Source organism: Aythya fuligula, chromosome 3 (assembly GCF_009819795.1).
Source record: "Aythya fuligula isolate bAytFul2 chromosome 3, bAytFul2.pri, whole genome shotgun sequence".
Lineage (NCBI taxonomy): Eukaryota > Metazoa > Chordata > Aves > Anseriformes > Anatidae > Aythya > Aythya fuligula.
The window spans coordinates 87,302,955-87,591,312 of NC_045561.1; the positions used below are offsets into that span (position 1 = coordinate 87,302,955).

At 36.7% G+C, this 288,358-nt stretch overlaps 1 protein-coding gene across 22 annotated transcripts; it reads right to left on the minus strand.

The window, feature by feature from the left end:
- Positions 1-433: 433 nt before the first annotated feature.
- RIMS1 (regulating synaptic membrane exocytosis 1) lies at positions 434-198,653 on the minus strand. Of its 22 annotated transcripts, none has more exons than XM_032184166.1 (32): positions 198,440-198,653; positions 196,858-196,869; positions 173,287-173,340; positions 169,493-169,836; positions 166,272-167,143; positions 142,966-143,033; positions 142,138-142,248; positions 139,917-140,016; positions 136,911-137,034; positions 129,604-129,650; positions 128,337-128,449; positions 127,223-127,353; positions 126,721-126,892; positions 126,434-126,590; positions 124,758-124,829; positions 119,530-119,686; positions 117,190-117,315; positions 112,848-112,910; positions 108,266-108,355; positions 102,351-102,434; positions 97,076-97,153; positions 94,966-95,037; positions 89,579-89,691; positions 84,215-84,244; positions 74,090-74,202; positions 66,471-66,637; positions 43,613-43,845; positions 10,965-11,106; positions 7,059-7,171; positions 4,262-4,363; positions 3,026-3,165; positions 434-2,672 (listed from the first exon to the last, which is right to left on the minus strand). In XM_032184166.1, the coding sequence occupies exons 4-32, from the start codon at positions 169,831-169,833 to the stop codon at positions 2,454-2,456; spliced, it is 4,350 nt and encodes a 1,449-aa protein (XP_032040057.1). In that variant the 5' UTR covers positions 169,834-169,836; positions 173,287-173,340; positions 196,858-196,869; positions 198,440-198,653; the 3' UTR covers positions 434-2,453. The 22 variants fall into 22 exon arrangements, 21 of the variants coding, with proteins under 21 accessions (XP_032040057.1, XP_032040060.1, XP_032040050.1 ...); XM_032184169.1 differs by having other exon boundaries at positions 166,650-167,143; positions 198,440-198,480; XM_032184159.1 differs by having other exon boundaries at positions 119,530-119,683; positions 198,440-198,480.
- Between the last annotated feature and the right edge of the window lie 89,705 nt (positions 198,654-288,358).

The following is a 288,358-nucleotide window of genomic DNA, read 5'->3' on the forward strand; positions in this document are numbered from 1 at the left end:
TCTGTGTTTAAAGAGTGCAAAAGTTCAGAAGTTGTTCACATGTCTTAAAGGCTTGGCACACACCAAATACAGAGCTGGTGTCTGGCTCTGACACGTACTGCCCCACTGGCCTAGTGCAAGCAGACACAGCATTGTTCAACCCAAGTAAACTGGTTGGATTTCACCAGGTTGTAATTTGGCTAACTGACTTCAATTTGCCTGCTTCGATGAATGAGAGCACAATTTGGCTCCTTCCGTGGTGAAAAGGCAGCCAACCAAACACGACTTTCACCAGACCTCAGTTTCTGGCCCCAGATTTCAACATACACTATTACATCAATCAAAAGAACCATAGAAATCACTTATCATTTTACTGTTCCTTAACACATTTCACACAGTCCTGCAGCGAGCAGAATCACAGATGAACCTCAGAACATACAGAGAGCACAACTACTACACTGGACATGAAAAGGAAATTTTATTAAACATGTTTACATAACATGAGTTGGAAGTTCATTTAAAAGCACAGGGGAGTGTTAAGACAAGTGGTCAAAATAGAAAGATACTATCGAATTATAACTAGTTGGTTTTTGGCCACTAAGACAGAACAGGATCTAGTAGTAGTGCACCAATACTTGAGTTCTTCCTGCTCAGCAGGTCGAGCAGTAATCAATCTGCGCCCTACGGAAAGATGGGCAGAGTAATTCCGACGTGTTGAGTAATAATAAATAGTTCACTTGGTGCAGGCAGTATGTCTATGAATTAAAACCTAGTGTGTACACAGTTTCTACATGTGTTACAGCCCCACAGTAGGAATCTACACCAAAATATTTATTAGAAGGAATTTGGTCCGTACTACATCACGTTTTCCATAGGGTAAAAAATAAAGTCCATCTATAGACATTTAGCACCAGACTCACAGACCTAGCCTGGCTAAAACCTGCAAAATGTCTATAAGAAAAATGGATGGCTTAGATTTCTTGGTTACTTCAGTATAGTAATTACGAGCAAACTGTACAAGTACATGCAACATACAAGCTGGCCTATGTGGAACTAACATACATTATTAAATAACCTTTTTCATCTCTTTTTACAAAACGTGCATGCAGCTTTGAACAGTTCCAAGTCATGCTGCTCTATTTGTGTGATCACAAAATTGAATGGCCTGTAAAAGGAGGGGTAACATATCAATGCACCTGCAGAATCTGCAGTTTTTAGCACATTTACAGAATATCACAAGGGATTTCAAGGCCAAGAAGAACTCAAATGAATAAAAAGCAAATTGAATTTTGACTTTTTTTTTTTCTCCAAAAAGTAAGATATCTTGCGTTAAAAAATCAAGCTTTGTGCTTGCATCAATCTCAAAGAAATGTAAACTAAAATTTGATAAAAACATTAGTAAGTGCAGAATATTTCAACTGGAATTTCCAGTGAAACACTGAACGAATCATACCATGCTCTATCCAGGGCAGACAAGTGCGTCTGAAGCGACACACATCAGAGAAGCCTGGGTACAGCTGAAAGTGTCATATGCTCAATCCATTCCTGGTCAACATTTTGGGAAGTCAAATATACATTTATACACAGAAACGTAAATATTTCCTCTCCATTTCTAGGAGGAAAACTGCATTACCAGTAACATATTCAATGTCAAAATTAAGACTAAAGCTGCTTTATACCAGTCCCCAGCATTAGTTGCAGAATTCTTCAAAATTCTTCCATGCAAAACATCATAAACATAAAAGTTATTATATATAATGCAAACATATCTGCTTTTATTTTACAAAGAAAAAGTGGCACTGTGATGATTAGTTATTTTTAAGAATATAACCTCTATCGGTCATTTGTTCTGGGTTCCCACATGAGAGACTTTGAAGCACCAGAACCGAGAAACGATTTGAACTTGCTGGAATTGTAACTGTGGCTGTTGAACACTTTAACGATGCTTACAGAGATATGCTTCAGCCCTTTTGGTTTGGTTTGTTTGGTTTAGAAAAAGAAAGGAAGGGTCTCTGTTAGCGTTGTGAGGACTTCTACAAAACTAGCAGAATCACATGGCAAAAAACTAGTGGAAGTAACAAGTACAGAAAAACTGCTGAAACACCAGGAAGTTAACACTGCTTGAGGGCTCTGTCAAAATGTGAAAAAATACAACATTGTTAACAGAGTGAGAGCTTCCAGTTTGGCTCATATTTGACTTAATTTGAATCTAAAGGTCCCTCTTTCTCTTTGTTTGTTTGTTTTTGGATCAATATAAGCATCAGTGATAGTTGCTAATAGATTGGCCATATGTGATATATTTTTGTTCTGTCAATGTAAGCTGTCTCTCGACAAACAACTCAGACATATTTTTGGATAACTACTACAAGCAAAAACAGAAGTGATTGTCTCTCTCCAACAGCGTTTTTTGATCGTGTGAGTATCTGGTTCCAATCGTTATCCTGGGTGGTGTTTTTATTAGACAGCACCTGCTACTATGACCTAATGCAGGGAGGCCCAGTTGAACTTTCCAGAGATGACTGGGAGGCCCTGCGTGTCAGGGGAGTCAAGGTTGGATCCACTAGTGATGAAGGTGGAAATAATTTATACCAGCCTATTACCACACTGGACAGATCCAGTTCCTCCAGAAGGATCTGGGCAACTCCCATGAAGCATTTGTGATCCATTCGGCCATAGTCTCCCCAAACTATTACCTGAAAGAACATAAAATACAGATTCAGCCTTGTCCTAAAAGCCACGATCACTCCTGCTGTATTTCATGATGTGTATTGTAAGGAAAATGTTATTCTTACGGGTGAATGATTTCTCCCTCTTGCGGGAAAACGTAATGGCAGGACAGGAGCAAGAGTCAACAAAAGAGAAATGTTTAATACAGCCAGACATTTCACAGGTCTGAAACCACAAGCCACAAGGATGTGTTTGCTGGTATTTATAAAATTAAATGCTTAGCGAGTTGGAATGGGTTTACATATATTGCTTAAACTTAAGTAAACATACAAGTGCTTTACCAAATGATAGCCTAAAATGGGATTAAGAAGCAACTGACCTGAAGGACTTTACCCTGTGGACTTTCATCAAAAACCAGTGTCTGTTGGTACAAAGGATCAAGGGTCTTCCGCGCAATTCTTGTCTTCTTCTTAGCTATACACGCTCCGTTTTCCAATAAATACACTTTGACATATGGAGCTGCAAACAGAACATCACAAATTTTATATTTGAACTTAAAAATTTCTACACTGCGCATCTGAGTTGCAGGACAAATGCCACAGAAGGAAACTGAGTAGAAAGAACATGACATACACTATCCTCACTGTACGCAGCACTGTATCCTCATCTGAATGCAATTAAGTTCACTAAATAAATGACACAGACCATAAGAAATCAAATCAGTTTTTATAAATTTTGAATTTTATGATCCAAGATGTTATTAATAACAGTTGTTTTTCACACCTGTCATTCTAGAAACACTTCCCTTTGCCAGGAATTAATTGTCTCTGCTAGCTAATCTGGAGTCTCTATGTATGATCAGGGGTCAGAGATACACTGAAACAGAAGACTGATATTTCATTGAAAGGAATATTTAAAACTAAGTAATTCAGATTACACTGACTCTTTCATCTTCAGCTCCTGAGTAGGTTGTGAAGTACCATTTTGCCAAAACATTATCTAAAACAACTGTTCTACTTGTTCCAGTAAAGCAGTGGTTGTAGTGGTGATTATAAACTTCTTCTAAGACAGATTTCTGTAAATAAACAGGACTCAAAAAAGTCCTTGTGAAATGATACAATTAAATTTCTTTCATTACACAGGTTGTTGACGCTGGCACTAGCATCACCTACAAGCTTCTTCAAGCACTGCTGCACACAGAAGACCATGGCATGTGGGTCTACTAAATTGGTTGTTCAAAGCACATTCATCTGTTCTCCATTTCTTGTTTTGATGTGGAACAAACACAAAGGTCTTCATCTACATCAACAAAGCCTCTCTGAGAGATATGACTTGCCTAAAATACATGGAAATATTTCTGCAAAATTTCCTTCCAGAATGGATTTTGAGTTGCTGAAAATCATTCCTTGAAAGGTGACAAGCAGTTAGTAGCTGCAAGGTGGTAAGAAGTGGACATTGGTAGCAAGGACATATCCATTCACACATTCTTTGTTAAAAGCAAACCAACCAAATGTAGTTATATTAAATGAGGAGCTTAAAAAGTCTTCAATCTCCACTTAATCTGTGTATTTCATATTCTTGCTTTCTGTTCATATATTGTCTATTTTTCCCTTACCTGGGGTAGATTTGGAGCCAGGTTTTTGCGTGAGGCCACGAGCTCTTATGACTTCTACTTCTAACTGACCCTTTTTATCCACCATGCCAATCTGGATATCACCTGAAAGGGAGAAGAAAGAAGCTTACATTTTAAAGAAGCAGAACAGCCTGGGAGATACAGTATAAGAGTGGGAAATAGACTGGTGTGGTACTAGTCTGCTGCATTATTGTGCTTGTCCTGTTCCCTTAGATTTCTCTATCCTTAACCCAGTACTAAAAGATACATACTTAGCAATATGCCCTCTCTTCATGTACATTTCATACCTGAGCTTAGTATTTCTGATCCATGGGGACAAGCAAATTTATAGCGACACTTCAGTATCACCACCATACTTTTGATTTTGCACTGTGAATTATTCAGAGACTTCTACCCAGGACTGCTGACCCAGTGTGCCAGTCACTGACACACACTGTGGCAGTGGTCCCATGCCCAGACAGTCTAAAACCCAAACTCATGTTCAGATATCCCCTCAGCAGAAGTTTCTGCCTCCAAGCTGAGATGCAAGAGATGGCAGTGCAAAGGTTCCTTGTCTGATATAACAGGAACGAGAATTGCTGATAGAGTTTAACTTTGAAACCCTCAGCAACTACAATTACCTGACTGGATCCTAAGTGTAAGGCAGGTACACCAACTGGATGAGGTGCAGTCAGAGGATGATGCCCTAGCCTCATAGGGACTTAAAAGAGGTCTTCTTCTGCAAAGGCCTCAAACAAGTACAAAGGTGACAATTCTGTTTTTATCAATATTCCATGCCCATTTTCAGTGTGAATAAAATGATGCAACACACTAAAATAAAAGCTTGCTTTTGCCACCAATCAAACTTCTGTTTCCCTGCCTGAATTTTGATAAGTGATATTTCCTACATAAAAAGGAAAGGGCTTTGGTCTGAGACCAATAAAATACAAGAAAAGTTACCTTAACCACAATTCAAAGTATTACATCTCTGTGATTTTTTTATATTAGGGAATTAGCTGTGCAGATATCTAATACACCACTTAGAATCAAAAATAAACAATTTGACACGTGAGCTGTGTGAAACCTGTGCAAATAAATGAACTATCCATATATCCATGCCACAGCTAAGTAGGGCTGTATTTAAGATGTAAACGCCAAATTACTTGAAACAAAACAAAACCCCAAGATATCCAGTCCTGAACTACATAATTTGGGATTTCAGATTTAGAAATACAGCATTTTGAAATTAACCTGGCATGAGATTTTTACATGCTTGTCTAATGGTAGATTGAAGCAGTGTTTTATACCTTGGCATTTAAGGCATGACAGAGCAGCAGGGAAGATTTCTAGCTATCAGACTTAGCTTGAATAAACAGAGCTCTGTGTTGTGCTAAAAGCAGTCTAAAGGAAAATTCCAAGATGTTTTAATACCGCATCCCAGGATCGCACATTCAAATAAAAACATGTTACAGGCAACCAGAAGGGGGAGCAACAATACAAACGTTTCCCAGTCATCACTGGCAGCTGCATGTAGAAAAGCTTCTGAAATTTGTTAAAAAGCATGGCAAAGTGCTTTTTGAGGGGCTGAAACCTGAGCATCTAGTAAATAAAACGGTTCTAAGAAGTGAAAATAAATGTATTACCCAAGTCATCTGCAGAAAAATATTTAGATTAAAATCAAGAGATAAAGGAAATCTAGATCCTTATACCAACAGAGCCATTTAGATTTTTATTGGGCAGATAGTCTATCAATTATCTTCTCTTTCAAATTACAGGAAAAGTGTATTTAATGACTTTGGTGTTTATTAATGCATTAAGCAAGTAGCAGTTATCTGGACTTATACAGCAAACCTTGCTTTACAGGATACTCAAAGCATCAAGAAAGTCTGTCTCCTTCTGCTCTGCTCATGAGTTGGCAGAGGAACAAACGCTTTACAGTTTTTCTGTCTCTCCTCTTTTTTAGCAGCATCTCAGTAACCATTCCTGAAGCTGACTCTTCTGAGAGCACTGTACTAAAGCACTGGCCACTTATGACTTCCAGTATTGTTGCAGGCATGGATCAAGTACTCCTCACTTATCATCCTAAACGTGTAATATGTGAAGCATGCCTAAAAATTGCTCAAGTATGAGCAAAAAATTATCAAACCTTTCCAAAGATATATACACAACACTGTGCCGTTGCACAGCACATACATTCATAGCCCATTCATAACCAAGATAAAACTAATGCTACTATAGAGAAATCCAGACTGGTTTGGAGTACAGAGAAGATCACTGATAGTTCCAGGCAGCTGCTTTAGAAAAGGATTTTGTCTCCTCCATTAGAAACATTGCCTTTATCAGCAGCTGATTACTGGGCATTGCAAATGTGGGCTGAAGTTTCAAATTCTGGGGTTACTTCAGGATGAAGTAAGCTTGAACAAGCATGGAGTTTGGCAAGAAACTGTCCATCACATTCAATATAATCTGTGGCAAATAAATATAAACCTTGAACAGCTGAGATTTTGCAGTGAGCTACAATTGGAAAACCCACAATAACTTTTGAGTGGGAAGGAAACTGAAGTCGCTATCTTCAAATTGCAGATGAGATTAGCAGACACCTTCATGTGGAGCAAACACTGTTTTTCCTTCCATTCTGGATGCTAGCATGCTAGGTATACCAGTGACTGGTTATAAGACTTTCATGTTTATAGTGAAGGAAGCCACTTTTTAAAAGTCTTTTTGGTGCTGTAGTTTGGCAGTGTGTGTGATAATTATTAGCTACTTATACATCTAACATAGGAGAACATATTATTCTTACCCATGGCAGGGGTTGCTAGTGTCTGCCGGCCTACTAACTGTGCAGGTCCAAGTCCGTCAAGGAAATCACTGAACTGACTGTCAGCACCCAGCCGTACTCCAGGAAATATTAAGCTGAAGGAAAATAAAAGCTTGTTAAGCATAAGAACAGGATTATTTTTTATTGTCCTACAGTGTCTACCCAAAAAGTAGTTCTTACACAGGGTAAGCAGCTCAGGACGTGCAACCACAAACTGCTCTGCAGCAACACAAATGAGCTATCTCCCAAGGACCCCAAAGAAGTAAAGCAAAATTCTGCATGTGGAACAAAAATAGTTCATACAAGTAGTTCTTGCTAAGGAGTGTTCCAGGAGCAGCAAAGAACTGCCAGGTGAATAAACTATGAGTGACCTTGTATGGCAGGACATAAAAAGCCTCATGAAATTTAGTAGCCTATTACTCATTCCTGAATGCTTGATTTATTTTGTAATACATACATTCAAGGGCCATCCACATCAGTTAGGTTAAACAGGGAAAACCAATACATATGCTAAATTAATCTCATTGTTGCAGCTGTTTAATGAAATCATAAACTGGCAAATAGTGCTAGTGTGGATGAGACTTAAACCTAATGCTGCTCCCTAGTCAAATATTCTGGTAGCCACATCTGCATCTACAGTGAATGCCCATCCCTTTTTCAGGACTGAAACGCAATGCAATTAACACAGAGTGCACATGATTTTCCAAGCTGTTTTCTTGTATTCAAGAATCTCTACTTTCTTCTTTTTTTTTTTTTTTTTTTTCTCTCTCTGCAATACATATACACTCTCCAAAGAGTAACAGAACAAAGAAACAAACAATAAGAGAGAGAATGATCCATGGTGGGGAAACTCAACTTCGACTTCCTCATCACAATTAGGAGGAACAGAAGAACAGATGTTGAACTAAGTCTTACCCAACATGCCAGCCAGCATTCTGCATCACTTTCTCACTCAAAGGAAATTCCCTATTAGACTCAAGAACACAGTAACAAAACTACCTAATTAAAGTACCTAGTGTGAAAAGCTTTGATTTCCATACACCAGATTTATGTGATCCATTCAATTCATACTAAAAATTCTCTGCAAACCCTGGTTAGTTGAGTACAGGATGTTCGTGCTTCTCTTCAAGACTAACTGCTCTTAACAATGTTTCCATGAGCAAATAGACTACCTGTAACTAACGTTGGCAAGAAAATATCAGCACTGTACTTTTCATTAGAAAACTCTGATTTTCCTAAAGGTAAGCTTTTCACAGAAGTTTAAAGAAATCTTATTTAAGGTTTCTTTAGATGGAAAAGTAGAACCTGGAGGCCTTCAGTTCAACCATCAGCCCCCCAGTAATGGCAGTCACCTAACACCAAGGTGCAGGTTCAAGCCTTGTGCCCTGCTTGACAGGACACCCAGCTCTGCCCAGTGGCACATCCCATTCACTCTTGCTGCTGCTAGGATTGGTTTCTTGTTTGTTTCTTTGGCCTTTTTCCTCTAAATGCCTGTTACATTTTGGTGGGGAATTACTTGCATTGAAAATCTTCACTTCAGTGTTCTCATTTTTCAGACACTTCTAACTACACAAATAATAATGAAGGGTGTGAGTACTCCATTCACCTTAATGTGCATTAATTGCAACTCATTAAACTCCAATTATGGCTCAGGCAGAAGAACATAATGTGATACCTGGGGTATCTACTGTAGGACTGTGTGATCTCAGCAAAGTTATTTATCTCACTGGTATTGCAAAATGCAGGATGAGGCATAACACTAACATAACACTAATAAACTAACTAGGTGAGCCTGCAATTAAGGACAGTATCATAAAGTATACTCATCAGGAAGGAAAAATTGTCCATGCAAATTCAACACCAACACCTCTTAATTGTTATCATTACCTGCCTACAGTAAGAGTGAACTGCACACAAAATGCTACTCAAGCAACCAAGGTCAAGCTCCTGCTGATTTTGATAGGAATCTCATGGAAGGAAGGATAAACCTAGTAAACAGCTTTGCCATACAAATGCAGGGGAAGTCTGAGTACAAGGTACTATCAAAAAACAATTCACACTCACACTAGCAGTAAGATCTGAAGTCAAATGTGACACTTCTAATGTTTGAAAAATGCCCAGGAGAAGAAAGGAGGAAGAGGATTTTAGGATCAGGTGGCACAGTGCATACACCCCTGATTGTGTGATGCAGTGGTGCAGCTTCCCCTCCACCTTGTACTTAAGTCCAACTCATGTTCTAAAAATAAGATAAGTGATGCATGTGGGGGAAGTGACTGTACAATAAAAGATTGGCTTATTGGTCATCTTTCTTACAAGAATATCCACTTTTAACATCTTTCCTTCACTGTGAACTAAACCTAAAGCTGCTGTAAACTAACACTGTTCTAAGATATTCAAGTAAGCTCACAGAGTATCCGAGGTTATGATCTACAGCTAAATCACAGAAACACAGAAAAATGTAAGACCTCAGAGAAGTTTTCTAAGACATGAAGTGATCTTCTAAGTGATTTTCTAAGACATGAAGACATCTCCATGATGAGCAGAGCCGTCTGGCATCCCTTTTATCCATGGCATTGCATCCTGTTAAAGGAATGCTTCTCTTCCTTCATTGCAGCAAGACATATGTAACTATTTAACCTGGGTCTTGTTATCTGCCTCCTTTAGCTCATTCTCCCTGGCTTCCCTTTAGAGGAAGTCACTGTCAGATACAGCTGTTCTTCTCACTTCACTGGCCTCACTGTTTCTATACCCTTGCAGGGAATGAAACAGGGATGTTGACATCAATGTCAGTGGTTAAGGCTAAGTGTAAACTAAGTCAGGAAATGAAGCTGAAGCATCTTGAGGATCAGGAATCAACCAAAAGCTGCTAACTCTAACAAGCCAAAAGGTCCTCACCTTCAGCGTTAGGTTCCTAACTCTCCCATGTTGCTAACCTGCCAGTCCCCAGCTTCCGTATTAGTGTGGTCCCATTTACCTGGCCCTTCATCAGCATGGTGAGTGACTGGTGCCCTACAGACTGACAGTCCAGCATAGTGAGAATAAGGAAGAAGGAGTGATGAAGGGTAAAGGTAATGCCCTATTGTCTCATGATGGAGAAAATGCACATTTACACATCTCCTTGCCAGCATCATGGTTGCCTCTGGCTCTTCATCCTTTCACACACACATGGTCTATAAGGTGGAATTCTGGAATTCCCTACCCCCAGTTTCCACTTTTGTAGGAAGGCAACTTCCAAGAATTCTCTGGTGACCACTGTGCCTCTGCACACAAGGCAGAACCCCATTGAGACCTCTGAGAAGGATGCACACATTTGTGTCAAATCAGCCTCTACTCTCCTTTCCTTGAGACTCAGTCATCCATCAGTGAATGAAAACAGCTGCCCCACTACCCACAGTTGTGTGGCTGATTTTCGCTGATGCAGTTGGACTCTGGTTTTACAATTCTCAATAAAAGACTTGGACGAATTCCAAACTAAACTTTCTTTGTGTACAGTATTACTGAGCAGAGTTTCATATCACCGGGATTTACACACAACGTTTGAAGTTTAACTCTGAGTTAATCCAAACACAACTCAAAGAAAAACTACCCCTATGTTTTGTTTTGAATAGTGCACTCTGAATTCAGTTCTCTTCTGATGAACAAAATGCCTCACAGGATGGCAGGGAGAATGTGAAACCCTCAGAAGTCCCCTCTCAATTTCAATTTTCAATGACTTTGTATGGCATGCCTAAATACATGTAGTTCAGTTTTGCTAACATTTTCTCAAGAGGAAGAATCTATGCACAGAGCTACCCCCTTCAGCCAAAGCTGGGACCTGTGCTCACATTCTGTTTTCTTTACAAGAAAAGAAACTTTTCATACATTACTGATATTTTTAATGCCACTTACTTGCCCTCAGAGCTGTAACTATTTATGCTGCCATCAGTGGATTCTCGACTTGGTTGTCGAACCATACGACTTCTCATCTCTGCTGCCATTCCTGTCTCTGTGCTTCTCTGTATCGTGCTCTTTAATTTCTTGTTGCCAGCCTCTGAAAGCAGATAGGAAAAAAAAAAAAAAAAAAGTGATAGTTAGAATGACAATCTAGCACAAAGCCTTTCCTTGCAGTTTTCCTCAAAAAAATGGTTTGACTTGACCATTACTATTTCAGAAGACAAAAAGGCTATTCTCACAAAGGAAGGAAAGTCTCTTCTTCAGCTGCAAACTGGTGATTGTTTCTCTTTAAAATGGCTACAGCCCTATATTAATGAGTTATTAATAACCTTTATACAGTTGGAATGTGGACAGAATGGTTGTGATAGCGTATGCTAAACATATGCTCAGTAAGGTGTCTCTAGCCACCTTTGCTTGGGTGACTACAGAAGAATTTTAAATTCTTACAGAATAAAGAAGAAATAAAACCCTTTATGAATTTAACAGAAAAATGCTACTACTTGGTATCAAAAATATAATAACATATTTTGACCCAGCAAAATCTTACTTTTCACCACAAAGTAAACAGTGCACTTTACATAACTTCTAAGCAGAATAAAATCTTTGAGACTCCCCTTGAAAGACGACGGACTTCACAGAGCTTAGGCTTGCAAATGAACATTACAAAGTAATGCAAATCTTGTGAAAATTTTTAACAGCCTGGTCCATTTGGAAAAGCTTCCATCATGCATTCTTTGAATTGCCCTTTGAGCTCCACTTGTAAGGTTTTGGGTTACCCTTGAGCAAGAAAAACTTGCAGTCCCTTCCACAGGCAGTCCTGAGCTCCAGGTGCAGTTGGCTCCAGCCAAGTTACAATGAATTTTGCTGTTGCATTGAAAATATTATGCTCCTAAATTACAGTCATTGTTCTGAAAAATTTTAACTGAAATATTTCTACCAAGGTCTCCATATAATGTAATAATCCGTGTTGACTTCAAACTCAGCATCCTGCTCATTTTCATTTAATTCAGCCTATCATTCAAAGGGCAACATTAATCTCTCTCACAAAAGCAGTAGATTTCACAAAGTTGCACAGAAACACATGCAGAAACGCTCTCCTGCATTTTCCTCTTCACTTAAGTACTTCACCCACTTTCCATGAACTTTTTATTTCCCTTTCACAGTCTGTTCATGGGAGCATCTGAAAAAAAATGAAGGCTTCTTCCACCTCTACCTACAGAGGCTGAAAACTTTTTTGCTTTCCTGTTTCACACAGACATCATTGATGTTTGAGGCTATGACAGACCTTGGCCGTTCTTACAATAAAAGTAATTGATTTCGAAGCCCCACCATAGCTTCCACTTGCTGTGGACAACTGGCCTTTGCCCTTTGGGTCTGTGGAGCTGCTGGGGGACAGGGATAAATTACACAGGAGAGAACAGTTCTTCCCCTGTCTGGGTTATCACCTCTTTGGAGCTATTGGAGAGATGGAAAACAGGAACAAAACAATAAAGAATTCATATATTGGGCTGAGAAGAGGCACTGCCCCAGCAATGGTTTTCCTTGCAAGCCTTCTGGAAGGGGGAGCGTTTATCTACGGCCATCCAGGAGCAGAGAAACAAATGCCTCCCAGAAAGAAACTGGCTACTTCCAGACAGCCACAGACCCTTTAGTCCCTTCTGAGACCAACAGCTCAGAGGTTTTGCTGTGGGACACTGCAATTCAAATTCCCAGTGCTTGGTCAGCTGAAAATGCATTATTCAATGCCTCTAAACATGCAGCAGACTAGACTAGAAGAGGTACACCAGCCAGAGCAGGCTCCAGTTCCAGAGGATGTAGGTGGCTGTACGAGGTACTTCATGAAACTTGAGTGACCCCATATGCAGAAAATCAGAACGTAACTTTTTGAACCTATGCTTTACCTTGAAAAACAGATGATGTGTCTAGCAAGTCAACACTGAAATGTAAGCTGAGAATCAAAAATGAATCAAAAGGCAGTCTAAGATATATAACCTACATGCAGAGTCCTATGACAAAGCAGGATTTTCACATTTTCAATAGCTGTGCATTTGCTACCCATGCTGTTTTCTGCTTCTTTCTCTTCTTGGGACCTGTCTGAAAGTACCTCTGTTTCCATCTGCTTCCACATAGTGGATGAGATGATGTAGTTTACATCTTGCAATCCTTTCTGGAGCCAGCCAGATCAGACAGCACGACCAGAAGGATAAAGTATGGTAGAGGCTAAAATGCAGGCATCTGAATGAGGCTGCCTGTGAATATTCCAGTCTCAGGAAACTGGTGTGATGAGACACTGAAGGAACAAGATCATCACGACCTTGTCACAAAGCTAGGAAAGAGATGCTGCGCTGGGCCACCTGGACAACACAGTGGGTGCAGAAACCCAGGGATGAGAGCCAGGTTGCTAGGAAAGCATAATAAAAAACGTATTCGTAGAAATAATCACTGTAAAAATATCCATTGACTAAAATACAGAAATTAGTATTTTAGCTTTGAGCCATGCAGAGACTGAAAATTGCAAGTGTATTTGTCACAGAATTTAATATTACCATGGATAACATTCATGTTGCTGCCTGAAAATACCTCTCTGCATCAGAGATTTTAAATGCAAAGAATTGTGAAGGAGGAATCCTTGTGGATGGCCATGAGCAAGCCAACAACCTTATCTCACTGTGCTGTATAGAGCAGATTGTCCGTTTCCAAATACTTTTCAAGCCACTGCTCTCTGTCTTACCATGCTGGATTACACTCCTTTGTTTATCATCAACAATTTTTTTTTAGGTTGAAAATCAAAAAAATAAAAATAAAAAAATTCTTCTGTCTCCTCTTGTAACTGCTATAAATATCTGCAACATTTTGTGGGAAAGCTTGAGCCCTCTGCATTTTTTATTTTATAACTTCAATATTAATACTCTGCAGTAAAATCAAATACAACATAAAAGTAACTCAAGACAGAATGGTAAAATACATAAAGAATTTTATGGCATAAAGGGAATTGCTTTTGCCCAGGACTAAGAACTGGAACACAGGTTTCACAGGTTTTTAAAGTTTTACACAGGTCAGTTATGCACGTTGTATTTTATTTTATTTTTTGGTCTACCTACATCACAAAAAGAAATGAGGACAATTTATCTTTCTGGTGCACTCTCGTAAACATCTCAGCAAAACCTAGCTCTGCAAGGCATCAAGGTATTTACAGAGCAGAGCTGAGCTGGGAACCTCTGCTATTTCTGAAGGGTCCCAGGTAATGTGGAGTCACTCTGGGGTGCAGCTTCCAGTCCTGCCTTGACGGCACAATGAAATGCAGGTCTGATAAACAGAGTTTCTACAGTTCTTTACATATTTTTTTATAAAACTTTCATTTTCATCTTGCATTATTTTCAGTCTAGCAGTTCTGCATATACCTTTGGAACCTTGTCTTTATATGAACAGTAAAATTTCATAAAATATTTAGGCTTAATATCTACACTATGATATACTGAGAAAATTTTAAGCTATTGTCTGAATATCTATTGGAGAGTGCTTGGTCCTGCTGGTGATTTTTATTAGTTTGATATATACAATTAAAATTTATATGTTACAGTTCTTTGCCTGCACTGTGTAAATTGCATTATACTCATTGTGCAGACTGAAGATAAACTGTCTCTATACTGAATACCATTTAGGGGCAAAATTTATTCCCAAATGTTCTGTATACTTCTATCTGCTGTGTCTATTGTGTAAGGATTTCTGCATGCAGAAATGCAGATTAATGTGCATAAATTCCATCCAAACACATATTTCAACAGGTACAAAGCTAGAAAAAAAATGTGATAAACATTTTTGCAGGATTAATAACAGACGCAAAAGGATCATAAAACAGCCATCTGCAGCTGTAAGATATACTTAGCTTGCACACTTTAAAACTCAGCAACAGCCTTGTAGCATCCCTGCTACAATACAGGGAGGACTATGCGCCATTCTCTAGTTCAGTGTAGATTTTATAAACACAGCCTACAGTGATTCATTTTCAGTCTGACAAGCAACTGCATAAAATGTTAATGCAATTGATGTGTCCCAACTTCCGTGCTTCTTAATCACCTCCAAACACAGCAGCCAGGAGAAAAACACTACTGACAACAGAATTATATGAGCAAGAGAGTCAGTGACAGTACCTATAGAATTAGGATGGCCTACCAGAGATACCTCAAAGCAAGATTTAGGTTTCCAAAGGCATCCGATTCAGAGAGAACAATGCCAGGACAAACAGCCCCAAATGACTAATGTCCCAGCAAAGGTACAACTGCCCTCTTCCATCATTGCCTTGGCTTTATGGTTCCTGAGACATTTTGCCCTTGTTTCAGTACAGTGAGTTTGAAAAGATGGGAAGAGCTGTGCCACAGCCTGCTTGAGTAAAGCTTTTATCATGTGATGCCAAGGTGTGCATTTCATGCCACGGGACATTTGGGACATGAGTTTGGAGACTTTGTGAATTTGTCAAAAAGGATATTTTGAGAGATCTCTGTAGGGCAGAAGATGACAAAACTGAAATGGTCTTACAGGGAGAGAGGTGCGTCAAGCAAACATTGCCCAAAATCATACCTGAGGACAGGCAAAGTGGTTAGCACCAAAAAAGGAAGCAAATTTGCATAGATGGGTACATGGCATGGAAAATTCATGACCTTTTCAAAAGAACACTAAAGAAAGCAAAGTATACACCATTGCTAGATCCCCTAATGGAAGCAGTAAGGAAGGTGCTAATACACAATGTCATTGCATGACTCAGGGGCAAATTATTCACGGTATCAAGCATACTCATGCATGTAAAGAAGAAAGCCTAGAAGGACTACAGCTCCAAGGCAGCTCTGACTGAAAGCTGGCAGGACTGTAACCATATTGTTCTTGGCCTGCATGCTGCCTGTGCGAGACACCAAGAGTACGCCAACTGGAGTATTATGGGTCATCCTCAATTCAAAGAAGTATTAAAAAAAAAAAAAGCCAAGGGCACATTTCCTTCTGGTCCTTTCTGATGTGTTACTGATTTTGCAGCCTCAAATTTGGCTGCTTGGAGACCTGCTGAGTTACAAGTTGTGCTGCATCCCACTCACTCTGCATGTAACACATTTAAACAAAAACAAATTCTATTTACACATGAATTGACAAAGCATCCCTTGGCTGATAGTCCTAAAACAGTCAGAGACAGAAAAGAAGAAATAATTCAAAATGTACTTTGTTCTTTTTACACGTGTGTATCTCTCAGATGAACTCAATGGTAGATTGGTCTCGAAGATTAAAAGAGCAGCTACATACAGAAAATAAATAGTAAAATATCACATTTAAACACAAATGTTTCCTAGGTTTTTATCCTACAACACTTCACAGTATTTTCATGTGTTCAGCCACACTTTTTATAAGAAGACATCTGAAATATTCTAGTAATGATCTTTTAAATGTTCCCTCCAACTATCGCACAACATATTCAAAGAAGGTAGAATGCAGTTTATACTCTGTGGTGTTTGACCCCAAGGTTTAAAATCCACATATGAAACATCCCATACTTTTTCCCATTTCTATTTATTATGAGAAATCCCAAAACAAAATTTATACTATTATAAACAATAATACCTTCTAGAAAGAATATTAACCTTTTCAGCTGGGATAAATCATCAAGATATAACATTTTGGCAGCAGTTTGGAAAAAACTGTATCTCATAACTGTATTTATAAATTCACACATTCAGTTGGAAAACCAATCTCATTTCTGGTATTTTCAGATAATACAAAAAAGATAACACTACTAATCCCTTCATATACACAATATTTTTTTCTTATATATTTAGAGAAAAAAAAGAATAAAAAGCACCAAACCTAACAAAAGATTTGACTGAAACACTGTTAGGAGTTATATTAATGCTTTAGTTTCAAACACTGGGCCATTTGCAAAACATATGGTGTTTTAGCCAGTGCACTGCAGAACCTCAGCTTTTTACCGCATTACTCACTCAAGAGCAAACTTACAAACTCAAACTCTTAAAAGTTTGCTTTTAGATTTCAGAGGAAAGTAACTTATCCAACAGCTCCCTTTGACATCTACAAAGCTGAAGTAGAACTTTCAGAATGAATGACAAGAACTGCTTAAGATCCATATTCAAAATAGGAGTAAACAAGAACCTGAAAAATCAGGCCATTATTTTTTACCTGACAATGGCCTCAAAAGATTATGCAACTGATTTTGCAAATCTTGTCTCCTTAAGGTGTTGTTAGGCAAATTTACTTAAAAGAATGTAAAAACAAGCATGTGTTTTTGTATGATTATCCTCATAAATAGGATTTGCCCATGCCATGGAAAAAATAAACAAAACAAACACAAAACCCCCTGTCTAATGTCTAATACACATGGCTTAGGATGCACAATATCTTAAGGAACAGGAAGGATATCTTCAGAAGAGGTTCAGTTATGACTTCTTAAATTACTAGTATTTTTTGTCCAAAGATTTCCAAATTAATAGTTTTGTCCACACACTTGCAAATGATGTGAAATGAGCCGCTGTCTGTCAGCCAAAATGAGGCAATCAGTGATGATATATGGTAATGAGGTTTTACTGCTGGGATTGCACTAAACACTTTATAAACACACAGAAGTAACAGCATCTTAATTACCTTGTTCACATATATGCAAAGAGCTTTATAAAATCAGAACATGTAAATGAAACTGTTAAAGGTACACATGCCCAGTTCAACTCTTAAAGCCCGTTCCAGTGAAATGAAATTAGTAACATAACAAAGTCACGTTTTCAACAAATAATTTACTATATAAACAGTTTATGAAATTTCAAGCACTTGTTTTTCATACACCCTTAGATTTGTCAGACTGGAAGAGAAAGACATGGAATAAAGAAAAAAGCTCAGAAGAGCTGTTTGCACTTGAACATTTTTACAGCAAAACACAGTGTTACATTACTCCATTGTTTATGACTGGCCAGCCCCTAGAATAGAACTGGCATATAGTAGAGAGGTAACAGTTGTTGACTGAAAGGGTGCTGGGACACAGCTGCCAGCTAATACAGGAGGGGAAAACAAAATTGTAATACAGAAGAAAGCAGAACAGATTCTTCGGATACACTAAAACAAAATTTTATTTCTTTAAGGATTTAAATGTGTTTAAATGACTGTATGAAATCCTGAAGTCATTTTTGGTTATGTGCAGCCATTACAATTTTAGTAAATTTGAGACTTTTTAAAATAAGAGCCTTCAATTACAAATACTTCACCGTTATTATTATAAACATAAAGTGATGCTATGATTGTTAAAAGATAATGTCTTACAAGATATCACCAACAAGACAATTTATAAGACATCAGTAAGAAGAAAACTTACTATTGCCATGCATCTTCAAAAAATTTCCTGAGGACTATGTAATGTACATAATGGAAACCCAAAGCCTAATTCTTTAATAATATTCATAAGATCTTTAAGTTGAAACAACGGCAAAAACACTGGTTTCCTAGAAAGTATCTTCTAGGAAAAAGATGTTACATGCCCTTTTGTACAGCTGAAAAGTTTCTTAATAATAACTCAGCCCTAATTTAACAGCACTAAATACTAACCAGAACACATTACAGCTTCAGAAAGAGTCCTCTCATTTTACTCCCAGCAATTACCACCTAGTTAATTGATGTGAATATTCTGTATCTCTTTTGCAGTTTAATTTGTTTGGACTGCAACTTTCAAGTCCTTCAAGTTTTATTTCACCACTACCAGCATCTCCAGGTCAGTATGACATTTCATTTAAAAACATTACTGTCTAGAAATCATTTCCAGTGTCCCAGATCAACAGAGTATCAAACTGACCTAGGTTTTTTCTTCAATGACTGCAGCATTGCAAAGTTACAACCCCAGCTTAACACATGCAGCTAAATCAAACTAATACATAGGCTTGTGACAGCAACACGCAGAAAATACAGGCTTACCTCTGGTTTAAGCAAAATTAAACATTGGCTGTGATATAATCCTTAGCAAGCAGCCGGCACCTAAAGCAGCTTCACCTTTGCTTAAATATCTCGCGCTGTTTCTGGGTAGAAGAATCCCTGGAGTTGCCTCTCTCTCTTCCAGCCACTTGGCACCGTAGCGCTGTGAGGAATGATCAAGTTGCTTCACTCACAAGTTCCTTTTACAACTGTGATTACATTACAGGGCCTTGCAGCAAGAAAGTACTGAACTACCTGCCAGCCAGCGTTTCATAAAATATTGCCAAAAGGTTCAAAAATTCACTCAGCAACGTATTTTCTAGTGATTTGCATGTAGAGAAGAGCACAAAATATTCTTGGCAACCTTGTTTGATACATTTTTTTCTCGTTGTTGTACAGAACTGGATAAGGAGAGTCAGATAAACCCAGAAACTCATTTCTCTGTCATGGTGTTTTTGACTCATTCTGCATGAATTTTGGTATAAAGCCACCTGAAAGACTGCAAAACTGAGAAAGCACCATTAATACTTATTCACAGTTATATTGCAGAAAAGCCTTAGTGATGTTGCTATCCAAGGGGGGCACTCCACAGTTAAAGTTTAATTGCCTCCTAAGTGCCCGCATGTATTTTGAGAACAGAACTTCATTACTGAATTATTCCTTTCAACTTTACACTTCATTTTGAGGATGCAGACTGCCATATAGTTTTCTTCATTTTTTTTGGATACTCAATTCCAAAAACATAATATGCTTTCCTCTTGCAAATTAAGAATCAATTAATGTAACACACTTTTAAAATCCCCATACTCAAGCATTACAGACAGTGATGTGCTTTCTCCCTCTCTCTTTCACAAAGAAAGGAGATATCCAACATACGGTACATACAGACTTACAATGTTAGACTGATTAAAGATAAAAGGGAAAAAGGAAATGATACAGCATTTGTAAAATCAAAAACCAAAAACCAAAAAACCCACACCCACAAGAAAAAAATATTTCAAAATGAATTATCATGGGAAAAGCAAATGAAAAATACATGCATGAAGTAAATCTATCTCTAGTGGATGTTCACATGATGTTATCACAGCATCAATCATTTGGGTCGGAAAAGACCTACAAGATCATCAAGTCCAACCATCCACCTAACACTACAAGTCCACCGCTAAACCACGTCCCTGAGCACCACATCCACACGTCTCTTAAATACTCCAGGGATGGGGACACCACCACCTCCTGGCACAGCATAACCACCCTTTCCCTGAAGAAACTTTTCCCAATACCCAGTCCAAATCTCCCTGGTGCAACTTGAGGTCCTTTTTATGATAAAGTTGTGATGATTTACAGCATTGTAAAATGATTAATGAGAAAAGTGTAATAAATTTTATGGTGCATTTCAGATAATAAAAATATAACAGGACTTATGATTGGCAAGGACTGTATGGATGCCTAACAGATGTAAAATCCTCTGCAGCAGGGATACTGTACATCTCATGCCACATCTACGTAGAAACTTTCAAGTAGTTTCATTGGATAAGTACAAATTTTCTACACAGTGCTGTTGTTAAGGTAAGCTCTACCTTCTTGCTCTGTAAGAAGGACATTGAGAACCTGACAGAGAGGGTGACTTACCCCTTTTTTAAAAGCACATAGTTATATGGTATGGAATTTTCTCATGATGTATGTTAAGAAAAAAAAAAATGGCAGAGACCCCAACACCAAGCTGTCACCTGTGGCGTTCATGTCCAGCAGTTTTACACAAAACGCTTCGCTCATGTAAAGTGTGCAGGATGTTCTCTCTCACTCAGGCTCTTGCTCAAAGCCAGCAATCCTGGGAGAAACTGAGGTTTAAATAAAATCCCTGGGAGGGAAATCTTTCATGCCATATGCTCCCAGAAAACCTCCACTTTGGTCACAGCCTTTCCTCCTTTGCACTCCTTCTAAGTCCAAGGAAAAATCATTCTGTATATTTATTATCAGCATGATCAACAGCCCCTTCCAGGATTATAGCTGTTTGACTTGCTCCTTTGCATCAACACTGCCAAACACTGGTGATGATACTTCTATCATCATGATCATGGTAAATCAGTGAGCACACTGAAGGTTCAGCAATGAAACAGAGCAATGCTCTTCTTCAGCCAAAGTACTCATGGTAAGGTTTACACTGCTTTTGATTTTCTTTTCCATTACTTCTGAATGCTATTTGAAATGTGCCTACGGAAAGTCCCAAGCAAGCTCTGTTGCGATAACGTAAGTACCTACCCCCTCACATTTGGGGCTGACCCAGGTAATAGCCACCGAAGTGTTTTACGTTAGTTGCAACAGCCAGTATGTAAAAACACCTATGGGCTTGGGCAATGGATCTGTGCTAGATAAACACTGCATAACTGGAAGATATAATTGTTCCCCTCGTGTTTATATTATTGGAAGTGGACAATTGTACACAAAGACTCAGTTTAGAGACAGACCGTTCAGCCAAAGTTTCCAAATGAATGCCCTAGAATAACTCTGCTAAGAAATAGTAAAGTTTGCATCCAGTATTGCTGTTTTATGTCCATCATCAAACACACACTGAAGAAAACTGTACTGACTAGATGCAAAGATTTAACTGTGCCTTTTAGATAGACATCAGCACAAAAAAAAAGTTGCCACTATTTCAGTATTACTTTGACTACCACGCAAGGTAGGGAGAAATGTGAGGTATCAGGACTTTCAATAATGCCTTTCATTTTGCTATTAAAAATTAATTCAGGTTATTTTTACAGCTCCATGTGGGTGCCCATTTCTCAATTCACTCAGCTCTCATTGGGTCGCAAACCTTGCACAGTGAGGAAACAGTTTCCTTTCTCAAAGGCAAGGGAGACGAGGCAAGAGTCAACAGAAGGTTACTAATGGAAGTCAAGAGGGGTACTAATATAAGCAGAACAGTTTTGCTGTTTTCTCTGATAAATTATGCTAAATTTTCATTACAAAGCAAAATTTCTTTATTACAAATGTTGACTTCTGTGATTTCTCTGTGTAATTCATCTGTTACTAACATGATATAAAGCTAAGAAAAATATAGGCACAAGGAATAAAAGCCATATATTATACACGAATATTGAGACTATCAGAGTTAGAGCCAAGAAACATAAGCAGACATCAAGTATTTACCGAATTATAAAGCCCTTTAAACACAAGGCAGGGTGAATTAGAAAAAGTAAATGAAACGGTGCTAATACTGCCTATTTTTATAGAAAAAACTACTCCCTCCCAAAATTTCTGGTTATTTCTGAGGCAAAAATACTTACAGAACTATATGCCAACTAAAACACAGAACTACTTGAACTACATTATTTTTAATGCTATGGTGCAGGCATATTAGCAAGTTCAATGATCAAATACACATTTATTGAACTAACACAATGTCTGCAAAGGTTGCTCCACATATTGCGTAATATATTATAATATATATATTATAATATATATACATAATATAATATATTATATTATATATAATATTGCATAATATAATATAATATTATATTGCATAATATAATATAATATAATATAGCACAGATAAGAACACATCCAGCTATTAAGAACTGACATTGCGGTACAATATGAAATCAATTCCCATACTTCCAAATTGTTTAACAGGCATTTATTCATCTCTCTATATTATGCAAAAGCAAAGGTTAAGATTTAGAACTAATTTTTCTTGCTGCTCTGACAGAGAGGACATTCACAAGCTTATCCCAGATGAAGTGATAATAACTGTCTTAAAAAAACTTAAAAACTGGAAAACAAAAATTGCATGTGAACATCAGTACCAAAGAAAATGACAAGGGATAGCAGAAAATCAAACAGCTCAGTAACAAAGGGAAATTTTCAAATCCACATCATAAAAACAAACAAGAAAATCTACAATAATCGGTCAATTTGAACCCCAGATTTCAAGGTCTGAATTTACTTGCAGATAGCATATATGCAGAAAGATGGTTCCCCAGAGTATGTGCCACAAAATGAAAATAAATAAACAAGCCTTATCTTCATGGTCCTAGGCTTACCATTGGTTAAACAGAGGCTTACTACTGGTTATAGAGAAAATTGACTTTTAGAGTAAGTTTTGCTTCTCTCTTAGCACAGAATAACTCAACTCAAGTAGATCTACATCTTTCCGTTGATTTCAATATACATATTAGCTCATAGATGAAGATCATAAAATGAAAAAGAAAACCAAACTTGCCTTTCATAGCAGGATTATACCATGATGCTTGAATCTTGCGGAGCTATTGGTTTGAAGGTCAGGCTCTTTAGAACAGCTGCGCTAATCTCATATTATCTGTATATTACACAAATTATTTCAGATAGTATTTTTTCTTGGAACTGAAACATAAAGCTCCATTTGCTGCTCAGGATTACTCTCATCATTAATGAGAGTGCTTCTTTTTGGGTATGTTCACAGTATGAGAGGTTAGCTGTAATTGAGTATAAGGTTGCTATAAAAATAGAAACATTCACTTAAACTGGAGGCAAAAAACAAGACAGGTAAATTCTGCACAGGTAACACATCCCCAAAATCAGGTTTAAACAGAAGAGATACACAGACAAAAAGATTTTTATATGCAATATTAATCAAAATCACACAAGGCAAAACCTGAGATCAAAACAGGATCTGGCTCTGTCATTAAGATATACTATGAAGGAAACATTGAATTTATCATAGCTTCTATTTTAAAACTCCATGCATACAATAGATTAGTGTGACATAATTTTGGAGAGAGAAAAAACAAACAAACAATAAAATGTGTACATGCCCTTGCTCATCTATATAAAAACAATATTAATACACTCCTGAATAAGTAAAGATTGCATAAGCATTATAAAACTAGCAAGTAACTTCTAGTGAACCAATAATAAAAGATGATATCAAGACCATGCAAATATGACCAGATAAAGTAGTTTGGGAAGCTCTTTGACAAGTAAAATAATATAGTTACTGCCAGAATAAGACATAATATAGGAGCAACTTTCAATAAGGTTAAATATACATACATAAGTTTAACATACATAAGTTAGTATAACAACTATTTCAGAGACTCTAAATAATAAAGATTTTATGCAATTAAATACACCTTCTTAGGAAAAATATCAAAACTAGTTTGTCAGGTATCAGAGGGAGGATATATTTTACAGTCTCCTGACTATAACCACAGAATTCACCCTGTCCATGAGGGATGCAACAGTGAACATATGTAATTAAAACAATTTCCACTTTCTTTGGAAGTGAGTTTTGATGTACGTTTCAGTGGGGATAGGAGTCAACGTCACTGAAAGATGACTCTAATCTAAAAATTATTTTACTTTATAATTCTTTCATACAACGTCTGATTGCATACAGTTTCCAACAGAAGATGTATTAACAATATTTCATTCCCCCCCCCCTTCCCCTATTTAAAAACATATTTAGTATTGTAATAAAAAGAGCATAATTCTAGAAGAAAGATGAAGCTATTCTTCTCAAGTCAAGATATTCCAATATATGGGCAGAAAAGTTCTCAAAATAACTTGTATTCTTCCATGGAATTTTTAAGCAAAAGTAATCTTTCTAACCCTTGATTGGACACCATTATCCAACAATTTTCTTTCTCTCCAGACTGCATTATGCTCATGCCAAGCTGGGAAAAAGGAAGATGTACAATGAAGAGCAATGTTTATTCAAAGGCTTTAACTTTTAACTAATACTTTTTTTTTTCTGACATCTTTAGAGGAACTTTGGGCGACATAGATTCACTGACTATATCAAAATATACATGAAAGCACGTGCAAATCAAAACAAATCCAAAAACAAATCCAAAGTACATGGTCATATTGACTCTTCTATAACTGGATAACTGGAAGAAAGCTTTATTATTTTTTTTTTCCACCAAGATCTGGGTTCATCTTGTGTAGGTCTCCATGGGATTCCTTGTGAAACATCCATAGGACTGGACCTCACCATCATTTGGATACTTAATGCATTATTTCTAAATAAAACTACAATCATGTTTCTAATGTGACAATATGCTGTATTAATCGTGATGAAAATAACGCATTTAGAGACCAAAGTCAAATTTCCCATAAAATCCCATTCCAGCCTGAAATTTAAAAGTAATAATGATCTACTTACTAGGACATAATTTATATTAAACGTTTCTAATAGTACTCACAATCAGTTGTTCTACTAATATGAATTCATGAGTTTATACTATACTTTCTTCTATTAATTCCAACACCACAATAATGAATAAAGCACCACCCCAAAATCAAGGTGAAATCTTCCTGTCAAGCCATCTTCCTATTAAGCAAGGCAGGCAACCACAGCATATTCACCTATTTTGTAAAGATATCTTATGACCATGACAAGCTATTATTATGATAGAAATACTACCAATCTGAACAGTAAAAAAAAAAAAAAAAAAAAAAAGAAAAAAAAGAGAGCACTCAGCACTGCATCATCAAATAAGACAGCAAATGTCATCATGCTGTGTTCTGAAGTGAAAAGCATGAGTTTAAAGAATGGTAAACAGGATGTGAGCGTAAACGTAAATTTTTAAGGCTACTGAGTGATGGATGACTCTATCTGTAATTAATTTAATTAATGAGCTGTTCATATAACTTATGCTTTTCTTCATAGTTCAACCAGCTTTCCCAGATTGAAGTATTTTAGGGATTATTCTACATGATGTTCTAACTCTGATTGTGGTCAACATACACTTGTATAGTAGTATCACTAAAATATGTCAAGTAATCAGGTAGCACTACTTGCTCATTTAGATCATTTTACAATGCACAGAATAATCTGTTGTATTAACCTTTAAAGCATGTCCTTCCTGGTAGAATATTTATTTAAAATTTCCAAATATAAGCATTCTCACTATGAAGACAGAAGTCATGAAAACTCTAAATAAAGCCAAAAATGAATGTATGCACAACCCACACTATGTTCCAGCAGTACAAAGGTGAGTCTTACTATAATCATATATACTGGAAAGGTTAAACATTTATTGCTTTTAGCCACAGATTCCCATTTGAAGAAGGCTAATGCCATCCCAGTTTGAACCGCGAACATTAGTAAGCATATTTAATACATGAGATACTTAGATAAACTCTAATGTATGGATGTTTAAGGTCCCATGAAATCTTTGCTTTGTACAATACTTCGTACTTAAGTTTACACACATGTACATGTGCTCACACACATACGTGCACAATCTGTGGGCACTCTGGCTTGTTTGTTTTCCAGGTATGTGGCAGCATTCCAATATTACTACGTTTCTTACAATGTACTTGTATGTACTTTAAACAATTATAAATATTTTTAAATCTGGTAATCACAGCCATAAGTTTTTAGGAAGTCTTGGCTCTTCTGCAGACCTTCAGTGGGTCACCTCCAGTCCTTGACTTTGCTCTTCAGTAAAATGGCACAATGGCAGTTACTGTTCCTTCATAAAATCTTTTGAGGTCTATGGCTGCCAACACCACAAAGAACAAAGAACCATTGCTACTATTAAAGAGGTCTGAGGAACTATAAAAGTCAACATAAATTAAGAGCACATAAAATAAATTGCACTACAAAGCTAAGTTCAACAGTACATGTTTACAGAATATCCGTGGCAGTTCTTATTCCAGTTGGGATTGCAGAAGGATTCATATACTGCTACTGAAAGTCTGAACAGGATAGAAAACTTTGGACAACAAGCGGAAATCTGAAAAGGTCACCCATTTATTCTACAGAGCAATTTTATTAGGTTCCCAATTTTTTAAGCTTTGAAATCAATAGGATTTTTCAATACCAACTTCTCAAGAGCAATAGATTTCTTGAAAATCAGAATATATCACCACACGAGAGAACTTTTCTGCATAAAGAAAAACTACCTGTTATGTAACACACTGACTAGTGTGCTTATGGGAGCAAGGAAGGTCCGTAAGTGAAAAAGACATGCTGTAATGCAGAGCATCAAGGTTCACTTCTCAGTTTTGCTACTTCATTACATTCTCAGTTGTTCTAAAGCACACTGATGATCCTACTTCTCTACAGCATGCAGCATTTGTGATAAATACTAAGTACCATATTGTAATGATGGGGTTGAAGGGTTGAAAGTGAAAAGAAAGCCAGTATCTTATCTGTCACCCTAACCTCATCAGCCCTTCTTTTGGTACATTGATCCAGCTGGACATTTGATTTGCTTCACTGTTCCTTTTCCTCACTTTGAACTAGAATTAGTGTTATCCAAATATTTTTGCTCTTTCAGTGACAGACTATTTGTAATGATATGTGAAAAGTAATATTAAAATGACAGTAAAAAAGCATGGCATGAAAAAAAGCAATAACATGTATAAAGGCTTCCCCCCCAGCAAAACTAAGACAGCCATTTTACTTCTCCTTACACACAGCACCAAACACACAGCAGAACTAGATGAATAATGCATGGTGTGGCTTGCAGTGCTCTCCCATTCACCTTGAAGACTAAACAGAAAAGTATTATCATATTCCAGCCTATTAAACTGTTCAGTGTCACATAATTAAAAAACAACAACAACAAACTTGATATGTTACCTTTTTTTGATGGTATGCTACAAAAGAAGAATGTTATTAGTGAAAGTTTAAAGTTTCATAATAAACAAGGTATCAAAAGACAATGCTATTATTATATATTCTCCTTGATTGCTAACAATACATGAAAGGTTCAGATTGTGGCAGTTGTGCTGACACCATTTCTTAATCAGAGTTATAATAAACTTACAATTAACCGTATCGCTTCCATCTGCAGAGTTATTCAACCTTCGGTTTGACTGGAATGATTTATATGTATTACAGTGTTAGTTTTGATGACACCAATTGCTTAGCAGAAAAGATATTGAAGAGGATCATCAGACAGAAAAACTGCCTCTCCTTACTTATGATGTGATTACATGTAAAAAATTAACCAATGGTCTTCTTAAAGGCTTCTCATGGCAGTTTCTTCTGAGGCTGATACTATTCTTTATACAAATATGCAGTCATTGCAGAGATATAAAATAGACACACACAGACAGATAACCCCTGATTAGCATTCTCACAGACTTAGAACACTCTCACAAAAGTAGTGAGAAAACTTAAGGCAGCATACCAATGAAAAAACACACCCTATTTAAAAAGTGGTAATTTCATTAGGAGCATGCCAAATGTACTATTGAATGTGTAACTTGAACTCTGCCATCATGCAGCAAGGCAAAGACTAGAATGGACACTGCCACACAGTTTGTTTATGGCATGCCAAGCCAGAAGAAGAAGGAAGATAAAGCTCAGCAGTTGGATCCTTTCTTAAGAACTCTTCTAGCCAGGCAACTCTGCTCTGTGCCCCTCCTGCAAGCAGGGCAACGGGAAACCTTGCAGGATTCAGCTACAACAAAACCAAGGACTAGGGCAGCAGATGCCACTGCTACCGTCAGCCTTTGATCTGAGACACGGACACATGGGATCCCTTGAAGAAGTAAGTCACAGAGTGAATTAATGTCTGGAAGATTTGTACTCAAGTCTTTCTAGATACAGCCTCAGATTTTACCCTCAGAGAACAATAAAACTCATAAAACCACAATCCCTGTCTTGGTTACATACTAGCTGAACTATTGTTTTGAAATATAGCACAATGCTAAAACACACTGTTTTAGAAAGAAAGTTTACTGATTTCTAAAAGTCAATAAGTAAGATAGAACTTTGGAAACTGTCTCTAACATTGCTGAATGAAATCCTGGTAATTTCCAGTGCCATCAATAAAGCAGCTTAACAAAGATGACCAATGGTGAGATTTATTTACTTAAATTAATTAGATCTGAGTTCAGGTTGTGCTTCATTGAGCCTTGAGCAGGTCACTTGCATTTGGTAAAATTTCCTAAATAACTTTTCATGACATGAAGTACAGAAAACGAGCAGCAGCCACAGCTGCTAGCAACTCCACCCTACTCTTCCTTTGATGCATTCGGCATCATGTTCTTATAAAAACCCTGCCAGCCAGCACTCAGCACAGAGGCTGTTTGGGCCCAACGAAAAGGGATGAAGGTAAGGCCATCTCAGATCGGTGTGAGTGACTTGCAGGTGCTACTGAAAGGATATTTAATACTTACTTATTAACATGCACTTATCCTGACTTTTATTGTTTGTTTTGTTTTGAACTAGGGCAAGTAAAGCAAAAAAAAAAAAAAAAGTAGCTGCCACCCACAGTAGAATGATACCATATCAATAAAACAACCCATTATATCAAATATTCAGTCACCAGCATTTGCACAGAAAGACTTGTTTCTAGGCTATAACAACAAGGAATGCAGAGGGGCTTTTTGCCCTCTTTAAAGTACCACCCTCACCCTGCTCCCCTCTGTCCAAGTAAGCTTTGAGTGGTATTGTGGAAGCTTATTGCAATCCGGAGGTGGTTACTGGAAAAAATCACTCTTCTGAATATTTGGGGAATGTAGACAGATGTTTAAAAACACATGCTCCAAAATAAAGGTAAGACAATTTAATGGACCTGTGATTTTGGCCATGGGTCAACTTCAGAACAGAAATTACTGTGAGGCACGCTGGGAGAGCCTGAACCTTGGCTGAAAGGGGAACTTTGAGATCCAAACTTAAATCTTGCCATTTTTCCCAACTTGGCCATAAACGTGTCTGTCCTTTTGAAGCAGACCATAAGGTACAGGCCTGTACTCAGGCATGGAGCGTATGAATACTGCCTGAAGGAAAATAAATACCACTTCATTTACAACTATTTAGTGCAGTTAAAATAAAACTGTGGAGTGCCACTCAAACCCACCTTGGTTTCCTTGTCACCTTCTCTATCATTTGTTCTCCTGGATTCTCTAATCAATGACAATGATTTATCTTTAAGAGCTAAGTACAGACCCAGCTGTATAATAACTGTACAAATATATCAAGGTTGCCTATTCCAACTTACACGAGAGATGACAGCTCTCTTCTTGCTGTGATACAAGGCTGTTGCCAGAGTTGTAAATATTTTCACATCAAAGGAGAAATAAATGCAAATAAATGCAACATTCAATTCAGAGGATGGTTGTTGCTCACAAGGGCCATTACTGAGACTCTAGGGAAAGTGTTTGGTTCATAGATCAATGAGGACTTGAGTGTCACCTTTGTTAAACCCACTTCACAGCACTGTCAAGTGCCTCTACGCAGACAGAATGACCTGCTGCTTGGTTTGCCCCTGAGCTAAAGACAACTGAATCTCTCAAAATCTTTTCCTGATAAATAAATAGTTTGCTATCAATAAATACTAAATTTCAACAGAGCACCCGTTGACATTAAAAAAAAATAAAAAATAAAATAAAACCATACAGGTGAACTGTACTGCATACTTATCCATGAGTTTGCTTTCAATGCCCCTTGAACATCTCTCTCATTAACATCTTAGTCACTTTGGAGTCCAGACTGAAGCAAGCAGATGGGTCCTGTCAAAGAAATCCCCCCACCCTGCCCTGACCATGAACTCTAGAAGAGTTGCTCAGGCAGGAGAAAAGACAGATAGTGGGACAATTTTCAAAGGGAGAGTGATGGGTAAAACTGATTTACTTTTAAACATAAATCCTAGGACACATCTATACTAAATTCAGTGTTTCAGTCTGGCCACGCTCTGAGAGAGAACACTTTGCACCATCAACTCTAATCAAATGGGAGAGCTATAAATAAAGCTATCAAGAGCAATATGAAAGCAAAACTAATCAAAACAGCAGCCCTGAGATTTCTCCATGGAAGAGATGTGCAGGTATTTTAACCTGCTTTGTAAACAGGAAATCTATTTGCATGTTAAGATAACTTGCCAATCTATCGAGTTCTGCTCTGAGAAAACATTATGAATAAACAGATTCCCAAGACACTGCTTTTTTACCCAGACACAAAAGCCTGTGTATAAAACTCTTTCAATAATGTTTCACACTGATAGTGTACAAGCACCACTTTAATTCAAAATGTTTTAACTCAAAACCTGAACTTAGGGAGCTGTTTTCGGTGGCCACCCCATCCTCTAACCACAAAACTTCTGTGCTTCACAAATCATGAAAGCAAAGTAAAGAACAAAGACAACTGCTTCCTCTAGGCTTAATATTAGCTTCCCCATGATGCTTACTGTCTGATGACATTTGGGAACTGTAAGCCATAAGGAAACTGGAGAGGAGGCAGGAATGCTCCAAGGAGAGTAAAGCAGGTTTCTCTTCTATACTAACAGGGTGAAGAGGCAGTATTTCACACTGCCTTCTCATACAGACATTTCTGCCTTGATTTCCTTTGTCAGTAACACAATATCCTGCATTTTTCTTAACTTAGAAACCAGCAGAAATGGATGGGTAATTCTGAGTTGTCAAATTTCCTCAAAGGGAATTTCCACTAGGGTTGCCACACATTTAGAGCTCCCCAAAAGAACAAGTCGCCTCATTTCTCAGGAAATACTTTTCAAGCTGTCAGGAACCAGAAATTGAATTTTTTTTTTCAATATGAAAAATATCAACATGGGTAAATAAAATAAACTACATATAAGTGAGTTTCAAGGACTTTTGTAAGCATTGAGTGATTTCAAAGCAATTCTCAGGTAACTTATGAGGGTAAACACCAAACAGACTGTTGAAAAAAAATACCACAGTTTACTCTTTCAGTTCTTTGAAAGTCTTAAGTCTATGACACTGCATTTAAATATTTATAGAATTCAGTCTGAAAATTTCAACAGATTGTCAAAGTTTAGTAAATTGAACGGCAAGTTCAAGGATGAACCTTCCCACAGAGGATACAGAGTATATGAGGTAACGTGTTATTCACCAAGGTATAAGCAAGTGACTATACTGAGGCATATAAAACAAGAAATGGTAATTCAGTATGAATATTGCATAGCATTTTCTTGCCTTACTTAAGAGTAACTTATGCCAAATAACTCATATACATAGCATCTAACACTGCAAAAGTAATAAATACAGATGTAAACAATGTCATTGTTTTACACTGTTGATTCCATTTATATGACCATTATTTACTAAAAATTGCATGCTATCAAACTAAAGAAAAGTTAGCACAACATCCAAAACATTGAAATTGTCAACATAAGCCATATCTGCTAAAAAATATTTGCACTTTGACAATATACCAATGATTTAGAGATACCAACATCGCTAACTTCCTCATCTTTCTTTTGAATTTGTCTTCCCTATTTGGGAAGTACTTGCCAAGTCGTAAAAAACTACTACTTGGCAAGTTCAAGAAAATTTAGCAGGTGTGACATAATGGCTAGTCAAATGGAGTGGCTAAAAATTACTGGAAGTTTAAATTAAACACATGAAATCCCAGTACATGTACAAAGGAAAAGAGTAAGCTGTTAGTGTAAAAATAACAAGGCATATTCAAATATAATCCACTGTTAAATTCTCACCAATTTTCCTTAAAAAGAAATCACACTCGGTATTTTATAACACCGGTCATTCATATGCACAGAGTGGTCATTTCCATAGCATAAACCCCACTGCTCATGAGCAACATCTCCACATGAAGAACAAGTGTGCTCCAGTGAGCAAAGCAGCCAACGCCACTGAAGACCTGAGCTTTCTGCCAAGGAAGCACAGGTTCATTGCATGCCTCCATCCTTCTTTTTTCTCTTCCCTTTTGTTGGGTTGGCAGGAAGCAAGTCTGCACATAAACGAGATCAGGACTAGCAAGTAATACGATGTGCTCGTTTTCATCTCTTCTTTGTTCTATTTTAAGACATGCCAAAGAGATTATTATTTACATTAATTTAATTTATATGCCATCTAAAGCATGGAGAGGACTCTGGGCAATAAATGCTATATAGAGATCAAATGCCTTTATCACACAGTTTATATTAGACTGCTGCTCCCTCTCTTCTTGGAAACTAAGTCAACGCTGGACTGCCCAATAGCCCTGGCTAGCAGATACACTGACAGACCAATGCGCATGGGAACACAGCCAGAGACTGTCCTTATTCATCATCTGTCCCTTCCTATCACCTGGGGCTCAGCCAGCTGAACTCAACCTCCCTTCATGCTCTGCAAAAAGGAACAGAGGGAGATGCTTTTAGGACTGTACCTTAGGTGTGCTCAGGGAGCAGATATGCTCTGCAGTGCGGCCATTGCCCAGACTATTTTCTATTCATATGCAGAGCTCCAACATAGGGAGACAATGCACCAGCATGACTCTTCAGCTGGGTGAACTTTCTCAGCTGAATTTTTGTTTCAGTGAAAAAAATGAAAATAAAAAGGAGATCTAGCAACACTAAAATGTTCTGCAAATCAATACCTGTGCTACCTGCTGTTGTTTGCATTATCTTAAAATTTCATTCATAGGTATTCATATTTAATGAAATACTCAAACTGCATTGTTTCTTTTCAAGCTGAACATCCTAAGCTGTTACACTTAAAGCCATTTTTCATCCAATTTTAAGACTTACCAAAAAAAATGAATATTAATGTTTACAAAATCCTATGAATTCATAATTGTAGTGTGTTCTGCATGTTTCATTAATTATGATTTGAAATTCAGAGTATATAAGGTTATTATCTGATTCCTCTGTATTGCAAAACCTTATTAATTGCATTATAGATATCTGTACAGATTTTGTATAAATACATTACCATTAGTTGCAGTAAAAGCAGCAAATGATATTATCCTTGAAAATCCATTAAAACACCTGCTGATGCTTTGTTTTCTCTTCGGTTACATTTACTGCTTTTCAATTGTATTCTATTGCTAACAGTTCTACTCCTAGCCAAATATATATAGAGAGAGAAAAATCCCTCAAAGCTCATCTTCACATATACGTTCATGTATAAGTGTTAAATAAGCTAATAAGCTTAAAGTCTCTGAATCTAATGCTTCTTTGCATTCACCAAAATGCACTTTTTTCTTTTTTTAAACTCAACTCACTAATATCTTATTATCAAATGTATGTTGATAGTTGCATTTCCTAAAAGATACAGAATAAAATAATTTCTTGCCCCTAATGGCTTTAAGAGATATGCTGCTCATATTGGAAATCCTGCGCTGGAATCAAAGAAAGAAGCTTTGCCCATATTTAGATGCAAAGTCCCACTTTGTCCTTGACTAAAGCTGCACTAAAGCTACAAGCAAGAAAGAAAAATATTAGGGGTGATCTGTAAAAGAAGAATGCAAAGAAAATATCTGTTGTGTTTTTGCAGGGAGGAATTCAGAGTAGTTGTAAAACATTTTTTTTAAATTACTGCAAATTAAACATTCTTCATTTACATGAGAAAAATAATACCATAAATGGTTTGTAAGAAATACTATAATATACTGGCCAGATTTCAAAATTTCTCTTTCTACTAAATATTTTGATCTGCTTTCTGGAACTCTGCATTACATTTAATAAAAATATTGGGGAAAAGGCCATAGTGTGAGAATATGCAAAATTCAACAAAAGATGGTGATGTTAACAGAGTCTTGAGCACCATTTGAGCAGAGGATTGTATGTGACCTGTCAGTTCTGCCCCAGACTTCACTTACACCCTTGGAAAAACCCTGTGAAGGAAACGCTGCAGATTCACATTCTTCCCAGTTTTAAACTAGATAGCCTAAGCTCCCAAATCAATGCTTAAAAACTGAGTTGTTTCATGGTTGAACAAGCCATTTTGTTCAAATAAAAATCAAAGTTTATTCTAGTTCAGAAAAGGACTGTTTGGGAAATAAACAAGGATAATTCCTGGTCTATCACAATTATGCCAGATAATATGACTCTAAGCAAAGGGGGCTTTATGTTTTTGTGAGATGGGAATTCATTCCTGTACCTCAGTGTGAGCATATTTTTCCTATGGATGACTACACATACTCTAAACCTTTCTAAAAAATACCACAAATCTCAGAAAGCTACTGTGCACCTGATCAGGCAAGAAGCATGTGAAGAGCAATAAAATTCATGTTTAAGGATGATATTCTCCTAATAAAATTCATGTTTAAGGATGATATTCTCCTAGAGATAGACATTTATGTAGAAATGTTTAATCTGAAGACAGATTTTTTTTTTCCTTGCTGAAAATACTTTGGTATTGCTCTATTTCCTTTTTCTGTCATAATTTTGATACAATTTCAACTCAGTGTTTATGCTTGCAGAAAGCAAAATTTGTGAACACAGTGTAAATTGGATGAAAAAGCAAACAATAATCCTCTTTAAACAAAGCTCAGATACATACAGTACAAACTATGAGTAGGTCTTTCTAAAAAAAAAAGTCATAAATAATGAAAATAGAATAGAAGCATAGCAGTGAAACTATACTTTTATTAAACATATTGGACATATTCTGAAATTATAGTTCTACAAGACATGTATGCCATAGCTTAGCTAAAATCAAGATTGTATTTTTGGAAAGAAATAAATTATCTTAAAACCCATGCTACTTATATACTGGAAATACCCCAAAGTACAGTTAATGAAGTTCAATTACTGCAGTAATCTCTCTGTTAAAATGTACAGAGAAAGTGCAAATAAACAGAAAAGCAAATGAATACTTTTGATTCTGAGTCAACCAACAACGTAACAGGAGCCAAAGTCAAAATTTATATTTCAGGAAAAAGGAAAAGAACCACATGTAACACTAACTCAACAGAGCGGCTTGACTTTGTTTGAAAATACTAGCCCTTATTAGGAAATCTTTTGGAAGATGAGTAACTAGGACTGAATTATGTTTCTATTAAGGGTAGTGAATTCCTCAGCTGGACGGCAACAGTAAATAAAAGAGAGTATGCTTACATTCACTCAATAGTTTCAAAGAATTAAGTATCATTACCAGAACAAAGAGTTCCTCTTACAAAAATAATCAGGCCTTTTTCTTTGTTTTTATTTATTATTCTTCATCCATATTTTCATTTCCCGTCTCCTGCTGCAGAAATACTTGGGTGCATGAGGGATCAGGAGGAAGCCCTTACTGCTTTCAGTGGGGTGTCCTTTGCTGTGGGGTGCCAGGTTTAGAGCCCAGATCCTGTCACCATCTCTAAAGCACTATTCCCATTCTGGCTGCTGCACTACAGACTTTTTTTTTTGTGGTTGGCTGAAAGGAAAAATCCATCTTAATGTCAGTCTCCCTCCATTCTTCTTTTTGTGTAACAGGGTTGTTCTCCTCATAGATCACCACAATTATGCCAAACAAATTGTAATGGCCTGCTTGGTGCAGAATACCAAGGCAGATAGAGAGGGCTTGCTGAGATAACACTGAGCAGCAAGGCAAGGCTAATGGGTGAGGTGCAGAAAAGAACAGCACACTTCCCATAGGTTGCAGAAAGTTACTTCTCAAGGACACAATCTGATGCTAAAGAGGAGACCTGCAAAGTGTCTGCAAAAAGCTCTGAAAAGAAAGAAAAGAAAAGAAAAAAAAAAAAAAAAAAAAGAGAGAGAGAGAGATCTGCAAAAAGGACTTAGATAACAAAATGGAGGTATCTGTAGATAAAGAAGCTTCTGTAAAATCTAAGTGTTCTTGTGTTCTTGCAGAGACAAACACCCAATGCAAACAAATACTCTGGAAATGCTCCTCTACAACACTGTGAAGAAACAAATGAATCACAGAAGGCTAAACTAAACCTGGGGGGTAACTGTAGCTGTAAGACTTATTCTGATATCCATGGTCATTTTCTGAATCTACCAACAGAAAACTGAAGATCTTGATCTTGTAGCAGAAATAAAAAATAAAAAAGAACAGCATCAGAAAGGAAATCCTATGAAAACAATGACAGAATATTATGCTAGACAACAGAAAAAAAAAAAAAAAAAGAAAAAAAAAAGGCTGTTTCATCCCTACCATGTTATAAGCCTTGAGAAGATTAAGATACCTTTCCTTCTGTTTTGACAGGTAGAAACTTCATTATAATTTCTAGACAGAGACAATGTTTACTCATGACTAATTTATACCCATTTGTTCTCATTCCACAGTTCCTGACAATGTTGCCCTTCAGCTTCAAAAACTCTTCTGCCTTTTTGATGTATTTTTCTCATTGCATTTTTACAGAACAATCATATGCCTGTCCAATCTTCATTTTTATAAGCTGATCAAATCAGGCAATACATCATCCTTCAGGGTCTCTATTCCCTCAAACATCCAGCATTAATTTTCCTGAAGGTTGAGTCACAAGTATGCCAGATAAGCTGTCAGTGGTGCCTCTTTCAATGATATTAGCTGTCCAAGGAAACACCTTCTCTGATACATCTAGGACAGCATTTGCCTTTTCCTTGACCAGACCTTATAAATAGCTGATATTCATCCAGTGATTTTTATTACACCCATGTCTTTCTCTTCTACTCCTTCTAGATGACAGGGCTCCCAGATTGCATCTGGAAATCTTCATCAGTCATTCTGAAAGGAATGATCTTGCAATCTCCATTACCACATTTTATCCAAGTTCTGCTATTCTGGTCTCCAAGTATATCAGTCCTTCCCCTGTATCAACTGGAAGTGATACACTTTCCAAACCAGTATCATCAGCATATTTTGGCAACAAACACTCTGCCTCTTGTTAAAACATTAACAAGATCTGCCTGTTGTTCTTGTCTTAGAAACTCAACAAAGATGCCCTCTCTGGATCTTCTTTTAATAAAACCAGTTGATGCCCCTCTCTTTAGCAATGTCTTCCTAGACTTCCAGATTCCTTACTGATCTCTATGTTCTCTATCCAACCTAATAAAAATAGATGACTTAGTGAAGTCTAGATAAAATTAGTCTACTGAACTTGTTTAACAATCAGCCTTCTTATCAAATAAATATAATTTTATAAGTACAATTTATTTCATGACAAAAAAAAAATACTTTGAGGCTGAGAGTTAAAAGAAACATGCTCAGAAATGCATTCTTGTCATTTCTTACAACTGAGTCTCAAACAATCAAAAATAAATGTGCAAAAAAAAACCCAACCCTGACTGCTAGAATAAAAGGCTGTTACGACCCTTGGAAAAAACAAACAAACAAACAAACAAAAAACATTTATTTTCCTGAGTTCCCTTCCCTATGGAGGGAAACTATGTATCTCTTGGGATAGAAAACAAACACCCTTCTTCTCCCAAAAGCCTTCACCCTTCAACATATTTTATTTCTGATTTCTTATGTGCTTTATCTGTCCTTATCACTACATAGGCCTGTATGAAATCTCTTGTATCATAAAACTACTACAAGGAAGGACAGAATATTATCCCTACTTGTGTAGTGGGTTTACGTGGCAAGGTTTTAGTAGCAGGGGGCCATAGGGGTGGTTTCTGTGAGAAGGATCTAGAAGCTGCCCCATGTTTGGGAAGGGCCCCATTGTTTTCCAGAGCTGAGCCAATAAGCAATGTTGTTTTGCGCCTCTGTGAGAGCATATTTAAGACAGGGAAAAAAACGCTGCGCCACACAGCAGCTGGGAGTGTGAGAGGGAGTGAGGAACGGCCTTGCAAGCGCCAAGGTCAGTGAAGAAGGAGGGGGAGAGGTGCTCCAGGCACCGGAGCAGAAGTCCCCTGCGGCCTGTGGTGAGGACCATGGTGAAGCAGGCTGTCCCCCTGCAGCCCATGGAGTACCATGGTGGAGCAGGATTCCACGCTGCAGCCTGTGGAGGAGACCACGGTGGAACAGGTGGCCCTGCACCGATGGAGGCTGCCGCCTGTGGAAGACCCCTGCTGGAGCAGATTCTGGGCTGGACCTATAGCCCGTGGAGAGGAGACCACGCAGGAGCAGGTGACCTGGCAGGAGCTGCTGCCCGTGGGGAATCCAGGTTGAAGCAGTTTTCTCCTGAGGGATGGACCCCGTGGTACGGACCCATATCTGGAGCAGCTCTGGAAGAGCTGCTGCCTGTGGGAAGCCCACGCCAGATCAGTTCATCAAGGACTGCATCCCGTGGGTGGGACCCCACAGCACAGGGGACGAGAGTGACCGAGAAGGAGCGGCAGAGAAGAAGTGCTGTAGACTGACCATAACCCCCATTCCCCCGTTCCCCTGCGCCGCTCGGGGGGAGGAGGTGGAAGAGGGTGGATGGGGGGAAGGTGCTTTTGGTTTCTTTCCTTTGTTTCTCGCTTCTCTAGCTTGTTAGTAATAAGCAATAAATCTTACTATCTCCTTATGCTGAGTCTGTTTTGCCCGTTAAAATAATTACTGCGTGATTTTCTCGTCCTTATCTCAACCTTTGAGCCCTTTTCATCATACTTTCTCTCCATTCCTCTTTGAGGAGGGGGAGTGAGAGAGCGGCTGTGGTGGAGCTCGGCTGCCCACTCGAGCGGAACCACAACAACTTGCACCACCAAAATCAAAAACAGATTTCTTCTGGAAGTATCTACTCTGAAATGATGTACTTCTGAAGGAAGATTCCTTCACTTTGCTTAGTTTTCATTTCCCAGGCAGTGTTTTTTTGTTGTTGTTGTTTGGTTGTTTTTGTTTGTTTTTTTAATCACAACATAGTAGTGCTTGCTAAGTACTACGTACTCATTAAGAAAGTTCATAATTGTTCTCCAGTGAACTGTCATATTCTGCATCACTAGAGGACAGTTTGTGAAACGGACGGTGTTGTCTTTTCTAAACATTTACCTAAACTTCAATCATCCAACAAAACACTGAGAAAAACAGTTCTTAAGATTATTTTTAAAAAGTGAAATGTTGGACAGTCAACCAGATGAAGTTTTCTTCAAGCTATACCGAGCACACAAAAAGATTACTCTTACAGCCAGCCATACTGTGGAGTATAAGATTATTAGGACTTCACTTCATTTCCTCACTTAGATGATGATAGCTTTCCTGAAATTAAGAATTTGGATTTTAACTCAAGAGAACATGCAGAAAGTCACTTCTCTAATAGGAGAATTTGGGGAAATTACAAAAAATATACTGTAGTGGAGAAGTCCATGTGAGGGCACGTGCAATTTTTGCATAGGGAACTAGGTTATAAGATTCTCATGTGGTTTTGCTCAGATTGCTAGTTACTTCCTGAGTAAAGCAGACAGACACCCAAGGATACCTTCCAAATAACTAGTCCACACACACACAGAAATTTTTCCAGCCTGCTTTCACCTTTGGACAATACTTAATTTCAGCTCTACTTCACAGCACGTAACCTGTCTGTGAAAGATTAATACCTACAGCTTGACTTCTGTTTGCTGAAGTTAACCTTCTCAAACAGAAGATGGACTGCAAACAGAAATACTTCATTGTGGTTCACACCAAATCAAAATGCAGTATTAACAATACTGCCCTAAGTCACTCATGCTCAGGAACCTGTAATATAGGAATATCCCTAGGGAGAGACTCGTATCACAAATCACAACAAAAAATATTATTTCCTATCTTTAATTTCTCAACTAATTTGCTTTATAGATAGATGTATTAATAAATAAATAAATAAATAAATAAATAAATAAAAAAGCCTGGCACAGATGAGAAAGCCAGACAAGCTGAGTTAGAAGACAATTGTACAAAATATATCTGGAGTTGCTTTCATTCTTCTATGTTCTTTTGGGGGGTTTTGCTTCCTTATTTTCTTCATTTCATTGTGAGAGTATACAACATGCTGTATCTTCATCAAAATACTGCCAGTAACTACAAGGCTTTTTCAACAAACTATAAAATCTACCCAATTTGTAGATTTACAAACAAACCAATAAGGATTTCATTATTTCAGTGAACACTTACTAAAACCATTATGAAGTCTTAAAAATAACTGAGAGGATGGAGCATCCTCTGCATGAAAGGGTACTTTTCCTTGCAGATTAACATAAAAATGAAAAGTGATCCTTTCGTTCACAATAGGCACAAATTCAGAGAAAAATATTTTCCAACAGTAGTGAACAATAAGTATGTACAAAATAATGTAATTACTGATCCTTCTAAATCTAACATACAAATGAATCTGCCACTTATATACAAAAAGGATCACACATGCATGCACAGGCTCACACACACACTTCTTTTTCCATTGAAAAGAATATTAACTCTTAGAAATAAATGCTACCTAGTAGTAGTTTCATACACACTATATATTTGGATGAGATTAAACCCATGCAATGTGCTGGAAGCAAGAATTATCTACAAAAAGTGGATTTCAATCATTGTTGACCATTTCTTCAAATGAAAAGTCAAGACGGAAGCTAATTTAACTAGCTTTGATGACAATAGCAAACTGGAAGTTTTTATATACATGTTTCCCAAAAATATGGAAACTCAAATTGACAAGAAATATCCAATCTTTTGTTTTAATTTCGGTTTTCTGTTTTGAGTTCTCAGAAATGAATAAATACAAATATCATGAATATATGACCTGCAGTCATGCAAGTCTTAAAAATAAAAAGTAAAAAACAAACCAAAACTCACCAATTCAGAAAAAAGCTATGGAGGCATGGAGGCTACACACACACACACACACACATATATATTTTAAAGGGAATAATATATATATATATAAAATACATGCACTGTCACAACAGCACACTTTCAGTTATTGATGACTTACAGCAGAAGCTCATGGCTGGCACCACTTCTGTGGAGGCCCACAGACCTCCATTAAAAGCTTCAAAATGCATCTGTCTATTAGAACTGATCTTTACATAACCATTTTTAAAGATCTCGTTTATATTGCTGATTCTTTACTGTGAGTAGCAGAGACATTATGAATTTACTTAGGCTCAACATATTAAAATGAATTAGACCTTCTTAGAGTCCTCGTCCCCTCTCACAGATATACCATAAGAAGGAAGGAAAGAGTGTCCCTGATTTAGGGCATGAGTATCTAGTCTCCAACAATGGATTTTCTTTGGAAAACATCAAATCTCACGTTCTAGTACACATATATTGTTCTTGTTCTAAGTATACATATATTAATACAACTTACTCTTTTCTGACATAATTTAACTAAACAAATATTGACTATTAAAACATGCCATGTTTTATTTGCTCTGCTTTTACCAGAGATAGTGCTGTTTGTGTGTACCACAGTGAGGCAAAGTAAATATCATTCTCAATTCTGTTTTACAATCATGAATAATACTTTTCACAATTTGCTGTTTGCATTTCATTATAACTTCAGGTGCTCCGTTCCTTGCAAAATTTCTATTGCTTTGAAATTTGTATCAACCAACACTTGGAGAGCTATAGCATCTTTATGTGAAGAACAGGAACATCTAAGCTTTAAAGAGGTATTACTAGAAAGTGTTTGGAAGTCGCAAGTTAGATTTTAAGTTAATTGCCAACTACACTATGAAGTTCAAGTAAGATAAATCATCACTACATTTGGTAGTCCCCTGAGCCTTCCTCTTAATCATACAGTCCTGGTTCCTGGCTGGAGCTGGACTACTGGATAAGACGGAGCAAAGATTTTCTGTGGCACAGCAAATCCTGTTTCAATGAGATTAAGGAGCTAGACAGGAATGCCAGATCAAATTACAAAAACATTCTCACAGTCAGGCAGAGTGCTAATAATCCTACTGCATTTTTGAGCAATACAATATTACTTGGAATTGTGGGCTTCAAATACACCTACTACACAGCTATGATTTGGTTCGACTGCATGATTATTTGCTTCCTGGCTCAAAACTTTCCTAACTGAGTAGTATAGAAAAGTACTGAAGTCATTTTATTAAAGCTGACTGAGTTTTACATTCTTCAACACTTCTACTGCTCATCTATCAATAACAGAAAAAACAAAACAAAAAAAAAAAAAAAAAAACAAAAAACACAACTAATATTTGATAATATAAATAAACAATATTATAACTTACCTTAGTTTAAATTATCCTGACTATATGAGAGGAGAGCTGCAGTACAATTAAATTCTATACTAGGCTGAAGCTTTTCCTTTTCTTTTTTTTTTTTTTTCCCTCTGCTTTATTTTAGTAAGAAAGAACCCTTAGGGTCAGATCCTGCTCACGCTGAAGACAAGAGCAAAAGTCTTCACTGGAGTTCAATACGAGAAGGACAGTGACTTTAAATCTTTTTTTTTTTTTTTTTTTTTTTTTCCTTTTGTATCTTTCTGTTTGAGCTTTTTTTTCCCTTCAGGCTACACAGATACTAAGCTTTTAAGATTTCTGAAGTAGCACTAAAGAGTTGGAAGTCTTATGTTCTTAATGAAGCATCATGCTTTAGTCTAATTTATCTGAATTCACTGACCTCATTTTGCCAGTGTTGTTTTAAGGAAAAAATATTAGATTTTCTCTTGACTAACAAATCAAAAGTAGCTTTTAAAACCATATTTTTTGGCACTGCAGGTATACAACCCATTATAAAACTTATATAACTGACATTCATTTGCTCAGATTTCAATTCCTCCATTCATATTCACCTCTTCAACTAAAATAAATTTTCTGTACACAAAAGTCTGCTCTTACCCAAACCATTATACACTGTTGATACCCACATATGTCTCTTTGTATTTCCTTGCCTACCTGTAAACAAGGCTTCTAAGAAATTAAATGCTTTTCATTGATCAGGACAGAAAGTTGTTATAGTACATAGTCTAAAAAACATTTGTATATGGTTTCTTGTAGATGCCTAATGATCAAAGAACATTAACACCTCAGAAATTCTTTCACAGCTGAAAATTCTTCTCTCCTAAGTGGACTATATACACATAAGACAGATGCCACAGATGAAAGAATGGTAAACTACGTCAGGTGAGAGTCCTGCATCCAAAGAGTGTGCGTCTCACTCACCTGTTTGGCTAAGTTGAGATGTGCTTCTGCTCCTTCGAGACACTATGGCAACCACTTTGGCACTAAGGCTGGAACGCCTTTTCTTCCCACCTGTTCCAACCGTGCCGACAGCCGTGTCCGACTGACTCCCATCATTGTGCTCCAGCTTATACATCTCTCCGCTCACACTTGTGCTCTTAGTGATTCTCCCTGAAGTCCCCATCCGTCTGCCTTGCATTTTAGGAGTAAATGTACTACAGTTACAAAGTAAAAACAAACATGTTAATTTGTTTGTGTAGCAGTGCTTCCAAAAACCTTTTTTTCATTTAGTAAATTAATTTTAAGTCTTGATATATTTTCATGATTATTTTTTGGTTCTCATATATAAGCTTAATTTGGGTATTCCTCAGACTATATATTTTAAGTATTGTAATTTGCTCTTCACTTCAGTGAGGGAAAAGAGAAATGAATGCTTTCCCAATTGCTTTTCAGACTGACAGAGACACAGGCAACACTGAATTTCATGTAAAGCCTTTCTGCATATATCCCCAGAATACAGAAAGCAATAAAATAGCAATATTACCGCCAAAGAGAAAGGATACAGGACAAGAGAATATATGTACGTTAATACATTTATCTTGTAGGCGGTGTTCACAAAAACCTGAAGACCTACTAGATATAAAGATACCATTTTCTATATTTTCATACTTTACAGAAAGAAGAGATAACATGCAGTACTCTGTATGTTTTTGCTCTCTCACTTTTTAAAGGTAACTACAATAATTGCAGTATGAAGGCAAAGCAATTTTGAGAAAAAAAAAAAAAAGTAATAACCCCAAAGAACTTTTATTGATTAATAGAAAGACAAATCTCTGTGTCAGTTCTGTTTGTTTTTCCTTAGCTATCATATTACATTTGAATGTTTCTATATGAATCCTTTTTCCGGTCCTACTCACGGAGGCTGGATGAAGTATTCAAAAACACACTCTGGAGTACAATCTCAAATATGCACAGGATGTACTAATACACTCACAACACTGCAATGACCAAGCAATGCCCTAGCTCTCATGGTAATGTTGAGTTCGTTATCACTCTGCAGAAATTTAAGCTGCAGTCTGACTCACTTCAGATGTAGTGGTTAAATTGGCCTAACAAGGAATATTCATTGTATCATAATCTTGTATTGCTGATTAGTAGGCGTACGAGTAACATACTAGTGATGGCCAGCCCCAACCCCCCATCACCTTTAAAAGAGAAAGAGAAGGGTTCGTTATTCTATTGCAAGTTTCAGACAGACAGGAAATCTTGCCAGGGAGACATGAAGGGGTCAGTGTGAGCAGAGATGACATCCCATGACTTTGATGGATCTGGAACCTGCTAAAGCATAAATCAGTCCCTTCCTAAGACACATCTAGGGAAGTTTAGGGTGATGATCATCTAAGTTGTGTTTTACTGGCAGTTACCAAGACTTACTAATGAGTGACCGTATGTAAGAGCTGATAAAAATAGACAACTATTTTTGGAACAAGCTGGGAAAAGTCATGTCCTTGAATAGGCAACACTTAACATCAAGGGACTAATCAATCTCTGCATAGGCACGTACCTATGTTCAGCACTTCAGATCTGCACCGTTGATTTCAGATTAAGCAAAACTACAGCTTTTGCATAAACAATGCGCTGTGTTGCACTACAGTGCTCATGAACACATTTCAGTGGACCACCTGAGGCATGCTCAGCTTAAAATAGGTCCTCCCTTCTTCCCTTCTATCCCATTGCAACTTTAGTGACTGGTTTTTAGTTTTGCATGGCAAAACGGAGGGACACATATTTTGACATTTCTATGTAATATTCCCTTGTATTTTATTGGAGACTCCCCTCCTGTATATGTACACATACACACACATATATATATTCAGTTTCCTTAGGAAGTATTTTAACTGCACTTTTCACTTTTCTGGAAAACAACAACAAAGACCTGTTTCTTTTCATTTAAAATTAGTATCAAGTTGACTAAAAAATGCATTAATTTCATTTTTCAAAATGAGAGATTTTTCCCTGAAAGCTACCAGTAGGGAGTTACAGAACTTGTGATGATATGTAAATGGCATTAACATCATCACAGTCTTTTAATGTCTTGACTGCAAAATCTTCTCACAAGTAGTTCTTTTGCTTAAGCAGTAGCTTAAATCTTCACACCATTAAGTTTGTGAAGTACCCACGTTCTTGCTTCAATGACAGACAGATTTTCTAAAATATTTTAGAATCTGTAACCACAATTTTATACAGATAAATTAATTAATTATACAGTAGAATTAAATATGAGACTTCAATCCTATTGGCTAGACTGACTGCTTAAAAACATGCACAGTATAAATACACTAGGTTTGGACTGAGAAGAGTTCTGAGAAGTGCTTCAATCAGAAGCATGTCTGATACTGGTGGAATACGTCATCCTGGGAGCACTGTACTTTGTATTGCAAAACCCAACCCTTAAATACTGTTATCTTCTATTACTAGGTGGTAATAGAAAGGTAAGAATTGCTCAGACATGGATCTAATTTAACTTAACTAACATCCTTTGAACTACTGATGATGTAATATACTCCCTAAATCAGTACACCTCTCATGAAACTGTTTCTTGTCTGTTTTATATGAATATAAAATTACTTATTGTCATCAGTCCTTAGTGAAATTTACTGTATACATAAATTTGCCTATGCCTTTTGAAAAACATCAGCACTGTTGCTTTTTTTTTTTCCAGCTCTAGAATAGACAGCTTTCAATTCAGGTAGCTACGCTTTAGTAAATAAACACTTGAGTGGTTGGAAAGCTGCCTGGCAGAGAAGGACCTGGGAGAAATGGTTGATAGTCGGCTGAATATGAGACAGCAGTGTGCTCAGGTGGCCAAGAAGGCCAACAGCATCCTGGCTTGTGTAAGAAGCAGTGTGGCCAGCAGGGCTAGGGTAGTACTCGGCTTTGGTGAGGCTGCACTTCAAGTACTGTGTTCAGTTTTGGCCCCTCACTACAAGAAGGACATGGAGGTGCTCGAGAGAGTCCAGAGAAGGGCAACGAAGCTGGTGAGGGGTCTGGAGAACTGATTCTTACGAGGAGCAGCTGAGGGAGCTGGGATTGTTCAGCCTGGAGAAAAGGCTGAACAGAGGCTCAGGGGCGACCTTATTGCTTTCTACAGGTACATTAAAGGAGGCTGTAGTGAGGTGGGGATTGGTCTATTCTCCCACGTGCGTGGTGACAGGATGAGGAGGAATGGGCTAAAGTTGTGCCAGGGGAGGTTTAGGTTGGATATTAGGAAAAACTTCTTTACCAAAAGGGTTGTTAGGCATTGGAATGGGCTGCCCAGGGAAGCAGTTGAGTCACCATCCCTGGAGGTCTTCAATAGACATTTAGATGTAGAACTCAGTGATATGGTTTAGTGGAGGACTGGTTAGTGCTAGGTCAGAGGTTGGACTAGGTCTTGGAGGTCTCTTCCAACCTAGACGATTCTGTGGTTCTGTGACTGTCAAATGCATGCTCTCCAAACAAGCAATGAATTACGTGACCTTTCTGGAACCCCTACAAGAGGAACTTTGTTACAGTTCCAAAGTTACAGACAAAACTTCTTAATCTGAAGCAGTGTAAACACATAACAATGAATATCTGCTAATCACACTTCTTTCTACAGAAGCAATTAATTGCACACATGCCCATGGTACACATCCTATCAGTCATGATAGTAAGTAATTAACAACTTGTTCCTTCAGGCTCAGAAATAATAATAATCAGACCTGCCCTAAATTTCTGGCATATCAGCACAGTAATCTATTTTTCTTTAAATCCCCTTCTCTTCCAAAACAGTTTCCAGGTCCCTATCAGACCATGGCTTTTAACATTCTTCCACTTTCCTTCAACACCACCTAGTTATGTGAAGGATGTATTGCTAAGTATCTATGGAGTTCCTGTCTCTGTCTTTCATTCACTGAGTACTAATTGTGTTTGTTTCCCTTCCTCAGTTGTTGTTTGGGAAAAAAATCTTAAGAACTGAGATCCTGGTGATATCTAGCTTTCTTCGAACAGTATAGATGTATAGTATAGATGCTTATTTCATAGGCTACATACACTATTGTCTTTTAAAGCTGTAATGGACACTAAACCATGTTATTTTTATTGTTTTTCATAGAATTCAATAACCTGTTCTTTACAAAATATCTAATCTAGAAGCTACTTTTTTTCAAGTAACACGGATTTCTGTCTTTACCTCTCCACAAACACTGCAACATAAAAAAATAGTAATCAGGATTGGCCATGCTTTAAGAACATAAAAGTCATTATACTTCAAATAGCAAATAAATTTTAAAAAGCAGTGACGAACTCTACAAAGTTTATGCTGAAACTTCTGATAAAAATATTTTTTTACAATTTGAGAAGATTTAGGGAAGTTTACTGTTCTTAATGTTGGGGCTGGATATAGTTCCATAGCTCTTACACAGAATTTCAGCTATGGCAAAAAATCTTAGGAAATGTTTTCTTTCTAAAAAGAAGTGATATCACCTACTTGCACAGTTATGAAGAAAATCTTAAAAATAGAGATCTAATGTACAATGTGATAACACTGTCTAAATATGCAAACAACCTGCAGCAATAGCTCGGAGTGGTGTCACACAATCCCTGTATCTAAACAGAACCATTGATCCCTAATTCTGTATAATAACAGATGTTGGCTTGCCAACATCATTCGCACATCAGCCAGTTTCTGAATCTTGAGTCCTTTTTCTTCATCAGCTGAGGAAAGAAGTCCTCTTACAACGTTGCAAGAAGGCTGGTTTGCTTTTCCGGAGGAGGAAACACTTTGCCATTTCAAAGTCAGACGAAAAGTACAGTCTGATATCTGGCAGGGCAGAAACCCACAGGTCTCATTTTCAAGGATCCCACTGTCTAGTTTGATTAGGCATGGGTAACTCCTTTTCCCCAGTACTTGGAATTGGATTTCAATGACTATTTCTGTGATGATGATGTTTCCTTCTATCCAAATCTTTCTTACCTACCTAGGATTTTGTTCCCATTTGGAGCCACAGAACCTTATCAATTCTGTAACTGTGTTTATGAATACTTTAAGAGAGAGAGAAGAAATTGAAAATACTTTTTTTTTTTCTTCTGTTGAGATCACCTGTTGACATTTAATTGATCTATATAGACATGTACTTTATTGAAATATTCTTTCATAGAATGTATTGTTTACAGCAATAAAAATGAATGAACTATAGAATCTGCCATGCAATTAAAGAAACAGTTGTTTATCCTACTACTGACTTTGCTCTAATAATTTCAAGAATGTATGGATATAATAAATACTAATCCTGTGATATTTTTATGTCAAATTTTATGTTTTTGTACAAACTCAAATGCTCAAACCTCACATTATTTACTGATAAGAATTTAGGGGGCAGTGATGTCTGCCAACTGAGAAATATGAGTTGATAGTATTGTAGCTTAAAGAAAATCCATTTTCTTTGTATATTAATTTCCAAATTCAAGGGCTATGAATTTGTTTTTATTAACGGATAGATCACTTTTTTGAAGATACACATAAATTTAAGTTTTCATTGCCTGCAAGAGATAGAAGGACTTAAAGATTCACCTTAAAAAGATTGAGGTATTTGGAATTCAGATCGATCTTCTGCTTGTTTTTACCATACAAATACCAAGTTCAACTTTCCTAGGAAATATTTTCTAGTGTATTTCTAGTATAAAGAAGCCATTAGTTTGCTAGAAACAGATTTAATGGGATAGGACGTGTATTCTTAGGGTCAAATTGTACAGCTGTCCAGTACTTCCACTTGTCATAACTGAGCAAACAGGGATAAAGATTAAATTTTCTTTACATTCACCTAATCCCTGGGCTAATTTATTATTTGATGTTAACTGGAACAGTATCAAAAGAACAGATAGTTAAAATTCACTCTTGTCTAATTAAATACCTTTCGAACACAATATTTTTCCATTCCATTACTGGCTATCACTTGGAGACATAGCTCCTAGTTCACACCGTTACTTTCATCAGTATGCTTAGGGTTTAATTTATAAAGCACAAAGAAGCAAAAGACCTGCATGAATTTACAGATTTACTTTTGCACTTAGTTGTTCTGATAATAATATACCTAATTTTTTATTTTTCTTTAGTAGACTTTCTGGGATTATTAATATATTCATTTTAATGTGGACATAAGTCTTTTGCAGGCTAAAATTGAATTGGTAATTTTTAAAGTTATATTGTCAATTTAAATCTAGTTGTCATAACAACAAATAAATAAATGAATACAATTTTCAATAGCAGGATAAATAAGAGTAGCATATTAATCAGTATACTCCATTTATTTCTAAATGAAGTATTTCACCTGCATTTTTATTCAATTTTATTTTACCAGCTTTATCAATTCCTTCAATGAGTTCAGCAAAAATCTTATGCTATTCCTAATTATTGGCATATCTCTGCATCTATTTTACAGATGGAACTCATCTTTCAAAAGTTCTGGAATAACATGTATAATTTAACTAATTTAGCAATAGTTCCAATACTAACTTTAGCATAGCCCAAATACATTTTGTTCTCTTACATCTTCTTTTTAACATGGCATCCCATTCAGTTTTCTGACTGTTGCTTTTGATTACTATTTCAGTGCCATGCATGATACATTAAGATACATAAATTGAGTGAACGGTAGCTGTATCTTAGTGTAAATGTCCTAAGTTTGTTCATATGTTTTTACTGGTATTCCTACAAGTCTTTGATTATGTGCAGAATTTAAAAGGCTTCTACAGATGTGAAAATTATTTTTATCCAGGGGACATGATATAATGATTATATTTTTTCCTGATATGGCAGATATTTTACTACTAGATATTACTAAATCAGTAAAATATGGTTCAAAATGAATAAACTTTACAGATATTCATCCTGCAAAAAGAGTCACCCAACCATTATATTTGTGACACAATAAAGTGATGGTCCCCTTGACCCTAGCTGGAGAGCGGGGTGGCCCGGAGCTGTCCTTCAGCACCAGCCCACTCCCCGTGAAGGACAAAGTGCTCTCACTTTTCTGTCAGAACTTTCACACTCGAGACAGATCCTATCTGTACTACACAAGGTGAAATGCAGACTGTGGTTGCATGCCAGCAATCAGAGTTGTGGAGAGAGGCAGTGCTTTCAGTTTTGCTAGCTGCCACTACCTGCGAATTGTACTTCACTTCTGTGGGAATGAAGACTGAACTATTTAGATAAAGAAAATTATTTGAGCAGCATGAGTTGCAAGCTGACAGAAAAAATAATATAGTAAATTCTATAAAATGAACACAGGGTAAGGACAGTGTGAATTACATTTGCTTGTATTAAACTATAGCATGCATAACTATATAAAACTGAAACTAATCCAATTGCATGTATTAAATCACTGTATATTTTTCCTCATACAGATATCTAATACATATATTCAAAATGAATAAAAACATACACCAAAAAAAAAAACAACCCACAGATTGAGAAAATTAGTATACAGGTAAACACTTTAGTTCTCAGTAACTATATGAACTATCTACCAATAGCACATATTGCCTGAAAAAGAAAGATAGTAAGACAAGAAGCCAGAACAAACTTTGCCCATAAACTCACCTATATAAAATCTGGATGTATATCCTTTCAGGGAAAAAAAAAAACACTTTAATGATCAGCCATTGCTAAAATCACAGTATTCATTATCTTCATTATTTTAAACTCACTAATGACTTAGAAAAATACTTTTTAGGTGTTTATTTTCTTGATCATTATTACTTCATCCATATTTCCAATAATGCAAGTCACAAGTAAACAAGTAATCCCCTGTATTTCTTGCAGTACAGATGATATTTTAATGCAAGTTCTTTCTAAAGAATTGCTGTAACTTAAATCTTTAGACAGAATCCCTGGCCTTCACTAGCATGAGCTAGTAAGCTTTCTTTCTCTTCTGCTGAATGCAGAATCACGTAGTAATTCATAGCCTCTATGGCACCCTTTTGCAATGAGGTAACTCATGAATACTAATAACCTCCTAAACATATAATAGTTATGGACCAAAGAGAAGATGAGCACTCCTTTAATAATGAGAAACATTACATTTCTAAAAATAATCGACATCTTGCTATTAGTATTATATGATATATAATTAATAAATCCAAACTCAAAGCACCTATCCACAAATTGCTCTGTCAGTCTTAGAATAGATAGCCTTATTTACCTATGATAAATAACATTGCTGTAAGATTAATTACTATGCAATTTATGGTATTTCATAAATTAATTCAGACATGGAGCTTTACAAACCAAAGGACAAACACATATCCCATATTAAAATTTAGTAAGTCAAGAGACTTTTTTAGACCACAAAGAAGTTGATTCAATGAAATAATCATTGTGTACAGTCTGTACCTACTGCAACTACATATTGATCTAACATGCACATTGATCATATATTATATCCATAAAATAGCTATTAGAATCAGAAAGAATTTTCTTCTGTAAAATCACTACATTAGAGTTGTTATAGTGTATAGTGTATAGTTACAGTTGTATAGTGTATATACGGTGTATATATACGTATTTAGTGTACATACGCATATATACACCGTATATAGTGTATATCTGTTCAGGACAATATTCTTATTTTTTCAAAAAGACTTCCCAGTGACTCAGATACTTCCACTGGAATTACAAAGTCTCAGCCCATTGTGTACAATGTGTAAACTCTCACTGAGGTAAGGGCTGGGAAAAAAAATTCTTTACAGACTTCTTTGGGAGTTTAACTGATTCACATCTTTCTTTTGAAGATTAGGAAATTTCCATGTTGGAATGTAGTATCAGAATTTGCTTTCTGAAAATGCCTGAGTAACACACTGACCAGTGAACTGTGCAAGTTTCACAGCTCTCAAAGATCTCATAAAGTCACAAGATCTCACAAGATTTACAAGTTTTAAACTTGTAAAACTAACATTTCTCCATGAAATGAATGAATAATAATTCCATGAGTAATCCTTAACATTACGAACACTTCAATAAGTTAATTTATACTCTCTGAAGCAAGCACAGAGATTGTCTCTGCATGCAGGAACCTGTGTGTTTGTGTGCATAGCCATGGCACTATCAGCGTGAAGCCAGCTAATCACATGAGTCATAAAATGAAACCAACACAAAAGCAGTTAGCAGGGACAATACTCCAAGTTAAGTATTGCTATTACTGCTGATGTGGACAGGCTAATGGAATCAAAGGACTTCGTTAGCTGGGGTTAGCTTTGTTAACCCAAACTTGACAGCAGATAGATGGGTATATTTTAGGGTCAAAAATATGAAATATAGCAAGCATGTAGATGTTAAATCTTTATCAAGAAATTAGGTATTGGCGTGTGCAGGTATGACAAAAATGTGGAGTTTTTTACACTCACCACTAAATTGAGAAAACTTCCTTCAGTAGGAAGAAAAACTGGTGCATTCATCCTTTTTTCTTTGTACAGCATTCAGCATATTATTCTCCCTGTCACATCATGTTGTATTGCTTTTTCCCCACAAATGCATGAGGTACTACTGTACCTGTGATCTTACTGCTTGTCATGTAAAAAGGCTAAATCATTGATATGAATCATTCACTGGTCATTTACAGAAGTACATGGTAGCAACAGGTAACAGGCACAAAGAAGGGAATGAATGGAGGAGGAAAATCTAAAAGGCTAAATGATACAGTGGAAGGACAGGAATAACAAAGAAAATATAGAAAATACGTTAAAAAGAAAATGAGACAGAGATAGACCAGGTGAGAGCTACTCTGAAGTATAGGAAAAACTATTTTACTAAATTTCTTCATTCTAAAAATAACATGTACTGCCTGTTAAAAACGCTACAGCACAATGTTCTCATAATAAAAGTTTGTGCACTATATTTTATCTGAATCAACTGCAATAACTAAATGAAAAACTAATTAAAACTATTTTTCTGCCTTTTTCAAATCATGAAGAAAGGCTGTTGGTAACAACAGTTTCTTTGAAAGAGTAAGCATAATTTGATAATTAAAAATGCACAAGCAGTGCTTCATAGTAGATTTTTCATGTGCAGATGTTCTGAAGGGATTAAAGACTCCATCTTCCTCCCTCTCGGACAGAGGTATAAAGCAGTTCATAATGATGGATTTTAAAAAAAAAATCTTTAGATAATGAATAATTAGAACATTAATTACTCTGGCTTCACCTTGGTCGTGTACACAAACAACCTCAGAATCAGACAATTTCATCTGTAATACACTTTTGGGGGGTAAAAACAATGCATAATTATATTTTTAAACAGCTTAGCTTAACTGTTTTCACATATCTTGCCTCTGCATTAACTGTTTGGAGGATATTGCCCTCTATTTTCCTCCATAAAAGTAAGAGTTGTGACAAGTTAAACCAGTGTGCTTGCACCAAGAGAGATCACCTAAGAAGCAATATTAATTAATTGCTGTTCATTTTTTTTCTCTAATGAAACTGAAAAGTGCATTAGTTAATAAAACAGTTTAGGTGCTGGTTTTTGAGCTGCAATTATTCATGGAAACAAAACAAGATTCCTAATTTATGTCTGTTATTGTGGTAGATCCTTGCACTATGGAGATTTTTGATTAAAAACGCTGGTCAGTTACACTGTTAGAGGTTTGGATGTTAGTGACATCTGTAAAGAAAGTTTGTCAAACAACAGAAAATTTCCACTTCTGTTTAATGCTCAAGGTTGATTTTTATCTTCTTTTCTATGTTCCAGACCATGACAGACCATCTAGACCTTTTGAAGGAGCTAAGAAAAACACACAAGTATTGTTCTGTAACATAATAAGCAAGTAAATAAATTCACTCCACTTTGAAAAGTACTTATGGCTGGTGCTTGACTGAAAGATGTTAATCCTTTTATCAGGCACAAACTGTCTTCTGTTCCTTTGAGTATCTGTATAAATTTGGTGAAACAACATTTTAAAGTCATAAGTGTCATGTTAAGAGACTTGGAAGAGATCACCAGTGAAAATACCAAAAGACTTTCTATCACATCATGGTGTTGCACTCATCCACAACTGCTATTGCTAGTTAGATTGCACATTTCCTAAATATTACCACTTCACTTGCAGGCTAGAAGCAGAAAGTCAGTATTTTACAGGAAGTTTCCTTCTCTTAACTACTCTGGATCTGGGAAATTGAGGAAGGCTGTATCTTCTGTGCTGGTGATCAGGCAAAACTCAAGATAAAGTCATATGACTGGAGTGCAACACAAGTGAAATGGACAACCATCTCTGTAAAGAAAGAGACTAACTCACAATGAGGATGAAGAAGGAGAATAAGAACACTTGGGGAATCTATTCTTCCGACAGGAATCCATTCTTCCAACAGCTCTTTCTGAAGGCAAAAACGTTTCCTAAAAATCCCTGAGACTGAGCGTGAGCCTTTCCAACATACCATCACCGATATTTATCATATTACAATCATCTCATGAGATGGTCAGAATATCTTTTATATCAACAAAACACTCACTGTTCCCTCACTTTTGCAGAGGAAGCAGACTACTTTTTTCACGTATCATTCACCATGTTCTGCAACTGTGACTTAGCAATCTTATAGAACTTCAATCTTTCACTGTGTAACTGGGTTAAGCAAAGAATTTTAAAGAAGCACCTGTGGTTTTTGGTCCAAATTTTCCACATGATGTGGGGATTGAATCCACAGCACCAAACAAAAATAAACTCAGATGCAAGAGGCAGCATATGATCACTAACGAAGACGTTAGAAGAGATTCGTCCATCATCACACCAAAGCTCTAAGCCAGCAACCTGAAGAAATTCATTTGCCAGAGCAGTAATTATCTATCTGAGCCAGAAGACCATCCTTTCTCTTCCTGCCACCACCCCACACCCCAATCCTCTAAAAGTGTTCTAGCTTCTGTAGTAAAGAGTTTTAAATAAGACCGACTTCTTTGTGCACAGTCTTCATTTATCCCTGGGACAGGCCCATACCATGTGCTGACTGAGGCGATTTCAGCAGAGAAAAATGTGAGACTAATTCAGTGAGTATACCTAAAGGTTTACAGAGACAGGTTCAGTCCCAGCATTCCTACTTTTCAGCACTTAGCTTTGCACTCATCATATTCTTTTTGTATATTTTGTGAAAGTTTTCTTTAGTAATCATGCATTATATTACATAGATCTGATTTTACTGACTTATGGCATTAAAAAAGTCATATATAAGCAGTAAAACTGACAGAATATTTTATTCATATATGCAAGCAACAATCCCTCTATTTTCAGTCACCTTCTCCTGTTTTATTAAAATATGCCCATCAGTTTAAAAGCCATATATATTTTTTTCCACTTTCCATTTTAAGCTACATTTTTACATCAGGTGAATTTTTATAAGACTTATTTTATTCTAAGATATCACAAATTGAAGAGCTGTATAAGTTTTCGGTTTTTGTTTTCAGTTTAAGTTTTGTAAGTGGAGCAGTTTGGGTGATTTTAAATTTATTATGACAGCTCTTCAAGCCAATTTGATGGTCATTCTTCTACTTCTGGTCAATACCAGTTTCAGTCAGTGCATTGACTGCTTAGACAGCCAAACTTTGTTAGAATTGTAATTTTTTTTACTTTTGACATCTGAGTAATTTTTACTGATGAACTTAAACTTACCTTCACCATTTGGGCTGAACTTTGATACTTTATTATGTTTGAGTTTCATAAGTTATGTTACAAGTTATGCACCAAGTGCAAGGTCCTGCATCGTCCTGCATCTGGGCCAGGGCAATCCCAAGCACAAAAGACATGCTGGACAGAGAATGGACTGAGAACAGCCCTGAGGAGATGGACCTGGGGATGGTGGTTGATGAGAAGTTTCAACATGAGCTGGCAATGTGCTCCTGCAGCCCAGAAAGCCAGCTGTACCCTAGGTTCAATCAAAAGAAGGATGGACAGCAGGTTGAAGGAAGTTAATTATCTCCCTCTGCTCTGCTCTCATGAGAACCCACCTGGAGTGCTATGTTCAGCGCTGGAGCTCCCAGCACAAGAAAGGCATGGGAGTATGCGAACGAGTCCAGAGGAGGGCAACAGAGATTATCAAGGTGCTGGAGCACCTCTCCTATGAAGACAGGCTGAGGGAGTTAGGGTTCTTCAGCCTGGATAAGAGGAGGCTCTGGGGAGACATTATAGTGGCCTTCCAGTACCTAAAGAAGGCCTACAGGAAAGATGGGGATGGACTCTTTCTCACGGAGTGTAGTGATAGAACAAGGAGTAATGGCTTAAAACTAAAAAAAAAAAGGTAGATTTTGATTAGATATTAGGAAGAAATTCTTTATTCTGGGGATGGTACAGGCACTGGCACAGGTTGCCCAGAGAAGCTGTGGGTGCCCCATCCCTGGAAGCGTTCAAGGCTAGCTGGGATGGGGCTTTGAGCAACCTGGTCTGGTGGAAGGTGTCCTTGCCCATGGCAGGGGGATTGCAATTAGATGATTTTAAGAACCCTTCCAATCCAAACAATTCTATGATTCTATGGTTTAGAGGCACAGAGACTAACCAAAAAATCATAGACTAATGTAAAAGATCAGCCTACAAACAAATTACTATATATTCTGTTCCTATACTTGTTCAACAGGAAACAGCCCATATAATCACTTTCCTGAGGAAACACTCTAGATAAAGAGACATGAAGTAACACAAGGACCAGAAGTGCTGTGTAAACAAACTAGCTTTGGAGTGAGAAGCCTCAGAGCTGCACTTAGTGGCATTCTGCCCAACCTCACAAGTCCTGCAAGGCAGAGCTCCTGGGCTCTGTATACGAAGTTCCTGAGACGAAATAGCATGCTGGGATAAATCTGTTGTATATGAATAGCTGGGAATGCATGATGTGATTATACCAGGCACTCTAAAACGGCAGTGAGCCTGCAAAATATAGAGAAATACTTTCAGATACTATGGCAGTGAGTATCCAGAAGCAAGGGTATGTCCAGAATAGGCAGTGTTACAGCACTCTGGTGCCAGGGTTGGTGGAAAGATCCCTTCCTTCTCTTCCTACTGGCTGGTTCTACATGAGTTTCATATGCTCTGTTATGGTTTAGGAAACCTGTCCCTCAGCTATATTCTCTAATGAATCTAATATGGGCTTTTATCGTTAATTTTTAACAGTTAAACCCATGGAAAGTCTTCAGTCTGTCAGCAGTGCTGGCTACATTATGGATGCTTTGGTGGACTATCCAGCTACAGGAAAGAGGATTTTCTCCATACTAAAATCAACTAATTAAACTCCCTCAGTTATTAAATATAAAACTAGAAACCACTGAAGTAACTGCACAACAAATGTTGCTTATGACATTTTATAAAAATGAGTCTTTACTTGGCCCTAAACATCTTGTTTACAGGAGAAACCTTGACTACAAAGAAACACTCATACACAGGCAAATTGTCAGGAATGTAATTAGTGTCATAAATATAGCAGTTTTCTTTTGGTCTTTATAACAGTCCTGTTTTATACCAAACTAGAATTCCATTATTGTTTTAGTCATGCTGTACAAAAGCTGAAACAGTCCAATATCTTGGTTCTAATACTGACTTTAACATTGAATACAGTTTGTTTTTATAAATTACAAATAAGTAATTGTTGAAAAATAATTGGGAAATCAAAGTAGGTGAGTATTGCCATGTGCTCAGTTAGCTTGCTAATACTACAAGAGTCTAATTCCTGAAGTTAATGGGAAAGTGCTTGACAGATCAATGCAAGTGCTTAATGCAAAGACCAGCCAGCCAGAATAAAACTTGCAAACAAGTGTTTAACATCCTGATTCAGTAAAACACCAGACTTGTGCTTGAATGGCTCTCTTTCCAGCAAATCATGTCACAGGACAGGCTATATAGTTCACTGAAAGTAGAATTCACTAACCACAGCTCTTCATTAGTGGTGGGAGTGCTCATTCCTACTCCACTGAATCTTCTTGCACATGCAGTCTTTATCTAACTATCCTTCCCTTTCCTGTGTCACTCACTGCTGCTTGATAATATTGTGCCACAGAAAAAGCTTTTAATCATGTCCCCATTTATTCTCCTCTCCCCACACATAGCTGAGCTTGCAGACATAACACTTTTCAAAGGCTCAATTCTCAGAAAATTCCAACCCTCAAATACCCTACTTAGTCCAAACGTCAACACCATATCTCTGGGTCACACACAGTATAACACTGGATTTCTTTTTCAAGTTAGCTAAGTAGAAGAGATGAATTAAACTACAGTAAAGTCCCTCTTAAATTACATGCATTTTATTTTGGGGGAACAGCAAAAAAATGACTGAGAGAAGTTTCCAGGCAAAGTTTCCAAAGAAGAATTAAGATCAGCCATAGTTTTTTTTTTTTTTTTTCTTGAAGGTAAAGTGGTTTAAGGTAATTCTGTCTTACACTTAGACAAAATCCTCCCATCAGACTAAGGTGAAAAAAAATGGGCCACAGGAGGTTCTAGGAAAATAAAGTAATTCAGTATTCTCATTAATAGGCAATAGGGAGCACTGTACATTGTCCTCACTAGCAGGAGGGACATTTCAGGAGAGGCCAACAAAAGAAACAAGTAATTTTTTTTTCTGGCTTTAAAGAATTTGGTTCCACTCAACATATTATTAAGTGAGAAATTACACAGGATAAACTTTGGCCTCTGGAAGCCATCTATCTAATACTAGAGGACTATAACGTAATAGACAATAGTATAATAAAAGGTAGTTGCTACGTGTCGAAGTTAGAAAATAGATCTTTACTAGAAGTTGAGGCACTTTATACATTCACAAATATTATGTAGCTTTTTGGTTACAGTTTACTGAACTCAAATCCTGAGAGTTAATCTTGTACGATAAAGTGTGAAGCTTGAAAGTTGACTCTGAACTTCAATAGCTATGAAAATCAGTCTTATTTACTTACTCAAATTAGAAGAAAGAATCACTTAATTCTGATCATTGTTTCATTACTTGTACATTAAACCACAAAACAAATACTGCACTATAAATATACAAATTAATAGTAGTCAGTGCAATCCAGCTGTAATATCTCGTAATATCTCCTACAAAGAAGAGACAGTGTTTTGCACTATTAATACCAGAATATCCACTTTTATACAGAACATTAGTAGTGAGAACTAGAAACATCACAAATATCCCGTTTGGCCTGCTATGCCCTTAGTCTGATCTCTCACATGCTAAACTACACTATTGGATATTTCACTGCAAATTTATTCAGCTCAATCCTTCCTTATTTATATAAAGTGAACTTGCCCTGACACAGGTTTGTATAAGGAACAAGGGATCAAACATATGCAAGGTGCAAAAATATCTGTGACATTCAACACATTTTCAGAGTTCTCAGATTGTGAAAATTTCAGAAAATTTAGATCGAGTGTGGAAAAGCAAATAACCCATACAAAGCCAATTTAAAACTGCCTGTTGTTCCTATTTTCCAGGTGATTTCCTTTTACTAATGAATGTACAGCAGTGTTCTGTTGTTGCCTCTACTAGCTCTGTCTGTAATATCTGTAATAATAATTAAAAGATTTTACATTTCCCTTTTTTTTTTTTTTTCCTATATGAGTGAAGAATCTTAAGTACATTCTGTACACTGTAGCATAAACTCAATATACAGATTTGAATTACTTCTGTAATTAACATGAAATGAATCAGTCTCCATTTCGACACAGGCCTCATCTCATCAACTGAAATGCATTAAATGCCTTTGGTGTATTATGCTTTCCTTGACTGTCATGACACGAAGTTAAACATAGCTGAGCTGGCTGTGTGGTGCAGTACTTCTGCATATCAAGTGAGTTATTGAGCTAACAAGAGGATGGGGAAAGGACTGAACTGCTTGTTGCACAGGTTCACATCACATACATTTATGATGGCAACAGGTAGCACTACTGGGAAAGCTAAGAGGAGGTCAAATGGCTCTTCAAACTCTCTCTACTCCATTTTCCCTCATCACCATAAATTGTGCTAAATTAGTTCCACATACTGTGTGGGTGGATGGAAAACCAACAGGAGAAAATCTATTTCCCGTCTAGGGAGTGCTACATCTAGCTACATCTCTTTGAGATATCTTCTGCAAATCAACACTGCTGATGGTCCTCAATGAGACAGCAAATCTCCAGTTACTTTATCTGGCTCTACACTACACTAACGACTGAGCATTTTGTGTAAGAGAACTGCATAATAAGCAGTCTGAAATGAAACTGAACAAAAAGAAACATCTACATGTACAAATGTTACTACATAAGAGGGCAATACAAGCACGAAGAAGATGACTGTCAGCACTCCCTGCTTCCCAATGAACTCCAAGCATAACATCCCCAGATAGGTCTAGCTAGAAGTGGGGAAGGCAGATTTGAATCACTGGGGAAAATAGTCCTTGTCTGGTTTAGAGTTTGCAAGCTTATCACCTGATGAGCTTGAAGTAACTGGCTCCATAGTAACTAAAGGACAAAAAGGTACAACATCATACAAGGGATCCTATCTTGTGCAAGGTGTTCTCCTGTGTTTACATAAGACTTCCACTCCAGAAATTCAAGTTTCCATGATGGTCACAGTAACTAAGATGTTAAACAGTATTACTGTAGTACTGACCCATGGGGTACACCACCAGTGACTTGCCTCCAGCTGGACTTTGCGTCACAGATCACAACCTTCTGAGCATGGCATTCAGTTAGTTTTTAATCTGCCTCATTGTCCACTTACCCAGGCCGTACTTCTGTCCATAAGGATGTTTTGGAAGAATGTGCTGAAAGCCTTACTAAAGAGAAGACAAGGAACAACCCATTCTTTTATCCACCAAGACAGTCAGTTAATGAAAGAAGGCTGTCCATTTGATCAGACATGACTTTCCCTTCATAAATTAATTCTGACTATTCAAAATTAAGCTCTTGGTCTGTACATGTACATGTAGAAATGATTTCCAGGATTACTTGCTCCATCAAAAAAAAAAAAAAAAAAAAAAAAAAAAAAAAAAAAAAAAACCTGTGACATCATTGGGCATAATTTTTAACCAAGTGAGCAAAGGTCCTTCTTCGTCTGATCAAGTCTACATGGTGCTGATTAGTTGTCATGTATTTAACATGGATCCTTAATTATCAACCTTTTGCATTAAACTATAGCATACACAGGCATAAAGTATTGCTTGACTTTATTTTAAATTCATAGAGAACATTAGAGAACATGACTAATGAGAGCAAACCTGCATAAAGGAGGACTAGTAACCTGACTTCAGTCGTGAAATAAATAGAAAATCCAAATGCTACAGCAAGCCAAATTCACAGGTCTGATTCTGATTCAAGTCAAAACCCACAACACCTGATATTTGCCTGGACTTCCACTAGGGAACATGATGGTCAACCAGACTTCATAGGACAGTAACAAGAAAGAGGCTTGAAAAAATTTCATATCCAGATTCATTTATCCATGCATACCTGTTTGTTATACCATCCACCTGAAAATGCTAAACAAATTAGAAATGAAGAAGCTATTTTATATGCCTATATTTAGAACTTTCATCAATCATAATTCCCTCTTGCAATGCATTATAATAGCTAATCAACAAGATCTCCACACTGAAGATTATCTAATGGTATTTCCATGTATGCTATGTAACAGCTTTCTGACAGGTAATTCAATTACAATTATACTGTAGGAATGAAATTATCCATCTACCTTAACAGGTTTAGACGCAGTCTTGTCATTGATCAACAGAGAGGAAAGATTTGCTTCCACTCTACCTATGTTACTGACTTCTTCAGCATTCCCAAGTTTTCTAATATCATTAAATTTGCATTTCCAAGTTTTGATCCAACGATCAGCTGGACCGTTATCTAACTACCCAAATAAAACACAATATTTCTGTGTTGTTTGATTCAATTTGTTTTCTCCTTACTATCCAGACAGTATTTTATTCTACAGTTGATGCGCATGAAAAATAATTTAATTAGAATATAATGTAACTGAAGTTACTCATTAAAATTAAAAATTGCTGATCAAACATCAACTTTAAGCTTTAGAGCTTACATGCGTACACTTTTGAGTCACAAGATAAAGATGTATTGTAATGTTTTAGAATCCTTACTGTTTGAATAAAAATAAATAAATAAATATTTATAAATATAGGATAATATAGTACACTGTCCAAAATGACAGAATTCCCAACCTGCAAAATTGAGAGAGTGAGGGATTCATCAGTTCTTCTAGACTGATGGGGAAAAGGTGTTAGTTAGCTGTTTGAAGGATCTTTTCCTTCCTTAGGACTTGGGAGGAAAGGTCAGGAAACTGCTCATGCTGACAGAGCTGGTGGTAGAGTTGGTGGATATAAACTGCACTGTGACCTGAAACTTCAGTCATTCTGACCTTTAAGAGTAATCATATTGTACAAAACAACAGCAAAATTATTGGTTTCTTAGTGACAGCCCTAAAGACAGTACCTTGTATTTTCACATGCCTAACACCTATTTATAGCCCTTTTCAGAAATGCCATATGAAGGATGATGGGGTTATATTGACTAACAACATTAACTAAAACTACTGCTGTCTTAAAACAAGCTGGTGCATTTCATTCAGAAATTTGACACCACAGCTCTAAATAAAAATAATTAACCAACGCTTTTCAGCTCATGTACCAATGTTAGAGAACAGTTTAACTTCAGGTTACTAATCTGAAAGCTGGAGTAATCTCCAGTCACATTTCTCCATTTAAGATAGTTACCTCAGCTTGCTGGTGAACAGTTCTAGGATTCATTCTCCTCAACTCAACAGAGAGAGAGATGGAGACACCCTTTCCAAAGGTGCATCTGAGCTTGTTCCGAAGGTGCATCTGATCTTGCTTGTGTATTCTGAATTTAGGTATTTTTCTCCTGAGTACAAAAGGCACCTAAGGCTACTAGTTGAATGACTTAGTTTAGTGAGATGGCTAAAACTGGGACACCTTGCTAGAGCTTCTATATACTGACTAGGTTCTTCACAGCTCTCATCTCCAGAAGGTATCTGGAGAAAATAACTAGGTTCATGAAATTGGCAGTTCAAAGAACTTCTTGACCTTAAACATAACATTACATACACACTTGTCATGGACACTGGGCTGACACACTTCCAGATGAAGATGATGGTGGAAATGTGTTTCGGTAAGATGGAAAATAGAGGGTTAAAAAATGTTCTTTTCCTTGCCCCTCCTGCTCAACTACCCCATATCCTCATGCTTGATATAAGTTAACATCGGGTTCCTTGGAGGCAAAAAGAAAATTTGAACTTCAAATTACTAACAAAACTTGAACTTCAAATTTCTAATTCGTTGAATTCAAAGAAACATTAATTAAGGGCAAGAATCCATTTCACTTAATTTTAGATGCCTACAAGTAAACAACCTACCTTAATTAGTTATCTAGGGTTCCTATAATAATTAAAGCTAGAAAAGGACAATTTCCCCATCTTTGACATTTATCTGAAGATGAAGAAAGCCATCCAAGATGACAGCTGTTTCCTTCCTTTTAATGATAATTCAGAGAACTTAGATGAATAATTTAATGAATACCTAATCTTAGATGAATTCTACTGTACACATGCAGCTTTTAAGGCTGAAGTTGAACAGGATGAATCTCACTATGAAAAACTGTTTACAATATAACCAATCCTTTCCCCAAATTAACCCTCCACTTCCATGTAATTAGTAAGTTGTGCCAAGAACTGATTAAGGACTATATGACAGAAACTACCAGCATAGACACAGGAGGGGAGGAATTTAAGTTTGCCTCAGATCATCAGAAAAAAGCCTTTTCTTTTCTTCAGCACCCAACTTCCCTTTATTCCGACCTCACTTAATATAAAATTCCTACCATACATCATTTTTGCACATCTCCAAAGACTTTGACCTTTCCATTGCCACAATATCCAATCATCAAAAGAAACTGTAAACAACTCACATCAAAAATTTTGAACAACAGATGTTAACCTATTGGATAAAATACCTCCCAACATAATATCAAAATTATTTTAAAATTTATGTCTTTGCATTTATTGGTTGAAATAAGCTAACTGCATTAGCCATCTCTCATTTACTTTATGGGTACTTTGGGGGAGCAAAACTACAGCAAGCTTAGATGAAAAAAATTTATTAGTATCTTATGAATCTATTAATTTCTTCTTCCTATTTCTACTGAACGAGCTGCAATGTATATTACTACCATATATTTTATTCACTATGTAAGTACTACCAGAAGTTAAGAGAAAATTAAAGCAAGTAAGTATCAAGTGTCTCATGTCTTATGCATGGATTCTCTGGACAGTATCAGAAAGTGAAAGCATCTGAATTCCAACTACATCTGACTTTAGGAGTTTAGAGAGAAGCCGAACTCTCCCAGCTGAAGCTCCCATTGCAAACACATGGTTTAGTACACCACCTTGGCCTATTCTGTATCCAATGTGCTCTGCTGCTCATTAAAATTAAAGAGACAGAACGAGAACAAAGGTCTGATCGCAGGTTTCCCCCTTCCTGCCATAGGCAAGGTTACAGGTTCTTGTGGGTTAAGACCCTTTTGATATTTATGATCAGATGCTAGGAACCCAGGGAACCTTCCTGATAAAATCATCTCAACACAGAGATAGTTATGGGTAAAAATCCTATTTTGGTCAAACTGCCAAAAATACTCTAAAAAGACCTAGTTGAGGAAATTCAGTATCTAGAAAATATACGTGTTTTGGAAAAATTAAAGCCTTTGTAAGAGACTAGTAGTAAAAAGTTAGGGTACAATGAAATGTAGCATTTAAATACATTATCAGAACTTCAAACATGAGCAACTTCAAATACTTCCACTAACAGTGTTCTGCTGGATTATGGATTTCATTATTAATACAGATGTATTTCACCCAACTAAAACACATGTTAATACACTTGTGAACTTTCTTTAAAAATAAAACAAGATCGAGCTAGTTCATACACAGAGCCCAATTTCTGATTTTCCCTAACATCCCTTTCCATTTTGTGAACAGATTAAAAACCCTGAAGGTGAATTTCTTGAATGGTATGTCTGTCTATAAGTGTTCCAATGTACTTAATGATGCCATCCAGACTTTCATCAGACTGATTTTCTCCATTGGGATAATTTTATTTTTTTATTTTTTACAATTCCTACTTCATATCCTGACTTCTAGCACCTACAGTCATATTTTTCTGAGTACAGACATTGGTAGATGTTATCATAGACAGAAGGCCAATCCTACAGCCATTATTGCTGGTGAGAGTTTTGTCAAGTTATACGAAGACAAGATCCTGTTTGTACATTTTTTAAAAATCCCTAAACTGAGAAGTAGCTTATTATCAAGGATGAAAGGGATTTGATTATTGATAATGTATCTATTTTACAGCAGAGATATAAGGTTACTATAGAAAAACTTGTTTCAAAGCCAATAATTCATCATGCATGAAAACAGCAAAACAAAAGTAGGCAGGTATGGAGATAGACACACAGATGGAAAGAAAAACAAAGCTTTTATGCAATCAAATTCTTTATATGACAAAACTAGAAACATTTCTGCTGTAATATCATATTGGTGTATATATTACACTGATTCATAACCAGCAATGAGATAGGGTGTGTTCAAGTCCCACTTCCACAAATACATCACCTCATGGGAACTTCTGTTTTAGACACTTAAGTGCAAAAAAGTATTGTCATCTTAGGCTAGCAATGGAAGGCAGCTTACACAGACAACATTTCCCAAGTTCTTCTGTGGTCACTTACTTTCAATTATTTCTAGTTGTATTTTGGCACAAAAGAGGGGGTGTGATACAATTGAAGCTGCACTGAGAACTCACCTGATTCTGCCCCGAGGGCGTTCAGATTGCTCTGACATAAAACTTGTGCTGCTGAGGCGTGAGGCACTGCTGGTTCGGGAAATGGCTGACACATCACTGACATCACTATCTGATGATTTGGCAGAGACGTTATCACAACTTCTGTACTGATCTGTTTGTATGTTATACTAGAGATCAAGAAAAGAAAGGGTGAGGAGTCTCATCAAAATGCAGTGCATATACCGAGACAACAAATGACCCAAGTATGACAATTCTCTACAGCTGCTTTTGGATCTAACAAAATTTAATGAACTTCAGAGGAATACTTATATTAAATAATGTTTACATGTCTACTAAAGAAATCAAAAGCGGTATTTATGTAATAAGTGAGATACTTGAAATAAATTACAGCATTGGACTTTAAATAGGCTGCTGGACCTTTAGTACTCTCAAACTATAATAGTTAAATATGTATGCAGTGGATACAAGAAGCTGGCACTAGAGGTTGCTTTCAATACCTATCATAAAAGCAAAAAAGTGTATTCACTACCTCAAAATATCTATTTGTATTATGATACTTGAGCACTAGTCGTGAAGAAAGCAAACAACAAAAATAATATTCGTTCTCAAGCAGATCAGTTCCCTGATCTGGTTGCACATGTGCACAAGTGTGAGAACCAGCAGAGGACCTGGCAGGAAGAGCATGTGGAGAAGGGTAGAAATTAGTACACTGTCGTCAACACCAGAAGCTTAGGTTAGTTAAAATTGACTGCAATACCACATCTATTGCATAACACTCAAATTACCCATACCACCAGTTGGACATATATGAAAAAAAAGCTTTAGTCCTAGTAATGTCACACTTACCTAAATTGCCAGGTTACCAAAACTAAAATTCACTATCATTAGAGAGAAAGGGACCCTCAGCTGGGAAGGGACTGAAACAGTGCCATACTTTCTGGGGCATGCTATGTGAAAACTATGAACATGTGGCAACGTTAGGCAGTTTTTGACATGAGGCCCTAGGGAGTTCATTTTCTGGATCTGCGCTCTGTAAACTTTTACATAAAACTTACTGCAGTTTTATGTGCAACTTATAGACAAAGCTGTGACCACTTGTGAATATCCTCAGCTGAACTAGACACTAGCTTTCAGGCAGAGCCAGTTGGCAAAATGTATGACTTAAAAAGACTGGCAAACACGAGCTCAGGTGAATATACACCTAATGCAGATGCATGTATCACCTTCAAGCCATGAAACACAGTTTCCTGATTTCCCTATCCTCTACAAGAGGCATACATTTTTTTTTTTTTTTTGACTTATTACTCCCTACATTTGTACTCCAGTACATTTTGACAATCAGCTAACTCAGTAATGTCAGATAACCTCCCCTGAGGTTAGCACTATCCTGAGTGCTAACTTTAAGAGCATGAAAGAAGGGCTGGGAGGATGACAGGAAAAACAAAACAAAACAAAACAAAAAAAAAACAAACATGACCTTGTATAGCTTTATCCCTTTCTTTCTTACAGATTCCCTGATGGAAGAGCACAGGCTACTTGTTAATTGCAACATCAGCTGAAATGGTTTGTTCTGTTCCTAGTTAACTTTTTTTTTTTTTTTTTTTTTTTGACATATAACTAACTTGCACTGCTGCTACTCAAAATTTTAATTCCTGTGAAAGATTATTTTCTTTTCTTTCAAATAATATGAACAGTCAGGGGAGGAGGAGGGAGAGAAACATATTAACAAAATGAAAGCAATTTTGAAGTTAGCTTTTTTTCCCTTTCAGAGAGAGAAGTGCTCTTAAGTCAGTGAACATTAAAAGAATAATACTTTATTGTTGAAATACATCTGAACTTGTCATTTAGAATAAAAAAGTCACAAGCCAAGATCCACTTATTTGATATTTTCATTACAGAAAAGCCTGCATGCTTCCAGTTGGGATCAAAAATAACAATGTCCCACTCAGCTAGAGTCCTACTGCTCTTCAGCATAACTCTGTGTATTTTAATGCATTTCTCTGTCATGATACACTTAAATATTACAGAAAAATTATTCTGAAGCTTCAAAATTAAGTGAATTTTCAGTGCAATCACTTCTCTTTCATCTCTATGTCTTAGGCAGTTAAAGTTCATGTAACATTTCCATTCCAAAGTACATTATTTAATCTCATTTGGAACATAGCTGAAGTGTGCAGCTGGCTTCAAATTCCCATACTATCTGCACTGTTTGTCTGCTTCTGTATTACAAAGACAGACATTTTTTCAATGTAACTGTCTGAAATATAAACATTTGAAATGCAGTTCTCCCATTCACTTTACCACCTATGGAGTCACTGCTTCTGGATCAGCAATAGGTGAAAAAAAGGGGTATGATGAACTGCAGACGTGTTGACACCAGTGAAAAAAGCATAGACACAAATATAAAGCGTACTTTGTGGATACTCATAAAAAAGACAGAGAGCGACTTCTTGCTCAATCATACGGGGCAATGGTTTTAAACTAAAAGAAGGGAGATTTAGATTAGATGTTAGGAGGAAATTTTTCACTCAGAGGGTGATGAGGCACTGGAACAGGTTATCCAGAGAGGTTGCGGTGCCCCATCCCTGGAGGTGTTCAAGACCAGACTGCCCAGGGCCTCATCCAACCTGATCTATTGGGAGGTGTCCCTGCCCGCAGCAGGGGGGTTGGAAGCATGTGATCTTTAAGGTCCTCTCCAACCTGAGCCATTCTATGATTCCATTCTATGATGATACTTTCACAGTTCCTTAATGACTAACAGCATTAGCAATTTTACTGATTATAAGGCATTATAGAAGTAATTTAATAATCCGTTATTTATATTCCATATTATTAAGGTTTTATATTTCTAGATTTCTCAGCTCAACCTGTGGTGCATAGAATAGTTCAGAGATTTGAAACTGAAGGAGTGCCTCCTCCTTTACAGAAAAAGCCTCAGGTGACTAACCTCTGAAAATACATGCCTCATCATGTGCTTTGAATAACAGAATTAAATAAGAAAATTAAATGGGGATTGAAATGAGGAAATTAAAATGCAGAAAGAGATACAGACGAGAACCATTAAGGGCTAGGTTCACTGAGGGACCTACTCAAGTCTTGAGATCATAGCTGCCTTTGAGTCACCTTACTCTAACAAGGAATTTTGTCAGGAAACACTGAACCATGGCACAAAGCACCTTGAGTTTTATGACTATTGGGTTCCTCCAAATGCTGCTGGTGCCTGGCACCGTGGCCCTGTTTGTGACTCCTACCAGCACCTGTACAGCAAAAATGAGCAAGTCATCCAATGGAAAAGTTGTGGTGAAGCCCAGGAGTCAAACAAATGGATCTTACTGAATTTTGTGAAACCATATCCAATCACCTTGGAGTGACTGCAGTGTCAATATGGTACACAGTAAATATTTTTCTCTTGAATGTTGATGAAGGGAGATCAAAAGAAGATACCAATAACATTAACCTCCAAGAGGATTCCTTTCTATGCATATCCTTAGGTGCCTTGCCCAGCATCACATAAACTTTGGTAGTCCGTATTCTATCATCCTGTCTCCTACACAGCCTACTGTTGTAGACTTTAACTGTCAAATTAAATCCAGAGTGCCAGTAAACTGATGCCATGACTACACTTGCTTTTTATGCTAAATGCTTTCCAGTCGATCACATACAGAGTTAACTGAGTTGGTAGTGCATCTAAATATAGAATGATGTCCTTTTAAGTAGGCACTACAGTACTCTGATCAGTGACTGTCTTGAATAAACAGACCTTCTTAAAAAAAAAATAAAAAATGTGTTGCACATTTTCTGGAAAGCTGGAACAGCTGTAGCATGGTATTTGTGTTCTGCGTGTGGCATTTGTAATGAATATGTATTGACTTTTTAATTAAGAGCATAATTAAGATATTCTGTCATTTACATCTGTGCAAATGCAGAATTATGCCACCAAAGTGTTCTGAGTCTCCAAAACACTTAAACAGCAAATATATATAACAGTGATAGTAGCCACTTCCAGCCTTACCAATGTACAAGGAAGGAAGGAAAACAGATATTTAAAGTCCTTCTTTAAACCCTTTTGCCAAATCCAGAGTATTTTGTTTTTGTTTGTTTGTTTGTTTTTCCACTTGGCTTTTTAGGTTGTAAGAGTTTTAGATGAATTATGGAGTTCTTTCACTGAAACTGAAGGAAATAAAGATGTGAGGTCTTTGAGGACAAGAGCCTTTGAGGTCTTAGAGCACAAGAGACATCAAGACCTATACACATGCTGTACAGCAGTTAACTTTTTCAAAATCCATTAACAGATGTTTAAAACCCAAATGTTTAAAAACGTTTACTCACTCACTCCACCATGTATGTTTGAAAAATAATCCGTGACTACTGAAACTGAGTGGGAAAAATTACAAAAATGTAAGAAATGAACAAGATAGATTTGAAATTGTGAAGGCCATGTTCTAGTACTTCTGGAAAAAAAAAAGGGGGGGGGAGGGGTCAATACAAAATAAAATATTTAAATTTGAGAAATTAATTTTGTAGACATGTAACTCACTATTGCAAGGAAGATCCAGTCCTTACAGATGAAAAAATTTTGAAAGGTTTGAAGAAGTTTGGGTGTAATATACCATGCATATATGCAAATGCTAAAATAGAGGAAGGACTGAATCCATGTGAGCCAATTGCTCTGAAAAGCTGAAGAGAACATATTCTCAGTGTACAGCACAGTGTAATTTCTCTAAGAAATATAAATATATATTTTCTGAAGAAATAGACAAAGGGAGGGAAAAAATGGAGGAAAGAAAGAAGTATTTCTTTTAAAGAGGAACAAATTCTGCTTGCAATGGCTATTTATAGCCATATATATAACAGCTACTTAATATTTCTTTCTCACTATTCTAAAATGTCTATTAGACCACTGAACAATTTTTCTTCTTAAATTAAAGTAAGTCGTGCTCCTGCAAAGACTTTTCACTGATTTTGGCACCAGAAATTAGATATTGTCTTAAGCGCTTTCACTCATTAGCTTTACTGCATCACCTGCCATGATATTTTCATTAGAACTGCCTCATCTTCATCTGTCTGGTTTATTTTTCACGATTCCTTCAACATCTTCTGAGGATAAAGAAAGATAGCAGCAATAGGCTTGCTTTAACAAGACATTCATCAAAGTGACTACTATCACCATAGCAATATGAAGCAAACAGCTACATCACTGAATATAGTACAGAGTGTTAGAATGTGCTAATATAATTTGTTCTCAGCACTTAACAATTTATTATAGATTGGCTCATCATACTACAAAAGATGATGTAGAAAATACATAAGTTAAAGATTTTTGTATTTAAAGTCCAAAAAAAAGTAACTCATCCTCTTTAATACTTTTTTTTAGCACGGAAAGGAGCACATATCTGTTGGAACATGATGTACCACCAAAATACTTTTCTTTTAACAATGGACAGAAAATTTTCTTACTCAAAGTTTTAATCATAGATTAAGAAAGAAAAAAAAAAAAAAAGGAAATAAAGTACCATCTAGTACCGATCACGCTGAAATTTCAATTTTGATTTCATTTCCACATACATTTAAAAACCAAAGTTAATAACAGAAACAGAAAGACAAGGTAAATTGGTAAAATTGCAGTTTGATGTTTTCCAACCATTTAACCAAACATCAGATTTACATTAGTCTTAGTCAGAGAAATACACTGAGGAACAACAACAATATTTACGAGGAACATAAATAATATTTACGATAAATATTTAAGAGTCAGGATTTTTTTTTAAAAAAAGTATCTCATGATGGAAAAATATGAAATTTGAACCAATCTGTAAGCACAAAAAATCCAGATCAGAAATCTGGCCTTTTATTTATGAAATACCCTAATTAATATGCAAACTCTGGCTTCTGACCAGTATCACAAAATGGCCAAAGTTGAAGGGACTTCTGGAAATCACCTGGTCCAAGCCCCCTAGCTCAAGCAGGGCCACCTGGAGAAGGCTGCCCATCATTTTTTTTATTTTTTTATTTTTTTTTATTTTATTTTTTTTGCATGTGTGTGTGGCATTAATACCTGGCAATTTGGTAACTGAGGACTTACAGCCTATTTCTCTTTCATTTGAGAACTGTTTTATTTATTTAAGTCCTATGCTCCCAGTGAGGTGGTCTCAAATAAAGAAACATCCTTATTAAAATTGTCTTAATATTTAACTGTAACAAGACCTTCAACAATTTTTTCAAATCCGTTAGATGGTACAAGGTAGATGCGTATTTGCCTACTACACATTCCTAAGTGAATTTCTGATTTTTCTGTACTGCTGAGTACCTTGTGTTATTCATTATTTCAACTTGGGCCTCCAGAAGCATCAAGTTTGTGAAACAAAGAGAAGTGGTACTGAAGTGGAAGGGACAAAAAGTCTGGTTCTGCACTGCTAATAAATGCCAAGAGCATCCTGATGTCCTCAGCTGTTGAGAGACAGACAATGATGTTTTCTGTGTGGCACTGGTTTCCAAAGGAAAGACCGTCTCTTTTAAAATGTAATACAAGTTTTTAGCTCTTACTGATATGAAGAACTTCATGGAAATGTGTCTCTTAAGGCATGAAAGTCTAAATTTACAAAAGCTGTAATTTTCTTCCAACTACCTTTTTCGTGCGTTTCTTTTTTTTTTTTTTTTTTCCCAGAGAACTTTTACATTCACAGTGCCATCCCGTGGTCGCTCGTTGTAAACACCCCACGATCGTGTGGGCCTCCATGGCAGTGGAAGAACAGCACTGCAGGAACACATCCCTCACAGCCACCTACGGTTGTTTTTGTCTTTGCTCTTTACTTAGACTACATAAAAGCAGTGCTGCATCTCTAAAAATGAAACAAAGTCTAAATAAACATTGCCCATCCCGACTCCTGCAGATGTTCCCACTTTTTTAGGTTTCACAGGGCAAAATGAGATTAGCCCCTCACAGCTTCACTTGTGAGAGGCACAGATCTCTGAGATTTTTAGAAGATTGCTGAGAGGTTTACATGGTTTAAAACCTACGTGGCTGGGGGATATCATTTCAGCATTATCAAGAAAAATCTATATGTTCTCTCTTCATTCATGTAATTTCATATACACAATTATCAAAGGAAGTCCTTACATTATTATTAGGAAAAGAGATCAATGTAACCAGGACATATTTCCAGGAAGGAAATACTTTATCTATGACATTATTAAGATGCAAAAATATTACATAAATATGAAAACAGCTGCATGAGATTGGATCAAATTGTGTCTAGCTCTCTATACATCAGACGACAGCAAGGGCCCTGTGAAGAGTAGAAGACCAGGGCCTTTTTCAGCCTCCAGGGATTTGCAGGCCTGAGGTTTCCAAAGCTCAAGGTGACATAGCTTTGTTTAACACGATCTTTCATCCTTGAACTGTTTTTCATGTGTTCTGCTTTTCACAGATGTGAAAAGGTGACATCAAAGACTAAGTCTAAATTACATCAAATGGGGTAAAACTGTGTTACAAAGATGTGAAGACACCTCTGTCAGGCTTTATAACACAATGTTCTTGAGAGTGATATAAAATTTTAAATAAACATGTTTATGCCTTCAATTTTCAAGTCAAAGTATTATTTGAATACTGCTAACTTTACCTTGGTATATTGCTCACGCTCATGTTCTTGACTAGAACCAGACCCTGATGTCTGATTATAACGGTGCACTTTCATTTTCATCTGTCTTGTTCGCTCCTCCACTACTAAGCTTGCTGCAAAAACACACAATGAAAATCAATTAAAAAGAGAGAAAAAACTTTGGGAAAAAAAATGGTTTAGCAACAATTTTAACTTATTTCCATCTCAACAAAACAAAGAAATGTACAAACATGTAGAACAAGCAGGGCATAAACACATCACAAAGGAACACTAATGTCAAGAAATCAACCACTTTCATTGCCAGGAGTCTTTACCTGAAAATGGGAAGACATCCCAGTTTTCTATACATTATCAAGGTGGTGCAACAGATACGGAAAGATTGAAAGAATTTAGGTGGTAGGCTGAATTATAAACCTGTTAATCATTCTAGATGCAGAGGGCATAAATCTATGACCACCTAACCATGTATATGCTTAACTGTAGAAAATACTACAGTAGCATTCTAAGAGTTAATGCATTAAACAGGTATTAAAATTTACTTTCAAAGTAACTAAGTCCTATTACTATATTAAAACATAACTGCTCACCATACCTAAACATTGTTTTTGAGAGATAATCTCTCCATTCAACCTGTCACTGTAAAAATACATATTGTTTTTAAACAAAAAGTCCTTTAAAATGCTACTTAATTCTCTAATGCTTATTTCTGTTTCAAAGGAGTTGTATTGTATCTTCTTGTATTTTAAATTCCCCTGTGATAATGTTTGTTTAAAAAATTAATCTTAAACCTTCAAGAAGTTTTGATTGTATAAACAGCATCTTCTTCAATTTGAACAAGTTATAGCAATTAATATTGGCTGTGCTTGCCACTGGAAGATGCCCTCACACTAAAGGAAAGATTGGTGTGAAAGCACCTGGGCTAAAGCTTCCTTAAAGTAAGTTAACCTTTGTGGTAGTGCATAACTTTCAGAGGGAACAGCATATTCTGCCATCCTTAAACCTGGTGGCACTACAAATGCAAAGGAATACCAATAAAACCAAAACCTTGAAAACTGGCATTTCATAACAGTTCTAGAACTAGACACAAATATTCACCAGTCACTATTCTAATTTACTGGAGCACTCAGTATGTTCATAGGTTTTCACAGGTTATAACATCCGAGAAGAACAACTTCTTTTAGCTGAAATTTTTTGTGTGGTCATAAGTTCAAGATGGATGTTTTATTTGGGAAAAACCCTGCAAAATCTTTTTTTTCTGCTTTTAGGTCAATCATGGACCTACATGATTCTCTCCAAAGATTAGTTTTAAAAGTCAAGATTTTTGTAAACAGCCCCTCCCAGACCAGTGACAGGAGACAGACACCAATTTAAAAGCTGCATGGAACTGATTTTCAATCACAAAACACAGAATCTTAACTTAGGGGAAAACAGGCACACTATCATGACGTTTACAGATCTGTATTATGAATTAAGAGGTACCAAAGTTACCATATGTGGGTTTCGTGCTGCTAGTTAACTGTGTGATTCTTTACACATCTACTTTGTAGTTTGTTCTTTGCAAGCACAAATATACACAAAAAGAAAGCAGTATCCTCAGGGTTGGATATTTTAAACTGTGTGCTCTTGCACAAACCACAATTGTGGATGCACATACCATCCATAAAGTGCTTGTGGAATTCATAGATTGTCTATGCACTGGTTGGATATGAAAAAAAAATATACAAAGATATCACACTGTGAAAAATATGTTGTTTTCATGTCCTCCTTCCATGTTTCGTATTTAAAAATAGGAAAATTAAATACAGCAAATTTCATTAAAGTTCTGCTACAGCTACAAATTTAAGGCAAGAGATAAAAGTATCACCATAATCTTCAACCTCCCACACTGCAGAGGGTCCAACCTAGGAAATTCTGCACATGCAGAATGTCACACTGGGCCCAGTGATTATTCCAGATGACTAATTATGTTGGTAAATGTGTACCTTAATTGCAATGAGTCCAGTTCCACCATCAGATATGCAGGCACAGCTCCAATTACTTCAATGGAAGTTGCATGGAGGTATCTGAAGGCAAAATTGAGCACTTTAGGTGAAATTTTTAAAGATGGCCTCTTATTTTATGGACAGATATGAAAGGATTAAGATATGTCAATTAGTGACTGAAGTCAAAAACTCAGATATCTTAATCCTATCATACATGCACAAAAGAGACTGAAGATATAAAAATCAGAGGGAATATTGAGACCCCTTTAAAAATTTGGCCCTATAGGTGTATTGTGCACAGGTTACACTAAAAATAACCCTTTCACTGTGTGACTGTTAGGTGCTTCACCCTTTTAACTGTATACACTATACTAAAAAATTTATACAGAAAAATGTTAATCTGTATTATTTACAATACCTGAAAAAGAATATTGTATTATCTAAAGAGACCCTAGTCCAGTGAGTATGCACAAAAAACTACTACAGTCAAGAGTGAGTAAATTATCAACCTTGACTTAGTAATTCTTAATTTTACTTGTGTTTAAATTCTTAAGCACACACTTCTGTTTTCCATTATTGGATATCATTATATAAAGTAACATGAGAAAATTGATGAGGACTGTAAAACTAATCTAAATATTCTAAGAGATAAATTTAATTTTGTGCATGGAGCAAAACATGCCATTAGCAAAAAACATTCAGACTTACTTCTAAGGAAGGAATTGGGTGAAATGCAAGTCTGCTCTAGAAAATATAACTATGTTCTTTTCAGCTTTGCTCACCATGCACATCTGAGCATATGCTAAACCTAGTTCTGATGGAAAATTTTGTCTGCCTGAAAAGTAGACTGGTCTACTCTTTACATGCTAATTACAGGAAGCAGGAAAAAAAATCTTACACAGTAGCAAAACCACATGAGCAGAAGCTGTAACAACCATAAGTGACGTCACCATACAATCACAGTACTTTCTTGGAACACAGCTGGTTACCACAAGTAATGAAAATTTGACATAAACAATACTACAAGAGCTTCATCTGTCTCTGAAAAAATATGGATCTATTTTCTTTTAGAACATCAGTATTTACAGAATGTTTTTCCTTGAACTCTTGAGAGGTAGGACTACACCGTAAGTACACATTGAAGCACTGTAATCCCCAAATCTCTAAATTTTGCAGTGGCCATATAATTCTAAATATGGAGATTTACCACAGGCATCTCCAATTAGTGGTACAGCTACCATCAATGTCAGTTGTGTCAACACATCACTGTTTTTGGTGTCAGAAGTCACCCTTTGAAGAGGTATCACCCTCGTTGCTTTAACAGCTGTTGATGCAAATCTGAGATCAATCAGTAAAAGTATTGAAAACAGAAAGATCATGAAGTGGACTGCTTAAATAAGAGGTGCAAGTTTAGAGCAAAGGAATTTAGGGGGCTTTCTTATGTACACCTTGTGAAGCTTGTACAACAATTATGTACATAAACAATCAAGCCATGCAGGAGAGAAAAGACAGACATACAAATGGAATCAAAATAGTATTCTTCAATCCCATTAATATATTTAGAAACCATTCTGATTCCTGTAATGCCAAGAGTACTTGGTCTGGCTGGGATGGGGGTAAATTTCTTAACAGCAGCCCCATAGAGTGCTGTGTTTCACATTTGTGTCACTCCAGTATTTTAACTATTATTGTGCAGTGCTTTCACAGCTTCAAAAGCTTCTCTGTTTCTCATCCTGTCCCTCAGTGACTAGGCTGGGGGTGGAAGCAACCAGGAGGGGACAGCTGACCCCAACTGACCAAAGGCAGTTAAATGACCATGCCATTTGACATCATGGTCAGCAACAATACTGTCTTTCCAAGGTAGCCATTCCTTGGAGATGGGCTGGGCATTAGTCTGCTCTTGGGAGGTGGTGAGCAACAGCTTTTGCATCACTTGGCAGTTTGCTTTTTTCCTTTTTATTTTTTTTTTCTTTCATTTATTAAACTGTCTATAACTCAGCCCACAAGTTTTTACACACTTTTGTTGTTCCAGCAATTCCATTCAGCTGTAGAGGAGGCTGGGAGCAAATAGACTGCGGGTGCTTAATTGCTGGCTGGGGTCAACCCAGCAAGCTACCAAGAATTAACTGCCCAGTATAGTTCTGAATAGTTTTCCATCAAACAAAAAGAAGTTCCCTTAGTTATCACTTAATTTATTATTCAACTCACTGCTAAGTCCCATCTGCCTTCCTCTGTGAATGGGATTCAAAGCAAGATCCTGTCTACTGTGCACCCTGTAGTGTAATTCATGACATGTCTTGATGGATTCTATGTCACATGCTGGAAGTACAGCTAACGTCTAGATTTCAAATCTTTGTTGAGGTGATAATGGTATGAGGAAAAAAAAACAATTTAATGAAGAGGGCTTTTTTGTTTGTTTGTTTGTCTTTACTTACAATCTCACAAAAATTCTGCATGTATTTCTTGTGATAATACAAGTTTTCATTAACATTAAAAACAGTTCCTGGTACATATTTCCATCATAGGGAAAGGGATTTCCTCTTTTTACTAAAAGCTTATAAATTACACATTCTCTTTTGTTTGTCTAAAATATGCAAATCCATACAATGTTACTAACAGAAGGTAAGAAATAAACAACTACAATTCTTGTTTTCAGCCTGCAAACTACCCTCAGAGAAAATCTATGTATTAATTTTAAAGGAGATAGCCATCTCTTATTTTTTCCAAGATATTATCTGTTTACTAAGAATTTATGTCATAGAATGGCTTGGGTTGGAAGCGACCTTAAAGATCACCTACTTCCAACCTCCCTGCTGTGGGCAGGGACACCACCTGCTTGCTCAAAGCCCCGTCCAACCTGGCCTTGAACACTTTCAGGGAAGGGGCATCCACAGCTTCTCTGGGCAACCTGTGCCATTGCCTCATGAACCTCGGAGTAAAACTTTCTTCCTTATATCTAATGTAAATCTACCCTCTTTCTAAATCTATATCTACCTTTTATTTTAAAAACATTTAGTTTAAAACCACTTTACTTTAAAACCATTACTCTTTGTCCTATCAATGAAGTTCCTGATAAAGAGTCCCTCTCCAATATACTACAGTCATACTCCTTTTAATATGTCGGGACTACAGTAAGGTTTATAGAGTTACATCTGATAGCATCAACTAGTTGACATCCCTCATCTCTATCTGTGTCCTCAGAGAACTAGTATATATTTAAACCCCTATCGGGTGTTCAACCAATGATAGGTTAGACCTAGCTAGAATACTAACCATTCAGAATATATGCTACCTTATGTAATATATGTACAAAATAGCAGAACCATAAGCAATATACTATACTAAAAATGTGTTATGGCAGATTAAAAAAAAAAAAAAAAAGTTTATTATTTTTTCTCTTTTTGTTTTTTTTTTTTTTTTTAAATATTTTACCAAACTAGTAGATAGATAGAATGCCACATATGGCATATTTCTGCCATCCAAAGAATGTGAATTTAACAATGCACAAAATTTGACTTTAAAATAACTTCAACCTACACTGGTACCAAAACCAGACTAAGAGCAGTTTTATGAAAGTCAGTGAGCACTACCAAAGCTGCATTAGCTGTAGTGAGCAGTGCAAAAGAAACTGAAGTAAGAAGGGGAGTTTTTAAATCCCCTCTATAAGGTTTGAAAGAAGGACTAAGCTATATATTATGTGCATAATTTCTTAAATGACATAATGCTGTAAGTGTCCATCTACTAAACTGATCACTTAATGTATGAAACATGGGTTCCTTTAAATAAGGACTGTACCACAGGCAGCAATACTGAACTAGCATGGAGCTTGTCTTTTATAGCTCTCTAGTCTTTAATTTGCAAGTTTACATGTTTAGATATCCATCTCTTTCACATTACAATGATTATCAAACACTACCTAATTCTGCAGAACTTGAAAAACTTTGAATCTTGACAATAAATAATATTTCAAAAGAACTTGCTCATATATTTGAAAAAAGGGATTATGATTATTTTAGCACTGGAACTACCTCCTGTGTAGCCGTGTAACCATCTTGGATTCTTGACCGTCACCAGATCCTAAGGAAAATCATCTTCCACCCAACAATGAACTGCAGCCTGTGCTACACATGCACCTTCAGCAAAATGTCACTATTTTGGAAGTGGAGACCTGCTGCTTTCCAGCAAGTAAGAATGCAAGAGAGGAGGGAAATATTGGCAAGGTAACATGAAGAAAAACTTTCTCACCTCTTTGGGGCTACAAAAAGAAGACCAAATTCTTAAATACCTTAAAGAGAAAGGGAATTTTAGGACATTGAAAAGAAAACATGGAAACTGGGAGATATGCAACTTAGATCAATAGATTCAGATATTTTAGGAAGACTGTAATTCCAAGCATACCATTGTTGAAGAAGATTAAGGGAGAAGTCATGAGAATTATATAAAGTCCAGAATACAGTCTTGCAGAAAGAGATTTAGGAAATTACTAAAAAGAAAGCAGATATGCGACTCGGTGGGGGCTGTAATTATTTACGCTTGGGAAGATTTCTAAGAGTAGAAGGCTCTTCAGTTGAACAGACACGGGTTCAATAATGTCCAGTAGTTAGGAAGAAGTTAAAGTCAAATAAGTAATATGACATGTCTTAAAAAAAAAAAAAAAAAAAAAAAAAAAAAAAATTGGCTAAGCACAGGAACAAATTTTCATTGCTTGCAGTGATTATGTGAAAATACCTTTCTAAAAGGTCATTCTTGCTTAAACCCAAATATAGGCTTAATGCCAAAACCACAGGTGACATAACCTGGTCTGTGATTAAAGCTGATAACCACATTGGTCTTTTTAGGACTACAGAAAACCCACGGGTGTCTTAGCACTGGCTATACCAGTTCTTGTAATGGTAACAGCTGCAACAAACACAGAATCCTCCAAGTCATAGAATCACAGAATTGTTTGGCTTGGAAGGGACTTTAAAGACCACCTAGTTCCAACCCCTCTGCCATGGGCAGGGATACCTTCCACTAGACCAGGCTGCTCAAAGCCCCATCCAGCCTGGCCTTGAACACTTCAAGGGATGGGGCATCCACCTGCACTATTAATTGTTGGAGTAAGCTAAAAAAAATAAGAAAAAATTGGCATCAGTAGTTAAGATGGCTGTAACCCTTGCCAGCTTTCTTTATGAATCAAACTTTAAGTGAAACAGTCTAAAAATCTGACAGATTTGCTTATACAAAAGCAGTCACTGAAAAGTAAGTTGAAATGAAAACTTATCTTGTAAAAACTATTTTGTGATAGCTTTCTAAGAGCACTGTTAACTCCCATCATATCTCTAAATGCCCAGGATTATTTTTTTTAATGTATTTCACTAGCTCTTTCAAGAAGCTGAGGTTCAGGACATCCAAGAGCACTACAACAAATACTGGATTGCTGGCAGCAGCCAGCGGAATATATTGCTTATTGCCAGGACTATTAAGGTACAGATCTGCCAATAAGCAACAGAGATTGCTACTCTGCCCCCATGTGGTTTTCTCTCCATTTGTGCACAGCACATTTTGGCAGGGCAACAGAGAACTGCACTTATCCCAGAAGCCAACAGAGATCCAACCTGTTCTTCTCTCTCAGTCTACATATTCTTCACACTAAGATGAAAAGTTGAACCGTGACAAACAGCTACAATGCAGTGCAGAGGCCTATATGCCTTTCCACACTGAAAAGTCAGGAGTGCTGCCCTCATTGTGCTGCTTAGATGTTCTATGTTTGGAAACCTGGGGAAAAAATGCAGTATCTGGACTGAGACAGTGAAAGGTAAAAGCTGGAGAAGAAATGGCAGAGGCAATATCCAGAGCAAAGGAAAGGGAATAAAGCAGCCGTAGGACTTGGATGGGAGAATTCCCCAGCACAGCAGGTAAGGGAAGGGAAGAGGGGAAGGGAGCGCTCATAGAAGAGAGGGAACAGACACTGGTGGTGGACTAGGATGAAGCATTTCAGAAATAACAGAGAATCTCTGAGTTATTTCTTCTCAGCCTTCAGGCTGAATTTTGCAATATTATGCACATAAGAAGTAACCCTGTGATAATTTTCAGGACTTTAAAAATCCACAGAAAGATAAGCTGGAAAATTAAGAACAAATGAAAAGAAAACAAACAAACAAACAAACAAACAAACCAATTTTGAAATCATGAGCAGATGGATGTTTTGAAATGTAAGGTTAGTAACACTGAAAAATCAATTTGTTTTTAAGATATAGAACTTGTTACCACTTCTCTACATATATGAGTTTAAAAAGCATGTATCGGCTACACATTGTAGATAGGGAGGGAGATGTCCTGCAGCAGCTCTTGTCCCTCTACCTGACTAGAAAGTATTGTGGCTTCTGTAAGCTGGTGTGCAGGGGTGTGTTCATATTTGTAGTAAACTCATTCCTTCAATAACTATGTCTTTTGCCATATAACATCCTGTAATCCCCCATCTCCATCTCCCACTCACCAACTTTCCCTTCTTTGTATCTCTTATACTGTGCTGGGGAGAGTCAGAGGTGACGGGGGCTACTAATGTAACTTCAGGTTGTGCATGGTCCCCCAGAACTGACACCACTCCACTTCCCCAGCAACTCATCTGCCCAACTTTTTTCTGCCTTTGGGCTGCGTCTGCATTCAGCCCTATGCTCCTGTGAGCCAGAGGAACCCAGGTGCCCAGAGATCCCACTACCTTCTACACACTGCCAAAACTTGGGCCAAATCCATCCAAATCCTTTGGAAACCTGAGCTTTCACAAACCTCTTATGGGCATGTTCTAGTTTCTCTGTATAAAATCAATTGTTTTAAACAACAAAACATCCACTGCGGTCCAAATCACAGAGCAAGGTTTGTGAACTTGAAAGAATCACAAATAATAAACTGACATAATCAATTTGTATTGTTCTGTTTGAAAGAAATACAGATACTTAAGAAATGAAAAATAACAGAAATAAATTACAAAATTAACCATTCTTAGGACTTTAAGACATTTCATAGTAAATACTTAACACTGCAACATAATCTGCAATTGATTTTACTTAATTTAAACACTATTTCTTTTTCACTTTATTTTTTATGTTATTGTGAAAACATATTCCCCAGTACTGTCTTGGATGTTAGAATTCATAACTAGTAAAACAGCTGCTGTATTGTACCCAAGGAAGTATGAACACATGAATGGGATCCATCCTTTCACAATGTAAAAAAGTTGTAGTAGATATTCTGTTTCAAGTTGAACACATAATTTGTCTTTGGCCCACCAAAGACTGTATTGAGATCAGAATTTCCCCAAATCTGAAGGACTCAGCTAGAATTTAGCAAAGGTTAATCTGATGTATCAGTGTTATTGCAGTATTGTGCTGTTAACATGAAAATTGATTAAATTGTTCTTTTTTCTCTCCGAGGTTCATTCTGACTTTGAGATGACTCCTACTTTTGGAAAAAAAAATAAAAATGGAACCTCTCTGCAACATGCCTTGGTGGGGATGTGACAGGCTGTATTTCTCACTTCATGGCATAGCCTTGTTAGCGCTCACTGACTCACTGATACCAGCACATGCTAGGGGAAATTCATAAGAGGTCAAAGCTATGCCCATGCAGGCTGTCTGCCTGCCCACAGAAACCTGCCCTACAACACCCCCAGCTTTCTGAGTGTCAAGGGCTTGTCATGCAAATACAATACAGCTCATGTTGAACTAACTTGTCTTCAGAATGTCTCTGCCTAGGAAGGACAGTTTCTGGCCATCAATACCTTCAACTGTTCCTAAGCCCCGACCTATGAAACATCCTTCACAGATGCAAAGAGCTATGGCTGCATCATTACAATTGTATTAGAACCAGCTGTTGTGCTGATGAACTTTAAATCAATCATGCAGCTTCTGAGCCATGTGAAGTGCTATGACTACGTCTGGTAAGCCTAGCATATCACATTTCTATGGGAAAATCAGAAATCACAAAAGAAATGACTTTCAGATTCTAAAGAGGGATAACAGATAGCATATAGAAACTTAAGAAACATCCTTTTCACCTGTTAAATACTGTTAACTAAATACTATATACTGACATGGAATATATTAAGAGAAAAGCCAGTATAAACAGTTGCCAAACATTTGTAAAAAATCACATAAATATTTACCTTTTGTGGAAGAGTTAAAATTCTCTTGTTCTTCAATGAATTAAATGCACGGAATGATGGGAACAGAAAAAGAAATCAGCAAATTTAAAGTTAGATAAAGAAATGTGTTACATGTGACAATGGCATGTACAGTAGGCAGTACTCCAACATATGTAAAAGTAATGTAGAAAATTAAAATGATAAACTATGACAAATAAAGCCTATGACTTTTTCTTTAAAATTAACAGGAACAATGAAGTTACTGAGATTCAGATTGTGGACTCTTTAAATATTCCACTAAAGCAGTATTACAAATGTTACAAATGACATAAAATCTTAACATTGCTTTAAGTATCATTCTAACTCCTGAACCACTTCTAGATTCTGAAGACTTTTCTGTAATACTGAGTGTGACAAATTTATTTTCTGTTAACTGATAGCATAAAAGATTATGAGGCTTGAATTAATTTTCAAGAGTTAGCAATGCTAAGAGAAAAGTCCTCTATGAGGGTAAAGATTCCACAAGCTGCCTCAAAATATGCAGTGCCACCTAAGAATTTCAAAATAAAACAAGAAATATGAAGACAAAACAAACAATACTAAAAGACTAAAAACTAAATCTTTTTCTTTTGTCATTCAATGATGGATCTAAAAAATGGTTTTAACTGCAAGGGTTTGATCTTATACCATTATTCAAGCCAGACTCTCACTGCAACGACATTTCAATGATCAAGTACATATACATTGAATAGTTTTCTCTAGTTATATTTAAAGATCTTAATTAAATATAAAAAGATATTTGCAACTCTAATCCATTATTTCACAACACACTGATTTTCCATATGAAATTCTGATTCTTTTTTTGTTAAAAGGAACACTGGACATGAAAACATTTAACTCCTGTACGTTGTAACTACCACTGAAGATTTGTACATATATTTATATACATATTATGCATATGCACTTTATAAAAGTAATCCCCCTTCATTACCAATAATCCCCATTCATTACCAATAGAGACTTCAGTGCAGCTTTCCTTCATGAAACAGCAGCACACACACATGCATGCACTTCAACCTGCATACAGGCTATGTACAAGGGTTACGCAGCTTTTTCTGACATGGGCCAACATACAGCAACACTTAGTGCTGGTCACAGCTTCATTTTTCTAAAGGTCACTGCGTAAGGCCTGTTGCTGTAAACAGGTGTCACTGAAAACATACAAACACACTGGTTCAGTTATGTTTACAGATACTCTTTTTATGTAAATAGGCTGCTTTTTATCATAATCCTTACTGTCATTAAATGATTTCTGAAACATGAAACCACACTGTTGAGGCTAAAAAAATGAAACCATGCTGTGAAGAGTCAAATAGAAGAATACACAGGGAGAAAGACCTGCTTTGCTTGAGTTAGCTCATTTTTATACTACAAACCATCATCACACATTTAGCTTGTTGGTTCATAGACTTCAATAGCACATAGCATGTCTGTTCTTCTTCACATGTAATATTTCTGAATATTATCCCTAGTAACATCTACTGTAGTGCAGAAAAATGCTATAGAGCTTCAGGCATTATTCATGATTAACCGTTACACAGAAGTGTAGAGGCCCACCCTATCCAAGTGAAAATTACTGTGAGCTTTGATTGGTGCTATGACAGAGAATCAACTAGTACATATATCACAGAAATATGCTTTGTATAAAGGTATCATTTAAAAACCATGCAACAATGTTGTTGTATAAACAGCCAAAAAATAAAGTCAACGCAGAATTCCCGCCCCACAACTTTCTTAAGTGACTTGCACAGTTCCACTCAAATATGATGCAAATAAGAAATACTGATGCAAATCTCTTACAGTTTGGCACAAGATGACATGGAGAGCACAGCATTGCCCTTATAACTTAGATTTTCACTGCTTTAGTCACTGAACCAAAATATCTTCATTATTAGGTCATTTTATGAAATTGCAAGATAAAGCATAGAAATAAATAATGCTTGTTAAGTAGCACAAGTTAAGGTAATGACTACTGAATTGTGACTTTTAGAAAACACACAGAGACACACCTACACCAAACTAACCTTCATATTCAAGAATCACAAGACCTTTAGTTGCAATAACATCCCACTGTGTTTTATACTCTGGGAATTACTGCTGACAGGGTTGCAAAGGAAACACATATAGTCATACATTCCTTGAACATCATTGGGATTAAAATAAAAATCATGTAGTCCAAAAACCACAGGAGCATAGGCTCCTGTAACTGCTTTAAAGAGTCTGTATATACTGAAGCTGCTAAAAATATTAGTTAGCTAGAACCATTCCAACTGAAAGTACCTAGCATGTTTTTAATATTTTCCAAACTAGTCAGCAGCCTTTAGAACCACTAAGAAGCTTGAGTTTGTTGTTGTTATTGGTTTATTTGTTTTTGTGAGTGTGTGTAATTATGCTATTTTGAGGTTTTAATGAAAAGATAATCCTTAGACTGGACTTTTTTCTCTACTTAAGATTTTTCTCTGCTCCTGATCAGTCGTACTTATCTCTAACAGAATTGATACCATTATTTCTGTTTCTTCTGTAAGATTTTCTTCTATGTGGTCTTTTATACAGTGGAACTACTGACAGGGACCTACTGAAACAAGTCACAAGTTGACTTTTTATGATACTCAAACCAAGGGATAATTAAGAGAACGTTATTTGATAGAAACAATGAAACCGTTTCATTCTAAACTTTATAATGAAAAAAAAAAAAAAAAAAAGAATGCTTAAGATTCAGTGTCAGTCCTAGAAGAAGCCTCATTGGCATGGATATTATCACTTAAGATAGAAAACAAAAAATCACACTTCCTTTTGACAAAAAACCACAACCACTCTCTTGCTTCTTCATTAACTCTCATTTTTTTCCAAAATGATAGTTTCAAAGAGTAATAAGATTACTGGATTCCTCTATGCCTCTTGACTATGTAAATAGAAAAAAGAAGGAAAAGGAAAAAAGGAGGAAAAGGAAGAAGGAAAAAGGAAAAAGGAAGAAGGAAAAGGAAAAGGAAACTACACAATTTACTACACAAATTATACCTTATATCATACCAGATTTCCTTGAAACACAGGATGTCAATACTGACCAGCAGTAAATAGTTTAAATTAAGAAAATGCAAAAATTTTGAAATGCTTCTTCCTATAACATTTGTGGGTTGCAATAAATTTTGGCATCATGTATACCTGTAGTGACTGTGAATTTGAGTCATTAAGTCACAATTCAGTTCCAAGTATAGTTAGTGAGACTCTTTCACAGACAGATATATTTGGATTCAATCCTACATTAGCATAAAATAACTTCTAGCCACTCCATTTAACTCATTTGATAGGGATTGAAAAGGTGAAAGTGCCATCAAAATTTGATACTGTAAACCAGAGCAAATATTATGTTTTTAAAGCGGAATTTACTTTCCTGCAGCAGCTTAAAGTTTATACACACTGCTATTCTTATTTCAGAAGATGCTTTCAGAAGCATTTTAAAATTATTTTATAAAATCTTTTAACTTTGTTCAAGCTGAGAAGGGAAGTACTAAAGTGTTAAACATGGGTAAAATTAGAAAACCTTCCTTTCAAATGGACAAGCCAGTCAGACAAAACCAAAATACTAATTAGAGAGGAAAATCTCTTTAGCCTTCAATTCCATGTGCAGTAATATGGCCATATTGACATAGGCAGTATGATAAATAACAACAAAGTAAATGATATGTCATATCCTACTTGTTCATTTTCTACATAAGACGCAAGCATGTGAACCACAAATGTAAATAAGAGTTCAGTGAAACAGCATTACTTTACAAATATTCACAGCATTGACAAGTTTCTAAACCAACCTTCTGTTTAAAGTTCACTTTTTCTTTGCTCTTCTGCATACAACACATCTCTGCTAATTTTTATGTCAAGTTCTACTTTCATTTCCAACATCTTTAACAAAACATAAACTAGCATTTTATTCTCAATGCACTAGTTACCAAGAACAGCTGAAAAATAACAGGAGTACCCACAGTAAAGCCAACATAAATTAAAAGCTGATTCATCATGATATATTGTACCAAGTTCTGGAACTGCAGAAGAAACATGAAAGAAGTTTAAAATTCAGCTCTCATTACATTTCCCTAAAGAGCTCCCAAACTACTCATATGTAGAAATAAAAAATGGAAATGCAGTTTGTAACTAGTTTATAATCCAGAAAGTCCTTAGTTAACTATGAAATGTAATGAGAAGACTTAAATGTAAAGTTTAAATAATAATAAAATAAAGAATGAAACCTATTGTACTAAATTATTGATCATTCAGAATAACCACATGTATAAAAAAAGAACACATTATTTGAAAGTGTAGTATGCCATCACAACTCAAGCCAATAAAATTAATGCAAGCTGATTGTATGTTAATGCAAGCTGTTGTACCTCATACAAAAATGTATGGTAATCTAACATGATAAAAAGGTCATGGTCAGTAGCATTATCTGTTTACGAAAGATGTCTGTCAACAGTTCTATAAGGCACTACAACACATCGTCAGCAGAAGCATTACTTTCATTTCTACATAGAATTAAAATGTGCAGTATATGGCAACCTCAGTTGTTGCTTGTATTCAATGAGAAAACAGGGTTTTTAAAGACAGAAGTAAACCTGAATGTACACATATTACCCACTGTGGAATTAAAACTAATTTAATTTTACCATAATAGCTCATACTCTGTGTGCAGCATGTTGCTAGAAAAGGAAACAGCAATATTTATACCTATTTGATATTTGAAAAGAACATCATCTACAGCCACTAGGTCTACACGGTCTTTTTCAAAAAAGAGCAGCACTCATTGCCTGAGCAGTTTATTCTTATGAATGAAAAAGCTGATGACCTGTGCCTTCACATTTCTTGTGGTGATTGCTTTTATTCTTTCAGACTCACTGAATCTGTCTCACTCCAGAAGGTATGTTTGTTAATATGATATTTGTTTATCATTAATCTATGTTAACAATGCACATCAATTAATATAAACCACAAAATAATACATTAATAACACTGTCAAAATGTTGTCAAAATCTTTGCCTCTGATTTCATTGTCTGAATACAAACTAGATGTGCCCATGGAAACCACCACAGCTCTAACAGAAATTTTAAAGTAGACAAATATAAAAAGCTACTAGAAAATTAAGGCAATTAAACCATGTGTCCACCAGTTAAAAATCTTCTGGACTTTGCAGACTACAAATATGCTTTCATTCTCTTCTCTTTGGCAGAATTACAGCTTTTAACATGTAGTTATGAAAGCAGACTTCAAGTAAAGTAAAGAAAGGTAAAAAATCAAAGAGTTAGAGCTATCATACGCTCATTATTTGATACCTTGCTCTATACTGCCACTTCTTACTGGAACTTGCGGTAGCTGTCTTCCCCTGCGACTGCTGAAGGACGTGTCTGCAGGAGGAGACTGTGTGGGACTTCCTTGTTGATGTATTCTGCAGATGAAATGAACATAAAAGTGAAATAACCCAAAGAAAGAGAATTCATATAGTCTAAATTTTTAAACACATATTGAATTGCATATAGAGAAGATGGGGTTGAGGAAGTTTGCATTTGGTGTATGCCATATGCATGTATTCAGGTCTGGATAACTAGCAAACTCACATGGCTTCACCTGTATCTTCTCTAACTGCCTTCAACTAAGGACAAAAATTTTCCATCTTTTTTTGCTGTCGTTGTTTTAAAAAGTTCTACTCAAAAACCACTGAACTAAAAGCAGTTTTCTAAGATCCATTTATGACTACGACTCACAATTTGGGAGTATAACTGTTCTCCTGCACTGACACAAAGACAATCCAAAATGCCACAAAATGCCATTTTACTAACTTCCGTGTTCCCTTTGAGCTGATGCACTAATTTGCACAAGGCCACAGAGAACTGGACAACAAGCATCTAATGTCTTGGGATAATGTGTTATTTTCCCCTGAACATAAACAAACAAACAAACAAACAAAAACACAGCCTTGGTATTTGTGTGTGTGAGACAGAAATTGTGCGTATGTGCATGCATGTGCTCACAGCCCAAGATTTTTAATACTCTTACCTAAGCAAATATTCTAACCACCTTAACTTTGGCTAAATTCTATCTACCACTATTTCAGAGCACCTTGGCTACATGGCTTCTTACACACACATACAGCACCTTTAACACATCAAGCACCTTTGGAACACTGGTAAATTTGCATTTAAAAGCAATAGGGCCCCTCCTAATAATTAGGGAACAAGTTTAAGAAAGCAAAGCAAAGGTGATAAGGAGGAGATTGCTGAGAGGGACAACTTTCTAATTCAACATCCTTGCCAGTTATCACACTCACTGGAGTGCATAATCACAGTTTATCTGCTATGCTAAGTGTACAGGTAGGTAACTTGCAATTTTAAGTGACACATTCATAGAAAATCAAAATACTGGTAGCTTTCACACTACGTAGATCAACCGACTTTCCCTTTGAGAGTTAGAAGTGAGAGAAGGATGTGATTTCCTGCACAGTGTTCAAGCAAAATACTTTGATAATTTTCAGATGGATATGAAACAAAACACAACAATGGAGGGATGAAACAGCCAACTTTTTTTGCATAGCTATTTAAGATCAACGGGAAGAAGTACCATCTGGATGGTGAAGATAGGCAGCATAAAGGATATGGGAGAAGTGTAAATACCATGAAGAGAGGATAATCTACAGTGCCAGAATGAGTGAACGCGCCATGTATGCTCAGGAAAGTACAACACCACACTGACACCTGGGAGGCAGAACATGAAAGCTGTGCTGGACATGTAATAGCAACCTTGTCAGAAGTGGAGAAGGTGGCGCCGACCCTCTGGGCACTAGGTGATGTACAGAGCATAAGGGTCTGATACTAGAGTGCTCACTCGACCTTGAGCGAGTGTGATGTTTTCCCCTAATGACTGGCTGTTCAGTCGTTCGTGGGGCTGGAAGTCCCCTTCTAGAAAGACATGGTAGCAGACCCCTAAAACATCAGGGCCAAAAAGAAACCGTTCAGTTGTTAGCTCCAGGCACACCGTCCCATGCCCCCCTCCACCAAAGAACATTGCAAACCCTGGCTGCAGGGCCATTGCGCACATTTCAGACTGAAGTTATCAATTCAGATTATAAATCCATTTCCAAAAGGATAAACTGCAGAACACTCACTGCTGCAGATACACAACCCCTTGCTTGTGGAACTGCTGAACTGCACTGAATACAGCAGAAATCTGGCCAAGAACTCTAGCTGCATCTCAAGCAGTGAACACAAGCTAACAACACTTAGATAAAAAGTACTAGCACAGAGTAAGCTAGTACTCCATGTATCTTTCTGCAGTGAGACCCAACATAGAAATAGAGTTCTGAAGAAACACTGATGAAAGCATCATTAAAATATTCAGTAAAATTATTAATCACATTAGTATAATTAGCAGCATAATTATTGGCAGTTTAATAATTGCATATGTTGCAAGTATAAGATAATCTGAAACATTTCAGGCTTGGAGAGTGACAAAGTCAATTTCTTACTGTGCCCTTCTTATTATTGCTGGGCTTCCCAACAATGCAGCATTTTGTAAATGATAATACTGTATCCATTATTTCAGAAATTACCATAAAGCCATCTCGTGATAGCATTTCACTGTTTGGTTTGTTTTTTAATTTCTCCAGACATATGAAATGCCCCTGCACACACCCAGCACATCTTTCACACAAAACGCAGAGTAACCAAGGGACTGTCTAGTTCATAAAACTATCATACATTTATAAATTATCCTTAAAAAAATAAAATAAAATAAAATAAAATAAAATAAAATAAAATAAATAAAATAAAATAAAATAAAATAAAATAATAAAAATAAAAATAAAAATGTATATGAGACAACATTTATGCAGATGTCTACACCAAGGATAAAAAGCAGATCTGGTTTCAAAGCCAGTGGCAGCTTATATGGAAGTCCAGTCACAGTGCTACAAAAATAGGATTCTGTTCCCTTTATTATATGCTCTCTTAAACCCTAACACTTCCTAAACTTCACTCCTGGCTTGCCCTGGCAGTAACAGAAACACTCTTACAGAGATTCCCTGCTTCTAAGAGATGCTTAAGATGACGGCGATGAGCTGAGTCCTGAAAAGGCCTGCTTGGTCCAAATGTCAATGTAATCCCTGATGGTCTAGCAGAAAGATCAGCTGCTGAAGAGAAGAAGTCTACACTGATTAGGAGAATGAGAGAAAGAGGAACCAGCATGGGAGACAAAACCTGGTGTGTGGCTTAAGGAATGAGACAGAAATTAAAAAGTATGGAGAGAAGGGGAATTAGGGATAGAAAAATTGAGAGAGAAATGACACCTGGTGAGCAGTAAGATTGCAGCAAACACATCTGCATGTATCTCATTGACTGCTCCTCCCAGAGGAAGGTAACACAGCAAACAGCCAACCTATAACTCAGTTGGTGATGGACCACAGAGAAATCCTACAGGTTCCAGCTCTGCCTTCCCACAAGGAAACTCAAGTTTTCTTCTCTTTAGACTGATGTCTCAATGGCATGAATTTAAAAAACAAAACAATCCGACAAGAAAGCAAACACACATCCTTCCACATAAAAAACTATGAAGAAAAACTAAAACTAAGAGAGCATTGCCAATCCAGCAAGCTTTTGACACAAGGTCCTATGTAATATCTTGCATGTACAGATAAATACTGTACCTGAGGTAATGAATAACATCAGGTAAATTACCACTACCTGATAACTTGGAATTCTCTTGTAACTAATCAATACAAAATGGGAAAAGAATTTATCTCAGCACAGGAATGACTAAAGTTCCAATCCATTAAATCCTCAAATGCATGTGACATTTAGCATTACAATTATAAGAGGCTTTGAAATACCCTGTGAAACAACTCTTGAAAATTCACAGCTAGGCTGGTCATTTAAATCAAATAAACACACTGCTCATGTCTAAAAAACCTATTTCATAAACATAACTACACGCTTAGAGGTAGAGCCCATTTGCTGTTAAAGCAAACACCTCACAGTTCCTACCATCAGCAGTAGCTGAAATTTAATTTTCAATATTATAATTCACACCAGCCATACAATGAGATTAGTGAAAAGAACATTTGTTTTAGTGAGGTGTATGTTTTTTAATCTATGCAAGGATCTTGACATCTGAAGAAAATGCCCTCAGTTTACACACTGAAATAAATATCAGGTTTGAAATGTAAACACTTACTGATACACTGATTCCTCCAATCTCATATGTCACAGGATTTCCTTTCCTACTCTTCCACTGTCTCTCAGACTCTCTGCTCTTTCCTTTGCCACCATTTTCTTCTTTATAATCTTACATTTTCTTTTCCTTCCTTATTCCATATGTTCCTATATTTTCCATTTAATGTTTACATTCCCATTTTCCCTCTCACTTACTTCATATCCCTCTCCTACCTCATTCTCCTTTCAAGCCTCTTGCCAACACATTTAACTGTACAATTTGTATGGTTATCAACAACTGTGAGGCCATTGCAACCTCAGCCCCAAGGGCTTCCCTTACTCTTCAGAGGACAGAAGGAAAAATAAAATAGAAAAAAAATGCTGGTTGAAACACAGCAAGGATTTCAGCCGTTAAGTCAGGGGATGTCTCTGGTGTAAACTGAAATAGAAACTGGGCTGTTGAAACAAGGGTAACCATTGCTTTTAGATTAGGAACAATAACCTGATCCTTGAAACAACAATATAAAATAAAAGTTGTGAATTTATTTTCTAGATAATGTGCATTTTCTTCAAAACCAGAAGTGTCTCTGTGTTCATAGAAGCTTTTCAACCCTCACAATGTAAACAGATGTGTTCCTCTGCTCATCAAGATAACGTAGGTCTGCTTCTAGCAAAGGCAGAATCTCAGTCCTCCTCACTGCTCTTAGTTCAGCCAACACATGGGCTTAACTAGATAAACTCATAATTAAGTATGTATTCTTATTTTTCCCACTTTTTTTTTTTCTTAAAAAAATAACAACCTTTTACTACTAATGCATGCACAGGCAAATGCAATGGTAGAGAAGGTAAACCCTCAGTGTTCTTATTAACTTTATGTAATGACAGCTTGCATTTTTTTTCAATGGGTATTTAAATGTGGAATTTAGCAATTTTATATTATAGAGTAAAACTACTATATTGGAATATAGATGTCTTTCCCCGGGTAAAATGCACATATGAAACTGTTATTTGTATGCATATGTGGTTTCAGTTGCACTGTAGTTGTTAATTAACATTAGTACACTGTGCCTTGCGGTTACTTATTCTTCATTTGCCATTTGATAAGAGACCTCTTGAATTACTAATCTGCTTATATATTTTCTCAACTTTAAAGTTATTTTAAAATAGACAAGACTTCTGAAAAAAAATCTGTGGTAAAACAAAAAGGGATTAGTACCACAATAATAAAACATTCTGTGTATGTCCAAGTTTCATCTTACAGAAATCAAGACAGTGGCAATGGGTCTCATATTTTTCATTACTAAATGTATGCACAGACAGTCTTTACCAGAAAAATGTCATATGTAGAGCAACACAGGAAGTAGTGATAATAATATAGATAATATAAATAATATTTTAAATTAAGGCAACATAGCTTTTGGTACACAGCTTTTGCTTTAACAGTAGTATTAGTTGTATATTATGTACACCAGAATCAATTCAGTCATAACAGGTGTTTATTAATCATTCATCAATCCTACCTTTCTGTTTCAGTTGTGGAGCCTTTCCTAGTTTGTTTTTGGCTGCTATATCTTTCCACTTTTCTGGACTGCCTGTAAAATGACATGTCAGAAAAGAAATAAACAAAGAAGAAAAAGAATACAAAAAATATGAAGATTACATATTTACTAATGTATTGCAAAGGTAATAACAGTAACATTTGACAGATGGAAAAGTGACAACAAATTTTTTCATGAACAGGCTGGTGAGCTTGGGGTTTAATGCACAAGGCTCTGATTAGCTTTGACTGAGCTGATGGTATGAAGGTTATGAGGTACCAAAATAGGGAGACATCATTAATCTTGACTGCATATGCAGCTAGCTCCCATTTTACAGCCCCTATCTGATTAGGCACAATGGGTCTTTCTTGACAGTAAGAAAAACAAACGCAGTGTAGACAACAGGAAAAAAAAAAGTTGCAGAAAGGACAAGTAATATTAAAATACAAACTTTAAAAATTGGTTTTAAATCTAAATTTCAAAATCAAAACAAATACTGCATCATATCAGATTTAACTAATACTGTCAAGTTATTAATAAAAACTTGGCTTATCAAAAATTTCATTCTATTAAAAATTGTTAAAGATTTTGAGAAATGGTTTAAAACTTTTATTTATTTATTTATTTAATCGATGCAAATAAGTTAAAAGTTTATTTCATTTCCTTAATTAGGTCATGGAAATCTCAGCAAGTCCTCTGTGTTCCAAAATTTCCATTACTATCTATGTTAATACAAGCATTTACACATTAAAATTTACAATTTGAATCTCTGATAATCATCAGTGTTTGTTAGTCTTTCAGAATAAAAGTGCATATGAAGTTTCAGGAGTGGCCAAAAAAGTGGAGTGATGATTACTCATTGTTAGATCAGAAACAATGACAAACCCCAACTTGAACATTACACAGGAAAGATGACAAAGAAACATGTAAGAAACTCACAATCATATAATCAACCTCTATACCTAGACATAAAAAAATTACTGTGGGCAAAAAAAAGTAGGTAAAAATAATATTAAAGAATAAAGATTTAATTTTAAACCTCAGTGGTTATGAAGACTAACCCAGTGTATGAACTGGAAGATACCTCAACAGTTGTAGTATCAAGTTATACCCAAAGAATATAATCACAGTGTATTTTCACTGTAATATTTGATTACTATTATATTGTGACACAGTATGAATCGTTGTATGAAGCAAAAACTGCACAAAAATAAAAAGACTTTCCTCAAACAGCTTTCTCTAGATTTTTTTTTTTTTTCTGGAGTATACTCCCTGTACTTTCTTCTTTTTTCTTTACCACATCGAGTACAAGGTGGATACAAAGGGAAACACACATTAAATGCTGCAGATTTGACTAAGACATAAGGTGAGCGAAGTATTTGAATTTATGTTTAGATCCACCGAAGGCAGCATGATCTCCCAAACGATGGCTTGTCACTTTTTCTTTGGTTTGTTAGGGGACTTATTTTCCCCTTACTCCTTTACGTCACTTGCTTAGACTGTGGCATTAAGTGAAATGGAGAAAAAGTGACTACTCTTTGTAGTATGGAAAAGCCAAGGGTAGAAATTGCTGTGCTGTGAAAAGTGGCAAAGTAATAAACAGTAGGGAGCCCAACATCATTATTTCTCTGTTCACTGTGCTGTCACTGCAAGCAGCACACATTAGAAATATGTTTAAAATAATATCTTCCTTTCTGTTTCCTTCCCCTTGCTAAGATGATGCTGTTTGCATTCTGTATAGCTCAACAGCATGCTACAGCACGTGCAGTAGTGACTCAGCTTGAGCTCTATCTGGACACCAGTGGGTACATATTTACAGACAGTTGTACTTCCATGCCTATATAAAATGCTCAGAGTGCACTGAGGATAAAAAGGACATGTATGTCATATTCAAATTTACCTCTTAAATGTAGTTTAAATGGAATGAAATATTATCTATGAACAATACATGCATACCATGTACTTAAATATATAAAGAGAAAAAAACCTATGTGAAAGTATTAAACAGAGCATATGAAGAAGATACTCGCAGTGTGTAACTATAACCAATACCTCATTTACTTGGAACTATGATTTGAGTAAATAAGGATACCTCTGTGCTGCTCCAGGTTTAGCACTTAGGTGGTCTACACTGTCCTGTTTTGGAATGCAAGACTCCAGCGTCCTTGTTCTTCACAAAATTTGGAAACATGGATGTGAATTTGGACAGAATGAGCAGAAACAGAGAGATGGTCACATGCAGTGAAGGTGGAGACATGCAGTCAAATACATAAACCAAAAGCATTAAGGCACTATCTTCTTGGTAAGGCTGTATTTCTCACTTCCCTTTCTGCTGACTTAATCCATGCACTTTAAAAGACTTTTAAAATAATTTTGAGACATGATATTAGAATAATTAGATATTAGAAACTAAGATGCAATTAAGTAAAGAATGAGAGTCACAACACATTTTTAAAAAGCATGTATGCATTACACAGTGAACAGGAACGCTGCTGCTTAACAGCTGACATTATCCTTCCTGAGAATAAATTTACAGTATGATACATTAAACTAATATATAAACCTATATACATCTTCCCCTTAGGAGTTTGTAATAAAAAAAAAAAAAAAAAAAAAAAAAAAAGATATTTTGCTATTACATTATAAAATTCTCCTGAAAACACAAGCAAATTTCATATATGTTGATATTCTATTACCAACTGTTCTACTACAGTCACAAGTAACAATAATAATTCAATAGTAAATGCAGAATAACTTAGCAATTTAAAAAAATCAAATTGTGTCCAGGATATTTTTTAATTCCTATGTTATTTTCATTTCTGTTGAAGCCGTTAAAGAACATCTGAATGTGTTCACAGCTTTTAATTTGGCATAGAAATTATTAGCATGTTGGTTTATTACTAGCTTGCTATGGAATATATCACACAAAACATTTTCTTTTTCTTGATCAATATAAGAGTAAACTCAGCAAAATTTGCAGTGTACTAATAATCTAGGGTACATATTAAATTTGCATGTATACTTCCAAAATGTTGAGCAAATGCTAAAACTCCTCTTAAAGTCCTAAATGTACCAAATGTCATAACAAATCACTGATCAATAAATCATTACTCTATACACAGACAAGAACAATAGATATATTATATATACAGAAAAGCTATTCACAGTTCATGTGCAAAAGACACATGAGCCTCAAAACATTTATTGTTGTTGAGTATAAACAAAATCTACAGACAGAAATGCAATAATATTCCTATCAAAATGAAAAATTACTATTCCTAGAGTGTCAAAATGACATTTTTATTATAAAAAAAAAAAGCCTGAAGTCATCAAAAATGTCACATTCAATAGTTCCTGATTTTCCTAAAGATTTCTGAAAGGCTGGATCTACGTGGTATGTGAACTGGGAGGTCACAACTGCTCTCAAATCTTGGCAGCTCATAACACTTGTTCCTAGCACTTCAGTTCATGTCTTGCAAGACTGATTCCATGATTTAAGTGGTACAGTGTTGCTGAAAGGATAGGAAATAATCATCCAGGACAAATTAGCCTGCCATTGGCAGTGCACAGCACACACAAGTTCTCTTTATGAATGTACCAGAAGTACCAGCCTGCTGCTTCAAGATGTACTCTTGTACATGCGTGCAACAGCTAAACCTACTTCTAATGAATTATTATTATATCATGATTATTTCTTGTATATATATGAGAAATAATTTCTAAAAGGCTTATTTTATCTTGTTTTTATGCTGAATTAATACAAAGACTTCTCAAAAAGAACAATCTGAATAAAATTCCCACCTACCATTAAATGCTCAACTCTCATTCTCCTTGTTTTTAACTCTACTTATGATTTCACAGTCTCACAGTTCTCCAGTTACCAGAGTCTTTCACTTTAGAGAGACTTTCAAATTCTATTTTCTAGTATAAAAACAAACAAACAAACAAAAAATCCTAACAATAAAGCTGGCAAATTCAAACCAAAAGCTATTCTATAAAAGGTCAAGAAAAACACAATACTAACCAAACACTTGCTAACTCTTAACACTAAAATACAAGTATAACATCTTTTCAAGGTATATCGTGTCACTTTTTCAGATACAGAAAGTGAATGATTTCCAGAATAACAATAATCTTGCCAAGATCTTTACTAAAATTTATATCATGAATAATTTTCAATAGATACCATGCTGTGAATACTGAATTTAAATGACCAAAATTAGAAATAATGCATGTCATATGTTTAAGAAATGTACTCAGGAATAGATCTTGATAGCACCCTATATGCAAATTGGACCAGTTTGTAAGATAATTCTGGAATGTACTCAAATGAAGTGTAAGATGACATCTGTCAAAGTCAATTAATCTGCGAAAATATGATCTGAAAGTGGTGATAAGCAGTTAGTTAGTTATCCCTGTTGATCCATCAGATACTCATTCCCTGACACCCACTACATCAGCTGTCAATTTGATAAAAGCACATAAAACACAAAAATGTCAGAACTGAGTGGTACTGGCCAACTGTCAAATGAAAGTGTGGGAGATAATCAGAATGAAACTAAACTTAAAAGATAAGAATTTTCTACATAGGTGAAGCACCTTTGATTCCCTCACTGCTACTCTGCACGCTAGGTGGACTTTAAACATGGATTACTATAATTCATTTGCTGACAATCCTTACAGCAAAACTATGGTTTCTCTGGAACTGTGTAGAATGGCGTGCCTTGGGAAAGCCCTTTGCCACGTGGTCTGTGGCTGATGGCAGGAGAAAACACTTCACCTCAGAGGGTGACCAAATGGCAAAGAAGGTTCAAATTCAAAAACATTACTTGAGCTCCACAAGGTTCACCTTTCTTTAGTTGACCTTTTTGCCTCTGGAATAGAGAAGTTAAAGTATTCCAGAGCAGTGAGCAAAACTATCTGTGCCAGTGTCAGCAACAGAGCTTGGAGCAGGGTTGTGCACCTGAACAGCAGCACAAAGGAAAGCCAGCCACTCCAGCCAGTAATCAGGGGCATTGGTGATAAAAGGAAGACTAGGGAAATTGTGGGCCCTCTCTGGAAGGAAATGGGAAACCTGGAAACCTGGGGTATGGAGAAGGCTGAGGTACTTAATGACTATTTTGCCTCAGTCTTCACTGACAAGAGCTTCAGACACATAGCCCAGGCCTCAGAAGGCAAAGACAGGGACTGAAAGAATGATGAACTGCCCAGTGTAGGAGATCAAATCTGAGACCATTTTAAGAGCCTGAAGGTCAAGTCCACGGGACCTGATGAGACGCATCCATGGGTCCCGAAGGAACTGGTGGATGTAGTTGCTAAGCCATCATCCACCATATTTGAGAAGTCGTAGCGTTCCGGTTTTCTGCTTGATTAGAAGAGGGAAGTTTCTGCTGATTAGAAGAGGGAGACATTTTTAGAAAGGGAAAAAAAGAAGACCCAGGGAACTACAGGCCAGTCGCTCTCACCTCTGTGCCTGGCAAGATCATGGATCAGGTCCTCCTGGAACCTATGATGATCTTTAAGGTCCCTTCCATCCCAAACCATTCTATGATTCTGTGATTCTAAACTCTGCATTTTGGGTATGCAATGAGAAAAGTCCAATGTTCTTGTAACTTCTGCTAATCAGGGAGAAGTTCATTTGTGAGGCTGCAAAATCATCAGGATTGGGGTTAATCTAAACTGTTTCTACGTTCATCATTGGCTGCATCACTGGGTGACTAGATTATCCACAAGACTTCCGACCACATAAAAGGACTGATTTCACAAAGAAAATTAGACTGCTTTTTCTCTGACTCAGAAACTTGCCAATAACATAGTCTACATTTTCCAGATGCTTTACTGCAATATGTTTACTAAGAGGTATTAGACAATTTCAGCCTTTAATACATTTGCAGAACTTTGGCTGACATCAAAAAGGCTCACAATTCTGCATTAAGAATGGCAGCATTCAGATGAAAACCTAATTTCATTGATATATGATTATGATTTAATTCTAATCAAATCAATGACAATTAGGTTTTATCATCATCTGATCCATTGAGTCAAAAACAGTCTTTCCATCAACTTGAAAAATGTGAAGAAAAATTAGTTTTTAAATGCTCCAAACATACAAAGTACATTTGTAAGCTGTTAATAGCTATCCCATAAGAGGGCTTAATATTAATGTTGGTAAAATACCTAGAAATGCCTTATCTGTAAAAAGGCCAATTTTGAAATAGTCTTTCACAAGTTTAATTCTATATTTTTTAATTTCTCTAGTACAAAGAGAAATGTTATGCAAACATAGTTACAAGTTTCACACTCTCTACAGCTTGTATTGGCAGAATATACCCCATATCAAGCAAACAAGATAAATTATAGTAGAAATGTAACTACTACTACTAAACGTATTCTTAAGCAGAACAAAACCACTGGCGCTTAAAGTAACTGAAAAAGTTTTACCCATGTATCTGCCTCACAGTTTTAAGAGCAACTTCATAAGAGTTTACTGATATAGAGGTTATTTACACAAAACATCTGCATCCTTTCATTTACTGTAACACAAAAATCGTTACAGTAGTTAATGGGCAAATGTCAAATTTACATTTCAGTAGAAATACGATGTGTGGTTAAAAATAATATAGATTTATCAGGAAAAAATATACAAAAAATTACTACTGTCAAAACAATGGAACATCAAAACTAATTAGAGTAGAAAGCTCATAACAAGAAAAAAAAATAAAGAAAGGTACTTCTATTAATCATAGTTCGTATTCAACATTAACGTGTATTTAAAGATCTGGTGGTTTTAACAAAACCTACCTTGTTAGGAAAACCTGTTCCATGACGACCATCCTAATTTAGGACAGAATTTAAGAACACTACCAATTTTACATACATTAACTAGTAAGTATTACCAAAACTTCCAACAATTCCAACATATCATGGTTCTTTTTTTTTTTTTTTTTGTTAAACAACAACAACAACAAAAAGCACAATAAAAATTAAAATAGACACCTAAAAAAACCAACAGGCTCTACAACAGATATATTATCATATTATAAAGCACCACAGAGAAAATGCCATCACCATTTACAGAAGCAGGTAAAAATAGACTGAAGAACATTAAGAAATGATGTTCAGTGGTATTAGCCATCTTATTAAATAGCTTGTAACTACTAAGGCAAACAGAAAATTTTTACTTCCTAGGTGCTTTATAACAGTTCAACAAAATGCAGAGATGATATCTAAAGCTGCTATTTTATTTTGGGCTTCTGGAGTTTAAAGGTCTCTCTCTATACACATGCATACTTTTAAATTTTAGTGTACTACTCTGAGAGTGCAAGATGCAGTAAGCCACTTTTTGACTGGGAGGAGTTGCCTAGTACCTGTCATCCTCCGGAGATGCATGCTCGATATGAATCCTGGGACTAGTAGGTCGTCTCCTCTCTAGGGAGGGGGACCATCTACCCCTGTTTGCCCGTTCAATAAAACAGGAAAAAAACAGGATATTTAGTTCGTGATATAATTAAATATAAGCAATTTGGGACTGGAAAAATACCCCAAAAAGTAATGAAAGTGTGTCATTTAATTATTTTTTCTGTTTTCTAATTTCCTGGTATACTATTCTTACAGCTGCTTACTGCACAACTATTTCAGCTGAAACAAAGAGAATATGCTCCCAAAGAAGCAGAATTTCAACTAATTTAAAACTTTCATGTAGTGTACCATAAGGTTTCAAATGTTCTCCAAAGCTAGACTATCTAAAAGCCTATCATCTCCATATAAAATTGTAATTCTAGAAGCTTTGCAAAGACTGCATTTTCTATTGACTGCTAGCTGGCATATTGTTAAACTAATCTCTCCTAACTCTTTGTACTGAAAATGCATCCTTGGTAAAAATGTGGGACTGTGAATTATATGAAAAATTCTGAGGCATAAAGTGACCATTTTCTGGAACACATAGAGAGAGTCATTCTCTGTTCCATTCATCTGCTTATAGAGATGTCTTGCTCTGACTGTAATGGATGTACTGTATGCCTACTAATAAGAAATTCTGCATATTTTAAGAGCTACACTTTTGAGTAAAAATATATATATCACAGAAGTGATTTAACCACAACCACCTAAGGCAATTGTTTCTTCATATTCTGTTCCCTTTGAAGTTTTCCTAGCAGCAGCACATATGTCATTTCAGCACCAAAGTAGTGCTGAACAAACCAGAGTTCAAGTTTTAGAGCAGTATGGCAGCACTGATACAATAAAGTTCCAGTAAAGTCCCAATAAAGTTCTCTTGCAGAATCAGAAAGATTAAAAGGTTAAGGTTGCACATATTTGTGTACAAGTATGTTTTTTAATGTAAAAATATATATTAAAAGCATATGCATCCAACTTAATTTTCTGATAATTTCCCAGTATCCCTGCAGCACAACAGCAGATTGTTATATAGGTAAATTAAAAAATAAAAAATAAAAAGTAGTCAAGATTGTGAATGAATAGTAGTGTCTTATGTGATTTTATTTTCTTTAAAAATCTCATTTTGTCTGGAGACAGGAGTTGGACTCAATGATCCTTGTGGGTCCCTTCCAACTCAGGATACTCTGTGATTCTGTGATTTAATTAACAATTTTATATATATAGTATACTAAAGACTGACATTTTTGTGTATTTTGATGTAATGTTATGTGGTTGTAAGAGTGTATGTGTAACAATTTAGAAAAATCAAAAAATACTGATTAATTTACAAAAACAGCAAACATTTATGTAAACACTGCATAAATATGTAATATTCACTTTCTGAGGCATCCTTCCAGTCCATGTTATAAGGAAAAGGGTTTGATTTATGGAACATGCAAATAACAAAGCTTTCAAGGAGATTAGCATCACTTGAACATTGAGGTAGATCAGAAGTTTCAAGAAAAAATAGGTTGTAAGCAGTTAGTTTATTTTTCTCTCCAAAGCAAGAGTTAAAGAAAATGTTAATGCATCAGTGCACTCAAAGCCCTTAATATGCTGATATCCACTATAAGTATCAAATAGCATTTGATAGAATTAACTACATCATGCAGTATGAACTTTGAGAACATGCTCTTTCACCAAATTTTTAATGACTGTGAGCAGACAATGCAGACAAACATGCAATAACCTATTCCTTTACATGTTTGAAAATAACTGAAAACACGATGCATTATATACCTAATGCAAGCAGTTATTTTACTGTACATAATTTTAAATGTAAATAGTGATGATCAACATTGCTGTTACAGACATGCAATATAAATGCCTTAATGCTTCAGACTTACTAAAAAAATACAAAAATTAACATTACATCAGAACCGGTCTTAATTGGATCAAATGACAGTTCTAACCGTTCTGTTATCTACTTATAAGTAGCTAATAGACAATTGTTCAGCTTTGTATCCTGTTTGGGTGGTAATGAACGGCAAATATTAAAAATCCTAGAGATCTCTGAAACATTTTAAGTCTTACTTCAGTGAATCACCTCAGAGTGAGTCTAACAGAGTTTGGCCACATTTTGCAGACATGCAGACAGTCTTACATGAACTCATCACCAGGCTGTGCTCTTCAGTTTTACTTGCTCACAAGTCCTCTACCTAAACTTCTCAGGATCAAAGCATACAACCATTCCCAATCCGTACCACTGATTTTGTGCTAACTACTATTCTACTATTACAATAATTTCTTTCAATATAAGAAACTCATGTCAATAAGCCACACTTCGTATTATTAAGTAACGATTACTACAATCTTAAATATCACCAGATAATCTAGGGAAGATGCTACAATGATGAGAAAGCACAGCTGAATCGGTTTTGGACAGTGCATATAATTCCTATGCCTATGGGTTTTCCTCACTTGAGGCTAGTGTTTGCACACAGATGATGCTGTTTTAGGACATGATACATAATTACACAGAAAAAAAAAACAGAGATTTTGAGCTACAGTGAAGAAGACAATGAAAAATCACACTACAGAAAGCAGTGGCAGCAAAAACTTTTCATGGCTTTAGAGAGTAACTATGTCTATGTTATAAACTAATATGTCTTGTAAATCATCACAAACCTCAACAAGATGATTATTTTGACCAAAAAACTAGGGATAGGTCAAAAAAAAAAAAAAAAAAAAATCATGGTGCAACTGAATTGGTAAGGCCTGGACCTTTTTGAATGTCCTAGTATACACCACATCAAAGAGAAAGATATGAAGGGTTAGGTTCAGTATCAAACTATTTCATTTAATGAAAATAGTTTGCCTGTATCAGGGCATGGTCAGTTTGCCAGTCAAATCATGAAGACTTTCCTTGCTCAAGTGACATAGCTTACAGAAGGAGAAGAGGAATTTTTTGTTTGTTTTTAGTGCAACAAGACTTGTATTTTCCTGAATTATATATATTGCTAAAAGTACTTTTCTGCAGGTGTTTGTGGATCAACACAACTTTTATTGACACAACAACATCTTAAAAAAATAATTATTCCAATCATTCCAAATGACAAAAATTATATTTTTTGGAGTTTAAGTGTTTTCACTGAATAATTAACACAGAGAAATAGAACTCTATGGTCAGTCAGCATCATTTTGTTTAAAAAAAAAAAAAAAAAAAAAAAAAAAAGTCAAGTGGACCACTTTATCTCTTGATCTCAAATACAATCTAATTTATACCCTCTCAGACAAAAGGTTGAGCAAAATGGGTAGAAAGAATTTTCCACTGGTAAGTATACTTAACATTTTGTTCAAGAAAAGATATAGTTACACATTTAGAATTCTATTTGTATATTTTGAGGGTTTAAAGCCTACATTTAAAATAAAATCTACAACTCCATTCTGTGAATAAAAAAAGAAGCCACAAAAACAATTAACAGTACCTTCAACATAGGTCCTCTTACACATACACCGATTAAAATATAGTGCTTTATAAATTAGACTTCACAAAACCCTAGTGTTTCTCTTTGCTACAAACAGGACCTACTACACTTGGTTGCATAATCTCTTCTTGAGGAGTCTCCAGCAATAAAGGCTAGACAACCTTTTCTAGATCATCTATCAGAGTGTTTCATTACACTTGCTTTCCAAAAGCTTTTCCTAAAAGCTTTGTGAACCTGTAACATCAATGAACGTGTCTTACTGTAATTTAAGTACCTTATCTAATCTTGCTCAGCACAGACACAAATGCTTTCTACATTCCTTGAACTTAATTCCTTTTCTTCAAACTAGACTCCTCTATCATTACATGCAACTGACAACTAATCTTACACTCTTACACTAAAGTGTTAGCACACACATTCAACAGTGGAGTAGGAAATCTTCTAAAATTAGTATACCCCCAAACTAAAATATTAAATTGGTGATTTAGTTGTTGTTGGTTTTTTTTTTGTTGTTGTTGTTTTTTTTTTAAAAAAAATGTAGTATGTTCCTCCACAAATCAGACTACATTAGGGAGGAAAACAAAACAAAACAAAAATTATGTCTAAATTAAAAATAAAAATAAAAAAATCCTGTCATTAATCCTCTGACAAAGCCATATATCTTATTTGCCACAAAACCATCATGGAAGTACAAAACCTGAATTTCATAAAAAAGAGTTTTCTGCACACCATGAAGGACCCCAACTCAAAAGCAATTTTTTAGTCACCCTCTAACTGACTAAAGGACTTATAAAGCAAAAATGTAAAAGTTTCAGACATAGACATATATTCTGGATCAGGATCAGAGACAATTTGGCAAAATCTAGTGCTTAGTAGAAGTAGAGGCCACTAACATAGACTAAACACTTCTCTTTATGAGCAGCACATGAAAAATGCTGCTGATTCTATTTGGTGCCTAGTGGGCAGAAGTTGCTGAGATGAATCATAAAGACAGAATAGACATAGTTAACATCAGTGACAGATTTAGATTTCAGTATGTAATTTTAACTACGATATTTTACAGTTGCCAACTACCATTTCTTTGAATATTCAGCTTGATGTCTGGCATCTTGAAATGAAACTACAAAACATACACTGCTTATATCCATATATTGTTGCATTAAATAGCTGCTTACAGATGAATACAACTGCATATATCTATCACACATAGTAATATGATACTACTATAAATTTTATAAAAAATCTAGAATGGCATCCTGTGTTTTGCTGGGGGCGGCCTTATTTCTGTCAAAAATTTTGTTTTGGACAACCAGGTACATATGAGATATGATATTACGATATCTTGTGCTTTATCTTAAAAAGGAATGAACTAGTGAAGATCTAGTTGAGATATATCAGCAGGACATGAGTCAGTCCTATCCAACAAGAGCACAGCTTGAGAACAGCACAGTTCCAGTCAAGGAGCATCAGGAAGTGAGGGAGGAGGGAAAGGGAAATTCCCCAAACACACACACACACACACAAATTTCACATAATTAGCCACCATATTTGTGATACACTGAACTGCTGAAATTGTAATTGTGCCATAGTCCATGGCAACCTATTGCCTTTAGCAAAGCTAAAATCTCCCCCTAAAACAGTATAATTCTTAGCCAAAAAACAGCAGGTGATGAAAAATTCCCTCGTGGAGCAATCCCATCTGCCAAACACACCAACAGTATTTAGTTCAGCTAAGATTTTGAAGCAAGTTTTTGTAATACTAGAGATCAGAAAATAAAATATAATGCCTACACAATATAAGTGATGCAACAATATTTCATTTAAACTGCAAACATATCTTCTTAAGACTTATGTGAGCCTTAATATAATGTCACAGAGTGAAAAGAAATCTCAATGCAGTGACTTGCCTTGTAATTGCAAAAGCAGATGCAGCAGATTAGATTAAAGAAGCAATGAAGTTTGGCTGGATGTCTTACAGAAAATACATCGCTAGACAAACTACAATTCAGGTTTGAAATACGAGTTTTGTCACATAATTTATAAATTATGTCACCACCTTTTTAGCAGTCCACAAAGCAGGCAAGAAATAAATGTAATACTTTTTAGCAAATGGTGATGAAGATTAACAATCAAGTGGTACTTCATCAAAATACTTAACACTGCAATGTTATTATCAGCATACTGAGGACTTCTGCAAACAATGACATCAGCTTGAACTAAAACAAGGAAAGAAGCCAGAAGCAGTTATAAGCTCCAAGACACAATTTACACAACATACATGAATATAGGAGCAAAAATGTCTACAAATACCAAAGCAGACATGAATGTACAGGAACGTAGAGTACTCATATAAAGAAAACCAAAACTGATAAAAATCACCAGCACAGATGACAAGAAATTCATAAGTTTTTATTTTATACCTTTCTCGTTCTGGTGAATGCAAACTAGTATCTGGTCTCAAGCAGTTGGTACTAGCACTCCTAGCCCTGTCAAGGGAGGGCTGTAGTTCACTAGTGCCAGTGCATTGCATCCAATGGTAGAAGAGAAAGAAAAAGAAAACAAAGAAAGGAATACAATGTTAGATATTAACTCATAAAATAATGCTCTCTTTACAGAAAATGTAGAATCACAATGATTTAATTAAGGAAAACATAAAAGAGCTGACTGGATGACAGTGCCAAGATTTGTTTAGAAAATAAAACCAAATAAAAGACTGCTGTATTTTTTTTTTTGGTAAGACTGTTGAAATGTTTAAAACTGAATGAGACAGAACAACATCCACTTGTAAGAAAGTGGAATGAGAAATACCAATCAATCAAAATCCTTATTAAAAGAGGTAAATCTTAAGCCAATATAAAAGGATGTGATACACTGCATATGATGTGAAATCACTTTACAATGAAGCTCATTTAGTTTATAAATCCATATTAAATACCAAACAGGAGAGGTGATTAACCCTCAGTTTCTTACCTAACCAGGAGGTCATCTCCAAATTTCGGTATTCGTGAATTAAGGCAATCACGAAGGAGAGAAATATCCTGTCTAATCACTGATTTGGTCTTAGCACATGCAGGAAGAGTTGAGCTTTGTAAATTAAAATCATTTAAACAAAGTGAAAATAAATTTGACATGTAAGCAAAATTACATACATAAACAAAAGAAAGTAACAAGGAAAAAACATGCAACATACAATGTTAACCGTAAAGAAAACTACCTTATGGAAAGTCTTTTATATGTGGGGGTTAATTTAGACAATATGAAGTTATTTTAGGATTATGTCCCTTAGCTCTCAGTTACCAAAAGCATATGAAAAACTAATTTATTTTATAAGGCAAGACTATTTATTCCCCAAGAAGTCACTAACTACTTAAAGGGGACTCTAAATACTTCTTACCTGTATAGGTTCCAATTAGTACCATTTTCTAGTAAAGGCATCTTGGGTGGTAATGTTTTATAGTGCCTAACAGAACTTCTTGAATGTGGTAGAACAGAAAAGAAAAGAGAACAACATAAAAACATGCCAAAAATTAAAAGATAGATAAAAGTAAGGCAAGATTGACCAGAACTTAAAAGAAATGCACAATATTTTACTATATTTATTAGCTGCACAAATAGATTTCTCAATATATGTTCTCAGTTCTACTACCATGATAGCTATCTGAGGGACAAATTTTTGTGATTACACTTCTGTTAAAACAGCCCATGAATTCATGACAATACTAGTACATCTTAGATTTTGTACTTGTAATGAAAGTAATCTAAATTCCTTCTATTGAGATTTTTAATCAAAATATACAAGCTCTCGTAAAGGATTAGGCTGCTGTTTGTTTCTCTTGGTAATGCTTTATTTAGATCTACAGAGACTTTAACTGAGACAAGCTTCCAAAGTCAAGCATGAAATGCTTGCTAAAGAAGTGATACCACAATGTCAGTTATAGATGTATTAGCAACTGGCATTTCTAAATATTGAAGTGTATCAGCTTCAAAATCTAATTAATTGTTATTAGTAATCACAAGCTAATTAAAAAACAGGGAGATCTACTACATCAGCCAGCACTGCAGCTCTCCATGACAACTGTCTGATACCATCACTCATAGTATATGAGATTTTAGAACAGGAAACTTTTACTACCCAAGCAAACAAGGGAGAAATGTAAAGGCAGACAGCACCTGACTAATGGGAATCATGACATTCAATGGTTAAGGTTTTAAAAATTTTCCATTTACCCAACCAAGCCACAGCTGTGGTGCTATTAGCAGAAGGGCCTTCAGCCTTGAGGAGTTTGCCAGCTTCAGGAGCAGTCTGTCCCAACAGGGCATTTTGATTCCTACTGGGACTTGGATCTCAACACAGCAGATCAAAATTACAAACCTGGCTACATCATAATCAGATAAAACAACTGTCTTTCTGGGAACCCTACTATCTGTAAAAGCCTGAGAAGGCAACAGAGGAGCTTTGACCACTCCTGTTGTACAGGTTTAGCTGTCATCACTGCTGACCTCTCTAGCAGGGATCACTGTGATGTTGCAAAGCTGGAGTAAAGATATGGTTATTAATCATATTGATTCTATCATAGTAGCAGAGTATGAGTACTAGGTATGAGTACTCATACCTAGTACTAGGTATGAGCTAAGCACCTAGTACTAGCACCTAGTACTAGGTGTGAGCTAAGACATGGACTGTGACTTTTCCCTGGTCTAAGGCATAGGTACATTTTCCTTCCGCTGTATCTGGTCTAAGTCAATAATCATGTACATGGTTAGCATGGTCAGCATGGACAGCTAGAAATAACACTGTAAACTGGTGAAGCAAACTAACCATAAATTTTGACTTTGTAGCTTGGACCATCTCATATTAATATTTCTTTCATGTAACATGAAACAACACATATCCCATTTTATGCTGAAGCTGTCTCAACAGAGAGATTATTTTTAATTAAGAATTAAGAATTTTTTAATTAAGAATTTTTTAATTAAGAATTAAGACATTATTCTGCAAGCTGCCTAGAAAACAGGAATAATGTCTTATAATCCTCTTTCTAACATGAATAACTGTCAGGCCACTATGAATGAGAAAGGAGGAAAAATGGCAGCTAATGTGTGAACAAAATTTTTGTTGAAAGGGTTTTTGAGCATGAGTACTGGTAATTTTCTGGATATTATTCCAACATAGATTAAGCTGCATAAGCCTCAGAGTTATATTTAACAGTCAATCTCTTTTATTCTGTTGCCTGCATAGTCCCGTTCAATATGCTATTAAAAGTACTTTGTTTTATAGTATAACATTACTGTTACTTTAACAACTTTTTAATTTTATATTTGCTACTCTCATAAGTTGTTAATTTATTACTGTAATAACTTATTTTACTCATTTGGGATAATTTGTTACTTTTCTTAATTGTAAGAAAATAAGAGCAAAAATTAGAAAAGGAAAAAGGCAAGGAAGGGCTGCACTCTAGCGTCTCTGTTACCTAGCTGCCTATGCACAACTTTCATCTGGTTAGCTGCCAGATGGGCTAGTAGATTTGTAACACAATTGGAAATCTATAGCAGCTAGACAAAGGGCATCAAAAGTTTATGATACAATATTTACTTCATGCATTAAGCAAGAATTTAAACTCTGTCATTGAAAAATTATAATGAAAATGACAGTCTTTAATGGGGAAAAGAAAAAGCACAGAGCTGGAGGTGGTTAGGGTGTAAAGCTATAGAAAGTGTAGCAAAAAGAAAAAGGGCAGAAGGAGGAGGCAGAGAAAAATTAGTATGACATGACAATAAACTGATAAAATAGCAAGGAGTGAAGAGATTAAGTAAAAACCTAAAATGTTGAGGCAAAAGCTTTTTAGATGAAATATGAGAATTACACAACTGATAAGTAAAATTTAAATTTTAATGTAACAGATGCAGTGATGCTCAGCTGTGTTTATTGTTTGTTTTGGGAGAGTTATTGTATTTATTTATTTACTTTTGTATTTATTATTTTAGTATTAAACAGTTTATCAGAACCCTATCACAGCATCTTTGATGCTCTTTTCTATTTTGATGAAGAGAATTAAAACAAGCCAGGGCAAATTAATAAAAACTACTCTATAGAGACGAATCCTACAGAACGGAAATTAAAAAGTACATTAAATGATTTTAAAAGATTTAAACATACGGCATCAACATAAAGTTCTTAGTAACACCCAATTCCTGACTGGAAAAATAGATAACTGCTTCATTTGTAACACCTGTAGAACACTAACCTTACAATTTTGTTGATTCTAAATTGAATATTTTTGACACAATCTGACCTTTATTATTAACAGAGTTAACAGATGTGGTATAAGAAACAAGGGGGCTATAGTTATATTTGCTAGATTAAGATATTTCATTTTTGTTTAGTTTCTCAGCATTCAGAACAGTTAAAACAGAGAGCTCCAAGATTTGGGATGAGAGATTAAGATTGAAGATGAGCTCAAACTGCAAAGTTTATGCCTAAATCAAATTCAAAGGAAAAAAAATATTATGAAACCCCTCAAATCTGGCAGTGTGAGGGAGCCTTTAAATCACACTCTCCTTAAGCACCTTGCTCTTCCCTACAAATGTTCAAAGTCACTGTGAGATTTGGTGTCACAAGTAAAGATTGTTGGCTTGTGCTTGACTGTAATACAGACATAATAAATGGAAATAAAGGCAAACAAAAACAACTCAAAAAGAACGTCTGAAATTACAATAACACTGCCATGCATTGGTGGTCAGGACTTCTGTGACTGGACAGATAATTTACGACAAAATACAACTGCAAAATCAGAAATTCTTTAGCTGCTTCAATCCTTACTATGGAAGTTTACAAACATACATACACATCTTGATCTGATTTAAAACAAACAAAACAAAAAAAGAATAACTGACACCTGGATCACAACATACTGGGAAGTTCTGTACATACTGGGATGCTGGGCACACAAAGCATACATAACTGACCAGAGGTGTTGATGATTACCAGATTCCTGTATTTACCTGATGGTATGTAGGCACTCTGCACTTCTTCCTCGTTTTGCTCTGGGCAGCATAAGAAGCTCACTGCACAGACAGGATGGGTGGTGAGTGAAACAGATAGAATTATGAAGCATTAGATGACATGGGTTATGCCAATGATTTGCAAATAAAAACATAAAAAGAAACAAGAAACTTCCATCCAGATACATAGCCTGCTAATGTTCAAACCCACACTGCACTTAAAGAATGTGAGCCAAAAAAATGCCTGTGGTAACTACATTTTCAAGCAAATCCTTTCACTGCAGCATGTAATTTTGTAGTTTCTCCCTTTAAAATTCTGTACTGTTTCAGAGTTCTTCATGAATTCTGTCAGGAATCCCAAAATCAGTTAAATTTCTCTAATAACCTCCTTTCTCATAAATCAATTCATGAAGATACACTTTAGCAAAATAAATAAATAAATAAAATGTTTTTTTTTTTTATAAGCCACAAAAGTATACATGAAAAAAGGCAGGGAAGGTTTGTTACTAATGCACTGCAAAGCAGTTTATAGAAAGAGTAACTAGTCACACTTTAGGGAAAAATAGGTGTTCACTGGAAATATTATGTTTGGACAAATACAAATTCTGACTGATAGCTCTTTGGAGTATTTTGCAATGCAACACTAAAGAAAAAAAAATGCCAGACTTCTTGTTTCTTATTGTTTCCAATTCAGAAAAATCAGCCATTTGTTATATTATTCATTTAATGCAACCAAACACATTACATCCAAGCAAGATGGTAAAATTAATATATATTTATGCCTATGGTAAGTATGATTATGGTATGAAATATCCCTTGAATTAATCCTGTAGTTTTATGCACTTCAGCAAAATCAGAAAGACAAAGCCCCCAGTTTTCAAATTACTGTAAATATGAAAGTAAAGCTAAACTTCATGGAAACATGGTATTTTAAAAGAAGCTGGGAATCATATGAAGTACTATGGTGAGAGAGAGAGAAAAGATTACAAAATGTAAAAAGTAGCACTTTTTCAATGTGTTCTGTACTTCATACCATTATAAACTGACCTATTTACTTGATGTAGCTTAGGTAATATTTATCTAAAGTTCTGAACTAGGAAGACTAAAACAATGGCTTGTTAGTCACATCTGAGATTTAAGTTTGTATCTGGAACCACTAGCCTGATTTTGATGCAACAAAATGTATTAAAGGTGAACTGAATTGTTTTCTTGGATTTTTGCATATTTTTTTAAAGCAAAAATTGCATTCCTAATCTTAGAGCACTGACAGCATTTATATGCAAGTTTCCAAATTACAAATACTTGTGCATTTTAGGAAAAAGTTATAATTTTCTGTAATTAGTTAAGAGTTTTGTGATTTTCTTGCAAGAACTGAGGAAATTATTATCAAAACACTATATACAAGAAGTTTCATGCACTGCTTTAATATCTGAGACAGTATCTGGAGAAGCAGGATAAAATCTAAAAGACAGCAGATGCAAAATTCACATTAAATCACAGGGTACTTTGTTAATATTTATTCTACCTTTGCTGAGCCAAAGCCAAAGAGCCCATTTTTAATGAGCCCATGGCAAACAGTAATACATAATTCATCCAAAAAAAAAAAAAAGGGTAGAAAACAGTAAATTCACCATGAAAGACTCAAGAAAAAAAAAAAAAAAAAAAAAAAGAGAACCCCTAGCAATATATTACTGATAATATAAGATGATACTGGTAGTTCTACAACAAATTAAGACTGTTTTGGAGACATTTAAAATAAAAAAAAATATTATTCTAAAACAAGGGTTTTCTAATGGGAATATTTAAGGACTCAGATTAACAGATATTATTTAGGAATAAAACAAACACTAAAAAGTGAAAAGTGCTATCTCCTTAAAAATCAGATGATTATCCTAAATTCAAAGCAAAGTATACTGATTAGCTAGATTTCCTGGTATTCCTAGCATTTCCTAACAGATTTATATATATTTATAAACATATATATGTTTATATAAACATATATAAAAAAGGTAAAGTGATCAAATCAGTTCCACTGGGAGTGTATCACACCATATGCTTTTGTAACAGACTATAGCAATTATTTTTACAAAAAAATACTCAAAATATTCACTATTAATTTGGGACCAGTAAAGGATCACTGAAAAAATGATCAAAAGTATTCAGCAACTAAAATTTATGCCATGCAACTATCAGGAAAATACATTCCAAACCAAATTTATGTTGAGAATCTAAAAGAATGTACTTGTTTTGATGAGGGGTTCAGCAAATGAGCAACACATAATACTTGCACTAATGATGATACTAAGACATAGGAATAATAGCAAAAAATATATATATTTTAAATGCCAAGATGTGAAAGAGGATTTCACATCAACAATGAAACTGTTGGGGGATGTGCTTTCACAACAACTATATCAAAAACAAAAGCTGTTTTGATCCTCCCTGTGGTGCTACTTAAATTCCTTGAAAGTCAATGAAATCTGCAAGAGTTAAGCAGTTTCAACAACTGAAGAAACTTGAGGAAAAGAAAATGAAAATGGAAAAAAATGAGACCAGTGCAGATTATGACTGAAGGAGATTAAGTACAGGCACCCCTGTTTAAATCCTGCAAATCCTGTCTTCGCATCTGATCTTTTAACTTCTGAAAAGTGTCTTCTGAACACCCGAGAACTGAAGTCTGTTTCCTACTCATCAGAACAAATTCAACAGCCCATTGCTGCTGTGCTCTTTTCTGATGGCTTATCTCTGAAAAATTATCAGTGCAAGTCCTGTTCTCCAAGCACACTGCATGCATATATTGTCATTTATATCATGTTTCCAGGCTTTACTATAAGATAATCTTCTATACAGACATACTTATTTCTAGTGACAAAAGCTACCTTTAAATGTCTCTTCCAAATCTGCTGAATAAGAAAACTATTCAATACATATTTTCAGGAAGACTTTGTATGTATCACTACCTATAACAACTAGTAACATGAAATATTTGCAACAAAGGGAAATTACTGTAATTAGCTTAACTCTATATCTGATTTCACTACAGTTAAAAAGCATTTCAATTCACCTCTGAAAGGAAATTCAATACAAAATCCAACTTAGTACATACTTCTTGCCGATAAACTAAGACACTGGAATTTTAAACTGTTCCAAGTAAACCATTAATTCCCATATGTGTGTTATCATATTTAAAATACAAAACAAAACAAAGCAAAACAAAACAGGCAAGATCATATACAAAACTGAACTAGTTTAACTGCAAAAGCCATCTGTTATTCAATTTCTTTTTGTGTTGCTTCAAAAACTGGACAAAGAGTTCCAGAGATTTTTATATGTATTCCTTCACATGCTTTCACATCACTACAGAACATGTTTGCTATATTAAATTTACTGTATTATTTAGAAAGGTTTTGTCACTGTTACTCATAAAAAATAGAAACATACTGCAAAAAAATGGGACTTTACTAGGACAGTTGATTGTATATGAATAGTAAAAGTTTGCCATTATAATTTAGCTATATGATATTTTTCTGTGCATAAAGATGAACCACACAAACTGATAATTCATGTCACCATTTTGTTTCCAAAATACCGAACTGAAAAACCTTGTCTGTTTTTCCTTTCAGCTAAAAACTAAGCAGAAATCCCCTTTTCCTTCTTTTATTAGAAGATATTTGTAGATAACTGAAAAAAATGCCTATTAGAGAACACATTATTCTCTGAGGAGCGTATGTAGCTTCTGCATACATTCTAGGGAGGTATATGCATGTGTCAAGCATCAAAGAATCAAAGATTGGATATTTTTTTTAACTGCAAGCACCATAACTATCCTCACTACACATGTGTATTGGACCAAGTTCACCAGAATGTTATGCACAATGCTGTGAGACAAATAAGGCAGATGTCCAAAATTTATTAATATAGGAATGCAAACTATAGCATATACAACTTCCAAGTTGTAGGAAGTAATGCCTGGTATTTTACTGACTTCCAAAACAGACAAATATGTTTGTGGTCTCTGTGTTGCAACAATAGTTAGGGCATACGTGTGGATTTATGGCTTTCTGGCAAAAATCTCTGGGCTGAAGTTCATGAAGTAAACAGCAGAGTTCTCTAGGACAAACACCCAAGAACCATTAGTCTAGACACCTGCTACTACTGTCAACCCAGTGCACATTTTCACCAGAAAAGAGGCATAGTTAACTTAATTATGACTAGTTTTTGAAATTAGGATGATTTTCTGTCCATTACTGTCAGACTGCGGTTTTCTGATAAACACTTTAAAATTAAGCAAACCAACAAAGACATTTCTAAACTTGCTTCCAAGTTCAGACTGATGATGTACCTTTCTTGATCAGACAAATACTGACTATCCATGTCTCTGGATCTGTAATCAGCTGGACTTCTGGAGGCATCATGGTGTCTAGTTGGAGAACGTGATCTTCTCATTTGATGGATTTCATCTAAACTCCTGAAAGGCAGATATATGTATGATAATCTTGTTTTTCTCATAAATAATACAGCTTAATGAGCAATTATAGTGTACAAGTTGATTGAACCGAGTCTTTTATTCATTAAATTGCTAATATATGCTTTCAAAAAACATACATATTTTTAAAAAATAGATAAAAAATCCATCTTTAAGTATAGAGTAGTCATTTCTACCATTTTTAGAGCACTGTTTCTTTGTACACTGATGGACTCATTAATAGTATTTTTCAAGCCTGTACTTAAAGAACTATTGTGAAAACATAAGAATTTATAATAGCTCACATGAAATTGTTTTGTGCATTTGTAGCTTCATAGTCAGATTTTTAATGGTTCATTTTGGGCTGTCAAATTTTTGCAGGTAGCTCAAGTATCTCCATATATTCTTAGGATATTGTGAGACAGGATATGTGAATTTTCAGCAGACTTTATTAATTCCAAACTGTGTGTTATACAGAAAAGGAAATGATTCTGCCTAACTTCAGGCAGGCTCTCATCTCTATGACAGGAATTTAAAGCTCTTTTCATATGGGAAAGAACAAGAAAATAAATTACTTTCTTTTTTGAAGTGCAGATTCTTCCTTTAGTTTAATAATTGCCATAGAAACAAGAAGCACTCATTTTTCAAAGCAGAAAACGAAAGGATAGCTGGGGTTGACTATGAAATACTTTGTTTGTGCATCTTGCTTATAGATAGGAGGATGCAGACGTTTTCCAACAAAAACACATATATATGTTTGCAAAAGAAGGATGAAGAATAGTCTCATTCTCTCAACTATAAAAAGAGAACTCTGTGCCAAAGTCTTTTTTACATACAGCCATACCTCTTTGTTGAAGATGTATAACTGAAGTGCTACAGCAAGTGATTTTGTTGGACAGTCAAATAATTTTATCTAAAAGAACTGAAGTAACAGATGGGGATGCATGCAGGAACTTAAGAAGCACACATAATTTCAGTGTACAAGGACAGCACATATGACACAAAGAATGGAAATGCAGAAGCAGGATCATCAGGATTCTCAAATGGAAGAAGAAGCTGGTTTCCTAAAATATACCACCATTTTGAAACACCTCAGACACTTTATCCATGAGACTCAAAGCCTGCTTTAACCACTCTTGCTGACTCTTTCTGAATAGTTATATTTTCATCACTACCATTATCTTCATCATCTTCTAAAGAGCATCAATATCAATCAGAGGCAAACGACAGAAAAAGATGTTGCAGACAACAGGAGAGCATGGTATTAAATGATCAGTAATGGAATTCCAACAGATCCTGAAACAATGCACAAGGATGTCACTGTAGCATAGAATGTTGTACACAAAATTAACCTAAAAATGGGAAATTTCCAGTGTACTACCACAGCTAGTGGGCAATAAAATTACCAACAAAACAGTTTGAGTTCTTGCTGTAATTCAAAACCAAAGTTTCCTAGAAACCACAGGAAATGAAAGCTGGTAAAAACTAGTCTAATATTTAAGGTTCCATGAGAGATTGCAAGAAAAGCTTATTGCCCTGGACAATAAAGGGAGCAAAAGTGGGTCAAGTTTGTTGTTAAAACTGTCCAATATGGCACTACTCAAAAAAATCATAAAGAATGAAAATGAAAAGGTCTGAAAGTATCCTCCCATTAATAAGTGGTCTATGAAAAGCAGTAGATGCAGAAAAGAGTGGTTTATAAATCGCTCCTTGATTTTGCAAACAATATTTTACTTTTTCCATTAAGAATGTCAAATTATAAATAGAATAGGTAATTTAAAACTGCTGTTATGTCGAGAGAAGTTCAATTCATATTTATTATACAATTCATACATGTCATAATTTATTGTCCTACAAAAATACATAAATGACTTTATATAAGATTCAGTCACTGATTGAAAAGCATTTCTGAACCCATGTGTTAGTTGCATGTACTAGTTGTGGTAGAGCAAACAAGGATGATGAATCACAGGGAAAATATCAGTAAAAGATAAGTCTTAAAGTTATTCATCTCATGGATTCTCTTGAGTAATTAATAAGTGCATACATCAAGTTCAAATAACACACAGTTAAACTGAGATACAATTTTTTTTGTAAAAATAAAAATAAAAAGAGAGAGAGAGAGAGAAAATGCTGAAGAGTAGATAAGTAAACAGGTACCATTGACAGATTACACAAACTTGAAATCACCCAGTTTCACTTGCTTGTGATGCCTACCTCTGTAATGGCACATTTGGTAAACGTGAACGGGTCCTGCCCTGATCTTCGCCACGGTGAGGAGATACGGAACGTGAACGATGATGTGTTGTTCTTTGCTGTTCTGGCACAGTTAGCGTTGTAGATTTACTTTCTCTAGCACTAGATCTATAAGCTACTGTTAAGAGGACAACAAAAGGAAATTAGAGAATAAAAGTGTGAGTTTGGAATGAATTCAGGTGGTTAGTCCTTCCAGGAACACACATCCAAATGCTTACAAAACTTTCAAGTAGTCATTCGGCTGTTGTACATCTTGACGTATCATGCAGCCAGGATAAATTAATAGCATTACCTTTAAATGTCTGTATGTACAAAGACAGAGGAACTGAGGAGACTTTCAGTAATCACTGGATGATGTGGGAAAAAGGACTGAACCATTTTTCTGACTTGGGAAAGAGTACCCAGAGTAACTTGTATTTAACTTATGACTAAAATAAGAAAATCTACTACTTAACAGATTCATCTTAATAACAACAACAACAAAAATCACAAGAGGGACCTACTAGATTATGCATTTTGTCATCCAATGGATTCTAAGACTGTTTTAACTGATTATGTAGCTTAAAAATTATAATATCACAGCTTCCAGAACTGTGTCCACCTTTTATACAGTACTGAGAGTTCAATACATTTACTACTACAAATATGAGACAAGTAAAGCAGGCGGGGAAAAAGACGTGGTTGAAAAAAGACAATTATACAGTTTTACTACAGAATTTCTGGTTACTGTCAAAAACATATGCATAAAGACAAACATATGCAAGTCTGTTATGACTTTGTCCAACTCTTGGATCTTCATAATAACCAGAGCTGGTGCCAGAACATGGGAAACAACATTTTTCTTCCAATTGTTGAAGGAGAAGGATGTGGGGTGGTCAATCAGTCAGGGAAATAGAAAGCAGCATGACTTTTGATATATCTTAGAGGGTGTCTTAGAGGGTATCTTTTCTATGATTCTATGACCATAATGGTGTATGCATATGTGCACCATCTTCAGCACTGAGTTACATGTGAAATATGAATGTGATTTCATGTTTAAAATGTGATGTTACACAAGTTTGGGGAGGCTGGGTATTTATTATTCTTTGAGAAACAGAGAAGGGCATGAAGAAAAAACTTTTGGGAGATTTCATTAGTAGCTATATAAACAGCAAATGCCTGCCACTTGATAGCAATGGTTTAGTGAGCACTGACTGCAAAATAGGCCTGTAAAAGTTGATGGCATCGTGGAAAGTAAGGACCAAGATTCATCAACCTTTCAACAAAAAAAGACTCCAAAGTTTTAGAGGATTTGATGCACTGTGAGGCTGGAGTATCTTATCTACTCAAAAAGTGCTTCAGGGTTGTGTAATAAAACTGAAAAGAAATATCAGGATATCCCTGATCTAAGAACAAGTACTGGGTGCAAATTTTGAATCAAAATGGGAACTAATTCAGGACTTCAGTGGAGATTCCCTCATTTTGTATACTAAGATAGTTGCAGAAAATGTCTGTGGTTTTTTTTTGTCAGAAGAAGACAAATGATTACATGACAAAAACGGATGCGTTCCCTCTCCCAGGATGACTAAATCTGAGCTGTATGTTCTGAAAATTGCCATATTTTCTGAAAAAAAAAAAGTTTTATGCAAAAGCCTGTCTTCTCTAATAGAAGAAACACTAGTGTACATTTTATTCAACACTAAAACAAAAGGAATCCAAAACTTTTTTTCTAAGCTTTAGACAACTGTACTGAAATATGCTTCAGGTTTTCAAAAATAAATTTCAGTTTAGCCCACCTAAAAAAAACTATACATAGGATTATCCTTAAACATCTGGTATATGAAGATACTATCACCCTACATATTCCTTCACAGCTGAGCTATCTGGGGAGCAATATCTAAAACTTGTCCATTGGGTGTACACAAACCTTACAGAACAGACAGAGCAACAGCAAGTAATGCTTATCTTAAGTATCAATTTAAGTATTGTCAAATTGGTTGAATTGAATTCAAAGTTCCATAGTGACCATGACAGTGACAGCAACAGTAACATTTCCTCATATCCTCAAATACAAAAGCTCTGTGCTCTCCAGAGTGTGCATGAGAATTTTTTTGCATGGACCAGCATGGCAGCAGCAATAAAGCTTATGGTAGTTTACGCAGAAGAAGTTTCTCAGTTGCTCATGGGAAACTGTCAGGTGTGACACAAAATGGAAGCTGCATGGATGATGAAAATGATTCTATACAATGTTTTGATTTCAGAGTAACTTTTTTTTTTTTTTTTTAAAGACAATACAGATGGTGAGACAAGGTGTTGTGCTAATATTATGCTGCTGCTACAGGAAGGTAACCACAGTTCAACCATTTATACGGTTCATTTATGACAGAAGAATAAATTGTTCTGAAGAGTTACTTATTCTGAAGATAAGACACATTTGTGATATGAAAAGGGATTTTTTTTTCCTTAAAGTATCCTTAAGTTATAAACTGGCCATTACTTTTGATGCAGCTACATGTATCTTTACTTCCATGTACAAAGAAGGATTCTTAGCAGCTGCTGAAACGTCCATGAAAACAGTTTTACTTGTTACTACTAAATGCTAGTACTGCATTTGCCTTAGCAATTGGTTTAACATTTGAAATTATAGTTTTAAGAACTTGCAGCAACTTCATGAATACATAATATCTTCATCATTCTTTTTTCAAGCTTATAGCAGTGATCAAGTTGAGCTTTTGTGCTTCTACATTTTGTAGTCACATGTCTGTCTTTTAACAACTGAGCAATAACCTTTGTGGAAATCTTGAGATATTAAGAAGGCAAATTAACTTCATTCTCTTCTGAACATTTCAAGACAATTAATAAATTATCAACTGTACAAATATACCTTTAATAAAGACAGGACTTATTTATCTTACATAAAAAAAACACAGCAGACAACATTGGCAAGGAAATAGTAAAGGAAGGAAAAGGGGCTTAAAAATATTTTTAGAGTCCCATGCTGTAAACTCAATTTTGATATTCTTATTTTTGTTGAGAAGGAGTATCTTAATCCTAGACTAATCTGGTTGAACTCAACAGAGGCAATGCCAAAATGGTTGAAGAGTGCTTCATCATCCCACGTTATGGGGGAAATGTGGATATTCATTCACACACACACTTTTCAAGAAAATGATGTGTGGAAACCCGGATCACACAAGAACTTCAGTGTGCTCTATGGAGGTCCGTGGTGTGGGGGGCAGGAGAAGAGAAGGGGTAAGGACCCTGCAGCACAGCAAGGAATTTGAATGCAACTTAGATTTAGCAGAGGAGACTCTTAGATGGAGAAGATACTGTAGTATTCATTCAATGCAAATCAAGTCTACAGTCTTAGAAGATTCTAGCAACTAAGGAAGGTTGTATATAGATAGGTAGAAATGCTTATTTGAATTAGGTGCCTAGGCACATTTATTAACTTTTGCCTAAGATTCTTGAGCAATTTAGTAGACAGGGGGACTGGTGGCATTTTCCAGCTCTCATTGCAAAATACATTTTCATGTGCTGTCTACTCTGTCACACATCAGGGGTTGATGACTGAAATTTTCTTTGCCCCATAAAGTTAAACCCCCATTTAAGAATTCAGGTCTTATCTGTAAACAAAAACCTCACACTTAAATGCATCTCACAGGAATCACAAACAGGCGAACTCTCCATTCACATTTGGCAAAAAAATATATCCATTAAAATCAGAATAGACAATTTTGTACTGTGTCACATCAGCTGCCAGAATGTTTCTGACCTAAGTGGATGAAATTTCCTCAACAGGCCCTTCAAGGCTCAGTTTAGACACTCTTAGGGCATTGCAGATTCTATCCACCAATGAAATCTAGCAATTTTCTGCAGTGATAAAAGTTTGGAACCATGCATTCTCCAAAGGCACACTTGAGCACACACAATCCTAAGAACTTGCTATCAGAATCATAGTTACTCAAGTGTTGACCCAGAGAATAGAGTCCAGTGAGTTCAGACAAACACTTCTGAATTTTTCCAATCAGATGGAAAATATCTTATTTCAAATGGCACATGGACAGCTGAAAAAATGTCCCTGGTCTTAACATGTATGCTGAAACTTTAAATGTAAGAAGGCCTACACCTTTTTAGAACCTATGTTTTATTTTAATTTTAAATGTCCTTTCTCTTAGCTGATGTGAAAAGTATCAAGATTAATTACTTCATTGAATCAAATACCATTACCAGACATACTGGAACAAATTTCCCTCTTAGTAACTTATGTGAAATTGTATGGAAATAAGGCAAGAACCCAAACACATCAAAGGAAGTAAAATTTGCCTGTGTAGACATCAAAAGTATATCACAGTGATTATGAAGTCATTATATAATGAATAAATGATCACATTATTTTAAATTCAGATCAGGAAGATAGAGAACTTTCTAAATCCCACCATGATTTAATTCAGCAATTGTCATCAGGGATATCCAGGGAAAAACTGGTTTAGTGTTGCCAATGAAATAGTAACTCTTCATTTAGTTTGGGACAACTGGGAAATCTATTCATCTGACTCGCAACAACAGTCAAATAGAAGTAGAAAAAAATTTGTCATCCAAAATGACCCTTAACATTTTTAATATGAAAAGGACGATGAACTAAAGTCTAACCACAATACAAACTATATTTATGAACATTTAGGGTAATGATAGTTCATGAATGCTCAAGAAAGCTGTAAAAGATATAGCCATGCTACATGCATCTTCATCTATAGCCATGCATTCTCAATAAAGACCATGGGAGACTGCATTACATCTAAGTTTCAAGCAAAAAGCAAAATAAAAAATGTTTGCAATCGATGCTGAAACATTAATCGCTGTTTTAAAATATTTTTTGAGTTCAACTGATACTTTTTAATAATGCTTGGAACATTATGCAGTAAACAATTTAACAGTTTGAACCATCCAGTGGTTCATATATGAAGAATGATATATAAAAGAAATACCAGTGAATGAACTGTAGAACCTTTTAATTCACCATTTTTTAGAAGGAAAGTTACCATGGAATAATCAGGAAAACTTTTTTTTTTTCCACAATGCACTCTGCAAAACCAGCATCCTCAATGCTATAATGAAAAAGTGAAAACAAAAAAAAAGCAAGCAAAAAGAATGAAAAAGAAAATCAAGCAAGAAAGAAGAAAGCAGGACCATGCTGTTCACCCACGCACCTGGAGGAACAACTCCAATACCATCATCAACATCATAATCTGAGATGTCACTATCACTGATTGGCCGAGATCCTGCACAACAGTAAGGTAAACAAATACCTGAACATCTGGTTGAGTTATGAAACGTAAAAATATGTTCATTTAATGTACCACTACAATTGAAAAGATGACATTTCTAAACAATAGAAGAGAGCTAAACTGCAGTGACCATGAAGTTTCATCAAACAACTGAGCCAATCCAAAAGCTTACATATGCTGAAGCCTCCTCTCCCCTTCTCCTTCCTCAGTACTTTCCTACTAGGTTACTTTAGCTCACGTTAAACAAGCAAAATGCTTTTGTGATATTTCAGTGAGTTGAGTAAACTGAATCAACTCGCTGAATGGGAAAGGAGAGGTGGCAGCATATGGTGAGAAAGGAGAAGAGGAAACAGCTCTGACAGCTATTAGAAAAGTTCAAATATCTCATGAAAACTAACCTTTAGATTGCTATCTCTATACATATTCTCATGCAGTAATTACAGTAGTGTCATATTTCTGTAATTCATTCCTGAATGTGCCTATGCATATCATTTCCTATGCATTAGCTGGAACTAATAATACTTATTTTTAAGTACAAGAAGAAAAATAGCTTGGAAGCATGTTTTAAAATAACGCCCTACATCCTTCTTGTTTTTAAATAAATCCTTATTCAAGTTAAATGAACAGACAGGCTACAACACTCAAGTATGCCAATATATTAATTTTTTTTTAGTATAAATCATACAAACCTGAACAAGAGAAGGCTCCGGGGTGACCTCATTGTGGCTTTTCAATATTTAAAGGGAGCTTATAAAAAAAGGTGGAGAGTGACTTTTTGCTCGGTCAGATAATTGAGCAAAATTATCTGATTTTGGACAAGGGGGAATGGTTTTAATCTAAAGAGGGGAGATTTAGGTTAGAGGTGAGGAGGAAATTCTTCACTCAGAGAGTGAAGAGTGAACTGGCACAGGTTGCCCAGAGAAGCTGTGGATGCTCCCTCCCTGGAGGTGTTTAAGGCCAGGTTGGATGGGGCCCTGGACAACCTGATCCAGTGGGTGGCATCCCTGTACATGGCAAGGGGGTTAGAACTGGGGTGATCTTTAAGTTCCCTTCCAACCTGAGTAATTCTATAATTCTATGAAAACTGAATTAAGACTCTCCAGAACAACTGTATCTCCCCACTATAAGCACATATTTTCTCTTTGCTGCTAAAGTAGACTTCTCATCTGATTGTATATATGGTGTGTGCATATAAAAAGAATATCAGAGGCTGAAACTAATTTTTGATGAAAAATGTTTTACAACTCACAAAGCTTTAATGCCTTTCTTTTTAAAATAAACAGCTTTTAATTACTATAAATGTATCTAATAATCATGAACTTCATCTTTCCTTTTAAAACAAGATTTATGCAAACAAGTATTTGACCAATTTTCTTTTGCTACTGAAAACCAACCAGTTCAAACAGTTTTTGTATACTTGAAAGTTATGCATCACAGGTGACATGCTGACTTAATGTCTTAATTCGCATCTCTTTTTGGCATACATTTTCATTATGTCTACAGATTTTACCTTGTATCCTTGTAAGATAAATATCACTACACCATAACCAACATTTTTAATTTAAAATTTTAAAATCATTAATGGAATTTGGACCTACTTTGTAATTTTTTGCTAGAGCTTTCTCCACCATGTACATGTCTTCTTGGCATGAAAGGTGATGGCTGAGGCAGAGGTAGTGAAGATTCATCATGTGTCTGTAGCTTATACCAATGTGGTTCATCATCTAAAAGTGCTGTCTCCAACTCTATAAGAATCTAGTAGAAAAATTGTCAGGTTTTAATTTTAAAGGCATGTACACACAAACACATATATAGTATATATATATATGTATATCTGTTCAAAAACGAATGACAAACTTGGGATAAATGTGATTGTATATATCACCTCTCCAAGAAATTCACTCTCTTCTTCTTGTACTCTTGGCTGATCCCATACTGTTATTTCAAGCATTCGTTCTCTAAAATCTCTACGATGTACATGCGAGTAGAGAAAAGTTTGGTTCCATTTTGGCTCTAGACTTTTCTTTACTGTTTTGGTCCTCCTTTTACTCTTATCACTGAAACATAAATATTTGTGATTTATTTCCAATAACAATTTACAAAAGAATGCCATCTACTCATCAGCAGTAATTATTGGTGTTGTTCATTCTGATCTGATAATGCTTAAAAGAGAAAAAAGTATTTACTGTACTGTGTATTTGTGGTGGATTGCATTTATCCAAATATCCACAGAGTTAATTTAATACTGACTTGCATATATCAAGTGTGATTTTTTATAACCAATATAAATAGAACAAATTTTTAAAAATAATTCTCTCATTCATACACATTCATTTAAAAGTTTATTCAGTAAGTGAAAAATATAATTTTCTCAACTGAAATACTACCTTCTGTCTGGAAGAAAATACATTTTTACATAGGGGTTCCTGGGGCGTCCATCTATTCTTGGTGGCAAATCTGTTGCTTGAAGAACATTCACTATTAACTGATGTCCCACTTTGTCATACCACAGTTTCACCTACAAGAATCAAGTTACCAGAAAACATTATTGAAAATGGAAAAAAATTACACCTAGAATTTTCACAGTGCACAAGATCAACCACAATGTAAAAGTAGTATTTATCTTTCCAAGAGACATTAAGATATATTTTGTTGCATTAATATTTAATTGTTAGATGGAAAAGATGTTGGCATACACCAAGACTTTTTTATTTATCAAAGCTGAATAAAATGGTGGTGCTTGATTATTCCTATATTGCTTATTGTACTCACTGCATAATCTTGTACGTGCGAGTCCATTTAAGTCAGCACTGTCTCAGTTCTGCACTTTAAAAGCTATACTTTAAACAGGAAGCCCTGACTACAGCTAAACTTAAAACATGGCAGAAATCTGTCTGCTCTGATTTTCCACCTTACAAATGTTCTTATGGAAAGAATAATATGCAGTTAAATTATTTCCTAATAGGATCATGGCATAAAATTGTTGAGTGTACTTAAAAATTAATATAATCAATATGAAAAATAAGAATGTACAAAACAAAGTCTGTGTGCTTACGGTATATTTAATAAGCACAGCTTCAGTTAGCATTACAGAGAATTCCAGGAGGTGATGTGCATCTAAATTGAAGTGTATTACTGAATGATGCTACTATTAACAAATACATAGCTCTTTAAGTGCTCTCATAAAGAAGATAAAGTGGTACTGTGTTTGTTATCTGCAGGTACAGAAGAGTCACATTTTTCAATGTAGAGGGTACAGAATGACAAGTTGCAAGACACTTTCATGTGCTCCTCTTAACATAAATGCCTGCACACTCATGTATTAAATCAACACTTCTTTACATCCACTGTGACTACAGTGAGTGCGTGCTCACACATTTGAAAGACACCAATAACAGCCATTTCCATTGACTTCCCAATAGACCTTGGGAAGTCAGAGGGCTAAGGGAACAACATCTGAAAATGTTTATTACTAACTCAAGAAAAAACAAATATTCTCACAGAAAGCTGTCCCGGTAGGACTTGTGGTGCATCCCTTAGGGCTCCAGGGCTGGTTGGAGATATAACAGAAATAGAAGGCCTTTCCATCTTCTGAGATTCAAAAGAACTTGAACCTAAAAATATGTGAGAAACACATGAACTTTCCATCTGAAATTTTAAAGCAAATTTGGGTAATTGATTAAATGATTTTTCTTTGCATTGTATAAAGGTTGTCTTTATATACAGTATTAATGTGATAATATACAGAAAGATGTTAAGCCGATGTAGACAGGGTGGTGAAAAAGACAGTTTAGCTACTCTTACTTCAGATTAAATTTCTTGTTTTATTCTAATAATATATTAAAAGTGTTCTTCATCTAACACACCCTATCAGATGTTTTAAATAAATTATTATCCTCTTGCAGAATTGCACAGTTGAAATTTCTGATGAATAAACCCACATTTGTGGTATAGTAGCCTCAGGTGGCTACTGAATTGTCTAAATTCAGAGACAAGAAGATATGCAAGATAGACATCAGGCATAGAGGACACTGCTGCTCCACCAGTGAAGCAGAGCCCTCATGAGTGAGGAAAACCTCATGACAGGCAAGGAGCAGGGTAACAGGCCTAGGAGGCCCTTCAGGATCCTGACCTAGATAACACTTCTCATTGCATCTCAGACAAGGCTCAGATGAGAAATGGGTGGAAGCCATGGCCTTCATGGCCTTCACACACTTCAGATGGCAGACTTCAAATAGAAGAGCTAAAAAGACACACACACCGTTGTTTTTTTGTTGTTGTTGTTTGTTTGTTTGTTTTGTTTTGTTTACTTTTTTTTTTTTTAAGCATCAGGAATTTCAACTATGGAATGTTTTCTGACACAGCAAACAAGATCTCTGAACTAGGCTGGATGGTGCAGGAGGTGAAATTCTGACACCAATTGTACCTTTGGCAATCCCCTTCCCCTGTCTCCTCACTTATGTTAGGACAAGTAAATTAAATAACTGTTTTGGGTCACAGCTTATACAGGCATAAACTGATATGCTTAAAAACAGAAGATATAGGAGAAAACAATAAAATCCTACTAGCATTTGAAATCTATACAGCTTTTAATCAAATCTCTATCATTTCACTCTTAAAACACAAGACTGAAAAACACTGAATTTTGTCATATAAAAACCTGAAGACAATGCAGTCTCCCAGTGCCTGTCATTCTGAAAATTCATAGACAAAATGATTGTATGGGGTACAAGATCATGTCAGGCAAAGAAACAAAGTGTGTACTCACTGGACTCTAATGGGGGATGAGAACTCTCAGGAATCCGTGGAATATCACTAAAACATGAACATACACAAAGTAATTAGGAACAAGGGAGAGGATCTCCTGCTATAACAAATATGTATCTAGGACATTTTTTTAGAAATACAGTTTTCTTTTGTGTTCTACTGGATTATGTGGAAAGACAGGAAATGTTTAAATACAGTTCACTATTTTCCACTAGGACTCATGAAAACCTTAACATTGCAAACTCCTTCTTCCTTCAAAGTGAGGAGCTACAGATGAGCACTACAATGATAATATTGTGGATGGCTTCCACAATATTTTTATAATAAAAGAGGTTTCTTTTATTTTTATAATAAAAGAGGTTCTAGAGAGGTTTCATGAACAGAATGGTGGTAAAAGTAGAGCTACTGACACTCAACCATTCCTTGGAAGAAAAACAAAAGGAAAAAAAAAAAAAAAACAACACAAGACATAGATTAACTCACTAGTAATTTTTATATAAACGCCTCAAGGAGTTCACGGAATGAAACTGATGAAAATGTCTTATAATAATAAAAAGAAAAAGCAAACAACATTAGCAAAGTTAAACAAACAGAAGAATAATACATTTCTTGAAAGCATATTACAAACATGTGTGGAAATTTTTTCAACATAAACACACCCAACACATATTTATGCATAATCAAAATCAAACTGGTTAAGTTCACAAAAATCTGTAGAAATTTTAATATCAACACAATTACTCTCCTATAAAATTCTGGATGATGGATGATAGCTCCTTGTTCTGTCCTGTTCCCAGCAATCATAGAAAACACATTGCAAAAGCAAGAAATGATTGTTACTGTACAAATGTTAGCAAAACAGAGCAGAAAAATGGAAACAAAGTTCAAGTGGATTACATGAAAATATTTCTAAAAAAAAAAAAAAAAAAATCCAAAATTTAAACTACAGTAATATTTCGGAAGAACATGTAAAGATTTTAAGTCTAAAGCTGGGGACTCTTAAAGGCATTCAGGCATTCTGTTCAGTGAAACATTACCATACCAACTTTGAAGTCAATAAAACTAAGACTCCTAGGTCATATAAATGCTACTTGTGAAAAAGAAACAGACACTTAAATCAGAAAAGAAAGGTAACAATGTCCAATCATCTGATCTTCAATTTATTTTTCATGTTCTGCATTTTAGTCTTCTCTTGCACACAGTTTAAGAAAGGCTATTTCAGCTCCAAGTTAACATTTTGCTTTAGCTTGCATCTCACATCACTAACAAAGACACTCTTCTCTTTCCCTTGACTTTGTAAGTAAGGAGTACCGTGGTTTCCTCAAACTCATGGAAATACAACTGCATTATTTGCTCTTGACATGGCGTAATACTACCTCAGAAACAAACACATGACATGTTGTGCAGGACTGTTGTGCAGACTTCTTAGCATTTTTTCTTTTCAATTTCCAGGGAAACTCTCATCAGTCTTAAATATTTAGTTTGCTTATTCAAACTATTTTTATGCTCAATAGGGCATTAAGTTTGTGATATTTTCTTGTGCTAGAATAAGAACTCTCTCTTCTGCAGTATAGCACTGCTGGTAATAATGTCACATTTAGGATATTTGGATGAGGGCTCATATGTGTAAGGAATGTTTCGAAACAGAAAGTGCACCCTACACACCTGGGTGGATGGAGAAAGGCATCAAAATACATTTTGTTTCCATTTTTCTTCATTATTGTCCACAATACATTAGGGGGAAAAAAAGCTACAAATAAGCCCCAAATACATGTATTAATTACAGATATAAGCACTTAAGAGTTGATTTACATTTACAATAAAGCACTTTCACACTATCAGACTAACACATAAGACACAAATATCAGATTCACACAATTCAGGAAAAAACAGCTACTACAGCTACTAGAATGAAGATGCTACACCAAAAAAAAAAAAAAAAAAAAAAAAAAAAAAAAAACAATACCAACAAACGGTCAAGTTGATAGTATTTCCCTCACTTAGAGATGGCAATACTGAAGTCCTAACCAGATAGAGGTAAGTGACAAAAATAATCAGATCTTTTCTAAAACTTTACTCAGCAGACAGGAAAAAAAAATGAAAGTGCAATGTTTTAATGTATTTTTCTGAACTCCTTATAATTTTTATGACAAACTCACATGAACAGTGAAAATTAGAACATAAATTTCAACTCCAGACAAAATGCATTGTTTGTGACTGAAATGTTATTTGACAATTTTCCCACTCACCATATTCACTATTCATGCCCACATTAAAGCTCATTCACTCTCAGGAAATCACTAAACTAGTACAAGAGAGAGCTTTTGTAATTTTTTTTAAGTAATTATTGATAGAAAATATTCATTTCCTTAAAAGTATGTCAGATATATTTATCTTGTTTAAAGATAGCTACACACATAACTACAAGACATAAAAAGCAAATAAGTAGAGTATGCAGTATAGATCACCGAACTAGTGGCAGTATATTCTAACATTTGTAACTGTTCTGCTTTCTGCTAATGACTTCAAAATGTATATGAAATAACTCAGAACTGTACTTGTATCCATATGTGAATTTCTTACAAATTCAATAATCCAGTTTACATAATCATTTCTTAAATATTACATATTTCTTAAATACTGTAGTAGTTATATTATATTGAGCCTGGTGTATTCAAGTCAATCAAATGCATTAGTGGTATTTTACTTTTGAAAGTTAGCATTTCAATTAAAGAAAATTCTGAAGAGAAACTATAATCCAAAGCATATTAAGTAACCAGATCAGTCTTATCTAGCCTACTTTTATTTTTGGACTGCAGAAAGTCTTATGACTTAAAATATCCAAACCTAGACGAGTCAAAGCAAATGTAGGGAAGGGAAGGGAAGGGAAGGGAAGGGAAGGGAAGGGAAGGGAAGGGAAGGGAAGGGAAGGGAAGGGAAGGGAAGGGAAGGGAAGGGAAGGGAAGGGAAGGGAAGGGAAGGGAAGGGAAGGGAAGGGAAGGGAAGGGAAGGGAAGGGAAGGGAAGGGAAGGGAAGGGAAGGGAAGGGAAGGGAAGGGAAGGGAAGGGAAGGGAAGGGAAGGGAAGGGAAGGGAAGGGAAGGGAAGGGAAGGGAAGGGAAGGGAAGGGAAGGGAAGGGAAGGGAAGGGAAGGGAAGGGAAGGGAAGGGAAGGGAAGGGAAGGGAAGGGAGCACAATCACTTTAAAATCAGAACAGAATTTTACTCCTCTACCAGAACAATGCAAACATCAGAAAACTTATGTCAGAAACATTCTGGTAAAGAGCTGCTGACCTCAAATTTCATCTTTTTATCTTTACCTTGAAACACAAAGGTTTTTGTACTCTTATATAATGTTATATATGAATATCTTATATCTGATCCTTCCACACCTCTATGAATACCTTAAATCAAACCCAACTTAGGTTAAGATTGCTGCCTGCAAATCTATGGTTTGTGAGGATCACTGTTTCACAATACACTGCCACAGATGTAATTTCTCTGAGGACTACAGTTAACAGCTTAATCACTTAAGATGAACCAAATTCAAAGGTGGTTGTAGCCCACACTTCCTTAGGTTGCTCATCTTCTATAACCTACAAAGTGTACCCGTCTCCAGTGTTCATCCTCCTACTTCCAAAACTGCTCCTTTCTATCAGAACCTGCACATTGATCTGCAGTTTGCACTATTTATATTACTTGAGCAACTGTCTGACATTTAACATTGCCTGGCTTGTTATGGAGATTCAACCTCCTTGCAAGGACCTAGAGTCCAAGCACAGAGCAGTTGAATCCCACTGGAGAAGCAACAATTTTGTCAATATTATCTGTGGAAATCCAAGCAAATATAAATACCATCCAACAAGGAAAACAGAGACAAAAAAAAAAAAAAGTTTTACCTGCACTATCCCATATGAGGTCACCAGAACACACAAGAGACAGTGAGTTAGTTACCATGCCAGGCTTCTTCCCCAACCAGCATATGGCCAGAGGTTTTTCTACGCTATCTTATGTTAATAGCCTCTCACATCGTATGCATATTTATAGGTCATTTTCCCCCTCGTTTTTAGATGCCCAACCCATTAATTCTATTTTTTACAGGTTTCTTACCTACCCTGTGTTTGCAATCATCAGCATTAATGTCAATTAGTTTCTATGGAGTTTTTATGGTACTATTGCGGTTATACTGTTTATTGTTGTTATGCCTTCATCTGCTAATTGTGTTACATTTTTCACATTTTTCTCTAATAAACATCCTACAATTATCCATTACTCAAAATTACATTTGCTGATAGACACAGAAATCCAAATTTACAAGCCTGAGCAAATTGTTTAGACATCAATTTTGTAACTTGCAGCTGTCTAATTGGTGGCCTCACACTCCTCCTATTATTCACTCAAGCCAAACCGTGTTAAATTTGGGCTTTTTAGACCTAATATGCTAGGACTTTTTAAAAAGAGACCATTAAATATGCTGGTACATTACTTGCATTATTAATACTGAGAGATGAAAACATTTAAATTATGCAGACAAAATATCATTTTTCAGGTCTTTCGGGAACCTATTCCCTCACAGGAATTTTAGGTGTAATGGATTACCACTTAATGCCTTATCAAGCAGCTAGTTTGCCAGTCAGCACCTCAGTAGACACAAAACTTTGCTGTACTAGATTTGCTGGATTCAGTAAAATTCACTATCATGAATTTGAAATGACTGTATAGTTTGGATAACAAGACAAGAAGAAGGTAGGAGGTAAAAAGAAAAGTAGTCTGCTGTCCAAAGCAAGCCGTTTCCCATCATACAACACAATCTACATAGATTATAATCAAAACAAACAAAACAAGAAAGTCATGTGGAGTATTTTATTTATTTATTTATTTTTGTTCACTAACATCAGGATTTTCTTTGTTGTAAAATGAATGTTTTTTTTGTTATTCTTTTTAGATAAGAGATGGGTAAATCCCAATCTGATATAAAACAACACAACTTTATCTCATTGCTATTGGAGAAGGGAGTTATCTTTAAATTTCAAATCTGCCTGCTCTAGTCCCTTTGAGATATTTATTTGATCTTCCCAGAAAAAGAAAAAAAATCCTGTCAGGACACAACTCTACAAGGACAGCATTATTATAGTACATAAATATCTCCATGCCAAGACTCCACTTGTCTCAAAATAAAGGTGTAGTCTAATGTGCTCTATTTTTGCTTATGTCCAGAAATAAATATGCATGATGGGTCATCTAAAGCAAAAAGTTACATTTTATCAGTCCTATGTCCAGGTGCATTTTTTGGGTGTAAAATTCACTGCTTAGATTTAAAAGCAGTCTTTGTTTTTGAATGCCCTTCATATTCTGTGTCTCAGTCAGTACAGCAGTTGTGGTATTTTCTCTGGATTTTTCTTCAAGAGTACATTACTGAAATATGTTCGTTTTTTTAAATATTTTATTTATAGAATTCATAAACTACAATAAATTGTTTTAAATAATCAAGTTACCTTAAAAGTCTAATGATACATGACATTTGCAAATATACTGATATCTAAAGCTCACTGCTTAAAATGTCGTTATAGCACTTTATTTTTATATGAGTTGCACAAATCACTTTTCAGGTTTTTGTTCAATTGAAAGTTCAAGTCAGGTCCAATTATCAACATACTAATTTTCTGCTGACTTAAATATTTAAAAAAAAAAAAAAAAAAACAGACTTCCAAAAATCTCCTTATGGCATTTTATTTTTAATTACAATGATGATGGACTGAAGGACTGAATTTGAAGTTTGCAGACAGGAATATCTCCTATCTGTGACTAAAGAATGTAAAATAAGGTTTCTACTCCCCCACAGTCTCCATCTGGATGTTAATTTTAGCCCTAAACAACCACTTTTATTGCATCAAGCTCTCACTTTCCATTAAAAGGTCAAACTCACAATTAAAATTAGCAACAAATGTTAATTTCATTTAAGTACTTTTAATAGCAATTGTCGTTAAAAAGGAAGAGCTCATTTGCAAAATATAGCTACACTTGCACAGTATGTACAAAACCAAACATCAAAAGTTGACGTAAAATAAATGTAAGAGAATGTTTTAGAAAGAAAATGAATCGTGCTTTCTGTTTCTCAAACTAAGAACTTACCATATTAAGACACAAAAATTATAATTTCAATGAAATCTAGCGCATTCATAATGAAATAATTCTGTGTTCATAACTAGGAAACAGTTTACCATCTAACTATAGGACACTTGTATTTAGAGACATACAGTGAGTGCACATGACCTCTGGGGAGGTGAAAAACTACAGATAGATTCGAACCTTTCAAACTTTTTTTTAAACTAGCCAAGAGTCACTTTTTATCGTTAACTGTGTCACACATTTCTGCAATCTAAGTGTGAATTTACAATATGTGATTCATATTCAATCCTATAAGATTGCTCAAAACAGTCCCAATACAGTCATGTTCAAGGACAAGTGTAGAATAAACAATTGTGCAAATCAATTGTGAAAAATACAGGGCCAACCCCACTCATTTTGCCAATTCAAACAAATTTTATGATCCTTGCAATGCTTACTTCATAAGTCAAGAACATATGAATTGTTATCACTAACCCCCCAAACCTGGATTTATAACAAATAAATGTTCTAAATATTAAAAAAAAAAAAAAAAGCTAATTTTTGAAAAAAATAAATTACATTAAATAATGTGAAGGTATTTTTGTTTCTGCTTTTGATTCTGGTATTTTAAAGCTAAATAGTCATTTCAATTAGAATGGTTTTGTTTTCGTTTTTAAAGAAAGGCTGTTTAAAATCCTACTAGCACTGATGTATTTCAGATCTTGTAATGTTCAGTTTGCTCATGTTTCCTTCTGCTCATGAATATGTGTGTAAGTTATTCTGATGTAATGAATCTAAGAGCCTGACAAAAAGATTTTACTCACATGTTTACTCACATGCAGGATCAATACATGGTGTCCAGAAAGAAACCTTCTTTAATTCATCATAAACATAAATACTAACTCTTCCTTTGCCATTTGGCAAAAATCTTGTTAGTACTTTGACCATAAAACAAAACAAAACAAAAACAAACAAACAAAAAACCTACACATTTATATTGATATATTTTTGGTATCACCGTACAGATCCAAGGTTGCTATGGGCAATGAAAAAAACGGAATGCACAGGATTTCAGTAATAGAAAGTGAATCATATTGCATTGTTAAGAGATAAAAGAGAGAAAAATAATGAACTCACAAATAGTCCCTTTAAAAGTCCCATTAGTACAAATAATAACTGTGATTAAGAAGCAAGTCTTCTTACCCAATAGGCCTTGAAACAATAATTTCAACTTGAGGTTCTGACTTTGATTCTAAAATAATGTTGTAAACTTCTTCATTTGTAGCTCCAGGCAAGGGTTTGCCATTCCATTCTAGAACTTCATCCCCTTGAATTTAAAGAGAATTTTATTTAATTTCAATATTATTTTGAAAAGAAGCACAAAACATTTATGAAATCTATAAAGCTAAGTTACATTGCTCAAAATGAATTTAAAAACTGTGCTGAAAATCACAAATGTTTTTTTGAGACACTATCAAGGCTCCTTTCATAATTTGTACACAACATCATATTAAGGAAACCACTTGTACAAACTTATTATGTACTTCAGAGATAATACAGCACCTGTTACTGTGCTACAAAATTAAAGAGTCTCTTTAAAAGACCTTTTATTAGCTAGCAGTAATAAACTTTGAAAGTAAACAATAAAAGGGTTGATCTTCAAAACATGAAAAAATATAAACATCTGATGTTAAACCTTTAAAAATCATGCTTTTTCATTACAATTTGTATGCATACTGTGCATTTTGATTTCTCAATGAAAAGGAGAGTCTTCACTGTCTGTATCCCGTGAACCAAAAATAAAAGCAGGGAATGAGTCACTACCTTCTGAAGATGTTAGAGGGGGGAAAGAAAACAAAGACAATATGAAAGTAATTTAGATGACTTTTCAGCTTGCCATTTCCAGAATTTTGATAGTACATACGTTGCATTACACTTTGACATGACTATAAAAAGATAATAGTCTTTAATTATATTTTCTAAAGAAAGATAAACAACTAAACTGAAGGAACCATAACATAAAGTTTACACTCTCATATCCTATGCAGTAGTATGAATTCTGCAACCATTATCATGCCATTATGCATGATAATTATGCATAACCATTATGCAACCATGATGCCACAAATAAATTTATTTTCTTTGTTGACAACGATTTTATGTTCGTCAGTCAGTAACAATCCTTCAGCTGCTGGCTTTGCTCCTGTCTGAGCTCTAAGTCAAATGGCAAAACTTGTGCTTGTTAATAAACCAAGGAAAACTATCCTAACTGAACTCCTAACTACCAAAACACAGAGCTACAACTTCTGTTTATGTTCAGTGATTGTCATTCCTCACAAGACATTTCTGGAGGTCAGCTATCAATCCATGCTTTCAGAGACTTGACCAGCTGAGATTTGAGTATCTCCAAGGAAGCAATCCAGCAACTCCTCTGGGCAACCTGGTCCAGGACCTTGCTATTCTCACCAAGAAGAAAAGTTTTCACAATCCAAACCTTCTTCATTCCACTTTGTGTGTTGCTTCCTGTGTGATCACAGTCTGGCTCTTCATCCTTACAACCTCCCATTAGCCAGGTAAAAAATTGAATTACTTCCCCCCTCCCCCCCCCCCACCAGAGTCTTCTCTTCACCAGTGTGAACAAACCCAGCCCTCTCAGCTTCTTCTTGTACGCCACAGACTTCCTAATCAACTTCCTCTGACCAGCCTGGTCCTGTTTGTCTCTTTCTTGTATAGAGGAGCCCAAACTGGACACAATACTCCAGATACAACCTCATAATCATGGAATAGAGGGCATCAACCTCCATTGGCTGGCTACAGTCCTGTTAATATAACCCCGTACATGCTTGTCATGTTTTGCTGCAAAGATGCATTGCTGACTCATGTTCCACTGACTGTCCTCCAGCACGTCCAGATGCTTTTCTGCCAAGCTTCTTTGTAGCTGGTTTGCCCCTGGTGCTTATTGTTGCATAGGGTTATTCTATTCCTGATGCCAGACTTAATATTTGTCTTTGGCAAAATTTATGAGGTTTGTGTAATTACTCACAAATTGATGAACTACACAAATTCTGAAGGCTTTTGAGAAAGGTGAAAAAATGAGTTTTCCCGGCAGAATGGCTCATCCATGCCTTTTTTGTGTGTGTTCTAGTCCCATACAATAAATGAATAGAAAACAGACGAAACTACATACATCTGCTTAGCCAGTCCTCTGAATTTATTTTGACCCTAAAAATATTGTTCAGAATTATTTTAAAATAGCTTTGACCTAAAAACTAACCTAGTCCAGACATTAAAAATGAGACATTTCAGCCTAGACACTTCAAGATTAGTGAAGTGAATGTAATTTTCTATAATTATAATCTGCAGTTAAAATCCAAAAACAATTATAATAAGTAGTGCTATCAACACCCCATTTATCAACTTGAAAAAATAAGTAATAAATGCCAAGACATTTCTACTTCCTTATTACTATTTGCTTCATGTAATTATCTTAAATTCAAAAAAGTTTTCATCAGAGTTTCTGGATTCCTAAGAAGGTGTTGTACAGAATTTTGTTTGCTAAGCAGATGTTGGAAAGCAGATGTTTAGGACTGTTACAAAATATAAACCACTAAAAAGTAATTTAGAAAACTGACTGCCATGCATAGTTCTTGCTTCATATAGAAAAAAAGCCTGAAAAGTGTCAACAGTGCAGCCACTTATTTGCAAGTGCACTATATAAATCTTACATGCATTATATACTTTAGGATCATTTTCTTGAGCTCTTTCACATTTTTACTTGTAACAATTCACACTGACTAATAATGTCTATTGTGTATACAATGCATCACCCTTCAGGTGACAATGTAGTGTGAGTACAATAACTGTAGTGAGTTTTGTTTGACACAATGAATTAGTTTTATAGTATGCTTATATTGCTTCTATAGAGTATAACAAGCAGCTCCTCAGATACCAAGCACATGTGCACCAGTAACATTCAATCCTGACACTGACAGGAGTGTCTTGTATATTGTTCACATATTCAAGCCATTGGAGTTAATAATAAATTAGAAAGGTAGACAACTGTAGCATTCCATAGTAACACTACAGTGTTCTTCTATATTTACAAAATATTAGCATATCACATGAGTGATGTTAATGTAAGATAACAGGCACATTACAAAAAGCTATAATTGCAAGACAAAATATTTTGTATGTAACTTATTGATTTACCTGCTCTGAGATGTCCCACCACATCGGCCAAGCTACCTTTTTTCACTTTGGTAATGAAGGCACCAAGTCGTCCTAATTCTGTCATTTTTCCTCCAACAACCTGGAAGATCATATACTTGTGAGTTTTCATGCCATAAACCAGACATCATATCAACATAAACATATAGCCAGATTAGTTTTCACAATACTTTTTTAACTAAAGATAAATTATCCATACACAAATCTATTGTCAATTTAGTCTTCACAGAGGCTAAAAGAAAAAGTTAGAAATACAAAAAGGCCAGGCTATCTTATGCAACTTGCTAAGCATTCAAATTTGTTTCAGAAAGAGGATTTCTTGATAAATAATCAAGAAAATATATTTTTTACAAATAGATGTCTGTCTTGTGCTTAAGTTTAAATTGGAAGTGAACATCAAACCAAAGGTATTAAAACCTCCAAAGTGAAATTAGTGCAACAATTACAAACTTAGTTAATACACTACTAGGAAACATATGCAAATAGTTCATGAAAACATTGCTACAACTTAAACCCTGGCCCTCTCATCCAAACACATGACAGTACAAAAAAGCAACTCCTAGCTTCTATTAAACAGAACAGAAGAGAGCATTGAATAGGGTTTTGTTTTAAAGAGTGTATAACACACAGATGGGGAAAAATAGCGGTAAAATGTGCCCTCAAAAGGTTAGGTCTTTAATAAAATATATATATTAAATAAATAAATAAAAAAAACTAGCCTTGCTGACTGACTATTCTCTCTACCCTTCTCACTCTCTTCAGTTAGTTCTTTTGTCAGGAATATCCTGGGTCAAGATTTATGGAACAGTGGGTCAGTGGTTCATTAGGTATTATTTCTTCATGTTGCCATCATGGTTACTGATTTAAAACTTTGATTTTAATTAAAAATTAAATACAGTTTTAATACAGAACCATACACAAGCAGATCCAGAAGCCTACCTGACTACAAGGTTGTCACAAGAGGATGTGCTAAATTTATCAGTGTGTTACCTAGAACTTCGATCACATCATACAAAACTGAGACTGAAAAAATCAGAAAGAAGCTCTCCAATCTATGTTTCCTACTAGGGTCTAACATTTTTCTCAGATATTAAAGAAGTGTTGTTGCTACCAGCAAAAATCAGCCTTATGCTACAGTCTACAAGATATTTAGATGAAATGTTCTCATATTTTATATTCCCACCCTACACTATTTCACTTTGAAGTGCGTAAGTGGAGTGTGCTTTTACCCAGAACATGCCATTACAAAGTTCACAGGGGTCTTTCCTGACTTAACTCCCACCATGATGAGCAGAACCAACAACCCACATCACATGTGAGGGCTTGAATTACCAGATAACTATATGTAAGGAGAGGTTGACTGCAACGTCACTGCCCTTTGAAGTTGACTTAGTCCTTAAGTGGATGGGAATGTTTCACATTTTCTATTGTTTCTGTTGCTCTTAGTGGAAAGAGGAAGAAATCAAAATTAATTTTCTCAGTCATTTTTGGAGCTCCATATATTAAAATATACATGAACTGGCACACTGTACTCTTCAGCAGTCTCTAGAACTATTCCTTTTAAGTGTCATGGCAATTTAGGGACAATAACCTAGATGTCCACTACAAAATGAGAAATTTAGGAATTTAAATGAATTTGACCATGTCTCCCATAATGTCTTAATTTCAGGCACTGAATTAACTGGAATTACCTTTAATACAATCACTGCTATGCTTTATTTATTTTTCTTTTGTGTGTGTGTGTGTAAATATTTAATGCCATTGAACACAATTTCTGTTTCTGAATAGCTGTGTGGATTCTGAAGACTGACTCTGTAAACATTTACGTCTGGATGACATTTATTTATATGGACTATGAGATGGGTTTCTTGGCTGAAATGCAAGCAGTAGAGCTAGAAAAGGCAGAACTCCTATAATGCATTTAAATGTACAGTATATGTCTTGCAGACAGGAAGCTGAATAAACATAAATTTTTAATCAAAATGGTTCAGTTCCTTGATCATGGATGAGCGGAAGACATGCACAAAAGGATTAAATATATTTACATTCATAATTTATCTATATAACTTCCAAAACTTACTAAAAGTGAGGAATACATTTTTGTCAAATGACCATATGCTTAGAGACTCCTCTGATTTATGTTAGGCTTCTACAGGTCAGTGGAAATTTAATTCTTTTACCACATGAACCATGTAATACTTACTTTTAGCCCCAGTAATGCACCTGATTCTTTTGGCATGGTTGTTCTCTTGTTAAGAATAACACGCCCAATTAAGCGATCTCCCTCTTTAGAAGGCTGCCACGTTACTGGATGCTATTGAAAAGACAAGCAGTGGGAAGGAAAACGTTTTCCTGTATTCAGATGCATACCTATAAACTTGTAAAATTTCTGAATCGTTACATCATAGAAATTGTAACAGAACTTTCTAGTATTGTATCATGTTTGTAGGGCTCTGGCCTCATTAAATATTTATGCCTGCTGTAAAAAAATCTCAGCACCAAGTCTGCAGGTAGATTTATAATATAATTAAAAGTTTAATACAATTAAACATTTAAAACACAACCTAATTAATAAAGTTAAACATTAATTTTTAATTCCAGGACACTGAAAATTGTATTTATAAATTCTGTTCTTCAGAATAGCATATGTTATAGAGCTCTGTCATATAGGTTCATTATATAATAAAAGCCAAATCATCCTTTCCCATTCCAATTCAGCAGAAAAAAAATATATCTACTAATCTCTCCTAGAGCAATATTACACTCACAGTGTCTTTTCTGGTATGAAACCGATATGATAAAATCTAGTACCAAGTCTGTAAAAACATTAAATTCATATTAAAATTCACGTAATTTTACTAGTCTAGATTCTGATAAAAATATCCTCTGATTTTGATTTCCATGATCCACTAAGCCAAAATTTTACATAAATTGTATAGAACTTTTTTTGTAACAAATTTCTACAGCAAACTGAAATTATCAGTAACCATTTTAATTCATACTTTTGCAGCCCTTTTTCCCTGTTTCTTACCGAACTAATAGGGGATGTCTCCCTGCTGTGCCACGTGGCAGGATCCAGCCAGTAATAATCCAAGTCACCTGGAAGAATATGAATAGAAAGAAATGTGTAATCTCTCAAACAGAGAAAAACAAATGTGTGATTAGTTGCACATGCATGAATTTTAATAGCTTGCAATGGCTTGATAAAGCTAATAAAAACCTGTAGTATGATTTACATCAACTTAAGCATATTGATTTGAAAACAATATAGACTAATAATATAAAAACAAAAATACATAACAATACCATTATTTGGACTCTTGCTTTTCACACTTCAGGACTAGTTGTACACTCCAGCTGTTTTTCACTTTGCCCAGTTGTTTTCCAAGAAGGGACCCCAAAGCACCGCATTCTGAGCCCTCCTCCTCCCACCTCTCCATAATAAACACAAAGGACCACAGCTAATGACGACACTAGAGTGAATACTCCACAAAATGGGAACTTGACTACAGTTAAGGACAGGACAGTAAGACACACTGAAGAATCTGCAAAGCAGTTGATCAGTACACCTGGTACAGACAGAGGGTCCCAGGAGTTGAAGGGTAATACAGCACAGCTTACCAGGCACAACAGCTACACAAAAATAGCAAGTAGTGTCAACAGCAACTATGAGCTTGTAATCTTTTATTTTGCTTCCAACAAACATAGACAACGCACATCAAGAATAGAACCCTGGATTATGGTGGTCTGGAAGCCATAAACTCATCAGGCCAAGTAGGGGAACCATGGGCAAGGGTTGGGAGAAAAGACAGCAAATGGCATGGTGAATATATATGAACTGATGGAAAGCTTAGGAAACCACAGTTTGACTTAACATAGTATGGCAGTGGAGGGTTGAGTTGGTAGCAAAAAATGACCAACTCTACTGGCTGTTGTCTGTGGTAGAGTTGACTGGTGTAACTGCACTCCAAGACAGGAGATGAAGAGGCAGGAATTGCAAGAGGAAGAACATTCAGTGCAGCAGTGCAATTCAGAGTTTTCTTTACAAAGAGAAAGGGTGTAGATGGTATTAGGAAGAATGCTGGAGAATGATTCTGGCTAGAACAGATCCAACTGAATAGGAACAAATCCGAAGCATTTCTGTCCTGGTGCTAATTTTAAAGAGAATATACCTGTGAGCTCTGAACCTTGGCATTATTTCATCCCTTTGGACATTACTGCAGTTTATTACCAAAATACAGTAGTGTCATTAAGACTGAAAATGACACTTATTTTCAATTCAATACCAGTGGTATATAAAAGCTCAATCTGAAATAATCCAACAGATATTTTTGATTTTTTTTTTTAATCTGAGGAATGAAACAGTAGACAATTCTGCCACTTAGCTTCCAGCATCTTTAAAGAAATAAATAAACAAAACCCCACCAAAATCAAAATTTACAGTTTCACTTCCTGAATGAAATGCAGTCACCTCTGCGGGCTTTTTGTTTTGTTTTGTTTTGTTTTTGAGAGTGTGTATGTAGTTTTTTTTTCTCAGGTCTTTGAATTATTATGCCTCATAGTTAGGCTTTGTTATGGAACAACTCTTCCTATGATTTTCTATTGACATTCCTACAAACTATTCAAAAGCCACTGGGTAAAAATACTACTTTCATTAAGGTCAGTGGCTTTTTGCAGATACACTCTTTTGCTATACTCTATGTCATCAGAAAATATTTTATTTATTATATACAATTTAGGAAATACATCTTCACTATCACATTTTAGGAAATGCATCTGTGTAATAATACTGTTAGATCACTGCTTTTACTAGCACACAGGAATCCAACAGATGTACAAACAAGGCAGGCTTCTAGCAAGAAAAAATACACATTTAGACAGGTTTTATTACTTTTCTGACCATTTTTCTACAAATAATCGGATGCTAATTATGAAATATACTCTATCACCATTTATAAAACATAGTATTTTGATAGCTGATCATCTACATGATCACAAGCTATTTTTAAAGAGCTTATTATTACCATATGCATAACCACACGAGGCAGTTTGCGGTCACATTAGCTACTGCACTTCTGGAATTTTGTGGGCTTAACTTCACATTAAAGATCTTTCAGTTTTATTTTTAGTGCAGTTCCTTGCACCTTTAAAAAGAGTTCAAAACTGCAGCAAGAACAACAAAATCATGGAAGCAGACTGCCATCCTAAGTGTTGGCAGTGAGCTGAGACCAGTGGCACAGACATCTCCAATTTTCAATAATGGCACTCAACAGCAACACTAAAAAACAACTATTCTTCATGAACTTCCCTTCCCCAGCCCAAACATGTGCCTCTGTGTTTCACAGCTATTTGTTCTGCGATAGAGAAATACGCAGGCAGGAATAAATGCCACTCCTGCAAGCAGAGATGTGTCCCCTGGTGCTCAGCCCAGAACCAACATTCAGTAGGCAGAAACTGGATATTTGTTTAATTACAAGAAATAATTTCACTGAACTAGTATTACAGATCCCAGAACAGGTAAGTAACAAACAAAACCTTACCATATGAGAGCACAGTTTCAGATTTTCTCAAAACAAAACAAAATAATAAAGAAAAAATAAAAACACTATACACAGAGTACTCCCTCCACTAGGAAAAATCACTAGAAATAACTAGTAAAATGAAACAGATGTAAGATGTTATAGAGAAAAAAAAAAAAAACTACTGAGAAAATTATCATTTTAGAGCAACTTGAACTGCTTTGGAACACTTTTTTAAACAATGCCTTAAATTTACAGACATGAAAAAAAATAAAAATAACATACAATAGGCACAGTACATTATTTCTGTACATTACCAATACATTCATATAAACCATACAAAGATGTATTTTGAAATGAAGCGTATGATTAAAAAATGCATTTGCAATTATAATTTATGATTTACTTTGGACTAATGGAGTGAAAGAAGTATATATTTATAAAACCCTTTTTCCTGAGGGAGTAATTCAAAATGTTGTATCCTGCCAGCAATAAAATACTTTTCCTATTAACCGCTCAATTACTGTACTCTTGGACATAAAGGGCTGTAATAATAAATCCACTTAACATGACACAAATGGGTTGATTTTTTTCTTGAGTAGTCTTTTGCAGTCTTCCATCAAATTCCAAAATAAGGAGTAAAACTCTTAATTCATTCCTTTGATTTTATGTCTGCAACATGCATGCTTTCAAAATAAAGGAAAGCAAAATTCAAAACAGCAAAAAACATTTTCCCTACAACATTTCATCTTCAGCGGTACTACTCACATGAAGAGCTGATGCTGTAATGCTGCGATTTCAAGTGAAACCTCACAAAGCTGGTAAGTGTTAGAAATGACAGCCTTGTCTCTGTTGCAAAGCTGAAGTATTGCTTTGCTGAAACAGGCACAAAATATAAGAAAGTCTCTTATCCTGTATGACCAGCCACACTGATCTCCGAAGAGCCTGGAATACTGGAGATAAAACATCCTAAGATGTTTCTCCAGATCCAGACTACTACAGAGAGCAGTGATATTCAGCAAAGAATGCGCTTCTGGTGCTTTGCTCAAATCCAGAGGCACCAGGTTTGCAGCAGTAACTTAAGACAAGAATCAGACAGTCCATTGATAAGATTCAGTCAGACCACATTAGGCACTTAATTGAGCCTAACATTCAACTTCTAATTAATAAAACAGTTCCAGCATGTACCTGCGAAACTCAGACAATTATTTTTGGAGGCTGCACCTATAATTAAAGCTCGAACTGGCTTCATATATAGACAGTTTAGGTCTCTAATTAACACACACAGCGGCCATCTACGTATTTACCTTTGTGAACTTTTAGGCTCAAATACAGCATGAATTAGAGACAATAAATCCCAAAGATGTGGAATAGTCCTCTAGTTTGTCTTTCACAGTTCCCATGGAACTGGATCATTATTTCATGGAAATGATCAATCGTTTCCCAGTATAAAACCAACAAAAGCCACATATCAGACCAAAGAAAGTTATAAGAAATGGAAAGAAGCTCAGAACGTCAACTTGACTGGGTCTTTAAAAGATGTTTAGATGTAGACCTTAGTGATATAGTTTAGTGGGGGACTTGTTAGTGTTAGGTCAGAGGTTGGACTTGGTGATCTTGAGGTCTCTTCCAACCTAGAAATTCTGTGATTCTGTGTGACTGCCTTCCTCCTTCACAGCCAGAATTTTCATGAGTTAGAAGACCACTCTACTCACTCCGGGTACACATTCAGTACACTGAGATTGCCATCAAAAACATCGGGCTACTGTCACAGATGTGATGCATCACATTGGTAAGCCAAGAGGACACTTCTAGCCCAAGGGGGAAAAAAACAAACAAACAAACAAACAAACAAACAAAAACACTAAGCTAGTCTTTTTATCATGACAGAAGAGTAATTGCCTGAATAAACAACATATGTTGTTTAAGTCACTATATCCAAAGTGCTGACCAACCCCATAATGAGAAAATACACAAATACCCTGCCTTGACATACAGCCCTCACATCTAAGGGTCAAGCAGACAACTCAGTAGCTACCTACTGCCTATTTATGCAGAAAGCTTCACAAAAATGCTCATTATCTCCTCAAATCAACTGAATTTAGATGCCTACAGTTAAGAACTTAAATCCTTGCAGAAGGAGCTCTGTGTTTCACCATTTATGCAGTTCAAAGACAGACCGGCTCATGCAGCGTGTGGGAAGAATCCATCACATGACTGTGAAGTTTAGGTTTTAGTTCGTATGGAAAATATATAATTGCATTGGATATGAGCTCCCTTCTGGCACATGTCATCATCAGCTCTGAATGCTGGCATACTCCAAAGATCCAGTAAAAACTAGTACTCTGTGGAAGTGACAATTCAAACATATAGTCACATTGGGAGTGCAGATCAGCCACACGTGCCTGTAACCCCTACTGCTCCCCACTCTAGAGCCAGCCCATCAACACATGATTTAGGCATTGTAACTTAATGATGAGACGTGAAATTGCTTTTCTGTATCTCCACTAAATTTTTGAGTAATTAAAAACAATTGAAAAAGGATCCATGGAGCATTACCAAGCACTATGCTTTAAGACCTGGATAACCAACAACCTCTAAACACTGAAAATGAATGTCCATGTCTTTCTTGTGTGTCTAGAGATAAGGATATTTTATATTTTTTTCCTAACACAAAAACAACGTTTTATTTTGGAAAAAAAAAAATCTCTTTTAGAAGTGGCAGTTATATTGTGAACACAGTGCAGACTGCAATGCTAATTGCTATTTACAAACCTGAAACCTGGAAAAAAAAATTGGCAAGGAAGCACTGAACTAATGATACAGTATTTTGTTTGTTAAGGATGCCAGTATTAAATTGAACCTAGTGAGAAGGAAAAATGCACGTGACTTCTCCTTCAGTAACTATTGCAAAGTTGTTTATTTACAAGAACGGTGAGATCTATGTGCATCTACAATTATTTTTATTTTTGTGTAAGAGTGATTTGTCAGTAGCTAATTACTGAATATTCTTGCAATATATTCTTGTTATCTGGGTGTACAGGGAATTTTCTGAGCATTGACTAAAATATAATGCATTTCTTATTCAGATATTCATTTTGCAACTTTTTTTTTTTTTTTTTTACACATATACCCTTGTGCTCATTGTTGGCTCAAGCAGGTTTCTCAAAAGGTATACTAGCAGAAGACTACCCGACACAATTGTATGTTCATAAGGCAGACCTCCTACCTCAATTACCTCAGAGTTGTTAGAAGTCATTATTAAGGTACCAAAACCAAAGGTTACAAATCCTAACAACTGAAGCTTGCAGCCAAAAATCATGACTTATCCAGTCAAGTAGCAAATTGAGGATTAGTGAATGTTTCTAAAACTTTAATTTGGACACCCTAGGGAAGGACATAACTAAGAAGCTTTCCTAAATTTCCTGAATCTCTAGGGAGCCTGCTTGTGAGAAGCATTGTGTTAAACAACATGATTTAGTTCCTTCAAACACCCACTCAAAATATCGAGAGTAAAAGCATTATTAAAAATATTTTATTGATAGAATATGAAGTGTTCAGCACTACCAAGAATTTCAGATCAGTAGGCAGATATTTTAATTGATTTTTGATACTGCAGTATCTGAAGATGCAAGAAAAAAAAATAATCGGGTCTAACTCCAAGTCCTGATTTTACTGACATTGATTACACTCTTCAGTGGATAATAATTCTGTAGATGGACAGATAGAAGAAGATCTCCTTTTTGAAATGTAGAGCTTCCTTGAATTCATTTATTATTCCTTTTTAATTCCAATTCAATATTGACACTTACTTGTTTTAACTGAATCATTTGAGTTCCTGTTTAGTATAATTAATACTACTCTAGCTTTGGCATGATCTCTAAAGGTAATACTTTCATTTTGGTCTCCTTTGGTATTTTTCCCCTGGCAATCTTAAAAAAGATTCAAATGAATATTTTCTATCTCAATATTTGTTAAAGCCTGTTTTAAGAAGAAATTATAATTCAAAATCCAAGCTGCAAATAAAGTCTCTTCAAGCTCCAGGGTGTTTCACTTACATTGCCAGTAGTCATGAATTTTAACAAGGATAAGCCTATGAAAAAACACTGTAAAGCAGCAGCCTGTGCCTTACAAATCCCACGGATATGATGCCCAGTGAGGTATCAGTGCCCTGGTAGCACCTACTGCAACTAAGGTAACCAAAAAGGTCTTTGTTCAAAGAGCCTTTTCTGAATATTTTCTCCTACTGTGGGGAAGGAAGAAAGGTATTTCTGCTCAGATATGGTATGCTGACAAAGGTATGCTGACATGCTGACAGAAACAACAGCATCTCAGAAAAAAAAAAATAATAAATCCATTATCCACAGGAAAGGGATCAGGAGAAAGACAGTAAGTCTATGAGTTTGTCATCCAACATACACACACACACATGTGCACGAACATGAACAACCCTATAGACCTGCACAGGTCATTGGAGAAAAAAACAAAGAAACAATGAAATTACATTTCATAACCAAAGTTATGATTTCAGGATCATGGAAACTTGGGAAGACAATGAAAGAGAAAATCTGAGTTAAGCAAAAAAAAAAAAAGTGAAAGAAAAAAGAAAGAAAAAAGTCTTAGTTGTTCTTAGCTTCTGGACTGTAGAAGGAAATAAAATAAAGCAGATTAAATTCTTTGGACTGTGATTAAAGACAAGTATTTAAGCGGTGCCACTCTAGAGCACCAAATTAGGATGATGAGACTAGTGAGGTATTGTTTTTTTTGGTAAGCATTCATCATAATTCTCTATTGAACTATACTTTAAGGTAATGAGAGAGCTTAAAGGCTTTCCTTTCTCCTATTCAGAGAACACTACAGGAAGAATGCTTGGAATGCAAAGTCAGAGATCACTGGCACTAGGCAACTTGCAGCTTTGCATCTCACCAATAGAGAGGAAATACTTAAGAATGTTAAAGTGAATAAAATACACAATCCTTAAAAATGTAAGCAAGATGAGAAAAAAAAAAAAAAAAAAAAAAAAACTTAGAGAAAATAAGGAAGCAGACATAATGACAAAAGAGTCTGGGAATCATGGAATCAATCAAAAAAACAATATTAGCATCAGAAGGACAACCAGTCCAAAAGGGAGGAAAGAGAAATACAAAACTGACTAGCTAAGTCATGAATGTTCCATTTTCTAGAAGGTTTACAGTCAGTGGAAAGGCACCTATTACTTACTAAGATAGTGATGGAGTACCAGGAAGCATACAATACAAAATCAGAAACATAATAAATTGAATACAAACAGAAAAGTATGCAAGGACAATCGAGATCATTCTGGAAATATTTAGTCCCTAGTACTTAGCATCTAGTACCTGGTACTTGCTACTCTGGAAGAATATGGAAAGAATCCACTGCCATTTGGCTCTACCAGCAAAAGACACCAAAAAGGTTACGACTTTTTAGATAACAGTTCTCCTAAAAAGAAATACAACTAAAATCATTAAAATCATAACAAGTTAACAATGTCTGTAGCCTAAAAATGAGATTTTATGCCAAAGCAGGAGAAGGTCAGACTACCTAGATAATGTTAAGCTAATTCACTTCATCTTGGAGTACCTAACATCTGTCTGAAGCCAGGAACGTTTCCTAAGAAATTTCCTAAGAAATTTCCATAATTCCTAAGAATTAGTGTGGTATGGATAAAGTTCAATAAAACTGGGAAAGGGCAAAGACAACACATATTTCTAAAGGAGAGAGGAGAGAAAGGAGGGCTAGAAATTATAGACCAGCCAATTCCTGGAAAAATACTTAAAAAAAAGTCAACCAACCAAACAAACAAAAATACAAAAAGATAGTAAGAAGAAGATAGTAAGAAGAGAAGACACCTAAAATTGAACTATCAATAATAAATTAACCCAACTGCATTTCCTACCACTGCATGATAGGGAAGAAACAGCAGTTTTCAAGTATCTTAATTGAGCAGGTAGTGGTTTTTGTATTTTTTATGAACATGTCATTTTAATGTCACACCAGAAAAATTGTCTAAATAAAACTAGTGTAAGGTGAAAAGCTATTTAGAAAAGCATATTCTAAAAGGTTAAAATTAGTAATTAAAAAAAAAAAAAAAAAAGAAAAAGTATGCATTAAGCAGTGTCTACCATGTTTGTCTGGGGTACATTAATAGTCAGCACTCATACTAACTTTCCAGAAAATAAACCAGAACACATTAGGCTTGTAGGTGACAACCCCAGGGAGGGAAGACCTGCGAGTCACAGGAGATCAGGACTAGACTTCAAAGCTACACTGACAAACTGGAGAAAAGAGTTGGAAAAAAAGAGGATAGAGTTCAGGGCAGACCCAGAAATATTGCCCCCACAGCGCAGAAACAGGGAAAGGAACTCAGCCAGGTAAGGAAGATGCCACGGAAGATCAGGTGGCAAGAGGAGATGACAGCCTGCAGCTCTGGCTGCTGTGGGTAAGCTGCTAACTTTGCACTTGGGGAGCTGGCTGCCTTGGCCAGAGGCCAGGCTCAGGTGCCTTGCCTACCACTTACCTCCAAATACCAAATACATCTGTAGGTCAAACTGGCAGAGACCTTAAGGTTTTGTTGCTGGTTTTGCTTTGCTCTGCACCACAGGCTGTCTTCTGGGTACCTTTCACATAGCTTATTACGGTCACCTTGATGACAGCTCTGTCTCTCCAGTTCTCTCCTTGCAGCAAACAGATACATTTTCAGAGCTGAGTATTTAGCTTAACTGAAGTATAGCTATGAGGGAGAGACGAATGAGTTAAATTTAATAGCCAGTGAGACATAAAAGGTCTGATTTGATGGTCCTTTAAAACTCCAAAGTCTGTTACGCAAACAGGGTCCAAAACTGGGCCATGGAACGAGGGGTTAGCCTGATTTTAAGATACCTTTTAGCTCCATGGTTGCAGGCTGTTCCAGAGGCTGGAGATGTGCTGCTGCATGCCCTGCCCGCAGCACAGCCCCGCACCTCCAGCAGGCAGGGTGTCACGGCTCCTCACTGCCAGCTCTGCTGCACCCACCTCATACAATACTTATGCCAAGGTGTGCAGGAGGCTTTTGGGAGGCAGCTTATGGCTGTCTACTTTGGGGTTTGTTTATACCCTGAAGAAGACACGGGTTTTTTTTTTTCTTTATGTACTAAGGTTACATGGTGTGAGCGTCAGTGCAAGGCTTTGATTTTACCAAAAGATTTTCTCCAGCCTTATCCTTCAAGCTCCATGCCCAGCTGGGGCTGACCTTGGTCTCTTCCCAAGCTCAGCAGCATCTTGTTTTGCTGATATCCCTGCTGCTGTTTTGGTCCCATCTCTGTTTTGGTTGCTCCTCAACCCTATTTTCTCTAATGCATCTCCCCAGATTCTGCCCTTCTTACTCTTATTCTCCTCTAAACTGCCACAAGTGAATTTCACAGACTGATTTCTTAATAAATGTGTTAAATAATACAATTCTAATATTTGAGAAGATAAAAAAACTTCTTCCATGGCTTATTCTATCATACAATCTTCAGGATTCTCTCTTCTAGTGAAAAACCTACTTTCCGAAAATGACTTTTACAAGCACTGTTATTAACCATCTACACATAAGATTTTAAAGACCTTTGTTATTCTCAACACACTGCATAATCCCCAAGGAACTCACAACCATTAATCCTTCCTCTCACTTTCCCCTGTGATCCTTAGTGATTTAGCTGAGAACCTTATTCCAAATACAGATTATTTATTTTTTCCAGAGGAGAGGCCTGATACCCTTCCCTGGTTCAGAAAGTGCAATGCATCTCTATGGTGATGCAGAGATGATATATAAAATAATCATATATTTACGATAACCCACATATTATTACTATAACCATAATTGTAAATGCTAAACAAACAGAACAATACAATGTACAGAATTCAACGATATTTTTCCCCAAATAATACGCACTAATAAAAGTAACAGACTCGTATTCCAGACTGAACTTGCTAAAGCTGCTAACAGCACAATCCAGGGGGTTGAGGACACATCAATTACCTTCTGCCAAACAGAAATAAGACGCCTGAGTATTTCTTTCCTGAAGTAAATTTCTAAATTCTTTAACAATGACTACTCCAACATAGAAAATATTCACAAGGCAATCAAAAAACTATTACTTTTCAGAAACACATTTTGATTTGTGCTTTCAAAATACATGTTTTTGTTTCATAACTCATGCCACATAACATCACTAATGTCAAATTATTTTTGACACATGAGCTTTCAAAGTATAAACATAATTGAAACACAGACTTATGAGCAAAATGGTTCCTTATACCCTGCTTAAGCTGTATATTTGCTACAACTAATACTTAAAATTCAGAGGACACATCTCCACTCAAACTGTACAGTTAAAGAAATCTGCTTATAAAAAGATACATTAAAAAAAAAAAAAAATCTGAAACCTCAGCACCGTATAGCCACTTATTTACCTGTCCCTGAATGCAACGTATGGAGCAGAAACTGAAGAAACCCCGCAAACATAGCAGCATCAGCAAGAAAATGGTTAAAAAAGCACAACTGGCATTTAGTAGGTTGCTGAATTCCAGGCTGCAACTGTAGCAAACCTGAAATGCAATCAAAAATCCACTCCAGTGTGAAGGAGATGATTGGGGGAAAAAAGAAAAAAAAAAAAAAAGTCCCTAAGGTCCTTGCGTCCTGATCCTAAGCCAAATTATTCTGCAGCATCAAACATTCGACACTGGTGACACCAAACAGGGCTACCAGAGCTCTTGTCATCCAAACAGATCTCTGCAGTGGAGTGCAAGCATCGACTACTGCGTTAGTTCAGCCACGCTCACTGCAGCGACGGGGAGTTTCAGTCTCCAGAAACAGCTAATGATTTCAGGAGTCCAGAATTAACAATTCCTCAGGAAAAAAAAAAAAAAAAAAAAAAAAGTGGGGAAAAAAAAGCTCCTTCCTCTCCGGATGGAATAGGAAAGAAGTTTCTTCGTGTTTTAAAGCCAACAGTACACACAAGCTCAATAATCAATAGCACTGCTGCAGTTTTGATTTATATGCAGCAGTGGTACGCTGAACAAGTTTTAATGAACTGCATAAATGAAGCAATCATGTAAAGCAAACGTGGCTGGTTTAAGTTAAGTAAAACTTCCCATGCTGCAGATTTACTCCTAGCACACTGAAAATATATGGCTCGTGAAAAAAAATACTGTATTTTTAACAAATTAATGGAATGTTTAAACACTTTTCTTACATAATGTGTGCATGAAAAAAATAGTTTTATATAATAAAAATATATTATAAATAAATAACAGCATTTTGTATTCTAAATTATATAGTCAAAATAAAAGAGAATGCCTGAACATATATATCAGCATATTGGGGAAAGCCAGATGATTAGAGAATTACAGCTAATAAAATTTGCTAAAGAATTTGATCTAGCCATATCTAAATCCTAAACCAATAAAATTATTTTCTTGGCAGAGACAGTTTTCCATGGTGAAGATACACGCTTCTCTGTAGCATACTTAGATACTGTAGAACTAAAACAGAAAATCAAAAAAGCTAACTGTTTAGAAACCATGGTGGGGAAAGCAAAATGCGACAAACCAACCTTTTTAAAATTCTCTCCAAAGAGAAGCTTATTGGGGTTAAATGTAAATAATTAAGCTAATAAGAGTTTACAATTGTTTCATCTTTAATAATACATAGACCTATTAGTAAGAATGAAAATGCATTTTTGATTGAGTTGTTTCCCTCTAGTTCTGGATTGGATGATCAAAGCCCAGGTACTGGACACTGCCTTTCCCACACACTCACCCCTGTCAAGTAGTCAACAGCAAAAGTGGCACAGAATTAGCAGAGACAACACAGCTGTCTGCAGCTGCTTCTTTGCTGACATGCCCTTGTTAGGAGATGATTCTTTGAAGGATGACAATGGCCAGAGTTTATGTACCCCAAGAGAAGATGATCACCTGGGCATCTACTAGCCAGGGAGCACACTTTTCCCCTAAAGCTGGAGAACATTTATTGCATAAGGAACAAAACAGCTCCCATCAAACAGCCTTTCAGGCTGCCCCTAAGACACATCTGACACTTTGAGACAAACCTGGATAGTTGGTTCATTTACTTTTACGCCCATCAGTAGTAGCAAGGCTACTGGAAACTAAATGGAAATTTGGTCATCATGCCATTGTCCAAGTAAAAGTGTATAATTCAGTTATAACATGCTTCTGACCTTTCCTTTGAATAACGTTGCCTATGTAATCTCAGAAGGTTTTTACCTTTTTAAGTTATTTTACCTCCACAATCCTCTGACGCACATCATATTTTAGTTTCTTCATAATCTTCCCGCTAATGATTGTCTAGCTCTTAATCCATGTATGAGAAAGTTTTAGAAAGACAGAAGAATAAGATATTTACAAAATAGTATGAGATTGAACAATCCCCCACAGATATCCAACCCTACCAGTTGTCAAGTTTTAAGAGGACAAATGCCAAGCATTATGTGTACCACTCAATTTAATTCCTAGGTGGGAGAGCAGTTTTTCTCAAAACTGAAAGGTTTACAATACTTTTTGATAAAAGCTGAAAGCCAGAGATTGGTCTTGAGCCATTCAAGGATCACAGTCATGTTTTATATGGGAAGTTATAGGAAAAGAGAGAAACAACAAAAAGGATTCATCATATGGTCTTTGGATTCATCTATGGACTTTGAAGCCAAGTTATACTGGAGTAGAAATTCTAATGAAATTGTGGAGTCTTAGATATAATATTAGGTATTGCACGCAACATTTCATACCATAGCCCTGTCTGACCTACTTCAAAAGGTCCTGGCTATTGTGGGAGATTTACAATGACTGGACAAGGCAAGCATCACACCTATCCTAAAGGAGGCAAAAACAGTACCAGGAGAACTATGGACTGGGCAGGCTAATCTACTCTTGGGAAGGTCATGGAGCCAGTCCTTCTGGAAGACAGTCACAAGCACATGAAGGACAAGAAGGTGACTGGGAACACCAGCACAGTTTTACAAAAGGCAAATCATGCCTGACCAACCTTATTTCTTTCCTTGATGAGATAAATGGATATGCAGACAAGGGGTAACAGTGTTGTTGTCTAACATAACTAGCAAAGTTTTCAACCAAGTTTCCCACTATATCCTTGTAGCTGCATCAGAGAGATATGTGTTGGTTGGTGAACTAAAAGGTGGGTGGAAAACTTACCGAACCACTTGATTCAAGAAATGACAGTCCAAGGTATCAAGTTCAACAGGTGATGCTATGTTAGATATATAAAGAAGTATCACAGCAAAGATTTCTGGGGAGGAATCAAGGCTGTGTTTTGCTCAGTTAGCCATATTCCAGGCCACAAAATGCTCTCCTGGGATAACAGAGAAAACTTCTGTGTAACTTGGGATGCAATTTGGCTGTGCATCCAAAATTAAACAAAATGGAGAAAATACATCTGCCTCTGATAGGCTTAGGTGCAGGTTTTGACTGACACTGTGGTAATTAAAACACTTCTGTTCTCTCTGTGCACTTCTGCAACAGAAGTGCAACTTCTTTTTTTACTTAAGTATTGCCAAAGGAAGACTACTGAGTTTTTTATTTGGGAAAATGCTTACAACTTTGTAAAGATAATTGTTGACCATTTACCATTTAAAACAGAAATTTCTTATATACAAATATACATGTATATCCAAAAGTGTTTTTGTGCCATTTCTACACTTTACTTTTCAATAGATTGACATAGCTTGGCCTGTCATTTCTCATAATTGCTGAGAAAATTACAGGCTAAGAAGAGAGGTGACTGTGGTGAAAAAGACACACAGCTCCTGATTGAATGTATGCCCTCAAGCACAAGCTCATCAATACTCCCTTCAATTCAGGCATGAGCATATTCTGTTTATATTCTTGACCAGCTGGCAAGAAAGGCACCAAAGCAGAAATTATGTAGTCACATCAACAGGGAGACATGCTGGTGCTAATAAGTTTGGCCTTTTATTTAGCTCGGGCTAAATCAATGTCATGCTATTGTTACTCCACAGCTTTTAGTTCAAACTCTGATCTGAACCAAGTCAAGTGGAAGTGAAGAAACTTGGCAACTGCCCAGAAACATTTCATAAATTTCATAGATGCGGCAGTTTAGATCTTTGCTACCTAGCTTTCACCATCCAGTAATTTTGCAATATGTCTGAGTTTATTAATCTATGGGGAAGAGGGGAAACAAAACAAAACAACAACAACAAACAAAAAGCATCTCCTCAGGCCAATCATTTTCATAATCCTCCTTGACTAAGGAGAATCAAGACATAGAAAATAAATGCTGCACTGTCAGATTTACAGAGTACTGTCTTCTGGACTTCCTCTTGACCCTGTTATACAAAAAATAGACTGTGTAATGTATTTATTTTTCTTTTCCATAAAGGCAGTACTTAAACTAGCTTCCAATATCTGTAAAGAATCTGCTAGATAGTCTTTTTTAAAGTCAAAGGTCCTCTTAAGTGAACCCCAATTCAAACTATTTGCTCAGCCATTAAATTGCTAACCAAAGCCAGATGCTTTCAGCAAATTGGTAACTGGTATGCAGACACCAACTTTCTAATTTACAGTCTCAAAATACTTATGTTCCCAACTTTAACTGTCATCCCTAGCTGTTGTTTTAAAGTCTTCACAGTGATAGATTTCTCCCAACTCTGATGCCCTACAGTATGGTGGACATGGAAGATTTGCACTCGAAGTCTCCTCACCGCATGGCACAGGATAAGCAGGGATGAAGTGTTGGGATGACAAAGCTGCCTCTGACAGCCGTGCTCAGGTACAGGCTTGAGCTCACAGACCCAGATTGCTCAGATCAATTCAATTCCTGCAGGAAGAGAAGCCAAGCATACCTGTACTCAAGTTTACCTGCCAAAGGAGGAACTACAGTAAAAGCCAGTATCATCAGCAAACTTGGGATCCAGCAAACACAGGAGATCCAACCTATGATGATAGTGTCATTACCACTTCTGATCTGAGTCAGCCACAGCAGCTTAACAAAATTCCTTAATACAATTCCTTTTTTTTTTCCATTTCCTTCCAACCTGTCCCTTTTCCCCTTTTTTCCCCCACTGCAAAACATAGCAAAAGTCAATGTGTGTTCTGAACTGATTCACGTACAGGCTGGGGCTGACAGGGTATAGAGTCAGGGGTGAAAGACATCTAGGGATCACTGGTTCCTTCTATTACACCAGGTCAGGATGACTCTGACAACTTAACCTACATCCTCCTTTTCTTTCAGATTTCTCTCATATCCATTAATTCTAAAAATTTCAGATTTAAACCTACTAATTAGAGCTGTATGTGCTCTTGTGCTGACCTCATTTTGAAAGGCCTATGTCTATTGAATAGAATATTTTATTGCTTTTGACATTTTATATACCATCCAAACAAAAAAAAACCACACATTTAAAGGTAGGGCTTAGCACTGAGCATGTTGTTTGTTTAAGCATTTGTTTAATTTTTAAGCCAGAAAATTTTTTCCTAATCCTTATAACAATTTTCTAGGTCAAAGTAAGATTAGGCCCACCATAGTGCACACAACTGATGTTCTGACAATAAGCCCTAAGTTAATACCACATTATTTTTCCTTGTTGTTACTATTGTTTTAAAACAAGAACAGGATGCTGACAGAGTAGAATTTTAAAGGAAACATTTAAAGAAAAGTCTAAATGCAAATGATACATTGGTTTGTTTAAAAAAAAAATAAAAATCAGCTCCCTGGCAAAAATTAACGTCTTCCTAAATGCCTCCTTTCAGTGGCTTGCAGGAACAGCCATTCCCTAAGACTCCTCCGGCAGTGAGATTTAGAACTGGGTAACAGGAACAGATTAATCTACTTTTTGTACAGCTTGATCTGAAAGCATCTTGTCGGTGGAGAAGAGCCCAGGGCAGCACAAGTGGATCCATTCCCAAGTGTCCATTCCCATCCCTGTGCCCTGGGGGCTGTTCTGCCCTCCCACAAACTCTGCTCCAGCACTACTGCCAACTCCACGGGCCTGCCCCACAGGAGATAACTAAACCCACCTGGGCATAGTGACAAGGCTCACTACATTTACATTAAAACTGGCAGAAATAGCAAATACCAGGAAGTTTTGAGAAGCTGCATCTATTTAAATTTGGGTTTGTGAGTTGCTTTTCTGTGCTTTGGTTTCATCTGTATTTACTTATCCTGTATTTTACATAATCTGTAAAACTTATCCCGTATTTTACACAATGCCAGACACCAAAGAGATCAAATTGCCTGACATCTCAGGTGTTTGGATGTAAACTTGCACCCGTTTGCTGTGGGAGAGCTCTGGAACGTGATGGGCAGGAAGCAGCATTAGACCTCTGACTGACCCAAGGCTCTCTGGAGCACTGGAAGAAGCTGCTCACTGGCCCTCTACTCATGCACTGCTCGGTATTCACTGCCTGAGTTGAGGCTTTTGCTCATCTGACAGTTCAGGCGAGGATCGTATGAACATACTGAAGAGAGATTAAAGCAAGTCAACTCCAAAAAACAGTTCCATCCCCCCTAACCAAAACCCTGGGGAGACCCCGTCCAGGTTGTGCAATTCCCACCTGAGATGTGGGAGCAAGCTGAGGCAACCCAAAAGTACATCCAGCTGCTTCAGAACAACATTTATCCTCTCTGATAACTGGAGGTTTTCCCTTTGCTAATAAGAGAGAAATTATTTCCATAGATTGTGAAAGACAAAAGATAGATTTGACAGCTCCATCTAGTGGCTCACTGAGCACTCTTTTAACGGTGCAGATTGTGTGGCCTAATGGATTAAAAAGAGCTGCTTGTGGGGCTTGCTTTTCCTCTGAGCAACACAAAAAATCTACTCTTAACACCCAGCATTTTTTAACATCATCACATAATAAAAAAATTCAAAAAAATAAAATAAAAACTTCATCGAAGTTTAATAAAGGTAAGATCATAAAAGTAGGTATTTTTATGGCTTTTCATTAATACCTTATTTATTCTGTTTAGCTAATAAACTTTAATTAGAATAACAATGTTTTAGAAATTGTTAATTTGAATTTACATTTGAGGTAATATAAATTAATATTTGAATTTATATTTCTGGTGAAAAGGTGTCTGAAACTGCATTTTCAGTAATTCTAAAAAATAGCAAGAACTTGGATACTTTAAAAACAGATAAAACATCACTGCCAAGTTGCTTTAAATAGATTTCTTTTTTTTTTTCCAATAATGAGAAGAACTAATTATTATTGAAGCTCATATTGCAAAGTAAAGAATTACCAAGTTGAGAACTAGGCTACAAAAGCTGGAAACTTCAATTCTGGAAATGAATGCATAAAATTAAATAACACATTTTAACGTGAGTTGAAAATAAATGTGCTTCACTTCTCCTTGCTGCATGTCAGAAAGTGCTTTATCTTATGTTACACATGCATCTAAAAGGTAGCCAAGTAGTATAACCATTTTACTTTATTTATTTCTCTACTATACATAGTTCCCATAAGTAACACCACACATACATTGTTAGGACCTATATGCAATCAATAACTTTTAAGTAACAAAAGTAAATACTTAAATTCCTTACCAACCTGCATTTAGAACTGTAAAAGAATCCCAAGGTAGCCTTGTCTCAGATGAAGTGCATGATGCCCATGGAGCTAAATGCCCTTTTCAGCACCAACCCACCCTCCCTCACAGACCACATCTGCATGTGGAAAGTTTAAATAAGCCGTGTATGTCCTGTATTTGCAAAATGGACCTTTCTTAACTTGCAAAATGGACCAAGTTAAACCCTTATCAAATTTGCATTTAAGGTATGGCAAAGCCACTGTTCCCAGAAGTAAAATATGCTGAAAATTATTTTTCTAAAATATAGAATAATGTATTTACCTTCTATCACAGGATTTTATTCTTCTCCAAAAATGGAGATAGGTTCCCCATATGGGTAGAAAGGAGCACAGCTCTGGATTTCAACTTGGATTTCTGGATTTAATTTTCTGGATTTCAAGTCAGAGTTCAAGAAGTGTTTGGACAAAGCTCTCAGACACATGATCTGATTTTCATTTTTATTTTTGGGGTAGTCCTTTGGGGACTCTGGAGTTGGACTCAATGATCTTTGTGGTCCCTTCCAACTTGGATACTCTGTGATGATTCTGTGAATCTATGATTTCAGCCCTGAGACCTCTGACATGCTGCACAGACCTTACACAGCTGTGCAGCTTTGGCAGACAGAGCTTGCTTCATTTTTCAGTCTAGGCTCTTACATCAAAAGAGTAACAGCAAATCCTTACCTTCAGTCCACATGAGCTTTATAGTATAGACAGAATATATGCATATACAAATTACACGGCAGAGTTTTGTACAGCATAGCCTGGGGGAAAGGCTCTGGCTCTAACACACCACCACGTTTCAAGCCAGCTGAGTTGGACTGTAGTTCATTGCACAGCTGCATTTTGTGAAGTGCTCTGCAACTACAGTTCGGACTGACTTTTCAAAAGCTCTCAGTTCCCCTTTAAAAGTCCCTATAACCTGCCTACCCTACTGCTCCTCTTGTACCTCCCCCTTCCAGTGCAAGGTGAATGGTTTCTGAGTGGCAAAATGGTTTCTAAATGGGGACTGAATATGCCTGTGAATTGGTCTTCCATGTTAATAATAAAGAACAATAATGCCTTTCCAAGTTCCAGAGATGCAAGAAAACTCAGGATTTAACAATTTCTGACAACCTTTTCTTCCACGTCCTCTGTTCCATAGGAACAGAGCAGCAGTCACCCTCTCTCTTCTCTCCAGTTTCTTTTTTCCCATTCAAAGCCCAGCTACGTCTCAACCCTAATCCTTTCCACCTTTACTTATATATCATTTTTATAGACCTCTGGCCATTCTCACTGCTCTTCTGTGGACTCCTCCAGCATGTTCACAACCCTCTTAAGGCAAACTAGCAGCAGTGCTTTATTAGGATTTCAAAGGAGAATTTGGTCACACATCTGCTGTGACTTTGCCAGTTACATGGTTACAGATCTCACTGAAGCGTTTGATTTCCTGGCAACCATGGGACTTTTTTTTTCCACTCATGTTCAGCTTATTTCATTTGCATATGCACGTGTACACTTTACCTAATTGCAAGAACACAGAACAGATTTCTTATTGCCCAACACTAACTTAACAAGCACTTACTTATAACTCCATAAGCATTATAAATAATTTCAGTTACTAAAAAGTACTGAATATTAATAGCATGGAGTAAGACTAACACTGACTAGATTTCTGAAAATGGAGCTAGATTATATTTTCATTAAAATCTGAACCAGATGTAGATTTGAATTATTTCACAAGGACTAGAACATAAATTAGAACTAATTTCTAAGAACTAACGATGGCCCTAGGAAGGGTATTTTATTTTACACAAACTTAAAGCTCGGTCACAGTTCTAAACAAATTCAGCACTCTTGAAAATTTCATGCCCAACTCTCCCAGTGAACAGATGTTAAAATATGCTAGCAGATGTTACAGTACGACTTGACTTGCCTACACTATAAATTTAAAATACCTACATGAAACCAGTCAGCTAAGAATGTTTAAAGCCAGCCTTCTCTTCTCTACAGCCTCTTACTGATGCTTTCCTTTGGTTCATTTATACACCCCACTGCATGCCCTACTTCAGTTGCCAGGAGTGTTACAGCACTGGAAGAAAAGGGCAGGGCAGGGATTTGGTTTCTGCTCCCCTTCCTCTGCAAGCACCCCCAAGCACCAAGCCCCAGTGCAGACTTCAGAAGGCTACAGGTACACACACTGAGTTTTACTGAGGTTTTTACCATTTTGCCATCAGTATCTTGAGTATTAGGCATATTTCCAAGCCTTAACTGTGTGAACAAAATACACATTAAGGCAAATAGGTATAATGAGTATGCAGAATGTAAAAGCATTAGCACATCTATTTACATGAAAGTACATGAGAAGTTTTCAGCATCTCCTCACACGGCCCCAACCTCCAGCAATATTTCATCTTCCACTTTCAAAGACTGCATGACAGAAGATAAAAACACCACTTGTAACTAATACTACTAGGATAAAAAGTTAAGTACAATTTTGTCTGTACACCAGTCTACAGGTTCCACACAAATTCTTGTTTTCATAGTTGGAAGAAAATGTTTTTCTCCACAAATTTTCACCTAATCTAATTAGTACTCTTTGTTGGATGGCAGTAGGCAGAAGGTGTTCTCTGTTCTAAAGTGAGGTCTGGATTGCATTTGCAGTTTTTTGGTTTATGTTATTCTAGTAAATCTTTGTAGTGACTGTAAATGTAATTCATGCTTTCTAAGAGAGCTCCTTTTGCCTTCCCAGGATGGTGCTCTCTGAAGGTGCTTCCCTTTCTTCACTGACTGAAGGTGAATTTAATTATCTATTTTCATGTTTAGTTCTTTAAACATATAGTGATTTGTAAGATTTTATATTAATTTTCTTACAGATTCAGAACTGGTGCAAAAGGTGGACAGCCATCTAGGTAACCACGATGCAAAATAAATAAATAAATAAATAAATAAATAAATAAATAAATAAGCAAGCTTCTTCATATATCATTTTTGGCTATTGCTTTTTCAACATTCTCAACCACCCTACCTATACCTTACATGTCTATATAACATCATTTTCTTTTAAACAGGTGTGAGCTGTTTTCCATAGAAAACTTATATTTTGGATGTTCAGTACAGAATTTAAAAGATACAAAGCACTATTATATTAACTTTTGGAAGTACATGATTATTACTCAGTTTCTTATTGTTTTTTATTAGCAGTCACTAAATGTGACTTAATTTTAAAATATTGGGTTTTATTGGTAAGGCTGTTAGAAATTCAAAAAAATATATTTGCAATAATTCTATTTTTTCACTCCATTTATATTACTTTGGCACCAGATTTCTGACTGAGCTGATATTTAGATGAGAGGATGGTTTCCAGACCCTGCTGGGCTTAGGTACTAAAGCATTACAACTACAGACCTGTGCAGTATCTCAAATTACAAGCAAATCACTTAAGGAATGGTGAGTGAAATTCTGCTTGGAATGATGCTGGTCACAGGGGATGGGATTCTGATCTCAGTTAAAATAGAAGTACTTGTTAATACATTTTTTAAACACTACATCCTTTTACTGTGGCATTTTATCTTCTAAGGTATTAAAGGATTTCAAAAAATAAATTCTTAGGTAATACATTTTTCTGCCTTTCCATTTTTTCTTACAAAATACTGCGTATTATACCAAGTATTGATGAAAATTTAATTTTAAAAATAAATAATTGGATATTTTATTACCAAAAATTGTATTCACATTGCCTAGCTCTTCTTCTGTACTACTTCAAAGGCTTTCCACTTTTTCCTTGTCATGGTTATCAAATGAATAGATATTTTTCTGGAATTAATGTATTGCATACACACACACATATATTCAGGGACCTCTAAGGGTCTCTTCTTCAAACCCCTTTGCTTAAAATAGGGTCAACTAGAGCAGGTTGCTCAGGATCTTCCCTACTTAGATTTTGAGCATCTCCAAGGATGGAGACTCCACAAAATTTCTGACCACTTTTCAAAGTCAAAAAGGTTGTGTTTGGTTTTTTTTGTTTGTTTTTTTTTTTTTTTTTGGTTTGAAGTGGAATCTTGATCAAGATTCCAGGGACATGGTCACCACCCTTCCTTAAAAATGAGCAGAAAAGCTAGCTTCCATATTTTGAATGGAAAAAAATGTGTTTAGGAAGTTAAACAGATATTCAGGTGGGATAGGAGATAAATGTTGTCTCCTTATATGCATACACAGAGCTTCAGGGGATGTCAGGAGACTACAACATCAGATAAAGATAGACAGACAGATTAACATATCTGAATCAAAGACATGTCTCGAAACACTGCCAGGAAATAAAAGGTAATGCAGACAAGCCATTGGCATTCCAAGTATGAACACCTGCAAAAATCTTTCAAGTTACAAAACAGATAATTAAACTAAAGAGCTAAAAGCTACTTCCAAAGACAGAGAAAGCGTTCAGCTCAATACAATGTCACTTACAGACAAGTTACAGTTGTAAGACAGTAATTTACCACACTCTTTCCTGGTGATGCTTATTTTATCTGCTCACCATTCATGAATCTGATTAACTTCTTTGGCAAGAACAAAGGCCTTGTTTAAAAGCACTAAGTGTACTACACGTATTCCTTACTGCTCAGTGTTACCATGAACAGATAAACTCAAGTTAACAGAATGTAAACATATTTGTAAAGTTGGGAGTAAAGTCATCCAGACAATAGGTTAGGCAATTCTCATTTCTTTCCTGTATAACTCTTTACCCATGCCCTATCATTGTTAGCAAATTAAGAGATCTTTGATATTTTACTAATATAGTAAAATGTAGCATATCTTAAGACAGAGGTATTATGACTCTTTATACTGGTCTTAGATTGTTACAGAGCTCCTTTTCAATTTCCATTGATTCACAGAAAATTATTCTGCATTCAGACAAAAGGATGAAGCAATGACCAAGCATACAGATGTCATCTAGAGAATGTACTAGAATTCAAATTCTTAACAGTTCTAGTGAAAGAGGGAAGAGAATGAGAAAAACTCAACAGCTCATGTTACGTTTAACCATTTTGTCCAAGAATGCAGAAGGAAACATTGCAAACCAAATGTGAACAAGTACGAGAGTTCTCAGCTGGGGAAAAAAAAAAGGCGGGGGGGGAGAAACAAAGGGGAATGTTCAAAAATCAGGCAAAAGAGAGTAAAACACAGATATTTTTTTTCCCAAAACCATGGCCATGTGCATAATATACATAAAGATCCTTACCTTTTTCACTGACACTTTCACTTTCTATCTCCACATCTTCACAGCTAGTATATTCTGGTGTTGATGCCCCTTCTTCCTCTGAGCTACTAACTGACATCTGCCTTTTCTTTCCGCCTCTTTTTGCTCTATGAGGCTTTGGAGGGGATGGCCGCACTGATTCCGACTGGTCAGAGCTAAGGGAATCATTCCTTAGCATGGTCTCCATTTTCTCCCGCTTTGCTTTTCGCATGAGAATAGCAGAGCTAGGATCAAGGCGGCTCTGTTTTTTAAAGGAATCGTGGTTCTTGTACTCTACGTGTTCTATAGGAACTGGACTATGCCTGGGAGTTGGTGGACTATGATTAGTTAATTGTTTAGAAACAGAAATTCTTACATCACCTGTTCTGTCTATAGAGTACGACCTCTGAGTTTCCACAAGAGATTTTCTGTCCTGAGTTCCCTGTAATTGTGAGCGTTTTCCTAAGTTATTCTCAGGTACCTCCGCTTCCTCCATTTCTGTGTGTGGCAAAGCTACATCGCTGTGTCTTCTCTCGTGCCGTGCTTTAGAAACTTTGGCATGCATGCGCATCTGCTGTTCCTCCGGATGGGGTTTTATAGGATATCTTGCCAGATTGGGGTCACTCCTGTATCGAGTATGATATTCATCTTCCTTCCTTTGTTTTTCATCATCAGGCACTTTGCCTTCCTCAAGTTTTTCTGGCAAGTCTGGATAGTCCTGTGACTTCCCTTTCTCCAGCCTTCTGCTTTCGTGCCTTTCTTTACGTTCCCTGTCATCTGCTGGTCCTTCTTTTTGAACTGAGGATTTTGGCACACGCTTACGCTCACTCTTTACACCTTTGCCATTCTGGTCTGAAGCCAATAACGTCTTCTTCCTACAATGAAAGGGTACAGAAATAGTTGTGTAAAATCCTGTAGTAAATAGATTATTAATTGAGATAAGCCACAGCAAAATGTACAGAAAGGTACTTAATCCATTAATGAATCCTTTAATCTATTAATCCTATCAACAGTAGTTTTATTTTTCAATAGCAAACAATGTCTAGGCTGAGCTTTGATTAAAACAAGTCATGGACAGTCCAATTAATTAGTAAAATCACAAAGAATATTACAATGGATAAATGTAGATAAAAATCATTTAGCCACACAAAGTAGCTAAAGACTCAAAAGTATCTTTGTAGTAACAGCAGCACTATGACAGAGTATTGGAGTATGTTCTCCATTTTTCTGGCAGCAGTCATGGGAAGTGAGGGTTACAAACTACCCACATACACACTATTAACTTCAAGCACCCTGACACTATAAATATAAATATCACTAAATGGAATATCTCCTTCAACAGCAGTACAAAACTATTTTTGTTAGTATATATTATTATATTATATATTAATATGCTATTTTATAAGATATGATAATAATAATAATATCAAAAATGCAAAAGAACATACCCAGAAAAAATATTTGACCTAGTTTACTCTATCTTATTCAAACTCTAAAAAAAGGTGCCCATTTCAGAAGCATATAAAGAAAAGCAAACTGACTCTTTGAGATAAATTAATGGCATTCCTTTCTGTACCACCAAAACAAGATGAAAAATTTAACTTATTTCTCTATATAACCAAAGTCCAAACTAATGAATAATGAATCTGTATAAAAATTATGATCTCTTCTCCTTATTCTTCAATTTTGGAAGAATAAACAAGATAAAGAATTGTAAAACCCATAAAATGTATATATATATATATTTTATTTTTTTTCCCTTTCTCTCTCATCCTTCCAATTGCCCTGGGAATATACTAGTTCACAATTGAATCTATTGTTTTTGAAGAAGGCTCAACACAGCCATACACCATAATTTGGATGAACCCACATCATGACAAAGCCACAAGGACTGACTTTGTGGAACTGAATCTTTCCTTCCACATTGATACATCTTTGAATCACAGATTTTCAGAGATGCAGACGTCTGCAGACAGGTGGGACAGTCCAAGTTGGATAAGTCCAAGTTAAGCCCTTCTTTTTCTTCCATCATCTTCTTCCTGAGTTGTTGGCAATACATTGGCTCACCATAGATGCTCTCCATTCAGAACCCTTGACCTTCATTTGAAAGTGTCAGTATTGCATAATAAATATAACCGTTTAATTTTTGGACAGCAAAGCAGGAATAGAAAGCATTTTGCTGCCTTAAAAGTGTCCTTCAGCTGAGTGATGACTGTTCTGGGGCCTTCTCAGCACTGGGGACAAAAGTTAACAGAATCAGGGAAGGTGTTCAGGTGTTGGTTTCCTCTATACCTATACATAAGACTAACATGAGTTTTGCTCCTGTTAAACCAATACAGACCTTACCCAAACAGTAGGTTACTAGCCATTTTCTCTCATTCATTTTCAGCTTCAATATCTATGAAAAAAAAAAGATCAATTGTTCTGGCCAAGAGGGAATCTTCTACAACAGACTCTTGCCACAGGCCCCCTCCTTGATTGCTGTCATCTGGCAGTCAGCAGCCAAAAGAGTAACTGATTCATCACCTTATCCTTTCTTGATTTGCCACTCTTTGCCAGTTCACTACAGTGAACACAGCTCAGGAATTGATTCATTTAGTCACTTGAAATACAATTGTTTGCTTCTGGCTGGTTTTAGTTTTGCATGCAACTTGCTCTGATTTCAAGATGGTGCAATTACTGTTCTGTGTGGATGTTTACTTTGCATATGTGAATGAGATCTTTTACTATTTCCTGTTTCATTATTAAATAAACTAATACAATCATTGATTAAAATATAACAAACAAGGATACCTGACAGAACTCCACAGAGATGGTTTTTTTTTGTTTGTTTGTTCAGTTTTTTACCTCTACTAGATTGTTTCATCAAGTTGAAGTTTCCTATCTGTTTAGCAACATTGGAACACACACCAAGTTTACAATTTCAAAGTAACCTATAATTCAACATTAAAAGTATATGACATCCATGGACTGATGTCCATGGAAGTATCCTTAAATAGTAATTGTTCAGTTTCTCTCCCATCTCTCCCCAACATTTCTGTTGTTCAGCCCAAAACACATGCTTCAGATGATGTATTTGCTAATGTACACTTCCTTGGTATGTAAATCAATTTATTATTTTTGCATGGCTATAGACACACACACAGTCCTGAAAGCCCCATGTAACATTACAGCACCAGCAGCTACAGTTATGAGGCTCTGCCAAGACAGAAAGAAAGCCTTACCTCTCTCTTGGAGGCTCACTTCTAGACCTTGATGAAACTTGCTTTTGGTCCAGGCCCATAGCTGGCTGTGACACTTCTGCTCCTTTCCTCCGGTCAGACTGCACGCTGGAAGGAGTGGTCTCCTGTGGTGAGGCAGTTGCTGTGCTTAAAGGAGTCTGTGACCTTGACCTCTCCTGAAGCCTTGCTTTCTTTTCTCTCGGTACATCAGAACTCGCACCAGTCGCCGTGTCACTCAGTGTTCCGTCCTGGCTGGGTGACGGCTGCGGTCCACTTCCAAAAAACCACGCTCCAGATTTTGTTAGGATTTCTTGTTGCTTTCGACATAAATTGCATACCCACATAACCTAGTTGAAGACAACAAGAAGAGTCAGTGCAGCTACCCCTCAGCCCCTGAAACGCATGCTCATTCTGCCGCGGTCAGCTACGACCTCTCATTTCCTCTATGTGTGCTCATGCCAGTGCTCAAACATGCTTCTCAAAGCGCTACCTGCACTGGCTAGAGCCAAGCATCCTACAGGCACATGCTATGCGAGCTTCTCCAAAATGTGCTGTCAATATACGTCACCCCTACCTGGAGCAACCCACCCCAGCCCAGCCCTAGCTCTCAGGAGAAGAACCGGGGGCAACATGACCAACTCTGCTGATAATGTTCATGTAGCTGGTGGGGGGCTGGCTGTGGTGAGCATCACTGTCAGGAAAAGCCTACCAGGCTGGATCAGCCTTGGACATGGGTGGCAGAGTTCTGCCCAGATGCTGGTCCCTCCACTGCCACAGGAAGATGACATGGTATTTTTCCCTTTATTTTCATCTCTTACAACATAAATCAGCATTAACCCTGTAAATAAATTTGGTGATTACCGCACACACATTTAGCTACATCCACGACTACTTACCAGAGATGTAAGGTAGGACATACAGAAACCTACTGACAGAGAACTAGATGCAGCAATAAAGAGAAGGTAGTAGTATCATATTTCTACCACTTGAAAATGATTAAATACCATCTCTCTAAGTAATAGCAATAAATAATAAATAAGCAAACATGTGTCCCTGACAATCACAATTAAGCTGAGTTCACAAGTCATGCTTCTTAGAATTATTATTTTTTTTTCCAAGTTCCAGATACATGGATAAACAAGAGCACATACACAATAAAGCAAGACCCTACATTTTGAGTCTGTACACTGCATACACTGTACAAGGCAGTCTGAAGTACAGGAGTACCTCACCAGGGAAGAATAAAAGGTTAATAAGTAGACTAAAGTGTGTGAATAGTTTTTTAACATGAGACATGGACAAAAAGAGTTTTTGAGGCAGAAGAACAAAGACAAAATGCATGAAAAATACATGAGGTAGGAATTTGTCAGAAATAAAAAGAGATGAGAGGAGAAACGGTTGAAAACTAATAAGGAGAATGGAAAAGAAAAGCTTTGAGTTTAATGTGGAAATAAGTAAAAGAATGGGTAAAACTCTAAAGTAAGAGGGTAAAAAGGATGACAAATGTTGGAATGAAAAATATCCTTAAATTATTTTGTGTCAACACAGGAACGATACAACAGCGGTAAAATGATACAACACTTAACATGGAAAGGAACAGGAAACAGCCACTACATGGAAGAAACTGCAACAGGACAAAGATCTGGCAGTGAGCTCTTATTCTCTGGCCTGGGGAGGAAATGCATGCCTTCTGTGGTGACATTATAATTTTAGGCATTTAACATATTTAGCATAATTGAGATTAATTTCAAACACCCTAGAATAAACTGGTCTTTTAGGTCTCAAGAATACATCAGAACTTCCAACACCATTTCTCCACTGTCTGACCAAAACACTGAGAAGACAGCAAACTCTTTTCCCTGTATCTGGACTGTGCCTTCATCAAAAAAAAAAAAAAAAAAAAAAGAAAAAGTTATATTTCTACTTAGGAAGATTTTATACATTTTTATAAAAATGTATAAAATATATAATAAATAAAATTATATATATATATGATACCTTTTAAAATAAAATGAATTTTTTTTAAAGCTATGATTATTCCAGCAGTGACACAAACAAATAAACACTAGTCCCTTAAGCAAAAATCCCTTGATTACTAAATGTCACATTTCCTTCATCTACTACACATCTCAAAACAGCGATTCAGTTTATCAATATATCTGTTCTAATAGAATAATTTCAGTCTATCTGATATTATCATTACAGGTACTTAAAATACCAGCAAGACTAAAAAGAAAAAGAACCCACATGATTAAATGCCTTTGTAGCTTCTGACACAGCAGCTCATTAGACAGCAAGAGCGTGCATGCATATGGGTTTGTGTATAAAATTTATATCAGTGCTATAAACCAAAGTCATTAACCAAATATATGTCATTGCCTATATTTTACTAGCCTACAGGGAAAGTTGAAAAAAGAATTAATAAATATTAAATAAAGTAAAGCTTGCTTAAAGGAAGGATAAAAAATTTTAAAGCAAAATTGAAATATTCCAATTATTTAATATATGTGCTTATGTATGCAAGCACTTTAAAGGAGCAAAAAATGGTCACGGACTTCATTTACAATTTTAATGTATTTGATCACGTAAAATATGTATAAAGTATGTAATAACTGTCAAAAAATTACTGTTAATTTTCATAATCACATTTTATATTGTAATTAGTTTTATGCAAAATACTATTAAATCCAAACAAATAGGAATAACTAATGCACAGATAGACACGGGTAAATACAGAATACAGAAAAAAGTACTAGATGCGTAAATACAAAAAAAAAAAAAAAAAAAAAACCAACAACATACTCTCACAGCTGTCTTTAAACACTGCAGTTTGGACACAAAATACATACCGATCACCACAGTCAGCACACATAGGAAATCTGCATTATACTCACACAGAAGCTACACTACCACCCCTGTTTAGGATTCTCTTCAGGACTCAACAAATGCTACATTTGCCTTGAGATATATGCAGTCCAAAAGGAAAAATAATAAAAGGTTTTCTTTAAAAGGAAAGAAAAACAAAAACTTGAAGTGACAGAACAGTTTCAGTGATAAAACTGTATACCGAACAACATTTTTAGAGATAAAAACTGTATATTGAAAAGCATTTTTAGAGAAGTATGTGGAGCAAGCAATTTAGCAGCATGCAGGAATTATATCCTGATTGAATATACTGGGATGTGGTCCAAACTAATCTAAACGAAAGCAGGTCTGTGTAATAACTTATCTTAACAATCCACAGATGTTAGGCAACCAAACAAATGCTCTGATGAAGGATTACAGTTCTCTAATGTTGCTTCTGGGCCTCTGTGTGATGCATCAGTAAAATGAAGGGTGTTAGACAATTTTCCTCTGGCCTGTCACGTCAAAAATAGTTTGTTTACTCCTTTCTGGATGGCGAGCTCTGATGCAGCACTATAGTAGGTCACTGAAGACATCCATAGTCTGGTTGCTTTGTTATTGAGTGTGCTTCTGGCTTCACTGCATCCTCGCATAAATCAACACACATCCATCCGCACATGAAGCTATTTAAGTGTACCAAGAAAGGGGTGCTCCTCAGGCATGGCTTGGGAAAAAGTGTGCACAGCATAGCAAAGGGTTCTAGGTTTTACTGCTACGTAACAAAAACAAGGTGGCACATACAGGACTCAGCAGAGGTGGGTCAACAATTCCCATATAGATTCACATAGATAACTTTACAGGCTGCGTGAAAACATGCTAGAAGGGTTCCATGCTTGCCTTCAAGTGGAATAGGGGGTATGTCATTCACAGAAAAAAATATTCCTCAAACTTACTCGTACAGGTACTGCTGAATGTGATCCACAATGAGTAGGAACAGTATTCCTGTACTAACACAACATGAAATTCCAACTTGAAAGAGCCCATAGTAAATAATATATACAACTATACACACAGAGAAAAAGAACATTAAAAAAAAAAAAAAAAAAGTTACAGCAATAAGAATACTTCTTTATGATTAATATTTCAAAACTGTATGTTAGAATGATGAAGGGCTTTCTTTTCTTATTCTAATTTGGAGTCTTCCTTCCAAACATGCACTGGGAGGCTAAAGTCATGTTAGAGGGGAAACAAACTTTATACCAAATTTGTGTGACACATGCCAGGCTAAACTCCTACTGAAGTCAGAGCAAGCTCCCCGAATCCCCACGCCCAGATATTTAGGAGGTTTCGTTATGAGCACATTCCTTCACCCTTCATGAATTCAGAAATGACACACTCACATTTGCACTGCCTCCCATGCATTCTGCTTCATCTACACACAAGAAATTAACAAGTGTATTAATGTAGCAGATATAAGGTTATGTGAGCTGTTCCTTATGAAACCTTTATGCTATCCTAATTATTTCCCTTCTGAAGGGTGTCTACATGGTGTCTGTTCAGGCTATTGCTTTCATTAATTTTCCTTCAGCTACTTTCTTCTTTGCACTTCTAGGAGACAGTAGTTCTTTCAAGCAGATCTAATTAGGCAGCGCCTCTTCTCTACTAGAGACACTATTAACTTCAGCAGAGCTCTGTCTTCATCCAACTTGTTATTGCTTGAAAGTCAGAGGGAAGGAATGTTATCAATTTTTCTCATGAAACTTTTCATTCATAGAATTAACTTAGAATACTTATCACTTCATTTTTCTGAGGTAACATAAAAGATGCAGCAAACCATGAAATTAGTAAATAGTACTGCATTTGTCTCTTACTGTATCAAAATGAATTATGTAATAAAATACCAGCTAAAGATGTCTTGATTGCTTCACTCCATGAAAATATAAATAAATGAGGCTGAAAATCTACTTGAATCCTTACATTCAGAAGTCCAAAATCTAAATAAGCAAACAACTCTATCTTCCTAAAGAAAATGTGCTTGTGAAACCAAGCTTTCATTAGACACATTTTAAAAAATTATATAGACCATTGAGTTCATGCAATGCATCCCAATCACCAAAAGGGAATGGCTTCTCACCACCCTTCTCCCTCCTCTCTTGCTGTTCTTTCTCCCTGTCCCTGGTTTGTCCTCTCCCTTTCTTTTTCCCAGCTTCACTATACCACATGCTCCATTGTATCTTCTCCTTTAATTGTGAGGTCCCAAGGACCAGCTGAACTTGAAAATGTAGTAGAAAATCATCTGCTTTTTTTTTTTTTTTTTTTTAACTGCGTTCATTTTTTGTCACATCCATTTTTCTCATGGAGGGATATGGTGATTTTGAAATGATATGAAATCATGTGGCTAGGAACAGAGGCAAATGGGGGGAAGATGTTTCCTCCAATGAAGTAGCTCGCTGTCTCTTGTAAAACTACATCTTGAAAGGACACAAATGCCAGCACACTACACTTGCACAGAAACTTTTTTGAGCACTGAGGCCAAATGACATTAAATGACCTTAACCTACACTGGGATCTCTGCTATGCTTCGAAGCATGATGGCTGCATAAAAACTTCCTCCCGGAGATGAGATGTGAAACACCCCAGCTCCAAAATGCCAGGAAAAATTGATGAGAAAATGCTAGTAGGCACAAGACCAAAAGCATGCCCCATAGTCTTCTGTCAGTTTACCAGTTCAGCTACTCCAGCACCCAGGAGCAGACCCACATTATGCTTAATTTGTCAGTACAGCAGTAGCCTAGGAATCTAGGTCCAGCTTTTGCTGGAGCCTCTCCTCTGGAACATGAGAGCAGGGAGGGGACTGCTTTGCTGACACTGATGCTCATCAGACATAAGGGGTTCAGCCATTTCAGGCCTATGATATATAGCCATTTTAGTACTCTCTGTCTCCCACTCCTGTGCAGAGCAGATTTCCTTCATAACTTAGGATTTCAGCTTGATATTTTTATCCCAGCTTGCCAAGAAAATGAGGTTTACGCTGACAGACAATTGGGTTCTTCCCCCTAGCCTTCCCATACCCTCCAATAATACTTTAACCCAGTGGAAAAATGCAATTAAATTTTGCATGGGCACAGTTGTTTTCACAGGATTTTAAGATTTGCAGAAAGGCAGTTTTGTCAATGCTCTATAAACATTTCATCAGTGCAATTTTTTTACCAGCAATACAGAATGTACATATGAACAATACCTCAAGACATGCTCATAGGAAAAGAGGTATCTTGTAATCTTAAAGTCTGCGTTGCCACTCAAATGTTTGACTGACAGCATCCACAAGGTAGGTTTAAAAGCTCACCTCACCCGAATTTTCCACTTATACTAGAGATAGCATTTTATATTCTTATGCTGCTGCATTTCATACTTAACTGAGATGTTAACTTTTCAAATCAAACCCTATGTGTACAATTAAGGATGACAGGAAGATTTCTGTTTTTACATGGAAGTGCCTATTGGCATGGCAGGTATTTAAGTTTCCATTACTGTCAACGGATATCTAGTCAATACAGTCAATGCAGTCAACAGGATCCAATAGGAAGACACTCAGCTCTCAAGCAGGCACACAAATAAAATGAAACGTCGCACCTAATGGTAGGCTTGTGCCACTAGAGACAAGTCAGCATATCCCACCTGGCTGCCACGTGCCAATTAAGAGGTCAGAAGCCTGACACAGGAGTTATGTCACATCTACCAGCCATTTGCATATGTATCATGTACCACAGAGCATGAAAAATGGCATCAAATGCTTACTTTCACGCAACTGAATCCCATACGAATCTTAAAAATCATATTCATGGCCTATGTTTCTAAATCCAGAGTTATAAACTGACCATAGAAAGATGCAGAAAATGTGCAGTGAAACAATGATTCTAGTTAACCAAAAGTCTTTTTTAATGTCAGTTTTGATGACACTGCTCCCAGTAACAGCATTAGTAGTCATTTTAAAATTAAAAACAAAATAAAAAACAATCAATTTTTTACACATGCCTTGCTGCCAGAATCTCTCAGATACAGCTGCCAATCTTTCAGAAAGCTCATGACAACTTCCACAAAAATTAAACTTTCTCTGGAATAATCCTGCAGTAAACTGAGTGTTGGAAGTGATAAAATGAGGCTATGACAAAGTTACCATACGAAACAATATCTCTAAAATAGCATACATCCAGGTTCCAGCTAGTATCACGATGTACTTCTCTGAGAATAGAGGTCAAGCGAGGAAGAAACCATGTTGGCTAATGGAAAAGTCGGGGGTTTTGTCTAAAAATCCACACCTGCATATTTACATACAATAGCTTGAAATTGTCCCTCCCTGCAAATAAATCTGTTAAAATTGTGGTCTTGTACAGCAAAACTAGAGCTTGGACAAATCTATGAAACCTTGGATGTGAACTTCCTTGCAGCACTGACAAAAGAGACTACCATGCCAGGTAGAAGAGAATGGAGGAATAAAGGGACTCTTGTCCTGGCTGGTTAAAAGTCAAAGCAGCTCAGAACTCTTTAATTGTTTGGGCTGACTTCATCTGGGCTTAAGAATTTCATTTTTCGAAACAAAGAATAACCCTCAAGAAAAGTATATGGATCATCAGGTAGGCATTATAGTATAGGCATTTTTTATCCACAGATCACAATAAGGCTTACACCACTTTCTTTTTTTGAAACTTAACAATCTGGAACACCCCAATGCTTTAATTCCTCTACAGTTCCTGTGGTTAACCCTTGTAAATGAATTCACTACGCTCACTCCTTCCTTACTCATCCACACTATCCAGTATCACCCTCGGTATTTTCACTTCCTCGGTAACTTGAGAATTCTAAGCAATAATCACCGATTTGGAAAGTTCTGTCTACACTTGCACTCTTTCCTCACCAATCAGTTTCTTTCCCAACTTTATTTCTCTTGCCTGAATTAACATCAATTTCTTAATTTATTTCTGATAATGTAGTAGCCATAAATTGCTAGTCACATTTTACATACCAATCTCTTTGTTGTAGATTATTAGAATGCACCAGAAATCATGACCTCATTGATCATTTTTGTACAATTTTTCTAACTTTCTTAAAAATAACAAAATGTTTTTCTTAACTATTTGAACATTTGTCTGTCTTGATGAGCCACAAAAGCATCAACTGTACTCCTCTTAATCACTTCATGGTTTCCACAGTTACAGATATATATAGAACATAGGAATAATTTTAAAATAACAGTGTTCTAGCAAAATAAGGTAAATGCCATGAAACAGCTTACATTAAGGACTCATATCAAATTTCAGTTCCATTCAAAAAGCATAGAGAACTCACCAGAAGCTTTCTGCTCCATTTATACACTTACATTTTAACAAACTATAGTAAAATTATACAAGTGCGCACAATTAAACTGTCCTTTACGTGCAGAAGCTTGCACTACAACACCATTATTTCTATTTCTATACTACTCTTTTACACAAATTTCATACAAATATTTGTTTATAGAAACTGTCAGAAAGAGAGGCTAAAGAGAACTTTTCTACAGAATGAAAAATTATGATAAAAGAATTTGGAAATGCATAGATGTAGACAAGTTGTAAAGAAGCCCAGTCAAAATGGAAACAGAGGTAAACTGCAGAGAAAAACTCCTGAAGCCAAGAAAAGCCCTTGGAAGAAACAGTGAGTGGGTCAACTGACTGAGCTCACAGGTGACTTGATGGACAAGAACTCAATTTTTATCTTATATTCTCAAAGAAAACTAAACATAATTTTATGGACTGTCCATCTTTGGAGACATTCAAACGCCAACTTCTGACTGCAGGGACAATGCAGGGGAAAGCACAATGAACTCAGCAAAATTTACAGAGACTGTTTGGATCTTTAGGAGGACACAGTGGAGCTGAGCTATGCAGGCATGATGTAGAAATCAAGGTTCTGTAGAAAGCATTGGCAGTGAAAATAGGAAGAAAAGGCAACAGAGAATGGCTGGCAGACCAGGGGTATTCCCAGTGGGAATGCTTCATGAGCTAAACAGACAATCAGAGTGACAGCTACAACAGGACAAAGATTTTTTTTCTTTTCAAAGATGACATGACAGTAACTACCTGATGAGGGAATGTAAGGGAGCATGTGCAGTGCATTCAGATCTGTCAATTCAAACAAATGCCCAGAAGCATTTGTTGAGAGGAGAAGCAACAAGTTTTTGACATACTACAAGGCTATCTCGTTGTAATCACCTCTGCTGTGCAGCTTGACAGAGGCTTTCTCTGACCACTTTGATTATCAACCCTTCTACATGCTGTCTTGCCAGGAAGAGAGCTGGATCAGCTCTACTTAGCCAGAATTTTCCTTCTGCTCTTCCCTAACAAATCCTGTGTTTGGAAACTGGCTGCTGAGTTTTGCTTAGAGCTAACACATCCCCAGTTCCAGAAGAAGCCTAGAATGAAGCTGTCAGAGCCTTACAACCTGTCTGTGAATACAGGCCTCCAACACACAGGAGATTCAGTGAGGGAGAAGGTGGCAACAAGGTATGCTTCCACCTGCACCAGGGACAGCTGGTGGCCTCGCCACTCTCCTGAGACTGAGAGCAAATAAAGATGTGTAATTCTCCCTGACTGATCTGTTACAGATACGTTTTCATATCACATACAGTTATAATAATAAAGACAATCCAGATAAGCCTGGAAACGTAAGCTTAGATAAATGAAATTATGGCAGACATCTACCAGCTCAGTCCTTCATGCTTTAACTTTTTTTGTAAGCAAGCACATTTAGTGAGTAAATTCGTATTATATGACTGTGCCTTATTTTCATATTATTCATATTCAGTCTTCAGAATTAAAAAAAAAAAAAAAAACAAAAAAACACCAAGGTCGAAATATAACTACATAGAAATTTGGGGATGTTAAGCATCATACGGTACCTACTTCTAAGCAAGTATCTTGCAACAGTTAGAACTGCCCAGTAAGGGTTTTGACACAGCACAAAGTAGGCTTATGCCCTACACAATAAACACATTTACAATCTATCCTATCTATAATTATCCTATCTAATCTATATTAGGTTTCTATCTTTCTTCACACAATTAAAAATACTTGAGCTGTATTTTTATGTTATGTTTGTAAATGCACGGAATGCTTATGTTACAGAAGGCATATTTTTCCCCATTTTTCTATCACTAAACTTCTCATATGTTCATAACAGCTATTTTAAAACAAACAAGCACATTTTTGTGCAACATTCACAGATCAGCAACCTGACCTTCACTTATCAGGCTATCCTGGCAAACCACAACATACCATATGAACTGGTTCAACATGTTATTTGCAGTTGCAGCCTTACCACGAGAATGACAAAGTTTCGGGTTCTTGGATTTTATTTCTATTTAGTTAGTTAATTTTACATTTCGTCTTTGTTGATCCTACCTTCTGGGATGTCCACGGTCCTTTCTCTTAATTCTCCCACCTCTCGCTCCAGGTGCAGAGTCTGAGGCTAAGTTGGTTAAGTCTGTGCTATCTGTGCTATCAAGCTCGAGCACAAAGGAATCTCAGTAAATCTGGGATGGAAGATTTGAGGAAGGGGAAGAGAGAATATCAGTGTTCTACAGCAAATTTGAGTGGATATCTAAGATTTAAAAAAAAAAAAAAAAGGGGGGGGGGAGAACAATATGTTTTTGGTAAGGAAAACTGTAGATTTTTAGGATAGTAAAGACTACAGGGTGACTGAGAAAGGGATACACAACTTTGAGTTTGAATATGGAAGATTAAGAAGACAAAAAGGAAAACAGGGCAGGAAAATGCAGTAGGAGTTTCGTGCCAGCATGAAAATATCGTACATTTTTGAACTGATCTAAATAATGCTCTGTTGACAGCCAATGCACAGACCATCACTGGTATCAATTTCAGAAGGTTACTGTCCTGAATTTACAATACTACTGGCAGATCACATGGGGAAAGAGGAGAGTTCCAATAAGGTAAGATGATGTAAAGCAGTGCAGAACATTACAGTTGGGAAATTCAAACAGTAATGATATTTCATTATCTGATGTAGCTACTGTTACAAAAACAGGTTTGAAAACTGAGATCAGAACTTTGCTAGATGATTAGACAATCATTCTGATCTTCTGCACTTACCTGCATATTCACAGATATCTAATGAGGCTTTGTATTTCCTAAACAAATAAAAGACATATAGCGTAGTGATGACTTAAGGGTACGGAGGGAGAAGCAACAGTTAATGATAACCTGTCCCCTTAGCATTAGAAACAGAGGTATGCATATTGCATGCTGGTACAAATACAGGGACAATGAGTTCTCGGTTCACATTTATGCATCAGTGAAAACTTTTTGTGCTCACATAAGCAGTCTAGACATAATTGTATGTTCAACAGAGTCAAAAAGTCTTTTTAGCCAGGTAACTAATTTGTTTGTCCCAGGTTTCCATGTGTACAAGAGCCTGCAGGAATTTATTGGCTGGCTAGATCCCCCTTAAGTGCTAGCTCCCAAGACACTCACACCTTTTATAGGGGGAAAGAGAACCATTTGGGTAGCCAGAGAAAGAAATTCCTCTTTCCATGCTTGGTAGAAGGTAGCCTTCCCATAGCAACAGCTTCCAGAGCTGGTGGGGTCCATCTACCATTTCCTAAACTTGGATTTCCTGAATACAGATGCTGGCTGTATTTCATGTTCAGTACTCAGACATATTTGAAGCAGGTGAATACTAAACACAGCCACAAGATTTGTAGGAAGTAAAAATATTTCCAGTCATGATACATCTGGAAAAAATTGTCAGATACATCAGCCTGTTGCTGGATCCAAAAGGCCTGACCATATTTTGAACTGAAATGATCGTTTTGACCAACCCATCCAATAATATGTGTGTGCACAGTACCATTTTCTCAGTTTTCATTTGACCCATGCATAGTCTCATGTATCCATCTTTCAATATTTTTTAAAATTCAGATTATGTAATATAGACAACAGAGTCCCAGCTAAAAGTATCAACTTTGTCTATTTAAATCCAAAATAGACACAACATACAAATAATTTTCATCCTCATCTATAGGCACAGCTTTTATGTAGTTTCTTCTAGAAGATTTTATTCCAGTAATTATTTGTTGTTTCTAAAATGTGACTTTAATCATTCATTTGCATTTCTCTAGTTTATAATTAATTTTAACTCTACACTGAAACACTTCATCAGGTCAGTAGAGAATATAGTAATAAGGTTAGCACTGTTTTATTCTGGTTGTCTCGATAAGTTTTACGTGATTATACTGAAAGAAGCAGTTAATCCTAGCTTAAATACGACTGGTTTACTGGAGGTCAGACTCTTCTAGCCCTGTAGTCTTTAATAATTTTCTCTTAACCACTTCAGCTCTTTATTCTCTCTAGCCAAAAGAACACAGTGTAAGAAGGGAAGACGTGTGGGATGATATGATTTAGAAGAAAGATAATCCAAGAGGACAGGGACAAATAGGTGGAAAGGTTCAAACGGGGGTGAAGAGAAAAATTACAGAGGCAACTACAAACATAAAAATTTTCAGAGAGTGAAGAAAGAGAGAAAGTAGGACAGATGAGTAATTAAGAAAAAAAAAAAAAAACTGCACTGGAGAAGCAACAAAATGGGGTTGACTTGTCACATATCAAAGGTTATTTCACTTGGAACAAAGATAATGCATGGACATATAAAAACTTACTTCAGAGGAAACTGTTCTTCCTTTCCACAGTTCTATACTAGGATTTTGTTTGATCTTAAAAAGTTAACTCTTCATTTTTTTCAGATATATAGTTTTTGGTTTTAAAGGGCAGAAATAAGGAGGATATTTGTGGATTTAGGGTTATCTTTCCCTGTTAAGAGAAATGCCTTTTGGCAAGGTTTATATCTGTTCAGGAAAAATCAGTTTAAGATACTAACAAACCTGTACACATGCATGTGCACTATAACAAACCACCTAACAAATGAGCTTTCAGTGCACAGCTGAAAACAGTGGCAGATTGAATGTGAGAAAATAAAGCTCTAAATGGAATAAAGCATCTCCTCTAGCTTTTGTAATAATCACATGGCATTACCATATTTTATTTGTAAATCCTCCAGGGCTGGGTTTCTTTTTCTTTTTTTTTTTTTTTTCCTTGCCTATTTAAAGGAAATAAAAAATGATATGTAAGGTTCAAATACTATCAGAAACTTTTTGGGTTTTTAATCCCCAAAAACACTATTGTAAGACATTGCTAGCCTTATAAGCATTTACTGAATTCAGAAAGTAACACAGCTAAAAGATATAAGGCTCTCATGGAATGTCAAACTCTGAATAAGTCAGACTACAGTACTAAGTTGTTTTTTTTGTTGTTGTTTGTTTTTGTTTTTTTTGGTATGATTATTATGTCTGTCAAAGTAAATCAAAACAGAAATGACTTTTTATTTCAGTTCCTAATTCTGCATATATTTACTTATCCTCCATAGGAAATATAATTTTAGGGATTTAATCATTTTGCTTGAAAGAGTTGCTGAGACTATGCCCTGCCACCTGGTCTGTAAGAAGTTTTCTTTTTTGAAACATTTGCTATACTTAGTCACCCCAAAGTGTTTACATGCTAGAAGTTGCTGTATACTACATTAATATTGAATGCTGCTCTCTTTGCTTGTTTGAAGCACGGGAATCATCATAAGTTCATTGCACTTGTTTAATGTAATACTGTGTGACATTTAAACTGGAAAGGGAATTACTGGGCAGGTAAGGTTAGCTATTCAGCGAGCTCTTAGACAAAGAAGGACAGAAGATTAGAAGAGTACTGCTCAGTAAGATAAACAGCAATTACATATATGTTGGGCAAGTTATATATAGAAAAATAAAACTAAGAAAGAAGCAAGAAGGAAAAGGTGATCTCTCAACTCCTTAACATTATAGTATATACATTTATAACACAGATATAGCTATAAAGTATAGTTCTTAGTCACCTACAAATAGCTCAAAAATAAGATATTAAAATGCATATTGCTATCAAACACACTGAAGGGGTAAGGAAGTGAAAGGGTAGACAGCAAAGGATGTGATATGAGTTTTGAGAAAACAACCAGGACAGCCAGCTTACAAGTAATATCCTGTTATACATCAGGAAGTTGTTCTTGACATAATTTAGGATCCCCTCCCCTCCCCCACCAAAGAATATCTTTTAAAAACAATTGCTAAGGCAGGTAAACCCCCCAAGCCAATCCTTCTAGGACTAAAATAGAAAGACAATCATTTTATGTTGGTTGTAATTTATTACTTAACTAGTTTGCATTCACTTGGTAGCTACAAAGAGGCTTTTGTATCATTCTAATTTATTCGATAAGGTATATAACGTAATAGTGGGGTGCTAAGTGCAATATAAGCACATAATATACAATAATATATTACCTTATAATTGAAAGAAAGTCTGTAGCAATAGTGACTCTATACTTATGATAAGATAGTTTATAACTCTGCAGGTAATAAGAAAGTAAGTTGAGAAAAAAAATTAAAAACAAAAGCAAGTTAATAGGGTTGTGGACAAACTGTGCCTGTATGAAGGATCATCTCCACTGAGAAAAAGAAAAAAAAAAGAAAAAAAAAAAATTTCAAAGTACTTTTCCAGAAATCTACATGTATTACATTGCAAACTAGCTATTACTTTGTGCATCCAATAAAAGCATTAAATCCAGCAAATTCACTGAACAGATCAGTAACTATAGATATTTATGGTTAAAGAAAAGACAGTATTTAAGCAGCATGTGGTCAGCTGATCCCCTGACAGTCAAAGTGACAAAAAGAAGTGGCTAAGAGAGAAAATGGTGCAAGCACTAAAAGGGACACAGGACAGTCTCTGTCTGGTTCCATTAGCACTACTAGAGATGCTTGCAGCTGTACGGGGTCAAGAAGGCCACACTGGTTGGCACCACTGGGAAAAAGAAACCTATGAAACTTATAACACCACATGGCAGTGAGGAATGAGGAAAAGGTGGGAGAAACAACTCTGCAACACCAAGGTCAGAGGAGATGGAGGGAGAGGAGCTGCCAGAGCTCATATTCCCCTATAGTCTGTGGAGAATGCTGGGGCAGAGCAGGTTCTCCTGACAGGAATTGTGGCCCATATAAAGTCCATGATGCTTTCTGAAGGGCTGCAGTTTCTGTTAAGTGGTAGATGGGTAAGAATCTTACCTATAGTAGGATTCAACTGCCTAAACACTGGCATTTAGTTCTATGCCCTAACACTTCCAAAATAGGAGCATGGAGCTACCAGATGTGACACCAGAATTACCCAAGATCCACCCTGATTTGGGGTACCTGCTGGAATAAAGCTCTTCAGTACCTAATATGACACTAGATGCCAGTTTTGGCAAGCAGAGACCCCAGCTGATACAGTTAAGACAGCCATAGCAAGCTTCAGAACAGGTTCAGTTTCAGCAGATTAATGACAGTGCAAACACAGATCATTTAACACAAGGGTTTGTATCTAGGACTGATTTGATGCAGTCCAACAGGTAAATGTTGGACTGATCTCTCTCGGACACCTCACCAGCCTCTTCTTCAATAGTCTAGAAGTGACACAGAAGGGTACCCCTTTGATGTGAACTACGGGCTCTGCTGAGCACTCACTGGTTGATTATAAAACCGTAGACTAAGGTCTATGCAGCAAAGGGTTATAACCTGCTATAGAGGATATTCATAGATACGCAGGAATAAAGTTATATGTATGCTGAAATTGTAGTGACAAAAAAAAAAAAAAAAAATATATATATATATATATACACATATATATATATATATATATACATGTATATAGGAAAATCAGGGGGATGATACCTTCCTCCATCTCACTCTACTCTGTGTTCTTGCTTTTCCTGCTGCATTGCTCATACATGGGCAAGAAGCTGTCTCTGCGGTCTCTTTAATCCACCCACAAAGTTTGTCAGATTAGTCCTTATGAAGTAGGCTAGGAAAGCAGACCTCTCTACAGCTATAAAGGCTGATCCAAATTATCCTAAGGGGTAATGCTGTCAGGCTGTAAAAGGTCTTTGGACCTTTTTGGTGCATGGACCTTCAACCACCTCTCTCCATAGTCTTTGTCCAGAAAAAAAAAGTTACAGAAGAGAAAAAAGAGCCTTGCTAATGCATGCATATGTAAGTAAAAGAACACGTGAGTGTTGATCTCTTACCACATGTTGCAGAGATGCAAGCTGTACTACCATTAATAATATCCCAGGAATATACAAAAATCTTCTCTAGTCATGGCAACACAATCATCATGTGTGCACCATCAAACATTTATAAAGACTGCCAGAAACATCTGCTCATCTCTACAATGATGAATATGTACTTATTAATAATACTTTTTTTTTTCTTTACCCACAAAATATCTCCAGTCATTTTCACTGAACTGAATACAAAGATCTTGCTATGGAAGACTGATTTTTATAGGCAAGTTAATTGTATATGTAATAATTCATTGAGAAAATAACATTTAATTCTGAAGTTCCCTGTGAACCTGTCACAGATAAATTAGTTACTGCAAGTTTTACTTAGTATGCTGAAATTGCCCAGTATTTGAACTTCAGCCTAAATAGCTGAACTTGTAGCTCTTTGAAAATCTCAATCTGGGTTTTAAAATTACTAGGTTTTATCTCCTCCTTAAAGCAATGCAGATTATGTTTTATGCAGATTTTCACTTCATGTCTTACCAGTCATTAAACAAACACCAACAGATTCCATTCTACATCACAGTTTTGGGGAGGGGTTGAATTCGTCTCCATAGGGCGAATGAGGTGCAACTGGGTCAACATGTTAATGGACCCAAAAACTCTGCATAATATTGCAGAAACTTTCTCTATAGATGGGATTGCTTTACATACACTATTCTCAGGTATATCTATGACAAAGTATAGGTATATCTATGACATACTATCATAAAGCCTCTCTGAGTACTGAAGATACACAGATGGAGATATCCATCTGTTGAGTAAAATCACAAAATGCTCCAGAATCCAAAAGGTATAAAAGATATAAAAACATAGATGGCAGTATCTTTTATCTAGGACATAGCATTGCTAAAAATACACTGAATTTTAATCCTGGATGAGGATTAAGGTTATTTATAATAAAAAAAGAATGAGCGAGCAGGAGAGCACAGATTACATTTAGTCTTCATAATTACTTTGTTCTCTGGATTTTTTTTTCTTCTGTTTCTCAATTTCTCATAATGCTTAACAGGTCATAAATCCTGTCACATCTTTCTTTGCAGCAAGATCTCTTTTTAACTAAAATATCTCTGTGCTTCTGGGTTGACAAAATAAACCCAGAATTCAATTTGCTAATTTAACTTCTATTTAAAATCTCGGCATCATTTTTTAACTACTAAAACTAATAATTGTAGCTCAGTGTACATAACTATGGACATTCAAAATTAATTTAAAAAGTCATATTTAGTCCAAAAACATACATATCAGGTTAAAATCCCTTCAAATGAAAGGATGTTAACATGTAGAAGGGCCATAAGAATTCAAGCTGTAAGATACAAATTTATTTTGGAGAAAGCTCAGGAGAGACCTTATCACTCTCCATAACTACCCAAAAGAAAGTTGTGCAGAGCTGGGGGTTGGCCTCTTCTCGCAGAAAACCAGTGACAGAACTAGAGGGAATGGCCTCAAGTTGCACCAGGGGAGGTTCAGGTTGGAAATGAGGAGACATTTCTTCTCAGAAAGATCAGTCAGGCATTGGGACAGGTTGCCCAGGGAGGTGGTGGAGTCACCATCCCTGGGGATGTTCAAGGAAAGGTTGGACGTGGTGCTTAGGGACATGGTTCAGTGGGTAACATTGGTGGTGGGGGGATGGTTGGACCAGATGCACTTGGAGATCTTTTCCAACCTTAATGATTCTATGAAATTCCAAGAAGAACGTAAACTGATCAAGAAAGGAATCTGTTGGTGGGTAAGGAGCATACTCTGGGCTGTCATAACACTCTGCCTTTAAATGAGAGAATGGAAGCACACTGGTTCTGTAAAGACCACAAAGCACACAGACAGACAGAGGCTGAACAAGGGGATTCAGTTCTGTTGGCAAAACCAAAAGTCTTTTACAGAAGTATGGGGCATGACCAGAAGAAATCTTCCACCAGTTCTTAATAAAAGGATGTTAAAAACTTGTTCTTTGACAGGAGTATTTACAGATTCTACAGCTTGGCTTAATTTTAACTAAGGTACGGGCTAAATTATTTCTCAGTAATAAAAAACAAATACATATAGAAAACAGACCACTCCTGCAAAAACTGAAGGTACTTTGCTAGGATAAGAAACACTTCCATCTGGCCCTGCCACAGGACTGGTGGTTCTGATGGAGCACTTGGTCTGGACATCTGCAGCCAGCTCTGTAAGCATTTGGTATCCTTCAAGTATCCCCCTGATTAACGTACCCCTTCAAGCCTCCTGAGTCTAAAGGAAAGCTCAATATTTCCCTGGACTGGAAGTCTTAAGCATATCGGTGTTTAAAACAAAACAAAACAACAACAACAAAAAAACTCTAGTCTCTGGATAAGCTTTCATTAGAATATCAACATGACAAGCAACCAAGGTTCATGCCTTCTGAGTGAATCAGATTAAAATTTAGAAGGTTTGAAATGTTTACCTGCCTAACATGTGTTTGCAGAGTAATTCCTTTCCTTCGGCCACGTTCTACGTGCAGCAACTTCCAGTGGCTTCCATAAAACCACTTCTGCACAGGGCCCCACCAGTCTTTTCCTGTCCCTAGAGCACATTCCAATCATGCTGTGACCTCCCCCAGGTGTGCTGCCAGCTCCAGCCCATGTTCCCTGACAGCCCCCGCCTGGGTACACTCAGTCTCCACATCAATTTACACTGCCAGACTTTTTTTTTTTTTTCCCATCCCATCTGAAGCTGCGGATGAGAGAATACCAAAACAACTCCCCTGGGCTTGCCAATAGATGGCACATCGCATGCATGGCCCACACACATTTATAAATGTGTGTGTGAATTTTGGGTACGTTTATGTGAAACACTCAAGAAATGGCTCAAAATTGTGAATATTAAGGATTCTGACTGCCAGATGTCTCCTTGATCAATAGGCTACCACAGACACGAGCAAAGGCTGGGTTAGTATATTAGCAATCTGACAAAGCAGAAGGATACACATTATTTGTTTTTCTCAACAGTAATAAAAGCACTTTTTAAATTTCTGTTTTTAAAGCATTGCACAACATGAATTAATTTCCAATGACTAGGCTTACTAGATGAATACTCAGGAAAAAGGGGGAAAGTGGGTTATATCGTACTCACCCCATCCTCACTCAGGCTTCCGCATTGTCCTTTCAGATCACTAATACCTATCTGGCAAAGTGGACTTATTAAATACGTTCAAAGCAGACTTCAAAGAAGCTGAATTTGAACGAATTAAAGTTACGTATACCATTCACAATCTCTGGATTAGCCACCTCCTTATTACTAGCTCCTGGTTTTTATACTGTAAAATGATTTCTCAACAAAGATTCAGTCTGAAAAAGGGTTACATACAGCTCAACTGAGACACCTACGTGTTATGTGAAAACATATTATAATGCTTTCAATTGTAAAGCTAATATTATGAATATACTTTCTCCATATTTTTTAATCACAGTGCACGTCCTCTTTAGTTCTGTATTTCATAACAGAGAGAAAATTATGTTGTATTTATTAGATACAGTGCATCATGTTTTAGAAACCTCTGATAGCTACCATTTCTGTACTGCTGACAACCAACATGTTATTCTATGACAGAAATGAAGATAAGAAAAATATGGTAAATACACTATACCTTACACAGGACAACTCGGCTTAGTCTGAAATGCAGCAGAGCAAAATAAATTCTGAAGTAATAATGACACATATTTGATATGGCAGTGAAAAAAAAAAGTGACGATTTTGGACTATAACAGAAAGACTTATTAATTATAATAAGATTGCATTTGCCTTGTCATCAAAAGAAAATAATATATTTAAAGAAACTCATACAATGAATTAAAGGACTTGGAAAAATAGTACACTGAGGAAAATTCAGACAATTAGCTTGGTGTAACATGGAGAAAGGAAGCAATAACAAGTTTCAAGTAAGTATGGTGACCTCTTAATTGAAACTGCAGTTTGTTTTCCACTGTTTTTGCATGGATTTAAGGTTGATTTTTACTTTCTGTTGACATGGAAGCATGTTGTAGTGAGTAAAGAACTAAAGGAGTTAGAACAGATCCCTGGGGTGACAGTACTTTGGAAATGATGAAATATAGAGACAGATATTCTCATAAAGCAGAAGTCGGTCAGTACACTCAGCAGCTAAGCTAAGTATGGTGCCCAACTCCAGTAGCACAGATCCCCAGTAGGTCAACTGGGCTGAAAGAAAACCAAGTAGTCTGGCCACATACCCAAACGATTCCCAAATAATTATTCCTCAGTTCAAAATACAGATACCCTTCCTGTCAGCAGCTAACCAGCCTTAATTCTAAATACAGCAAGAAGAGTCAAACATGAAATATCGACTTTATAAGCCTTAATATTTATTTTAAGTGCAAGCTGTGGTATTCACTGAAAGTATTAATGAGTCAGCAATAATAATTTCTTTTTAAAAGGTTCCTGTTATGGGAACTCATTAAAGAAGAAATGCTCTACTTAAATCTAGGATTTTAATTGTATGTGTCCATATTATAACTACCTGCAAAATTTTGATGGCAAAATCACAAGCAAAAGGGTGATCAAATACTGCTAATCTATTTCCAATCTGTCACAATTAATAAGTAGCTGTATGAAGAAAAAAAAATGATTTCATCCATATGAACACATCGTTTGATCAATTTTTGAAATTTTGAAAATGATACTTTTGTACTGATTTTATGAAATTATATACAGATTTTGGAAAAAAATAATAAGAATAGTGTGTGATTCAAACCATTTTGTTTCCTTTTATGTTACATGAGATATGCCTATATTATCCCATCAAACTGATCATTTTCAAAACTGCATTGCACTGAAAGATAAGGATCAGAGCTTATTATAAAGTTATAGCATTTAGTATAGTGTTCATTATTTTAAGGCATAGAATACATCAAACAATTCATCAAATACATCAAAGAAGGCCCTTGTCATGACTTCTTCACATTGTATTTCACTGTCAATATTTCCAAGTTTCTTTATCCTCTCTCTTAATGCATAACACACATGAAATCTCAACTCAGATGTCAACTCTTAGAATTTACTTCCCCTTCTTTTCAGTATATATCTGCTGTTGAAACCAACTGACTAGAAATATTTGCATTTAAATAACACCCTTATCCCACTTCTATATTTACATGGTTCATTTCCATTTTTGACACAACATGAATAAATAGATTTCACTTTCTGAAACGAGAATTATTTCTCAAATCCCTAATATTACCTTTCTCTAAAATGTTTTATTTTCTTGGATCAAGAGATATAAGACTGCAGTAAACAGCGTTTACCACTCAGCAATGTAACAAAGGGATAAAAGGGATAAGATCTGCTGACACACAGAAATCGAGAAGCTATTTTTTAATTTTATTAATCCTTAAGAATACATAAGAAAAAAAATGATGTATTAACCCTTTACTACTATGAAATAACACACACCTCGGAAAGTATAAATAGCATTAGCCTGGGGGAAAAAAAAATGTTCTCTTGTTCAATTTAAAATATAGTGTAAAATGTAGACATTGAAAAAAAAAAAAAAAAAGTCAAGCTAATTGGGCAAATAAGTAATGATAATTTAATTGATTTAATTATCTTGAATTATACAGATTTCAAAAGTCAATAAGGCGTTTCATAAGAGAAACCAGTTTACCAGAGTATATACTAGGTGTATTTATATAAATTAACGTACAATATATATATGAATATACAGAAATCTATACAATATATGCTTGTATATTGTACACATGCCACATATACATATCCAGTACATGAGATTATGCAAGAGGAGGTGGATTAAAACTTTTTTGAAAAGCCTTATTGACCTTTGAGGTCTTATGTATATTTATATATATATTTAACACAAGTTTTTGCTATGGGAGGAATTATTACACTCAAAGGTATTGCTGACATTTTCTTAACTAAAAAATAAAATAGAAAAGTCATTCCCTATATTCTTTATCTTGAATCAGTTAATGTGAAACAAAGGTACTTAAATTACAAGATACAAAATAAGATAACATGCAGTAATAAAACTGCAGGGAATTATAAAGGTTTTTCTTTGGTTGGTTTTGGTGTGTTTTTTTGTTGTTTCTTTTGTATACAAGAATTAAGCAATCATTTTTGCTAGCCAGACACTGAAAAATACTTACTAAAGTTGAACATGGTTGTTTTAGCAAACGTGGTGAAGAACAAGCTAATATTAAGGGTTTTTTTATTTGTTTGTTTTTTTTTTTTTGTTTTTAATTAACATTTTGTTTGATAGTGAACTAACTTCCCAGAAGGGGAAAGAAAGGAAAGAAAGGACCTCTGCATTTCACTTCAGGTAGAATTTCTCGGCTTCCTACAGGACTTTTTTTTTTTTTCCCCTCATTGTTTCATCTGCTGGAAGCCACGGTTTCAGGGAGTGATTACTGAAAGTGGTACTTCTTCCCTGATGCATAACCAATCCCGAATCTTTTAGAAAACAAATTATGCAGGATGCTATAGAGACAGAATTTATTCACTATCACTTTCCAATTTGCCATGTAATTTTATCTCCTCCTGATGTAACTTTTTTTGGTGCTACATCTGTATTAGTCAGAGCTTACATAAATTATCCTTTTAATGGACAATTTGACATAAGAGTTCTGTGAAAGAAAATGTAAAAACATTCCTAACAATTTGGACATTTTGTTCTGACAATATTAACAACTTGTGTTAAAACCATCAGTACACATCTGAATTGCACAGCACACGCATTCAAGTTGTTAAGGCTTAAATTAGCACGCCATTATGTAAGCATCTTTTAAACCTACTTCAAAGGAACTAAATGATAAACACCTTGTGAAAACACCTGACACATTATGGAAGTGTTTCCAAGTTGTCTGTCTTTCAGAGTATAAATCACTGACATTATACTAAAATGAAAATAATTCCAGTGAAACCCAGATCAGAAATGTGAATCTCTAGTATTTCACAGCACTGATAATCAACATTACTTTCTGTAATCTCATACTACTAAATTCAGGTAAATCAGTTCTCATACATCTCTAACTGTAATGTATTTTACATCCTGATTTCCTGCCAGTCACCCTTTACGTATGGAAACAGAAAAATAAGCAAGCAAACTGCTCTATTCTGCACAACTAGCATTTCTGGAAAATAAGAGAAAATGGTAACTTTTGTTTCATTTGCTCCCAATTCTTTTCACTATAACTTAGATCAAAAATCACAGTCTCAATGAAGGCTGTAGAATGGTAGATTGCTAGGGATAAATAAATAGCTTAAACTGAAATATCAATCCTCCACCTAATTCTGTTGATGTCCTGCAAATTTCATTTCATTCCCATAGCACCTCACAAAATTCTCCAATTTCAGTTTGAAGAAACTGTATTTGCTCATTCAGGCTACTTTTATAACCTACATTTTCTTCCTTCTCTATATGGAGGAAGAAATATCAGGTGCTCACAAAAGAAACGTGTCTTTTTACATTTCATAAGCAAATATTCGAACAAAAAGCTTTTACAGGAGTGCTGCAAGCAAGGAAGTCCTATTTGCAGGTGGCCTTTGCTATACAATGTTCTGGTACAACTGCAGTAAAGAAAAGAACAAGCAGTGGGAGCCAGGACCTTGGGAGGACTCAGCCAGAACAACAAAGGAATGCTAGCCAGGCATTTTGCCTGCTTCTCCACTGCCCTACTCACTCTGGTAGTTCACATCTGAGGGAAGAGCGAATGACACTGAAAGAGAATGGAAGTGAAAATGAAGAAATGGAGGTGAATTAACAAACACAACCACTATTTTGGCAATTAAAATGCTGGTGTATGGAGAAGAAACAGAAGGATCCAGAGCCAAAGTGCTGACACTCTCTAAGGAACAGACAATATCTAGGTAGTGATCCACCAAATTAAAAAAAAAAAGTTCAGTCCGGCCAGATTTTCACTGAACACCTTCGTAACTTCTTTCAAAAATGCTTATTCATGTAAAATCTTTTTACTAAAATTCTGCTTTCTTAAAAGCATACAGAAAGGTTCAGTGCTCACAACGAAACAGACTGTCATAGCATACCATCATTTCTGAATACTAAGGTAATACAAAGGAAAACACTTTTATTTTTTCTGTACACTGTATAACCACCAACAGTTTTAAGTAACCCAGCCACCACTACTAACATTAACATATTCTCACTGCATGACTGTATCTAAGCCTCCCTAAAATTAGGAACTAGCTTATAGTCCTCCTGTCTGACAGCAGGCTCAGGTGATAAGTATATAGAGCTAACCAATACTCAAGGACATGGAAGAACTTTAGATACATACTTAGTAATGCATTTCAACGTATTAAAATAAGAATCATTAAAAGGTATATGCCTCATTAGCCACTGGGATGTACTATTTATTGCCAATTAATTTTCTAAGTGCACTAGAGTTACCAAATTCCCATAAGCCTAGCCCTGCTACAAGGGATTAATGTTTTGGGATGTTCTCTATTATTTTAAACAGGGGGAGAACATATTAAGTTCTGCTATATATTTTTGAAACAGTCCTTAAAATATATTTGGTATTTACTTGAAAAGGTAAAGAACTGCTTTGAAGGCTTCCTATGAGGTATTTCGCCTACAGCCTATTTTAAAAACACCTTAGCTAGAAGTGATAGCTGCAAAGCACCTCTTAGGGACCCTACAATCAAGAGCAGCCACATCACATAAACTTTTTCTTAAGCTTACCAAATTCAATCTTTACAATTTTACTGGTTTATTTTTTTCTTTTCAATAAGATTTTTCCAAATCTTTACTCTAGTGACTCAAAAAATCTCTTTCCAAGACAAAAGCATTTATAGCCAAGTTACATAACTGTCCTCCAGCTTAAAGGTTGTGCTTTTTGTATAAATATTGTATTTCAAGGTATTGACTAAAATGTGTCCTTTTGTCCCTCTAAACTCTCTAGACTTCTCTCACATGATGAACTCTTTATTTGAACATCCTTTGTATGACTTTCTTTGTGCTTGTTACAGTTTGAATTTATCAAAGACGGTTAACACATGGTACACAACATCTAAGTGAGGTCTCATTAGAACTACCAATCATGGTTTAAATACCCAACACTAACAGAAATACCTTGAGTCTTATACCATACTTGACTTTTCACTTTGACAAGTCGCATCTCAACATCCTTTCCGAGTGATGAACACCTAACTTGTAGGAACTGAGTGCACATGCTTTAATATCACATGGAGAGAACAAGACTCATCGAAGCACATTGAAAAACTCTTTACTAACATTAAATTCACAAGATTAAAAAAATTGTTCCTATATGTAGTCTAGTCAGAAATGTTGAGCCACTGAAAATAATTAAGAAATGTTATTTTTCTGTTGTTGCTTTGTATAAATTACACATATTATCCTGCTTACAAAAGGCATTATTATTAGGGATGTTGTTATATTTTTTAATTAACACATATCATATGGTCCATTAGCTCTCAAAGTCAGACACTGATAAAGCAACTATACTTTATAAAAAAGTTCTCCATGTTCCTTACTCAATCAGCCCTAATTATTAACATAACTGACTAACATGACTTTTCAGCCATTAAAGGGATATGGCTCAGCTTCATCACATGGTTAAAATGTAATTTTCTTGGCATATAGAAGCTTGGAGTTCAACACAAACAAACAAGGCAAGCGCAAACACTAAGGGTGTCTTTTACTGAATTTAGGACAATCCAGATAAGTTGGGTATGTCTTCAGCACATATTTCTTCAGAATGTTTTAGGGCAGTGAAGTCTATTTTCTGGATCTCAAATGACACGATTCAAAAACAAACACCTAAACTCATCAAAGATGCAATCTTTAAAACACATGCGTGCTGGCATAGTTCTGACTATTTAGCAACGTTTTTGTTCAAAACAGAAGCATGGAGGATGTCTCAAGCATAGAAGCAGCTCAAGTAAAGTTCAGTTTGATTGCTCTTCAAAATCTAGGTGCCTGTACTGTACCTACATGGCACTTTCAGCATTTAAGAGCTTTGCTGTTTCTGGTCCTGAAGACATCTTTGTTGCAAGTGCATTAATCTTTCAGTGCAACCCAGTTGCAATGATACACTACTTTAGTAACAAATCAAAATCAAGATGAAGCATTTCACACTATCTTAATCTAATCCTTATATTAATAGAATGGAAAAAATCTGGAAGTCCTGAATTATTTCAGCACTTTGTTCAGAGAACCACACATTAAACAGTAGAACAAAGCTGTATCAAGTTACATTTTATAGTCATTAAAAAACCAACCATGTTCTCAGAACACAAATGCCTATAAAAAAAAAAAAAAAAAAAACCTACAATATGAGGAGGTGATAGAAGTCATTCTCTATAGGTGTTATGCAGTAGTAATTGCAGGTTATAGCTATGCTATGATGTGAGCTGTGGCACACAGCCACTTCATAATGCAAATGTAGCACTATCACCTGCAATTCAAAACCGATGTTGGACTGTAATCTCTTCACACTCATTTCAGCTGAAGTACCTGGGAAGCAGGCTAATTCCCACTACTAAATTTCAAAGTTAAAGTTTGGAATACTTTCTGCAGACCTGTCTGGGAGGAGGTGTTAGTGGACACACACTGTCCTGCTCAAGTACCGCCACCCTTTCCTCTGTGCACACGATGCAGATATGAACAGGGAACTACACTCACCTATTTTGGTATAAGCCAGTATTTGATCCCAAAGCAGCATTACTGTTTTGTGAAATGGTAACTACACAGTCACAAAAGATTCACTCCATGTGTTCACTCCCATGTACAGTTTCAAGAGATTATCCTTTGCCTATGCAAACTACTTCAAATGTAAAAATCAAATGGCTGATTTTACACAAATTCCCTGGATTTTTGCTGCAGCCAGAAGCAAAACACAGCAAAACATATCAAACAATATAAAATTTTAATAAACAGTTTAATTATTAGTTTAGATTTCCTGGAGCTGATGGAAGGAACTTGCATGCAAAGAGTCAAATTGTTAACCAAAGACATTTTTATGAAATAAAACTTTATTATATTTAATTACCTCCTCTACTTTTTGGCCTATTAATAATCCTCAATTTTTAATTAATTTCTTACATTGTCCTAATGTAAGAAAACAGACTTGGGTTTCCTTGCTGGGCTATCTTTGACGGGTTTGTTCAACCAAAGGATGGGCGGGACCTGGTTGTTAGGTTTTCTGCTCTTCCCCCCCTCCCCTCTGGATCATTTTACAATTTCAGTTCAGTTTTTTTTTTACATTAATATGTTTCCCAGTTAACTAACAACATTATAATAATAAATGATAAAAAGCATGGATTCTAACCACTTTGTCCTCCTTTGGGAAAGCATCCAAGGAAGCAGAAAACAAAAAAAGAGAAAAGAAAAAAGAAGAGAAAAAGAATAAAATAGGCAAGTATTAATAGACAGATTTCAAAGAAATGCAATTCTAATAACTCTTTACAAAGAGCTAAAAACAAAATTTCAGGGAAAAAAAAAAAAGCTTCAAATCAAAAGATCACACTACTTCATGTGTAGAAAATGTTTTCCCACCCTAACCCACAGAACAATGAACAACATAACAAAGGAAAGACAAGTTAAAATTGAATGGAAACTTTCATGGTTTCCATTTCTGTGACTTGAAACAGTAGATGAAAAACAATTAATGTATATTCAGTTTCTTTCTGAGTAAATAATAAGCTGTATCATATGTACTCTAATTAATAGTATAACCTAACATATCAAAGTAAACTATATTTTCACAGACTTGCTCTAGTGATACCACCTGCAGGTGATACAATATAATGCATCCATTTATCTTAAAATATGAACGTACCACAATTTTTGCCCAACACATCCACATATTTTTTAAAGAATTTAATTTATTGTACTCACAGGTACATCAGAGCTATAAAGAACTTCTAAAATAATAATGAAATGGGCTTATTTTTATGGACTTTTTCTTTGTTTACATCAAATTTCAAAACCCCTTATTCAGTTGAGTTATAGAGCAACGGAAGTAAAACCTGTTCTCTTGTGAACATGTTTATCTGCTATAGAACTGATGACCACTTTTAACTGAATTTACATTGATGCAAAGAGGTGAATTTCTTCCAGAAAAGATTGGCAACTTAAAGCCATATGAGAAAGTGATGTCATCTCATGCTAGTCAACAAAACCATGTCATACATTGTAAGACACTAGATGATCCACTAAAAATAATCATTGGACAGTAGTCTTCAAAATATTGATCCTACCAGTCATGTACAGGTGAGTGGCCAGTTCCTCATCAGGGACTGACCAAACAGAGGGAATTTTGGGCTAACTCTCAATTTTGTGGGCAGCTACTGCATCTAACAGAGGAGGATTTATCTCACCTCCCTGAAAGTAGTATACTTAATCCAGTTTAATCTATAGTGTTTCTTTTAAAATAAATTTAAAATAAAATGACATAACACTCTATTTGTGGTGTTGTTTTTTTTTGTGGAAGGGCTTTTTACCCTAACCAAAAATTAATTGATTTTAAAGAAGCAAAGTCTATAAGTGTATACAAAAATCTCTATAAAGAAATCTAAAATGAAATGAGTTCAATAAAAATTTCTCAATGTAGAGTTTGACCTCAGCAAAAGGGTGTTTTTTTTTTTTCTTTCACTCTCTCCAAAACAACTGCTTCCTTTGAGCCACCACTTAACAGAACTATACACGATGTATTCTTTCGCTTTAGTTAACTCTGTGAACCTTAAGTATCTCCAAAATACATTATTCTACTTTATACACACCTCATAATGAAGTGATGAGTGAAATTCTTAAGTAAAATGAAGCACGAAATGCCAAACTTAAGGTGAACAATCTGCAGTGTAACAATGTCAAGGAGGCTTTTTCTTAAGAGTACACATCAGAAGACTTACATTGTTTGATCGCAGGGAGACACGACCTCCACATCGAGCACAAAACTTGGTCCGGCAATAAGAGCATAAATGGCCACAACCATCTGCAAACTTTGTTTTATGACAGATTCCACATGTTGGAGCATCATCCTTGTGCTCTCCCTGGTAACGGCGGGCTTCTTCCCCTATCTTTCTTACTTGCTCTTTATAGCTTTCAAATTGTTGATGCAACCTCCTGCATAGATGAGAAAAAAGTTTATATAGCAATAATAGGAGGAAATAATACTACTGTGCATTTCTTTCTTTCAATTTAAACTAAACCTAATATTCTCAGCACGTTCACAATAATAGTGCACTTCATTTAAAATACACACCACATTTGGAAGACTGTACGGAAGAATCTAGAGGGAAAAAATAACAGACGTATGTATTCCTGTTAGGTTTACTTCAAAGCTAGTGAGGAAATAATTTCACTTGACCAGAAATTGATCCAAATATACAAAGACAGCAAAAAATTCATAGCTTTAAATAGGAGTATCTACCATGTACAAAATAAAAACTGAAAGATAATTGCCTGAGCAACTTTGCATTGCCTTTTAGTCAACATTATCCAGCAGGTGTAATCAAAGAAAAAAAGAAAAAAGGGAAAAAAAAAAAGAAATAAAAAATAATTAAAAAAAGTAAAGAAGAAAAGAAAAGAAAAGAAAAAAAAAGAAAAAAGAAAAAAAAGAAAAAAGAAAAAAAAAGAATAAAGAAAAAGAAAAAAGGAAAAAGAAAAGGACGCTCAATCTTCAGTTACAGCATTACACTTAGGGTTTCAAAGCACAGATTACTAACACATATAGCTTAAACGTTCCACTAAGTGTACTACAATTACAGTATCACTACGAAGGAGAATATGATTTTTTTAAAGTCAAATCCATATTTTAACAGAATGTAATATTCTCTCATTAGTGTTAATTACAGAGCTCTGCAAGACTATCTAAGGTTTCCTGTCCCTCATTACAGAGATATTTTTCAACTTAATTATTGAAGTATTAACAAGTATATAGATTTTTAAGATGAAGATGGGTTTTTAAAGGAGTAGCACTTCTCTTCCAGCTGCCCCAAGTAACAAATTGTCTGACAGCATGCTCACCAACTTGCTAAATACCTTACTGCTCAGAAGACCCAACTTTTAAATAATAAAACCATTTAAATCATAAGCTCAGGCAAGCAAATTTACTTCTCTATCCTTCACTTCCCTTTCTGTAAGTCAAAATAGTAATATAAAGTAATCAGTGGTGTTTTGTTTTGTTTTTTTTTTTCATATTACCATGATGTGAAGACCTATGTTACAGCTACATAACATTATCTCTGAGGAAAACCTTTTCTTTTGGTGATTTCTATGAGACATTGATGGCAAAGATGAAGTTTCAGAGAGGAACCAGCCAAAGGCCTAGGCCCTTCCAGAAGGGGCAGTCCAACTCCTCTCCTACTCCTGGATGCACACTATTGATACTTCTTTGGACATTTACCAAGTCCTCCTTAATGAGATAATCCATAGACCTGAACCAACAGTAAATGAACTTGCCTGACCAAAAATAAAAAGTAAAAAATAAATTAAAATAAATCATTATTTAGCTTGCTGAATCACTCCACTCTGAGCAGGCCACTGGAGACCTCAAAAGAAGGTCTCCAGGACTTGGGTTCCTGAAGCCAGAAACAAGAAGGACAAGGGGAAAGTAGGACTGCCCATTTTGTACCAATGAGCTGTTGTATCAACTCAGCTGCCATATGAAACCTCATCTGAGAGTTTAATTAATCAAAGTATTACACTTCAGCTCAGTTAACTACTTTACTATTGACCAAATCATACAATTAAGACATTTTTCTGTAGGTGCACCAGGACAGCACTGCAACTCCTAAGCTTTATTTTAATTACCTTGAGCAAAGACCTTGAGCAGCTTAAGTGGGAGAGTACAATAGGGCACGCGTACAATTAAGTCTTTTCACCATGCTATATGGCATCTACAGACTCTTCACCCACGTTTTCAGGTGTTTCTTTAAATCTACATCTCCGTGGATAACATTTTAAAAAATCATGAACAACTACATAGATTAATAACAGAAACGGGTAATCTTGAGTTTAATAAATGATATGAGTAGGTGTATCATCTATAGAGGTCTTGATGATAACTTTTCACCTGCTTTGAGCTATTTACACTCTTAATTAGCATAGACTAATGTCTCCATTTAACCAATGTAGTGAGAGAATTCTGTTTTACTGCAGGATTATTTTATTTTTTTGGAGTGTGATGTTTTGACTTTTAAGAGATAAGAAATCAGCACTGTTTACATAAAATACTGTTTTGGTGAAGTGGATATTTTTACTTTAAGATGATACTCATTTCGAAAAATATTCTAAAAATATTTAAAATATTTAGATGATTCAACTTAACATTGGAAATCACAGTAAAATACACATTCAATTTGGGCAGGAATATCACTGCTCATACTAACTCTCACACTAAAAATAATGACCTCTTATAGGCACACTGTACAGATGCAGCAATATTTAGAGGGAAAACTAAGAATCCAAATATTTTATTCTCCCTCAGTACAAACATGATGCATTACACTTAATGCTTTATGCTAATGAAAAACTTGGCAGGAGTAGCAAAGGGAATTTTTATTTTATTTTTATTTCTTACTAGCCTCCTTAAAAAACCTTTGCAGTGTTGAGTAAGATGAGGAAAGTGGGTCAACAGAATTAGGAAAAATACTGGAGAAACTGAATACTTTTGGCCACATTATTGGATTACACATGATTTAATTTATCTTACACAGCTGCTCACTTAGAATGAAAAAAAAAAAAAAAAAAAAAAAAAAACAAACTGAAAACATTCGAGAATGAGCATAATAACCAGCTTAAGGAATAAATTTAAATAATGGGGAGGTCTGGAGGTAAATTTCTTATTATATAAAATATTTTATTAAAAACTGAAACCATGGAAACTAAATCCTGTTCTCCTCCACTATAGCAAGACTTAAAGCCCTAACTCTTTCTTAATGTGGAAAGGGAAGACAACAGAAAGCAGTGCACCTGTTCCTGCTCTTTTCCAGTTACACAGCATTCTTCTGATTTTTTTTTTTTTTGATCTAGTATGCAGCTTAGAAAGTGCATTAATAACTGCTACTCTCTTACTGGGGTTAGTGAATGAGCTGTAAGGGAAATTAAAGGAATTTTGTCCACCAAAATCTGTTATTTTCCAGTATTGTCACCTAACACAAATTTTCATGGAGCATGAAGAATCTTACCCAGCTCATGGCAAGTCGTCATGGCAATTAGTTCTTTTCCAAGGTTTGAAACACCTTTTCCACCTTTTTGCGGGACGACAGAATGCCCATACTTCTAGCCTTTCTATAACAGTGGCAACAAATCCCTCCTAACAGCCTTGCCTTATACAAAAGATTTAAGTATTCTCTGGAGCAAGAACTAAAACACAGATGGATATTTTTCAAGGTTGCTCCTTAAATTCCAAGCTATAAACCACATTTTCATCAGAGGAAAAACTTAAGTCTACTAAACATTCCTTAATGTAGACATGCACCTAAAGGTTAAGTTAGAGAGTTCATCATAGCACTTAAGTAAAGACTGGGGGAACCCTTAAGGCAGGTTCAATTCCTTCAGACAAAAAGAACAATCAGGCACCAGTGCAAGAAGACTATGTCCATATATTCATACCATTTTTCATCATGCATCCCCAGATTTAGCTAGGTCTACTGCTGGCGGTCAATGCTGTAGTCATAAAGTGTAGCCAGGTGGGTTTCATCTCCCACCTTGCCTTCAAAGACAAAAGGAAAAAAAAAAAAAAAAAATATATATATATATATATATTAGAACAAAAACAGTGGAAACCATCCCAGGACTTAACACTGATGATTGAGAACAAGTATAACTCAGTATGAAGAAGTTTCACAAAAATTTTCCTTCAAAACTGTGAGATACTGCAGGAAGTGGAAGATGTCCAGAGAGAGCAATGCACTGCAACTGAACTCTTCTTACAGTTTTCATGCACATCAGGACACAGGTTAACAATGAAATCTAATTCATTACATTTTTATATTGCTTATTAAAAAAAAAAAAAGGCTAAAATTCCTATCCGGTTGTGTTCTGTAATCATTCTCTAAGAAATACAGTTAAATTCAGTATTGATTTTTATATACCAAATATTCGTTCTTATTAAAAAATAATATTTCTGTTTGAAATGATATTTTCAACAAATTTCATTGAATATATATTTCACAACAGAAAAACAAATTCTTAATGGCAAAAAATATCTTCCAATAACACTACTTTGTAAAAGCTTTTTGCTGTTGTTTGTTTTTTTGTGGTGGTGACTTTAGTACAGAGTGCATAAATTTAATGACCATTCTTGACTCAGCTTAAGTGTCGCTTGAAACTGCAAATCTTTGATGTCACCCAGAAGAAAATTTATACATTTATCTGTTCCTTAAGATACAGTCCTTTAATCCACAAAATCTATCAGCAGCTGTTGCATAAGTAAATAAGATGTTAGATACGACATATGAACTCATTTGAAAAATAACCATCCCAGTTCAGATTTAAGAATACATTAGAATTCTTGTAAGTTAAATAGAGATCAAAATTAATGTAATCTGTTTATTAATTTAATAAAATGTAAAATATATTAATAATGTTGCTGAACCAGATGTCCCTTCATTTTCGTTCTTTATCACCCTAGCATATTTCTTGCTTAAAGGGCTTGCAGCATCTACCTTTTTTAACATCTTTTTGGCTCAATGTAGTAAAACATATCACTTCAGGTGCCACCAAGAGCACCTCTTTTATGTGTGACACTTCACCCTTTCCTAGAAACAGGGCCTCTGCCTTTGGAAATGTTCAGATCCCCAACACAATCATCTGATGGCCCAAGACTTCAGTACTGCTTCACCTTTCATTAAGTAATAAACTTACGAAGTAAGAAAGACCTCTCCACACACAGGATTAAAACCATTCTCTTCATGGAGAAACGAAGAAGTATCTACAAATGCAACAATACATTTGAGAGCATAGCTGAAAGAGGTCAAGAAGCTTGAAGGATAAGCTTCCTCTGATGTTGTTGTCATAAGAGTAGTGTGAGGTTTTCACAAATAACAAAATAGCTTTGTCTGCGTAAACTGGCTCAGCTGAGGAGGGTACCTGGTATTTCACAGGCAGACTGGCAGCCTGCATGTGCATAATTAAAAAAAGATTACACAGTGGGTGTATCTTTGGCCACATCAGATCTCATGCAACTAAGAAAATGTATTTTGTTGCTAAAATTCTGTAAGAGGCACTTGCCACATTATAGCACCCTGGCCATGACTCTGTTTCTGGATTCATAAGCATCAGCCTCAATACTTTACCACAAATACATGAGCTGTTGACACCGATGATAATGTATGACAAGAACCAATACACAGTTTTCATGCATATAGCAAAAGACTTAAACCATTCGCTTTTACAGTATGACTTCACAACATATTTTGAGGTTTCCAGGGTTTTTTCTGCTCTGTCTGAGCAGATTTTCTAAAAATGCCAAGTATTTGGGTCATTTTATGCACAGTTAAAATTTTAAATGATTTTTAAATGTAGTATGAAACCATGTGTTCTACTTACTTTAAAATCCAGCAGATGGCACTAAAGATTGCGTTTTAAACCTCCCAGTTCAACTCAAATGATTGAATCTTGTAATCTTATGATTTAATATTATAAAAATATCACACCCTGCTGTGAGTTCTTGGTAGTCGGAAAATGTGCTGCCTTCTAGGTGGCATAACCTTAAGAAACTGTAAGTGGCTATAGCATAAATGAAAAAAAGATCTTAACAAAATGCTGTACTTTGCCCTGTTCACCCATGCATACTCATAATCACACAGAGGAAACTTTTTTCATGAAATCAGTGAGACTTTTATTAAGTTCAGTTCTTAGCATTCTTTTTTATTGAAAAAAAAAAAAAAAAAAGCCAGTACAAGAATACAAATTCAGATTTGTTTCTAAACATCATCAACTGTAGGAAATGCACAAAAGACTAATTCTTCATTAACATGCTAGTGGCGTAACTTTGACAAATTTACACTGAACAAGAGAAGTTCTAGGACTTCTGGTTATTTAATGCAACTACTAGATCTAAAAAACTTTAGGTGGCTACACTGACGCTATGATCTGAAAACCACTGCTCAGCAGCTCCAGAAACCCTGGAAACACCTAGGTCTCCCTGGATGCCTTGCTGTTCTGCCAGTGCTGCAGATCCTCATCTGTGATGTCAGACTCATGCAGATGTTCGCAGATGTTCCTAGAGAGAGCAGCAAGGCATCTAGCTTTTCCCTTAATCCGCACTAGCATCTTAACTAGGAAAAGCTGTCAGCCTGCGAAGGCTTTCGGGAATACACCCTTTAAACAACAAAGTCAAGACAGGCAACCTTAGCAAGATACTATGGATTGTTTTGTCTAAATCAAAGGAAATGTGGACTTCAGGGTGAATCTAGCACATGCTGACTAGAAGAACAGCTAAAGTCCCGTGAAGAAGTCTAGATATATCTGCCATGTATCATCACGTCACATAAATCTGTTGCTAAAATTTATAACCTTACATTCTCTGCACAAGTAGGACAGATTTAGGTTGAACAGGAAATAAACAACTCTAACTTCCAACTCCTCAGTGCATGATGTAGCAAAATTAATGTTAGCATATTCAAAATTCAGGAGCTTATGCATGTTTGAGGTGTGCTACTTTTTATCATGGATGATACGATACCTCTTTTGATCACTTTGTGAAAGTCAAATAACTGTTGAATGTATTCATATTGCAAAATATTGTTCTTGTAAGTGACTTTGGATATTATGTCAAAATTCCTTACTGTTGTTATTGTTGGACTCTTTTATTCAGTGCAAACTGCCATTTTAAGAGCAGAATATACTATTTGGCTATAAAATACGCTTTCCAAAGGCAAGCAACACATGGATAGACTTACGTAAGTTGTGAAACAGGTAAGAACCTGATCAATCAACTAATCTTTTGAGCAAAAAAAAAAAGCCTTATTTCTGTGAAAGTAATACAAGTATTACCTGCCACTTCTAGCCCCTTTGCTTTAACCTACTGTCAGACTCCTCACTTTTCTGCAACTTCACTTACCACCTATCTGTCCCTTCCCTGTTCACATTTTCTGTAGGTCTCTCCCTCCTACACATTTTTCTCAAATATTTTATATCACATTAATTATTATATACTACATATAATATGTTATATATCCTGTAACAGGAACAATTGCTTTCCTCAAAATCTGAGATTTTACTTAGCCTGAAGGTTTCTTCATTCTCCTCTGCCCATTCAACACACAGTTATAATTCAACACAATTCTTCTTTCAACTTGGTCTTTACCTTACACCAGTGATGTTTTTCATCTCACCAGCAATCATGTGAATCCTGTTGGGCATCAGACCTTTCTCTTCCACATCCTGAGATATCATCTTTCTCCATTTTATTGGTGCAAACTCACAGTCTTGTAACTCACAGTCTAACTCACTTGTAACTCACAGTCTGCCTCTCTACCTCATACTTCTCTTGTTCTGTCCAAACCAAAGATTTTGGCACAGATTTCTGATTTCTATCATGTGTGACCTGTACATCAACCCCCACTAACTGAAATAGAGATCACCACACACCCCACTAAAGCTTCACTATCACCTATGTTCTGCCTGCCACTCAGGACCACAAACTCCTGTGTTATACTGGACTCTGACCTATGTACATGTAGACCTTCACCTCAAAATCCTATACAAGACTTGGATATTTGTTTTGAAAATTAAAAGAAAAAAAATGTTTATCTAATTTAATCTCTGTCCAGATTAAATATTCATCCATCATCAGTTTATCCATCAGTTCCTTTCCTCACCAGTTCAAGCCTGTCCTGCTGACAGTCTGATCAGAATCCTGCAACAAATATAATTTAATTTTACCTGTCTCTTTTTATTCCTCCAATGAAACCTCTTTTGTGTTGTACAAAATATAAATGGCTTGTCTTCACCTTCAAAGACTTTCACAGCCTATTTCTGCCTTACCTATCATTTTTCATCCAGTGCTGAGAACTCAGCTGACACTTCCTCCTGGGTTAAACTTTCAAGCTAGAATCATTGCTGGTTTTCCCCTTGTTGCCCCCAATGTAGGAGTATTATCATCAAAATTATCATCACCCCATCATCCTCTTCAAACTCTCCTTTACCTTGATGTTTACAAAGATTTTTACCAATAAATAAATAAATAAATTTAAAAAAAAAAAAAAAAAGAGGTTACTGGTATGTTAAACCTTTTACTTACCAGGCCAGACAATATTTCATGTTATTTTATTATCTGCCTAATACTTACACTGCTGGCTGCCCCCATGAAAAAGATCGCTTTTTTCTTTTTTATGTCTGTAAAAACCCTCACTCAGAAGTGTTATAGTCCATGACAAGTACTTCCAGGCAATATCGTAATACAAATCTCCCAACATTATTAAGAAATACATGAAGTTACTTTTTGAATTACTTTTTCACCATTTTGTGATCTTAGTTATTTAGTTTTTGGTTTCTGAGCCTTCAGGCAATATGTTCATGCTTTCCTCACGTCCATGAGGAACAAAATGCTTTTAAGAAATGCTGATATTTTCCTATATGCATGAGATCCTGGGAACCAGGCGCAATTTAACGAAAAAGGATTTAATTATGAGATTCAGGTTAAAGTTCAGACTTGGCCAAGATGAAGGCTTCACTTAAAGATCTCACACAGGAGTTCAGACCTGGCCACCACAGCTGGAATTAAAATATAATCACGTCTAACAAATACTTATGCCCTCTATACAAGTTATATTAGATCTTAATTCCAGTTCCTTCATATAATCTCTTATCATGCCTATAATGAATGGCAACATCATAACACGACCATAAAGGCTAAGACAAAAACGTCTTAGCAAGTCCCCATCACGTCAGAGCGGAGGCACCCTGGCGTGGGCTGCTGCTGCCTAGACAGAACAGGAGGCACTAGCACACTAGTGCCTCTTCACCAGCAGTAACTTCACACAGAGATTTTTAAACTAAAATTTTACCAAGTGCAGGTTTTCGACAAGTGTATCAAGAGCTCATTAAATAAGGTGTATACAATTTAATTCTACAGTTTCCTGGAAGTTTCCTAATGTAGATTATTGAAAACGTTATTTTCATACACTCCTATGTGTTGTTTTTATTTTAAATAATCTCAGCCCACAAGCAGACTTCCTCCTTACACAACTGAAGAACTGTGAGTCAGAAATGTGCAATATCTACAACAAGGAATTTGCATTCCAGCTTCCCACAGTTCCTCCCAAATGACCGTTACCCTTTCTGAGGTATACGAGAGAAAGCAGCTAACTAAGCAAATACCGCCCAACAGTACTAAAAAAGATATTGTTGAGGAGTTCAGAAGGAAACCGGGTATGTCTTGTATTAAAAAGCACTTACACGCTGAGATATATTTGGTATGGAAGAAAGCAATGCCTTATGTGGAAAAAAAATAGTTAATGATTATCCTTTCTTTGTTTAAAAACATACATTCTTACATCTCATGACTGTTGCACAAAATAATCTAAATCCACTGTTGTTTTTTTTAATGACATCTGTAAGTTTTATGCTGAGACTTCATAAAAATCCAAAAAATAATACCATTGCTAAAAAGATGTTCAATTCTCCTCACGTGGCTATTTCCACTCACTGAAATAAGAGTACAGCTCCTAGGCTGTATGGTAACTGTATGCAGAAAAGCTTCCGTTTCAAAAGCTGAAGTCTCATTTTTCACTATAAGTGTTTCAGTTGCATGAGGACTTTTTTTGAAGAGAAAATTGTTAAGTTTCAACAATAAAGAATTATTTGAATGTGAATGTTCTAACAGACAAAAACAATGAAGCATGACAGAGAGGAGGGAGACAACACCTTTCAACCCAGTATGGCCCTCTCCTAACTGCGTCTTTGGATCTACAACCCTTGCACTTTTGGGAACGTCTCTGCCCCTTCCTCGGACTTATGAAGGAGATAAAAGCCCTTCCATCTGATTGCTGTTACGTGTTGGGATCTGGAAACACACGCCCTTAGTGCAGGGCATGAGCCTTACTCTTGACATTCCAGCAGATACTACACAAAAGCCAGGAGGAAGACCTCTCGGTCTTTCCTCTAGCACACACTAGGGCAATACAATTCATGGACATGGGAAAAACAGATGAAAGATTCCTGTGAGGTAGTAATGGTAATTACATCAGGGTGGAAGAGGCTCCAACCAACGGTCAGATAAAGAGAGGCCAAAGCAGCAGAAGTGCACTATTTTAGATTGACCATGACACAAGGTTTCTTGTAAAGCTCCTCAAAACCTTTATGATCAAAGTACAAGCCAAAGAGTTAGTATTAATGTCTTCAGAAATGTTGATCAGTTAAAAGAACAGAAATATGATGGTGAGCTGGAAATGGTGGCAAGGAGCTACCCACTCACAAATCTCCCACAGACAGGAAAAGTAGTTTCACAGACAGAAAAATAGTTTCACTAATGTAACAATTACTTAGTATTATCCTAGCAAGACTTTTAATTGTATGGACCATGAATAATTACATTGCCCAAATTCAATGACACAAGGTGAAGTTACCTTGCTTAATATAATATAAACTCTGATCCGTTTAGTGAGTTTGCACCTTGTTTTACACCAACATAATATTCTTAAACATTTCTAACTAAGCTCTCTGGAAACAGCACATTTTAAACACTGCAAGCAACAACCATAGTTCTCAATGCTTTCTTGGCTCATATCTGAACATCAAATTCAGCACAACTTTCTTTGGTGAAAACAAGGAAATGACAAGTCATGGTACACATTGTCTTTGGTCTCCTGAAGCAAAGTCCACCATGCCTCTAGAAAGCAGACTGCCTCTGCGCCCTAGGGCTTACTCAGTGCTGCACTGCAGAAAACATGCTGTATTTGCTAAATGTTCAGCCGTTCTCCTTCTTTTACCATCCTATTTTAACCGTAGTGTCTTCCCTTCCAGCAATTATTTGAACTTCCCTTACTCATCATCAGTCCCATGGGCTAGATTCCTCTCTCATCTCGCAATTGCCAACTTCCCAGGCTAGAATACTTGGGTGCCCTAACACAGTCAACTCAGCATTTAACTAGAACAACACATAACAGATACAAAAAGGTACATGCAATGGTATCATGCAGATAGGAGACACATCTCTACTCACTTGCCTTTTACTTTTACTCTTCCCTGGGCAGCCCCAGTAGGCCACTCTTGGTTTTCCACCCATAATATGGCCAAAGAAAGGAGGATGGAGCTAAACACCACAAAACATGATCTAAGTGGTGGAGCTAAAAAACACCATAAAACTGTGAAAAAATCACAGGAGTCAAGGAAGCAGAAAAAAAAAGGGGGAGGGGGAAAGGGAAGAGATAGAAGAAAAAAAAAAAAGGGTCAATTGCATTTGCAAGTTTACAAGTAATTTTCATACACATTTGCTTCCAAAAAAACAAGCCCAAAATAAGTTGGACACAAGGTCCTTTTACAGAACCTTCTAAAAAGGACTGATGGAAAGTTCCTTAAAGTAAGTTTCATCGAGATGCAGAGAGAAACTAATTATTGTCAGCCAAATCAACAGCTCTGGATTTTCTCATGGCAACACAAAACAACTCATAAAGAAAGTATGCTTCAACATGCCTGAGAATCAAGAGCATTGATTAGATGGTGTGGTGGCAACAACCTATAATACAGAGAATGAGTAAAAAATTACTCTGTGGGGAAAAAAAAAAAAAAAAAAAAAAAAGAAAAAGATGTAACTACGAACAGAATATGTCTAGTTTAAAAACAGGTATAAAAACTACTACCGAAGCCTGGATGGGTTTTAGCTTTATTCCTTATTATTGTTCTGCCAGCTAATAAGAAGGAAGTTCCACCTCTACTTTAATAATAGGCCATAAAAAGTGGAGTATTTCAGATCATGCTTTCCCATATGAACTAAGCAATGACTTCATTTTCCTTGTTCACATCTTATTCAGCACCACGCTGTCTTCCACAAGTAGTAAAAAAGACACTTCTCCTGAAAATGCTGACCTGTGTCAGCACATGATGGCATAACACTACCGTAATGCCATTCCTTCACTGAAAGCAGCACACAGTGGTATTTTGAGCAGTAGTCTCCAGGCCCCATAGGAATTTTCTCCAGTAAAATAATGTATCATGAAGTGGCTCAGCCAGAAAACATCCCTTAAAGTACATTAAGTCAATGAGTAAAGAACAATTTGATTTATTTTCTCTTCAAAAACACTGGCTTCATTTTATTATAGAATACAAATATCATTTATTTAAGCTAAACTTCACTGAAATCACATTTTTGTGAATGAACAAAACCTAATCTCTTTTCAGAGCGAAGCAAAGGAGAAGTCAGAAATAAAGAAATGGCCTTCTCTTCAATGTATTTATGTTATTCATTGAATCACACAATGTGCTAATGACCATGGTTTTTTTTCTAATGGTCATCACACTGTACCCAACCAGACATAACATGGAGAATAACTGAAAATAATATAAAACAAAATGCAAAAAGCCTGAAGGAGATCGGTAGGCGGATTTTACAATTAAAAAGCTACAGAATTAAAGGAATAAAAGGTGGGGGGGGGGGAAATGAAATCTTTAGAACACTTTTAAAAAGTAAGGTTCAATTTGCACCTACACAAAATTACAAATATGCAAACCAGTATTTATCTCTTACTCCAAACTACTAACAAAGCAGCATATAAGAAACAGAGAATATAAGATAACTCATTTATCCAATCGAACAGCATTAATCAGTAGCATCCCTAGGTTCAGCTGCATGAATCACATAACACAGGCAGAATTTGTCCTGGTCAGCCAAAGTCAGTCCTGGTCAGTCCTGGTCTACCTGCAGCAAAGATAACCCAACTCCACACAGCAGAACAACCGCACATCAGGTGAGACAATCCAAAGATCAGCTCCCATTTATAGTCAGCTGGTCCTATATGGACTTGCCCTTTCCAGGAGTTAAGTCAATTCTGAAAACCACATCCACTGAAGTACCCAGGTAAACTGACAGAAGATGATCACAGAAATACACAGCTTCGTTACAAGTACACAAAAGTGAATCACTGTTCTACATCCTCATCACGAAGCCATGGGAAAAAGAGATTTATATGCCCCTGTGCTAAAATTTAAGCTTATGAACACTTTGCAACTCAAGATTTTTGCATCTTAAAATGCAACCCCCCTCTGAAAGAAAATTCTTCATGCCTAATACCTCAAATCCTCCACCTTTAATTCAGTGATGCAATCATTTTCATACTATCTGTTCCCCCGTTCCCAAAATTTAATTATATCATGACAGTAGGCGATTTTTTTGGGTGTCAGTATCATGAGAGATTTAAATACTGGGTTAAAATGGCATCAGCCGTCACTAATGCCAACGCTTGCAAATCATAATGGATTTTATCCATCAAACCAGTTTCAAAAATAGTTACTAAGTGCAACCTTCATAGAGATGCAATTGGCAACTAGGGTAAGAATAGACCCTGCTATGCCTTGAGAATATTGTTTTGGTTACAATCACACAGTGGGAAAAGATGCTTAAAGACATTACAGTCTGTTGCTAACAGTGTAATGCACACAAGCAAAAAATAAAATAAAATAAATCCTCAAAGCGGCAGTATATCATTTCAGTCAGCTGGCACCTGTTACAAAGTTTGGAAAGTTGAAAGGTGTGGGTACTGGTTCAACATAACAGGAAATTACTTTGGAGCAATGCTTATTAAAACAGCTTTCTGAAACAGTCTTTCTCACACATACATTTGAAAAAAAAAATCTGAATATTTTTGGCATCCAATGTGTTAAACAGATGATAGGTATCAGATGGCATTACGGGGTGAGCAGCAAAAATATGACAAAGCACAGTGGTCTGTAAACAGAGCAAAGCTACTGAAAATCTAACTACCATATGGTGGTAACAAACAGGACACGTGCAAAACAGGAAAAGATCTCGCAGTGAGGGGTGTGATAGAAGCCAGCAAGATGCAGAACAAAAAAAAAAATAAAAATAATAATGACAATAGGACTGCAAGCACAACAGTGATAACATTTCAAATTAATTATATTAAACCGAGTCCCAGTGTGTACAGTATGTCTTCTACCTAAAAATAATTCAAACAGCCTCGCTGAGAGCATCTCTAATTTATCATCATGTTCAGCTTCTTTTATAATATCCATATTACAAGGAACAAAAAAGGCTCACACATCTATTTTAAATATACCATCAATGTGCTTGAACACAAGATAATGATTAAGCTTGTCTCCAGCATTATTTAATTCTCTTCATTCTTCAGGATGCCAAAGTAAACACAAATGAAAAGCATATGGCATTTTAGTGAATTAGAAAATTAGAAAAGGAGAACATTACTGGTTTTATTTTATGCATTAAGCACAGCACATAGTAAAATTAAAAATTTCTAAGCTTTTTATATTTGTAATTTATTTTACTTCCTATCTTTAATATACTCTTTACTAAAGTTAAATATTATTCTCAAGAATTCTACTGGAGACAGGAAACTCATAGCATGCTCTTTCTACATTTTCACTACCTATTTTTCCCCAAAATATCACTGTTTATAACTGTTTTAAGAAAATTGTCTTGAGCTTCAAGATATTGTCAGTGGAAAAATGGAGCCTGTAATGTGGCAAGCATCCTTGCCTATTGATGTTCACAGATAATACACATGCTAAGAATTAAATCAGTGTTAACAAAGGATTTTTCTACAAAATTGTCTTATCTAATGAAATTGTTGAGTAAAAAGTATGAGTCCCAAACTAGTATAAACTATTATTCTTTTGATCTAAACCTCCACAAGGACTATAAAAGAAAGAAAAGAAGAAAAAAAAAATCCAATTTGAGGTCTTCATCTCTTTCTTTCCTGTTATCTATCAACAGTTTGACTAATTCCCAAGTTTTCATAGAATTATAGAATCACAGAATAGCTTGTGTTGGAATGGACCTCAAAGATCACCCAGTTCCAGCCATGGGCGGAGATGCCACCCACTGGATCAGGTTGCCCAGAACCCCATCCAGCCTGGCCTTGAACACCTCCAGGGATGGGGCACCCACAGCTTCTCTGGACAACCTGTGCCAGTGCCTCACCACCCTCGGAGTAAAGAATTTCTTCCTTATATCTAATCTAAACCTACCCTTTTTTAGTTTAAAACCATTACTCCTTGTCCTATCACTACACCCCCTGACAAAGAGTCCCTCCCCAGCTTTCCTTTAGGTACTAGAAGGCCACTATAAGGTCTTCCCGGAGCCTTCTCTTCTCCAGGCTGAACAACCCCAACTCCCTCAGCCTGGCTTTGTAAGAGAGGTGCTCCAGCCCCTTGATCATCTTTGTGGCCCTCTTCTGGACTCATTTGAATACTTCCATACCCTTCCTGACCTGGGGGCCCAAGAGCTGAACACAGGTGGGGTCTCACGAGAGCAGAACAGAGGGGGACAATCGCCTCCCTTGAAACTGGCCTTGCTTCTTTTTATGCAGCTCAAGACAAGGTTGGCTTTCTGGGCTGCAAGTGCGTGTTGCTGGCTCATGCTGAGCTTCTCGTCAACCGATACCCCCAGGTCCTTCTCCTCCACAGGGCAGGAGATTCAATCCATTCTCTGCCCACCTTGTATTTGTGCTTTGGGATTGCCCTGACCCAGATGCAGCACCTTGCATTTGGCCTTGTTGAACCTCATGAGCTACACACAGGCCCACCTCTCAAGCCTGTCCAGGTCCCTCTGGATGGCACCCCTGGCAAACTTGCTGAGAGTGCATTCAATCCCACTGTCCACGTTGACAACAAAGATGTTAAACAGCACCTGAATTCTGCCTGAACTCAATTTATACGTGAACTCTTCCCAAAAGACAGTCTCAAACACAAATTTAGTCCACGCAGTTCAATACCGCTAATTTATTGAGAGATGCATTTTTTCTGTAACAACACATACTGGAAAATTATACTATGGAAAAAAACATCTAAAGGACACCAGGAGAAAGGCTTCATAACCAAGTTCTCATTAATCACATTCAGCAAAACCACTAGCATTTGCTTCTCAGTAGTCATACTAGTCATAGGTATGATTTTAAGAGAAGGAGAACTTCTGCCAACCCATTTGCCATTTAAATCCTGACAGAAAAACCCTGGGGCTCATTTTAAACCAATAATATCTTAAATAACAGGAATGAGTGTCCTTTGGGAAACACTGCACAAAGCCTACTAAGCTGTTTTATGATTCTGCGTGCTACTCTGAAATACTCATAAATTAGGCAGAGGCATGTTTCCAAAGGTTTTCCTCGGTAAATGTTGTTCTACTATTCTGCAGTGGTTCTCCCATCAGCGCGGTAAGCAACATGCACCCACAGAGCTTCAGGCTCCATGATTCAAGTGCCGTGGAAGCCCACAGGTTGGTGAGTAGTCAAAGGCAACAAAGTCAACCCTCAAGAAAATTTGGTCCAAATCATGGTGTCTCTGTCTGTAGAAAAAGCACTGATAATTTTTCAAGTGACCAGGTCAGTATCTGTTTCAGAATAGTTGAATCTAACCCCAGCATTGATGCCCTGAATCATCACTAGCAGAAAGGGGTATTATTTAATAGTTGCTTCCCCTTGGCTAACCTTTAAGATAGTCAAAAGCTGTAAGAACTTAGTACCCGCCACAGAGCAATATTTTCTTAACCTAAGAACAAATTTCCCATTGGTGACAGATGTAAAGGAAGAATATCATTCTTCTGCATTGGGATTTCTCCAATTCAACAATGTTTAGGGACTCAGTTTAGTGGGTAATATTGGTGGTAGGGGGACAACTGGACCAGATGATCTTGGAGGTCTTTTCCAATCTTAAAGATTCTGTGATTCTAAGAATGTTGCTTGAGCCATCAGCCTCTGCTAACTTAAACTGTGTTTTTGTGTTTTTGATGATTTCTGTCTTTTTCTTCTGCTACATTCACAGATATTTCACATATTTCTCAACATGAAACATGCATAGAATGGGACCACTACTTTTTAATCTTGTTCTGTGCCATGGTTTTTAAAAGGCACTCACTCCCTTTACTTGGGGTGCATGATATAAAATCCAGAGCTCTGTGTCTACAGTGCTTAAGCAGCATTTTTATCTAGCATGTTTTACAATGTTCTCTATAAGCTTCACTCCTTACCATTCTCTTCAGCTTTTATGGTTACCTAGATTGAGAGCTTTCCAAATAGAGGATGAAGATTTCTTATCAGCTCTCTAGGAAAGCTCAGGTGGAACAATTAAAATTTCTCCCCATTAACTATAATCCAAACAGCACTAATGCATTTCTGAAATAGAACAGAAAATCTGGAGGTTTCATGAACATTTCTGGAGCTGGCCAAAAGTACAAATATTGAGATTTTTTCCTATGTTTCAAAGAAAATCACTTAACAAGCCATCTGTGCATTGCACCACGCCTTGGTCTAGAGCCAGAACAGCAAAGAGATGACCTGGGCCCAGAATACTGACATCATCTAGCCATGTTATTGACGTGGCCTAAAATCTGTGAGCTTCCCAAAAAGTAGGAAGCTCAGTATGATCTGCCACATAAATTTATCATGTTGAGCGATGGATCATAAAAGATCCAGCATACTTTATGAAAGGTAATACTTTTCCTACCTGAAAACAGACAAGCAATAAGTATCTCTACGAGGCAGCAGCCCTCATCTCTTCTTTTCTTCTTCATCTCAGTGAATTGCCAAGATTATCCAGATAATATTCTGTCATGTAGAGTATTATGTGGATATTCCAAGAATAGGAGAGAGAACATATCCTGCTAGGATTGCACTAGTGTGAAACACTGTCTCTTATACTTTAGGAGGACTTGATTTAGGATATGGCACACTAAAGGGTAGACAGGGGTGGTTTTTTCTTCTTCTGTGTTGAGGACTGAGACATAGGAGACTTTTTTTTTTTTTTTTTTTTTTGTACTAAATTATCTGGCTGTGCTCACTGCTGCTCCTACTGTAATTTATTTATGTCACAGGTCATTAGAAGACCAAAATATATGTGAAGAAGATCAGAAGGGAGCAGAGTGTTAGGAACTTAAACTTTACCCTATATAAGACTTTTTGAATAGTAATCCACCAGATATCCAATTTTATACCCTTCTGTTAGGTGAAGTCACCTGGGGGATAATTTGGTGTTTCATATGGATTCTTCAGTCAAACCATTAAACGTTCACTGCTTGGAGGCTAGAAAGGTTACTATTTTAGCCTGGAGGAGTCTGGAAGCATGGTTTTTTACACTCTATCAGTAGCCAGTTGATTACGAGGGAGTTATGATTGGTGGTATGTAATGTACATGTGATGAGTGAGAAACAGTAGACTGGTTGTAACCATTATATTGGAAATATTATCAGCATATACACTGAAATATATTAAAGCAGTAAGTCTAAGTAAGTTGTCTTTACTACATCATAAAGCATATCAATTAGTTCCTTTAGTAAACCTGCTCCTGACTTAGGAAGTATAACATAAGCCCATTACATCCTTGCAACAAGCTGATATCAAAGTCTTCAGTCACTGTGAAAAAAAAAAAAAAAAAAAAAAAAAAAAGACCTTAGTTCTAACTTTACTGAACGGGTTTGAAAATGGCCCCAAACTCTCCTGTTCCCCCTTGGGGGAGAAAGAGAAGCAAAACAAAACAATATTTAAGACCTGGAATTCAGGTCGTATGCAACACTGTGTTCACAGTCTCTGAAGCTGTATAATGCATTAACTTTAAGAAGCAAGCCTTGCTCTCAGAATACTGAGGGAGGATCAGCACCTCCTAGGTGAATCACCCTCGCCATTAAAAATGTATGCCTTACTTCCAAGGACAGTCATTTCAGCTCCCTTCCCTCAGTGCTTGTTCTGCCTTTCACCACTAGATTAAAAAGCTTTTAGTGGTAGATACTGCATGTCTATGAAAGTGTTTATGTTTTATAATCAAGTCACCTCTTGATCTCCTTTGTGATAAACTAAACAGATTGAGATCTCTAAATCCGCCACTGAGAAGTATTTTCTCCAGCACCTTGAACATTATTGTAGCTCTTAACTGAACCTTTTGTGACCTTTCAGCAAGCTCTAAGAACATAATGCCCTAAAAATTGGATCATTCCTTTATCCATTTTCCAAATGCTGTATTACAAACACCTAGGATGAATGCCAGGATCAATGACCCAACAGTCTCTTGGGTGATCTGAGTGTCACTTTTGAATGGTAGCAATACCTCAGAAGTCATATAAATTTACAGAATTTTCCTAATACTCCAGAAGTTAATAAAGAAGAAGACAAAAAAAAAAAAAATGCAAAGGAAAAAGGGGGAAAGGAGAAAGGGAAAAAGGAAAAGAACACATCAGTTGACCAGAGACTCCTACATCCAAGTCTTTTAGTCTTCTTTTGCTCAAGTAACTAAGGCCTATTGATTTTTAAATACTTACTCAAAGCCAGAGTTAATTCAAGTTTTCTTTGGTTACTATATAAATGGGAAACAACTTATTTGTCCTCACAGGATACAAATACATTTCCTTCCCCCCTCCTTTTTTTTTTTTTTTTTTTCCTGTGTACAAACAGAATTACTTAGCTTATGTTCTCACCTTTTGTATGTAGTAGCAATGGTAGTATGTCCATCTGAAATTGGGTCCATATCTTCCATAGGGTACTAATGTTTAAAATGCATTTGCCAAACAACCTCTTAGTACCTGCAGCTCTGGATTTTATCCTAATTTCTTTAGCATATCCTACTAATCCTCTGCACTTCATAGCTTGTAATTCCAAACAGCTTCTATTTGTGTTTATTGTGAATAAAGACTGATGAAGAAAGGCAACTGGAGTTGCACCATAATATGCTTGCTACGTAGATTATCTACATAAAATATCACCTTCCCTGGAACATATTCCATCTTAAACTTGACAGGCTACTGTTGAATGGAAGCAAATGAAAATTTCCAAGTACTACATTAGTGTTTGAATCTCTAAGAAATACTAAAAATAATGCCCTATTTTCATTTTTGTAGCTTCTACACAGAATCACTTGAAATCTTTCCTGCAGCTCTTCTTCATTAAGTATATTTGAAATTTTTAAAAGTGCAAAAATGAACTTGCATTTTCATGACAGCTAGGATTTACAGATGAAGAGTCCCATGTGAGTATTGAATATTACTCAAAATGAAAAATGGCAATCAATTTCTTACAAAAAAAAAAAAAAAAAACAAACTTTGAATGTTTTTCCCTTGAATATTTGCACTATTGAAAACTTCTCAAATTCACAGAAAACAGTTCCTTGTTATGAAAAGAAGTCAGCTTCACCTCTTCAAGAGAAAAGGCTCTCACTGTTCTAACATAATGCCATTTTCTCTACCTTTTCTATCAAAAACTCTAGGTAACATGAATTGTAGAATTTTGAAAACTTCCATCAAACAAACAAAAAAAGAATTAATTGCAGCAAAGTGCTTACAATTGTTGTATGCTTATTTTCTTTTACTGATGTCCCTTAGCTAAATTCCAAAGTCTTCAGTCAGGGGAAATTCCTAAGAAACAATTCTGAAATCCCTTCTTCACTCTATTTCCTATTTTTAGCTTTCAGATGTTGGCAGGTAGGAAAGTTGATTGCTTGCAAATACTGAATTCAAGTAGAGCTCCTTTGATTTCCTTCTTCAAGGATATAACAGACAATTAGGATGTCCCCGCTGTCAGAAAAGTTTCTTAATTAAGTTCATGAAAAGGCTTTTGAATTCTTGACTCAAGTGGAACGCTCTTGTTTATTGCTCATGGTGTCATCACTGCCAAGGCTATAAATATCTCTCCGACTTTGCCTTGTGCACACTGCTCAGTGCTGCACCAAGGCAGCGGTGAGGCTGCCCAGCCACTCGTCTCTTGCGAACTCTGCTATCTTGACTAGCATCTGTGGACAACTTTCCATGAACCTTGCAGAACTCACCCTGCCTCTATTAGCCTTCTTCCCTGGTTTTGACCCTCTCTCTTAAATCACAAGTGTTTAACTCTTACAAGTTCCAACATGTTACCATAATGTTAAGAAATATATATTCTCAGAGTATCTACCGTTCAATTATTCACCTCTCCTTCCATGACCTCAAGGAATCATTAAAAAATAAATAAGTCTAGGAAGCCTAATTCAGAAAAAGGATTTTCTTTGGTCTGAAATTCCATCATTTTTATATACATTTTCAGAGCCAAAAAGTTACGTAGCATTCTGTGATTTTTTCAAATAAAAAGTCAATCTCATTTTTAACCTTCAAGTATTTATTCTGATTTCACTTATCTAAGTGTTTAGCTCTGGAAAGGATATGATTTGCATTTTATTTGTGAGGAGAGCCAAGATGGATTCACACAAGAAGAGACATTCAGAGTGACAAGAGCTGAGACACAAAAGATAAAATTTCCAGCTTAAATCTTTGCAGGTGCTGAGAACAAAAAAGGGAATTGGAGATGGCAATACAAATGCTGCTGTGGGAAAAAAGCAAAAATTTAAAGTACAGTGTCAGACAACTTTTGTCCCATATTCATTTTTAGCACTTTCAGAATCATGCAAATACACTGTTTAATTTTCTTCTTCTCTATTAGAAAAATATGAAATGCATTAGCAGGCTTCCACTATGGCAAACCAATATTGCTCTATTTACTTCCTTCCTTATTCATTAGCTGAAATGATTAAGTCAAGAGGATTAATAAGTACGTAATTCTCCATTTCTAGATGTTACACTGCAGCAAAGTCTATAATGTGTTAGATCCTTGAGAAAGACAGTCATTTAAAGCAGATTTTTGAGACTGGCCAGTGGACAAACAGAAAAAAATTCCTGCTTGACTCTGCAGATTAAAACCTCAAAAGTTCAGAAGCTTTTATAATCACCATCCCTGCAAAACACCAGCTGCCACTCCACAATTGTTAGCCCCATATATTCAGATGTCCCCCAATTAGAAATCCAAAAAAAAGCATCTCAAGCAATTCTAGGTGCCTACAGTTAGGTGACTGAATCCTGGTCCTACTTAATAAAGTCAATAGAGTCTGTAGTGTGATTACCGCATACCAAGGTAGAAATCTTCATTTGATTGCCTGATTTTGCTCTACATTTCCAACTTTTTAAATATATAGATATAACAAACAGGTTTATATTCTGTAAATATAATTGAATAATTCTTTAAAATAGTAATTCCTTTAGTAATAAATCTTTTAATTAGTCCTAAATTAAATTTTGGGATGGCTCTAACACATTAGCCCACAGCCAATAACCATCCTTTTGGGCGCAGTTATCTTTCAGCTGACGTCAACGGAAATTTTGCTATTAACTTCAAAAGCAACAGGTTGGACTATTTCATTGATGCGATTACCTAATGGAGGTTTGATTTCTAGACAACTGTAAAGTATTACTTCTTCCTTAATGGGTAATCATTTTAAAAGGGCAGCATGATGGTCAGCTTTGAATTGTATGGACTTTCGTTTTCTCTTGCAGAGTAGAAGATGGTATCTGCTGATACTAGAATATTTAAAACACAATTAGATTACTAAATTTTTAATACTATTCAGTAGACTGACACAACATTAAAAAAATCTAATGAAGGGTACAAGAAAGAGCTCAGGTGCCTGTGTCTAAATCTGACATGATCTTTATTCCTTTCTTTCCATCCCTAGTTTGGGCTGCTGCTTTGTTGGGTTCCTTTGAACTTCAGAGCACACACAAGTGGCTGAAGAGTTGTATGGCTAGAAGAGCAGATGTTCCAAAAGCTGGCTTCATCACACCATATTTTTAATTGCCCCAACACAGCATCACATAAAGGGGAAGAAACCGGGAAACTGCTTGTTTTTAAGATAAAAGATAAGCTTTTCTAATATGTAAAGTGATAATTGTCTGACTGGAAATGAGACGGATTCCCAGAGCTTATTTCATTAATGATCTTGACTGTATTCCACTGATGAAACACTTTCTTTCGTGTAATTTTCCAAATTAATAATATATCCAAAATAGCTATGACCTCATCACAGTTTTCCAGTTGTTAAGGGGTGGTTACAAAGAGGACAGAGGCTCTCTCTTCACAAGCAGCCACAAGCGGAAGACATGGAGCAGCAGCTACAAGTTGCACTGGGAGAGGCTTCATCTTGATATAAGAAAGATTTTTTTACAGTGAGAACAATCAATCACTGGTCCAGACACTCCAGGGATGTGGTGTAAAACCCCACCACTGGAGCTTTTCAAGATGTGACTGGACAGGGTGCTAGATAATCTCATCTAGGCACCTTTTCCATGAAAGGTTGGTCCAGATGATCTTTGAAGGTCCCTTCCAAACTGGGCGATTCTATGATTTTATGAAAACTTGTACAGCTCTTTTAAACATGCCAAGGCAAGTGATACCCTATCTGATCTTACTTCTGAAGATGACAGTAAGAGTCCAGCCAATAAAACAGATGAACTTCTTTGTTGATTTTAAATGACAAGATGCTGAGAGTGAAAGAAATGCTGATATTTTCAAGGAACCCAAATTCCATTGCATAAAGCCACAAGTAAACTCTACATGTTAATAGCACAATTCCCAACCTCCCTTCAGAAAGAATAGGATCAGAAGTTTCATTTACTAAAAAACGCTTCTGTAAATTATTAAATATACTATACTCTATTAAAAGTAAGCCATGACTCCATGTAAAGCAAGAACAAATATAGAACAGTTAATTCTACATGTTAACTGCATATAAAAATGTCCAGTAATCATGTATGTAGTCCTTTTACTTTTCACTTGGCATGAAAGCAGTAGATTCCAATTACTTTGATCACGTTTAAATATGTAATTTATTAATTTGCATGTGGGCTTGTCTTGGCCTTGCCTGAGCTGATTTTAGTTTGTTTTAGCTCTGAAAACAATTGTTTAGCAGTCAGATAACTATTGCTTAGGGCTGTTTTGTTCAGTTTTAGCTTACAGTAGTAATAAATAGCTATGCTGTGTGGATTAAACTGCCTGTGTGGTGTGGGAGAGTGCAGATGATGATACCAGAGGCTCCAGACTGCACACAGGAGTTACAGTGGTCAATCAATGGCCACTGCAGGAGTGCCACCTCCTGATTCAAGAAAGCACGGTGCTAAAGGCAGCAGAGAGAAAAGAAAAACAAAGTAATTGGGGACCAATGAAAAAGCAAGTGAGCAAGACTGAGCAAAGAAAACATACAAAAATTAACCCGTGATGATCAAAACACCTAGGATGAACAAAGCACCAGCAGCATGCTTCATCAGCATAGAGGGGGAAGAAATCCCCATCTTGAACATCAGCTTTTCATGGTGAAAGATCATTCATTACTTTCCCATACCCATTCTGCTCAGGAAAAAACAAAGCTGCCAAGCTTAGGGCTTGAAGGAACACCAGTGAGCACAGCAACAGAGAAAAGAAAGTTACTTTTTTCATTTGGTTGCTTTTCTTCTTTTTTTTTTTTTCCCTGAATAATAGTATTATCTTCAGTCATGAGGTTCTTGTATTTGACTATAAGTATGTATTATGATAACAGGAGTAGTGATACAAAGTATCAGATTATTAAAACATTAATGGGACTAACAGTAAATTATTAGCTCCATAAAGGTGTGTTCCTTTTTACCCATAAGATTCTGAATGTAGCATTACATACACCTTCTGTGGAAACCTCAAATACAGAACTGATTGCAGTTGTAACCTTCATACTCATATTTGCTTAGTCTATAGTCCTACAGACTAACTCATTTTTAAAGTCTATCATAAAATCCTCATATCATGCTTCCCCTCTGAGGCCAATGGGAAACTTTTCATGACTTGTATTTTTCTGGTCTTCTTTCAGTTTGGACAAGTAGGGGGGGCATTTTCTAATCCTGGCCAATTTTGAGTGGCAGGTGATTGATTACAGGTCATCCTCTTGCTCATAACCTCTGCATCTGTCTCAAGTCATAGATCCTGTCAGGAAGGCAGAACTTGTGTAGCTATTTTACACTGACATCCTTCTACTAAACTTGTATTTTCAGTTATTCTCCGAACGAGTACCCAGCACTTTGATTTATCTGCCTCTCCCCTCCTCAGTGCATCTCTTGCCCTCTCATATATTGTGGTGTGATAGTGCTGTCTGGATCTCATCACATAATAATTTAGTGATCCTGAAGGCAGAAAGGCTTACATGAAATGCTGTCCATGACGGGGCTGCCAAACTGGAGGCACCGCCTTGTGCTCTCTTCTTCAACCTTGAAGGATGTCTCTACCACAGTGCTTGGACCAGAAACTCAGCACTCCCCTGCCTTAGCTTACAGATGTAACAGAGAGATTAATTTGCTGTAAAAGCCCTTCTGCAATTCTTTTTTTTTAAAATGCAGTAACTCCAGTCTGAGTTTGGATAAGTTACAGTGACTGTGGTTTGCAACTGACTGTAAAACAAAGAGTTTCTGCTGGTGTAAGATACACAAAGCAGAGGCCCTTTATGCCATTTAGGAAGTCACCTTCTCAAGGGGAAAAAAAAAAAAAAAAGTGCCTGGAAGTCCTACACACATACTCATACACACACATACACCAAGACAATATGTACAACTTGATCTATCTCCAGTTCCAGCCCTGATGAATGGTATCTTCAGTGAGAGATCTCTTTTGAAAGAGCAGAGGACCTTTAGACACTTAAATTGTCAGCACTTTTTTTTTCTTTAAATATTTTCTGCTCTTCATAAATGAAGGAACCACAGTAATAACATTTGTGAGACTATAACCTAATCATGGTCTCTGTTATCAAATCCATACTATTTTTCTGAAATAACCTGAATTCTTATTTACAAGCCACAAAACCACACTGAATCTAAATGGGATCTTTCTGGTTGTGCCTTAATAACAACCATACATCATGCTATCCTTCAAATTGAAAGGACTAAACCTTTTAATAATAACTTCTAATAATAATAATGGAGTATCCTTTATCCATGTTGAAATAATTCTGCAGTCTAATAAATTTAATTCATTGATTTAATGAAATGAAAAGATTTATGCTTTTTTGAGCTTTACATATTCAACGTGCTTACACTGCCTCTTAGGATGTTGCGCATGAAGATCTCATGCAATGTATGTACAAAAGTACAGTAATAGATTTTCAGGACAGGTTTCAGTACTTTTCAAGCCCTCAATCAGAATGGTTTTACTCATTTGTATGATTAGATACAGCTCTACTTTTACATACCAGACAATTACACAGTCCCATCTTGATATAAATGCTTTTGTGGTCCCTCATTTGAGGTCTCACATATAAATACATCCTCAATAATGGAAGCAATTAGGTAAAAAGCTAACAAAAGGAAGAGAGAGATCTGATGAATTCCTGAACTATGAAACCCAAGTACCTTGATATTCACAGTCTTCTGTCCTATGCATATGCTGGTAACTTGTCCTAGCATATGCTGATAACTTAAAATTATGATAGTATTTGCATAGGATCTAGAGCCAAGATCAAGAATGCCACCTGAGAATTGATGTTGTTACCACCACTCTTACCCTTTTAACTATTGCTGTAGTGCAACCAGACCAAGATATTCAAAGGGAAGTAAAAATCTACCACATTTGTTCTTACTACAGTGAAGAACATTAAAATCTGGAGGTGAAGAGGTGGCAGGTCTGTTCATAGTCAAGGGGAGGATGGTAAGAATAGCAGTTTCTCATTTTGCTGCTGAGTCACACATAATACAAGTTGTGCCTTGTACGTACAAGAAGAACAAGAGGTACAAGAAATACCTACAGGACCATTGCACTAAAAGGAGGAGAATGGCAAAGAAGATGAACTTTAGAGTTAATGAGGGAAGTTTTACTCCCTAAAGCTTAGTTTGCAGTGAAAATGTTCTACTAATTTCAATCAAAAAGGTCTAACCCAAATATAAAAGTGTGTAGGAGCATCTTCTAGCATAAGGCAAGAAGTTGCATGTCATCATCTAGAAAGAGTTTAAAAGCAGGTAACTCCTGAAGCAGAATGGAGCAGAATTAGGCAGTGGAGAAGGTGCCAAAACTTAGGAACAAGGAAGAAGGGAAGAAAGAAGAAGGGAAGAAAAACACAAAGACATTGGTATAGAAATTGTTTTTCTTATCTCCAGTGTTATAAGGCGTATTAATGCCCCATAGAAAAAAATGCCAGGCAACTTCTTACCTTTTCAAGAAAACTACACCAGTAACAGTCTTTGAAAAGTTTCATTTTTTATTTCTGTGTAAACTACATAGAGTTCATGATGATACTAGGAGGAATGTTTAACAAAATAAATTCAAATTAAAATATACTATGGACATCATCTCCAGGGTTTTCTCCTTTTTTCTTCTATGCTGAATTAATCAATTAAATGCAATTCTATCTGTCATGTCTATGAGGTCACTAATTTTCTTATGATTTTGTTTAGTTAATATTACTTCTTTCTACTGGGAGACTGACAATGCATTGATATGTCTAAAATTTTATCAACCAAATATAATTGGATTTAATTTCTTCTACTATACAAACCTAGAAAAGCCTACCTTCGTTTACAGTGAATTAAAAGAGGAAAGTGTCAGACAGACTGCATCATCTTCTCAAGTTCTCTTCTCCATTCATTATTTGAGGGATTTAGGTGAATACATCAGGACAAAGTCCAAGAACAGGTGCCTAAAATTTTGGTAAGGAAATGCCTACTTAGCGAAAGCCAAACTAAAGAATCTGAACAGCCTACATTTCACTTTTATTGCTTGAGTGCAGAATTCTTATGCAGACGGTCTTCTTCTATTGTTGGCGGTCTTGCTATTTTCCTGTCTTTTATTTCCCATCTTCATATTGTCCAAAACACACACTTGTCTGTTCAGACCTACAGTAGCAGTCAGGAAAATCTTTTGCCTCTCCCAAACACACTGCCATTCCCTAACTTCTTGCAATATGTAACTTAAAATTAACCAAGGTTTAAGAGCAACATTTGGATCTCACTCATTTCCCTACAGTACATTCTTTCTTAACTTAGCTCTCCATAATAATATTGCCTAAAACTGTACTTTCAAAACAGGATACTTTTTCCTGCTCCCTCTTCATTGTAAATATTCACAGGAAAAATTTTCACCTATTCATTATCATGTAATGTCTAGCATGGGTTTTTATTTTTAAAGCAATTCTGAACGTGACACTGTGATACTACAAATTCCTACTGATTTCCCATGAGAAACATCAGATCAGAAAGCAATCAGATCCCATCACCTTCACAAGGTCCATGCCCTGAGAGGACCTGTAGTTGGCAACTTCTGGTTTACTACAGTACAGAAGGCCACTGTGGCAAGCATCTCTGAGGAAGAGGATAGGAACATTAGAAGGAAGAAATCCAAGACTAGGTTGGCTTGAAGACTATAACAGGCTAAGTGAGGGAAAAAAACATTTTATTTAAATCCTTTCTTCAAATTCTGTTGTGCCAAGGTGCCCATAGGTCATTTGAAAATGGTTAAGGTATTGATTTTGAGATCAGCATCTATTATGCTAACCAGGATATTCATACTCTTTCTTTGCATGCTGCTGTCTGCCTGTTTAGACTACAAACCCTTTCAGACAATGACTATTTTCCGTGAGGTTTTCTGAGCACAGTTCCAATGAGGATGGCATGCCACACTGGTAGCTCCTAGATGTTAGAGCAATCTAAGGGAGAACTACAGAAATATTTCCACAGACATTCCACACAACGGAAAATATAACCTCCAGTCAGGCACAATTCATCAGGAAAACTTAGTTTCTCGATTCTGTTCTCTTCTTGAAGGGAAAATACAAAAGATTGTCCACAGGTGTCTTCTGCTGAAATATCTCCCAAAGACATATACTTGAAATAAAATAGCTTCTGTGATTGCTAGAGAATATCACAATTTCTCCCTTACTGAAGGTTTTATTTCATTCTTGTTACACCACAGCAGAGTCCATAATGTCTTCCCACTACAAGTTAATATTGGAAAGGAATGAGGGAACAAACCCATGCCTTCTACCACGAAAACTTAGTATGTCACCTCTAACACATTCTGTCAATTACACTCTGGGATTTGAAATGTACTCCCATGCACTTCTCTTTGACAGATTAATGCACTGAATATGGCAACTCATTAAAACATTTTTAAATAAAGTACAGTTTGGGGATTTCTAATGTGAACATGATTTCTAGAATTACCTCGGCATGGAAATCTCCATTGCAGTATTTCCCCAGACATTGCAACTACAGAAAAGCAAAGCACCAAAGCACACTTTCCATTTTAATTTGTATTTACTCAGCACCATAAAGTCGCTTCAGTAGGGTTGGGGGTAAATAACTGATGCATATATTCAGAGAAATCCTTACTATCAGCAAATGAAATCAACAGTCTGTATTAATGGACAGAACAGCAGCAGTGATGAGCTGAATGCCCCTGTTGCTGCACAACGCAGAACAAAGCAAGGGAAAATGAATGGAAGATGGCTCAGCAGGGATAGGCAGAGTCATTCCCCATGTTATCACCTGCTATCTCTATCCCTTTCTTCAACCACAGCATCAGCGTTAAGCCTTCATGACCAGAAGACCAAAAAGGTATGGTCTGAAACAGAAAAGGAACAGCCTGTGAACAGCCACCCATCATCTCTCAGCTATCAGCAGGAGTCATGCTGATTTCCTTCAACCCGTCAGTCTCCAGAAATTGAATCACACCTAATAAAACCAATATATATATAGATAACAATATTACAAACACCCGTGTAGCTTTCACATACATCTTTATATCCAAAAAATTGCACAATCATCACCAGAAAAAGCAAAAGACCCTGGAGATACTTCTCCACCCTGACCTGGGGGACAGCTTCTCTTACTTGCTTGACACAGTTAATAACTGCAGGTGTCATCCGTCCATTTTTAAGATTCCTTTTGAATCTATAGGTGAGAATAAAATGAAGCTGATGCACTGGTGCCTTTGGAAAATTAACTGCCTGGCAGAAGAGGTTCAGGACCAATATTTGCTCTAATTATTCCTCCTGTGAGCAGTAAAAAAAAATGACTGCCATATCTCCAGTTGCAAGTCTAGGAGCAGAGTCTCTCCCACTCTCATGCCCTCCTTATTTAATCTACCCTTTTGCTCAGCTGCTCCCCCCTCCTTCTTTGTTCTATTTTCCACTTCCATTATCACCTCCTCCTCACCTCTCACATTCTCCCTTTTGTCTTCCTCACTCTCCCTTTCACTTTCGCTCCCCCTTTTCTACTCCTCATCCCACACACCCTCCTCTGTTAGCTTAACTATGTGAGAAATTAAGAGGAAAAGAAGAAAGAGAAAAGACAGAAGGATTTACGGAGGTGGAGAGCTACAAATAAAGAAGGAGAGACAAAAAAAGAAAGATGTGCTAAGCCATCTTATTTGTGTCAGCAAAAGCAAGGATACGAACACAGAGCCCCGGATCCAGCAGACAGATGCTAACGGGTAGGAAGCAATTCTGCCAGCAGGGACACCATTTAAGAATTCAATCAATAGCAAATCTCTGGTGAAAACAAATAAGCATGCAATATTCAAACTTAGATTAAAAACCATTAAAATCACACTGGGTTTTAGTGGCAGAGTCAGAATTAGACATTGTAGTACAAATGGAGTGACTCCTTACTCAGAACAGTTCCAGATACACAAATGGCCACACAAACACCAAACCCAACTGCGGTTGTCTGTTTTTGTTCAGATTGCCATGTTCACAACATCTACTTATTCAGATACACAATCTGGACAGCATATTTTTTAATACTGAGATTTTAGTGGCCATACCCATAACTACCAACCCCATTTACCCATAAGCATCCTCTCCCAAGTATTCACAAAGTACGTGTTGGAGTTTGCAGCAAGAATCCTACAGAGCTGCTACGCCCGCCTGGCTTTCGCTGTTTCATAGTGATAGAATCAATTAGGCAGTGTAGAGAGTGATTTTTAATTGGATCATATCAAGATTATAATTAGCACTGTGTAGGAGCGGAGTTAAGGTAACACAGCACAATGTAGAACAATTCTACCCTGCCTGGCACAGCTAATGCCGGCAGTAAAACAGCTAATAGTGTCTGCTTATCTTCCCCTTTCCACATGTGCTCTCCATTTCCAGCACAAGCCAGTGGAAGTTGCTCCAAGAGGAGGAAGCGGGGAGTGCCACCTTAGTCCCCCAGAGCTGACGGGATGCATGGGCAGTATGGACTTCTACGAGCAGCCACCAAACTGCTGTGCAGTGCTCAAAGTATGTCTACGTGAAACACAAACTTAGCTGCATGTACCTTTTCTCTGGACTGCTGAAGGGGAGTCCAAGCTGTGGAAGTAGGTTAGCATGAGTTCAGTGGAGCAGATTCCCTCTGCTTCACACTCTCCCACTGCCAACAGCTGCAAAGAACCACCCAAAGTTTTAACCTTTTCTTTAAATTTATTCCCTGGGTACAGGCACAGAATCAGTCTGAACACAAGGGGCTGCAGAGCTGTGATCACATCACGAGGTGTAAGAACACGCATGGCAAGCTTCATTTGCTTCTATGCAACACCAGAAGATGGGTGATGTGGAAACAAAACACTACTAAGACAAGCAGTTCTCATGGTGGAGATACCAACTCAGCACAGTTTGCAGACTTCTGTCCTTGCAGCTCTGGGAGAGTGGGAGATTGGCTCTTCTGCAGTCCTCTTCAGGCATATCCCTTGAAATCTGCTCTGGAGCCTCAGGCAGCTGCCCCCTCTCTTTGTCTGCATCTTCTGATGATCTAAGTTAGAACGAATCTCACCGTTATTGCATTTATCTCGATAAACGGCTGCCTCAGATTCCATATCCCTAATAACAGAAATGCCAACAACAAAGGGGCCACACAGGGACTCATAAAGCAGTCAATACAATTTAGAGCTCCGTGAGTGCCGTAGGCAAGGAAAGCTGGCGCACAGCCACGTTTCACAGAGCAGGAGAGTCACGTAGGCTGGAGGGGATCTCTGGAACTCATCCAGCCCACACTCTGCTCGGAGCAGAACGGCTTTCAGAGATGCACTGGTGCCACAGAGCAGCAAGAGCACCTCCTGCAGAGCACGGAGAGCCAGCCCCTGAGTACGGTAACAAGGCTGGCAGAGGCAGCAGCCTCAATGACAAGACGGTCAGCCCAAGAGTACCAAATGTGGAGGGCAGGACGTGTATGGCGATGGTAGCCAACCTCAGCCAGGAGGCCAGTGACAGCAATTTTCTGCAAAGCCACTTTCTTTCCATTATCTTTTCTATTTCCATTCTCTTTCTATCCATTTGATCCTCTGTACTGGTACATACAATTGCTCAAACCCAGGTGCAGGACTTTGCACTCGCCTTTGTTCAACTTCTTGATGTTCCCATCACACCTTTTTCTAACAGACCTACATGCAAATATATTGATTGCTCCTCAGTTTTGTAATACCCACAAACCTGTGGAGAGTGTATTTCATCCACCTGTCCAGGCTATTAGTGAAGACATTAAACAGCATCACCACCCACCATCAATTTCTGAAGGAAACCTCTAGTAGCCAATTGCCAACTGCACTTTGCTCAGAAATGAGCTCCTAAAGTCTTTGCTCCATAATCCTCCACGGTGCTGTGGAGAAACCAACAGCCCTATAGGTCTCGCTCTTCTTCAACATGGCTAAAACATTTGTTGGTATTTTTTTTGTTGTTGTAGTTTGTTTTTCCAGTGATCAGCAAACTCCCATGATGTCTATGACCCTTTAAAGCCAGTAAAAAGCACTCCTGTTACATCTACCAGCACCCTTCACAACTTTACTTGCTTCTCTGACAAGATTTGTAGGAATCACTGCAAAAAATTTATTAGATGTGTTCTAAAATATGCTCTATAACTAACAAAATTACAGATCAAGCCCATAAATTGCACAGATTGTGTCTGACCTGGGATCTAGAAAATGTCATTTGCACTCGCCATTAGTCTTTAAAACACTATTGATAAAACCAGCATATAGATTAACGTTTGATCAACCAACAGCATTGGAAAATCCCACTCAAAGCAAGGAAAAGGATTCTTCCCCTCATCTAAATGAGATCCTTCCCAGTCTGATATGTGATGTTTGCTGTCAAACAAGTTTTCCCCAATACCACAGCTATCCCGGTGAAACTGGAAAAGTTGGCTTTAAAGATGTTTTCTGATATATCACATACCAGGAAGTCATCCTCCAGTGGCTCAGATCTCATTAGTCCACATCTGTGCAGAATGCTCCACACCCATACCCAACCTTCTGGCTTACTTAGCCATTTGCAGTGAGCATCTTTTCTGTGTTCAGGGAATTGCTCCATGCCTGGTCTTTCCAGCATGATCAAGTTCATATTATGTACTTTTACATAATGCAAATTCCATAAGACATGGTGCTTTTGTCAGATAGTCAGCTAATTTCACACTCTGACGTATTTTTTTCTATTTTGCTGCAGCTAGGATACAGGCATTCTCTCCATCCCATGTGGAACTGGCTGCAGTTTTCTCCTCCTGTTCTACTTTCACTACAAAGTGAATTACATTACGCTGGCAGCAGAAGTCTCCTGGCTTATTAGTGCTTCCTTTGCTGATCTTTGAAAGGCTGTATCCTGAGATCAAGAATTCAGCAGCTAGAAAATGAGCCAAAGAAACACAATACTTGAAGAGAGCTCTCTTTTTCTCAAACTGAGAAATATTTTGACTCGACTAACTAAACACATTACATGCCCTATCATGTCAATTTCAATAAATCAAAAATTATCAAAAAGCTCAGAGAATAAACAGATTTCTCCCCCAAATCCGTTTCCTGAACGTATCTCTAAAATTTCCATCAATTCCCTACACACTATTTGTCCTCATATCTACCTCCTTAATCAGGCCAACAGACTAACTCTTGAAAATGAATAACCAAGAAACATACAACGTTCTTGTTTCATATCAAGTTTTCCAGTTACTTTTTTTTTTGTTGTTTTTTAAACAGAAATTAACCAAAATACAGCTCAGGTAATGTAAATCCAATTATAGAATCATAGAATCATCTAGGTAGGAATTGACCTTCAAGACCAACCATTATGTTGTGTGTCGCCCCCCTCAATAATCCACTATTTTCAAAATACTTTGCAAAGAACATAAACACACCACCTTTTTACAATTTCAGTCAACTCTATGACTTTATGCATTCTTTGATACTTTTTGATACTGTATTTGACCCATAATACTTCTCTAGCTTAAAACTCAGATTTATAACCATCCTCACAACTAAGTGAAATTGATTCTTAATTATCCTTTGATCCCACTTCCAGAGACTTGTCAGAAGGGAGAAATGGAAAAGAAGAGGCAGAAACCCCACACCTGTCTTCTGGAAAGAAGTCATTAGTAAATACATGTAGGGTCCAGGAGTCAGTTCCCCTGCCTCTTGACTCACATCCCCTTGCCGAAGCACCAGGCACTGTCACTGCACAAATTGAGCTGGGCTGCAACAGCTCTTCCTGCACTAGGACTTGGTCGACTTGTAATCAGTTGCTGAGATACACCCAAGTGGCATTTTTAGAGTGACACTTCCTTTTCACTGAAGCACACAAGAATTTCAAAGAAAGCATTTTTCCCTGACTTGTTCTGAGAAGACACAAATCAATCAAACCAGGAATCCTGGGACATCTGGCAGATGCAGATGTTCAACTAAAAAGAAATGCCAGGCTGGTATGAATCAACCCACAAGCCAACAGTTTTTAAGTTGGGACTGCTGAAAACACCTTATTTGATTAAAAATGGTGAAAAAAGAGAAGACAAGTGACTAACTCAATAAAGAATTGACCACTACTACTGGAAAACCTTGAGTTCTGACACTGTATATTTCCTTTGTTTTAGAAAAGGCTTGGAAATACCCATCTGCAGCCAGTCTTCACAGAACATGCTATTTTCCCAATTTTCCTATAGCATGTTGAAGAAGTTCTGTCCTGAATTTTATGTACCTATCTTTTGATGTCAAGACCACGATCCCAACAGGTAGTTATTTATGACCATACAGAAGGGGTTAGCCTAAGGTCAGCAGCACAATCATATGTACCCACTACAGAATACAGAACACATCGCACTGTAATTGATCTGCCTAATGATCAATATAGATCATTAGAAGTATTCTCAATCCCATGATGAAAATGGATGAAGCTGACGGGCAGTGTCTGTGCTTTCTATGGGACAGCAGTAGTAAAAAAACAAAACAAAACAAAACAACAAAAAAAACAGATACATCCTGAAGGTATTTCACTGACGCTATCCTGTCATAGTAAAGCCAACACTGATCTGATTTCAAATGGTGGTTGATCAAAACCATCTTGCTAACACTGAATGGTCTCTCTACACTTTCATGTGTGCAGTCGTTTTGAAAAGCTGAAAGATCAAAGTTATGTGATGTGAACTTTATACCTATTTCAGTTAAAACAGAAGCCTTTAAACATTTAATTAAAATAATAATAGTGTTTGTTTTTTTGAAAAAAAAAAAAAAAAAAAAGAAAAAAAAAAGAAAAATGCAACCTCAGGAGGACATATTACAACTTGGAAATGTTCTGATTTCCAGTGTTCTCTACCAAACAACTTTTCAGGACTATACTGCAAATTGGGCCCTCTGCTAAGTATCACTAAAACAGCAGCTCCTGTGGAGGGAATTAAAACTAAAGAAAGAATCCTTTTTTAGTCATAAAAACCTTATTCGGAAAATTCACACTTTCAATTTTACATATACATCCTAGAAATTTGAGAGGCGCCTTAAGTGACGCTTCCTATGCACAACTCTGTGATCCATGATACCACATTTAGACTGTTCTCTGTGTCTTAAACATAGAAACCAGAGAAATTGGAAACCATTTTCAGATTGATGTGAGAGAAGACTACAGTAATTCTGACTTCATGATTTTTTGACAGAAACCGTAAGTGTGACTCAAGCTCTGCCACAAGGAGGGGGAGAAAAAAAGCCGCAACTGAGATTTCACCAACACGTGCATCCAGCCTCCAGAGCTCAGCACTAATGACAACGGATATGCTCCACAGCAGTATCAGCAAGATGGATCATTTAGTCAAGAAGCACAATCGTTATTTATACGGCCCATTAACTAGCTATATATACACACACACACGCAGCGAGACACATGGAAACTTCTTCAGCTAAGGAAGTATAAAACAGTGAACTTGGGGAGAGACAGGGTTTCACATGAAGCTGCAGAAAGAGTCCTTAAAAAGCTTTTCAAAATGGATGTCAGAACATCTTCTATTACAGTTTCTCTTTCACAGTTAATGATTCCCACTTCCTCCAACACCTATTTTGAAAAACTCCGCTCCTATAACTGCCTAGTAGCAGCCCCTTTTCGATCACAAAAGACACTTCCATCGTCACGCACGCCGCCCATCTCAGGAGCCGCTGCAGAGAGGAGCCAGCAGCCTCGCTGGCTGCAGGCTGACAGGCAAACACCGCCCTGCAGCCACCTCCGAGAAGCCCCAGCGTGGGCCATGTCATGGCGGGCCACGTCATGGCTGCCCGCGCTCCACTCCCAGGGGAGGCCTGCAGCCCGCCAGGCCATGGCCTCGCTAGGCCGGAGACGCCCAGCCAAATGGCGCTGCCGGGACATCGCGCTCGCTCCTTCTCCTACGGTCCTACTCTCCGCTGCCAGCTAATCAAACAGCTTTATATTAATTCATAATTGATTAATTTTTTCAAAAAGAAACTTTCAAAACATCAAGCCGTCTTTCCCAGTCATTAATTCAACCCTCTGAATATTTTATATCTCCAGACACTTCTACTTGTGCATACTTATTTTAAGAGCACTTCAATCACAGCACTGATTCTACTTACATACATCCATCACTTCTTAATTTTATTGCGTGTGTAAACAGAATTAGATCTACAAAAGTATGCATAAAGAAAAATACATAAATAGAAATGCTTAGAGTTTTACATTGCAGCACTGCACAAACTATACTGGAAAGATGTGAAGTCACATTTACGAATAACGATAAAACTTAAGTACCAGGAGTGTATCTGATTACATACACAAAATATCTATGCCTAATTAGAGAAGACTATTTCTGGCAAACACAATATTTTCTTACTTATAAAATACAAAGTAACAACACTTTGTCTGAAAATAAAAAACATTTCACTGATATGGGCATCTCATTTTGACAAAACTACCTTAAGATTTTTTAATACACAGCATACATCTGATGCTTTCAACAAAGCATCTACATTATTAATGCTGATCAGAATTATTCACATGGGACGATGGGTCAAAAAGCTGACTGGATAACAACATCTTCTTTTGCATTTTATTTTCCAAGTATTATACGATTAGTAATTTTCTGAAGACTAGTAACTGAACTTTCAATATCACAGGCATAATCAACCTACCAGCATGACCCCCTGCAAAGGTTTTACCACTTAATTCAGCCAACTGTGTGGCGTACCAGCTAGAGAAAAGGGTTCAAATGCTTCTCAAAGTAGAACAAGCTAATTCTTGAAACCAGTTAGAGCCTCTTAGAAGCGCCAGTCCTATGCCATACACAGCAGCTACTGCAAAGCAGGATTGTGCCTTCTTGAAGGACACTGAAAGTACTCCAGTAGGACTGAGATCAGAGCTGAAGGATAAACAGCCACTGTAACCAGCAGCAGCTTCTGCTTCATGGTTCACCCCACATCCAGCTCTCCTCAAAAATCTCCTTCTGAAGAAAGGGGTCATTCCCCAGCACCCTCAGCTGGGAGCCCATTCTGTTCAGACTTAGGACCTCACTTCTACAGGAATCAATTTTTTATTTGGGGTTCTTTTTTCTTTTTTTTTTTTTTTTTTTTAAATTCTGCTTTGGCTTCCTCACCCAGTTAAACTGGAAAGCTTGGGGAAGCTGCAGGCCTTTGCCCTTCACAAAGATACAATCTTTATCTCTGTACAATTCTCCTTCTGTTTTTCCAGCGTTCAGAGCTCCTCAACCAAATTCCTGAGGAGCACAACTTCACACATACATCTCCACTCCCTGTCCACTTGCAGTTCTAAATTTATTACTCGTTGATGGGCTAGAGGTGAGGTTCACGTTACTAATCGGATCAGCTAACAGCAGAAATGTGATGCACTGTTTGCCTGGTAATCAAGGAACTACATAGCAAAAAGGACACCCTGCTGAATTCACCTGCTAGCTTTTCTTCCAAGTCATCAATTCAATTGCTTGCAACTGCTTTCCCAACTTCAATCATCCAACTTAAGGCTCAGCGAGCAAGAAGAAGAGTAGATATAATGAACGTGTCCCACAGTGGCTGCTTCTTAAAAGAATTTGTAGAAGTCTAATTTTAAAAGCAGGACAATAAGAGATATAAAAATGACATAGAAGCAATGGCAAGAAGAGGGGGAAACTAATGTATTTTGTTCCCTCATAAAATCAGTTGTATGAGACCTGCAGTGCTTCCCAAAACAAAAGTTGCTAATACAAATACATATTATGACACTAATTTTCTGCTTTTTTAGAGCATCTTCTCTCTGAAGGTATCAAAGTATTTTCAGCTATAATACAGACTCAAAGCACAAGTGTTCCACTCATTTTTCACTGGTCTAAATACCATGCTGAAGAATTTAGTGCCCTACTATATGTTATACAGTGTGCTCAACTCTAGTGATGAGAAAATACACAATGATGAGACAGATTGGTGATAAAAAAATACAACGGGATGCCAACAGTGGCAGTAGATCACATTAGACCTACACAATTGTTTCAAAAGGCTAAAATCTCTTCAAGCATTTAAATATTTTCTTGTTAACGAAGATTTACATCAGCTCACTAACAAAACCCTGTGGAACCTAGAATACTCATGACCTCAGTATGTTCATGATACCAGGGTTTGGCAATATGTCACATCCAAAAGCAGGAAAAATGAATGAAAAATCTCAGTTGAAGTGAGTATCAATACAATTCTTCACATTGATCAGCATATTCACGATCAATAAGGAAAAAGTGCACTTAAGTTAAATGCAGTTTTTCTGAGAAAAGCAGCAAATATTACTGTTTATTCAGGTAACTTCATGTAATATATGGGGTTTGACACCAGCTGCTTGTTACTGAGGTTATTACAAACAGAAAAGTGTTAAAAGAGGATTACAGAATAAGAATCTTTTATATCTAAAATAAATAAATAAATAAATAAATAGGCCAATTTTCTCACCTCATTAAGGTGATCTCTCCCCAGGGAAAATCAGCATGTTCTAGCACCCAAGTGGAAGGGAATACTGTAGTGCAAATAAATGCCTAAAAAGGAACTTGTTGTGAATGGCAGTATTATTTTTGCAGGCATTAAGTACACCTAGATCACACCTTCAAAGCTGAGTAATTTTTGTCAACTTAGGTAAATCAGGAAACTTTCCCACTATTTTGAAGTCTTTTAGGAAACTTAACATCCTTCCATGAGACTTTCTAAATGATCAGTGGTAACTTTTGTTCAGAAACAGTCTCCAGTGAGGAGCAGCAATCATGTAACCAACATGTAGCTGAGAAGTTAATCCCTCACAGACTGAGATGGCAAGTGCATGTGTCTAGTTCTTTCCCACATTTGATACAACTACCACCATCTTCTTCCTCAATTAATAATTCCTTTTATTTTCAGTTGTGATACTTCTTGCCTACCACTTTTTCTACTGTTTTTCCACTTTCTATTATTTTTTCCACCTCCCTTCCAATCTAATATTACTGGGGAAAAAAAAAAAAAAAAAAAAAAAAAAAAAAAAAAAAGGCAGGCTTCCTTAACATTCCTTTCCTATTCTTAGTGGGGCTGCAGGATACACCTTCTCTCAAATAAACATTGTAAAGTCTGAGAGAAAACTTGCATAAAATTACATACACTCATGTTACACAAATACAAACTTTCCACAGTTTCACGTTGCTACATCTCCTCTAAGCATAGTTGGGGGAATCTTGTGCATTCCCTCATGTGTATTCCACTAATAAAGTCCACTAACTTCTAAATCCATTTATAAGTTACTGCTCATTGTAGACCATTATCCTCTCTGCCTCCCAGTCACACTTTCTTTACTGTCCATCTACCTTCTCCCTGTAGGTTACAGCTGCACCCACAGTGCCCTTCCATCACACCTAAAATGCCGTCCTTCACTCCAGCCAGGCCTCCCATCATAGGATAGGAAAAGAGTCAAGACAAGGTAGGCAAACAGTATTGTACAAGGAAGGGCAGGAGAGAGTCACAAGTGACCTTTCCAGTTTATTACAGTAACTTTGTTTTGCTGTTTAGAACCACATAGCAAGTTTAAAAAGCAACAAAACAAACAAAAATCTAGAAACTCCTGTCAAAGCCCAAAAGACAAGCAAGCCCAATTTCATAAGAGACAAAATTGCCTACCAAAGAACAATAGATGGTCAGGTCCAGAGAAAGGGAACCACAATGGCAATTGCAAGAAAGCCCAAGACAGAAAATACAGACAAGAACAAGTAAAGGATTTCAGGAGTGTGCAAAAGAAATCCAGCTTCAAAGCTTCCATTTTACAAAAAGGGGAATTTTAAATGCTTATGGAGATAAAAATCTCCAATACTTCCCTTTCATCCTGTTTTATTCCCTTATCTCTTGAAGGGATAGCTTCAATAATATGTGTAATCTGTCTGGTTCACAGGATGAGAGTCATTTAGACTGGGAGGGACCTCTTGAGATCATCTCGTTCAATCCCCCTGGGTCACCTAGGGGAAGTTGCTCAGGGCCATGCCCACTCAGGTGCTGAGTATCTCCAAGGATGGAGGCTCCACAATTTCCCTGCATACCCTATTACAGTGTTTGACCACCCTCACAGTGAACAAGGCTTTTCTTGCATTCAGGTGAGTTTCATTGTTTTTAATTTGTGCACACTGCCTCTCGTCCTTTCAGTGGGTTCTGCAGTCTTCCTTCCTCCTCATCAGGTATCTTGAACCTTCACTTCACCATTTACAATACCGATGCCCCAGTCTCATCATCATTTTTATGATCTTTCTCTGGACTCTTTCCAGTGTGCCTATGTCTTTCTTGTACTGGGGAGCCCAGAACTGGATACAACCCCTCCAGTGCTGAGAAGAGAGGAAGGATCACCTTCCATGACCTTCTGGCAACACTCCTCCGAATGCTACCTCCCACTGTTTCAGGATGATGTTGGCCTTCTCTGCCTTGACAGTGCATTGCTGTCTCACAACAAGCTTGTTGTCCACCCAGACATTTATTTCTGCTTTTATTCAAGAACCACTCCCAGTCACCATGTCCTTTCAACAGTTATCAAGAGTGTCCTTGCAATGACATCAGCCAGCTCCTTCAGCACTCATGACTGCATCCTATTAGGTCCCATGAGCTTAGGTACATACAATTCTGAGAAACACATTTACTTGGAGCTTTCTACTTTTGTTTTTAAGCCATTTCAACACTACAATTCCTCCTGACAAGCTCTTTGCATTTATTGGTTAAGGGGAATCAAAAGCATTCAGATGGGAAATGAGAGGTTACCATTCACTTCCAACTCTGAAGAATTCATGGAGCATACATAAACATTAAAGTTGCATATAGTAACTATGTAATTTGTCTATGTATGCATCACAGTACCAAATCTAATTCCTGCGCACTCTAAGACAGCACTTAACACATGCAACAGTAGCTACCTGTGAGGGACTTCAGAAAAATACCTTTATGCTAACTGCTCAGTATCTTTGCTGAATAAGTTATCCAAAAATAATCTACATACCATTCACATCGAGTGTTTATTTACTAGAACATTGACAGTGCAGGACTGCCAAGGCTGACAGGCAACACTTATTAACACTGGCACTCAGTTTTCCGTAATGCTCTTTGCAATGCTACAGTGTACTAGGTTGGCATTTTCTTTATAAAACAACTCAAGAGTGAACTCTGCTCTTTGCTGTACACTGATGTACAATAGGAAAAAAAAAAAAAAAAAAAAAGAAAAAAAAAAAAAAGAGAGGGTACACACAGCTCGAATATAATGTTCCTGCCACTTGTCCCTAATAGCATTAACTTTGAGTTCATCCTGCCAGTGGACTGCTGAAATTGCTATAACTGAAGGCTGGCTTTGGCACATCTGTAACCACCTCTGTCCAAAACACCAAGACACAAGACACCTGTACAAATCACCTGCATAGTACAAATCATCTCCATCCAGAACAAGAAAGAAATTCCTTCAATTTAGGAAGACTAAAAAAGCCTCTCCTTGCAATCAGAAGAAAGGGCACAATTCAGAGCTATTTTAAATCACTTTGCTGTCAATTAAAGTCTTTATTACTGATCAGGATCAGTTAACAAGCAACAAACTGTTTATGCTTGGTAAGAGATGTGCAATTGTTTGAAGATCTAGTAGATGATTTGAACAGCATAGAGCAGATTGGGTCAACAACTTTTACCAACAGCACACTGTGTTACTTATCACAACTTCCATCATTTGCAAGTATGATGCCTCTTGACTCAGTCTCAACTTTAGCACCACCTGTTCTTCTCAAAATGGTTTTTAATTCATTGAAAAGATGTGCTTCTTTATCATAGTGAAATAAATAGCCCATCTGATGTACTGTATGAATAATTTTTCCACAATCTTATTACTAATTTTAGGTTAGCAGTTTGTGATATTAATTTTTTTTTTTTTTTTTTTTTTTTTTGCATATATATATATATTTCCAAATACAAATGTTATCAATAAGAAAGAAATCCTCAAAGGGTGTTACATCCTTCTCAGTAAAGTGCAATTAAATCTATTCAACTAGCTAGCCATAAATTTAGTAAGGACATTCCATAAGCTACTGATTTTGAAATTATGCTATAATACAAAGGAACCAATTTCCACATTAATTTGTATTAATGCAATGCCTTAAGATCAAGAATTCTCCTCATCCTGTTCTTGCCTACTGTGAAACCATTGCCTGAATTCCAGAAAAATCTAACACTTGAAAGGCAAAGCCCACAGAAATCTCCCACGTTGTGCAGGACAGCTCTCACTCCCAAAGAACAGAGGTTTATTGTTGCTCTCTCTGGATCCATACTATTTATCTGAACACTTCAGCTCAGGAAACCTTGTAGAAGTTGTTCTTTGCTAGATTTTGTCTTCTGTTCAGAATTAATGCAAAGAACCTCAAAGTTCTGTAATATGACTTTCTGCCCCAAAATAAAAATCAAATACAGACATATTTATATATATTATTGTCCTGTAAAAAAAAAAAAAAAAAAAATAGTAAAAGAGTTTGGTGAATAGCCAGTACTTTGGTTACTACAGTGCTCATAAGTAACCTTATTCTCTTTGAAACCTCCTAAAAGATAAACAAACATGTCATAAGTGAACCCTTAACTGAAACATCAGGAGGTATAATCCCCTACCATAGTAGATCACTTGCTTGATCCTCATCTGAGGTGACTCTACACCAAGTCCCGTTACAAAAATCCTTGTCCCACAGCCTTTTCATTTGCATAGGCCATATAATACAAGAACAATCCTTTGTATAAATAAATAAATAAATCCTTCGTGTGTTCATGATTCATCAAGCTCCTTATCATAGAGATGTTTTTTGCACCACTGGATACAATGGCCCCTACAGGCGTTGAAGTCAGCCAAAACAGAAGCAACTCAGCCATAAACAAAAAGATTAATTAAAAATACTAATTTATGAAAGAAAAGAGGCCAGCAGTAACTCTATACTGCAAATATACATGCTGTATTTGTACATCTATTCAGGATGAAAGGCACCTACAGAGTCTTACCTAGCTCTGTGATGACAGTGAGTCTGAAAGGATATCTGGATAAATTTCACCAATTATGTTTAAGAAGCTTTAAAATCATTAATATGTCAAAAATGCGTGAGCTAGTTTTTCAACGGCAAGCTGTGTTACATAAACATTCACCTGCTTTCTCTCCAGATTGCACTATATTTTTAAAGCTATTATGAATTCTTATTTTATCCTACTTCTGTTTTGATGGTTCATAACAGATGGTAGAATTATTTAGTTTGTTTTCACTTTATTGTGTACATACCTTATACATGTTTAACCCAGAAAGGATGCAAGTAAAGAACAGGAGGAAGGTACCCCATTACCCTGGTGCTTCCCTGGGGCAGGAGCAGAGACTTCTTTGCTCCTTGGCGTGTGCAGCTCCTGCCATGCACCAGCAGAAAAAGGCAGCACTGAAGAACACTCAAGTTGGAAAGCTGCCATGAGGACCTAAAGGGCAAACCACAGCTGGACTGGAAGGAAGAATGCTGCTCTGCAGACCAGAGGAAAACTTGTGGAGTTTGCATGACTTGGGAAAACTCTGAAGCTGGACCAATTCCTCCTTTTCAAGAGGCTTGAGGGATAAGATTTACCTCGCAGACCAGAGTTTCCTCTAGGTAAATGGCTATCTTGCTTCAGAAAACTGTGTGCGCTAGACCAAAACATAAATTTAGCTACTAGGAGGTTTCTGTTACCACCTGGTTTGTTCAGGCTGAAGAAAGAAGTATGGAACCTCCACCCTAAAACTCAACTCTGAGTTTTGAGATACAACTTAAATGATCTTTTCAATAGCTCTTAAGATAAAGAGGCAAGTGAAGAAGCTGCATACATGTATCAGCTAGCAATGCTGCAGGACTAAGTCTCTTAAAGCCTATGGTTTGGGGGAGGGAATTGTAATTAAATTCTTATAATTTTGTTTTCTAAAAACAAAGTACTAGTCACCTACAGTCTCTCAACAGTCAGTGATGAAACAAAGAAGAAACAAAAGATTACCATTAGGCTTGTTGCAGACTTCTATAACACCCTCGGAAAGTACCTTTTGACTGCTCAGAAGACAAGGAAGGTTAGATGAGAAGACTCTCACCCCAAATTACCTGCAGAGTTAAGGGATCTCAGCTGCTGAGTTCTCCTTGCATTGCCTGTCATATACTAAAAGCAGAAGCAGAGATCTATCTATAGCCATGGTTCCAAAATCGGCAAGTGCTGTACTTGCAGTAACTTCCAAAAGATGAAAGCTCCTAAGTGCAGTTACGGACCCCCTAAAATATGCTTGGTTCATCTAATAAAAACTATGACGGTAATAACAAAAGAAAAAAAAAAGTTTTGCATTATTAAAGCATGTATCTTAAAAAGAAACTAACATTTGAAGCCAAAACTTTACACTATGCTTTAAGTCCTGCCAGTCAGAAGGTCTGGTAGGAGACCTAGAATTACAGCAATAGGGCTTACCATAATGCAGACCCAAAGTAGAGCCCATTAAGGTAGCTGCTCTCAGTAAAAGTACCACTAATGACTTCAGGTTGGCAAGCAGCCCAACACAGAGACGATCACTTCCCATTCCAACAGTATTACTTGCTGTCAGCACCGCGGCTAATGGTGGTGTCTGTCATTTTTGCCACTGTTGACCGTGACAGCCAATTAAAATAACTAGTTTATGAACCACTGGCTGAGGGGGAAGCTGGTTGAGTAAAATGATTTCACGTTGTGTGAATTCAAAGGATAATTCTTACACAACATGGTTGTAAGAGAGACTATGGAGTTCCCAAGAAACAAAGCATTCATTATACATGATAGTGAAGCATTACACATAGGATGAGGTCAGAATATCTATACGGAACTTGAACATTTTAAATATTGTTATACTGATGATATGCAAACTCAAACCGAAGCAAATACACGGAAATTTGTTTTGATAGCTTCATAAGGAATTCTTCAGTTCAGAGGACGGAGACTTGTGTTTTTATGAAATGCAGCACATGCAAGAAGTGCCCTTGTTTGGAGTTGATTTTTCTGCTACATTTCATTCCACAGAATCACAGCATCACTAAGCTTGGGGAGGGCAGCTGGAGGGCCCTTGTCCAGCTTCACCACACCCCACCCCTGCTCAAGCAGCGTCACCCAGCGCAGGTTACTCAGGGCTGTGACCACTTTGCAGGCATTCAGTCTGACTGCCTGTATTCAGCTGAGAGGCTTTGCCATTCTTTGGTTGCTGAGGCATCATGCTGAACTCAAAAAAACACGCAGCACACACCATGCAGTTACCAACAAGGGAGTGAAACACGACGCACACAGCCCACAGTGCTCTGGAAGGCTGGCAAGTCTTCATTTCACAGAGGTAGGAGAGAGGGAAAGTGGCCCAGCAAAAAGTTCTCTTTTACTGCATTTCTCTTTTTGCCATTATGCTGCATTGAAAATATGGTTTGCATTCAGTATCTTTTTCATGTTTTTAACTTAAACAACAACAAAAAAATCTTGCTCTTACATACAATCTTCTGCCATCAGAATCAGCCCAAGAGGTTCATAATGACCTACATTAAAAAAAAAAAAAAAAAAAGTAAAAAAAAAAAAAAAAAAGAAAAGGAAAGAAAAGAAAAAACTACCAGAGCTTGTAGTTTGTGTTGCCACATACTATGCTTAAGGCTTAAAAAAACTCCTTTGACTTATGGAAGTGCAAAATAAATCAAAATTATTTAAAGATGATTTTTTAAGTTGCACATAGCTTAGAGAGGCAATTAAATTTACCCGAAATATATATTCTGATGGGAGAGAGAAGTACGTTATCAGACCAAGTAATCTTATTAAAAATTTCAGCAGCTGTAAAGAGTTTAAATTACTCCTTTCAAGATTTATCAAGGTGCTCAAAGACAAGACAAAGACTCAGATAAACCATATACTGTAAGATAATTATAGATAATTTAACACACTGAGAAATCCTAGAGAAAGGACGGAAGGAAGGAAGGAATTGCATTCCTATTGTTATTCACTATTGCAAAAAGCTCTAATTTCAGTCAATAGACCTCAACATGATTTATTAAAAAAAAAAAAAAAAAAAGTAGAATGACACCCCATTTAATTGGTCTACAGGAATAAAATAACTGATATGGCTGATCAACAAAAAGGATGAAGAACAGTGTTATCCAAAGGCCACATATCATATCAGGAAATGGTAGAGTGTTTTATGCATAAACACTATGGATGGGAGTTCTCCTCCCCTCTTCAGAGAGGATGCCACTTGCACCACTGGAAGACCACAGCAGACAAAAGTAAGCACAAGATGAAATCAGATCACATACATTATTGTGATGTTATGTGGATTTCTGGGGAAAAAAAAAAAAAAAAAAAAGAAAAAAAAAAAAGACAAGTAGCTTAAGCTCTTATAGCACTGGCAGCCAGAGTGCTAAGCTGATGCTGAACGCAATATGGCCTGATAAATAGCCAGATAGAACCATTGGCTTAGGGTACGTTGCTGTTTTTAGCTGATGATGATACCCTCTCCACTTCTTACAAAAAGCTATGCCAATGAAGGATATTGGTTTTAGACTTCTATTTTAATTATTTAGATAATTTTATATACTTTATTTTTTTCTGAATATTTATATGGTATTCCATTATATTATGGAATAAGTCTCTTATAGTATATACAGCTCTTAGCTGCGTAAGCAAAAGAGAAAGATGCACATTAATACCTTGCTACTGCAAGTTATATTTTTAAAGCATTCTTGAAATGATAAAGGCATAAGCCAGAAATTCTCAAAGTATTTATTCCAAATACTGACAGTGTCAAACAAAACACATTAATTAAAACTAACATCTCAAAGGATATATTTTTAATGATGTATGATTGGAAATAGCTTTGGTTTAAGTCTACGCCAAATTAAGAACCATCAGAAAGTACTGTGTGTTTTATCATGTAGCAGGGTTTATTTATCATCTTTATCATCTAGTGAAGAATTAAAAATGAAAATACAAAGTTTACAAGATCAGAGTACAACAGAGAGGACCAAAGTAAAATCTTGTTTCTGGCTTGCCTGTATCTTAGATGATCTATACAAACTCACTCTCTAGGATATCACTAAAATCTAGTTGAGATCTTAGACTCATTTGATTATGAGCATGTAATTTACCTCTCTAAAAGAAAAATAGATGGTGCAATTTCTTACTCTTTAATCTCTGAAGAGGACACGCCATTTTCTACTACTTTCTACCCAGTCCCACACATCCTGGACACTATTTCTCCACACCTCCCTATCTGGGCAGAGCTCCACTTGGTGCCATCAGAGCAATTGTAGAATTCATTACAGAAATTACTGTTGAGAAGCATGAGTATAAGAAAAGGAAGACAAAAGAACTGCCTCCCATTAGCTTCAGTATATCAGGTTCCCAAAATATGAGGTGAATGACACTCACTGCAATTCAAAGAGTACAAACTCTTTGAATTCCAGTCTATGTTAGGAAACAGTACTCAAGAAAGGAAAGGACTGTTGATATTTAATCTACCACCTTCCTCTTACTAGTTTGTAACTCAGGCAAACACTGATAGGCATCCCACATGATTCCTCTTAGCTGGAAGACAGGAATCAATCCAGGATTTTCTAAGTAGGAAAATCAGAGACATTCCAGAACCAAAACTCCAGGACCAGACCAAAAACATCCATACAAAGGGAAAGCAGCAGTCTCCCACTTTAAATCACAATATGCAATGTAATGTAATCATTCATCCTCAGGAGGTAGTCAAGCAATATTTTGATTCTTGCCTTTCAATTGTTCTGAACAGCTTAATTATCATCCTTTGCTAAAATGGATGAATGCTGGAAGTTTTATTCTCCAGCCATGCTTATGGTACGTGTGATTGTTGAACTGAACAGTCCAATTCAGTAAAGCAAGCCGAACTAAACCCAGCTTAAGCTTTTTTCTTGCACGGTGATTTTAAGAGATTTCTAAATAACAACAAAGAAATGCAAGAGGACATATTGAAAAGACATGTTGAAAATAAAATTACTGACATTTGCAAGCCTTATATAGAAAACACCTCCTTCAGATGGCTTCTTCTCCAGATCCGCTCTATTGCTTCTGCAGCAGTTCTGTGCTTGTACTGACACATGGAACATACAAATAGAAATAGTTTGAAAGCACCATATCTGATTTAATAACTAATAAAACTCATTAAATGATCACTTCATTACAGAGTAGTACTCTTTCCTATGTAAAGGCTGGGTTTACTTATAATTGAAAGCATACAATAAGATCATGTTTCCAAAGCAAAATGTATACATTAACAGGCATATTTAGTTTAACTGATTTATTTTACTGATTTATTTATTTATTTATTTATTTATTTTACTGATTCATTTTCACTTTTTCTATCACGAAATTCAATGTGACAGCCTATTACAGACTTAGAATTTCCTGTCTCATGTTTCTGAAGTTTATATTAATGTGTATTTGTAATAATTATTTGTTACTACTTTAGAATTCTATTTAACATCCTCCACACAAGAGTACACATTTATCTATGATGGCTCCACTTCCCCTCTGTAAAATACTGACTTCCTAATACCTGCATGAGAAAAGACAGAATTTTAGAAAATTAATTTCTCACCCACCTACTGTTTACCCAGGATGCTCATAAAAGGTGTACCAAGTTACAAAACCAATGGTGTAAAAATAGACATAATTGTTCAACTGATTATTTGCCCTTCCAGTGCTTTATACTCATGATGGATGATAAATCACTTATGTTCTGAGACTGAATCCAATTAACACATCTATAAATAAATTAGAATTACTAATTAGATTTTTGGTTTAAACACTAATAATATAGAGGTAAGGGTCTGAACTAAAACCGGATTTTAGAGTTATATGTGCATTTAACAGCGAGATGCAAAATTTTGAAGTGTGCTTACTTACCCAGAACACAGTTTTCAATGAGTTCTTTCTGTGATACTGGCCACATGCTGATAAAATATTGCCTAATGTTTTTAATGCAATACAAATGCTAATCTTCTACAGGGCTTTAAAGTTCTTTCTTAAATGCTGTCTGTTTTCTTTACCACAGGGTGCTGGTAAAGTGGTTTTACAGTTTTGAGCTGCTGTCTCCCCCAAATAAAGTAAACCTCCAAATTAAGTAATAGTTATCTAGCACTTCAAAGAGATAACTGGGGCTTAAAAAAGTTATTTTTGTACCTATCTTAGCTCTTTTGTCCACAGAAGACCTGAAAATGTTATTTATCGACTGCAACAGTATTTTGATGTGGCAGTGTGTGTCTGTTTCCAGCATAGATGTGTAAGAGGCTGTCATTTTTGTCAGAACCAAAGGCATTCTCCTTCAGATTGAGATCTGTAGGACTTGATGTAAAAGAGCTTGTTAAATAGGTTCCAAGAATATTCAGTTTGCTCATTTAATTGACTCAGTATTCTTTCCTACTTTTCTTAATTGGGTGAGTAGCTGGAATACAGATAATACTGTACAAGGGTGAAATTACATGCCATATAAATTCCGCCATAAAAATATGTTAAAACTGTTCAGAATGAAACACATTTCAATTCTGTAACAAAAAAATACATTTCAGTGACATTGTAAGTCTCCCTTCAACTGTGCCTAGCATGAAAAAAACAATGGAATAATGGTTATATTTAAAAATAGCGTATTACATGTTATTGATTGATATGCAGAGTTAGGGCACCCGGAATAGCATTAACTCTGCCCACTGAAGACAATAAGTGACAATCATATATGATTAAGTCATTTTTTGCATTTGTGGTCTGAGAAAAATATTCAGTGTTGAAGGTTTGATTTTTTTTTTTTTTTTTTTGGGTTGGGGAAGGAGGTAAAAAAAAAAATCTCTCCTAGCTTCTATACAACATGGCAAACTGAGAAATATCAGTCAGAAACTGAATGGTCCAAGTAAAAACTATTTTAAAATGTCAAATTACATCAAAACATGGTAGAAAGCTGGTGATAAAAGCAACCTAAAAATTGTTCTAGAAGCTAAGAAGTAGAGGAATTCTCTCCTATTCTATTACCTACATAGATCTCCTGACTTTCTCAGCTAATAGAAAGCAAGTATTGTGGTCCTAGAAAACATTATCAGATGCAGACAGGACCAGACACACAGAACACCTTCTAATCTACTTTTCTGCCCTGGAAATTATGAAGAAAGGTCATAATTCTTTTGCTGGAGAGGAAATAAAGTCACACTTGAGAGAATTCTTCTGTACTACAAATCACTCCATAAAAGCAGGCTGCCTCTGTTCATCCACAAAATGATATGGCTTTTCCTGCAAGGAAGACTCACATAGGAATCTTCTCATACAGCTGTTTTAACAGAGATACATGTAGTGGGAGTATTTTGTGTTCTCTGAGCCCAAGCTCTGTCACCGTATGATGTTTTCCAACATCACCTTTGTAAAGGGTGCTAGTACGCTGTGACCATGTAATCCTGGACAGGGTAAATCACAGAGTCATAGAATCATTTAGGTTAGAAAAGACCTTTAAGATCATCAAGTCCAACCACTAACCTGACTTACCAAGTCCCATCACCAAACCACATCCACACATCTCTTAAATACCTCCAGAGATGGAGATTCCACCACTTCCCTGGGCAGCCCATTCCAATGCTTGACCACCCTCTCCATGACAAAATTTTTCCTAATGTCCAATTTCCTAATGTCCAATGTTCCTCCTCTGGAAACACTTCAGACCATTTTTTCATGTTCTATCAGTTGTCACCTGAGAAAAGAGACCAATAGACACCTCACTGCAACCTCTTTTCAGGAAGAGAGCAATGAGGTCTCCTCTCAGCCTCTTCTTCCAGTGTAAACAGACCCAGTTCCCTCAGCTGCTCCTCATATGTTGTTTTCTAGTCCCTTCACCAGCTTTGTTGGTCCTTCTTGTACTGAAGGGTGATATCAGATACTGAAGGGTGATATCAGATGCATCTGTCCGTGCACACACTCTCCCTTACTTCACAAAGGACTGTGGGTCCTCTGCATTTACATGCATGTAAAACCACACTGTGTATGACAGCCAACCTCAGCTCTTTCTTCTGTTTAACTTCTGAACTACTCTGGCTTGTGAGCATCCCATATTTTTGGTTAAACCTTTTATTTTTTTTTTTTTTTTTTAACCCTTAAGCATAAGATCATATTCACAAACAAATTTGCTTGGCTGAAAAATCCAGAATTCTATCCAAATAAAATCTAAGGAGAAATTCAACAGTAGCCCTATGGAGCATATCTTTTTTTTTTTCTTCTTATTTTCTCTTATATATAAACATCCTATGAACTAAGTACACTGTTTGTCTCAAAATGAAAAAAAAAAAAAACGGCTACCACTATTTTTATTTTTAAATCTAAACAAAATGCCACAATGATAAGTGCCCTGTAAAAACACAGAAAAAAAAAAATAACAGAACAACAACACAGAATATCCCAGCGCTGCTTCAATTCCAGACAGCCCAAAACAAATAGTCTGCTTATCTGTTTAGGCCCATACTTCATGCAATCACCATGGTATCTGAATGATGCTTTTAACCGAGCAGCCATTAGCTTCATAGTAACAGACCTGATGCAGGAAGATGCTTTCATACAAAGGGGTACATTCCTAAGCTCAAGGTATTTAAGGCATTTAAAGTGCTTGCTAGTTCAGAATTCAAATGTGTTCTGTGTGAACACACATGTGAAGTGAAAATATGGTTACTACTCAAACTAACAGATTTAGACATCCTCTATGCATTGTGGCTCAAATACCACAAAACTTCATTTGAATACTCCTACAATTAAAAGAAAAAAAATACATTTCCCAATCTTCTGGTGAAATTTTGGTAAAGTTCTTTTTTTTTTATTATTTTGTTTTCCCTTTCTGTGAGTTCCAAACCTCTCTCTTCATTGCAGTTTATCTTTTCATTCCATTGATCTTCTAAATAAGCAACTTCATACACTTTAAATACTAACAGAAGTGTAGTTTTGGGTGCTACCGTCCTAAGAGTTTAAAATATTCACAATAGCATGAGCATTTCATGTGAAATGTTTTCTCTCTTTCATGCTTCCCCACCATGAACGCTAATGGATGGGAATTTTGTGTGTGCTTCAGTGCTGCTGTTCCCCTGCTCTTAAAGGACTGCTTCATGTAGATGGACATTTAAGAAATAACCACTACATCATGAAGATCGTTACAATCATTTGCCAAGTGTCAAAGTCTTAAAAAGCAATGTAATTTCAAATGCAATAACACAACATTTTAACTTATCACCATCTGACCAACTCAAAGCTGTTTTCTCCCATGAAGCAGTGTTTAAGTTATGACAAGAAGGGCCACTAATTCCACAGGAATCCAAGCTAAAAAAAAAAAAAAAAAAAAAAAAAAGGAGAAAAATAAATTGCTTATAAGCCATTAGAAGTTCTCTTAAACCAGAGCAAAAGGTTAGTATTGTTCTTATTTGATTTTCTTTCAGCATGGCGAACTTTTAATCAGACAACTGGGTCTTGGAGAAGAGTATGGCATGGCTTATTTCTGTGGCTAATCATCAAGATAAACTATCTTGTCCTCATCTCATTTGACCATAAAAATTACTGCAGGAAATGAATTATTTTGAGAACCTATGAGGTGCAGAAGCAGTTCCACAATAATCGATGCTCACAGAACTTCACAGAAGTTTACTGTAAAAGACAACAAAGCTGCTTAAAAAAGGAGTTTCCTAGTGCATGAAGGCCACAAATGAGAGCACGGGCTTTAATTTCTGCTGGCAACCCTGAAGAAACCACACTCGGACAGCAGATTGCTCCCTTCAGCAGAAATTGCCATTTTTATATCTTTGTGAAGTAAATATTGGAAAAACTACCTGAGGTTTACTAGCTGCCCCTATGTCTCACTGCCATACACCAGATCAGGGAAGGGAAATATTAAAACCCTGTAAGAAAGTCTGCAGAAGGGCCTCCTAATAATTACAGTCCTTTGTCCTCAACACAGGAGGAAGCTCTCCACAGAGCCTGTAAGCAGCTTTCAGCTCTCCACCCTTCTCTCCCTATGAAGAACCTTGTTCTTCACAATCACAGAGCCTCTGTAATTCATGTATAGTCAAATGGAAAGTGCACAAATCCTAGAAATATGGCGCTTTGGCAGTCAGATCTTTCTTCAGATTTTTTTGATATCCTGTAAATCAACTGACTGATCTACTTGTTAGAGGAAAATAGCACGTGTGTGGCTCGGTGCATCTCAGACACAGCCTATGTGTGCAGACTGGTCCCTGCTCTGTCCTCCAGGCTCTACTGAGTCCAAAAATGGCAGATCTGAGAGCACTCCTCACCTGGAAAAGGGAGATCAGACTTAGCCTGGCATCTGCCAGTTGGACACATGCAACCCACTCAAGGGTACAGATGTCTATGAAGAGATGAGTGATGAAAATGGCTGTCAGACCACAAAAAGCAGAGCAGTTGATACCCCAACTGCAATGATGCAGAGGTCTGATTTCCACCAGCCTCAACTCTGGAGTATTAATTCAGTATTACTTGTCTTTTTTCAGGCTTTCTACTCCTTGACTTTTTTTTTTCTTTGTACTAATAAATTCATAAGGAATAAATTTATTCTGTGGAACAAAAAAAAAAAAAAAAAGTGACATCAAAAAGAAAAAAAGAAGGAAAACAACAAGGTATAGACATGAGGATATCCTCAAACCTAGAAAGAGCTGGATTGAAAAACTATGCAGAATACATTAAGGAGTAGTTTTCCCCAAGGTCTTGCACACTGCAAAGATTTACTGTCAATCAGAGAAATAAAATAAAAGTTTATTTTACATAAAGAAGAACCAAAAAATGAATCTCTCCCACCACCCCCTTCATCATACAGACAGCAAGATGGAGATAAGTGTGACAGTAGAAGTGACATGGGCATAGACTCCACGGATAAATATAATTTAAGAGTTTGGAAAAGGCACCATTGTTTGCAATACCACATTATGGTGCATTTAGAAGAGACACATTTATAAATCTGTCTAGATGACAGATGCTCTTATTGTCCCATGAAAGAGCTAGAACAAAAAGCTTGTTTTAAAAATTTGCTAACAAGCTACTGAAGACTAAGTGGGACAGTAACTGGCTGTTCAGGAACATGCCTTTGGTTGTGGTGTGGTACATACCACATTTTGTCTGAACTCTGTGGTAGCCTCAACTGCTCAAAATTTAACCTGGCCTTAGGTTTTACATCCCAGTTTACTCAGGTTCATTTTGATGCAAGCCATTACCAAAAAAAAAAAAGCTCTAGAATACAAGACCTCTTGTAAGTAGGGTTGTCATTTGAATTAGTGACTGATTTCCAAAACTGACAAGCTGTCAAAAACAGAGAACACTACAATCATTTTACTTTTATTTAACTCATTAAAGTCAATAATCATATGGAGAGAAGAGAGATCATCTACTCTTTTTTGTTGTTTTTTATTATTGTGTATATATTATGCTTTATGCATATGTTTTTGTCTCAGTGATGACAGCCAGAAATTTTCTGGGTGACCTTGCCTGTAAGTACAGCCTTTCCTCACCTACCTCTGGAGGATCAATGGCTTCGCTTTTCTCTCTACAAACGCCATGCAGCAATATGGACACGTGGCTCAAGGAGCACGTATGATCACCAAGCCCAAGGGCCTCAGGTAGCCGAAGTGTGTGGCAAGTCACAACAAATGAACATCATGGCATCCAGCAGTCCAGCCAGAAGAGCAGCAATATGGATGCATGGCTCAACAACTGTCCTGTTCATCTTCATTCCACATCTCACCCTGCAACCTGTACAAAGCTTTGTAATGTTAAGCCAAAGCCACTGACTGTAAGAATGATGGCTCCTGTTTAGTAGCAAGGCTACAGTTACAGGGAAACAAGTGGATTTTGTTTAAATCCTCTCACACTAAAAGGAGTTCTGCCAACAGAGCACACAGCTGCCATAAGGAAACATTTCAACTTCTTAAATTACTAAAAATTGAAATTACATTTTTAATTCTTTAGGTCTGGAAGAGCCTAAGTGTTGGTATAATTGCTAGCATAACATCTTTTAGACCCTGAGGCATGATACAATGGTAATAAAAGATTTCGCAAACTAAATAATGAGACCAAAGATGCATGGAGCCTTCACTTGTAGATGAATTCTTTGGTTCAGGAACCTACCGTCTCCATCTTGGTTACTAAAGAGGTGATTCCATGCAAATTCACTTTGCTCTCAGTAGATAGTAGCATTAAAAGCCAGTATTTTCAGAAAAACAAGTTCCCATATTTATTGGTGATTTATGCCAATAAGAATCTAAAACAAAAATGATTTTCTCCAAAACTTGAAAATTTTGATCTTTAAATCAGTAGAAAAGCAATATAGTAAATGCATTTATACTGATTACATCATTTTTCCTTTCCTATCACACACAATGTATAATTAAAAGGTAGCCATTTCTAATCATGACATTAAATTAAACTTTCTTTTTGCAGACTCTTTGCAGATTGCTAATCACAAACCTTAGTTCCATGTCTCCTATGGTTCAAGGAGTTAAAACACACACACTTTCACACAATATATGCCCTCATGCTTCCTGCTCCGTATACCCTCTTTCCATTTTCTCATTTGCCCTCCCCCCCCCAGGCCTTGACTATTATTCTTTACAATGCAGCAAATCCACTTTTTTCCTGCAACTAGACCACCTTTTCTTTTGGTTATTCACTTTTTTATGTAGTGAAGTGCTATCAAGACTGCAATACTTGTTATAATAACCAAGCCTTCAGCATAGACTTAGAGGAGTACACAAACAAAACAGACATTTTTATATTTGATGTTTATCAAAGTTATCTCAGCTCAGGCAGTATTATCACCTTCCTCTCCATCACCCAAGAGGACTGTGGCTTATTCTTATGTCACTCACACTAAGAAGAAAGCCTGGCTGTCACTCTCCAGCTCTGTACATTTGCAGAAAAGCAGCTATAGGTTTCACAAAACCCACGCGCTACTGAAAGAATAATCTCGATGCTTGTCAGAAGTTATTATAACAGTAAATATAAACAGAAGGAACTTCAAAAGAATGCAAGATTTAGTCTGCCTGACACTATGGATTGACAACACAGAAGATGCATACAGGGTGCACATGGGGTCAGGCTCTAATTCCTGAATCAAAGGAGGGCAACATCTGCCCTTTCCTTCCTCAGAACCATCAGAGAGGGCTGGATGCTGGTAGCAGGCTAGGAAATGCTGCCTCAGCACATTGCTGCTCTCTGCTCTTGCCTCTGTTGGAAATTCTCCCTAGCTCCAGTTCTGCTGAGACCAGGTGCCCTTACGGCCTGTGCTTGAATTGTGTCCTCGAAGCATGAATTTTGCAGTCTCTTTCAAGATAGCCTCCAGTACCCTTCTTCACAAAGCCACACAGGAAGGTACCAATTCTCTCAGACTCTACCTGCTCTACTGTAACAAAAGAAGAAAGGGTCAGTTCTCCAGCAGTAAAGAATCTCAAACCATGCTCTGAGATAGTTACAACATAACAAGCTAAGGAAAGAGCCCTTAACATGGATTGCTTCCTTATGGTTCTCCTGAAGGTATCCAGACATACTTTTCCTGAAAGTACCACAGCACCATAGCCTGAGAACAGGTCTTTTGAAAGAAATATGTACTGTCTTCACACTGAAACAGGTCCTTTGGGAATGGTTTTCAAAAGCATTTAGGCTTGAAGAGAGAGTTTTGAGTTGACTGATAAACTCTCATGAAACCTGAAAGATTTCAGTAAAGAGGCTAGCTGAATTTTTGAAGTTCTTAAAAAACATCCAGCTTGTCCTTGTATCTAATCCACAAGACACAACACATGACTATCCAAAAAAAAGGTGGAAAATATAAATAATTTAGATCAGGAAATAAGCAATACTACTTCTGCCTCCATGAATATCTCTGCCTTACACGGAGAGGCTTGACTCACGTAACTTGACTCATCCACACTGGAGCCAGCCACCGTAAGTTTCTTTCATAGCCACAAGAAATACGCACATCTAGGAACATCTCATTTGTTTTACATGCTTACTTTACACTGAGCCATAGGCACTCTGGATACAGATGTACCTATTCCTTTCAATTAACAAGCAATTGTCTCATTATCATTTGAGGAAGTCAGTGTTGTTGCAGATCTGATATGCAGTCTGATGCATCTTCTTTTAGTAATACGGATAGCAACAGTACTCATCACTTAGCCCATCCATGAGGAGGGGCTGACAGCACTAATCACAAGTTTACTCAGAAACCTTTCCCTTACCAGAGGGCAGTGACAGATACTTACCTGTATTTTATTCTGATTTGTCACAGAAGTCCTGGGCTACTGGGGAAACAAAGGAGAGATTCCCAGGAAATGCTCCAGCTTCTGCCACCAAGCAACATGAGTAACCATGGCCAGGACTGGCAGGAGGAGTAGAGCAGGAGGAAAACAGGGAGTTGCAGGCTTACTTTTTCTTCCTGCAAAACATGGAGCCCTTTCCAAAAAAGGTCCAAGAGCTGCTGCTTGCTGAGATAACTGCCTGAATATGGGGAGTGGATAGGCAGAGCCAAGTCGTCTTTCATCAGGCAGGAGAGAAGGAGCTGTGTTTTGATTGCCTCCCTCGAATCTCTTTCCATGCCAGTAGTCCTACCATTCCCTGTGACACATCTCCTACCTTAAACAAGTTCTGAGATCAGTAGCTTTTTCATTAAGGCATGTAAGACAAGTGCTTGCTATCTTCAATCTACATCTGAGACCCTGTCTTGGCAAAAAAATTTGAGCGGATATTAGCTATATCTGAAATGTCACTGAAAGCTGTAGCCTGTTACAGGGGGAAGCTGCCAAGTTAAAAATAGAAACTGCCATTCTGATTACAGCTGTGAGATGCATTTCACTGATGGGCTGGCTTTTATCTGTTTTACATTTTATTCCAAAGAATTAATCCTTTAAAAAAGTAATGTTGTAAAATGTTACCTATTTCAGAACACCAAAACCTGCAGCCCTGGCTACGGACAGCAATTAAAAGCTCTCCAGTATATTGCAATCCATGTGCTCAGCAGTAGTAGGTCAGCAGAAAGCTCTCCGATGAATCTGCTGCTACTCTCCTGGCTTCTGACTGCGGTGCTAAAAGGGGTGGGGAGAAACCTAAAAGGTATCTTTAAGAGCTGTTCTTTGCGGATGCTTGCAGTTACTAAAGTGAGAGTATGTATTTGAGTCTGCTTTCAGGCCATCATATTGCCTTATATAATGGTTAGAGCTACATATGGACAGCTATGTACATGGTGTAATCAAATAAATCATACCCACTCATCTCTAATAATAACTGTTCTCCAATAACAGCTAAGGACTTCAAGCAAGCCTTCAAAAATCACCTGGCTGAACGGCCTTCCTGTAAACAGACAATACGTAACTTGAAACATCTGAAAGACAAAATGCCACTAAAGTGGGAAACAAGTTCAATACATTTGATTTCTTCCTTCTGTTGTGAAATTCAATTCTGTTGTTGTCTTCAAAAGGAAGAGAGAAAACTGTGCACAGCACTTCATTTTTCAAAATGCAAGGAACGAAAAACACTCATTCAACACCAACATACCTGAAGAACAGATACCTTCTAGGCACACCTGTAAATCATTTCACTTCCATAAATGAACCACCTGTGTATTTATGGCTGTGTCTTTAAACTCCACACGTTTTGCTGGACCTGAGCATCTGGCTGTCGCAAAAGAGAAATCAGGTCTACCACAGTAAGGGATATTTTTGGGTACACGCAACTCTGTTGGTCCAGCTCCAGGAGGAATAGCAACGCACATGGGAAAGCTGTACCTCCGGACACATCCAGCAGGCAGTAATCTCCCAGCAGGTCACATACAGTATTCCTTCCTTAAGTGTGTATTTTCCTTTGATGTACATATATTACACTTGTTAATACTAATGAGAGCACTGAGAAACTCATGAGAACAAAGGGAAAACAGCGCCCCAAGGGGTGCTCAACCCTGGTGAAAGCAGTGACTGCAATAATTCGAGCTGCCTGAACTACAACATGAGACCTCCTGAAAAGACGAAGCATACGTGCATTTTTCACTGGAACATTGCCATAGAGAAGTTTCTATATATTTTAATCAGGGTTCCCGAATAAGCTTCAAAGAGACTACAATGTACAATTTAATTAGCTATTTGTTTGAGAGAGACTAAGGTGGCTTTGAAATTCTACCATCTGATAAAGAACAAGCATATTCAGTCTGCGGTGCTATGTAAACCATTCGTGCACCGTGCTCCAAATCTTCGTTCAAAACAAAACCTAGCACACCACAATGTTTTCCCAAACTGTATTTAAAGCAGGATCAGACCCAAGATTTACCTGCAAAGAAGTCAAATGGAGGGAAGCTCAGATTATTGCACTTCTCAATGGATAATTCTGGTTGCGTATGGGGACAGTGTTTCATAATTCAACATCATAAGCCCTGACTTGCAACGAAGAACCTATCACTTTCAAGTAAGTCTTCCAATTTAAATGCAATGGCAGCCTGGACATAAAGCCAGCCTTAAACATCGTGTCCCAGCCAGTACTCCATCAGCCTGCTGCAATCTACACCTTTGTGAGAAGCAGCAAACCACACTGGGCAAACTATGTGAGATAGAGTATCTGATACAACAGAATTCGCTCAAACCTAGTTTCAAATAAATCAGATTTATAAATTAAAAGTGGAGTTATCTCAACCTACTGTAACTTCCCCACTTTGGACACATCTATGAAATAAAATCCTGTCAAGATTATCTATTAGACTGGCAGTCACTACAACGAGGAGAAATATATAGACACAGAAATTTTAAGAGCGAGCGATGGCTTGCTTCTTCCAACATTATCTCTTGAAATTATGCTTTCACTGCCATTTATGTCTGAAAATTATGTGGTCCAAGAATATGTTCCCTATTCACCTCAAATATTCCATTTTGTCAGTGGATCTAGACCCATTAATTTCCTAAAACTGCTCGTTTAAAAGGCAAAGACATGCTCCAGATGGTATCACAGACTAGAGGGCACTCCTTGAAAGTGATTTACTGCGTTTAGCTGAGCTGCTAGATCTCCACATTCACGAAATGGTGTTGGGCTCGAGGAGAAAAGAATCGAAACATTTTGCTTTATTCTAAGCAGCTTCTTTTAATTAGGCGCATTTGGTGTGCATTGCCTCATTATATTCATCACGCTGTATTTGAGCAGCTTCTAGAATCACTTGTGCTTACACAAACACGGAGCTTCTGCACCAGCCTGAAAGGCTGCTGCTGCTGCTGGCTCCTCCTCTCAGCTCTGCAGTTTTTATGAATGACTAGCAATCACTGACAATGAATGACTGCCAACTGCCCACTCAACCCTTTCTACTCTTCCCTGCACGTACATACTAGAGAAGCAAACAAGCTCCATGACTGCAAATGAGCCTTCAGTACACTTTACAATGTATGGCATTCATCTTTCAAAACAGGATCTAAATGTTCTTCCGGATACTTAGAGTATAGGAATTAAATATTAAAAGCTTATGCAACATCCCTTCTTTTTTTTTTTTTTTTTTTTTTTTTTTTTTTTTTTTTCCTCCAACCAGATAACTTTTTAGGCATTTAATCAAAGTGAAATTGTCTTCTTCTGAATGCTTCACTGCTTCAGCAACAAAAAGGAAAACTGAAATGAAAGAACCTCACCTACTTCCAGCAAACTGAGGCTCAACATAAAACCTGTCAGTTGTTTTATAATTCTGTATCGGTCATGTTTCAACATAAAAGGTGCTTTCCATCCAGAAGGCAGTCACTTCTCTATCACCAATTTCTTAACTTAAAGGATAAAACAAACAAACAAACAAAAAAAATCAGTACAATTTTCCTTGTTTATTACAATGAGAATGCCCTATAAAGAATGCTACTTGCATTAGTAGTTAGCATCACAGAGCAATCAATCTAAATTGGTGACTGTAAGCAGACAGTAAAATACTCACATAGGAGAAATATTTGTATTATATTTTTGGTTATTAAGGCCAAATGTAAATCAAGAAGTAGCTCACTGCATGCTCAGATATAACTGTTACCATAGAAAATAAAATAAAAAGCAAGCTATGCTCTATTGCATAGTGCTTTTAATGCATTTTAGTACTTGCAATCCTGTAGCCCAGTATTGCCACTGCAAGTAAGAAGCCCCAGGCTTTGCAACAAGTGCGCAAGGCATGAGGGCGAAGGCTGGTCAGCCTTGCTTTGTCTTGTCTGAGCTTTTCTCAGCCTCGCTTCAGCTTCAATTCACTTGGTGCAGCTGTAAAGGTGAACAACGAAGCTTTGTACCTCCAGTTATCTAGCAGGGAAAACAGAGGTATTTGGGATATGCGAAGAGCGAAGCTAAACAGCTTGCAATTAGCAGATTCAGAAATAGGACAGATACAGACAGTCAGGAGAAATACATAAGGTCTAGAACAGAAACACAGAAAAAAGCTTTCAAAAGAGGCAGTGCCTGATGTCTTCTGAGTGCCTGAAGTTCAGATTCAGCCAAAACAAAAAACATCTGAAGAGATGTGAGCACAATAAACCATTATCTAGAATACTGCTCACGGCTGGAGCAGATGTAAAGACTGAAAAAGGAGACTCTTTCAGAGACAGTCAATAGTGAAGCTTACTCTCATGTCCTAATGCATAATAAGTTTGGAGAAGAGAGTTAAAGATGGAATATAACACACAGGAAAGTTGCACATCATGTTTCAGCACAATTATTGTTAAATACTGAATAGCATAGGTAAAGGCTGGAAAAATAAATAAATAAATAAAAATAAACTAAAGGGGTCTTACCAGTATCTTTACGACATCAGTAGATTTAAGATATTTCATTTACTGACCGGTATCTTTAATGTGCTGATAACCAGACAATAGTACTGGTCCATAGCACATGGATTACAAATCCCATTCTCCATATGCTAATTGAGCTGTGCTAACTGAAGCTCAAACTAATGCTCTGTTCATCTGAGCATGTGAATTCTGCAAGTCCAAAACAAAATGTAAGTAGTAACATACATGGAGATGGAAGTTATTTCAACATCTTTATCTTAATTTCAAGGGCTTGACTTGAGCTGAGACCCATGAAATCATCATAACATGTACCAAAAGGTTTTAGTGAACTCTCCCTCAGAGGCCATGGTCCAAAGCAAGCTGTTTCCTGTCCTCCAACTCCCAGTAACTACTGATATGCAAAGGACATGTAAAGAGGTCTAAACTGATACTGGATGACCGACCCAATTTTTCTTTTGCATCCTGATAAACTATATTAAAATAAAGTCTTAGCAGCAAAGATTTTTTTTATTATTATTATTTTTACTGCTTGCAAAACAAATGGAAATTCAGGGACAAAGAAACAAAATAATTGTCTCTACTTAAAGAAGATCAAATGACTGAAAAGAAACAAAGGTTAAGGAGGCCTGAAGATAAGATCATTCATACCCAATTTGCTTGTTGTTTGTTTGTTTGTTTTCTCTCCAAAGGAATTAGATAATCTAAAAAAGCTAATCACCTCTAACTATGAATTTTACCGTGCTTACTTGTTTCATTACCATCACAAGCCACCATGAAACTTAGAAGAGCAGGAGGTGACAGTGGCTGAGACACCCTTGGAAGGTCTCTAACTGTCACAGAGTACCACCTTTTCCATCCCAGCACACTGACACCCTTCTATAAGCAAAGTATTTCGTGTACCTAGATGCTTGCCATGCAAGGTTTTTGAGAGAGCTGATCAGTTTGCTTTGCTTGGTTCCTAGGACCAGGTACCCAAGGGAGACAATTAACTATTAAGATTCCAGTAGTTGAGTAAGATTTTCTTTATGTGGCATTTGCAATCATTTTTGCTTCTGACTGAACAAAACAGAACAAAATTTTCAATACAACAGCATCACTCTGTTTTGCAGCTCTTCTGGTCATCCTCTGGCTTGAAGAAAGTCTGACGATCTCCAGCTGACACAGGTTCTTCAGTCACTGTCCCAAAAAAAGGAGCAAACAGAAGGGCAGAGGATGAGAAATGTCCAAGGTGATATCTGAAACACCCAATGCATCCCTGAATTCAGTTACATTTGCAGTTGCTCCCCTGAATATTTTGTATTTTTACTACAGTCAACATGATTGCTTAAAACATTCACACTGGTGCTATTCACAGCACAAAAATCTCAGTAATTCCCCTTTTTCTTTTGATCTATTTTTCGTAGGTATTCTGATGCTGACATGATTAGGCTGAGAGCATAATTCCTTGTCTGAAAATAATTCTGAGGCAAGACCAAAAAACCTTTATCATTGCAAGATCTGAAATACCATCAGTTTTAGGGAAATAATTATAGATTTTTTTTTTTACAGCTATTTAATATTCTTATGACAGATCATGACTAAACAGTTGTAACCATTCTTTCATATTCAATGCAAACAACTTTTGTTATGTGATCATAGAGAAAGCCAACATGCTAGACATCTTAACATATTCAGGAAGACAGACATTTATGTTCACACAGCACAAAATCAGCTCCTCAATTATTCTTGATTACATCAATGCTGCCCGGTTGGAAATAGCTAATAGCTGCATTTAGATTTCAGTAGGGGACATTTACTGTATGAAGTATTTGCAAACTGTCAAATACCAATGTTATGTTTACCTAGAATGCATGCATCACCCTTACTGCATGTCTTCACTTCAGTAGACATGTAATAATTCAGCTATTTGAAGCGTTGTCTCCAAATAGGACAGCTACATTGATATTTTGAAAGCTGTTTTTCCAGTTCCCATGCCCTACTTCTCTACACAAATGATGTAAATGGAAGTCATTTATAAAATCCTTGAGACAGTTGCATTCAACATGAATCCAGGCAAGGTATATGTGCGTGAATATGGTGACAATCAACATTTTAGACCTTGCTGGTTCTGGGCTAAAATAGGATCGGTAAAGCACTGGGGAGGTGGAGAAAAGCAGATACACTGTTGGTTTTTTCCTTTTTTTTTTCTCCACTGAAATTCAAGTACTCCTTGTTAAATGTATTTTTATATATTGCCTATCAATAGTGAACCACTTCCGTGGCCTCTATATTCTTCTGAAGACATATTCCATCTATAATTTCCACAGAACTCATTCTGTACTCAATCCATACTTACATACTCCTACACACACATAGGATCACAGGATATTTGAAGTTGGAAGAGATCTCTGGAGAGGATCTAGTCCAACCCACCTCTCAAAGCTGGGTCAGCTCTGACGTCAGATCAACTTGCTCAGGGCTTTATCCAGTCAGTCTGGAAACCTCTGAGGATGGAGACTACTCAATCTCCCTCAGCAACTGCTCACTGCTTGACTGTCCTTATGGTGAAAATATTTTTCCTCAATCCACTCTATATCTCTCATTCCAGTTTATTCCCAGCATCTCTCACCCTCCTACTAACACTGGAAGGCTGCTAACAGATTCCCCCAAAGCCATCTCTCCCCCAAGGGGAACAAGCCCATGTCCCTCAGCCTCTCACAAGGCAAATGCTCCCTGACCATGTTGGTGGCCTCTGCTGAACTCACTTCAGCTCATCAATATCATTTCTGTACTTTGGGGTCTAAAAGCAGGTGTAATATTCTACATGAGGCCTACATGAGGCTTAATGAGTGCTGAACAGACGAGGATAATCCCTTCCCTCAATCTACCAGCTGTTGGATGCTGTTGCCCTTCTTTGCTGCCAAGGCACACTGCTGGCTCCTATTTAGTTTGCTGTCTACTATGACTCCCCATCCTTTTCAGCAGAACTGTCCCCAGTCAGTCAGTTCCCAGCCCGTACTGTTACACGGGGTTATTCCTTTCCAGATGCAGGAGTTTGCAGTTGCTCATGCTGAATTTCACAAAGCTCCTGTCAGCCACTTCCTCCGGCCTACTGGGGTCACTCAACAGCAGCCCTGCCCTCAAGCCTACCTACTGGTTCCCCCCATTTGGCTCCATCAGCAAACCTGACCAGAGTGATGGCGATGGCTCTGTTGCCTTCTCCAGGTGACTGATTAAGATGTTAAATGGTAGAGATCCTCCACAGCCCTCCACTTCTCACTGGCACCCAGCCATAATATGAACAACTAACTGCTGCCTTCTGATCCTAAACATCCAACACAGCTTTAGCCCCAGCACCACCTGAACACATGCTTGATCCTCGCCAGAGAGGGCTCAGGCTTTCCCAGCAGCAGCCTAGGAACCATGATGTGGTCCCTGAGGCTCACTGGATGAACACTAGAGGCCTGGCATGGCCATCAGCCCACTGCATGGGGAAGTCCTCCTGCTCCCTGTACCACCAAGAAGAGAACAAAAATAGGTAAACTTAAGAGTTGTTTGTAAGTATTCTCCTAAACTGAAAACTTCATCAACATCAGAAAATTTAGTACCTTTTTACCACTGCCACCCTCCTGGAGCACCAGGTGAGAGGACAGCAACTTTAAGTGGTTTTTGACCAAGTGCTGCAGGAGGAAGAGCTCTTCAGAGCCACGGAGGAACTAGGGCTCATAGCATTTCACACAGAACGCTCTTTTAAACTAACTGACGAGACTTCTCATCTGAGAGACTTTAATGAACGTTATGGGAAATTTTCCTTTTCATTTTTTTTCAGCAATATTTCCATTCAGAACCCAAATCAGACAGCAAAATATTGAATAACAAGTAACTGACACAACCATTCTTTCCCATCCCATAAAGCTTACGGATATTTATTTCTTTGCTTTCAGCAGGTCAGAATGGGCCTCCATCTGCAAAACCATTATGGAAGGTCCGGGACAAGAAATAGACAACCATGAACTGAAAGTACATTAACTAAAGCCAGGCATAAACTTCTGATGACAAAATTATGAACAGGTTATGATGCTGGGTGAGGAAGGAAGCAGAGGAAAACCTGCTCTCCTGCAAGTCTTCAGGCAGAACATATAGGTCCATAATTCATCGTAACTGCATGTCGGATATGGAGGCTACAGTAACACAGTAATGCCACAGTTCAAGCAGTACAGAATGTAATATTTGCTCTGTGTAATGGTAGGTATAAATGTTTTACGAGCTGCAGCAGGGCCTAAAGAACATATTGTAGATTGGGTGGAAGAGCAAATGGTGCTTAAGGAAGGGGAAAGTGGGTCTTGAGCGCTCAGGTCCTTAATTACCCAGCAGGTGTATAAAAACATCAAGACAATTCCCAATCATATTCTCATGACTGATTAACTGGGAGCCAGAAAAGGGGAAAAAAAAAAAGAAAGAAAAAAAAAAAAAAAACCTTATACCTTAGTACTCCTTACACCTGGCTCTGTGTGAAGAATGGCCCCCTCCAGCAGGGCCATTTTAAATATGTAACCAAACTTAAATCTAAAAAGAATATAAGAACATACAGAGAGCTCCTACAGACTGTGGGGTATTATTTGGTAGTTTTGGAGCCTATCAGATGTCCCAGCCCCTTTCCCAATGTCAACCCAAGTCTTATTCCTGAGCCAAGCATTTCCCCAAGAAATACACCCTACTCTGCCAGCTCTCTAGCTTGATTTTGCTGACATCTGCAGCCTCGGTAGGTTGACTGATTCCTAGAACGTTATGCTCTCTCCCTTAGTTTACTAGCACACATTGCTTGTTTCACTAAGGCTGTATTTTGCCCTTTGAAAATTCTCTCTGAAGGAGAGAGAAGGGCTCAAAGTCATTTTGCACCTAACTGAACACTCTGACAAGTTTTGTATTCAGGTGTATCCTAGGGAAGAAGGACTGAAGACTAGCTTGCTGCTATGGTTGATAAAGGTACATGTCGCACCAAAACCACCTTGTACATTGTTTTCTGGTAAATGATGGGATAACTTAACCTGTTGTGTTTTTTTTTTTGGTAGCAGCAAAAACTGGAGAACATGGAGAAAAAATCAGAAGGCCAGTGACAGAAGGCCAGCTGAGCTGGCCTACATCCAGAGCACTGGGTATGGTAGCAGCTGCTAACCTGCATTAATTCAAACTTGCACCTACACTACCTGAAAATCCAATCAAGAAGGGAGTTAAAAGAACTATGATTTTAGAAGAAAAAAGGGCTGTGCATTAAGAGGACCCGAACTGTGACAACGTCCACAAATTAACCTTTCCATGACAAGTCTCCTTGAACACCCTTGCTTTAGAAGGCAATGGGTACTCAACAGCGTCTCTGGCTAAATGAAGGTCAAGTATGCCCAACTAAGCATGGCTGAAAATGAGTAAAAAAAAGGTTCTACACAACTGACAAATAGGTTTTAGGTCCATCAAAAATAACAGTATCTTGGTGCTGCTGACACCAACTTCATCCATTGGTAAGAGAAGGCAGAAACAACATATAATTTAAGGTTTTCACTAAATATCATTGTGACAAATTGTCAAAGGTAGAACCAACTTAGTTTTTGAAAGCTATGTGACAAAAAAGACTAACAACTTCCTTTTAATGAAATCCAAATTTAGCTTTAATAATTAGAATTTTTATAAAAAGGAAATTGTCTTCCAAAGCAAAGACTGGCACTAGTTCATGTTGTCAAATTTGACAGCGTGAAATCATAGAACAAATGATGAGATTCTGCAGCTGCTAAATACTGTCAAATACACTTTACAAGTTTTATTCTTATGAATTCATTAATACCAGTCCCTGTTTTTGTAAGAAACTGCCTCTCTTCCCAACATACAATTTGGACAAAAATGGTTCTAAAAAATTCCACACTTGCTCAGATCGCTTGTTGTTCTTTCAACATTTAAAAGCCCTAGGCTGCACACAAAGCCGTATCAGAGCCCTGTGGAGTTGACAGAGTAGACAGACTATTTTGGAAACAGCTGGAACAGTCTGCAGAGCAAGTTCCTACAGCTGTTCTTTTAGGAATTGTATAAATGCACAGACTGCTTCAGCGCGAAGACAGGCAGCCAAGGTATAAGCTAATCTGCCTGACTTTGTACTGAAGCAGATGAGAGCAACCACAATCCACTAACGCAGCTCAGCTGCCGATTGTAGCCTTTGGCTGACAGTGGTGAAGAGCTAGTGAGAAATAATGTTTTGAATGACTCCAGCTACATGCATTGGATTTCCTTTTTCTATGCATAAAGGAAAAATATTAAATCTGTGTAAGTAAATTGTTTATGAGGACTCACATCAATATAAGCCTGATACTGCCTCAACTGCTGTAGCTGTGTGGTTAGATAACCAAATTGTTACTTTTTTTTTGAAAACAATGAAAATCTCAAGTATTTTTAATATAGAAATTAGGTAAAAATCCTTTTAGTAATAATACTGCACGTAAATACTGCTTAACATTAAAAACATGGCAAACATGGCAAAAAAAAGTGTTATATGAATTCCAAAAAACTCTGAAAGTTATTTTCATTGTTGTTAAAGAGAATCAAAATCAATCTGACTTTAAAAAGAAAACCCCTTTAAGAAAACACATGCTAACAAAAGTTATTTATATGCATTAAACTATTTAACTATTTTTTTTTTTGCTGCACGCTCCATTTGATTTGAAAACAATGCACAACTGAATGTTTCAAAAGTCAAAAATGTAATTACATTCAAGGCAGCTCCAGTGAACCAGAGCAGTGGTGTTGCCATTCTTTAGAAACACCCTAACAATCCACATTGGTTGGACACGGTGAACAAACAAGTCCTGCTCCTTACAATCACTCTGCTCAAGACTGTCTTAGGCAATTCGCTTGCCTTGACGAGGACTGCAGACACAACACACTTTTTTGCAGACCTCATCACAGCAGTTTCTGTTAGCATCTACTAACTCTTCACTTCTGCCACCAGACATCATTGTGGATCATATGATTGCTCCTAGTCTTATGATGAAGAAACATTAATGCTGCTTTACATCAGTTAACACTGGCAATGACTGCAATCACCTGGGTCCTACCAAAGCTCCTTTACTCTCCCGTAGAGAGCAGGACTGTCATAGCAGACTCCCTTCCCTCCATGTCACCTGGAAGACAAGACAGTATTGTGTCCTGAAAACACCTTGGACAAGTCATTCCTACATCCTGTAACACACTGGTCACAGCAACTCATCAGGAATGTGCAAATCAAGGTTTCTAATTACACTCCAGCTGATTTGGAGTAAGGATTAGCTATCCCACTTTCTTGGACATCACTTCTAATTCCCCTTTAATTCCTTTCTAATTAAGTAGTGAAAGCTTTTCCCATTTTTTTGTAAATGCTTACATATTACTGACCCCAGTGATGAACTGTCCTCATCTCATACTCAGCCAACCCAGAGAAAGTAGTCCCTCACAGCAATAGCATTTTTTTCAAAACTTAAACAAACAGTAGAGTAAGTTTTTCACTATACATGGAGAATTCATCTTTGACACTAATAAAAAATGTAAGATGTTCTCGTGTGTTTTTTTGTTGTTGTTGTTGTTGTTTTTTGTTTGTTTGTTTGTTTTTTTAAGTAAAATGTAGAACATCTGTTTAAATTAAAAACTCAAGCTTTTTGCATTAAACAACATTCATAGACGGCAAATAATTAAGGCAGAAATCTTACCATAATCACTTAAAATCAAGAAAGGTTCCTTGGCCTCTGCTAGGTAAGAACCCAAGTGTGAACACAGATACAGTTCCCAAGAAACTTTTTAATTTTAATTTTATGACTAATAGAAGTAGAAAACTACCTTCTTCTATACAAAGCATGTATCACTATCACTATGCTATATTTATTTTTATCTGGACAAAGATAACTGTTTCTTTTACAAAATCATATTTTCGTATGGAAGATGAGCACATCTATTTTCTGTTTGTGATTAAGCTTGCTTTCTGACCTCCACATATTGAAAGCATGGCTTATTTATTACTACTTTAATTCGTATCTCCTAGACACAATTGAAGTTAAGTTGGGCATACACTGTCTATAAGTTTTTTACTTGTACTTGGTTAAGTTGCTGTTTTTATTCTTATAATATTCTTAATGCTGTCTTTTATTAAGATCTTATAATTAAAATAAAATTGTAGCTCTACAGTACTTTTTCAAGCCCCAGCATACTCCAGTAACTGGAAACACTTCATGTCTTACATAGTGCTCCATCATTAGGCCTCACAAAGAACTTTGTAAGGAAGTCAATGCCTTGTCTACACCAAACTTACTAGGAAATAGAGGTATAGTGAGAAGAAAACATTGTTTCATGGCCACCCAGTAAGATACTGGAAAGTCTTCTGAGTCCCCAAATGCAGACTTGCTAGTAGGAGGCACTAGTTCATTTGAGCCCTTATTGATAGTTCATGTTATTCTTCATTATAACATTACATTCAATTCCAGGCCCTCTTTGCCAGCTCTGAAACCACAGACCTAACTTTAAATGTGAAGGGTTTTTTCTACACTTTCCTTAAGTGTTCATCAACACTGACTTTGGGGAAGGATCTCCTCCTGTGCTAGAGCTCTCTGCCGCATAGGACAGGCGTCCAGGAACAGCCTCCATCTTCTTGTTTCTGAAAAAGAGGACTTTGTTCCAACACATAACTGCTGCCAAGCAGCTCCATGCTGCACCATTGACACAAGGAGTGGGATTCATCTTGCCTATCTTCACACACCTCCAAAAAAAAAAGCTATCTCTATCCGAGCTACTCACTCTAGGCTCCTTTTATAGTCAGTGCAGAGAAACGGGCACTTGTAAGTCATGGCTCATCTATTTTGGGCTCTACCTTAAGATAAGATGAATAGCACCCGACACTCCTCTCCAGTGATTATTAATGGGAATTTAGGACGACAAACTCAGATGTATATTTCAGATACAGACACACTTTTATATTTGTTAAACTCAATCCCATCTGTAGTTTCAAAGTAAGCACATAGTAGCACAGGTTTGGATTTGGGTAGATAACATACCAGGAATTTTTGTGATCCAATTTGCTTCTTCTATGGCATCTGAACAGCCAGAGGTATGTTGTATATACACCAGAGAGCTTGATCTTTACAGTGATCAGCTACTTCTTTCAGCACAGAGAGGTGTAAGCATGACAACTACTATCGTGACAGCCTGAGAAAGACACTTGCCCTTCTACACTTCACATCCACTATTAAGTTTCAAACACATCACTCAGCTCTTACAGACCTTGATGTGAATGCGAACCCCCTGTCAGTGTGGCTGGGAATTACATATCCTTCCTGGGATTAAAGAATCTGTTAGCTAGATGGTTGTAGACCAGCCCTCCAACATCATGGGAGAGGAAGCTTGTTCACCAAAAGGCTCCCAGGCTTATGGTTCTGCTATGGGCTGAGATGGGAGAAAGACCAAGAGAAACAAAAAGGTCTCATTCAAATGACTAGTATTTTATGTGCTCAGTGGTTTGCCCCTCCCCTACTGTCCAGAGTGAGCAGAATCTGCATTTTTTAAGAGGCACCTTCTGCCTTGGGGCAGTGGGAGGCCCACTCACTGCGTCCCCAGCCACCAGTCCCACATGCGGCCTACCCCACATGGAGGAGAGGAGAAAGGTGCCTGTTAGGTAGCTTTCACGGGCATGACTAGGAACTGAAAGTCAACCCATAAGGAACACCAAGAGATGTGTGGAACCAGCACTTGACATCCCCTGAAGAGCCTTTCTCCACTTTGCAGCAAGTGGAGAAAACAGTGGACGGGTATGGTCCTGCACCTCACCAGGGAACATGCATACCTACAAGAAAAGCAGGGAGAAGACCCTGTTTTCTCCCCTGTTTACTCACCCCTAATCCCCTTACCACACAGAGTCCTTTTCGACCTCTGCCACTCCTCCTGTTTCCGTGAGACGGAGGCACAAGCTGCCTGCTTTGTGCACCCTATTTTTAAAATCAGTATTGCTTTCTGTTTTTTCAGGTCAAGCCAAGCTGCCCACAAGTCTGTTGATGCTCCATATGTTGCTGAAAGAGGGATAGGAAGAAGGGCAAATGAATGTTGGCAGAGATCAAGCAACAGTAGTTGTTATTTCAATGCCATTGCATGTAGCTGAAAATGGAAGTCATTCTCAGTCAGTTCTTCCCTAGAGGAAAATTTCTCCTTTTAAAGATCCTACACGTAAATCTTCAGTGAACACACTGCATACTAAAAAGTAAATGCTGGACACTGGGGCACTATGCCATATTTTCCATATATAAAATGCACAACTCCATTCAGTAAAAAATATAAATATGTAACACACAGGAATATACCTCCACCTTACTTTTAATGTGCACGTGGTGTGCAGGATGGGATATGTGGAATTCTAACACTGTGAACTAAAGTCACTACCACTGTCGTTAGGTGCTCAGATCTGAAAAGGAAAAGGCTGTTTTTCAGTTGGCTGCAATAGAAATCTCATGAGAACAGCTGCTGTCATTTGAGTTCAGGCCAAGATGGTAAAATTTGAGAAAAACAAGTGATCTTGTGAATTTCCCACTACTTGGAATTGAAATGCAGAGATGTCAGCATCAGATATTTTACAAGCAGAAAGTCCAATTCAGGCAAGAAACTGAACCTACTGATGCATTTACTCAGCCATCATGTTTTATCCCCTAACCCAGGTCTCATCTCCAACATCTTTAAAGGTCCAAGACCTCCAGGAAGCTCCAGGATTTAAAACAGTAGCCAATGTCCATACATCACAAGGAATCTTGCACTTCACAAGGAAAAGCTTAGTTGGCAGAAACTGGCTGTCTCATAGATCAGCCAAAATACTGACATTGTCTCAAAAGATATATAGACTACCATTGCCTTCTGCTTCAGGTACACATCTTCAGGTCCACTTTTTTAAAATAAGCACATAGAAATGCAATTCACATGAACATTAGTAAAATAACTAACCATCCTATGAACCCAGCTTTCCAAAGCTGACAATGAAGCACACATGACACACGTTAATCGTGCCACTTAATGCATTACTGGCTGGATACTGTGATAATGTGGGTGGCTTAAAAATGACTATAATGCCAAGCTATGACTACAGAAGTAACTGAACTCTGCCAGTGTTTTGACAACAGATTCGTAATTTTTGTGGACTTAAGAGGAAGATCTTCTTAAAATTACCTAATGCCTAAAAGTATTAATTAAGCATTCAAATCAGTACTGAAGACAAGTTTTATGAGATAATATTTCATAATGCTGAAAAACAAAGATTATATTTGAAACAACTGAAGAACTCTGTATACTGGCTCTTTGCAAAACCTCAAAGTATCACAACTCTTTTTTAAAACTGTTTGTTCTTGAAAATTATTCACATTGAAAGTAATTTTCACTTCAAACAAAGCTTTCAAAATACTAATTATCTTAAATTTGAGTTATGTGAATGATTAGGATGCATGACGTTCATCTGCTCCCTTACTGAATGAATGCAAACCTTTAAAACGGGGCTCCACTTTGAATGATTGTGATAAGTTCATATTAATTATTTGTATAAAATATTTGTAGCTATTTCTTTAAATATGCTGTCCTCCCAGAAAATCCTACAAGTAAAGGTACACAGAAAGCAAAACCAAAATGTAAATAAATACAGTGAAATTTAATTTGGTTTTCAATGACAGGGAAAATGTGTAGAAGACATTTCTGCTTTTCTAGTTCTAGGGAACTCACCAGATGTTAAGTGAAGAAATGCATTTGAAATAGGAAAGAATGTAACACTTTTTCAGTATTGCAACTGGAAATTGAAAAAAAAAAAAAAATCAGCTACATAGATATTCCCTCTCCTGTAAATGCTATCCTACATTCTGCCCTTACTGATGGAAACAGTGACTTTAAAGGAATATTTACCTTAGAAGTTAAAAGCAGCCATAAGAATCTCCATTTGGAATACAGGCCATGTTCTGTGGGCAATACTGTGCCCACATCAAAAATTAAGCAATTTAAGTGATGACTTCAGTTGCCTTCTCAGCCATAATTTTGTGCACTTGCAAAAAATATCAGAAGTCCATCATCTAGCCACAACTGGGCAAGAAACTCAGTTTTACATCCTATGGACTAGATATCAATTGCTGAGTATAACTAAATTTTAAATTTCAAATTATGTTAAAAACTTACTTCAGAACTGTCCAACTGTGTCTGAAACCTAATAATTTCAGACACAGCAGTAGGTAAAACCTTATTTCCTTTCATTACAGTGAAGTCATTAATATTTTAACAATAACTACAGTACATCAGAACTGAGTGTATTAATCTGATCACTCTCCTGACATGCTTATAGCTTTTCAATAGCTTTATTAAAAAAGTGGCTAATGTAAATTGCATTATAATAGTCTATGTTTTGTTTTTACTTTTTGTATCACTGATTTCAAAATAACAAAAGGATACCCAAGTTTAAAGTATCAGAAAACATTTTCAAAGTCAGTAGCAATTAATTAGGCATGAACAATCACAGACAGTCACACTGAAATGTTTTCTTAAATGCTTAAATGCTGTCTAGCTTTAGCAAAAAAACTATGATATTTGAAGCTGTGATTAGTTGGGAGTTTTCTGTATTTATTGGCAAGTGACTTACCATCAAGTAATTTTACACACACTTCTGCAATGGACACTCTTAAATAATATCCTCTGTTTCCCACAAAGTATGAGGACAAGAGCTGAATAATAAGAGGTTTACAGATACAAGAAATAAGAGCTGAAACTTAGAGATTTAGGCACTATATAAAATTTGAGGCTCTATCTTCAACTGATGTGATCAAAATGCCACTGAAATCAGCTCAAGCTTGTGGTAGATATGACGAGAACATAACGTGTGATTGAGGTTTTAATTTTCTTTTGCTCAATTTAAAACAACTGAAGAGGTATAAAAGTGAAAAAAAATATATACAGAAAATTGTATGAATTTGTTTTTCTAGACCAATTAGAAATATGCAAGTAATTTGCATGGTTTGATTCAGTGAACTGTATCATAACCCATCAATACTAACTGAATTGTTAATGAATTCTTCACAATCTTTCTGCTTAACTCAATGTTTTACAGAAACAGAATCTGCAAATGAAAACACTTTTAAAATACTGTTTAGAAATAACCTTGAATTCAATAGAATTCATTACCAGATGAACTAAGGTTATACTCCCCTTCTCCATGGGACATGCTGCTCTCCATAGTGGGCTTACACTCAAAACTATTAGCCTATCATCTTACAAAGTCCCTGCAGAATCACATCTTCAGAAGTTTTATCAAATACCCAGCCCAGAAAAGAAATGCTAATTCAATCACCTACTTTTATTGTTCCTAACAGAGTCAACGTTTGCTATTTTAAGATTTTTGTTTGTTTATTTTAATACAACTGAAAAAAGTGTGGGCAAAGCAAACAGGTTCACTAAAGAACTTAGTTACTTCCAGCAAAGCTTTTTAACACATATTTACATGACTTACTTGGAAATAACCTGTTGACCACAAGGTTTTCTATCCACTATTTAAGAAGCCAAAAGCAGGGTGTGTAGCATGTGAAAGCAAGGGTGAAATTTCATTGCAGGCAGTGGCTTCTAACACCAAGTACATGTCCGTGTACAGAAACTGACCCTATCGAACATTTTAAGCGTTGTTATCAGTAGGCAATTCAAAGCTCCCTCTTTAGATGATTTGTCTGAAGCTTTGTGTCTGTAGAGGTTCAGCAGAAGCACTTAGCTTATCGTTCTTACAAAGCAAAGCCAGATGTACAGCACCATCCTTCATACAGGGCACCCCAATGAAGAACAAGAGAATGGAAGTTGAACAGGGAAGATGATGGTGTTCAGTATAATTGAGCTGATTCTTTAATATTCATTCCTGCAAGTCACTTAACAACTCCAGCTTTTTAAAACTCAGGGTTACTGACAGCAGCAAGAGCCACCATACATGACAACCTACGAAGCCAGCCTACATGCAGCAGAGGCTGGCTTGCACAACTTACATGACTTAAGGGATGGGGAGTGGTTTTGCAAATATAGAAGCAAAACAGAAAAGTAGACGGATCTTTTCCCTTCCTTACCTGAAAACAGGAGGGAGAAAAAAATATTATTTTTAATGCACAAATGCAAATGAAATAAGAGCTCTTCAACCACTTAAAAACAACTCCCTGGCTATTCTTCAGACCCAGTAAGTGCATATTATTTTACAGGTAAAATACCAGCAAATTTGCCATTTCAGAGTTAGTAAATATTCTGGGTTTGTTGTTATTTGAAGCACAGGTCAGAATGAACATCTATTTAATCCAATTTTCCAGCAGAGATGCAAAATGGGTAGGGCTATTTATAGTATTTTCTTCATTTTTAATGTAACTAAGGCTTCTGGGTGCCCAATCACAGTCTTTTAAAAAGAACCAGATCTCCAAACAGTGCTGGTATTGCATGTTAGTCATCTGACAACTGTCAAATTTCAATGGCTGTTTTTAAAATCAAGGCCACCATACTTAACAGGCACAATTATTTCAATATTGGTGAAGAACTATAAAATACTGGCCTGTTAAGTGCTAAAGGAATGAGAGGAAATATTAAAACCAATTATCCTGACCTATCTAATATCTATTGCAAGTAGGGGGTGAAGACAACCATAGAGGTTAAACTTACCACAATAAAAACAGAGGCATGCTTCAACCAAGGATGAACTCGGTAACATCAACTATTTAACTATTAACTATTTAACTATTTAAAATGGCTAATGGTAAGCAGCAAAATCAGGTAACATAAAACGTTTCTGTGCTACTCTATGCTATGCTGTGGCATAAAATAGGTAAAAATGATAGTTACGCTTAAGAAGATGAGCAAAGGATGATTCATCTCAACTTATGTCCTGCTTTAACTTAATTTAGTTTCTAAACCAGTGTTTTTCAACACGCTGACGAGTGACATACTAGTATGGCACAGGAGTTTCAAACACTTAGCTGATAAAGAGATGCACAGTTAGGTTAAGACATTACAAAACTTTTTCAGCACTGTGCGTCTTCTAATTTTAAGTAAACAGACATTTTGTCTTTACACCTAACGCCCACTTAGCAGATTTTCTATACTAAGAGGGGTGTGATTGGCTGCACAGAACTCAGCAAAAACATCTAAAAAACAATCACAGTCGGCAAGGATTGGCATATTTTTAAATACAGGTTTACAAAACAAATACAGGAACTTCCTGACTATGACTTTGGAGCAATCCTCCTCACTGCTTTTGCACTTTCAAAAGCATTCAGGTTTTGAGAAAGTCTCATTTGTTGTGCAGAGCATGTGTGTGTTTCAGAGAACACAGGGAAAATAGTTTATCTTCAGCACGTTTCATTAGTGTTAATGTATCTTGTCTTACCAACCCTAGTACAAGTGGGTTTTCTTTCATCTGGGACAGTGTTTCTCACTTGAAGAACAAGAGTCTTCTGGATATTAACAGCTATCTCCATCTTCTATTTTAGGAATTCAAGGACAATGAGTGTATGAAAGGAGAAAAAATACACTTCATACATCATTATCTTACAATAAATTACATCAAACACACGAGATGAGCTACTGTTGCCTATTTTAGAAGGAGCTCTCAAAGGGAAGTGAAGGCTTCTCCAAACAAACAAAAACCAAAACAAAAAGCAAAATGTGACAAATGAATTCTTAATGGCAGGTACTTTCTTGATTCTTACTGACTGCCTGGTTTTAGCTGTGGATGCTCTTGTTGGTGGGTGCCCTAGGTGTTGTACAGCCACAAGAGAATAGCCCCTGACAACTGATTATCCAACCACAAGACATGTCACAACACACAGATATTGACAGATGGGAGAGCAGAAGGGAAGAATGAGTCAATATCGGTCCGTGTGTTCAAAGAGCTGGCACGTGAAGTCCCAGGTATAACTGCAGGTCCACCAGGGGACAGTTTCATCAACACTGAAGATCAAAACTAGCAGTCATTTTTAGAAAGGTGATTAAAGCACTCATTAGCCTGTCTATGTAATGTTTTATTTTGATCTACACAGCACATATGGCTTCAGCCAGACGATAATAGCACGTGACACTTTTGAAGGAAAGGACCTTCAAAGACAGAGGTAAATCTAAGAAATATAAGGAAAAAAAGAAAAACACAGGTCTTCCTCCAAAGGAAAATCACACTAGACTTGTGGCAAGAGCATTCTTTGGTAAGCTGACTGAGTTTTCTAGCAGAGGGAAACGTACTTGATATGAATTTTAGTAAAGTACTGGATACAGCATCAAATTGGAAACCATTGGTTAAACTGGAGGAGGGTTGGGTTGGTAGAATAATTAGTTAAATAAAAGGTTGGTGGCAAACAAATTAAAGAAAAGGAAGGAAAATATACTTCTTAGAGGGATAGTAGGCTAACAGAGGATGACTAATCAAGTTTCACAGAACTGGGATTAGGATTGCCTGTATTTATTTTTTCCTCCAGTGGTCTTTGCACAAGAAGTATAATTGTGATGAAGAAGTTTTCTTGCAATACAAATTCAGGAGGCAAGGTCAATTAAGAGAAAGATTGAACTGCACACAGAGTCAAATGTTTTTGAGTAACACAATAAGATTACATTCAGTAGTACGAAATGTAATGTCAAGCAGCTACAGATTAATAACATTTATTACAAGCTACGAGTTCATTACCTGGAAATGAGTGAGGAAAGCAAGAGACCAACCAGCTCAAGTGTGCTCATTCATCACAGCGTGACTGTGAGCAACTAATGCAACCCCACAATATGGTAGATATAATGCATTTCTGATACATAGCAAAACTGTACTGCTTTATAAAGCTCTCCCAAAACCTCACCTGTAAAAAGAAAAGCTGTGGACAACACAGTGAAAGCATCATGATGTACCTGGCTCAAAATGTTCATTTTTTTATATATTGCTATAGGGAACCAAGGATGGCCCACAAAAACATACTGGACTTTTTTTTTTTTTTTTAAGCATTCGTGCAACATTGCATATATTGTTACCTTATGTAATTTATGTACTTTATGTACTGTAATTATATGTGTATTAAATTCCCAGATAAATGCCTTCTAAACCCTCATTAATGCAAGGTGTATTGAACACAGGCAGGAAATTAATTAATGAGAGAGTAGGAAATAGTGGCCTGTGATGTTTTACTTATTGTAGAAGTGGTACAGAAAGGTACCTCTCTTTGTTAGGTCAACATGTCAATAACAAGTAAAATTAGTAATTAGTAACAATTAAGCTTGGTCAGTACTTAAGAATGGAAGGATTAATGGACATTAAAATGAAACAAATAAGAAAAATCTATCAAGTGAATGTATAACGGGCAGAATATAAAACTGGGATGAAAGAAAAGAAATGCAAGACAGATGGAATAGCCAGAAGAAACACGTAAGAGGAATGAGCTTCCTCTTCACCCAGAAAGCCTCTTCAAAAGCAGCAATAATTTCAGTGTAGGTAAACCGATGAGTCTATCTGTCAGTGTTGTATCTTGGTAGCCACCCACTGAAAATTCTTGAATCGTAAGACTAAATTATGCCTCTGACCAGCCTCTCTCTCTGTATTTGTAGGAAGAGGGGAAAAAGAAAAACCTCCTGGAACATTCTGCTGGAGAAGGCGGCTCCCGGGATGACCTGGGAGTGGAGCCTGCCTGAGCAGAGGAGACCAAAAGAGCTCATTTAGTTACCCAAATAAACCATGCAAGAACCATGCACTGATTTATTTAACTACATCAGTGTTAAAAGCACAGAGGAAAAGAGCTGAACAATAAGAAATGCATATACACTGGTTAGCAAATAAATTTAGCCTGGAATTTATAATATCTAACTATCAGGACAGATCCAAATTGATCTCTCCTCACTGGCACCTGGAGGCCTTGTGAGAGAGGAGTCCTTTTGCAGAGATCTGAATGGATACATGGATGCATACAGAAAGCATCACTCCTCCTAACACTTCTGAAAATACGGACTCCTCCTCTGCAGCTGAACACTGGAAAATTTAATTTTCAACCGCTTTCTAAAAGCATCCCGTGAATGTCAAAAATAAAAGTTATAAAGCTGCAGAATAGCCAGCCTCTTCTATTTTCCTCACCCATAAGTGCATAAGCAGCTGTTAGTACACTGGGAACATCTCTCAACTTACCAAATATTTAGATTGAGCTTTTAAGGTCAGGTAATAAACACTGAAAAGAAGATCCAAACCAGGCTATATCTTGCAAGAGGAGGAGGACCGACAGAACATGGGAAACACCAATAGAACTACATGGTTACTCAATTCAGATATAAATATTATCCTTCTGATTCAGATGTGTGATCTTCTTTTTCGTTGCTGCTCCTTTAAAGTGCAATCACACAAAATCATGAGGAGGTATTTTTATCAGTTTTGTGAATTATCTGGTAACATCACGATATCTGAATTACAGAGGAACCTGCTATAAAAAGCCACTTTATTGCATAAAAAAGTATTCTGAAGTAGCTATAATGCAAATTATGACCCACCAACATATAAAAGTAGGAATTTCATCCAGGAATCATTATTTGACAAGTATCTTCCAAAATAAAAATGAAATTATGCGTGTCTGTGTGCACATATACACATATGCAGGGTTTTCCTTCAAGTGCAGATTTAAAGACTAAGTAATACAACTGCTATACAGTGAAAGCTATCTAGAAGATGTTGTCAGTACAGAATATAAAAATATCATTCCTCAAATTAACACAGACAGCAGTGGACAGCAGTGTGAACTACAACCCAGGAGTGGTCTTTTCACACCCCAGCACAGAAGCAGGGACTTCGATGTAAGCTCTATTCAATGGCCGCTGGAGGCTCACATTCACGTTGGTGCCCATGTCCCTCACCACCCACAACAACCTCTAGAATCACAGAATCGTAGAAACACAAGGTTGGAAAGGACCTACAAGATCATTTAGTCCAACTGTCCTTCCATCACCAATACTACCCACTAAGTTACTAAATCAGATCTCGTAGCACCTTGTCCAGGCGCTTCTTGAACACTGCAAGGGATGGTGACTCCACCACCTCCCTGGGCAGGCCGTTCCAGTGCCTGACCACTCTTTGAGAGAAAAAGTTTTTCTTGATATCAAATCTAAATCTCCCCAGGCACAACTTGTGGCCATTTCGAGTCCTATCATTAGTTACCTGAGAGAAGAGGCCAATCCCCTCCTCATCACAACCTCCCTTCAGGAAGTTGAAGTTGTACAGTGCAATGAGGTCTCCTGCGCCTCCTCTTTTTCAGACTAAACAACCCCAGGTCCCCCAGCTGCTCCTCACAGGACTTGTGCTCCAGGCCCCTCACCAGCTTCGTAGCCCTTCTCTGGGCATGCTCCAGGGCCTTAATGTCCTTCTTATAGTGAGGGGCCCAAAACTGAACATGGTACTCAAGGTGCAGCCTCACCAGAGCAGAGTACAGGGGGACGATCACCTCCCTGGTCCTGCTGGCTACACTATTCCTGATACAAGCCAGGATGCCACGGGCCTTCTTTGCTACCTGGGCACACTGCTGGCTCATGTTCAGCCGAGCATCGATCAACACTCCCAGTTCCCTTTCCTCTTCCCAGTCTTCTAGCCACTCTGCCCAAAGCCCATAGTGTTGCATGGGGTTATTGTGGCCAATGTGCAGCACCCAGCACTTGGCCTTGTTGAACCTCATCCCATTCGCCTCAGCCCAGCAGTCCAGCCTATCCATATTCCTCTGAAGGGACATCCTTCCCTCCAGCAGATCGACACTACCTCCCAGCTTGGTGTCATCTGCAAACTTACTGAGGGTACAAATGATGCACCACCGATGTCCAGCATAGTGGTTCTCACCTGGAAGAGGCACACTGGTTTTCCAGGCACCTGACGAACACCAGCCCTGCTTTTATAGGCAGTTGTTGACATATTGGTTTGGACCATCTGATTCTGTGAGCCAGCACACGGCTCTCTGAGGCAGCTTCCACATAACGCTGCTGTTCTACACCTGTCTTTCTTCAGCTGAAAGGTAAGGTGAAAAGCCAAAAAGAGCCTGCTGCTCACTAGTGATGATTCTGCTGAAACCACTTGTGTGTAAAACACTGACCAGTGCTGACAAAACACTACCAGCCTGGAGAAATTCAGCTGCATCAGCAGCCCTCCGCTACCTCTATTGTGTCACTAAATGAACTAACAGCATGCTCCTGAACTGATCTAGACAGATCAACATCAGTGGAGGCATCATTCTGACTGAACTCCGTCGCTTGATTCAGAAGGGTACTTTGGGTACCTCAAACCTCCATTTCATAATGGTTTCTTGATACACTCTCTGGTCTTCTCTGAAGTTTTTGTTTGTTCATTTGCCAGGGAGAGGTTTTCTCTAGAGGTAGGATGCTGCTGAATCCAGTGGTTGTCCAACATTGTATGTAGCTGTCAGGATACGGTCAGGCTACATCTTATTTTCCACTACTGTGAATCTTGCACATTTGGCTGCAAAACTGTCCAGTTTCAAACAGACCAAGAAAGTGATGTGCCTCTTATCTAGAGTGTGACCTGACAGGGAAGGACTTTCTGGGAATTAGAATCTGTGAATTTTATCTCTTCAGACAATCGTGATGCTTTGCTTCTGATACACAATAGGTTTATTCTTGCAAAAAATCTGCTGTGATTTACGCAGCTACCCAGAACACATTTCCAGGGTCTGGATCTCGAGTCAATCCTACTTCTGAGCTCCAGAGAAGCAGAAGCTGTGACCCTTCAGTTGTATTAGCCCCATCCAGGTATCTGCGTATCCCCATTGATTACACAGAAAACCTATGGAATGGGATCAACTTATTGGATCATGCTTCTCAGACTAGGTGCCTAGACTTAGGGGCTGGAAAGGCTCGTTTTCTACCAAAAGCTGTCTTTCTGGACATACTCTACCTAAGCCACACAAGGTCACTCCTCCCTTTCAAGCACAAAGACAAGTTCTCCAGTTTCATTTGTTTCAATAAACCATTCCTATCTGCACATACACAAAACAGAAGATTAAAAGAAACTGGAACTAATATGTTATGGTGCTACTGTACCTTGTCTTGATTCATTGATCACTTCTGTTTTAGTATCATTCAACCGTTTGTGGGGAGGTGGTGTATCTCACTGGCGTTTAAGACAGAGAATTGGAGGGAGTTGTATTACATGGTTTACATGCACACAGCAGAGACTAACTCTGATTTATGCTCAGAGCTCACAGCTCTACACCAACAGGAAGGCACCTGCACATCTCTCTAAGTGCATAGGGGACACAGTTTCAAAGGTGATTATACAAACAGCATCATAATTTAAGCCACCTTCCAGTCACTAATTTGACATGCTGCTGAAGTTCTGTGTACTTACGTGATAGTTTTGTTTTATTTTTTAAGTTGCTGACATATATCGCCAAACTCACATACTGGAGAAACATGCTAATTCAATTTACACATTCCTTGATTTCCAACTTCTCACTCATGGAAACCTAAACCCATCTAGTTTTTCAAGGAATTTCTATGTGGATAAAGCTTTTTTCTGGGAACTCAAAGCTCACGCAACAAATAACCACGTACCTGCAAGCATATAAGCACACACCAGAGACCTAAATGGCACATTCATCATCTACTTTTCAGGGTGCAGAATGCAGACACCAAACGCTGCTGTTACCCCAATCTCCTTTACTAGCCAAACCGGCACTTGCAGGCTATGAGTTATTGCAGCTTAGCACAAAGGTAGAAAGTAGGTTCCCTAAGGGTGAGATTCATCTGTCCTGGTCCTCTCCATTTCCCTCACATGGAGCCTCAGGTGAGTAAATCTGATTTATATGTCTACATTTTGCTATACGAATCCCACTCACAGACTGTAATTCCATGAACATCTAATACAAAAGTACAAGATTTCAAAGCTGAACAAGGGAATTAACAGAGATGATTTCCCTATCCTGCCCCAACCTGTGCCAAGTTAATAATATATTTTACTCTCATATTGTGTGTGGTCGCTACAGAAACCCAACAACATACGCTGAATTGTGAGATTATCAAAAATATTTTCCACATACTGCTTTTTCTGCTACTCAGGTTGAAACTTTTTACAAAGAAAAAGCTCACAATGAATATCACACTCCCAGCAAAGAAAGGAGTTGGGTGGAATGATAATTCAACTGACTAAACGAAAATTGGTTCAGGAGAAAGAAATCAGCATGTCACAAGGACTACACATTTCAGAGGACAACCTAGAAGAAAAAAAAAAAGTTGATTTGTATTCTCACAAACAACTGGAGCTAATCAAATTTTCGTAATTGATTAAAACTGAAGGAAAAAGCAGGGGTCTGTGTAACTGCTCTGAATATTAATTTGCAAACTGCTGTGTCCAGCTGACCCTCAAGATATGCCTTTGGTAAGAAGTATGTACAAAGGACAAATTATCAGTAGTTCTGGAAAGCATTGGGTGGGATTTTTTTTTTTTTTTTTAAATGTTCCCCAGAGGTGACAGCAAAGGGGGAACAGAAAGAGGAGCCACTCTTTCTTTCACCAAGAGTGACCCAGAGGGAGGAAGAACTAGCATAACATCATCATGTGACAATGAGCACAAAGCAGTTCAGAGAAAGTGGGGAATAATCAATTCTTTAATTACAGGGGAGATTTTTTTTTTTTTAACCTGCTGTATACAACATGCTCCAGCAGTAGAGGCAGGGTCCACCCAAGCAGCTTCAACTATGAGAAATTAAATTCCACTTCTCCTCATTTGCTGCTTTCGTCTTTGATGCTTTTCTCTTGTAATTTCCACCTTCCTGGGCAAAAGCACAACAATTTGGTTTTCTGAAATAGGTGCTGTTGTTTCCACTTTAACTCAGTCTACTGTACAAAGTCAACCCAGGTGACAGACACTGAACATGCTACTTTCACAGAGGCAGAAAATCCAAACAAAGTAGAGCTACAGACAGAAATCTTTGAAGTAGCTAAAAACGAAGACAAATCTCAGGATCCCAAACAACAGGATGTCTTCGTCAATAACCTGCAGGCTTCTGTTTGAAGAAAGGTGTCAGATGAAACGAGAGATGCCTATTAGTGAGCATTTTCAGTGTTCCCCTGACGAAAGGCTGACAATGAAATTACAGTTATGACTCTGGGAAAACTGCTGTCACAAAGAGTTAATAATACTACCACACTGTGTTATGTGCTAGTACGTTACATATAAATATACAGAAGGAAGCACTGGACCACCACCACAGCCCACTTACACAAATCCTTTCTGGAATCTCCTGACCATAATACAAATACACTTCTGCTTTTCTTCAAGACATTAAATTGAGCTGCATTACTTTTTTTTTTTCCCCAGTTTTGTCATTAATCTTACAAGAATTTCCAGAGACGTTCCCATGTTAACATACTTGACTTTTAAAAGCACAAGGAAATTCCTGTCCTTAGATGATTTTTTCCCCATATCTAAGAGCAACATATTCCTTCCATTAAAATACTTTGTAGGCTCATTTTCCTCCAGTACACATCTAATACATTTAGGTCCCAAACCTGTAATGAGCACAGATGCAGGGGTCTGCCCACACACAGCAGGAAAAGGGCCATAATTCTGACTCATCTGGTAATTTATGCTTCTATACTGGTGTTACAATAATGTTAATATTGCATGAAAATATTTCTATAACACTTATAATATTTGTCAAAAAATAATATTCAGAGATTGTCAAATTGCCACCATGATTCTTACACAATCAGAATGCAGCATCCTCCAGTAGGCTGCACTGGCAAGCATGCATCCTAGCACAGGAGCTTGGGTATTTTCATCACTTGCAATGACCAAGCTTGGAGGTGCTAGTAGAGGACATGGAGACAAATGAAAATATTCAACTCGGTTGTTGTGACAGACTCAAAATTTTGAGGTTTAAACTGTCTCTTCTGGTGCCAACCATATATTTACCAGCAGATTTTTGTTAAGTATTACACATTAAAGCATAAATTCACCTTGTATTCATATCTAGGAAATGCAAACAAAGATAATGAATCTCAGAAAGTGTAAAATAAATTTTAAAAGTTAAATCTACACTGGCATACAGAGAGCAATTACTGGATAGGTCAGATCTGATGTAGATGCATTATAGGTCACATGTAGAATAAACATATGGCAGTATTACATTTCTATGTGTCTACATTTCAAGTCAGCTAGGATGGGTTTGAAAGTTAAGTTTGGAATTGAAACTTTTGGACAGTATTTTTAAAATGCTATTTAATGAATAAATTCAGTTAAAGGGGAAAAAATGCTCCCTCCCAGTGTTGTTTTTTTTTTCTTTTAAAAACTGTAACATGCATCATTGATGAAATATAAAACACAGAACACATAGGAGTTTTGCAATTTTGACTTGGATGCAGACAGACAATTTTATGCAAGTCAAGACAAAGCAAACTGTGGCAAAACAACTGTTTTCCCCTTCCATGCTTGCATTTCAAGTATCTTGACTCTTTTTTCATCAAGTATACCGGGGGTACATTACAGAGTAAAACAAATCAGGCTGGTCTGAAATAAAACTTGCTCTGAATGTCTGAGATGAGTATAAAAAAAAAAAAAAAAAAGAAAAGAAAAAAAAGAAAAAAAAACTCTAACATACTCAAAGGACTATATAAAGGTTAAACGGAAATTAAGTATGAAAGACATGACTGTGTGTGAATGCATGCATGTGGCAGAGGTGAGAAGGCATGTACTTATGTTGATATGTGTGCTACTGGATAAAGAAAACTTATAATTGGGTACAAAACAGATTCTTACACAGATGTGATTCCTTAATTTCTTATGATATCTTTTAGCAAAGTTCAGATTATTCAACTCCTACAGATTCTTCTCCAAGTTTCGTTATTACGGATTAATGACACCCAATTTTCTGTAGCCCTAACCCAAAACAAAAGTATCTAGTGCTTGTTGTGTGTCTTACTAAATGATTAAGAAAATTGTGCTCTGATTCATTTCTTCTTGCATGAATTAAATCAACAACAACAACAAATCCCTACACCATTTCCTATCCCTATCAAGGCCATGACTTGTGGCCTTTGGATGTGCAAGCACAAGCAGTCTGATTATCCTTCAGGGCTCCATATTCCTGGGGGGCTGTAGCATGAGAAGGGATGGGGAGAAAGGTACCTACAGGCTCATCATTCTTATGCTAAAGGATGAGAACTGGCGGCTGGACTTGATTAGTTCTTCAATCACTCAAAGTCATTACTGCATTAAATTAAGATTGCTTGAAGGCACATGGAGCAATTTACCTTGCACAAAATAAAGAAATTAACAAAACTGCACGTAAGGAAACCATTATCGAATCCCTGGTAGCAATACTTCACACATCCTTAGCACCTCTCATCCAAGGATCTCAAAATACTTGGGGGCCAAAGTTTTCCAGAGTTCTATTTTTTCTCTGCTCACAGGGTACAACATGCAGATTTGTGTCTCCCTGGCACTGAAAGATGCCTTCTGAGGCCCAGTCCCAGGCTGCACTGATGACAGAAACAGCAGAGCTGCAGGCACAGCTTTGTGCGCAGCTGGAAGGCACGGTTGGAGGCACTCTGGAACCCAAAGCGTACAAGCAGGGCGTTCACATCACCGCATCACCAGGTACGCTTCGGTAGATCTTATGGCACTTGACAGGAAAAGCACTCCAGAGCACACTCACTGCAGATGGCTGCATTTGAGCCTACTCATTTGGAAAAGACCGATACACCCACCCATCGTGGTTCTCTCGGCCACAAACACACATCTTTGGATTAGTCTGTCTCTTTTGATTTCCCACAGAGAAGTTAGTCCTTTCTCTTCCACAGTATACTGTAAGAAGATATATTTTTAAATTAGAAGAAGAAATAAAGCATATCGGCTAGGGTGGCATGTCCACTAGCTAGCGAAAACAGCAGCCTCCACTTCTGTGTGCCAAGTAACAGGTTTGCAGAAATGTAAAGGGATAGTAAAATACACAGTCCCATGAAGACAACCATTCCTCCACGGAGTGAAGACAGGGAGCTACAGGCAGAGAATTTGATTTTGCACTCATTTGACTGACAGTGTTTAATTTCTAAGTTAGCTCCCTTGGTAAGAGGTGAAATCCTCAGGACATGGCACTGCAGAAGACTCAGAGTGGTGGCAGCTGAGGACGAATCTCTGTAGTTCTGATCCCCCATACCACATCTGTAGGGCTGACTGCAATGTCTGAAGCATCCCAGAACTGCATAGGTACAATGCTGATGTAAAACTTTACTCATTTCCCTTACCTTTTATATGCAAAGTTTCTTCCATACAACACAGAATCTCAAAAGTATTGATTTCACACACATTTCTGACCTGGTTGATAACAAAAACACAGGGGTGTGTGTGTGTATACACACACACAAATATGCAGATATACACCATCATAAAAAATAAAATTAAATTAAACCACAGAAAGACCCTATAAATTATCAGTAAGTAGTCAAGACCCTCACCTGTGATATGATTTACTATGCTTCAATAAACTTTTTCTGGATTCAAGTCTGCAAGTTCACAACTCTTCATGAAAGTGCCCTAGGCAGCAGGATCCAGAGTGTTTCAATATATCCTCCTCCACGATTGATTCAGTTACTAAGTCAGTGTATTTGGAATTATCAAATCACCTTCCTAGCTCACTAGTTATGACATACTTAGGAACCTGACTAAGTTATGCTCCCTGATCCAATGAACATTTTCAAATTTCTTTTTCTGTTTGTTGGTTGCTTTGTTTACTTTCTTGTTTGTTTTGTTTGTTTTTCCCAGAGGGGAAAATGAAGGAGAATTTTCTGATTAAGCAAAATTTTAAAAGACTATTTTCAGTCACTCTATAACCCTATTCTTTTCCACTTTGGGGCTACAACCAAAAATAGCCATGAGCATACACACAGCAGCATTGACCACAGAATGTGGTCTTACCCCTTTCAGTCTATGGTCTAAGTAACACAAATTTCCAGAAGTACTTGGCTTTCTTTCAGGCAACAACACAAATTTCCTGATTTTACAAGGAAGAGGCCGACCCCCAGCGCCCCACACCTTCCTTTCAGGTAGCTGTAAAGAGCAATAAGGTCTTCCCTGAGCCTCCTCTTCTCCAGACTAAACAACCCCAGTTCCTTCAGCTGCTTCTTATGGTGCTTGTGCTCCAGGCCCTTCACCAGCTTCATAGCCCTTCTCTGGACACCCTCCAGGGCCTCGAGGTCCTTCTTGTAATGAGGGGCCCAAAACTCCATTCGATACATTGAGCATTTCAAATCTCTCTCAGAAAGACTGTACTGAAGTCAATGGGAATAATGCCTACTGATGTCAGTAGAGCAAGGGTTTTACCAAGAGAAC

What these genes read in the sequence shown, in the direction of transcription:
- RIMS1 (XM_032184167.1), bottom strand. Translation starts at nt 169,833, where the DNA reads ATGTGGGTATGCAATTTATGTCGAAAGCAACAAGAAATCCTAACAAAA. An exon ending in TCATCCCCCATTAGAGTCCA is followed by an intron (nt 128,450 to 129,603) that starts GTGAGTACACAC and finishes ACATATTTTTAG; the next exon opens with GTTCAAGTTCTTTTGAATCT. An exon ending in ACTAGCAACCCCTGCCATGG is followed by an intron (nt 4,364 to 7,058) that starts GTAAGAATAATA and finishes TCTCCCTTTCAG; the next exon opens with GTGATATCCAGATTGGCATG.